The sequence below is a fragment of the Peromyscus maniculatus genome, chromosome 5, assembly GCF_049852395.1.
Source record: "Peromyscus maniculatus bairdii isolate BWxNUB_F1_BW_parent chromosome 5, HU_Pman_BW_mat_3.1, whole genome shotgun sequence".
Lineage (NCBI taxonomy): Eukaryota > Metazoa > Chordata > Mammalia > Rodentia > Cricetidae > Peromyscus > Peromyscus maniculatus.
Genome location: NC_134856.1, coordinates 39,057,960 through 39,344,961, shown reverse-complemented (window position 1 = coordinate 39,344,961; position 287,002 = coordinate 39,057,960). Strand labels below are relative to the sequence as shown.

The window sequence follows — 287,002 nt, the reverse complement described above, 5'->3', positions numbered from 1 at the left end:
GCCTTGTTCACAGCCGGGAAGCCATGGAAACTCATGCTCAAGAATTTACTGCCTCTCCCTCCCAGTTACCTCAGAGGTCCTGCACAAGTTCTGGGGCATGGTATCCAGCTGTAATTCAACCCCGTCAGTGGCTGCTGTTCCAATGAAGGTCCCACACAGGTCCTGCGACCTAAGGTAAGCTTGTGAGCAGGGACTCAAGGTCCCAGGCCCTAAGACACATTCCATGCTCTCTGCTCACTGTCCAGGGATGGGTCGACAGAGCCCAGACCCTAGGATGCGCATAGCCACAGGCTTCTCCCAGGGCAAGTGTGGTTCTGCCCTGGCCCCTGGGGATAGGAATCAAATCAACAGTTATTGTCTGGTGGCAAGCTAAAGAATTAAGGAGTGGATGGAGGAGAGCACGTGTCCTCAGCAAGTTCAGAACTGCACATTCACAGCACTACCAGACTTCTAGCCAATCAAAACCTCTCAGGGCTGTCTCTTTGACAATGGCCTCCGCATCTGCTTCAGATTCCTGAGTTTTGAGGGAGAAAAAAACCCGGACACGGAGGAAGGGCCCCAGGTATCTGAGTATGGCTCCCCCTCACCCCCATGTGGTAGGACAAGAGTCTACCCGCTTCTGCATCATAGGAGGATGCTGGACTCAGTGTGACCTTGTCGCCGCTAGGGGGAGCCAAAGAAAGCGGTTAATAATGCTAGATGCCTTCCTCAGCACCCGCCGTGAGATAACACCCGGGACCATTAGATCCTCAGTTGCACACTGGGTCAGCAGTGGGTTCAGCTCTCTGGTTGAGATCCCCTGTATAACACAAGAGCATCCAAGGAAACTGGTGAGAGGTGGTGATGGGACCTATCGAATGTACCTCGACATGTACTCTGAAGAGGGAATCCCAGTTCCTGCTTGTTTTCCTGCACACAGCAAGACACCAAGTCATGAGAGCCCCGCTGAGGCGCTGCTTGGGGTCTGAATAACGTCAGTTTCCCTCATCTAAGGCCTAATTGAGGACATCTCATTGAGAGTCCACTCTGGGTTGCTCTAGGTGAAGCAAGTTCCCCTCTCCTTCACCCTCTCCCCCGTGGTTTAAACTAGCTTGAACTCAGTATATAACTCGAGGTGTCCTCACACTCTGGCGATATTCCTGCTTTTGCCTTGATAGCGATGGGATTACAGGAGAGAGCCACACCTGACTCCAGTTAGGACCACGCGTTCTTCAGACCGCTGGCCTCGATCGCCATCTGCTGGTCACTATGACACACACTTTACTGTTCTAAAGTTTCATGCAAGCGTACTTTGACAAGTTACATTATCTTAACTTGAATTTAAGAAGCTATGAAAATACATTGGGGTTATAGCTCGGTGATAGAGCCCTTGCCTCACACGCATTATGCCCTAGGTTCAATCCCTGGTGTGTGTGTGTGGGGGGGGTTAAGATAGATATTCTGTCTGCATTGTATGTGTTAAAAAGTAGTTTCAGAGACTATAAGAATATAAGAAGCTTACCAAACTACCAAATGCCACATCTGGAATCCAAATGATTTATCTCCCAGTGCTGGATACTTTCCCATGTGACAAATGAGTCCCTGGCCTGCCTCCCTGCCTAGGTTTAGCACCTTCTCCCCAGGGAAGACTCTCATGTCCCTCTGCACATCACCCACCCATTTTCCGAGAGGAGCTGGGCTGGTGCTGAGATCAGTCTGCCTCCTGACAGTGCAGGGCGCCACGATGATGTAAGCTGTCAACACATTCCTTAGTCTCAATAGATTCAAGGATCAAGCTTTTATTAATTAACATACATTTTTGAGACCCAGTCTCTGAAAAGCAGGAAATTAATGGGGCTATATTCAATAGTTGAATGTTTGCCTACTGAACATCACAGAGGAGAAAAAAACGATTCTTTTTTTCTTTTAAGAAAGATTCTTAAAGAACACGTTATTAAACTAGGTTTTATTCTTCCTGTTTTTGTTTGTTTTTATTCCAAGTTCCTCTACATAGCCTGGCTGTCCTGAATCTATGGAGGCCAGGCTGGCCTTGAACTCATAGAGATCTACCTGCCTCTGCTTTTGCTGGGATTAGAGGTAGGCACCACTATGCCTGGCTGTTTGTTTTTGAGATAGCGTCTCCTGTAGCTCAGGCTGGCCTCCAGCTAGATGTGTAGCGGTGAGTCACTTGGAGCGCCACGTGTTTCTGCCTCCACCTTCTGAGCCCTGGGATGACGGGCGGCAGCCACTCCACTGGCTTGTTTCCCTTCCTTCCTTTCTCTTCAGCTGTGTTTCCAACCCTGCTGCTGTGTGCTCTCCACCAAGAGCTTCTCTCTTTCTGGGTTCCTGTTTCCTCTGCATCATGATGGAGCTGGTCTGACCGACAGAAACATTTCATTTTTCTCTCACACCGGCCATGAGGATGTGGCATTCTGTGAAGTCATGAAGGTAAGTCAGCTGCTTCCTTTGCTTCTGCCTGACTCTTGGCCTGGGCTCACAGACTGCCTGGAAGTGATAGCCATCATCCAAGTGTCCCAGGTGCCCGCCATGCCTCTGGCATTCTCCTTACTTCTGGGCCAATGTCTTCGGGAAAGGCAGCGTGACTATGGTGGCCCAGGGACTGGTGCCCGCTAGTGGACGCCTGGGGACCTTGCAGGGTGTGTTCTTCCTCTGTTCAAAGGGGTGGATCTGGTATCTAGGTCCCCATACCTTTTGTCACTGCCTTGAGCCCTGGCTGCCGGCTCCTCCTATTCCAGCCTTCTAGCTGTTTTATTTCTCCACTGGGGCCAGGCTTCTTTGCTAAGAAGGCAAAAGCTCTAGGCATCTGCTCTTTCCATTCAGAGTTCTGGGAAATTAGGAAGGATTGTCCCTCAGGACGCTTACAGAGTCTCTCTGGAAAGCAGGCTTCTCTCTGCTAGACGTCTCTAGAAAATCTAAACTCAGGCCTTAGACTCAAAAGTACTTGTTCAGAATACTGTATTCATCTCTGAGAGAAGATGACACAGACAGGAGAGGATCCAGGAAGCCACATGTAGGGCTGTGTATGGGGGGGTGGCATCTGTTAAAACCAAGAATCAAGAGGAGAAAAGACCAAATCCATGATTGTCCAATTCAAACAAGCTGTTCTTTGGGGTGCACCCAGGACTGGTCAGCCAACTGTCTCACCCTAAGTCGGGATTTGAGAGAGCGGCCCTGCCAGCCATGGCCCCTTGAGGTCCTTTTTATAGGAGAGATAAGGTGTTCACAGGGGCAAGACAGTTGGCTGTTACACATTGTTAGAAAAATACAATGAGAGATTCTAAGGATCATGTCTGCAAGTCAGGATTCTCGATCCAGAGACAATGGTCCTGACGGGATGGAGCCTGAAGGCGTCATCGAGAGTAACTGGAATGAGATTGTGGATAGCTTTGATGACATGAATCTCTCAGAATCCCTCCTCCGTGGTATTTATGCCTATGGTTTTGAGAAGCCTTCTGCCATCCAGCAGCGAGCCATTCTTCCTTGTATCAAGGTTATGATGTCATCGCCCAAGCCCAGTCTGGGACTGGGAAGACAGCTACGTTTGCCGTATCTATCCTGCAGCAGATTCAGTTAGATCTAAAGGCCACTCAGGCTTTGGTTCTGGCATCCACTCGGGAGTTGGCGCAGCAGATACAAAAAGTGGTCATGGCATTAGGAGACTACCTGGGTGCCTCTTGTCATGCCTGTATTGGGGGCACCAATGTTCATGCTGAGGTGCAGAAGCTGCAAATGGAAGCTCCTCATATCATCGTGGGCACCCCTGGCCAGGTGTTTGATATGCTTAACTGGAGATACCTGTCCCCTAAATACATCAAGATGTTTGTACTGGATGAAGCAGACGAAATGTTAAGCCATGGGTTCAAGGACCAGATCTATGATATATTCCAAAAGCTCAACAGTAACACACAGGTAGTTTTGTTGTCCACTATAATGCCCTCTGATGTCCTTGAAGTGACCAAGAAGTTCATGAGAGACCCTATTCGGGTCCTTGTCAAGAAGGAAGGATTGACCCTGGAGGGTATCCGCCAATTCTACATCAATGTGGAGCGAGAGGAGTGGAATCTTGACACATTGTGTGACTTGTATGAAACCCTGACTCTCATCCCGGCAGTAATCTTTATCAATACCAGAAGGAAGGTGGATTGGCTCACTGAGAAGATGCATGCCTGGGATTTCACTGTTTCTGCCATGCATGGAGATATGGACCAAAAGGAACGAGATGTGATCATGAGGGAGTTCCGGTCTGGTTCTAGCCTAGTATTAATTACCACTGACCTGTTGGCCAGAGGCATTGATGTACAGCAGGTCTCCCTAGTCATCAATTATGACCTTCCCACCAACAGGGAAAACTGCATCCACAGAATTGGTCGTGGTGGTTGCTTTGGCCGTGAAGGTGTGACTATTAACATGGTGACAGAAGAAGACAAAAGGACTCTTCGAGACATTGAGACATTCTACAACACCTCCATTGAAGAGATGCCCCTCAATGTTGCTGACCTCATTTGAGGGGCTGTCCTGCTACCTGGCCCTAGGCAGCAGGGTTCAGTCTTGGGGGGCTGAGGAACAGCTGGAGGCGGGAGGGAAGGGAGCCAAGGGAGGATGGACATCTTTTTTGTTTGTTTGTTTGTTTGTTTCTCTCTCTCTCTCTAAATAAATGTCAATTTTTGAGGCAAAAAGAAGGAACCGTGAACATTTTAGACACCGTTTTCTTTGGAGTGGGCTCTGCCCCAAGTGCCCCCCCAAAAAAAAACACTAATCCATTTCCCTAACCTAGTCACTTGATTCTAAAGGTTTTTCTACCCCAGCCAAGTCTCCAAAAATGTCAAGGGTCTAAAACATGTCTGTCCTTATTTGCTGGACCCAATCTACAGGGAGAGTCCCTGCAGGAAGTTGTCCAGGGAATTGTCCCCAGGTGAGGGGAGCAGGGGAGAGAAAATGGTAGCCATTTTTACATTGTTTTGTATAGTATTTATTGATTCAGGATTCTGAATAAAATGACTTGGAAACTGGAAAAAAAGAAAAATACAATGAAAAACAGGAGGAAAAATACAACGAAAGGGTTATGAATGGGGTCACAAGTTTAGTGGAGGTTGAAAAACATGTTTTTCAGTTTACATCAGACCTAAGAAACGGGAACTTATTCTTAATTACAAATAGAAACCTTAACTTGCAAGGACTTAACACAGGACAAACAGGAACTTATTCTTAACTGTCTTAACTGCAAACAGAACCCATAACCTGCAAGGTATATTGTTCCTGTTTTGGTCTCAGCATCATGAGAGCTGGGTGTTGTGGGCTGGATTAGGAGGAAGGCAGGCATACCACTCAGTCAACTCGGAATGGGACCGGGATGGGGGCGACATGGCTGCCAATGGAGTAGGCAGGGAACGCTACCTCTTCGAGGTAGGAGGAGTGTAATCCACTTGAGCCAGGCAGAGAGACTTCTTGAGGGAAGTGATTATCTGAGTTATATCTTCAAGGATGAGGCTTCAGTTAGACACTGGGCGGATTGAAGGAGGTCTTTAGTCTCCTCCTTCCTGAGACTCTGTCTGCCATTAAGAGTCCACTGATCCTGAATCTCCTCCCCAAACTTTCCCTCATCTCATCCCATCTTCTTTTCCCGGCCAGCCTCTCCAGCCCTGACTGTAACAAGCACCCCAAGGTTGCGTATGGCACTGTCCTTGTCACATGCAGTCCCTTCTACGTGGACTGCTCCTGGCTTACTTGCCTATCTGAAGAACTTATTCATCCTTTAAGGTCCAGCTGGATATTCAAGCCTTTCTGGTACCTTCCCACGAGCCTCCCTTCAATCACATGTCTGTGCCATGAACCAACACATGTTAGGTTTGGTGTAGTTCTACATTGCTACTTTCTGTTTAGGTATCTCTGTCTTTTCAGCTGCTTAGAATCTCTTATAGACTGGCAGAGGATGGGCTGGCTTTTCCCAATCAAATAAATGATTGGTCAGGTGGATGAATGGATAGATGGATGGATGGGTGGGTGGGTGGGTGGATGGGTGGGTGGGTGGATGGATGGGTGGGTAGATGGGTGGGTGGGTGGATTGGTGGGTGGGTGGGTGGATGGATGGGTGGGTGGATGGGTGGGTGGGTGGATGGATGGGTGGGTGGATGGGTGGGTGGGTGGATTGGTGGGTGGGTGGATGGGTGGGTGGGTGGATTGGTGGGTGGGTGGATGGGTGGGTGGGTGGGTGGATGGATGGGTGGGTGGATGGATGGATGGGTGGGTGGATGGGTGGGTGGGTGGATTGGTGGGTGGGTGGATGGGTGGGTGGGTGGGTGGATGGATGGGTGGGTGGATGGATGGATGGGTGGGTGGATGGGTGGGTGGGTGGATTGGTGGGTGGGTGGATGGGTGGGTGGGTGGGTGGATGGATGGGTGGGTGGGTGGGTGGATGGATGGGTGGGTGGATGGGTGGGTGGATGGGTGGATGGGTGGATGGGTGGATGGGTGGATGGATGGGTGGGTGGGTGGATGGTGGGTGGGTGGATGGGTGGGTGGATGGGTGGATGGATGGATGGATGGATGGATGGATGGATGGATGGATGGAAGCACAACTTTAAAAAAACAAACAAGAAACACCCCTGCTAACAAAGATGGCTCTCCCCAACTCGCAGTTCTGTTCCAGGACACAGTCCTTCAGGGATTTAGCCATATGTTATTAAAGTGAATTAAAATTTACTTGAAATAACCGCAGACTCCCCCGCTCCCCTGAGCTTGCAATGACCAGATTACATCTCCTCCAGGCACAGAAGTTTGACATTTTGTTGCAAAGTCATTTTCTTCTCATTTCCTTGTGTTGCTAAAATATTCCGTTTCTCTTCACTTCCCCTCTGTGTCCCCATTACTCACATTTAGTTAAATTTATCCACTGCCATTTAATCATCTGAGATAGGTTTGCTGGTGTGGATGTTCTCTGGGCATTGCCTTCTCCCCGAAGACCATCTGTCTCTCCACACTGAGAACAGAACCCAGACCCCTCCCCGTGGGGGACAGAGATTCCCTGAGTTTCTTCCAAGGCTGACTTTGACTTCAGGGTCCTCCTTTCTCCACCATACCCATAACGCTTCCCTTTCTCCGGACTCCTCCTCTGCTTCCTGGAACATGGTTGCTTTGCTTTAAATTTTATTACGTTTATTTAGTTAGTTTGTGGGTGGGGGAGGGCACGCACATGCCATAGAGGTCAGAGGATAACTTGTGGGAATTGATTCTCTCTTTCTATGGGGTAGGTCCTGGGGATGAAATTGAGGTCATCAGGCTTGGCAGCAAGAACCTTTACCCACTGAGCCATCTGGCCTGCCTAGAACATTGTTTTTATTTTGCCTCCAGATCAAGCAGTTCTGGTATCCTTTAGTCACTCAGACAAAAGGACATCATAATTCCTCTCTGAATAGGTTTAATCAGCCTGTAAAGGAACAAAATTGCCAGCTGGGTGGCAGAAGGGGGCGAGCTTGAGATACTGCCACACCAGCCACGGTCCTTAGCGGGCGGGACACCGGCTTCTTTCTCACCCATCCTCATGTTAGCACAGAGACCTTTGTTCTCCCCAGAGACATTTGGGAAAGACCACGTCTTGGGGAGAAATTCATGTCTTAGGGAGAGCTGAATCCTCATTTGACCTCATCATGTGGCATGTGGGGGCCTTGGGACTAAAGACTCTTCAGAGCAGTGGGGCTCAGGAACAGCATCGACCCTACCTGGGCCCCAGGAGGTAAGAGCAGCCCTTGGGTGCTGCATCTGCAGTGTGCTGGGCTCCGAGTGTATCTGGGAAGTGGGTGCTGTGAATCCCCAACCTTGGCGAAGCGTTCGCCCTTTGTCTCAAACTCAGGGGAAGGGGCCACGTGGAACTATTTGGTAGGGTCCACCCGTATTTTTGGGAGCTTTAAGGATGTAGCGGATCCAGGATGCCAGAGAATCTCAACATCAGAAGACGGGCAGGCCTCCATGGTCCAGCAAGGAAGAGAACCACACTGGGATGTGGCTGCATGCCAAGATCAAGAGTGGCCACTGACCTGAGAGAACCAGCGTGGAGTCAACTTAGAATCTGAGCAAGAAGCTTCCTGGCCTGCTATGGTGATTTACACCTATAAGCCCAAGACCTGGGAGATGGAAATGGGAAGACAGTAAGTTTGAGAGCAGTATGAGCTACAAGACCTCATCTTAACAAACAATTAAGCATAACATCCACCACACACACACACACACACACACACACACACACACACACACACACACTGACACCAAGCACAAACTCTGGCAGGAGAAAAAGACAGCAGCAGGAAAAAGCTGAGGGCATTGCTGTCCTGGGGGCAACGAGGACTCCTAAGGGGACTTGCCTTCCACAGAATCCAGGGGCAAAGAAAAAGCGGCCCTGGGCACATTCGTTTTTATTTTGTTGATGGTGTCTTATGTAGCCCAGGCTGGTCTCAGACTCACTGCATAGCTGAAGGTGGCTTTGAACTTCTAATCTTCCAGTTTCTACCTCCTGAGTGCTGGCAGCAGGCATTCGCCTCCACACCTAGTGCATGTGATGCTGGGAACAGAATCCAGGGCTCTGTGCGTGCCAGACAAGCACTCTATGAGGTACATCTCTAGCCACCACGGAGTAGATTTCTAGGACAAAAAGGGGAGCTGGAAAGTTAGCTCGGTGGTTAAGTGCACTGGCTGTTCTTACGGAAGACCCAGGTTTAATTCCCGTCATCCACATGGAGGATCACAACCATCTGTCCCTTCAGTCCGAGTGGTCTTGTGGAATCTGACGCCTCTCTAATGGCCTTAAAGCATCAGGCACACACCGAGTATATAGACATGCATGCGGGCAAAACCATTATATAAATAAATAAATTTTTAAAAAAGACAAAGAGGACACCCATAAAGTACTTTGTAGTTATATTTTATGAGTCATATTTGTTTAGTTGTTTGAGACAGGGTTTCTCTGTGTAGCCCTGGCTTTCCTGGAACTTGTTCTGTAGACCAGACTGGCCTCAAACTCAGAGAGATCTGCCTGCCTCTGCATCTGAGTGCTGAGATTTTAAAGGCATGGTCCACCACCACCCGGCTATGAGTCATATTTAGAGACCTTCACATATATGATCATACTTAAATTTTTTGTCTTGTTTTTTTTTTTTGTTTTTCTCTCTGTGTACCCCTGGCTGCTTAAAACTCTCTATGTAGACCAGGCTGGTCTCAAACTCACAGAGACCTGCCTACCTCAGCCTCCCAAGTGCTGCGATTAAAGGTATATGCCTCTATACCCACTTTAAATTTTTATTTAATAAAATATACTTTACTCTTGTGTCCATTTCAAGTATATTTATTAATTTATTTGTTTTTAGAACAAGATTGAATCTCCAGCCTGCGTTTGTCCATGTTTTCTTTGATCTCCTGTTGTATCTTGGCTGAAGGAAGCACTGTTGTTTTCCAAAGTAGTTTGTTTGGGTTTTTTGTTTGTTTGTTTGTTTGTTTTTTCGAGACAGGGTTTCTCTGTGTAGCTTTGTGCCTTTCCTGGAACTCACTTGGTAGCCCAGGCTGGCCTCGAACTCACAGAGATCCGCCTGGCTCTGCCTCCCGAGGGCTGGGATTAAAGGCGTGTGCCACCACTGCCCGGCTCCAAGTAGTTTGTAAGATGTACTTTTTTATCTCATTTACTTCTTACAACAACTGTTCCATGTTTGAGGATCAGAAATCAAGGATTGGGTTCAAGGGCACATAAGGACACAAGACCTAACCAAAGTTCATTGGTAAAGTTAGGCCTGGCCTAGGCTGAGGGCTCAGGTAGCCAGAAGGGTGGCCAGTGAGGTGGGGTGCAAAGGCTTCAGCCACCTTCCCTTAAATCATCATTACCACTTCCATCTTTTAAATTTTTATTTCTTATTTATTTATGTGCTGTGTTGTGGTACATGGTACTCTGTACACGCTACGTGAGCTCTCTGCCATGGAGCTACATCCCCATTAAGCATAGCTCCACCCCAGTTACCACCACCACCACCACCACCACCACGACTGCCGCCGCAGCCGCCGCCGCCGCCGCCGCCGCCGCCGCCGCCGCCACCGCTACCACTACCACCACCACCGCCATCATCATCACTGTTGTAGCTTTGATTTTATCGAGACAGCATCTCACCATGAAGCCCAGGCTAGCCCTGAACTTACTGAGTAACCCAAGTTGGCCTTGAACGCCAGATCTCCCCCAGCCTTCCAAGACAGCAGGATCTAATCACCACGCCCGGCTCTACTACCCTGTCGCTTGTAACTACGGCCAAACCTAGGACAAGAAGCAGTTTAAGGGAGAAATGGTTCGTTTTGGTTCACAGTTTGAAGGCTTGACAGTGCAAAGTTGAAGAACCTGGTGAGGTCCATCTTGCTTTGCTGGTGGGGACTGTCTACAGAGTCCTGGAGGAGATCACATGGCAAGGGGCATGCACATAGGGCTCAAAGCCAAGCTTCCTTAGCAGGTAAAGTCTCACAATAATTTATTAACTATTCGATGGCAGCAGAACCCTCATGGCCTGATTGTCTCTTAAGAGCCCCACTTGTTCTTGTCTCTTTTTTTTTTCACCTTTTTAATAGCAATGTGAATTAAATTAAACAAAATGAGGGGAGGTGTGGTAGCAGATAGCTCCATGGCGGCAGCGGTGTGCAGTCGGCACTCACATCTTTGTGGGAGCACTCACACCCTCACATCTTTGTGGGAGCACTCACACCCTCACATCTTTGTGGGAGCAAAAAGTTGTCAGGATCCCAGCACCCAGGAGGCAGGGGTAGATGGATTTCTGTGAGTTCCAGGCCAGCCGGGGCCACCTAGTGAGATCTTGTCTCACCAAAATGTATATGAGAGGGAGAGAGAGAGAAAGAGACAGAGAGACAGATGGGGGTGGGGGCAGAAGTCAGATCTCCTAGGAGATAAAACCCCGAGGCCTGTCCTGAGCAATCCACTTCCGACACAGAGGATCCACCTCCTAAACATTCACTTGTCTCCTGGCTGCAGGTACAAGACTTCTTTCTTGTTCCCCTCAATGGAGCTCTGTCAGGAGGCTCTGGTTCATTGAGTCTGCTCACGATACTTAACCCAATCAAGACCCAATACCAAGGGGACAACCTTCTAAAGCGGTGCCACCAGCTGGAGAGCAGGTGCCCAAATGTCCCCCTCTGAGGGGGCATTTCACATTCAATCCACAACACTTTCCAAGGCGGTTCTGGGTGGAGCCTCCTCACAAGTGTCTATGCGCCTGGCCAGACTTTGACTAGGCTGTATGATCCACCCTGTCCCCCACAAGTCTCTCATGAAGGAGCCAAGAGCAGGGGGTTTCCTTCCTTGATGGTGGCTCATGAACTGATTGGGTTAAACTTCACTCACAGACTCTGAACCAGAGCCTCTTGGCAGGAGCTCCATTTCTAGAGAGGGAATAGAAGCAAGTCTCCATCTGCAGAGCCAGAGAGTGGGAGGCGCCAGGTCCAGTGTGGGGAGACACTGCCTGTGGCTGGACAGTTCCTAGGAGCCCGGTAGGGCTTTCACAGCTACCTTTCTCCTGGAGATTCCCTAGGATGCCTGTTGTGACATCCCACCCTCTGTAAACTCCGGGTTGAGAGTTCTGTTTGTGCAATAACACATCCCTCATCAAGACAGCCTAAAACAATGGCTGTCATGAAAAATTTATAGTTCTGGAACTAGATGTACTAGATTTTTCTTTTTAAAAAATATATTTTATTTATTTATAAGTAACAAATATCATTATTTATATTTTATTTAAAAACATGCATATCTGTGTCTCTGTGAATATGTTAAAAGCTGTGTGGACTACCAAGTGAGTTCCAGGAAAGGCGCAAAGCTACACAGAGAAACCCTGTCTCGAAAAACCAAAAAAAAAAAAACAAAAAAAAAAACAAAAGCTGTGTATGTGTGTGTTACAAGCCACAGTGTGTGTGTGTGTGTGTGTGTGTGTGTGTCTATGGCACAAGCCATGGTGTGTATGTGGAGATCAGAGGAACTTTCGAGAGTTAGTTCTCCCCTCCCTTCATGTGAGTTCCTGAGATCCAACTTAGGTCATGTCATGAGGGATTGTTGCATTAATGGGTGAAAGGTCATTTTGAAAGTGCATCTGCTAAACAAATGTGGCTCTGACCTTTGTGTGCCTCTTTTTGTTATGTAATACCACTTTGGAAAGCTACAAAGAGTCTCCACCAATAAGAGAGAGGTAGCCCTTCCACACTGAGAAGAACTTTCAAACCCAGAAGCTCAGCGCAAAACCTTTCTACAGTATAAGCTGCTCACTCTCAGATAACTTGTTACAGCAACAGAAAACGGACTAAGTGTCTAAATACTTTGCATTGGTGGAGAACAATGGGCGAGTCTGCTTAAAAGAAACCCTCTGGTACAGACTGTCACTTACAGTGGGGGTGGAATGAGGCTGTATGGCTCCCTGCTCATCCACCTCTGCCTGGTAGTTAGGGGAGGTATCTGCTGGGGGCTCATGCCGTATGTTGAACTGGTTCTGAAAGTCAGATCTTGCCTTTTGCCTCTTCTGGCTTCGTGGTAGCAGCCATCGTTGGGGTGTCCAGTGGACACTGTTCTGATTCAGAAGCATCTCTTTTTTATTTCCAGTGGAGGGTTTCCAGAAGGTGCTGAAAAGTCTGGGGCAGCAGTGGGTGAACTGCCAGAGGCCATGCCTGTCTGCATCTAATTTGATGTGACTTGTTTTCCTGGCCACCAGAACTCAGGGCCAGGAATAAAAAGCACCAGGGGCAGAGGCTATGGCTTCCCGAGCTGCCGGCCTTACTGGCTCTCAATACCCGCAGGGTTCACTCTCAGCCACAGGGAGCCGGGAAGGGAGCCTATCCAAGGACTCACGACGGGTTTGTGCACCGTGGGAGTTCAGCTTTGTTTATACTCAAAAAGCCCCAGAAAAACCTTCCCCTGAAACTGCCACCATCAGGCATTTATTAAGCTTGAGCTGACTGGGGCCAGTTCTCCTGGTTGGCTAAAATTGGCCTGAAAAATAGAGTAATTTGTGGTTGTCAGATCCTAAATTAAATGATTCGAATACTACTGTGGCTGATTAAAGGACTTTATTCAATTTCCTCTTGACCACATGTTCTTCGGTGAGGGCAGGAGAGACACTGTTTCTGGAAGAAATACAGTATTCAGAGAGTGCTTATCTGATCTCTGGATGGCATTTATTAAATACGGCTCTCCCCTTTGTTCCTCAATGAAAGATGAGGCTGAAGAAGGAAGAGGAAGTGATTATTGTTTGTTTAACTGTGTATAACTCTCCCGTCAAGCTTTTGGACAGATGCCTCCTCGGGGCACTAGGCTGGGTATCTAAGAGAAGTTCAAGGACCCAAAAAGGTATCCAGGCAACAGTAACAAAGGTCAGCAAATAAAAAGCAGGAATGAGTCAATGAGAAGGAGCAATCTGGAGCTGTGTCGGATGGTCTGAGAGAGATGCCCACCTCACCCACAGCCATTGCAGAGGGATCATGCCAGCCATGTTAGCCCCCTTCTTGGGGACCAGGGCCCGAGGGAACCAATCCAGAGACAGAGGATACGTTCTGGCAAACAAGGGGAGCTGACTCGGAACGGGATGACCTCCAGAGACCAGGCAGCTAAGCGGCTGCTGCAGGAAGGACAGAGGTCACAGCATATTCAGTTTGCAGTGTGCTGAGTGGCAAGAAGCAGAAACTTTGAGACATGAAAGAGGTACTTTGAGTCCAGGAGGACAAAGGGTTGTTGGCTGGGAGAGAATAAGCACGGAGAGAGATGTCTTGGGGCTCTAGGATCACCACATGAGGAATTGTGTTCAGGGTTGCAGCATTAGGAAGGTCGAGAACCACTGCCTTAACTGAGGCCAGGCTGCAGTCCTACTCAGGGCCAACACACTAGGAGCTCTCTTCAAATTCCAGGCTCCTTCAAGAGCTACCAAGATAGTCAGTCCTTGGATGGACCCAGGAAAGGAATAAGTGTAAAAGAATCTTGCCTGGCTCAAGACTTCGTGAAGGATGAATTCATCTTACTGGATTCCCTCAGCTTATTGAATGGATGGTTTTAATTTACACTTTTTTTTTCATATATTGAAAACTGTCTCAAATAAGGCTATAGGTCCTAGTTCTCACTGCTGGGTCACATACTAGCTCTGACGCTGACGCTTTTTGTGTGGCTGTGAACAGGTCTTTTAACCTGTGGGTGTTACCCTTTATTATCTATAGGCTCACAAGGGCCCACCCCTCCCTACGAGTGTTAGGAGATTTAAAGGAGTTGATGCTTGTGAGGGCTTGTGACAGATCCTGCCTATGAAAACATCTGCTTGATGTTTCATTGGGCAATTGTTTTCATGCCAAACGTTTCTTCTCTGTCCTTGCCCATTTTTATGGAGGTCATTTTTCTAGTTGCCCTGCCAGGGCCCTCCCTGGTCAAGGTAGCTCTCCTGCCGTGGCCTTCACAGCCTCCAGGGGGCGCGCAGGGCCCGTGCTGTCTTCGTGGTGGCAGCCTGTAGGCGCTGGGCAGAATTCTGGATCCAGGTTCCAGGATCCAGGATCAACCTGGACTGCCTGGGTCCTACATCCTGTTTCTGCACTCTTACCTACCTAAGCATGATGGGTGAAAAAGGAACCTGGCAGGGGGGCCGGATGCTTGTGTGAAGAGTATAACCTTCTAGATAGATCTCTGCTTTGTCCCACCTTTGTTTGAGACTTTGGGCTTTCCAAGTGATGCTGGATTGTTTGTCAGGGTAAGCTTTCCCCTCTTGCCTTATATAGATGACAAACCTTGACAGCTGGAAGCAAGATTGTGTCCCAAGAGACACTTCCTTCTGGTGGCCCTCTGTGGGGACACTGGGAATGATGTGGTAAATAAAGTTGTTTATTATTATTATAATAATTTTATTATTAACCAATGTCTTTAGTCTCACTGTGGTCCTAGGAACTGGGGTCTGATGTCTGGGGATAGAGGAAGCTGGTGCACGGACTCCCACTGGGCCAGCTAGTTGGGGGCAGTGGCAAGAGGCCTTAGATGGTGGCGCTGTAAGTGAGGAATAGAAGAGGGGCTCACATGCTGAGAGGGAGGCATACGGGTGGCCGCGGAGTCCAGATAAAAATGAGGGAACCAAGCCGGGTGGTGGTGGCGCACGCCTTTAATCCCAGCACACGGGAGGCAGAGGCTGGCGGATCTCTGTGAGTTCAAGGACAGCCAGGGCTACACAGAGAAACTCTGTCTAAAAAAAAAAAAAAAAAAGAGGGACCCACAAAATGCTGAGCTACAGACCAGAGACGTCTGTAGGGTGACAGAGAATGAAGGAGACACGGGGTGCTGTGGTGTAGTAAGGATGTCACTCTAGTGGCCATGACTATACCAGGTCAAGTCTGGGTATGGTGGGGAATGGAGAGGATTGTGACCTGGGTGACTCACAGCAACACTCACTCAAGATGAAGGCAGGTCTTTGATGGGAGAGGAGACAAGCAAAGGCCCAGAATTAAGTAAGGACTACCACAGGAGAACAGTATGGAAGAACCCGAAAAGCTGTTTTCATGATGCCCTAAAGCACAGAACAACGGCCTCCAGAGACAATGTGGGAAGGGCATGGAGAATGCAGAGACACCCCAGGAAACTGTAGAAGCTGGGGTCAAGCATCTTCAGAGCAGGAGATGGCAGAGGACACTGAGGATGTGTCTATGACAGAAGGCTTCTCTGCCTTCCAGGATCAGAAGGAGTGGGGGCGACATGAGGTGTCAGTTGGTAGGAGGACAGTTTGAGATGTGACAAGGACCGTAGGCTGGACAGTCTCTCTGAGCACCACATGGACCAGCAGGCAGAGGTAGGGCAGCGTGGCTCTCCATGACATCCTAGTTACCAGACTCTGTGTGGCAGGACCCATCTCTTACTAGGAATCCCTTGCACCATGACAGGTGCTTGGAGCTAGTCACAACTCTGACTGCATGCCAAGGAGCCCCATGTGAGAACTCTTTCGGAAGCATTGAGTGCTCTAAAGACCTACTGCTTGGCATGTGGATCCCATTAGAGGGAACATTTTATCACAATGGAGGCACAAGTAGGTTGTTTGATGGTAATTGCTTTCCTAACCTTCAAAGAAAAATGCATTGCAAACCCACCACAATTAACTAAAGTGGTCACATTCCTTTTTTTTATTTAAAGCTATTTAGAAATATTAGCAACTGACTTGGTCTCCAGGTTGTTGTGGTGTGGGTTTTTTTTTTTCTTCTTCTTCTTTTGAATCCCATAAAGTATTGTAAGTGCTCCAGGAGGGAGGGATGGGAAGATGTTTGCATTTTCAGCTCAGCAGCCAACCGTTGCTCAAATAATAGCTTCAATGCGTAACCTGGGAGCTTAATATCCTCAAATATTTATAATTATGCGGAAATAGCCCTAAGAACTGTTCAGATTACTCACAGCTGGATAATTATCTGCATCCAATATTCACAACCTCAAAACTGATTTTCAGAATTCGAGTGCCCCTCTGTTGGGCATGGGTATGTGGGATCTGTGGGCAGTTCCTAACGGGAAAAAGAGAGAGGGTGGAGAGCTCTCTCTAGCATATCACAGTTCCTTCCCCTGCTGAATGTAACTTCTCTCCTGTTTTCCCAGGATGTGAAAAGTCTGGACATGAAACATCAGTAGTGACCAGCCCCACTGGTCATGGGGAAGGAAGAGTCAGTATGGGTTATAAACACACATGTGGGGAGCATTCAGACATTCTTAACAAACCCTTTAGTTAGCCCATGGATGAAGTCTCACATTCAGGAGTCCCTCCAGGGCTGGGAAGATGGCTCCATTAATAAAGTTCTGTGCAAGCGTGAGAAACTGAGTCCTGTAGAACCTGCATAAAAACCATGGGGACCTGGAGACTGGAGGACCCCTGGGGCCTGATGGCCGGCTAGTCTAGCTGAATGAGCGAGCTCCAGACTCAGGAAGAGACCTGTCTCCAAAAACAAGGCAAAGCAGTGTAGCGGTGATGCACACCTTTAATCCCAGCACTCAGGAGGAAGAGGCAAGTGGATCTCTGTGAGTTCAAGGCCAGCCTGGTCTACAGAGTTCCAGGACAGCCAGGGCTGTTACACAGAGAAACTCTGTCTGGAAAAGCCTCCCTCAACCCCCACGACAAAAAAGAAGGTGAAAAAAGAAGGTTGAGGGGCCCCTGCTCAGGCAGGTGCTAGTCACCCACATACCAGCCTGGGTCCTCAAGGCCTGGGCTGGTGGGGAGGCACCCACAGCCTGGGCAGACGGCTCCCATCGTGATGAGCAAATGTGTGGTAGAGAAATGGGAGAGAAAGAGAAGTGGATGGTTCATTTGCTGTGGGGAGATGCAGACTGGAAGAAGTGAATTCGGTGAGGAGTAGGCTGATGCGGGAGGCCTGCTGGTCACCTGGGGCCATGGTGACGTCCAGGCCCAGGCTGCTGCCAAGGACCATGCCTGGGTCTGTGGTCCTACCACAGCCAGGGTCTGCATGGACATCCATAGTCCACGTTGCCGCCAAACTCCACAAGGATTCCCAGTGTCTGGGCTGCCACCTGTGGCCATGCCCAAGGGCTGCCACCAAAGCCACTCTGATCTGTGTGGCCTAAATGGCCACCTGGGGCCATGGTGTCATCCAGCCCTGAGCTGCTGCTGAGGGCCATGCCTGGACCCAAGGCCCTACAGCAGCCAGGGTCTGTGTTAGTGTCCGTAGCCTATGTTGCCACTAAAAGCCACACAGAAGCCTGAGGTCTGGGCCGCCACTGGGGCCATATTCATGCCAAGGGCTGTGCTGCCGCTGGGGCCATGCTGATCAAGGTGACCTTTGATGCCACCTGGGGCCATAGTGACATCCAGACCCAGGCTGCTGCCAAGGACCATGTCTGGGTCTGTGGTCCTACCACAACTGGGGTCTGAATTGACAATCGTGGTTCCTGTTGCCAATGAGGGCCGTGTGGATGCCTAAGGACAAGTCAGACACCTGAACCCATGTTGGTATCCAAGGCCATGCTGCAGACCATGCAGATCCGGGTGGTCTGCGCTGCGTGCTACCCAGTGCCATTGTGACATCCGGCCCAGGCTGCAGCTGAGAACCATGTCTAGGTCCATGGCCCTACTGCAACCAGAGTCTGTGCTGATGTCTGAGGCCCCTGCTACCGCTGAAGTCCATGCCGATGTCCGAGGGCCACACTGCAGCTGGGGCTGTGCCAATCTGAGTGGCCTGCACTGCCATTTGGGGCAATGGTGACATCCTGACCCGGCTGCTGCCGAAGACCATGTCTGGGTCCATGGTCCTGCCTCAGCTGGGTTTGGTGTTGAAGTCCGGGGCCAGTGTGGCTACCAAAGGTCACATGGAAGCCCAGGGTTGGGACCACAATTTGTGGCCTTGTTGGTGTCTGGGGGCCTTGCTACCACCGAGCCATCTTGATCTGAGTGGCCAGTGCTTCCACCCAGAGCGGGGATGTCACACAGGCAAGAGCTGCTGCTGAGGGCCATATCTGGGTCTGCAGCCGAGCTGCAGCTGGGGTCTGTGTTGATGTCTGTGGCCTGTGCCACCTCAGGGGGCCATGGGAACCATGAATGATGGAATCAGAGGGCCATGCTGAGCCAGCCCCACCCCTTGCTGGTCCTGGGAAAGCTGGCCCTGTCTCTCACTGGACACTGCAGCATGTAAGCTGGCTCCGACCCTCACAGGAGAGCTGACCCCTGCACTCGGGACAGGTGGCCCCACCCCTTACCATAGGCAGAGGGGAGAACCGACTCTGGATGGCCTGGGCAGAGGGGAACTGGCTCTGCCTCCTCTCCTGAGGCAGGTAGCCCCAGTGGTCCGGACTGACCAGTTCAGCTACCACCCAGGCCCCCAGTCAGGCCTTGGTTTGGCCCACCCTAACATCTACCCCATCTAGGATCTACTGGAGCTCATGAAGAGACTGGTCCTGTGGAACAATACCCGCAGGATCTCCATGACTTGGGGACAGCTGCAGGCTGTCCAAGAGGAGTTTTGGTGAGGATCCAGTGAGGATAGTGTACCAGAAACCAGAGGCCTTGAACCAGACCAATGACTCATTGCAATGAACATTTGCTAGGAAAGCTGATTGGACAAAAGGGTGAGCTGTATGACATACAGAAGCTCCCAGTGCCACCAGGACAAATGAAGAGGTGTTGGGAAGGCAGGAAAGAAGTGAAGATGGTTTGGGGGTGGTTTTTTGTTGTTGTTATTTTGTTTTATTCTTATATTTTGTTATGTTTTGGTTTAGTTTGATTTTTTTTTAATTTCTTTTAGAGGGGGTGCTGCAGGAGTGTGGGGGAAGATATGGGGGACCGGGAGGTGAGCAGAATTGGGGTGCATGATGTGAAATTCCCAAAGAATCAATAAAGAAATTATGTTTTAAAAAGGTGAACAACTGAATGCACACACACACACACACCCACACACACACACAGAGTCCCGCCAGGGGTATCCTATGAAGACTCAGTGGTCAGACAGGCAGGGGAGGTGCTGTGCCCTCCGCCTCTACAAGCCTTTGAGAGACACAATGCACAGCCCCTGTTAATCCTCGCCCCCCCACCTCTCCTGCTGCTCTCTCTGCTGCATGCATATTTCCAGAAGAATATCAAGAAAACGATTTTCCCTGCATAATTACCCGCCTGCTCCCCCACCCACCTACACACATCTTTCAAAGAGTCAGCTTCTCTGATTTATTTAAGTGGACTCTACTATGCACTTAGCAGACAGGTTAATTAATTAAGGGAGCCTCTAGCCACGAGAACTCTGGTCACCCTTCCTCCCTGCAGACCTGCTTCCTCTCTGCTCACTTAGAGGTTATTCACTTGAGGCCACCTTCCAATCGCTGCTGAGCTGGAGGTACGAGGCTATTTCCCTGGATAGGGTGAAGCCATCTGCCTGCTCCTCCTTTCTGGAGACTTAGGTCTCCCCAACCCCAGCACTGAAGCCAAAAGAAAGTTCCTTTTTAGTGAGATCATTCAGCATTTTCTCCACTAGAACTCAGAAAAACAGTCAAAGGATCACAAACAGTAGAATGGGTTGACTCATGTAATCAGAGTCCAGAAGGAAGTGAGGTCCCGACCAGGGTTCAGGCAGAACAATCTTCATTGCTCTGGAATTCTCCCTGGCTGCCTGCCTCTGCCTGTGAACTTCCTGTTCAGCCTGGCCATGTTCAAGAAAGCAAGGGCTTAAAGTGTTCTGAACCCAGCTCCACGCTCTGTATCAGAAAACTCAGCCGGCCTTGCTCTACGTGTTTTTAAGGGATGCTTCAGGGAACTTCTTCCCAAGGGGCCCATTCAAAAGTCCCTTCTGGTCCAATTGGGACTGATCCATCCTTTACTTGGTCGTTGTGATCAGGTGGATGGGACCTGCTGCTGGACATCAGTCAGTCAAGGCCTCTCCCTCAAGCTGGAGAAGAGTGGGAAGTCTTTGTACTGACATGAAGGAAGGGTGAACACTCACCCAGAAGGGCGTAACAAGAGAAGTTGATGCCCAAAGGCCCACAACACGGACTGTTCATTCCCATAGGAACTTCCCTTCTCCTTCGTGTTCCAAGAAGCTAAGCTCCACCTCTTTCTCTGGGCTCACCTGCCTGTGCACTCGCCCTCAGCATCTTGAGGATGGCTGACCGTCTATGTGTCCCCAGTGTAAGTAAAAAGAAAGAATCAGAGGTAGGGATGGATACAGGAGTGCTAAGTTGGCCACAGGTGGCTGTGGGACTCTGGTGAATCAACAGACAGACAGTGCTGGGATCAATGGAGCCAGCTGGACAAAGGGGACTAGGGACTGGAGGGACACACATCCTCTTCCAAAGACCTCTCTTCTGAGGTCATCAGGGAAAGGAAGAGCCTTTATCAACAGAACTATGGATGCTTGTCATGTCGGTGACTTCAAGGACAATGTAGTTGAAGTTCTGTGCGTATTGGTGGGACAGAATGGGTCCCACAGACTAAGCACAGCTAGTCCCCAAGTGGCACCCTCGATAGATGTATGTCACAACAAAGCCAGAATAAAAACAATGGAACTCCATCATCAGAAGAGAGAGCGGCGATGGCTCAGTGGATAAAGAGTCTTGTTGCCAAGCCTGGTGACCTGAGTTCGATCCCCAGGACCCACATGATGAAAGGAGAGAACTGACTCCTGCAAGTTGTCCTCTGACCTCCCCCCGTGTGCCACGGCACATGTGTGTGAACACATACATACACACACAAATAAAAATAAAATTATTAATAATAATATGATAAAGTGAGAGAAGCCTCTGGATGCCCTCCTCAGCATCCCTGCCAACATCTGCAGCCAGCACGAGCCTCTAGGTGCTTTCCAGAGCTGTGAGGCATGCCAGACAGTTTTCTTCTACAAATGATTTGTGACAAATCAATCCAAACTTCCATGTTTCCCCCTTAGAAGTGAAGACTTAGAGGAAAGAGTCCCTCCCACGTTTTTCTGGTGAAGAAGTTGGCAGCTTGGACACAATGTTCCTTTTCCTTGAGGACTCCTTTTAGTAAGATGAATACATTTTTTTCCTCTTTACTAGAAAAAAAAAAGGCTGCTGTTCTAAATTTCTGAAGGCTGAGATACCATCCTGTTTTGAGCAGCAAGCTTAGCTCCAGGGGCAGAGACTCCTGCACATCTGGCTGGGTTTAGTATACTGCTCAAGCTAACTGTCCAGCAATGCCTAAGACCTGTGTGGTGCACACATCTGCCATCTTACTTTGACATTATTTGCCTCTCTCTTGGTAACCCAAGGTGACTACTGACGTGAGCACTCTACCAGTGGGTACTCTGGCTACCCGTGAGGCCCCTCCCAGAGGAATTCCCTCGTTTTAGAAATCAGTCATGAAAAAGTGACAGACAGACGTCAGGGCTTCTGAAAGTTATCACCCTACGCTAGGCATGAAGGTGCATGTCTGTTATTTCAGCACAAAAGAGGCTGAGGCAGGAGGATTACAAGTTAAAGGCCAGTATGGAGCGGGCAGGAGGTGTCGTGCAGGGTGGGAGGGGAGAGGGGAGAAGGGGAGAGAGTCCCTTCCACTCTCCCAGCCAGTAGGAGCCTCCCGGTCCTGTCTCTAAGAAGCTCTCACCTGCTCTTTTTGACTTACATTGAGCACTTCTGTCCCCAGCCAATGGGGTAAGACTGTGCTGGGTCTGACACTGAATGCTAAATCAGGAAGAGGTGATCACTCCTCCTCTATATCTCAGGATCTGGAATCCTCTCGGACTTCCCCAGAGATGAAGGACATCCCTTCCTCACCCAGGCTAGCCTCGTTCTGGCACCTTGGTCAATCACTTCCAAGACACTTGGAACTTAAGGGAACTATTCAGGGGCACCTGGCCTACAGTCCTAAGTATCTGAGAGGGGTCCACATCCACAAGTCTGGGGTGCTCTACCGTGGGCATCCCCTGCCGCGTCCTGTCTGTCAATGAAGCTGGTTGCTGGCAGTTAGATGGAGTGTGGACAAGAGCCTGGGAAGTGCTGGGAGTTACAGGACAGAGCAGTGCCACCTGGAGCATCTCCACATGTCATGCTGACTGCAGCAGGCAAGGGCATGTGGACAATGGGGCCCGTGGACTCAAGGGCTTTTAGACCCCAAACCTTATTCTCTACTGATCCTTGGATACACCGAAAATAGGAATGTTGGGGCTGAGGTTCTGTAAAGAAGGATTAAAACCTCGATATCACCCACAACCCTTCCAGGGAAAGGCCTTTTTTGGGCAATGACTGCCCCTTTCTCCACGACAGGTTCATGACCATGGTTGTTATAACCACATGCAGACAAAAGGATGTCAGCTGTCTTAGCTCCCATTCCACAGTCTGATGTTAAGATTTTCTGAGCCAAATAAGTCCCGACTACAGGTAAAGCATCTCCAGCAAGATGCAGTTTCCAGTTCTCCCTGGGCAGGCTGTATTGCTAGAACACATGTGGGTTTCCTTATGCACTGTGTCTAGCAGAAGAATATACACAGTGTCATCTACCTTCAAGACACTGCAAGGGACCCTGAAAAACCAGGCCACAGTGGAAAGAATTCTCTGTAACCCTTAAGTTTATCCCTTTTGATGAACAAATAAATGGAGGCTTGAAGAGGTCAAAGAGTTGCCCAGAAAGCTATTAAGGCACACGAGACCCGGATATGGTGACACAAGCCTATAATTCCTGTGCTTGGGTTCCTGAGGCAGGAGGATCTCAAACTGAAAATGAGCCTGAGCTGCATAGCAAAACCTCGTCTTTACCACAACCAAGGGCTGGGCTGGCAAGATGGTTCAGTGGGTAGAGGCACTTACCACCAAGCCTGATGATCTAAGCCATACTCCTGGGACCGGCAGGGTGAAGAGATCTGACTGCCACAAGCTGTCCTCTGACATCTACATGTGTACACACACACACACACACACACACACACACACACACACACACACACTGAATAACTAAATAGATAAACAAAAAACCAGAGGAGAATCCCAAAGGCCAAGGCCCCGTGTGGTGATTCACTTCTATAACCTCAGCACTTGGAATTGGAAGGTGGAAACAGGACACACACACACACACACACACACACACACACACACACACACACGGGCATACTCAAAGAAAGAAAGATGGGGAAGTGTGACTATCTGGACATCATTCCGATCAACTGACACTAATGGAAACTTGCACAAGCCTAAGTGCTTCAGGTCCTTATGGTCAGCCATCCTAGTTTGCCCAAGACTGAGACTCTTCCTTGGACATAAGATTTCTGGTGCGAAACTGGAAGAATCTGATAAGCAAGGTCTAGTTGTTTCTCCTACATTGAACCTTCTTGAAACCTTATAAAAGAGACAGTATTTCTACTTCCATTTTAAAGATAGAAAACCTGAGGTTTCAAAATATTCCACGACTTGCTAAAATCTCACAGCCCATAAACAACAGAAGCAGAATTGGGACCCAGAAACTTGACCTCTAGAGCCTGCCAGCTCAACCACCTAGCTATAACGGGGACTATTCTTCAAAGATGAAATCTTGAGAAATTTGACTTGTGAGGGTTCTATGTATTTCAGAAAGTCACTTGCTCGCTGGGAAGAGGGTTGAGAGTATTCACGAGGCTTTTGAAAGGAACCAGGGCCTCATCCAGGCCGACAAGAAGATTTTGAACTGGCACAGTGAAGGCTGTTAGGCTGCATTCACTTCCTTTTTACTCTAAAGATGAGAAGTGCTAAGCTGTGAGATCAGGACTGGACAGGACTGGACACACCCCAGGCAAAGGATGGAGGATGGAGCCAGGGGAGCTGGAGTAGGTCTGAGGGTTGTGAAATCTCCTCCCTGAAGATGCTTGTGAAGGGGAGGATCTCCACTTCACTGCCAAGGCTCGGTTTGACCTGGATGATGGAGTCTGGGATGTGACCCCTTGAGGACCTCCATTTCGGTAGGTAGGAAGCAGCTCTGAGTTTGCCGTCTAAGCAAGGCTACTTCCTCTTCTGTTGGTGTTGGTCAGCAATTATCAGAGGGCTTTGGGAGTCCCACTGAGACAGGCTTCCCTAAAATTCACCATAGAAGCTAAGATTCCCTGAGTGCTGACAATCTGAAGGTCAGGGCTTCGTGTGGAAGAATGAAACAAGTTTCATTTTTACGATTGCCCTAGAAGGTAGACACTGTCAGCATCCCATGGTAAACTGAGGCTTGCTCGCCAACTGGCCAAATTCTCTTAGCTATAGATAAGAACTGGCGTTGGGCCTGGAGCATAGGCTGTCAGGTGATGTGGCTGCTCCTCTCTCAGAGCCTTGGTGGCTTCCCTTTTCAGCCATTTCAAACTCTGTGGCCTGGGTGAGGACTCCTGCTCCCCCTGCTGAGTCCCAAGGGGACCTCTAAGCATCCCTCCTCCCACTTGGTACTTACCCTGTCTGTGACTCTCCTCTGGGGACACTACAGTCATCAGCTTGGTGGCAGAGATCATCATGCCTGCATTAAGAATGGAATGTTATGATGTAATTATATTATAATCTCAAAAATAAAAAGGTTATTTTAAAAAATGGAATGTGAGAAGGGAGACAGAGAATGAGGCCTTCTCAAGCCCCACCTTTGTGGACCACCCCTTGGAGACAAGGTTAGTGGGAACCCATCTACTCAGTCCTTCCCAGAAGCAGGGAATTTCATCTAAGAGAATAATATCTTGGCCTTGGTGTATGGATTCAGTTTGACATGATTGCAGCCATCTTGAGTCATAACCACCATTGAGTCAGCTTGCCCTTGGAACTAGATTTTCTTTTTAGTTCCTTATTCTCCTGGGGCTTGGGGGGGGTGTAACCCTGAAGGGTTAGGGCCTTTCAAACAAAAAGAAAAAAGGTGGGAAATTCAGTTCGCAAACACCCCCACCTTCTTCAGGGGCAGCCCCAGAGCATGGGTGTGGGAGAGCTGGTTCTTCCCCTCACCAGCCCACACCACAGTGGAACAGGCTGTCCAGAGGGGAAGGGAGAGCTGGCGCTGCCCCTTGGTGGCAGCTGCGTAGTGGTGCTGACAGTACTGTAGGTTCCAGAGGGCTGGCCCTGCCTCTATCCGGCCCACATCACTGCGTGTAGATGGTGCGGCGGTGGGCTCATGAGAGCTGGATCCAGCCACCGCAGGGCTCTCCTCAGCTGATTGTTTCAGGCGTCCACTCCAGGGGAGAAAGATTCATCCTCCCTTAGAGGGCTGGCCACTAAGAATTTTTGAAAGGATGATAAATGGTGCTGGTTACCACATGGAAAGGTCACAGTCACGACAGAGCCCAATGTTAGTTTTCAGAGTTTTATTAGGAGGGAAATCGGGGAGGGGAAAGGAGAGAGGAGAGCCAGTCCTGGAGAGAGAGAAAGATGGTGAGTGGGGGAGGGAGGGAGGAGAGCAGAACACAGAGAGAGAGCAGAGGGAGCGAGGGGTCTGCATCCGGCTTTTTAAGGCGCATGCTACGTAGTCGCCAGCTCACACTGATGACCTAAGGTGCAAGAACCCGAACTGCGCATGTGCAGGAGTGAGGGCAGGATCCTAAAAATTTTGACCAAACTCCAGTAAATATATGGACTGCACAAAATGGACTTTTGAGGAGGGGAGAGGGAGACATGGGGAAAGGACGGGACATGGAGGACTGAGAGGTGAGGGCGATTGAGGTGTATGGATGGCCTTCAAGTGGTTTTGGAAATTATCCTATTGAAATTTTTAGGTCAATCGTGTATCTTAACTAAATTTACAAACAAACTTGTTTATTCAGCTAAAACAACAACAAAAACAAAAACAAAATATAAAAACGAGAGTTTTTTCTAACCTCAAGCTTGTGGCCAGTAGTTAATTTCCAGGTTTCACCCATCATTTGATAAAAGTACTCTTCTAGTTTTTTCAATTTCATTTCCTGATGAGGTTTTAAAACATTCTGTATATATCCTCTGGCCTGTTCAAGAAAAAAAAAAAGTGTTATTACTATACATAAGTGTTTCTACACATCCACATTGTCTGTAAAGTTATAAATCAGGAACAAGACCAGAAACTTGTGGTTTGAATAGGAATGGCCCCTATAGGCTCATATATTTGAATTTAGAAACTAGGGTGTGGTACTATTAGGAGGTGTGGCCATGTTGGAGGAAGTGTGTCACTGGGGGTGGACTTTGAACTTTTCAGATGCTTAAACCTGGGATGTGGGTGTAGAACTCCCAGCTACTTCTCCAGCGCCATGTCTGCCTGCAAGCTGCCATGCTTCCTGCCACGATGACAACAGACTAAACCTCTGAACCTGTAAGCAAACCCCAATTAAATGCTTTCCTTTATAAGAAAAAAAACCCTCCTCCCCCACAGACAAATTTCCTTCAAAGAAATCCCTTTTGTTAAGTGGGTCATTGTGACATGTGCATCCAGAGACCTGTGTCTGGTTTCTACTGCACTGATGAGCATTTGTTTTTAAAGCTCAATGTTCACAATCACTGCCTCAAAGGAAGATCACACATTGGACTGTTATGAAATACAAAAATAGAAATAGTTCTTGCTGTTTCCATACCCGAAAAGTTGAATTCACATATTCATACACATAAAAAAAAATTAAAAAACTATGACAAAGTTAAAACTAGAAAAGAAAGTCAGCTTTATATGTCTTTCATGACTCATGTCCTTTCACCCATGTTCCCTCTCACCTAATGTCACCCTCTCCAGGTCTCTTTTCTGGATTTTAGACTATGCCTACATTCACATCTGTTTGCATAAATACACTTATATATCAGGCTGACATGCATCCCACCACTAATTTACTCTGTAATTCTAGATCTGTTTGCCTTTCTTTCTTTGGTCTCATGGCACCTTGGTGCCAGTTGTCATATGTTAGGACTGGAGCATTCTGGGACACTTGGAAAAGAAGGGCTTCCAGCCCATCCTCGGCAAGCCCCTAGGGCTTCCCATTCACTTTGTTGAGTAGAATCAACATGCCACGCAACATCCGAATAAGCATCCTATAAGGTACTGGTTAGTCTCAGTCCTGAGTATTCTGAGCTCCAGCCTAGAACACCCAGGGCTACTCTGCACAGTTGTTTAGTTTGTTCAATGCACAAGAGTGTATGGCCAAGAAAATTAATGGGGCTGTGCACAAAGTCACTGTCTGGGTTGCTGAAAAATGTCAAGTTTATCTCTCTCTTGGCATCTGGTGAGCATCTCAATCTTTGCACGGCCAAGCCTCAATGCTTGCTGTCTGTCCACCTCAACCAGGCCACCCCACAATTCCTTTCTCAGTGACTGGTGCCTGTCACCACCTGGATACTCAAGCTAAAACACAGGTCTTCTTTGTGTTGGCATTCATGTCTAAGCAAGTAGCAGGTCTGTCCATCGGGCCAGTTGCTTTACCCTGCGAAGTTCTCATGCAAGAAAAAACAACCACCCACATGTGCATGGACTGTTACAGATACCACCTGTCACAGTGTCCCCTGCATAACACTTCAAGGGCTTCCCATGTTCCTTGAATGATGTATGTGTCAGTCATTTTTCTGCCACTCTGACAAAATGGCTGAAATAAACAAGATAGAGGGAGGGAAATTTTAGTTTGGCTCATGGCTTCTGAGGTTTCAGTTCGTAGTCACCGGGTTCCATTGCCCTTGGGCCTATGGCAGCACAGTGGAGCATGCAATAGAGGAAACTTCATTACGTGTTGTCAGGGAGCAAAAGAGAGGGTAAGGGAGGGTCAGGATCTCAGTATCTCCTTCAAGGACATTCTCCCTGCAAACCAGTTTCCTTCCATGAAGCCCCATCTCTTAAAGGCTCTACCACCCCCTAATAGCACATGTGCCTTCAGCCCGTGAGCCTTTGGGGGATGATCCAGACCCAGGTGATAGCAGTGCTTGAATTTGTCAGGTTGCAGATGCCTTCAGAATTTGGGCTCCACCCTTGTTCCTCCATCGAAGGAGATGCCTGGAGCCATCATAAAGAGGTCTTGCCCAAGAGCACTTCCTTCTTGGAGAGGTGACAGTGACAGAAAGAGCCCAGGGAGGGCTGCAAGTAGCTGCTCGAGGAGGTGAATCCATGTTGCAGAACCAGTTGGAAGGGTCCCGATGGGAGATGAGGTGAAGGTGTCTCTGAGGAGCCCATGAGACCGCCCTGTTCAGAAAGACCCAGGAGTACACAGCACTGTGGAGAAGGTCAGGACGTCAGCACCCTTGTCCTAGTGTGCTTTGGTAGTCGCTTTGTCCTTGAGGCTGGGTGGCTCAAAAGTGGGAGTAGTGCCACAGTGGCTGCCTCACACTGCAGAGGCGGAGAACCTGGTAGTTGCTCAGTCTATGAGGCTGGATGCCTCAGCCAATCGGACACTCAAAACCTGGAAGTTTCCTGGAGAGCTGCTGGTCCTTAGTCAGCAATAGAAGGCTGGAAATGCTGGTTCTGATATCAGAGAAGGAATCAGAAGCATCAACAGCCACAGGGTAAAATCAGCTCTCCAGCGAGCTACAGATGATTAATCCTCCTTCTGTCCTGTCCCCTTTCATCTGGGATGCTTCCAGAAGATGCCACCACATCTGGGGGAGAGTTTCCCTCCATCAGCTAAGGCAATCGGGACAATGTCTCACTTGAGGCTCCCTGCCAAAGTGATCCTACTTTATAGAAGGTTGACGTTAAAACTGGCCACCATAACCCTGCTTGCTAACTCACTGTCTCTCTCCTCTGCCCTTGCCCATATCTGAGGAGTCCATGAACACTAGCTAGCAAACGGGATGATCTCGAGCAAGCAAGCAAGGGGCCATCACCACTTCCTGTCTCTACTGGAGGCTTCTCCTGGTGGCGAAGTCAAATGGCAAATAAATGGGAGACTCTTTTTAAGAAGATCATGTTGATGATGGCTGGCAAAGCTGTGCAGCCTGCCTGAGGGTTTTCCCAGTGGCTGGAGGTTGCATTCATTACTTTTGTGAAGCTGTGACCAAATTCCTCATATGAGCAACTGAAGGGAGGAATTATTTATTTTGGCTTACAGTTTCAAAGGTGTCAGGTCACTGTGGCTGGGAGGGTATAGCAGGGCACAGCAGTTCACATGCTGGCAAGCAAGAAAACAAAGAAGGGAAGAGAGGAAGGAGCCAAAGGACGAGATGTCCTCAGTGACTGTATTAGTCAGGGTTCTCCAGAGAATCAGAACTTATAGACTGAATCTGTCTGTCTATCTGTCTATCTATCTATCTATCTATCTATCTATCTATCTATCTATCTATCTATCTAGGGGATTTATTAGAATGGCTTATAGGCTGTGGTCCAGCTAATCCAACAATGGCTGCCTATGAACAGAAGGTCCAAGAATCTAGTAGTTGTTCAGTCGACAAGGCTGGATGTCTCAGCTGGTCTTCAGTCTACACCAGAATCCTGAATAAGCAGGCTCCAATGCCAATGAAAGAATGGACTTGCCAGCAAGAGCAAGAGCAAGCAGGCCAAGAGAGCAAGCTTCCTTGTAGTCAGATTTTTCTTTGGGCCATTAGCTCACAAAAATGACCTGGAGACATTATTTATTAGGAAAACTCAGCCAATAGCTTAGGCTTGTTTCTAATGAAACAACCTCATAACTTAGGCCATTTCTATTAATTTACATGCTGCCACATGGCTCATGGTTTGCTACCTCATCTACATGTCATGCTTCTTCTCCATCTGCTGGCGACTCCTGGCATCTATGCCCTTCTTTTTCCCAGTGTCCTCTGTGCCTGGAAATCCTACTTAGCTATTGGCTGCTCAGTCTTTTAAAAATATTTTAAAAATAACAGTGACACATCTTCACAGTGTACAAAAAGATTATTCCACAACACTTCCTTCTTCCATGCCCTTTATATAGGCTTCCAGCAGAAAGTGTGGCCCAGATTAAAGATGAATCTTTCAATATCAAACGTTCTGGATTAGTGAGTCTTCCCACTTCAAATGATTTAACTGGGACAAAACCCTTGGCAGGTATACCCAGATGCTTGGGTATTAGTTAATTCCAGGTGTACTCAAGTTGACAACCAAGAATAGCCATCATGTGACCCACTTCCTCTAAGTTAAGTCCCACTTCTGTAAATTTCCAGAACCTTCCAATATAGCATCCCCCAGCTGGAGATCAAGTATTCAAAATATGAACACATAGGCAATATTTCACATTCAAAGCATAGCCCAGGGCTCAACAGGTAAAGGCACATGTGGCCAAGCCTAGACTCAAGTGGTCACATGGTGGAAGGTGAGCTCCTGCAAGTTGTCCTTTGATTTCCACATGCACACCATGGCACATGTGCACTCACACTTACACATGAACGTCTACACAAAGTAAAACAGATAAAATGTGAACAAAACAACTCAAACCATAGCACACATAGAAATTGGAGAGGGAGGGATCTACCGAAGTCAAGACCAGCTGTTCCATACTCTGGATACAGGGAAGTTTGGTGACAGAGGATGTAAGCCATGTCCAGAGAATAAGTCACTCTGCAGCTCTTGTGTGGAGAAAGCTGGAGCAGCAGTAAGTAGCTGGAAGGGACGGATCAAATTGGCTTTGTGGACAATGAGCAGAATAAGTTGTTGTAGGCAAGAGATTTCATGACTTTAATTTTCACTCTAGTTCTAAAAGTGTGGGAAGTGCCCTGGAGTGGACAGAGATCTGCAGAGGTCCAAACAAGGGCAGAGGGGGTAGAGTTAATAATGAGGGGCTGGGCTGGTATGAAGTTAGAGAAATGAAACCAATGAGTATGCTATATTGGTCCCAAGGCCTCTTACTGTCCCAGTGAGTCATGGGAGGATCTGGGTACCTCCTGCATGCCAAGCCTCAAGCTGGATCTGACCACTTGTTCTCCCACTGACTCACAAATGACCTTTGAGATGGAGATTGTCACCCCACATGGTCGTGAAGAGGTTGGTTCAGAGGATCTCAGTTACTTGTCCAAATCCACTAAGATGTATAGCAATGGCCTGAGGCTCCAGTCTGTCCTGGGTCGGGGCACCGGGTCACACAATCTTCGGTCTGCAGATGGACACATCTGTCCTAGGGAAGGACAATCACAGGGGACCAGGTATAGACTTATCAGGGACAGTGAGAAGAAAAGTCAAAGCCAGAGCATTGCCAAGCATCTTGACAATACGTGAAGGCACCTGATATGGGAATGGTATTGAAACCCTGTTATGGCTTCCATGTAGAATGTCTTCCCTAGTCAGACAATGTTGGCACACACCTTTAGTCCCAGTACTCAGGAGGCAGTGGCAGGTGGATCTCTGTGAGTTCGAGGCCATCCTGGCCTACAAAGCAAGTTCCAGGAGACAAAACAGAGAAACTCTGTCTCTAAAAAACAAAAAACAAAGTCTTCCCTAGGCTCATGTTTGAGCATGTGGTCTCTCTCTGGTAGCACTGTTTTGGGAGGCTGTGGAACCTTTAGGAGCTGGGGCCTAGTAGGTTAGGGGTGGGCTGGGCTTGGGGTTAATAAGCCTAGCTATTTCCTATTTCATTGAGCTGTGAGCCAAGGATTCCAAGCTGCACGTGGGAGCCACCGGCTGCCATGCCTTCTCAGGATAGACTGACAGCCCCTTAAACCTCGAGCCCAGACAAATGCTTCTTCCCCTAAGTTTCTGTGTCAGGTATTTGGCCAGAGATGATGGAGCACTGTAGGTGAGCAGAGCTCCGAGATGGAGCACCATAGATGAGCAGAGCACAGAGATGGAGCATTATACGTGAGCAGAGCACAGAGATGGAGCGCCGTAGGTGAGCAGAGCACAGAGATGGAGCGCCGTAGGTGAGCAGAGCACAGAGATGGAGCGCCGTAGGTGAGCAGAGCACAGAGATGGAGCACTGTATGTGAGCAGAACACAGAGATGGAGCACTGTACGTGAGCAGAGCACAGAGATGGAGCGCCGTAGGTGAGCAAAGTACAGAGATGGAGCACTGTATGGGAACAGAGCACAGAGATGGAGCGCCGTACGTGAGCAGAGCACAGAGATGGAGCACTGTACGTGAGCAGAGCACAGAGATGGAGCGCCGTAGGTGAGCAGAGCACAGAGATGGAGCGCCGTAGGTGAGCAGAGCACTTGGCTGAGGTCTCTTCCCGAGCAGAGGAAGGTGGGAAGAAAAGCCAGGGGAGCTCAGATCCTGCAGGTGCTGCCACCCTTACCCAGTGGGACCGCAGCTCCTTAGCCTGCTCTTGTGACACTGCTAGTCTCCTAGGCTGGTGATCTGCCTTTGTTGCCCTTCAAGAAGGGGTCACATCCTCTACCCTCAGAGGAACAGAGCAGGACCAGGGCAGCACTGGACCACCAGGGCGGAAAGGGGCGAGGCCGATTGTGCTTGTTGAGTCCTCTCAGGGACCATTGCTATAAGTTATTGCTACTGTCCCCACCTTATAGGGTAAACAGGTACAGAGGGGTTTGGTAAATTGTCCAAGGTTCTGTAATACCTGCTGGCTGGCCAGGCTGGGGCTTGAACCCAGGCAGTCTGACCTCAGTGTGACCAGTGTGCACCTCCACCCCTGTTCCTCCCTCCTGTTCTTCTGCAGTCCTCACTCTGTAGCCCTGCCTAGTTTCTGCTCTCTCTGCCTGAGGACCCTGTGCTGACCAGGGCTGAGTGGCCTCGCCCCAGCCGTAGTTTCTGAATAACCTTGGCTACTAGGCCTGGAATTGCTCTGCTTGTGCCCCCCTCTGCTGAGGGGGGTCAGGCCAGATCTTTGGGGTAGAGAACAATACCTTTCAGACCTGCTGTCCTCCAGGAAGATGGCTGAGGAAGGTGAATTTGTCCTGCTAACATCCCACCAGCCACGGCCTTGTCACATACACAGACCACAGAGACACGAATCTCTTTGTTTTGCCCAGTTTAAAAGTTCAGCCATGTTTCACAATGCCAGGCCGCTCTCCCGAGATGGACCTGTGTGTCAGAAGATGTTTGGGTGCAGCGTGGTGACCCACAGGAATCACATTTAGCTCTGCCTGTTCATGGAAGGCATGGGAATTTGCACCACAGACAGTTGATCTCCTGGACATCCAAGGCTCCCCTGAAGCCCATGGCCACCGCTGAACGAAAGGGGGAATGGGGCCCCAAGAGACATGAGGGTAGGGATCTTTGGCAGAACTGGGCTTCAATTTACCTGCTTTTCTGGTCAATTTGTTTTTTATGGTGTTGCCCAGGCAACCTTCCTGTCTCAGCCTCCCAAATGGTGGGATTATAGGTGTGCACTGGCATGCCTGGCTAGCATCTCTGAGGACTCTTGCTGTAAAGCTGTCTTTTGCCCTCTCTGAGGAGATTGCATCTCAGCTCACCAGGATGCTGAGCCAGCCAGTGGTTCCGGTTTTAAACTGGAGGTAGGTGAGGCTGCCCAAGGTACTAGAAATCCAATAGCAAAAACCAGCGTTCCAGGTCCAGTCTCTTCCTAATGAAGTTGGTGCCATGTCTCATGAGGGCCCTGTACCCATGCCCATTTCTTGTTCTGGTGTCCTGGGACACCCTAGACACACCACCAAGGAGGGGAACATGAAGTGTGCCGTCCCCCTGGTAATTTTCCCTAGCCACAACACACACAATTTTCCCTTTCATTTATTTTTCCACTGGTCTACATGAAGAAAACATAATAAAAGACCTCCCAAATTACAGACAAGCCATAACGGCAGAGAAGTTTAACTATAAATAGAAAGCTGGCCTTCTTCAAGCTGCCCCTGGATGGTCCACGTAAGCAGAGTTGGTACCTCTCCTTAGGCTCCTGGTGATCCTGTCCCAGGCCACAGGAGACAGCTGGGTGATGGAGCATTCAGGAGACACTTGGGAAATGTATCACATAGGAGTTTCAGCAACCATCTACTGCAGACAGATCCCATTTGCTGAAGCAGGAGTTGGAGGCAGGCTATGGACCATAGTCACTTGGACATCTGCAAGATGTCTGCCCCCCAACTCTTGGGACACATTCTAAGGCCTGAGTGATGGGTGTCCAGGGAGATTCTGGAACAGCATGTTCAGGACCACTGATGGCCTCCCTTGGGTATCTACTACTGTATGCAAGCCCATGCCGACATATCCCCAGGCCCCTTTCGTCCTCACACACGCCTTGTGTAGCATTATGCTTGTCCTTAGATTACAAATGATACACAGAGAGGTTAAGCAGCTTGCCTAGAGCCACCCAAGTGGAGACGGAGGTTGAGCCCAGGAACCAGTCTTCACTGCTTCTCCAGGAGAGGTAGGGAAAAGACCTGGCTCAGCCGTAAGGGGAATTCTGGTAGGGGGCCACCAGGCTCTGGCCTCAGCCCATACGCTTAGACAGGAACTGGATAAGGAAAGAGAGAAATACTGGTTGACTGTGTCTGAGAAAGACAGGATGAGAGGAGAAGGGAGGGACAGTGACTGGAGGGTGATGGTCATGATTCTCAGCGCTACTCAGAAGGAGTGACAAATTGTATCCATCAGGTTGCAACATACCTAAGGGAAGTGTGGAGAACTGGGAACAGCTGCCAGAGACAGGCACTAGGTGAGGAAGGGCTGCTCTGCCTTAGCAACACGCGCAACTGGTGTTAGAGAAGTAGACAGACCGACCGGAAGCTGGTGGTCGACGATGTTTTCTGTTGGTATAACAAATTGCCTGAGGCTGGGTAATTTAGAAAGGAAGTAGGTTTATTTTGGTTCATAGTTCTGAAGTTCAAGAGTGCGATGCTTGCATCTGCGGGGCATCTGGTAAAGGCCTCGTGGGGGAAGGAAAGCAGGGGTGCAGAGAGGGAAGGGAGGTTCCAGGTTCCCTTCGTTACAGCCTAGTCTCATAAGAACTAACTCACGCCTGTCGCAATTTATCTATTCTCTTGAGAAAGATGTCAATACATCCGCAAGGGTGGTGCCCCGTGACCTAATTACCTCTTAGGTAATTAGTTACACTGAAGATCTCAACCTCAATATGAACCTAGGTTGGGACAAATTCCAACTGTTGTGGTGGCCCAGGGACAGCAGGCATTGGGAGCTGTGGTTGATGTAGTATTCCAGAATAGCATTTCCTAACACGGACCTCTGGAGTAGTCCCTAAATTGAAGGATCTCCAGAGTCATTATGCCAGATCCTAACCCCACCCCAGTGCCTCCATCTCCTGCCTTTCCGGCCACAGAATTACTCCAGGGGTTACAATGGCTTAATGGCCACAGTATAGGGAGCGTTCCTCATGGAATCTAGATGATCCCAAATAAACAGGAACCCCCACCCCCTGCAAAAGGAAGGCCATCAGTGGTGCTGACCCTGCTGCTTCAGAAGCTCCCTGAACGTCCATCACTCATGCCTTAGAATGTGTTCCGATAGAGGATAGCACTGGAGAGGCTGAAGTAGGAGGCCTTCGAGTCTGAGGCCAGCCTGGGCTACAGAGTAAGTTCCAGGACAGTCTGAACTGTGTAGAAGGACTTTGTCTAAAAAACAACAACAAACAAATGAATCCCAATAAATACGTTTTAAAAATTAAAAACAAACAAGAGAGGCACACGAGGGCATTGTATGATGCTCATGGGTTGGTGGCCTGAGGGGTGTTATGATAAGAGGGTCTCTTCCCTGAGAGGACAATCGAGAACAAAGGACAAATGAGGCCATATCACATGTTTTTGGGAGAACCTAGGGTCGTTTGGCTCTTGATTTGAACAGGAAGGAGCCAGTCACTTAGAAAGAGTCCACATGAGGGCAAAATGGGCTGACACCACACAGACCTCAGGCTACCCTCAGCAGGAGCTAGTCCCACAGGACGTGGCTGAATTGGCCCATAGTGGCACATCTAATATAGAAAGAACCAGACACCTTCACTGTCTTTAGATTTGGAGGGACAGTCACCAAGACTGCCGCAGGAGGTTTACCCTGATTGCCCCTTCTACAATCTAAAGTGGAAACCTGACAAAGAGTTTGCCAAAAGCCAAGCTGTGTCTGGTGCTCAGATGGCAATCCCGGTCCAGACCATTCAGACCTTCAGAATGTCCTGGAGAACAAGACGTGGCACCAGAGAGACAGCTTCCCTGGAGGCCTGGACCTGCCCCTGCAGGGAGCTGGGCTGGTAGTAAGGCTGGCTTCATCTCCCATGCCAAGTGCTGAGTGAACAAGGCCAGCACAGGGCACATTCATACAGCCTCGCTTTCACAGGTATCTAGGGCTTTCAGTGATGTTAATTAAGGCTTGAAATCCGAGGAACCTGGAGCCGATTCTCATTAACCTCTTTCTTCAGTCACTCAGACTCCACTTCCCTGACACGGTTCCGTGGATGCACAGGTAGTTCCAGCCAAGGACTGGAATCCAGTTCACAGAGTTCTCTTCCCCATGTCGTGGGGTGGGAAGGCTTTAGGAACTCCTGCTTACTCATGATGGAGCTGATTTGAACTGACAGACCACGGGCTTCCTAGGACAGCAGAAAAAGTTCCTTCTTTTTTCTCTTTTTTTCTGAAACCGATCTGTCATACACCATACACTTCCCCCATTGAAAGTTTATTCACTGGCTTTTAGTGGAGTCACAGTTGTGCATCCGTTTCCACAATCAATTCTGGAGCCTCTTCATTACCCTAGAAACACTATAGCCGTTAGGTGTTGTCCTGGCATCCCTCCCGGCCCTAGGCAGTCACTAATTTGCTCTCTTTCTGTATGTATTTGCCTATCCTGTGTTGTTTTTGTTTACTTTTCTTGAAGCAATGTACAGCTGGGCGTGGTGGTGTATGCCTTTAATCCCAGCACTCGGGAGGATGAGTCAGGTAGATTTTTGGGTTTGATGAGTCAGGTAGATTTTTGGGTTTGAGGCCAGCCTGGTCTGCATTCTAGGAAGCCAGGGCTACACAGAGAAACCCTGGGAGGGGGGGGGCAATGTATAACATAACATAACACTGTACCAAGTACAAGAGGATTATGAGTTTGAGGCCAGCCTGGGCTCCATAGCAAGTTCTAGGCTAAACTAGAATCCCTAGTAAGACATTGCCTCAAACAACAAAGTAATTCACATCCAGGGAGATGGTTCAGTGGCAAAAGCCCTTGCCACACAAGTTTGATGACCTGGGTTCAATCTCTGGAACCCATCGTAGAAGAAGCAACTGACCCCCAAAAGTTGTCCTCTGACTTCCACATGGGTGCTATGGCACAATACAACACATGTGTATGAGTGTGTGTGTGTGTGTGTGTGTGTGTGTGTGTGTGTGTGTGTGTACACAGGCACACATAACAATAGTAATAAATTAAATAAAAAATTTAAAAGTAAGTCACTGTGTATAACCATCACTACCACTGCTCTCTGGAACATTTTTTTTTTTTTTTTTTTTTTGTCACTCTCTACTGAAACTCTGTCCTCATTTGAGCACTAGCTGGTGCTACCACTGGCAGTCCCTGGCAACCACTGGCAGTCCCTGGTAACCACTGGCAGTCCCTGGTAACCACCATTCTTTCTGTCTCTGGGACTGGGCCTGCTCTTTTATCTCGCAGACATAGAATTATACAGCATTGTCCTCGTTGTGTCTGGCTTATTTTGCTTAGCAGATTCTCTGGGTTCTTGTTTTGCTTCTAATTTGTGAAACATCTTAACCCAAAGTACAGAAAACACAAGCCCTTGGTTTAGCACATATGTCTCAGATTTGCCAGGTGTTGATGGTTTGCTGTGCATGAGAGGGAGGGGGAGAGGGAGGGGGAGATGAAGAGGGAGGGGGAGAGGGAGGGTTAGGGGGAGGAGGAGAGAGGGAGAGAGAATCCTCTTAGGTTAGCATGCATTCTTCTTGTTCAGACTTTTAAAAATTCATATCAATAACAATGTATAGCATATATTCTGTACACTTCATATATATTGTTATATATGTATTTTATATGATACCATAATAGATATCTAAATTTTTATCTGCAATAATAATAGCATTTTGTTAGTTGTCATTGTTCTGTTTATTGTTTTGGGGTTTTGTTGTTTTTTGAGACAAGATCTTATGTAGCTCAGGCTGGCTTAAAAATCACTACATAGCTCAGGATGTCCTTGAATTCCTGATCCCCCTGCCTCAATCTATCAAGAGCTGGGAGAACAGACATGCCTCACCACACCCGGCTTTGCCTGGTGCTGAGAATTGAACCCAGGGTTTCATGTGTGAAAGACAATCAATCAGCTAACTGAGCTGTATCTCCAGCCCCTGTTTTGTGTTTTATAGACACTTCTTAAGACTGAGTGTGATGCCCATGCCTGTAATTCTAGTCCTTGGGAGGTAGAGGCAAGAGGACCAGAAGCTTAAGGCCAGCCTTGGCGACATACTGAGTCTGAGGTCAGCCTGAGTTATATAAAAACTTGTTCAATCAAAATAGGGCAGCAAGATGACTCAGTGGGTAAAGGCATTTACCACACATGCTTGGTGACTCAAGTTCAATCCCCAGAACCCTTGTAAAGGTGGAAGAAGAGAACCAACTCCATGAGTTGTCCCCTGACTTCCACCCACATGCAGTGACACCACACACACACACACACACACACACACACACACACACACACACACCACACACACACACACACACACACACACACACACACACACACACTGGAAATAAATTAAAAAGTGCAAACTAATCAGAAACCAAACCCTCATTCTTAAATTGTTTTATTTCTGTGAATTATGTTCATTGTTCTCCAGTCTACCGTGTTATTTTTGAGATGTACCCACATCGACGCATGTAACTCGGGTTTGTTCCGCTGTCCTGTGGTTCTGTGTTCTTTGTGAGTGTTGCCCACTCTGGCTCACTCTGAGATTTTGAACGTTTAAACACGTTGCCCAAGAAGCTATGTCCACTCCAATGTCCAAGTTGGGAAAAAAATAGGAAGAACCACCAAGCAAGGATACAGAACAGATACTCTGCAATTGGAGCTGTGGGTTAACACAGCCTGGTCTCCTGTCTATGTGGCACAGGGAATGATTCCTTACAGAGAAAACAAATGCCTCCTGGGCCATCCCTCTCCACCCTATCAGTTCAGCCACCCTTTCTAGGTTGTAGCATCCCTCCAGAGGCTGTAAAAGCTTGGAATCCCTCACCCTACAGCAATGTACCCACGGAGAATGTTCCAGCTCTTCTGTAGGTTCCAGGGACTGGCCTTTGGGTGCTCGTCCAGCTGGATTCCCACCTGACTCTGGGAGCTGCCCAGCCTGAAGAGGCAGGATGGACTGATAGACATTGTGCCCAGTGTAGGCACTTCAAAAATGTTAGCTGCAGGAGCTGCCAAATGGGTAAATGGATGAGGCGGAAACCCACTGAGCCCTTGGTACAGGACTTAGCACTGTAGTTAATAGGTGTGTTTCTTAAAGCTGGGGGGGGGGTAAGGACCCTTGCTGCCCAAGCATAAGAGCCTTAGTTCAGATCTCAGCACCCACATACAAAGCCAGGCATGCCATGTGTGCCCATAACCCCAGCACTATAGGGACATAGACAAGAGAATCGCTGGGGCTTGCTGGTCAGAAGCTGCCAGCCTAGCTCCAGATTTAGTGAGAGATTTGGTCTCAAGGAAATAAGGCAGAGAGTGATAGCGTGAGATAGCTGATATTCTCCTCTGGCTTCCGTGTATACACACATATAATAGCTACACACGTGCACGCGCACGCGCACACATATACTAACTCATATAGTCACAAATAAATGGTTGTGTGTGTGTGTGTGAATCTCAGTTTTCATCTCTTTTGGGTAAATATCTAGGAATGAGACTATAGGGAGATTGGTAACATTTGAAAAAGATGCTAAAATGTTTGCCAAAGCAGCAGCTATTTGCTTTTCTTTCTTCTTCCTTCCTTTCTTTCTAGCAAAGATTTAAAAAAAAAAAAAAAAAAAAAAACCCAGGCATTGTATTTCACAAGCACACTGTAGGATCATGCTGTGCTACTTGTGGCCGCAATCCTGGGCCACAAGTCTGCACTTGACTGGTGATGGCAGAGCCTTTCATCTCGCTGTTACTATTTACTGTGACCCCTGCCTTGTCTTGAACATAAACAGTGTGTCTTTTCTTCAGCATGGCTTCTGTTGTTGAATTATCCCGCCTGGGTAGACTTTCTTTCTTAGCTCTGGTTTGCCTTCCTTGACTGTGACCGTCTGCATGTCATCCATGTTCGCAGGAAGAGAGGTCTGCACAGCTGTCCCGTCATCCCCTTCAGAGAGATGAGATGCAGAGTTTGGGCTCTGGTGCTGCCAGCACAATTGATCACAGCTCCTACCAGAAACCCAAGGAAACTGGGAACTTGATGCTGGAGAAAGCAGCACGTCCTCACTTGGACATCTTGAGTGCCTAGACTGACCTGTTCCTCCTCTGTGTCTGCATGTGGCAGTGGCAGCTTTATCCTTTTAACCACACTAATAGAAATGTGCTCGTATCTCCGGTGGGTTTAATGTACATTTCTCTAATGATTAATAATGCTAAATCTAAGTGGTTTTGTTTTTTTCTCCTGAGACAGGGTTTCTCTGTGTAACAGCCTTAGTTGTCCTGGAACTCATTTTGTAGACCAGGCTGGCCTCGAACTCACAGAGATCTACTGCCTCTGCCTCCCGAGTGCTGGGATTAAAGGCGTGTGCCACCACACTGGCTCCTAAGTGGTTTTTATCAACAGGCTTCTTGGAGTGCTAGGAGCACCCAGACCACCCAAACAAAGCCTTCCAGGGAGCAGGTGGCAGGCTCTGGTGTATGCCAGGAGCCTCAGTTTCCTTGAAGTAAGTGGTGCTTGCTATTCCTCTACATTCGGCCTCTTGCCGGGGATTTGCTGGCCAATTGGGCAGTGACAAAGTGAGGCTGTGATGTGACTGATGTTGCTGAGACCTTCCTGGGCATGGGTGGGCTATGGGCCGTGGAGCAGCAAGTCACAGGATGCAGCGTCAGAGGTTCCTCAGCCTCCCAAGCTCCAGTTGTGAGAAAAGACACACTGCTCCTTGAATGGATGAGGTTCTCTGTGCCTAGAATGGATTTTTATTTTTATTTTTTTTATTTTCCCCAAAAGACCTCAGTGTCCTGTCTCTGTCTTTCGTGATCACTGAACTGAACTTCGGAATTCATACACCTGTACCAAGTCAGATACAGACACACACACACACACACACACACACACACACACACACACACACACAAAGTAAAATTAGCCAGACTGTGGTGATGTACGATTTAATCCCAGCACCCAGGAGGCAGAGACAGTCTCATCTATGGGAGTTTGAGGCCAGCCTGGTCTACAGAGCTAGTGCTAGGACAGCCAAAGCTGTTACACAGAGAAGCACTATCTCAGAAAACAAACAAACAAGCAAAGTTAAAATTAAATAAATAGACATAAACACAATTACAATTCACTTGGAATCAAACAAACAAGCAATGGACAGCAGTGCTGGGGATCCAATTTTTTTATTTTTATTTTTATTTTTGACAGGGTGGTCTCATTATGTAGCCCTGGCTGGCCAGGAATTTGCTGCGTGAGCCAGGCTGGCCTTAAACTCACAGACATCTTCCTGCCCCGCACAAGTGCTGGGATCAAAGGCATGGGCCACCACGCTGGGCTAAAATGCTTTTTTTTTTTTTTCAGTGACTCCTCAGATTTTGTCACCTGGATCCTGCTGTCAAGAGTCTCAAGGGAGGGCTGGTGAGGTGGCGCAGTCGGTAAAGGTCCTTGCTGCCAAGTCTGACAGCCCGGAGTTCAAACCCTGAGACCCACGTGGTGAAAGGAGAAAACTGAATCCCACAAGCTGTGCTCTGACTTCCACAGGCACCTCCCCACTCCCCGCATACACATCAGTGTTATTTAAAAACCTCCAGGGACGCTACAAATAGTACTTCCTTACCTTCTCACCTCTCCATTAGCCAGAACCTGACCGATACTCCAAAGATGTCTCACTGACCCAAATCCGGGTCTTCAAGTACTTGGAGGCCTTTAAGAAGAAGAATGTCAGCTTATCCAATCTGTTTATTAGTCCTGCCCAGAAATCTGGGAGCCCCAGGACACACTCCTTCCCATGCTGAAGTATGGAGGGCTGAGGGGACATCTGTGTGGCCACTTGTCCCTTCTATTGCTTGGCTGGCTAGCAGCCAGGATATCTCTCCTCTACACAGGGCTCAGGCTGGCCAGAATGGACTCAGAGCGAAGCCCAGGGGAAATCCGTAGGCAAGGCTTGCGTCTTGTGGGCAGGACTATGACAGATGGGTAAGGACTGGAGAAAGCAATGAAGATTAGGAAGCCAGTTTGCAGAGGAAGACCGGAAGCCCTTCTTTACCAGGGCTTCACCCAATGAGAAGAAAATGGTCAGCAGAAAAGCGTCCCCAAACACAAGCAGGAGAGGTGTGGAGTATAAAGAACTACACACCACAGTGGCTGAATGGTGTTTTGTTTTGTTTTGTGTTTTGGCTCCTTCCTCAGTATTCTAGTCCATTTCCAGTTTTGGGAGTGTTTTTCTTGCACTGATAGCTTTTTTCTATCCAATTCTAACTGAAACAGCATGACCTTCTCTCCATCTCCCCTGGTCCTGGCAGTTGCCAAGACTTACAGCTTGCCTGCCCTATTGTTTTTCTCAAAAAGTCTAATAAAACTGTCCTCAGGCTTCCTCGTGAGTCTATTTAAAAATTACTTTATTGGTAAAATTAAAACCCCCCAAAGGGAACCTCAGTTTCCCTAGTAACAGGACTATGCCACCCTGATCCACGCACCCCACATCTGCCACTTCAGGAGGGGTCAAGGCATCAGGCCTGGGAGAATGTTTGCTATGCAAATATACCAAGAACCCAGCCTCCCTCCCAACCCAGAGCTTCTGCATTCCTCCCTTTCCAGAGGAACCTCCCCAACACCCTACCCTGCCCCCCACCGCAGCACCACATGTCAGGGCTACAAGAGATATCACACTATTCCTCTGCCTCCACCTGGGTCATCAGCAGGAATTTGTGCACTGGGTCCAGAGATGTCCAGCCTGGATAGCTGGCCTGAGCTCCAATACCTCCGTGCTAGACTTTCTTTGTGAGGTTTCTCAGGCTAGCACTACCATTCAGTGCCTAGCTCAGGTCCTTGCTATCAAAGCACCAGGGGAATGACCTGGCTGAGATTGACAGCTACAGCCGCGGCCCTGCGCTCTGTGCCTGGCACTGCCCAGCTCCTCACAAGCCTTATCTTCTGCACAGGCTGAGAGTCTAGCTGGACTCTAGCCTTAGACTCCCAACAGCACTTCTAAATGGGAGAGCCCGGCCAACAGGAAGGCCTCGTTCACCCAGCGGGCCTGACCTCAGGCAGTCTCTCTTCTCCTAGATGCTCCATGAACAAGGCCAGGTGGGGCTTTTGGGGGTAGTGTCTTAGGACAGGGAACATGCCAAGGTAGTGACCGAGACTGAGCCATTGATTCCCAGAAGTGCCTCCCAGAAAGCCAAAGCACAGAGGTCCTGGGAGCTTAGGCAAACAAGGTTGGCCATTTCTGGCTAGGGTTTTGGTGGCCTGTCTTCCCCCTCTGGGTCTCTGCTTCATCACATATTCATGATGGGGAAAGTGGATAGGTCTAAGTGCTCTCAAAGTTCTGGACATTGACTCGGAAACCCCAGGTGCTTCCAGATTGACGGACAGGTCCCAGGTAGCAGGCCAATGATCAAATGATCATTTCCTCACAACCAAGCCAAATTCTCCCAATGGCCTGGCTTAGACCTTGGGTGGGGAGCTGCTCAGAGCAGACACTCAGCACCAGCTGGCTGACAAGTGGCCACCTGAGCAAGAGAAGCAGGAAGAACAGCTCCAATCGACCTCAAACTGGTTTGAAAGGCATGGGCCCCTTTCTCCACTCTCCATGACCCAGGTCAGGGGGGACACAAACACAGACAACAGGTCCCTGTGATCAGGGTCACCCAGGGGAAATACTGTCTTTGGTGGCTCAGGCAGCAGGTGATGGATGGGTGGGTGGGTGAGTAGATGAGTACCTCGCTTGCACTGTCACCTCTGAGTGGTCATTTCAGGCTTCTCTGCTGAGACCAGCCGTCCTCCATTTCTCCTACCGGGCCCCATCTGTTTATTGTTCACGCAATCCGTGTTTGGTGGTGACTGATGGCCACAGTTTGACTAGAGCCAGGGAGATGGAGGCAGCCCTGGGCTCATGTCAATCACCCTGCTGGGCTTTCTATTATCCCACCACTGGCTGGCTCAGATTCCCCTCACCTCTTCCTAGGGGTGTCCGCCAGGTGGTCTGTGCCTGACACAAATCCTATGTTGGATGTGAGGGATCTTTCTAACCTTATCTAACCACTCGGCCGTGGGGAAGCTGTTAGCGTTCCCCCGGTTGAGCTTTTGTCTAAATTACTTAGCAGGGCCTGCCTGAGTCATCTCTGGATCTAATGAGGATTATTGGTGTGCAAATGAATGGATGGATGATGAAGAAATGAACAATACACCTCAAAACTCCAGTGGAGCATACATCCTATAGATTATATTATCTCTTAACATCAGGGATTCTGAGTCCCAAACAGGACCAGAGAAAAAGGCCAGGTCCCAGCAGTGGTTATGGAGACAAGGAAATTGGCCCTGGATATTGTCCAATAGGGAGTAGGTCTAAATCAACGTCCTTCTACCTAGGAAAGTCCTCGGGGCTCAGGACCCCTAGGTTCTGTTTCCTTTCTGGGCATTCTAGCTGTGGATCACCTCTCCGGGGTCTGAGATCAGTCCCACTTATTGGGGGCCCTGACACCAGCTCAGATATGTACTCATGAAAAACTAGTTTCTATGCTATTCAGGCTGTAATTTATGAGACTTGTTTTCTTCAAGCCCAGAGGAATTATTTCAAGTACTCTGTCCGTTGTCTCCTGTGGCCTGGTTCAGGTTCTCCACCTTCCAAAGCATCCTCAGTACCAGGCAGCCATCAGAGAAGTGCAGCATCCCTGAAAGATTTTCAGATGCTCCTGGCTCCTTACCCAGGCCCTGGGACTTTGGTGGAAGTCACCAGCTGGACAAATCCAGCGGGGACTCAGTTCTGAAATTCATCCTGCATTTTGTAGCCGCCAATCACGAAAGAGCATGTGGGAGCCACATAGAAGGTGCTGGTAGAATGCACAATGGAGCAAGCACTTTGGAAAAGTTGTTCTGGACTGTCTTTTAAAAACAAAACACAGGGCCACTGAGATGACTCGGCAGGTGGAGGTGCTTGCTGCTGAGCCTGACCACGTGAGCTCAGTCCCCACGTGGTGGGAGGAAATAACTGATTCTATTCATTTGGGCACAGCGACACATGCACATGCTCACACATAGACACATGCACATGCTCACACATAGACACACAGATAGATAAATAAATGTAATAAAAATTTAAAAGGCGGGTTAAATGGATCAGAGGGTAAATACAGGTGCCCTCCACCAAGCCTGAGTTCAATCCCCAGCATGCACATGATGGAAGAGAGGATACTCATAAGTTGTCCTCTGACCTGTGTTCTGTCATGCCTCCCCTCACCCTGTATAAATAAATAAATAAATGTAATATTTTTAAAAGAAGAGCCGGACGTGGTGGCATACACCTTTAGTCTCAGCACTTGGGAGGCAGGTGGTTCTCTGAGAGTTCAAGGCCAGCCTGGTCTAGATACTGAGTTCCAGTATAGCCAGGATTATGTAGAGAGACTCTGTCTCAAAAAAAATGTTTAAAAAGAAAAAAAAAGCATAAATCTATTATCTGGTGGGACACGTCATACCCAGGTATTTATCCAAGAGAACTGCTAGCTTGTTTTTACATCGACGGTTGTACAGAAACATTCACAGCAGCTGTATTTGTAACAGTCCCAAGCTGGGAACTATCCAAATCTCCATCAACAGGTGAAAAGGTCAATAAATTGTGATATAATCCAGAGGCAGACATAATAGTTAGCAAGAGGCAGGGATTACCTGTGAATATGCACAACAAGATGCTGAGTGAAAGAGCAAATAAAAGTAATACATATTAGATGGTCTTATTTATTGAAAAAAATCAGAAAATACAAACTTGGGCTGTCAGGATGGCTTGGCTAATACTGCCTGCTGTGGAGTCTGATGACCAGAGCTCCGTTCCCGAGGCCACAGGGTAGAAGTGAGAGCTGACTTTCTGCGGTTATCCTCTGACTTCTTCAAGCATGCTGTGGTGTGCATCCCTCACCCTCATATGTACACACCACACAGAGTGCTGCAGATGAGTGACAGCCAGGAGACAGAGGCATGGGAGGGAGAGTACCCAAGAGTCAGGAGGAAACTTTTGGGGGTGATGGATGTGGTCATCCCTGTCTTGGTGTTGGTTTCACCGGTGTGTTCATAGGTGAAGCCATCAGAATGTACATCTTCTGTACTATATATACTTGTGTGTGTCATATATAAATTGTACCGAAGAAGGGGAGAAAGAAGAGGCTGTGTTTATTCAAGACACAGGCACTGCTCAGCGTACTCTTCAAGGATGTTGCTCTCCTGATAATCCATACATTAGCTGTGTCTCCATGCATGGATCAAGATGACTGGTCTAGGCTTCTGCTTCATCAACCCAGAGAATTCCTATTCCCTTGTCAAGGTTCCACTCAATTGTATCCTTTCCAGGGCAACCTTCTTGACTTAGGCAGATCAAACTGTGTATGGTTCCTTTCTCTGTGGTCTACAGCCCTGGCACACAATTGGTTGTTAGCTGTCTGCCTGACCCAGTAGACTGTGGGGTCTTTGAGGCTAAGACCCACATGTGTGTCTGACGGTGCTGGGAGACTGTTGTAGAATATTAAAACCTATTGCATTTGTTTGATTAAATAAAATTAACATGGTGTCACGAGGCTGAGTCAGCAACCAGCTGACAGGAAGTGGTAGGGAGGAATCATGTGTAGCTAGGGATCTTAAGTGGGGGCTGAGCCGAAGGACGCCCTGTTTTGGGGGAGATGCGAGCTAGGAGAGAAAGTTAGCTACTTGCTATTCAGCCTCTCTGAATGAGTAGAATTTTACCTAAAAAAATATAGTAGGTTGTTTTTACTCTTTTACTCTTTGGGGGGCCTGGTACCCAGCTCCCAAATAAATCACACATGGAGACTTATTATTACTTATAAATGCTCTGCCTTAGCTTAGCTTACTTCTATCCAGCTTTTCTTAACTTAAATTATCCCATCTACCTTTTGCCTCCGGGCCTTTTCTTTTTCTTACTTCTGTACATCTTACTTCCATTCTTACTCCATGGCTGGCTGGGTGGCTGGCCCCTAGTGTCCTCCTCCTTCTACTCTTTTTCTCCTTCCATTTATTCTCTCTGCCTGGCAGCCCCTACCTCTCTCCTGCCTTGCTATTGGCCATTCAGCTCTTTATTAGACCAATCAGGTGTTTCAGACAGGCAAAGTAACACAGCTTCACAGAGTTAAACAAATGCAACATAAAGAATGCAACACATCTTTGCATCATTAAACCAATATTCCACAGCATAAACAAAGGTAACACATCTTAAAATAATATTCTACAACAGGAGATGGTGTGGGTCCATATGGGGTGGGGTGTGAGGGATTCAAAGGAAGGGCCAGGGAAAGCAGAAATCCCAGGCTCCAGGGAAGAATGGCCACATGGGTCACTGATGTGACTTAGCCAGCACTTTGGAGCATAGGGGTTGCGTAGGGTGTGTCTACTTCCTTATACGGGAAAATACACAAAGAACTCTGTCCTGGGCAGAATGGAAAAGCTGGCTTTACCTCTCCTTTGGAGAGCCAGGAGGCCCAGGCCTCTGCCCCACAGATAATCGGCAGGTTCCAAACCATTGGCCAGTCTGTATTCTCTGGGTCTGCTGGAAACAGCGTGAGGGAGACTGAGGCTTGCAGCTCCACAGGATGAAGGGGAAGCCCAGCTTCCCAGTGATTCCTGTATACACAGAAAGACCACGGACAGTCATGTGAGCTCCCAGTGCCTTTGGTGACCTCCCAGATAGTCCTAATCTTCTGCCTGGGGTCCTAGAGTCCTGAGCAGGTCTGGCCTCATGACTATGCAGGAGCCTCCTTCCTATGCAGCTTACTATGTGGGTTTCCCATTCAGCTCTAGGCTTGGATGAGCTGTTGAAAGTTGGGTCCTGCAGGAACTCCCAATCAGCCTAGCCAAGGGCCAGTGCAGAGGCCAATGTTGAGAAGCCTGGGAAAATCAGTCTTCGGGGATTGAATCTGAGAAGAAAGATGCAATACCAAGAGACTTCGCTCTATAACCTTCTGTGCTGGTAACTACACACACACACACACACACACACACACACACACACACACACACAGAGTAGCTGGGGTCCTAAGTGTCCTCACCATAGCTGCACCTGCAGGAGGGACAACCAGAGCTGAGGGCACTTCCTGGGCAATAAGACAGAACCAGCAACAGTCAGATTACTTCCTGATGCCACCTACTGAAGGTCATTTATGCAACACACTTTTTTTTTTTTCTGAACCAGAATGACACCCATAGAGACTTCTCACCTTGTTCTTCCTTAAGCAGAACCAGCCATTGGTCCCATCCTAGATAGCTTAGTACTTATTTCCCACAAATAGGCTCCTTCAAGTTCAGCTTTTCTAGAAAGTACCCCATTGTACTGGAGATTCCTGGGAGATGGGCTCTCTAATGTCCTGCTGCTTTAACATTTTTAAGCTACAACCCCAAAGTAGAACCCTAGAAACTTACTCCTAAGCCCACGGACATTGGCTTAGGAAAGTCACAAAGTTACACTTGGATATTCTCCTCACAAGGGTCTACACTCCAGATATTGTCTTTCCTTAGTAAGCATATTTAGGGAACTTGTTGCGTGGAGTCCTGTCCTAGCTGCTCTCAAAAAACAGATGAATGTCCTACCAGACATTGGTTATAGAACCAGGCCTCAAAAGGGGCTCCAGGAACACAGAAAGTGAGGTCTCAGACCTGTTCTTATGGACCCCATAACTTAATAGAGGCACATTTCTGAGTGCATGATGAAAAACTGTTCTAGAACAGCTATACTAGTCAAGAATAGCAATAATATTCTTTCCTTTTCGTTCACACCTGACTCCAAGAACAGCTAGCTTATGGCTGGTTCTGCTCACAAGTGAGCAAGGTGTACAGCCCCTGTCAGTGTTGAAAGATGTGTTGCGTGGGGGCTGAGAATGTAACAGAATTGGATGGGCTGGTCTTTCTGTTGAGAGAGTCCAGGGTCAGGGCAGGCTTTGGTTAAGAGGACCCCTGAACCCCCTCTTGGGTGATAAACAGATCTGCTTGGCTGGTAAAGGAAGAAAGAGCAGTCAAGGCCAAGGAGGCAACAGGGTAACTCTCAGAAAACATCCTGTGAAATGAGATCAGAAGTGCCTCCAATAAAGTCCAAGCCTCCGCTACGGAAACTCAAAAAATTCCAGGGAAATTCCAGATTTTTAGACTCTGACACAGGAATGATTGCCTCTTGGTGTCAGAGAGTGTGCTGAAATTGGCACTCACCTAATTCTCCTCCCCTTGTTCCTATGGGGAATCTCTTTGAGACAGCTCATGCTAAAAGCTTTCGGTAATGGTTTCCTGAGAAGACACACCGAGTCCCCACTGGATAATTAGAATGTAGTGGAATCCTCTGAGAATGGTTGATTCTCTAAAGGCTATCACTGCCACAGCCCAGGGATGGGGCTCCTTAATTGGTACGTATGATCCACATCTGAATTTCATTTCCCATTTGGGAAGAAGGGCACTTTCAAAACTATTTTTTCAGCCTGGATGACTTTGTTTAAATAGTTGTCTGTTTTACAGACAGATACAAGTGAGGTGTTGAAAGTGCTGTGTTTGATTAGAAAGTGACTTTGCTTAAGGGTGCATGCTGTAAAGATGTGGCATCATTTTTTTTCTCCCATCCTTTGTGCTGCTTGATGACTAAATTCGATGGTTTGCACCCTGCTCCTTGCCCTACATGGCTCTGGAACCTGGAAAGGCCTCCTTGCCTTGCACACATGGTGTGGACACACCCAGGCTGTCTGGTAGATCTCATCTAGTGTAAGGAACTAAGATAAGGGCCAAGGGTACAGAAATGACTAAGCAAGGTCCAGGGAAAGATAAGACTCTCTAATCTACATCAAATGGGGATGAGGGGATGGGGACAGCTGTGTCATCTGACCCCGAGTTTTGTGAATTGCTACTGGGAAGAACAAATGCCATCCGTAGAAAGCAATGGCTGTGAGCTTGGGAACCCTCTGGTGTCCGGAGGAGCTGCAGTGTCCCTGGGGCTGTAACGGAGGAGAGTGGAGAAGGTATAGCCTGACTCTATACTGTCTCAGGAACTCCCTTCTTATTCCAACTCTCCATGGTTTCGAGGGTCACCCTTGGTTGGGTAGGAAGCCAGTTCCTCTTAGAAGGGCCACTTCCCGATGGCTCTAGATCCAAAGCCCAGAGGTTTCCCCAGAGGCTCAGCTCACTCGCCCAGGCATCTTGAGCCACCTGCAGTCAAACCTGCCCTCATGAGCCCAACAGCAGCCCTTCCTGGAATGTTGTTGCTGAGACCATGTGTCCACACACTCCCAAGACCCTTTCTGTTCCTAGCTCTGGCGCAAGCGGTCACATGCCTCCCCCATCACTGGCACACAGCTCAGTTTGATTGGGGTACTGGACACCCCCCCCACACACACACACCTCTAGGGTCAAACTTTGAGAAGGCGCCTCAATGGTCGGGGAGGATGAAAAATAAGAGCCTCAAAAGAAAAGCCTTGGAGTGGAAGGCTGGAGGATGCTCTGTTCCAAGGATCCAGACCCAGTCTTAAGAGGAAAGAGAACAAGCATGCCAGGAAATGCATTAGGCCCTTCATTTTCTCATCAGTTCTTTCAACTATGAGGAAGGCAAGTCTAGGTCTAAAGGGGAAGAGGCTTATCCAAGTTCACAGCATAAAATCTACCAGCTGCTCTTCAGGGACTGTATATGTTGGGGGGTAGAGGGGAAGGAAAGAAGGGAGGAAGGAAGAGAGGAAGGAAGGAAGGGAGAGGAAGGAAGGAAGGGAAAGGAAAAGAGAAAAGAAAAATATAATTCCAAGGAATTCAAAGTAGGTTTTTTAAAAATTACTTCTGAGTGCCTCTGTGTGTGTGTGTGTTTGTGTGTGTGTATGACACAGAGAGAGAGAGAGAGAGAGAGAGAGAGAGAGAGAGAGAGAGAGAGAGAGAGAGAGCACTGAACCACGCTTCCAGCCCCCTGTGACTTTAGAATGTCACCCCCTTTCCCTGAATCCGCAGCTGCTCCTGATGCGGCCCCCGCACTGCTTCCCACTGGCCTTGCTGAGAACTGCCCGCCCGTCTTCCCATCCCACCACCTCTTCTTCCCCTGAGCCCCCTCAATGGTGGACTTCCCGACACTCAGCTTATCTTTGGGATGAGTCGAGATCCGCATGTGGCCTTCTTGGGTATCTCTCCTGCCACAGTCCCCTTGGCCTGCCAACCCTGTCTTGATACCCACCAGTTCTTTCCTCTTGGCACCATTCTGCCAGTGTCTAGATGAGAGGTGTTAATCTCACACCTGGGCCCTTGGTAACCAGAACCTCCCCAACCCACCTCCAGTTCTTGCAGCCACCTGATTTGACTAATCATCCTTGGAGGCCATGGAGACCTAGCTTCCTCCTACCCATCACTTCTGGAAAGCCTACAGTGAACAGAGAACACCGACAATATGCATTCATTGAATGCTTACTGAATACAGGAACATTCTGCACACATTCCAAATGATACCTTCCTTTCCTCCTCCCAGAGTTATGATGAAGAAAGTGAGGGGCTGAGATATCAACTAACTTGCCCAAGTTTCCCAGCTATGAAAGCAACAAAACCAGGTCTACTTGTCTAACTCAGAGGTCATATCCATAAACCTGGCTTTCAAGGAAGATTATGAATTGGTTCCAAGCGACTGTCACGGGCTCATATTCCTTGCAACCCCCTACTGAGGCTGACTGTTCACTATCCCCTGAATGTGCACCATGCAACCCTAACCCCCATGCCTCTGTCCATACACCCCTTCTCCTAAAATCCCTTTCTCCAGTTCCTGCTCTCATGAAGTTTAATCCAGAATGTCTTCTCACCAGGAATAGTCTCCTTCCCTTAGTAATTATGCCAGACTTGCATTATTCTCGCACACAACTCATGTGTCACCTTTTTAGTTTGTTTGTTTGTTTTTGGAGACAAGATTTCTCTATGTAGCCTTGGCTGTCCTGGAACTCATTCTGTAGACCAGGCTGGCCTTGAACTCACAGAGTTCAAGTTCAATCCCAAGTGCTGAGATTAAAGGTTATGTGTCACCATTTCTAATGTTCACTAAGAGCTGAGACCAAGTCCAGTTTGTATTTAGCCCCTTGGAAGGGCCCTGCACCAAGCATGGCATGCATGCTCACGGAACTGTTTTTGTTTTGTTTTTATTTTCAGTGCTAAGCCTTGCACATGCTTGGCATGCATCTTACTTATCACTGAGCTACTCAGTAGCTACTCGGCTACTGAGTCAATGTTTTTGGAAGTCTTTCTTTTCAAATATTTATTTATTTACTTATTTATTATGTGCATGAGTGTTTTGCCTGCATGTATGTTATGTGTACCATGTGCATGTAGTGCCTGTAGAGACCAGAAGAGGGTATCAGATCCCGCAGAACTTGAGTTACAGATGGTTGTAAGCTGCCATGTGGGTGTTGGGAGCTGAACTTGGGTCCTCAGAAAGAGCAGCAAGTGCTCGTAACTACTGAGCAATCTCTGCAGTCTCGTTTTAGGATTCTTATGTTCAAGAAGATGAGAAGAAGCTCCATAGTGCAGGTTCCTTCCTGAGCAGGACAGTTTGGAGGGCAAGGCACATTCCCCTAGAGACTGGCATGTGGAGTATAGGAGTGTGGGCTATGGAGTCACCCCAGCCTCAGGTCATCCAGTGTATGAGGCAATGGAGCCGTTTCTGTGGGCAACAGTACTTCAGGGTGGGGTAGGGACTGGCTCTGAGCCCTGGGCCTCTCTGGATGCTCGCTTCTCTTATCTTTAACACTGAATGCCAGCTGTTACTCATTCCAGCCTCCAGCCCTGACAGGGGCTTGTCTATCTGCACCACCCTTGCCTCTTTCCTTTCTAGAACTCAAAGGAAAACTACAGACTGCAGTTTGAAAACTTCCCCACTTTCTACCAATACCCAACCTTAGGAAAAATCTGACAGATGAAACCCATGGGGATTTGGCCACATGGATGATGCCCATGATGAAGAGACGTGATGGTACGAGGCAGGGCCAGACACATGGGAAAGCCAGGCAGAGGGAAATTCATGAGGCTCAAAGCACCAGCTCCAGGTCACAGGGAAAGAGGTTCTACAAGACTGAGTTCCAGAGACAGGCTTGCCACAGGTCATGGCCATGCCTGGAGTGCCAGGGCAGGAAACAGGCCTGTCAAGGTGACAGACACTGGGACCCAAGTTGGTTGCTTGCCTCCAGGTAGGAGAGGGCAAAAGATGAGGCAAAGTTGAGGGATGTGTGAACCGGATAGAGGGTGTGACTGCCCTTACGTCACCAGCTCGTCTAGGTGGACAGAGGCCCAGGGAATAAGCTGGTAACCTGGCCAGGCTGAGGAACTTGGGCCTAATGGGGACAATGAAGCACGTTAGAAAGTCTGTAGCATGCAGGGTTGTCCGGAAAGTTGTCAAACATCCCCTCCTTCCCTCTCCCCTCCCCCTCTCCTTCCCTCCTTTGCTCCTTCTCTTCCCTCCATCCTTTCTTCTTTCTCCCGTTCCTTCTTCTCCTCCTTCCCACCACAGCCTCAGCGCTGTGAACTGACCCCTCATCCCTACAGGAGCACTTCCTTTCTGGACCCAACAAAGGCAGAAGAAGAAAACAAGCTCAGATCCTTCCGAACAGGAGAGAGCCACCCTCTGGCAAGCCCAATCCTTTGACTTGCACTCCCAACCTCAAATATACCCTTTGAAGACTTATAGCCAAGACCTTAAACATCGCCTTTGAAGTCCCTTGCCCACTGAAGTTGCCTTTCTTTGAAACCATAAAAGAACACGGGGCTTTTCTTGGCAGCAGGAAAATCCCACATGCTACTTACAGCATTCACGGAGCAAGAACTGCTAGCCAGGGGACAAGAAGACTATGCTCTGTCCTTTCTCGATGGTGACATCTGAGTGGCTGGCAGTGTGGCCCAGAGGTTAAGGCACTCTCCGGAGGGAGGCGCTCTGTGGTGAGCCGGTTGGATGACTTGAACCAGGTCACCAGATCTCTGGAAATCTTCCTTCTTCTCACTCCTGAAGTGGAGAGGCCAACACCCGCCCTCCCTCTGGCACATCGCCTCTCTTCCTTGCTCCTGGGTTTCCTGTGTACCAACAAGGGGACCAGGCTAATGGATGTCCAGTTGGTTTTTCTCCCCCAGTGAGGAGTTCCAGTTCCCCGCTGCAACAGATGGATGTCTAGGAAGGCAATTAGCACTGGAAATCAAACCATGAGTAGGACGATGGGGAGGTGAGGGCGTAACTCAGTCAGTCAGTTGCTTGTCTAACAGGAAGCCCTGGAATCAGGTTCCAGGACACTCAAACCAAGCGTGGCGGCACATCTTAACATAGAGGGGCATGATAGCAAGGCTACTCTCAGCTGCATATTGAGTTTGAAGCCAGCATGGGCTATCTGAGAATCAGCCTAGGGGGGATGGGAGGGAGGAGGTAGAGGAAGGAAGAAAGAGAAAAAGGAAAATGGGACGATCTCAGAGAAATGCTCTTTGGTTTTTGCCCCGTGCTCGATGCCAGATGATGCTCCCTGGGTGTCATGAGTAGGTCGAGGATGAGTCTTTGTCTCCACATATTCTGGAGTGGGTAGAAAGCGGTCAGAGGCTGGTGGGCTTAGGAGTCGTCTGAGATTAGAACAGGTCATAGCTTCACAAAGAAGCGGAGCTGGAGTTTGGTGAGGAGAAGGAAGAATGTTGGCCCACAGCACCAGGACTCTTAGAAGAAAATAACTGAATTGGATTTATATGTATATGGTGGAAAAAAATTCACAAAATTTAACTCAAAATGGATCATTGACCAAAATGAAAGAATTTCAAGTTTTAGTTAGACAAAATCCTTGTGATTGGATTTGGCAAAAATTTCCCAAATTGTACAAAAAAAATATTGAGTATAATACATCAGTACACTGATCTAAACATCACTAAGATTTAAAACTGGAGCCAAGTGTGACAGAACACGCCTTTAATCCCAGCATTCAAGAGAGGCTGAGGCAGGCTGGTCTCTGTGAGTTCAAGACCAGTGTTGCGAGAGACTTTTTTGTTACCGCTCAGAGACTCAGAGACTCAGAGACTGTCTCACTGGAGCCAGACCTTGGTTTGGAGGGCGGAGTCCACACTAAGCTGGCAGGAGTGGACCCCTGGCCAACTCAGAGGAAGGTAGAGCAACACACAGGAGGAATAAGGAGGGGCCTAAGGAGATGCATGGAGAAGAGAGCAGGTGATTGTTTCTCCGTCGCTCCGTTGATTTATCTCTCAGGTGTTTTCCCTAATATTTAACTCCTGAGATTTATTTTTTTAATAAAACAATAAAAGAAGTCACAGTAGACCAGTATAGTCTATCATGCAGTTCCAGGCCATTCAGGGCTACAAAGTGAGAGCCTGCCTAAAATTTAAAATTGGGCTGGCAAGATGGCTTAGTGGTAAGGGCACTTGCTATCTAGCCCGATATCCTGAGTTCAATCCCTGAATCCTACATGGAGAGAGAGTTGGCTCCCAAAGGCTGTTGTTTGGCTTCCACATGCATGATGTGGTGGCACACATGCACCACAGACAACTACTCACTTGCATGAACACACATAAAATTTAACTTTGACATCTATGTATTTATTTATTTATTTATTTATTTATTTATTTATTTATTTATTTATTTATTTTAAAGATTTATTTATTATGTATACAGCGTTCTGCCTCCCTGACAGAAGAGGGCGTCAGAGCTCATTACAGGTGGCTGTGATCCACCATGTGGTTGCTGGGAATTGAACTCAGGACCTCTGCAAGAACAGTCAGTGCTCTTAACCTCTTGAGTCACCTCTCCAGACCCTTATTTATTTATTTTTTAGATAAGTTCTTACTATGTAGTTTAAAACTTACTACGTATACCAGACTCACCTTGAACTCACTGAGATCCACCTACCTCTGCTTCTGGAGTACTAGGATTAAAGGCATGTCTCAAAAACAAACAAACAAACAAACAAACAAACAGGGAAGAAGTAGTAGTCTTGGCCCCTTGGTGAAACCAATCATTCCTCAGAAGTTGGGTCAGATGTGGATGTGGGGTCTGATGACACAGATTCCACCTGCTCTGCTGTCTATGGGTTTATTACTAACTCAGCTCCAAGTGTGTATAGTGTGAGTATACATGTGTACATGTGTACATGGGTGCATGTGTGGTGTGTGTGTGTGCATGGTATGTGTAATGTGTATAGTGTGTGTGCACATGTAGTATGTGTTGTGTGCATAGTGTGTGCATGTGTATGTAGTATGAGTGTGTATGTATGTGTGTGTAGTGAGTGTGTGAGGTATGTATGTAAAAGATAATCATAGAACCTAGCCTAATAGTGGCTGAAGCAGGAGGATTATGAGTTTGAGTCCAACCTGGATTATATAGATCTTTATGACCAATCAGAGCTATATAGTGAGAGCCTATCTCAAAAAATAATTGTAAAACCAAAACAGTTCAATCTTTGAAGACTATTGACTAAATAACTCAATTTAGAAATGCAAATAATCAGAGAGTGTCACCAAAGAAGATACATAGATAGCACATGAAAAGATGTTTACAGTCATTAATCACAGTGGGGGGGGGAGAATGCAAATGAAACCACATACTATGACACACACTTGACTAAAATTAAAACCACTGACCACATCAAATGCTGATAAGGGCGCGGGGCAACTGGGACTCCCCTAAACATCTGTTGGCATCGTAAACTGGTTTAATCACTTTGGGAAACAGTTTGACAACTTCTTTAAAGTTAAAGACAGTCTTGTCACATAAGCTAGCCATTCCACTCCTGGGTACTTACGAATGAAGCAGAAGCATGTGTTCATGTAAACACTTGTCCGAGGGCGGGTGAGGTAGGTTGGCAGTGCCCACCTGCTTAGCATGCTTGAGACCCCGATCTTCAGCACCACCCCAACCAAACAACAAGAAAAAACAACACCCACATGTGTAGATGCATAGTCTGAGCTGTTTTACTCATAACAGTCCCCAAACTAGAAACCACTCAAAGACCCATCAACATGTGAGTAAACACATTCTGGTGTGTACATATAAATGTAATTCTACTTTACTAATAAGAAGGAACAAGTATTCAAACAATGGCATTGGCGGACTTTCGAATAATGATGTGCAGTAGGATGAAAGAAGACTGACAGAAATGCGAGCATATTGTATGATTCCATTCATAAACAATTCTAGAAAATGTAAGGTAATCCAAAATGAGTGACAGCAACATGAGTAGTTGGCTGGGTGAGAGGGAGGAGGGGCAGGAAGGAGAGGATTTCAAATGGACACAAGGGATTAAAGGAGGAGGAAATGAAGTCAAGTGATGGATGTAGTCATTGTCTTGACCATGGTAAATAGTTTTACAGGGCAGACATACATCAAAACTCATCAGATCATAGTCTTGAAATACATGCAATTTATTGAAGCTATTAAAAAGAAGGAGGACGGACCAGGTGTGGTGATCCAAGCCTATAATCCCAGTATTCGGAAAGCTGAGGCAGGAGGATTATTATGAGTCTGAGGCTAAACTGGGGTACTGTATGATCCCAAGCAGTAGTCTTGGTCTCTGGGTATCAGTCCCTTATCAGTCCTCAGCAGTTCCAGTCAGAAGTGGGTGTGGGGTCGGATGACACAGTCTGTAGATTCCATCTGCTCTGCTATCTGTAGGTTCATTACTTACTCAGCTAAACCTTCCCAACTGGTTCCAGGCTCCTGGAGGGCAGGCGCTGGGTTTTCTGTATCAAGTCTATCCTGTAGAGGAAGGGGATAATGACAATGATGAAGCAGCTTCCACAAGTGACAATAGAAGGGATGGCTGTCACCAGGATCCTGAAGAGTCACCTAACCATGAGCCAATAACATCGCTGCCATATTCCTGTCTTGTCTGTGGAATGTGAGTGACTCACTCTTGGAAGACTCCCAGCATAGCTGAGGAACTGGGTAAGACAGTGCAAGATGCTGAATCGTGTCAGCTCCTGGAAGAACTGGACCACTGGGGCTCACTCTTCAGGTCTGGGCTGTCCCATAAGACAGTCCTTACATAATCTACAGTGAACTGTGATGTTTCAGAGCCAGGAAGTCAAGGCTGTGTATGAGGTCCTCCTCTGTGACTGCTGAACCCGGATTCCAACCTTTCCCACACTGACCTGATTAGTGTCTCCATGAGCCTGTGGTCAGACTCGTTCTGCAGGGCGTACATGAAGGGTGACAACAGCATGAAGCCAAAGCTGAAGGTCGCTCCCTTCTAGAAGCCAGGCCAGCAAACCTAGAGCTGATATCTGTTGTGTTCAACACATGAGAGCCTGCCACGGTGATGGTTCTTGAAGGCTTGTGCAAATCCAAGTATAGACGAGACTAAGAGTACAACCTTGCCATCCTTTCAATAACCTACCCTCCTCTGCCTGGCACACTGATCTTGCTAAAGAGAAAGCTTGATTCAAACACTCAGCCTCAGAATGGAAACGAGTGTTAGGTTTGCTGCTTCCATGACAAAGGAATTAGCCAGCTAGCTGAGGTTAAATGTTCTGGGTGGTGGTGGTGGTGGTGGTGGTGGTGGTGGTGGTGGTGGTGGTAGTGGTGTATGTGTATGAGAGAGAGAGAGAGAGACTAAAGGAGAAAGGAGAAAGAAGAGAGACAGAGAGGGGGTGACCTTATAGATCAGACTGACCTCAAACTCACAGAGATCTGCTTGCCTCTGCCTCCTGAGTGTTAAGATTTACGGTGTGTATAGCCGGGCCATGGTGGCGCACGCCTTTAATCCCAGCACTTGGGAGGCAGAGGCAGGCGGATCTCTGTGAGTTCGAGGCCAGCCTGGGCTACCAAGTGAGTTCCAGGAAAGGCGCAAAGCTACATAGAGAAACCCCTGTCTCGAAAAAACAAAAACAAAAAAAAAAAAAAAAAAAAGATTTATGGTGTGTGCCACCAGGCTCAGCTCTGGGTGCTTTCAATAACACACTCCTTTCCCCCACATCCACAGAATAATCTAGTTTCAGAAATCACCTGCAGGTGGACATTCAGGCATACCCAGGAAGAAGCAGGGTGATCCTTCTAGCCAGATTTCCCCTCTCCAGGGCTCTCTTACATTTTTTGTTTTGTTTATTTGTCCTCGTTTTGGTTTTTTAGTTTTTGCCTCCTCATAAAGTTTAGCCTGACTTTGAGAAATGCCAGGTGGCAGAGCATGGTGCAGGTTAGATGTGGCAGACTGAACTCTATGTTGTTATCTCTACCTAGCTGGCTTCCATGAACACCACAGACCTTGCTGTACCCCCATATTCCCAGGAATCCATGTCTGAGTTCAGCCCCACAAGAGTGGCAAAGGCAACCTCTCTAGATGTCTTACCCAGAAGACATCACTGAGCCAGGGATCCTAGGAAGTCCTCCAGGTGAACTGGAATGGAAACTATGTGCCTAGAATGGCTATCACCCTGTGCCCAAGGCAAAACTGAGTTGCTTCTCCCCAGGCCAAGGCCAGGGTTTGTTGTCCCAGGATGGGTTTCCCCACTACGTTGCACTTGTATTTTGTCAGAACACCGTTCTCCCAGGAGATCGTTGGTGGCCACTGGGATGTAAATGAAGGCGTGAACAAGCAAGACAGCTCCTGCAGAGCTGGAGGAGGATGTTGGGGGGTGGTGTCCAAAGAGAATGGACCTACCTTCAGTTCTCTGAGACACACCTGGTGATCAGTGTTCCCCCTTTATCCACAGGTGTTCACCCTAGCAGTGGGGTGAAGGGGAATCTAAGATCAGGGGCTGCCCAGGAGTTACATGCAGAAGAGTCCCAAGACCACCCAGCAGACATGAGGTTGGGGGGACGGACCTTAGGAGCTGATCTGAGAAGCATAGAGCACAGAGAAAGTGGGTTTGAGGACCAGTATCTTGGGACACTGCAGGAAATCAAGAAAGCTGATAGGGCGACTGTCAAGATTGGCATCTCTTTTGCCATTGTTGTTTTCCTCCTCCTCCCTCCTCCTCCTCCCTCCTCCTCCTCTTCTTCCTCCTCCTCCCTCCCCCTCTCCTCCTCCTTCCCCCCTCTCCTCCTCCTCCCTCCCCCTCTCCTCCTCCTTCCCCCCTCCTCCTCCCCCTCCTCCTCTATTTTTTAAATTTATTTATTGTGTGTGTTGGGGGTGGTGCATCCATTCCACAGCATGTGTGAGGTCAGAGAACAATCGGTCAACTAGTAGGAGTTGGTCCTATCCTTCTACCACGAAGGTCCTAGGAATCAAACTGAGGTCATCAGGCGTGGTGGCAAGCATCTTTACTTACTGAGCCACAACTTCAGCCACCCCGCTGATGTCCTGAAGGGTCAGAGCAAAGCACAGATAGATGGGAAAAGCATCCCAGTGACCCAAGAACTGGGCCAGGGGCTGCTAACTGAAGGCTGGAAAGAGAGAGTGCATTTGCTGGCCTCGCAGTTAGAGCCAGGTCTCGCTCAGGGTGAGGCACTCCTTGAGCCTGGCACTTCAGAAAGTTTTTTTTAGATCCCACAGGCCACAAAGATACAGTTAGTAAACCTGCCCAGAGGGACTGCCCCATCACTGTCCCCACCTATTCATCAAGCCGAATCTGGAGCAAAATTGGAGTGAGACACAAGGCGCTTACTCGTAACTAAACTCAAACTTCAAAGACTTCGTTCCATTTTGCAAACATACAATCAGCTCCCAAGGAGCATGTGGCTTCAAGGTCCTAACTAAGTGAAAATGACACTGAGATGCCCACAGCCACCGGTCCCGAAAGAGTCATCCCTGGACAGCTGCAGCCGCGTGGCAGAAGCTGCCTGGCACAAAGACCACAAAAAGCCCATTGCTGGGGCGGGATTCTGCCACAGTTTGCTGTGGGATTCTGGGAGGACGCTTCTCCCCTGGAATCAGGGTCCTGCGTTAGTAAAACCTTTACTGTTTATGTCAGGCTACATTGGGGAGCCTCTCTCCCTCTTGTGCTGTTGGGGGCCATTCATCTCCTGCCAGAGAAGCACTTCCCCTGAAACTCCGTGTGCCTGATGTGCAGGCACAGAACACTAATGGCCTTCCTTTGACATCAGCCAGTTCTCTCCACATGGCTCAGAAAAGAGAACCGAGAAATGAGAGGCAGTGTAAAGCAAGTCATGCTGAAGAACACTCTGCTTCCTCCCTCTCCAAAACGCTGCTTCACTGCTGTTCTTCCAAAGGAAAGAGTGTCCTCTGAGGTTGAAATATTGCATCTGGTTAGGAAGCATAAACAGGAAGGTAAACGACTCAAAACAGCTTCAGGAAGTCCCTGAAACTGACCAGATTCACTAAGATATCCTCTCTACCCCCAGAATGCCATTTAGAGGAAGTAAAGTGAGCTACAAAGAAGACTCTCTGAGGAGAAACACTTCAAAGAAGACTCACACCAGATTAGCTGCCTGGAAGACGTAGAACCCAGCTGAGCTGCCTCGAAGAGGTTAAGATCAACTGAGGCACCTGGAAACGACACTTTCCAATCTGTTAAACTGCCTGCAGGATAGGCAGTGTGCGCCCGGTTCCCAGCTATTGTGAGCTGTCACCCATGCTGGGGTGGGCCTTGGTGACGCAATTGTTTTTGAGTCATTTCCACTCCTGTAAGTAACTCCTCACCCATATTCCTGTAAGTATCCCCAATAAACTCATTGGTTTATAAATTGGACTTTGGTGGTCTCCTTGCTTTGGTCTGTCATGGGTTCCTTTACTGGGGTGAGTATCTGTGTGTGCTACGTCTCCCTCCCCAAGAACAGTTTTGTCATACAACACTTTCTCCCAAGCTAGTAAGGTGAAATGGGGTAATTGTTTTTTTGTTTGTTTTTTTGTTTTTTTTCCGAGACAGGGTTTCTCTGTGTAGTTTTGCGCCTTTCCTGGAGCTCACTTGGTAGCCCAGGCTGGCCTCGAACTCACAGAGATCCGCCTGCCTCTGCCTCCCGAGTGCTGGGATTAAAGGTGTGCGCCACCAACGCCCGGCGAAATGGGGTAATTGTAAAAATGCATAAACACACATGAATGTGAATGTTCACGTGAGTGTGAGTGAGAATGCACGTGTGCCTTGTGTGTTCACGTGTGTGTGTGTGTGTGTGTGTGTGTGTGTGTGTGTGTGTGTCTAGGCTGGAGGTCAACTTCAGGTGCTGTTCCTCAGGATCGGTCCCATTTCTATTCATTTATTTTGTGTGTGCATTCCATGCCATTCATGTTGTGCTCAGAGGACAACCCTACTTTTATGTGGGTTCCAGTGATTGAACTCAGGTCACACTGGCTTTGGAAGCAAGCTCCTTTACCCATTGTCTTAGTCAGTGTTCTATTGCTATGAAGAGACAGACACCATGACAACACAACGCTTAAAAAAGAAAGCATTTAGTTGAGGATTGCCTATAGTTTCAAAGCTTTAGCCCATTATCCTCATAGTGGGGAGCATGGCAACATGCAGGCAGATATGATACCTGAGAGTTCTACATCTGGATTTGAAGGTAGCAGGAAGAGAAAGCCTCTGGGCCTGGCTTGAGCTTCTGAAATCTTAAAGCCCACCCTCCCAGTGACATACTTCCTCCAGCAAGGCCACAAATCCTAATCCTTTCAAATAAGCCACTCCCTATGAACCTGTGGGGGTCATTTTCATTCAAACCGCCATACCCATAAGAGCATCTCACTGGCTCCACCTTATTATTTTTAATATTTAAAATTATATTTATTTATCATTCATTTCCTCTGTGTGTGTGTGTGTGTGTGTGTGTGTGCGCGCGCGCGCGCGCACACATGAGTATAGTTGTCCAAAGAGACAGAGGTGTCTGATATCGTTGGCATTGGAGTTATAAACAGCTGTGAGTTCCTGAGATGGCTGCTGGGAACTGAACTTATGTCCTCTGGGAGAGCAGTAATGCTCTTGACTGCTAAGCCATTTCCTCAGCCCCAATTTTCACATTTCTAGGCTTTTGTTGGGGGTGGAGGGTCTTGGATATACTAAGCTCTATTTTGGAAGTCTTCCATGGATCGAAATAACAATATGTTAGCTTCAACAATTTTAAAAGGAGAAGGAAGAAAAAAACCTAAACCAAATTCATTTTTAGAAATGCCTTTAAACTAAAAAATAAATTTATGTGTATGGATGTTTTGCCTGCATGAATATCTGTGCACCATGTGCATGCCTGGTGCCCAAGGAGCTTGAAGAGGGTGTCAGATCTCCTGGAGCTGGTGTTACAGATAGCTGTGAGCTGTCGTGTGGGTGCTGGGCATGGAATCCAGGTTTTCTAGAAGAGTAGCCCATGCTCTTAACTACTGAGACATCTCTCAGCTACTCAGCTCCTAGAAATGCCTTTTCTTGTCGAATATTTATTTCAAAATGGCTAGAATATTTATTCTACAAAGTCTTTACCCCTTCTCAAGAAACTCCAGAATTTTTTTCCATTCTGACCCATATCCAATTTCAGCTCACTTTATTCATTTCTGTTGAGCTGAAGTTGGCGTTAGTTTTGCTTTTCTCAATAATTTGTGGTGAGAAAATGATCTAACAGTCTTTAAGAGAAATTTGTTCAGAAACATTTGATGCTGTTGTTTTGACACAGGCTCTTACCCCATAGCCCAACACTGGTTTTTAAAATTCTCAAGTGCTGGAATTACAGGTATGCACCACTATGCCTGGCCTTACACTATTTCTTACTTATTATTTAGGCTGGAGCATAGTTTTGTTAGTTACTACTTTTCCTGGCAATTATCCTGTTAATTTCACTAGATCAGACAAGGATTAACTAGAGTTTGCTTTTTTGTCTGTCCTGGGAGTTTTCCCACTGAATGGCATATTGTTATTGTTGCTGTTGTTACTATTACTATTGCTAGGTATTGAACCCAGAGCCATACACGCCAGGCAAGCACTTTGTCACCAGGCCACATTCTCCCCTAATGGTTAGTTTTCAGCAGTTTTTTGCTCCCTGAAGCCTTGGTGGCTTGACTGTGACAGTAATGAACAAAACCCACTCCTCCACTCACCAGAAACGAAGAGGGCCGAGAGAAGGATTAAGTTCCATGGCTGTGGCCATTGAGGGAGCAATGGACTCATAAACACTCCAAATAGACACAGGCTTGATGGCTTGGGGATCTTTTTGTAGAAACCATGATCAGTGTGCCAGTGAAACTCAACACACTCACAGGGTGTCATCCAGAGAGTGCAGGCAGGGCAGCAATAGAGCACTGAGCTGGGGGGCAGATACTCTGTAGTCCTCGTCTTGAAATAATCCTTAGTAATTTTATCTTTGTGTGCGTGTGTTTGTTTTTGCTTTCGTTGTTTTGTTATTTTTCACTTGGATTTTTTTTTTTTTTTGAGACAGAGTCTTATGTAGCCCAAGGTGGACTTTCAACTCCTGACCTTCCTGCCTCTACTTCCTAAGTGCGACGCTTAAAGGCACGTGCCATCATGCCTGGCTTGGCTTTCTGTTTTAGGAGTGATGCCTGATAGGACAACATGAAATGTGGCACAGACTAGAGGTGTCCATTCATTTGAGCCCCTGCCTTTGGTCTCTCCTCTTCCCTTCCTGCCTACAGCTGCCACCCAGTGATGGCACCCAGCTTAGTAGGGGTCTGGACCTAGGCACAGGAAGTATTGGGCCTTTGTGCTAACTATGGGGGCAGGCCTCAGGCTCTCGGTGGGTCTATGCCTAAGCTGTGAGTACTGAGGAAGTGTAATATGGACTAGCAAATGTTAACTACCCATTGCAGGTGAAGGGAGGCTGTGGCAATGTTTTTTCTGCTCTTGTGAACTATGTTACTAGACCTTTTAACTGGTGCTGGGTCTCACAAATTATATTTCTGGCCCTTGCAGCAGGCACTGTGGAGGAGAGAGTCCCAGGACCAGCAAAGCTGGAAAGAGCGTCACTGTGGAGAATGGCCATATCACCCAGTTGGGCTCTAACAGGAAGCCTGAGATGGTGAGGCTGGATTCAAACACCAGAGACCAGGCCAGTTTGGACCCAGCCACAGGAGGCATCTCTCCAGCATACAGCAGCCTGGCAGTAAAGAACTGGATGGCTGGGCATGTCTTTTGCTTATGTTGAAAGCATTGGGGACTATGACACAAGCTTGTAAGCATGTACTTTGAGCCTGGAGAGTGGTGGTGCATGCTTTTAATCCCAGCACTGGGAAGGCAGAAGCAGGCAGATCTCTATGAGTTAAAGGCCAGTCTAGTCTACATAGTGAGTTCCAGGACAGCCAGAGCTACATAGCAAGACCCTGTTTCAAAAAAAAAAAAAAAAAAAAAAGAATGAATGAAAGAAAGAAAAAGAGAGAATGTACGTTGGTACAATCTTTGGAATATACACTTGACTAGCAAATTTCAAGACACACATAGTCCTGAAGAAATTCCTGCACAAGGAGACAAGATCAGAAGCCAACTTTATAGAATGTGGATATGATAGTTTGTCCCTGCAGTGAGCCCACACAGAGCAGCAAAGAGCAATGGATCACAGCTACACATGGAGACAGGTGAGACACTGGAATGAGCCATGGGGCGGCCATGTGGATGCACAGTCTTTATGAACCACAGTTCTATGGCCATCGATTGTCTGAGTTCTGAAACAGGGAAGGGGTGAGTCACTGTTAAGAGTCAGCACCATACAACCCTCTAAGGCCCAATGCCTGAACTTCTACAACTAGAAATAGATTCCTCTGAGTCAAGACCGTGGGATGTTGGAAACCCAAGAGTTCTGACAGTTTCTGGTTCTGTAGTGATGCCTTGGTCATGGCACACATCCCTCCCAGAAAAAAACAAACAAACAAACAAAAAACTCCTGAGAGGAAACTGATGGTCAAGAGGCTGAGAATCAGGGTCAAAGACAAAACCCTGGGCACACTAATATTAGGGACTGACCATGCAGTGAGAAGTCAGAAGAGACCAGAAAAGCCAACAAAACCACAGTTTTAAGAAGTAGTTACCAAAGCTGGCTGAGTACCAGGAGGCTGATCTACTCCAGTGAAGAACAAACATATGTCAATTAATAATTTGACAGTTAAGAAAATCTTTGTTGATTGGAGATGAGGTTCAGTCATAGATTGTTTGTCCAACTTACTCAAGGTTCTGGGTTTGGTCTCCAGCACTGAAAGGATGAAAAAGTTATTGTTTGGGCTATAGGTGTAGCTTAAAGGTAGAATACATGCTTAGCTAGGTTCAGTTCTCCAGGAGGAGGAGAGGGAGGGTGGGGAGGAGGAGGTCATCAGTGGTGACCTTAGGCAGTTTGCATAGACTCATGGGGTGGAATCCAGCCTTAGAGGAAAGTAAAAAGGCTGAAGACTTAGAAGCACACCATGTAGGCTTTTCTCAAGAATTTGGTCAAGGGCAGGATAAAGGCTCCAAAGGGAATAAGATTTTCTAGACTAGGGAAGAATTATGCTTACAGGGTGAAGGACAGAACCAGACACAGGGAAGGAGAAGGGGGTCACAGAACCAGAGATAGATACTGACTCGGATCCTAGAAGAGGCAGGGGAGTGTGGGGAAGGGAGGCCTGGAGGAGAGTGGGTCTTAGAAATGCCATGAGGTGCCAGGTGCCTCTACTCCCAGCACTTGGGAGGCCAAAGCAGGAGGACTGTAGGTGAGGTGCATTGTGGGACGTGCTTCACACGGGGGGGGGGGGGGGCGCAGAAGTTTAGAGCGTTAAAAACAGGAGGGGAGGATGACTGAGATGCACTGGACAAGCAGGAAACAGAAGATGGAGGCAGAGGCCTGGCAGCTGTGGACGAGAGGACTGGTAAAGAGCTGTCCCCACACTGTTGCGACTTTCCCTTGTCCCAGGGGAGCTCGACAGCCCTGCATCGATGGAAGCAGTGCTGTTCCAGGGTGGTGCAGGCTGGGAAGGTTCGGCTAGCCATGGAGTGGTCCAGACACTGCCTAGGCAATGGCCGCTCTGAGAAGAGCCGGGCTTGGCAGACAAAAGGCGGCCACTTCCAGTCTTCTTTCTGAATGCAAACCAGGGCCTGTGAACTACTGTAAATCTCAAAGATCGTAAACAGGAAAGCCATCAGCATGACCGGAGTTGACGTTTTCAGCATCCCAACAGCAGCCTGCTCTCCACCTGACTGAGTCCCAAGCAGGGTCAAGCGTGTTCTGTGAGCACCTTTGGCTCTCCCGCTTGTCTGCCCCATACACACAAAAGGGATAACAGGATGAGCTTCTCATCTTCATCCTCCCACCTGACGCAGGCGCCTGCTGCTGCAGGTGCTCAAGGAGGAAAACTTACATGTTTCTGCGCTCTACAGTTTTGGTCAACCTGATGACCTATTGAAAAGCTGACTGCAGTGAAAACCAGTGCACCTTGCCATTGCACTTCTGAACAAGGACCAAGTTCTAAGCTGTGCAGCAATGCACAGCTACTCCTGAGCATCACAGCTACTCCTGAGCATCACAGCTACTCCTGCCCATCACAGCTACTCCTGCCCATCACAGCTACTCCTGCCCATCGCAGCTACTCCTGCCCATCACAGCTACTCCTGAGCACCTCTGAGCAATTTGTGCATTGTTTAGGGAGGAGGTAGGTAGGTAGGTGTGGTGTGATGTGGTGTGTGTGTGTCTGTGTCTGTGTCTGTGTGAGTGTGATGCGGTGTCTGTGTCTGTGTGTGTGTCTGTATTTAGGTGTTGCTAGAGTTTTCCTGCCTTGCCCACAGTCAGGACAAATTCTTGTCACCCACCAGTCCCACAGCTGCTCAGACCCAACCAAATAAACACAGAGATTTATATTGGTTACAAACTGTATGGCCATGGCAGGCTTCTTGCTAACTGTTCTTATAGCTTAAATTAATCCATTTCCATAAATCTATACCTTGCCACGTGGCTCATGGCTTACCGGCGTCTTCACATGCTGTTTGTCCTGGTGGCGGCTGGCAGTGACTCCTTCCGCCTTCCTGTTCTTTCTTTTCTCCTCTCTGTTAGTCCCGCCTATAATTCCTGCCTAGCCACTGGCCAATCAGTGTTTTATTTATACCAATCAGAGTAATTTGATATACAGACCATCCCACAGCATTTAGGTGTACATGTGAAAGTCCAAGGATAATTTTCAGGAGTCAGTTCTTTTCTTCCACTGTGGCTTCTTGGGATTGAACTCAGGTTGTCAGGCTTATAGGCAGCAAGCACTCTTACCCACTAAGATCACACCAGCCCATAATTTTTAAGTAGTCATTTTCAACTAGTTCACCCTCCCTGCCCTTCTTTCTGACAGTATTTCTAGCCTAGGCTGGCCCTTGAACTCTGTATGTAGCTGAAGATGACCTTGAACACATGATCATCCAGTCTCTATACTGAGATTACAGTATATTCTACCACACTTGGTGAACTCACTGTACGCAAGCCTAAAGGCAATTCATTATTATCACTTCACTTTTCTTTACCACACTGAGGGTTGAACTCTGTGTCCACCACATGTTAAGCAAGTATCCCTGACTAGCTACAGCACAGCTCTACATTACTTCTTTAATGAAGAGAAAACCAGAGAACTATGAAGAAATGCCATCATTAGATATTTAAGTAGTTTTGACATTTTAGAGGCATAAATTGTGAAAAGCAAAGTTAATTAACTGAGGATGTAGCACAATCAGTAGAATGCGTGCTAGAGTTTAATCCCTAGCATCCCCAGGAGTGTATAAACTGGGCATGCTGGATCACATCCATACTCCCAGTAATGAGAGTTCCAGCAGAAAAAAATTTAAATGCAGATAAGTAAAATAATAACTAAAGGACATATGTGCTTCCTTCCAAAGGGGCCACTGTTACTTGTCATCCAGGAACACCACTTTAGAGACGCCATTAAGCCTCTGTCCAGTGAGTTCACACTAGACTTCTTTGGCCACCTCTTGTAATTGCATTACAAACCCCAGCTCTCCAGGGCTCAAGTCTCATGACTCAGTGGAGCCCCCTTCCCACCATACACACCCCTACCTTCCCTGTGCTCTCAGGAAAGAGAGCCAGAAGGAGTTGAGATGTTGTACGGCTCACCTAAGGAGGAAGCAAAGGACATCATAGGCATCCTTGGAAGGTTAAGTGACCCCTTTACTGAATAATCACATCCACAACTGGTCTCAGACATCTGTGAATAATTTCAAGCCTTGTAATCTGTGCTTTTTTAGAGTTCCACAAAATTTCAAAGATTGAACCAGCTAAGAATGATGACATCTCTCTGACTGGTTGTTATCCTAAAATAACATGGTATGGGTATTCTTTCTTCATGGATCATTCTAACGTGCCCAGCAGTAACAATGTGGGTGGCTATCTGCCTCTGGAATGTCTCAGGAAAGAACTAGTCAGAGCTACTCAGACCTGAGGGGCCTGAGGCCAGGAAAGAACAGGTTATGTACAAAAACAGCCAATAACAAAAACAAAACCCAAGGTCACCTTTCTTATACACAATAAGCAGTAGGAGTCTGCTTTGCCTTGGGAAGGACTACAGTACACCTTATACCCCACATGCTTAGCTGCAAGGTCTTCTAGAAAAAAAAGGGGGTTACTGGAAGGTTCTTCTGAGGTTAAGGAAAGTATAGGTCCAACAGGATGGAGGACAGACTGGGTTACATAAACTAGAGACTGCAGAATCACATACTGGGCTTTCTTCAATGTCCTGGGAGACAGGTTAGCATGAAACATTGATGACAGATATTTTAAGAGGTTTCCAGGAGCTATGAGTCCACCAACAGAATAGAATCCACAGATAGGCAAAAAGAGATGAGACTCTGAATGGGCAGAAATGAGGAGAGTGCAACATCCACCTCTATTCACCTTATTCTAGGAGACAAATAAATCCATTGCCTTGAGTTCCATTGGGAACTCGAGGCCCAGTGAGCCCCAGAAAGAGGCATTAAATAGCAGGAGAAGACATATCATTGTTAGGGTCAAAAGCTCTCTTCAATAGGCCAGTTAAACATACAAGTAATAATGAAAAGATCAGAAAGAGATGTATTCAATGTGGCCACATTGAGAAGAGGAATAGCAAGGTGCAGTGATGTCCCAAGTCTGTCTTCCTGGTCCAGACACGAGGTTTGGCTCTGAATAGAGAGCAAGAAGTGTGCATAAGCAGTTCTTGTCAAGGTGCTGTTCCACCCTCCATTCACTCCTGGGTCTTTGTCAGCTTCAAGTCTCTCCTGTAAGGTGGTCTAACAAGTTGTCAGAGATGTGCCAAACCGCCTCTTGGAAGACAAGTTCCACCACTGGCTGATACCAGTTTCAGCTTTGCCTTCTCCCAGCATGAGATTCCAATTTCTCGTTTCACTAGTCTGATAGCCAAAGGAAGAGCATAAGTGTCTCTCAGCATAGCTTCACCCCTGCCGGGATGGTTACAGGGAGAGAGACTCAGCTTTGCCAGGCTATGCTGTGCTATGGGCATTTTCATAACACAGTGAAGAGTAACGATGCCACTTTCCAAAGACCTGGTTCTTGGGATAGGAACTGGGCTCTGTACCCTGGATTGTTCGTCCAACCCAATTGAGATCCGTGAGGACAACGGGAGTGGAGCAGGGTTGACTCCATCATTTAAGGTGCCAGGCTGTTCTCCTCCCTGTCAGGGCTGAAGATAAACATGAAGATCTCAGCCTTTGTCCCGGCTTTACCTGAGGCTCCAGACTCTGCCTAAGATGGTGCCAAGTTCCCTCTAAGGCTGTCCATGTTTTCCGATGATAGTTCAGTCTTTTTCCACTGCTTGACTTGCTCAGAAATGAGAAATGCATTTGGTCTCTTAGACTCCCTGAGAGGTTGCCTTCCTGTGCCCACAGGCAAGGCCTGTGATCTCTGCCTTTTCAGCCTTCAGTAGAGGGAGAAGGAGGTGAGAAGTTTCTTTCATGGCCCCAGGAAGCCACATTGCTTATTTAATTTCTAAGAAAATTAGGTAACCCAGACTCAGGAGAACACATGATGTATGAAATAAGCAAAGCTTCGGGCAGACCCAGGTTCTTTGCTTTTCCAGATCTTGATAAAGTTACTCAGATTCTTTGACTTTACAGTGTACTGATTAGTTACATTTACTTACTTATTGTTTGTGTGTGCATGTGAATGTGAATGTCATTGTGTGTGCATGGAGGTCAATCCTTTTCTTCCATCATGTGGGTTTCAGTTCCTTCACGAGACTGAACTCAAGTGATTAGTGGTGACAAGCACCTTGACACACAGAGCCATCTCACCAGTCCCTTGGATTTTTTATTTATTTTTATTTTATGTGCATTGGTGTTTTGCCTGTATATATGTCTGTGGGAGAGTGTCAGATCTTGGAGTTATAGACAGTTGTGAGCTGCCATGTGGGTGCTTGGAATTGAACCAGGGTCCTCTGGTAGAGCAGTCAATACTCTTAACCACTGAGCCATCTCTCCAACCCTCAGGCGTTCCTTTTCATAAAATAAGTATCACTGCAGAGTTATGAGGACTACATTGATGCCATATAAGTAAAACACCTGGCACCGGATATGGTCTGTAGTTGGAGTCTAGAGAATGTTTGTTTCTTTACCTCCCAACTCAGTTTGCCTAGCACACTAGTGGACCCAGGTCCCTTGCCATGATCTTGGTAAGTACATTCTGGAAATGGGCAAGAATAATATTAATCCAACCAACATTTCCACAAAATGTCTTGTGCTGAGTATCCCGGAACACCAATTTCATGAGAAGATTTTTTTAAATTGCTTTAATATTGGGAAATATTAGGGAGAAGTGCCAAAGGTGGTGGCATATTCCTTTAATCCCAGCACATGAGAGGCAGAGGCAGGAGGATCTCTGTGACTTAGAGGCTGACTAAGTCTGCATAGTGAGTTCCAGGGTAGCCCAGGCCTGCATAGTGAGCAACATTTCAAAGAAAAACAAATAGGGAAGAGGATGTAAATGCTCTATTTGCATTTGAGCTATTGGTCCCATGCCCTGGACTTCTCAGAGATCCCACACAGGGAGGCTTGAAGACATTGATGCTTAAGGCCATGGCCTCAGGTCACTTCCCATGGACCCTCATCTTTTCCTACTGCAAATCACGAACCCTGTGAAATCATTTCATAAACGAAGAGGTGGCCCAGGGGACAATCCAGAAACCACAGTGACCCGTGCTTTCTGTTCCCACTCTTCCCTGAGCCTGGCTCGAAAAGTCTACGCCTTTCTAATTTGTGAGTCATCCTGGCGCAAAATCTTCCAAGACTATCCCTTTGGATTCTCAGGAAAAGGCACTCCCATTTCTAGGAAAACTTCATGAGATTTGCTTTGTGTCAACCTAGGATGCTCAGCCAGGCCCAAGTTATTTTCCTCACACCCATTCCAGTCTTCTGACACTACTGGGGTCACCCTGTAAGGTCAGGTACTGCAATAGGACCTGGAAGTGACCCTATCCCTGACTTAGACTACCTGCGCCCTGCTGGCCTTAGATCTGCAGACTCCTCTTAGCTCAAGTAGACCTGGCCTGGGACTGGATCCCCCTGTTCCTGTTCTCACCAGAAAAATGTACCTCCTTTCTGGAACCATCTTAACTAATTCAATATATAAACAGAAAAATGATATCAGTGGCTAAATGGTGGGAATATAGTGATTTTTATTTTCATTACTTTGCTTTCCTGTATTTTCTCAGTGAAATACCATGACAATGTATTGTTTATATACATATATAATATATTATGATAGAAAAAAGTTAGGCCAACATTCCTCTCCTTTAGCCATTTCCTGGCATTTTTACATTCTGAATTTAACCTTAATATTTATTTAATTTAAGTAACTATTTATTTTGAGATAGCATCTCACTATATAGATCAAACAATGTGCCAAGGCTGGCCCTGAAATTATGATTTTCCTGCCTCAACCTCCCAATCACTGGGAGTATAGGTAGGTACCACCACAGTGGCTTCAGTTCAATTTTTGTTGTTTTGTTTTGTTTTTTCAAGATGAAGCTTTTCTGTGTAGCTCTGGCTGTCCTGAAATTTGCTCTAGACCAGGCTGGCCTCAAACTCACAGAGATCCACTTGCCTCTGTCTCCCAAGTGCTAAGATTAAAGGCGTGTGCCACCAACACCTGGCTTAAGTTCAAACTTTAAAGTAGAAAGACACAGAATGTTTTTCCCATGGATGGAAAGAACTAGAAACCCAATGGCTCCTACATACCACCCTTGACAAAGCCAAACATAAATAGTATTTATTCACTAAGCTCTAGGTATTACTAAAGTTATCTTCTTATGGGTCAAACTCATGTGTACACAAAATAATTGGAAAACTGTTGGGGTAAAAGAAAACAAATTTAAAGCCATGGACTTGGGAAGTCACATTTTCCCCTCAGAAAAACATAGTAACTGTGGCAGTAACACCAGATGTCAAACTGTAGTGCTAATTCACTCAACAAAGACTGTAATTTTCACCGTGCTTTGGGCATAACTGTCAGGATTACAACAGTGAGCAAAAGTCACAAAAGCTCCTGCACTCGGGAAGCCCCATCCCAGCTGGAGGAACAGAGAATTCTCAGACAGCAATAACATCCTCCACTCAGCACTGATGCTGTCCCTGACATTTTGCCTCGGGAAGGAGAACTCTCCACCAGCCCCCTTCTCAAGATGGTGTGTGGATCTACAATTTCCTGCCTGCCTAAGACAGAAGTAACCAGTCCATCTAGAGTCAAAGTAACTAGAGGAGGTATTTCTCCTTAGTGCTTTGTAACGTAGAATGGTTCAGTCATGTCTAACCCTTTGACACTGCAACAAGATGTTGTCTTCTACAAAGTTCATGTTCAAGAAAGGTACGATCAAGTTACAAAGACAAAACGCAACATATTTTCATAATGTTTTCTTTTTTATTTTTGAGATTATAATTACATTTCTTCTTTCATTTCTCTCTCTTTAAACCCTCACATATAATCCTCCTTCCTCTTCTTCAACTCCATGGCCTCTTTTTTTCACTAATTACTATTGAATGCATATACATGTATACATATATATTCTTAAATATAACATGTTCAGTCCATATAATGTTATAATGTTTTAAGCAAGTTTAGAATTTTGTGTTAAGCCTCATTATTAGCTATCCTTGGTCCCACAGGGCCATGGGTTAGACATGCCTGATTCTTTCTAGAAAGAGAAACTAAAATGTCCCTATCATGATGGAGTTCACAACTGAGCCAGAAGACTGGGAGACAAGGAGACCAGCCTCAGGGCTACCAGGAGGAGCAGAAACAGGAACAGCATTATCTTTGGGAAGCAGATTTAGTTGCATGTAAGGGACAACATTTCAATAGCTAGACCTTCCCCACAGCTGAGGGAAGAACATTTCCCCAGTGCTGTGGGAGAAGGACCAGTCACGTGACCTTAGGCTAGTCCCTTACTCTCTATGGACCCCGGTTTCCTTACTTATGAAAATGAAGCTAACAATGATACCTAGAGCCGGGTGTGGGCATGCACACCTCTAACCCAGCACTCAGGAGGCTGAAGCAAGAAGATTCAAGGCCAGCCTGGGCTACATAGTGAGATCATGTTTCAGAAAACAAAACAAGACCAGGAAAAAAAGTTAAAGGAAAAGAAAAGAGCATCACCAAGCTCATAGATTTGTAGTGAAGACTGAAGGAGAGGTATTATGAAAGTCTTAGGGCACTGCTGGCCCAGGCTGTATAGATGAGACAAGATTTCAGAACTTATGCTTTATAGTGGATTTTATTTTAATGGAGATACAGCCATATTTTTGCAAAAGTATTAAAATATACAGGTACAACATGTATATTTTGCATGAACATCATGAAAAATTAGAGGCTATGTTAGGGACTGGAGCTGCAGTTCCCTAGGGGATTTCTCTGGGCAATGTTATCATCAGTGTAACCCTGGCTGATTTGGGTCTCAAGTCTCCCTAAAAAGTACCTGGATCATGCCAGTGCCAATGTTCCAAGTAAATCCAGCTCAGGGAATGCCATGAGGAAGAGTACTCTGACCCTGCCAACTCCACCATGCCCAAAGCAGGGAGACAGGAAGGCCTCTGGGCTGGGGGTGTGATGGTGTGGTTCAATGGTAGAGCACTTGAACTCCACGTTAGCATGTGTGAGGCTCAATCCTCCAGCATTACAAACATAAACAAGCAAACCTAAGAGAGGTCGTACTCACTCCCACGAGGCTCCTAGGGCCCATTTCTCTTGAGACAGAGCAGCAAAGCCAGCCCCAACCAGGACTGATGCACCTGAATGCACCTGTCAGTCAAGACTGGATGTATAATACACATGGCTTGTAGGCTGAAGGGCAACATGGGATGGATTCCTCCCTTTCATGATGCTCCTGAGTTCAAGGGGCAAGAGCCAGTTAGGGTTCGGGTTAGGCAGGTTTCTGTTTCCTCCCCAGTGGGAACACCTAGGGACAGGATGATCTGTTTTACCGCCTAGCCCCTCCTCCTGGCTGCTGCTAATGGTTAAAAGGTAGGAGAAGATAGCCAGCCTGTTTGTGTGTGGTCAGAAGGTCCCCTGCCATACCCACACTAGCAAGTGGAAATCTGCTCACATCTGCCTCGGGATTAGCATCCTGCCTTTAACCGTCAAGCCAGAATCCAGCCCACAAGTTCTTCCTGTCACCCCCTTCCACTCACCAGAGTTTTTTAGTAGAACTAGATCTGTCTAAACTCTATGCAGGTACAGCACTCAGGCCAATTTCTTCCTAATTATTTCACCCCAAACGGTAATATCTTGTATGTGTGGCATTTAGTACCTTGTATGCACATACGAATCTTGGATGCATTGGTTAGGATGCAACTGAAAATAACTCATTTTGGCTACCATTTATAGCCAATGAGTTTATTCAAATGGTAGTGAGTAGTTCACAGAATCTCCATCAAGGCAGGAGAATCAGGTTTGGAAGCCCTCAACTCCCACTCAATACAGAGGTAAGTGACATCACTGTGACTGATGACATTCTGTCTCTGCCACCTACATCACAGACACTCCTTGTTGGATGTTGCCCAAGAAATTGCAGGCATTGGCAACTGAATTGTACCCATTGAGTTCCAAAAAGGGTTGCTCAGGCCAGGTGTGGTGACACACATCTGTCATCCCAGCCACTCTGGAGGCTGAGGACCACCTGAGTCAGGGGTTCCAACTGAGCCACATAGTGAGACCTGGACCCTGAAAAGGAAGAGGGGGAGGAGTCGCTGAACAGGCCGTACTCCTTTGCCATTATTTCCATCTGTAGCTAAAAGAACAGTCTGGATCTGCTGCTTCCTGATGAAGCCCGTGACAGGAGAAGCAGAGACAGAGCGATGGGAGAGAAGAGAGCTTTGTCAGCAAGAAGAAGGGGACTTCCATCTTTTAAAAAAAGTCATCTTGGCCAGGGGGTGGGGGTGCACACCTTTAATCCCAGCACTCGGGAGGCAGAGGCAGAGGCAGGCAGATCTCTGTGAGTTGGAGGCCAGCCCGGTGATCTACAAAGTGAATTCCAGGACAGTCAGAGCTGTTACTATTGGAAACCCTGTCTTGAAAAAACAAAAAAATAACAACAACAACAACAAAAGGATCATCTTGGGCCAGTGAGATGTCTCAGGACACAAAAGTGCTTACCTTACCACACAAGACTAATAACTTGAGTTTGATGGCAGAACCCCCAGTGAAAAGGACCCAACTCTTGGAAAATGTCTTTTGACTTTCATACACATGCACACACATGCACATGAACACATGTGCGCACACACAAGAAGATTAAAATGTTTAAATGGCTATCCTACTTAAGGGTTTTAGATTGCAAATATTATATAGGGATTTGGGGGAGATATATCAGATAGATGAGTGCCCATGTAGTTAAAATGTTCAGTGGTCAGCTTTTCAAATGCATGGGCTACTGTTATCTACAAGTCATCAAATATCCCCAGTTCTGTAAATCTAAGGAAAAGTTACTTCTCAGAAAGCCTTGGGCTGAGGATGTAGCTTAGTGGTACATGCACATAAGCCTTGGGCTAAATTCCCTCCAAAAGTGAGAAAGCTTTATAAATCATGTCTTTTTAGTTCCTTTCCCAGATACAGCTAACTCTGCAGTTAATGTTTAAGACATTAAAGGTATCTTTCCCCCTGGGGAATGAGAGAAGATAGTGAACTCTTGTGTTTCCCTGGAGGACTAGGAGAGCTAGAGAAAGGTAATCCCCCCCCAAGAGGGCATGGGGAGGTAACATTTTCTGGAAAACAATTTTGAAGCTCAATTCAAAACAAAAGCGTGAGTGTGTGTGGAGGGTATATCTGGAGGAACCAGGGCTTCCAGCCTATAGCCACATTCTAGCTGCTAAGAAAGAAGTCTCTGTCTCATGAGACATGAAGTTAATTCCTCAAACATAAAGAGGAGGCTCAGATGCTAAGCAATAAGGGGGAACGACAAAGGCCTATTCTTGCATCTCATTTCATCATTATATCAACACACACTGTCAGAATGACTTCTACCCCATCCCTCTGTTTCAGACACAAGTGTGACAGGAGCTGATCCACCACCAGGGTGAACTACTCAGGAAAACAAAGCCTTGCTTTCAGGGCCACAAAAACCAAGTGCAGAAGTATGGGGTAACAGGGACTAGATTGGGCTGCAGGAAACATACAGAAGATGGTGGGCTCTCAGTTGATCACAAACTTCACATAAACCAGGTGAAGGGACTTGACTCTGCACCTTGTAGAAACCTACGTAAAGGGCGGAAGTCCTCTGGGCCAGCCAGAACTCTCCAGCAGTTGGGTATTCTAGCCTGGTCACATACTTGCAGAGATGGGCAATCAAGGTGGAAGGTGCTAGACTGTCTGGTGTGTAGATCCTGCTACTTCTGAAGGCAGAATTGGGGCTGCATAAAAGCCACAGGGAGCTGATGCCAGCTCAATGCTCGTAGAGCACTGAAGTCCCCATTAGCATGGGCGTGCAAGCAGAGGTTAGAAAACCATCTGTCAAAAATTTTAGTTGATATAAATGATTAATTCAATCTCTCCTAAGTCTAAGATGATTTGTAAAGCTTTTGTGATGTGGTGTCATGATCTTTAAGAGCCCTCCAAGAACCATCTGGGGAAATACTGAGCCAACCATTGACAAGAAAATCTAAGATGTGCATCGTAGGGATTGGGGAGACGGCTCAGCGGGTAAGGTGCTTGCTGTGCAAGCGTGAGGACCTGAGTTCGGATCCCCAGCACCCATGTAAAAGCCATGTACAGGAGTGTGTGTCCAAAACTCCAGTGCATTGGAGTAGAGACAGTTGATGGGAAGGGAAAGACTCCCTGGCCAGCCAGTCTAGCTGAAACAGGCAAGTCCAAGTCCAGTGAGAGCTCCTGTCTCAGAAAAAGATAAGGTGGACAGTGACAGAGGAAAACTCTGACAATTGGTCTCTAGCCACACACTAACACACGTTGACATGTGCATATGAACACTCACACATGCACATACACACACACAAAAGAAAAATGTGCATGTTTATTGGGTATAAATTGCATGCAAAGATAAAAAGGACTGCATTATCCTGTATATTAGCAAAAAGTGTAAGTTATGCCTAATGTGTGCTATGAGAGAACTGGAGTATTCATACTGCTGATTGGTTAAGTTGGGTACTGCCTTTTTAAAAAACAATACAAACAGCACCAAAAAAAAATCCAAACTACCATTAGTTCTTTGACTTAGTAACTCTCTGCTTAGGTACTTTATTTACTGTAAAGAATGACTTGGGGAGGGTGGAGAGATGGCTAAGCAGTTAAGAGCACTGACTGTTCTTTGAGAGGACCCAGGTTCAATTCCCAGCACCCACATGGCAGCTAACTACTGTCTGTAACTCCAAGATCTGACTCCCTCACACAGACATACATACAGGCAAAACACCAATGTAAATAAGAATAAATAAAATTTTTTTAAAGAGTAATTGCAGAAGCAATGGTGGCTCATGCCTTTAATCCTAACACTCAGGAAGCAGAGGCAGGCAAATCTCTGAGTTTGAGGCCAGCCTGAACTAAAAAATGAGTTCCAGGACAGCCAGGGCTGTTACACAGAGAAACCCTGTTTTGAAAACCAAAAAAAAAAAAAAAAAAAAAAAAAGACTTAGGGAAAAGTCATTACTATGAGCTTGTAGGTGTTTATTTATTAATAACAATAATTTATTAATAACATTATTCATTGATAATAGATAAAAGTCTTAAATAAGGGAGAAGCAAGTATAGGAAGATATATAATGGGTCTGTAGGCCACCATTACAAATAATATCTGTAAAGAATTGTTCCTCAAGGCAGTCTTGCACTGTCCAGGGCACAAGGACATCTCTTTGAATGCCTGAGTGAACACATAGCAACTGATGCAGCAAATTCAAGCAATGGAAAAAATGCTTACATAACAAAATACCAGCACTAATAATATATAATAATAATATGATTTCCAGAATATGAAGGCTGTACATGTGTTTTAGATGTGGAAAAATTAAAAACAGATGTTAGTATCATGTATTGTGATAATATATTGTTATTCTTAGTCATTCAGCATGTTTTGCTGAACACCTATTATGCACTTGGTATGGTTCCATATACTATGATTGCAACCGGGGAGAAAGTAGATGAAATGTGCTCATTCTAGTGGGTCCCTAGAAGGTTAAGATTGGAGAGAAGATAGACAATAACAAAATTGTGTGTGTGTGTGTGTGTGTGTGTGTGTGTGTGTGTGCGCGCGCGCGCGCGCGCGCGCGCGCTCTCTCTCTCTCTCTCTCTCTGGAAGCACCTACACACATGTGACATACACAACCCATGCATGCATGCACATAAAAACAATATAAAATAAAACTTTAAGTAACCATTTAAAAATAATGTTTTTAAAAGAGATTCTTCAAAGCGATTAACTGATCTTTCTCTTATTTCTGTAGACATTATAGGAATGTGTTTTTTCAATTCACATTTAGATACATGTTTCATATGCTGCATCAAGTTATATGATTTCAGACCAAGCTGCTGTTTGGGAAATCCTAAAGTTGGCTGCTTGTTAGACTGCTCTTAGAAATCCCACATCTGTAGCACCATCACTCACAGTTCAACATTACTGAAGGAGACCCTCGTGGGAAGTCTGAATGTGCTGGCAAGATTATTTGAAAAACTAATAAAGTCTTTGTAATCCCTTTCAAGGATGTAGAGAAGAAAATGGCTGCATTTCAAATTCACGGCATTTCAAAAGCATGAATTAAGCTCTAAGCTCTACATTTGGAAAAAAAATCAACACGAGTTCTCTAATTTATGTTCTAAACTGAGAAAACAAATCGTTGCTAAGAAATGAAATTTGCAAAAAAAAAAATAAATTTGTTTCTTAAACACATTTTCTAGTTGATATGCACATAACTTAAATCTACAAACTATCCTGAAACAAATTATAGGAATCATGATCACTGAACTTGGTTGATACAGCACCACCATGAAGTCTAGAGCTGCATTTTCAACTGGCTAATTTTATTCCTCGGCGTTCTGCCTTTTAGGTGTGCATAAAACTGCTCATGTGTAGATGATGTTGACACCATAATTCTGTGAAATATCTTCAAAAGCTCACTGCTTCTCTTTTTCCACACTCACAAACGTTAGATAAGAGGACTTCCTCTTACTGCCTCTTGGTTTCTGTGAAGCTCGCATTGGAGGGCTCTGCACTCCATCCACGCTCCTTGTTATCAGTTAACTTCCCACTCATTGTTCGGTTTGGAACAGATATGTCTCCTTCAAAGCAATTATCTTGACACAGACTTGCAGTAATCAAACAAGCTTGGTTTTCAATCCCACCATCACTTCTGCCCATGCTGGCCACCCTGCCCCTCTCCCTGCCCAGAGCTACTCCACCTCTGGCCAGCATAGTGTGCTCTTCCCTGTTATGACCACATCTGTGGCCCTGCTCACCAACAACCCCATTGCCCCATCTGTCCACTCCATCCTGCTCTGCTTCCACTCGGTGAACTGTGTCTTCCACCTCTCTTGTGCCTCTAAATCCCTTGATTCTCTTTCTTGTCTAACAGAGCCGAGTTCTGGACCAGCCTCGTTATACCTTTCCCAGCACTGATGGGAGGCTAGAGAAAGCTCATGTTTCATGAGTCCCACAAGCCCATGGTCCCTGACCTCTGAAGGTGCTCTTACTGCCCTGAAGCCTCTGGAGATCACTATTAGTTTCTCTTCTTTTCCACAGCAGCTACCTTGAGCATTTCTTCACTTCAGATTTCCTGTTCTACTCAGCCCCTACCACTGAGCTCCTGAGCATACACCCTTGATTCCAGTGTTAAAGCAGACATAGTGGCCAAGCTGCATACGACACAGGGCCACCTCCAGTTCCTCTCTCTTTCCAGTTCCTCTCTCTTTCCCTCCCTTGTTATAGGACAGTGTTTTCCTGCCATCTGAGCCTCACTCCAGACTTCACCTGTCACTCTCTTGCTGAATTCATTCCATTCTTCAACCCCCCGCCACTCTTCTTTATTCTGTCCCTCTCTCTACTAAGGTATCTCCACTCACACCTTTCAAAAATTGTATTTTGATTAATGCGTGTGTGCTTTCATGTGTGTATTCTCATGATGTAGTTGGCACATGTCTAGGTCAGAGTACAGCTTGCTGGAGTTCTCTGTGTCCTATCCTGTGGTTCCCAGAGAAGGAACTCATCAAGTCATCAAGCTACTCTGTCCAAGGCCACCAGTGACTCTTCATTGCTGAATTGGGGTGGGGACAGTTCGGAGCCTGGCTTTACTAATGCTGACTGCACTGTGTCATCCCGCTCCCCCTTGGGCTTCTGTGGCACAGCGTGCTTTGGTTTTCCCCAAGTCTCTCTGTTATTTTCACCCCTCATTTGGAATCCTCTTTCTCTGCTTGTTCCTTAATTGTTGATAACTCATGAGGAATTTGGGTCTTCTCTTTGACCCTCTCTAGTGAAGAGTTCAATTCATTTCCTTAGCTTTAATGATGACCTATCTGCTGATAAGTTGATAATTTATCATTCTATCTCCTTATTAGATCTCATAAGCTCCAGACCACCTCCTAGGCATCTCACATGGACATACCACATGTAACTCAAATTTATCTCTTTTTAATTTTATTTATTTTTTTTACAACTTATTTAATGAGATTGATTGGTGTTTTGCCTGCTTGTATGCCTTTGTGAAGGTGTCAGATCCCCAGGAACTGGAGTCACAAACAGTTGTAAACTGTCATATGGGTGCTGGGAATTGAACCCTGGTTCTCTGGAAGGGTAGCCAATATCCTCAACCACTGAGCCGTCTCTCCAGCCTTCATGTATGTATGTTTATTTTTGTTTTTTTTTTTCCAAGGTAGGGTTTCTTTGTGTAGCCTTGGTTGTCCTAAACCAGTTTCTGTAGACCAGAGTGGACTCGAAGTGATCTGCTTGCCTCTGCCTCCTAAGTGCTGGGATCAAAGGTGTACACAATCACTTCCTGCGCTCTCTCTCTCTCTCTCTCTCTCTCTCTCTCTCTCTCTCTCTCTCTCTCTTTTAAGATTTACCCAAAACATTTAAATTTATTTAATTATGTGTATGGGTATTTTGCCTACACGTGTGTGCCTGGTGTCCAAAGAGGCCAGAAAAGAATATTAGATACCCTGGAATTGCAGGTTTTGAGCTACCAGGTGGATACTGCAAATTGAAACTGGGTCCTCTGCGAGAGCAACAAGTACTCGTAACCACTGAGCCATCTCTCCAGCCCCTTTGCCTCCCTTTTTCACTTAAACTTATGGCTCCACCACTCTGGTGAAAAGCACTTCCATTTTTCCACCTACTGGGCAGAAACCTGGGCCTCATCAGTGTCTCTCTCCTCCATGCCCTCAGCTCCTCACTCACAAAGTCCTCTGTACTCAGGGGGTTGAGGCAGGAGGAGTACAAGTATGGGGCCAGCCTGGACTATATAAAATAACCTTGTCTCAAACACACACACACACACACACACACACACACACACACACACACACAAACCAAGGGGCCAGGGGGATGGCTCCGTGGGTAAAAGTGCTAGCCACGCAATCCCAGCGTGGGTTTTGGTCTCAGGGTTCATATAAAATGCCCAACACGGTGATGTGCACTCCTGCAGTGAGGTGGGAAGGGTAAACAGGAGAATCCTCTAGGAGCACACAGGCCAGCTAGCTTGGAGTATGGAGTGCAGCTGCAGAAACAAGAGAGACCCTGCCTCAAAAAAGGTAGAAGGTGAGAATCAACTCCCAAAAGTTGTCCTCTGACCTCCACAGTGCTCCATGGCATAATAATTAATAAATCCAACTGCACAAAACCCCTGAAGTCCTCTGAATTTTTGCTTCTTTACTATAGCTCAGAAATACTATCTACATTTTCCCACATTATGGTAGATCACCGAGGCAGCGTCTCAATTTACATCCTACCCTCATCTTCTTCTAGTTATTGGCCACACAGCCTCTGGACATTTTCAAAATGCGCATCTCCTTAAAAACTTTCATTATCTTTAGAGCAAAATTTAACCCTCAGGCTACTCTGGTAGACATTTTAGGACACAGCCCTGGTCAATTGCTCTAATACCCAGTGTCTAAAATTCAGGATTCTAGTTCATCTCCTTGCTTGATTGAAACACTGTGGCACTCCCCTAAACTCTGTTTTCCTCTTTAAGGAGGAGGAGGCTAGCATGACATTTTTCTGGAATCTTCTACAACTCTAGCTGCTAGGTACCCAGAATTCCATTCTTTTAGGATTCTATATCCTAAAATGAGAAAGTAAATATATTGAACATTTTTTTCATGAGTCAGGCATTTTAATTCATCCAGTTCATCCTCTCAACTCTGAGGTACCATCATCTCCATTTCTCAAATGAGAAAACCGAGATGCAGAGGATTGAAGATTAAATAACCTGAGCAAGTACTAAGAGAGGGTAGGGAGGCAAGCCCTTATTGCCCTGGGCGCCATCTTCCCGTTTCTCCAGTCAAACCAATATTTGACAATACAGGATAGAAAATCTGAAAGTAGACAAACATTCATTGAGGCTCGATGCGGGTGAAATACTTTACATAAGGCAACTTACCTATTCCTTGCAACATTTTCAAGTAAACAAACTACAAGTCCCAGAAGGTGGTTTCTAGGGGCTCGCACAGCTGGTAAATGAGTTTGAATCCCCCACCTATACCCTTATTAGCTTCTACACAACACCAGTAAACAGCCTTTTATAGCTGAAGAAACAGGTCCAGCCTAGGGTCATGGACCTAATCAGGGGCAAATCAGGGCAAATTAGAACCCAGCCTCCTGCCTCCAGCAGATTCTATTTTAGCAGCCATATGGGTGCTGGGTAGAATCCAGGATCTTTAACTTTTCCCTATTTGTAACCATTTCTGAAAATTAGCATACCTTGTTGGAGGGTTGATGCCAGGAGTTAGACACAGGCATTGTACATGCTCTGCCATTAATCTAATTTCCTGCCCTAGCACTACTTCTGAAGGGCTCAACTGATCTCCAAAGGGTTTCATCTCTGGCCATGGATGGGCTTCGAAAGCCTTCTGTTGATGCCTACTATGGCATCATCCTTTTACCTAACTTCCCAACAGTCTTCCCAACAGACGTGGGCACTGAGATTCAACATATCCCGTGTCCCTTCTCATCCTTGGTAGTGAGGCCCCCATCTGTTAAATCAGCTCCAACGGCCCTCCTTCACAATCCAGCCAAGATCAAGGCCCCTCTGCAATGCTTCCTAGAAGTTCTGTTAGGGAAGAACTGACATTCTATTCATTCCTCTGTCCTAGCCTTTGCTCCACAGCTGTCACTGGTGCAAGGATGGCAGGCTTCCTTTCTCTCAGGCTCTATTCAGAGTAGTAGTCTTTCTAGTTGCTTCCTTTCCCACAATGAATTAATTACATTTGTAATATTAAGACATTCTTTCCAGCCGGGCGGTGGTGGCGCACGCCTTTAATCCCAGCACTCGGGAGGCAGAGGCAGGCGGATCTCTGTAAGTTCGAGGCCAGCCTGGGCTACCAAGTGAGTTCCAGGAAAGGCGCAAAGCTACACAGAGAAACCCTGTCTCAAAAAAAAAAAAAAAAAAAGACATTCTTTCCAGAATGGTTTTGTTGTCGTACACTCTAAACTCCTGGGATGGTGACAAAATATGCATGGAATCAATGGGACATCTAGTCAATATCAGAATCTTTAGTGGGGATTCAGGGGGGGAAATGCAAGGTAGGGAGGAAATCACCATGGAGTCCTATGATGCTGAGTAGAGGGTTTAAAGGACAGCCGGCATCTTATTTCATGAGTGACAGGTGAGAGAAGATCTTCCCAGAAAGGGAGTGGGAGGTATGCATTTAGACACAGAAAGTAGGGCCAACAGCTACAAATAGAGGAACATGAAAGACTGATGACATTTAGTGGGGAATTGACAGGAATAGCAGGCATATCACCATGCGTAGAAGGACCCTCAGGACATCCAGGCAAAGTCCCAACCAATTCTAACAGTATAAATGTCATTTAAACATTTTTTTCAAACTGGTGACATCCTTCTTGTGAACATCTCTAGCAATGGGAAACACCTAACCTTAGGAAATAAAGAATTTGGAGGTGTATGCAGAAGTCTGTTAAACTGCTGTTCCTTTTCAGTAAATACAGGTAAATCTCAACATTTGTTGAATGCCTACTATATGTCAGATGTTGTAGACATGGAACTGTGAATATAAATAATACAGGTCTTGCCTCTGCTTTGTGAGTTGGCAATTTCATGAGGAAGATGTGTGTGGACATGCAAACAAAATAGGGGAAGTAGAGGCTGACACTCAAACACAGAAAGAGATGTGCAACGCCGCGCAGAACATCAAGGGACTCTTCACACATTAAGGCAACATCTAAGCTGAGGCTTTAAGGGTGCTGAGGAGTTGGAAGAAGGCGAGATGGAGGGGGCCGCAGGAATAAGAGAAAACGGGTGCTCAAGGCTTGCCAGTTTCCAAAGTTAAGAACAATGCAAAAGAGGGTGGAGTCCAATGCTCAAGGGACTTTCCAGCCTTGCTGCGAATGTGGATTTAATGCCAGGGTCCCCAGGAAGCCCGTGAAGAGTTTTAAGCAGAAGTAGCTCACTCTTAACAGAAAGCACTGAGGATGCTGCAGCATCGGGTTGGCGAGAATGTGGGGACAAGATGGAAAGGTCTTAGTGGCGCAAGGAATGTGACCAAGAAGTAAAACCCTTCGCTGTCAGGATTAAGGCAAAAAATAAAGTTCAGAATGCCGTGTGAAGGTCTCCCTCCTCCTGTATCCTTCTTCATCTCTGGTGGGCAAGAACCAAAAGCGGCTTGCTCTCATTTGGGTCCACGGAGTATGGGAGCGAGGCCGTCTCGTCACCCTTCTTCCTAGACAGGGAAACTGAGGCCTAGGAAAACTGAGGTCCAGGGGTCTCCAGGTAGGAACAGAGAGAAAAAGAGATCCGAACCCCCCATAGAAGCTATCCCAGGTCACGTGTACTCCTGCGAGGGTCCGGGGCCTGCCCCACTTCCCCATCCATCCCGAAGGGGCCGACTTTGCTATGGAAACAGTCCTCCCACCCTTCTCCGCGCCTAGGGCTTCTCAATGCACTCTGGGAAATGCAGTCCATCTTTGCTCACCAGCCCCGCGGCACGAGCCCACTCCAAGGCCCGAAGAGACTACACGTTCCAGTAGGCAAAGCAAACACTCGGGCGGTCTCTAGGGACAAGGTCTCCACGGAGGGGCCGGAACCTCCCAATGGGCAGCCTCCTGGGCGGAGCCTGCACCGCCATTGGCTACGGCGGCGCGGGGGAGGCGGGGTCAGCGGAATGAGGCGCGGAGCTGTTCGCCGCTCCAGGTGCTGAGTCCGAGGGAGGCTCCGGATGCCAAAGCCGCGGCCGCTGCAGCCGCGAGAGCCGCCGCTGGGAAGCCCGGGTCGCGAGGAGCTGGGAGGCGTCGCGCGCGCCCTGCCCCGCGCTGAGCGCCCTCCCGAGCGCCGTCTGAGGTGGGTGCTGCAGGACTCGCTTTTGTCTTATGGAGGAGAGGGGGGTCTGGGGAGTTGACGGGACGTGTCCTCGCCGCACTCAACACCATCTGCCCGTGGAGCTTGAGGACTGACTGCGGGCCTCTTCGTGGCCCAGTGCCTGAGGTCGGAGCAGCCTAGGCTGGGTTTTGTCGTGTAGGGAAAGGGTCTCTTGAATGTAAGGGGATGAGGGCTGGAAGACCCTCTCTCGTCTCTCCTGGGAGAGCATGAAAAAGGCTCGAGTCTCCCTTTCCCTGTGCCTAAAGTCGAAGCTTCTTGGGTTATCGAGGATGGAGAGAGTGTTCTGGGAGGAGAGGTTTGGAGACAGGGGAACCCTTCCCTATAACACCCCAGCGGCTTGAGGTTGCAAAAGGGGATTGGAATGTGATGGATGAGACTCCTCCCCTCCTCTTAGACTCCTAGGTTCCGAGTTGTTAGGGAGACCCTTCCCCTTGCCCTCCTTTGCATCCTAGGAAATGGCAAAACCTGGACTCTTCCCCTTACCTTTTGCACCCAGTTCTTTGTGGGGCATTTGCTTTTGAGGAATGGAGAAAGTGAAGGGCTGGAGGACCCCTCCCCATCCTGCTCCAAGCTCCCATAAAGGAAAGCACTGATGGATGCTCCGGTCCTCTGTGATGGAGCCGCGCCTAAGGTCTAAATAGACTGGATGTGGGAGGTGGGTGGAAGTGAGAGTCTAAGGGTCCCCCCTTACCTAGGTCTTATCTCCCGGGCCCTCTCCACCTAGATCCAGGTCTCAGGCTGTACAGAGTGGAGATCATCCTCCCTGCCCCGCCACACCCCGGGGATTAGAGCTCTTAGCACCTAAGAAAGGAGTCAGATCTAGATGGGCACCTGAGGGGCAGGACCCAGTGGTCTCCCTCTCCAGCAACCTGCAGCTCCAGGCGATGCCCTCCGCGTTCGCGGATCCTGGAGGGATGCTCCGCTGCATCCCGAGCGCGCCCCAGATCTGGCCGCGGGGATCTGGTACCAGGCGTGCAGAGGCTGCTCTCAGGTGCCCGGCTTTCGCGCTCTGCCCAGGCATTCGCCGGAGGACAAAGCGGCGGCGATCGCGGCACTGACAGGCGTGCATGGCTGGGCTGTGCGAGGGGCGCGGCTGAGGAAGGGGGGCTTCGGGCGCGGCACGGGTAGCTTCCACGGAAACGTGCCAGGAGCAGAGAGAGAGAGAGACAAAGCGCGCTCGCTCCTCGCGGGCCCGCGCGAGCCGGGATGGAAAATCCCGAGGGAGGAGGTGGTTGTGCTGTGCTGGGTCCTGTACCATGCACTCTTCTCTAGTTCCCCCGCCCACTCCTGAACCCCACTGTTGGTCCTGCCCCAAGAATGCGGTGTGCGCGATGGATACCAGAGCCAGGACTTGTGACCACGAGGACTGGGATGACCAGGGGCTCTACCTTACGGGAAGGGTAGGGGTTTAGGGGACATGCATGAGCCAGGTCTGAAGAGGCATGCTGACTTGACCCACTCAACCTCATGCCCTATTAGCTATAATAGGTCAAATTTGGTTCTGTGGCTGGGTGTATTTTTATTGGTAATAGTGTGGGTCAGAGCGTGAGTGCAAATGTGTGTGACTGGGTGAATGTGTCGGTCCGTGCTTCAGTGTTCACGTGTGTGCCGTGCTGTGGTGAGCCTATACATATGGCAGGGGGAGGGATGGAGAGAAGGAGAAAGAAGAGGAACCAAGCTTGGAGGTAGAAGGGAGCAAGAGAGTCATCCTTTCAACTCTCAAGCCACACTGCTGACCCAAGGTTCAAATGTGTGCTTTCAGGATGGAGGCAGCTTAAAACTGCTTAGGGTCTAGCCTAAAGGACTGGATCCATTCCAGTCAGTGAAACTTCACAAGGATGTGGCCACCTCTTCATCCCTTTGGGAACCCAAATCTGAGCCTGACTTCATCATCAGTCCTCATCCCCTGGAGCGCCTTATCATGCTGTAGTGGGCTACCCTAATGACCAGAATCTGCCCTACCACTACCATGACTGCCAAGTAAAGTGTGGGAGGCCTATCAGTAGAGTCTGGAAGGATTATAGAGCTAGGATTACTAGTAATCACAAATGAAGTCTCAGAAATACCAGGTACAAACCAGGCATGACAGCCACATGCCTGTAATCCCAATACTCAAAGGCTGAGGCAGGAAGATTGTCATGAGGTAGGGGTCAGCCCGGGCTATATAAACAAGACTCTGTCTTAATACTCCTAATTACACACCCTCTCAGGACGGATCAGTCCTGGGAACTGACCCCAGTTTCACTTCCACCATCACTTTTATGCCAAAGGTTTTTATGTAGCTTCAAGATGATCTCCTTCACATAAATTAAGGGGATATATTATGAACTGTGGAAGAACCAGACAGTGGAGCCACCAGCCAGCCAAGCCTACCTGGTCCTTTTCCTTTAAGTATCCACTGCCAGCATCCACAGTGACCTCTGCTGGAAGGAAGTCAAACCAAGGCACAATTTGACAACCACTACTCCCTGTGGTATAGAGAGGCTAAGAGTTGGTGTGGGCATTATTAGGTAAAACCACACACCTTTCTGTTGGTGCTAATTTCCTGTTTACCTTTGGAGTAGATATTCTTGTTTTGGTTTGGTTGTTTGTTTCATAGTGGTGAGGATACCGATTAGGTAAGCTCCTCCCACTGAGGCACCGTCTTCCCCCAGGATGCTGTTCTTGTCTATGTTCTTTCCAATGGCCCCAAGCAGTAAAACCGCTGCTGTCTTCAGCCCCACGGACAAGTGGGTCTGAAGGCCTTTATGTCTCTGTACAGCTGGGAAATAGAAAACAGTTACCAAGATCAGGGAAGTTTGGGCACCTTTCTGGTCTCTCTCCTATCTTTCTCTACTCTTCCCTTCCTCTCATATCCCATGTTTTAATCTTTTTTCTCTTTCTTCTTATTAAAGCAGTCAGTAACACGTTTTCAAAACCAAACCTTATTTTCCTCAATGACATTGTGGCTTATAAACTTCAGGCATCTGGAGGCTATTACTAAATACAAAAGGCCCTTGAGCACTGGTTTTTCCTAAGAACTGGAGTGGGGGAGATGGATGAGACATACTCAGACCTAAATGCCTGCCTGGTGACATGTGTCTCTTCTGGAGTTGCTCTGAAAGGATTTCACACTGTCACAAAATTGTTGGAGCTCCTCAAAGGAAAGGCATTTAAATACCTGGCATTGTTCTTACTTTGGCATCCATGTGATTTGCATTGAACTACGTGACTCAGTATCATAAAGTAAAAATAGGACTTAATTTCTTCCTTGCCTGTTCAGAAGGTGACTGCATATAGTGTGTGTTGTGTTCTGCATTGGCGAGTGAAAAGCTAAATCACCTCATAAATTGAACCACCTGGTTATCCTGATTAGAGAAAAGGGCTTAACATTACCCACAAGTGATAAAATTATTTTATGTTCCTTTTCATTCATACCTGAATCTTTGTATTGTAAACCATTTCCTCATGCTCATGCATTGTTGCTTTTACTTGAGGTTAGTCGAGAATGTTTAATCCAGCCGGGCAGTGGCGACACAGGCCTTTAATCTCAGCACTGGGGAGGCAGAGGCAGGTGGATCTCTGAGTTAAAGGCCAGCCTGGTCTATGTATTGAGTTTCAGGACAACTAGGGCTACACAGAGAAACCCTGTCTCAAAAAAACCAAAAAACAAAACAAAAGTTTAACCCTTGTACTGAAGCCAACAAATTAAATACCAGCAGATATAGGAAAATGTGGATGGTATTTTTGTTCTTTGGGGGCTCAAAAAATCCTTGAAGCTCTTAGGAAAAAAAGAAAAGAACTCTAAATTAGAAAATTCTTATGGGGTGGAGTTAAGGCTTTCTGAGAAGAGACTCCTTAAAAACACCCAGGAAGGAAGGCTGGCCATGTTGAAGACTGTGAGCAGGCATGACAGTGAGTGTGCATGTAAGAGACAGCATTCATATTGGGAGTACCCCTGCTTAACGCAGCCTTGCTGGAAAATTTTTCCCAGGTTGCTGTAGCTCCTTCTCCGAAGCAGCTCCTTGGTGGAGGAGTGGCTGAGCGAAGGCGTGGATCTATCCAAGGTTCTGGAATACGGGCCTCTGCCTGCCTCCTTCAACGAGTAGGGAATAGAACAGAGCCCAGGGCCTCCGCTTCTGTGAGGATTTCCCCTAAATCACAGGAGAGAATGGAAGAAAACAGAGATGTAGAGGTTTTCACTGCATCGTCTTGAACAGGCCCATCGGCAATCCCTATTTAAAGAATTACAATCTAATAATAAGAGGAAACGTTTTCTAAATCAGGCTGTTTGCATGCAAGAATGCCTTTAATCCTGACAGTCCTGTGAGGTAGTGTTATTCCCACTTTCAAGGTGAACAAACAAAGCTTTCAGAGGAAAGGGGTGCCAGTGTTCACACAGAGGGAGCAGTGTTTAGGTTCCATCGGATCTATTAAAGTCAGAATCCACCCTTGCCACATACTTTTTTCTACTGCTGAAGCAAAAATTGAAGTATTGGACTGTCCTATGTAAAGGTATATCTAATTTTAGAGGAATGCAGTTAGGGGCAAACTAGAACTCAAACACAAGTCACAGAGTCCTTCAAGTTCAGCAATATACTGTCATTCTCGTTCTGTTAAGGTTTGTTGCTTGGACCTAGTTACCAAAGAAGAGAGTGTAATAACAGTGTTTTCTTTCTAGAGTGGAAAATTTTCACAGGAATTTAAGCCTGGTTAGCAATAAAGTGGATTTTTTTAAGAAAGGAAGGAGAAAAAAAAAAGCCTCTGCTTTTTTTTTTTTTTTTTCCAAATACCAAGTGCATTCAGAGCTGACAAAATAGGGATGTTGTTAGGAGAGTCCTTTCATCTATTCCCATTCTCAGATTTTCACATCAAAGTTCTTAACACCTAAATAAAACTTCTCATTGTTGTGGACCTCAGCCAGTCTTAGGGAAACATCGTGTTCCTGCCCTCACACCATCACAGCTAATGCTCTACCTTCAGATGTGGCTCAAGACTCCTGGAGATGGGCAGCTTGGCGCTTGCTGAACTCAATGTCACATGTTCTGGTTTTCCCAGGGTAGCAGTTTCAACTGTCCCCATCTTTCCACACACATAGGGGCTTGTGCCCAGGAACTCTCTGTTTGGTAGCTATAGCCTTAGATGTCTAAAATGGGGAAAGAGGAATAGACTTGTCCTTTTTCTCTTCTCCCTGGGTTTTGGTTTACATATCACTCAGAAATAGCAGGCCTATTCTCTTAATAAGATGCTTTTCATTAAGCTAGGTTTCCATCCCATTGCTGAGTGATTCCTTTTCTCTACATGCTGGGGCTTTACAGAGCTCTGACACGAGATGTGGTTCCTGAGGGCATTTGGAGGCCAAGGATCTGGTTTCCCATCTGTGTCTGCTCTGATTCATAGGACCACGGACAGATTTGATTGTTGTCTTATTTAGAGTCTTAGCTCTCTGCAGCATCAGAACAGCATGTAATGAGAGACCATTTGTGGAGGTCTCTAGACAGCCATGACTATGCCTGAGCACCACCCTCTTTGCTAATAGGATCAGGAAATAGTTTCAAATCCCAGGTATCTCCTCCAGAAAGCATATACTATGAAGATTTAAATCCAATATAAGAAAGGAAACAAAATATATAATTAATTCCTAAGACTGTTATAATTATTCTGGCAATAACTCAAAGCTCCCTCAAAGGAAGACTGGGTTTATAATCATTTAACAAATAGTTCTACTGCCTGCAATGTACCAGGTACATATCTGGGCTCATAGAACTCAACCTCCAGCTTGGCACAAGTCCTGACATTAAGAAATATTGAGTGGATGTGCTGAAGCTCTCAAAAAGAGTGTTTCGATAGCAGGAGTTTTTAAAGATGGAAATAAGTTTAAGTATCATAAACTATCATGTCTTTTTTTATCATGAAGACAGAAGCTAAGGGAGTTTGAAGGATTCTCTGACCACATCCCTGGTTGGTGGCAAAGATGGGTCTTAAAACACACATTTCATGACACCTAATGCTTGTTCTTTCCACAGTCCTAAACTGCTGCTCTGTTTATCAAGTTATCCAAAGGGCATATTTCCATCAGCATAGCTTTAGTTGATCCAATTCTAAACCAAAACCCAATTTTAAAGTTGAAATAGAAAAAAACAAGGATAAAACACATGGCACTTACCTGTGTCATTCAATGGTAGTAGTCACTAGCTGGCTACTAAACACTTGAAGTGCGACTGAGTTGAAATAATGTTTTGGGCCGGGCAGTGGTGGTGCACGCCTTTAAAACCAGCACTCGGAAGGGAAGACAGAGCCAGGAGGATCTCTGTGAGTTTGAGACCAGCCTGGGCTACCGAGTGAATTCCAGGAAAGGTGCAAAGCTACACAGAGAAACCCTGTCTCAAAAAACAAAACAAAACAAAAAAGAAATAATGTTTTTGGTATATTTAATTAAATAAAAGATAATATTAAAATCAATTCTACTCAGTTTCTTTTTATTTCTTCAAATGTAACATTTAGAAAATTTATGCCAGGGCTGGAGAGACAGCTTAGCAGTTAAGAGCACTTGTTGCTCTTGCAGAGGACCCAAGTTTGATTCACATACATGGTGGTTCAATGACCATGTGTAACCCCAGTTTCAGGGGATCCAACAGGTATGCATGTGGTACACATACAAAACATTAATACACATAAACTAAAAATAAGTAAATCTAATTTTTAAAAATTGTAACAATATATGTGAGTGTTGAAGCATATAGCTGAGGCTGGGTTCAGTCCCCAGCTCTGCAAAAATTTATATCTATCTATATATGTATGTGTACATATGAATATAATTATGTATTGCTTACATTTGTAGCTGTGTTATACTTGTACTGGATTAGCACTATGCTATCATGCTCCCTTTTGGGGGAAATTTTCTTTATAAATGGATATTTAGCAAAGTAGTTTTTATAACTTTGGCCTGTGATTGAATCCTGGCTCTATCATTTAGGATTTGTGCCCTTAAACTTCTGTATCCTCATTTATTAAATGAGGGAATAGCAGCCTGCCTCTTTGATTATGAGTTAAAGTACTTAGAACAGTAACTTCTCTACAGTTAACATTTACTGAATATTAACTGTTGTTAATAATGCGGACGTATAGAATATTAAAGGCCAGGAACAACGGGAGTAAAGCAAGCAGGCAGTTTTCAGATAGATCAAAGGTTTATTGGTTGCTAAAACAAGATTGAAAACGTCTGTATAACTCATGAGTTGCTGGGATTTGGCCCCCTGTTTTCTGGTGGCTGATGATGCCGAGGAAAAATTTAGAGCCATTTCTATAAGCATACAATAAATAAACAAATTAACCACACTGTGCACATATCTTCTGTTAATGAGCTGAGGAAGAGGATGGTTAGAGGAGCCTGTACCAGATGACTTAAGAGCTCTAAGTCTCTTGGTTGGTCACTAGGGTTCCTCAAGAGAATAAGATCTTTGTGCTGGGTGGGGGGGGGGCGGAATTCCTGGACAGGAATCAAACATACTCAAGATCAAGGCTGTTCTCCCATGCTCTTGGCCTTGGCAAGAGTCCCAATTCCTCTTCTGTAAAATGGAGGTAGTTGCAACTTTCTTGCGGGTTATGCTGAGGAGGAAATTAGAAAAATAAATAAATATCAGGTACTCACACTATAGACCAGGATGGCCTCAAACTCACAGAGATCTGCCTGCCTCTGCCTCCCGAGTGCTGGGATTAAAGGCGTGCACCACCACTACCCGGCTACTTTGGAAGTTGATTCATGAGTACGGCTATGAGTTCCAGACCAGCCCAGGCTACAGTATGAACTATCTTAAAAAAGAAAGAAAGAAAAATCAGAGAGGGGGTGGGGTGGGAAAGGGAGGGAGGAAAGGAAAGAATATATGTGAAGCTCAGTGAAGAATTATGTTAACAGAGAGTATTGGACTATGAAGAAAGTATTCAGATTGGTCTCATAGGAAGTGTATGAATGTCCGATTTCATAGGTCAATTTGTGATTGGTAGATTGAGGTAGAAGAGCCTGGGGACAAGCTATCCCCTGGTTCTGTTGGAAGACCGTGACTTACAAGAACAAAGTGCTGATGCTAAGTTTGAGGGGTAGCTAGGCCTTAAACTGCATGTTTTTCCCAGTGGGAAGGAAACGGGCCCACACAGAGTAGACTAAGGAACAAACACGGAAGTGCCCACAAAGCTGCACTAGTGCAGGTTGGCTAGCAGTGAGAAAGCTGTGGTTTCCACTAAGAGACTTCATCTTGAATCTAATTTTTGCCACCAAATATGTGACCTTATGCAAATGTATTTTAACTCTGTGTGTGTGTGTGTGTGTGTGTGTGTGTGTGTGTGTGTGTATGTAGATGTCACAGGACAACCTTAGCTATTTTTCTTCAGAGGCTATCCACCTTGGTCTTTCAGATAGCTTCTCTCATTGGTCTGGTACTTGCCTAGTAGGTTAGGCTGACTGGCCTGTGAGTCTTACAGATCCACCTGTCCCTGCCTCCCCAGCCCATGCCCACCTTTTAAAATTTGGGTCCAAGGGGATATAATTCAGGTCCTCAGACTTGCAAGCTAAGCATTTTTACCAACTAAGCTATCACTCCAGCCTGAGTTTTAACCTTTCTGAGCCTCATTTTCCTCATCTAGTACAATAAAACAAAGTTTCTCTTGCTGCCATGGCATACAAAAAACAACAACAACAACAACAACAAAAAACAAAACAAAACAAAAAAAACGCTTTAGGATAATGCTATCCCTCCTTTATCAAATGCTTACAGTGGCTCGGCCATTATGTGTAAATGACAGCATTATGTCTGTATTTTAAGCTCAGGGAAGCAATGTTCAGTGACTTTAAGTAACTTACTCAAGATCATGCAGTCAGTAAGAGGTATAACCAGGATCCCACCCGGACCATCAGGCTGCAGGGCCTGCTCGTAATCATTCTGATCATGGCCTCTCTAAATACACATCAGCAGGAACTCAAGAACTGTTTGGAGAGGGAGCGATGCTTCGTGGTTAGTTTGTAAAGAGGTCTTCTGTTTGGTCATCAAGGATTAGTGCAATAGGGAGCAGGGGGCAGGTGGGGGGCAGAAAGGCTGTGATCAAATGGACAATGGTGGGAATGCCAACCATGTGCTCCAGTGTACTGGACTGGAGTTTCTATAGGAAGTAGATGTTTGAGAAGCTTGGAACATTTGCATAAAATGTTAAAGAACTGTGATGATAGGGACAATATTGGCTGTCAACTTCACAGAAACTAGAAACTCCTAGGACACCTTCGAGGGACTGATTAACTGGATTAGCTTAAAAGAAGGGGAAAGACCCCTCTTGACTACAGGTAGCACCCTTCATGGGCTAGGGTCCTGAACTGAATAGAAAAGAGAAATGAGCTGAACACTAGGCATTATTTCTCTCTGCTTCTTAATTGTGGACAGACACAATGTGACCAACTACTCAAGCTCCTACTGTCATGGCTTCCTACTATAATAGACCATATTTCCAACTGTGAGCCAAAATATACCTACCCTTCCTTAGTTGTTCTAATATACAAAAATATGCTTTTAAGTACATTTAAAATTAATTGTGTGTGTGTGTGTGTGTGTGTGTGTGTGTGTGTGTAGCCCGTGCTGTAGCTGGCAAATGAAAGTCAAGGACAACTTTTGAGAGTTGATCTTCTGCTTTGTGGATCCTGGAAACTGAAGTTATAATGTCAGAATATTCTACCCACTGAAGCATCTTGCAGACTCCTTTCTTTTTTCTTGTTGGGTATTTTGTCAAAGTAACAAGAAAAGTAGCTACAAGAACCAAACACATTCCTAGGCAAAGGAACATCAGATACAAAACCACCAGCTTGGAGCATCCCACTGGATGTGCTCATTTTGTGGCAGCACTGAGTGCATGAATCAAGCATATCCAAGGCCAGAACTTGTGGAAGGTGTAGGCAGATAGCAACCACCATCCAACATGCCTACTAGCGCTCTTCAGTTTCCAAAGAACTCACATGGCTTCTTTCTTTCCTTTTTTTTTCCTCCCCTTTTTCTTCTTTTGAGATAGGGTCTCATGTAGCTTCAGCTGACTCCTTACATAACCAAGTCTGGCCTTGAACTCTTCATCCCACATTTCAAATGTTAGGATTCCAGGCAGAATCCCACCACATCCCGCTTGTACTACTGCTTCTCTCATTTGATCTTCACAAAAGTGCTAGGCAGGATAGGTGGTCTGCTGCAAGCGGCAGGCAGCAGAGGCTGCCAAAAAGCACAGATGCCTCCAACAGCTGTGGAGCCCAACCCCAAACCAAAGCTAAGGAAAGGCCTTCTCTGTGACAGAGGAGGCAGAATGTTTGTGCCCTGGGCGAAGGCCTTTGCCCTCTGCTCTAGAAGACAGGCAGTTTTGTCATTTGGTTCATGATTCCCCAGTGACACTTCCAAATGGTTGCCTCCCAGAGAGGTTGCTGTGAGGATCTAAGTCAAGGTCACTGAAAATCCCATACCCCTTTCTGAATGTAGCCCCCATCATTGGCAACCCCTCCCATGCAGAGAGTTTGTTTCACAAAAGGAGATTTTTCAGGACTTGCCATCTTAAATTCATCCTGCTTATTTTTCTCTAGACAGCAAAGAAACCAAATCCTATCCTCTTTACACTGTAGAAGAAAGATCAGAAATGGCTGCAGTCACAGTCTGCACCAGATTTCTCTCCATAGCTACGCGGCTAATAACAACGGAAAACAAAGGCAAGAAAGGAAAAGGTAGAAATGTGGCACTTCTTCCAAGAGGCACCTGCAGCTCTGTGGAGAATACACGGGGTGGAATGGGGGAGTAGCTTTTACAGCTATGAGAGAATTCTTTGATGAGTAAAAGAGGAGTTTGATGTACAAGATGATAGACAATGAAAGAGATCATGGTGTCTCACTGTATTTTCTTTGAAAAGTTGTGCTAGGCTTCCAGACACCCTCTACAGTACTGGAAGGCTAGATACAGGGTGGGCAAGGCCACAAAGATTTTGCCAAGTTGTCCATTGATAGGCCCCCTAGCATTTACAAATGTTTTACTAATAGAATGTTATGGGCTTATCAGGGCATCAATTCCAGCAACAATGTCTACTAACATATGTTGAATGCCACAGGGTTGAATGATGACTTCTGATGAAGAAAATCAGATTGGGAAATGATCTGAACAGTAAAGGCATGGACATTTGCAATGGCTGGGCCTTGGAAAGTTGGGCTTATGGTTACCTCATGGCTGCAACAGTAGCAGCCTTTTTACCTGTCATTCCGAAACAACAGCTCTGATATGCCAATTCTTAGAGGTTCCTATGATCAGCCTCAAAACATACAGACACAGTAAATGCTCAGCAAGTGTTCGCAGTTTTCTCACATACCTAGCTCCTATTTTGTAGTAAGCCCTATGCCAGACATAGAAGAAATAGAAGTAAATGAGACAGTCTCTGGCTTAAGTGAGTTAGTCAATTCTTTTTTATTTTTTGAGACATGGATCTCACCGTGTAGCCCTGGCTAGAACTTGCTATGCAGAACAAACCAGCATTGAACTCAAAGAGGTCCTCCTGCCTCTGCCTCTGAGTTCTGGGAGAAGCACATATGCTATGAAGAAGCATTCTCAACAAGGGGCAGCACAAAGCAATGGAATCTGAGCAGCTGTAGCTTTATAGTTCTTAACCTTACAAAGAACATAACTTTAGTGGCTGGAAAGATGGTTCAGCAGTTGAGAGCCCTGGCTACTCTTCCAGAGGACCCAGGTTGATTCTCAGAACCTGCATGATAGTTCACTTCCAGAGGACCCAGATTCAATTTCCAGTGACTCAAAGCCATCCATAGCTCTAGTTCCAGAGCATCCAATGCCCTTATCTGGCCTCTATGGGCACCAGGCATGCACAGACAAACATGTAGGCAAAACACCTACACACATAAAAATAAGTAAGTCTTTTTTTAAAAGAACATAATTTTAAAATAATTGATTTTTAAAGTATTATTATTTATTCATTTAGTTTAATTGACACAGTGTTTATACATATTTATGAGGTACAGTATGATAATTTGATACATGCATGTAATTTGTAACAATCAAATCAAAGCAATTAGCATTTCCAGTGTAAAGAGACTACATATTTAATAAGACCAAGCCCTGGTAATCTATGCATGAGTGGAGGGTTGTAAATTCATCAATTTAAAAAATAAAATAAAATCCACTGTGTGCTGACTGTGTATATAGAACATAGCCCAACAGTCCTGCTCTTAGAGACATACAGAGACAGATAATTATAGTGTAGCAAGATGAGGGATGGCCAGAGGCCATAGAGGAGTGGCTAATTCTGCTGGGGGAAACACATATACACACACTCATGTGTTGAGTCTAGGTGTTAAAACCTGAGTTAGAGAATACACACCAGCACATGTAGGAGGAAAGACCAATACACTGAAATACTCTAAGATGAGATCAGACATTTGGGTGAGTTTGTTGAGTGACTTTGGATATATCACCTACATCTCTGGACCTCAATTTCCCAATTGGGTGCTCTGAGGGTCTGGCAATGGTCATCCTAACTATATAGGCTGGAGCATCATGAAGGTTAGAGTTGTGATTTTTATCTCCCAGGACCAAGCCTGGCCTTGTCCCAGCCCCAAGGCTTCCTTGTCTCCTGATTGTCTAGACTCTGGTGATGTTACCTCTTAATCCTGGTACCAGAGAAATTCTGTATGTATGAGACACCAGCCTGTGGAGTCCAGTGAAAGTGCATCCGCCCTCCTGGGGTGCTACTTGCCTTCATCATCCTTATCCAAAAGTTATACTGGCCTACCACAGCACTAACCACTTCACATGCTATCTTCACCCTCTTCTCACCAGCAGATCTCTGGCATATTGCCTGTCTCTGAGGACATTCTTGGAAAAACTTTGGCCCAGTCAAACAGGATCAGTGATGGCAAGTCAGTCGCAAGACCTGCTGCTCAGAGTCCCTAGAAGACAGGACTGCCTCATTTGTGCTTCCTCTAAAGACCTTCTAGGGTGTGAAGCAGGTTATTCCAACTCAGCTAGCCTGCCTGCCTTTCCTTGTATGTGGGTGTAGCAGTGGCCTCCCCACAATCAGCACCTCTGTGATAGGGAATACAGAAGAGCAACTATTAGACTAAATTAAACAATTCTAGTGTTGAAATTTTAAAAACCATTTAAGGCTGCTAATGCACTATAGAGAGTTTTCATGTACTACCTTTCAAAGACAAAAGACAAATGGAGATACCAGAAAAGCCCTCACTGAAATCCCATTTACAAGTCATTTAATGTACCTTTTAAATTAATTTGTGTGCCCAGGAAATGTCACACCTGAGACTGATATGCCCTGCACCACCTATCTAGGCAAGAGCCAGATCAGGTTCCCTACATATCCTTCCTCTGTTCCTCTGCCCTGAGACCCTCTTCCTGACAGAGCTCATCTTTGCCAGCTGAGATCAGATCTACTCAGGTTACTTTTCTCACTCCAGGGCCAGAATAGCCTGAAGGAGGGGTTCTCACACACAACTGATAATGAACACTTTGTGCCTTGCCAGTGCCCACCATTGCCAGATGCATACAACCTCTGGAGAGGCTTTGGTGTCCCTCATCTCTCAAGAAGCAATGAGGGCACCTTCTGGAAGTGGCCTGTTCTCTCCTGCTCCAGACACACAGGACTCCCATCCTGGTCTTGGCACAAACAAAAATCAACATCAAACCTTTAGAACCTTTCTGTCGGGATGAGAAGGGCAGGCTGAGAGAAGCTGAGCTAGTTAGAAACTGAACACAGAGACAAATGAAAACACTCATTGGCGGCGGCGACAGAAGGCAGATCAGTGGGGTGAGAGACAAGATGTCTCCCTTCCACATCACTGCAGCAAAGAAAAGAGAAATCACCAGCTATGGCTCAAAAGTCACAGAAGAAAGCAAATGCAGGAATCACAAAACACACTGGCGGGAAGCCACCCAGAATGGTTACAACAATCAGTATAAGCATTTAACACTCCCCTGGTGGAAGACAAAGGTCCCTAGATTAAATGAATGCGAGAGGCTTACCTGAAATAAAAGGGCTGCGGGGTAGGCACAGCCATAGCAGGTAAATGCAAACAAAAGAAAAGCGTGAGTGGCTGGATCAGACAAAGCACAATTTAAGGCAATAAGCAGCATCAAGCAACATAAAAGGGTAATTTCATATTCATGGAGGCAATTGTGAAGGCATTGCTGTTCTGAACATTTGTACACTCAGTACCTTAACATCAAGATACGTGAGGCAAAAATCTGTCACAAGAAATACAAGAAGCTGGCCAGATGACAGTTGTGGGTATAAATTTACATACTGCTCTGAGAGCCTAACATCAAGTGGCCAAAACATACATGAAAATAGAAAGGAGTGGTATAATTAAAAGTGAATTAAAAGGTGGTACTGAGTCTGATGTGGTTGGAATGATGTTTGCCATGTTTCAGGAGACTGCCATAAATTGATACTTATGATCTGAATGTTAAATTTAGTGCACATTTTACATACGGTGTAATTATAATTGCATTTAAAAACCCTAAACCACCAAAGAGCCACTGAAAGAAACTATACCAAAATTAACATTTGGTGTGTTTGGAAGATTAGAATTGAAATACTTTTTTTTTCTTTCCACTTTTTCTTCTAGTGTTCTTTAATGATCATATAATAATCTATGACCTTAAATTAGAAGAGGCTTACTCTCATAACACAAGGTTATAATTTTCAAGATGTGAGAAAATATATTCATGGAAGATTGGGTAAAAATGTAACAAACAAGGGCATTAGATAGAAGTCTGGGCAGGCTAATATACCTAACCCTCTGGGCAGGCCCTCGGGTCACTCTCTGTTTGGAATGCCCTTTGCTTTGCCCTAAATGCTTCATTCCCCCAACTTTGTCCTCATGCCTCAGTGTATGTTTTCTACCCCTGCATCCTGCACAGTAGTAGCTCACATGATTTTTCTGAGATAAGACATATGTAGGTTCCCTCACTTGACCCCTCTGCCTGTGCTCCAGATGACCTCACTCATTCATATACAGGGATGTAGCTCCTCTCTATATACTAAGGACTCCCGAATTCATCTCTAGCTCCAAACTCATTACAGAGCTTCAAGGGTGTATTATACATTAGCCTGTAGATTAGAAACGCCCATAGTTGGGCAGGGATGGTGGACATGCCTGCAGATAGGTCTCTTTGAGAAACTAATCGTGGAAAAAGGGATTGAACATGAGACAGGGATGCCCCGTGGGTGGGCGATGAGAATATTTAGGCATTCCCAGTCAGGTGGAAAAGAAGGTTCCCACAAATGAATCAGAATAAATCATCGCCCACTCTATGCCATCCCAAAATGAAACCTATGGCTCTATTTAACTTGCATGATTATATGAACTAGGTTATTGAAGTAACCACGAAAAGCAGCAAGGTTGGATTTTAAAAGCTGCCCCAGTACTGGAGAGACTCTGAGTTTCCTTCTGCCGACCATACACATCCAGCTGCCAGTTCAAAAGACAGACTGTGTCTCGCTGTTGAGATTCACTGATCAGTGGTTTCTGGTCTGGCCTCCTGACTTTTCAAGGCAGACACAAAGTCAGTAAATACTCTAAGGTTTTTAATCTACCAATAAAATGAGTGAGGATTATGTGGCATGTTAATTCAAAAGCTTTTATAACTACAAGGTACAGTCTCTTTGGAAAGAGCAAAAATAAACTTTACTAATTCTAAACATATATTCTTATCAATTTCAGCTCAAAGTAAACACTCTCATTGAAATGTAAATTACTTTGAGAGCTTTCTAAAATTATTATATATAATTTCTCTTCCCTAGACTGGATTGTTATCCAGTTAAGCATTTTATTTTGGAAGGCACAATGTTCATGAGACCACTCTTTGGGAAAATGGTTTCATGAAATCCTATACAGCTATCTGGTTTCAGAAAAGAGATGTTGCTAAGAAACCTCTAGCACGTCGCTTGGCTTTTCTAATTCACAGCCTCCTCCTTAAACATGGAGAAAATAGTACCTACCATAAAAGACTCAACACAAAAGTCATATTTCTCAGTAAAGACCCTGCTACAGCGGCTGTCTTGCTGCAGGAGCTCAGTAAACAGTGGGTATTCTTACATCAAACGGTAGTTTCCAGTCTCCCCACTGCAGCCTCTGTATGTGATAATTGAGAATTCATGTAGGGAAAGCCCAGGTTTTCCCCATCAGGACAGCTCCAAGTCCCTTCCACTCTCAGGAAGCATCCAAAGGCACTAATTTTGACTATAATTGATGTAACTGTAGGAAAAATCCCAAGAATCTGCTTATTCATTTTGATTAAATTACTTCCAAACTTTATTGCTTTATCATCAGTAACAAATAAATGTCTAATGTCTAAAAGACAAGTCCCAATTACTCAAGAGTCTATTTTCATTAAAATAGGTCTTGGATAACTTAGATCAGCAGTCCTATCAGCCCCCCTCACTAGGTGACACCTGGGGGCCTGCCTCCTTCCTACAGTCAGACTCTCAGGCAACTGGGTACTACAGACCACATTTTCTTACTTACTCCCTCAGACCCATCTTCTCACTGGTACAATGCTTTGCTTTTGGCTGACAGTTAGTAAATGTTTTATGAATAAATGCTCCCTCCCTGTACCGGGACTGGCAAATGTGCATTATGAGCCAAATCGGGTCAGATGACCTGGCTTCCAGCAATAATGTGCACAGAAGGCAAATGATTAAATAATGCATGTCTATCCACTCGACACGACATTCTGCAGCCACTGGAAATGATGCTCTCGAAGACTCAAAGGCCACATGGAGACACATCTAACATTAATTGAGTAAATAGACCATAAAGAGTGTCCTGGTATAGCCATTACGCACATGGACCCAGATTGAAGGGGAAGGCCAAACAGAGCATGCACCGTGAGAAGGATGAGGATTCTATATGAGATGTTTCCAAATTCTCTTCTGTATTGTTTTTACAGTAACAGTAGAATGGGCTGGGGGGCAAAAATGAGCATTAGCCTAGGGCTTCCTCATAGGCATGTGCCCAAATTCAATGTACAAAACTCAGAATGAAGGCGGAGGTGCCAGACGGAGGAAGGATAGGTGAGCCACCGTCCATTCAGGAATGAAAAGTAGACTTGACCCAAAATAGCTGCCACGCTCAGTTTCGGTGTCTGAGTTAACCCTCCTCTTAGTTTATTGATGCCTATGAAATTGATTCTCACCGCAGAATCACAACTCGTAGCCCCAGCATTCCAGTCAATAAAAAGCATGACTAGGGAGGCAGGGGAAAGCGTCTGCACCAAATACGTACGAAGGGAACCACAGTGGCCTTTTCTCTGTTTACGGTTTATCTCCGAAAAGTGTTCCTATACATTACTAGAGATGAAAAGAAATTACGATTAGCATGGCAGGAAGGGGTAAGAGATGGGGGGATGTCTTCATGCCTCCACTGGTGCTATCACTGAATACCAGAGAGCAAGTAATTTATCAAGAATAAAGGTTTATTTGGCTTACGGTGCTAAAGGTTGGGAAGTTCAGGATCAGTTGGCCACATCTGATGAGGTCCTTGTTTGGAGGCACTTTCTTTTTCTTTTTCTTTTTTTTCTTTCATTTTTCTTTATTAAGAAATTTTCTACTCACTCCACATACTATCCACAGATCCCCCTCCTCCCTCCTCCCTCCTCTCACCCCCCAGCCCTCTTTCCCAAGCCACCCCATATCCCCACATCCCCCAAATCGAGGTCTCCCATGGGGAGTCAGCAGAGCCCAGTACACTGAGCCTAGGCAGGTCCAAGCCCCTTCCCACTGCACCAAGGCTGTTCAAGGTGTCACACCACAGGCACCGGGTTCCAGATACCTGCCCATGCAACAGGGACAGATCCCGATCCCCCTGCCTGGGTGCCCCCCACCAAACAGTTTGAGCCAAACAACCATCTTCCATATCCAGAGGGCCTAGTCCAGTCCCATGGGGGCTCCATAGCCACCAGTCCACAGTTCATGGGCTTCCACTAGGACCCTAGGAGGGACACATGGATGACCCTGTGAAGGAGAAGTGGATGAGATCTACATGAGTGGACTGGGTGGGGGTGTGGCAGAGGGCAAGGAGTGGGGGATGAGAACATAGGGAAATGGAGCAGGGACAGAGTGGGAGGGCAGGGAGGAAGATACCATGATAGATGAGGACATTGGGGGAATAGGAAGAGGCAGGGTACTGGGGAGGGTCTCAGGAATCCACAAAGTTGACCCCACCTTGGTCTGCTGGCAGTGGTCCAGAGGGTGCCTGGACCGGTCTACTCTGGTGACCAGCCTAGCAAATAAACCTAGCTGTCATCATAGAGCCTTTGTCCAGTGACTGATGGAGGCAGATACAGAGATCCACGGCCAGGCACCAGGCTGAGCTCCGGGAATCCAGTTGATGAGAGAGAGGAGAGATACTGCAGGCGAGGGACATTGAGATCATGATGGGAGGACGTGCAGAGATGGAGGCACTTTCTGAAGAGTCCCGGGGCAGCATAAGGCAGCATGGCAAGACAGACAATTCTAGTTTAGGCCTTTTCTCTTCTTTTTTTTTTAAATTATTATTATTTTTTAAATTGTTTTACATACCAACCACAGTTTCCCCTTCCTCCTCTCCACCTGTTCCCTTTTCCTACATTCCTTCTACACTCCACCCCTCAACCCACCTCAGCCGGCATCCAAGGGAGTCAACAATGCATGGCATATCAAGTTGAGGCAGAACTAAGCTCCTCCCTACATCAAGACTGAGCGAGGTATCACACCATGGGGAATAGGTTCCAAAAAGCCAGCTCATGCATCAGGACAGATCTGGTCCCACTGCTAGGGGCTCCACACAGAGACCAAGGTACACAACTGTCACCCACATACAGAGAGCCTGGGTCAGTCCAATGCAGGCTCCCTAGCTGCTGGTTTAGAGTCCATGAGCTCCCATGAGCTCAGGTCAACTGTCTCTGTGGGTTTCTTTGTCATGATCTCGACCCCCCTGGCTCCTACAATCCTTCCTCCCTCTTTTCAACAGGACTCCTGGAGCTCAGCCCAAAGCTTGGCTGTGGATTTCTGCATCTGCTTCCATCACTTACTCTTCTTTTTTTTTTTTTTTTTTGTTTTTTTTTTTGTTTTTTTTTTTTTGTTTTTTTTGTTTTTTTCGAGACAGGGTTTCTCTTTGTAGCTTTGCGCCTTTCCTGGAGCTCACTTGGTAGCCCAGGCTGGCCTCGAACTCACAGAGATCCGCCTGGCTCTGCCTCCCGAGTGCTGGGATTAAAGGCGTGCGCCACCACCGCCCGGCTCACTTACTCTTCTTATAAAAGCCACAGTCCCATTGGATTAGGGCCCCACCCTTATGGCCTCATTTAATCTTAATTACCTCCCAAAGGCCCATCTCATTTAAATCAAGTTTCCACCTTTCACAATGGAGGCTACATTTCAAATGTGTGTTAGTGGAAATGTTCAGACCACAGGGGAGACTAGATATTGGTAGTGGGGAGTAGGAAAGGGGACAGCTTCTGCTGTGTCAGATCAAAGCTGACCTTGGGTATGTTGCCTCCTCTACACTTGTTGCTAGATTTCCAGCTTCATGTTAAGTTCTTTTCCTCACTAGAGATCTAAATTTACTCCTCTCTCCTAAGACACACCCACTTGTTGGTTCCAAGAGCAATTTGCTCCCTTGGAAAAGAACAGAGGTCTTATACAGACACTCATTGCTAGCAAGGATTACTATGACAGACCAGCATCAACCCTGTACCATTTCTTCCTAGCTAGGCTACATCTGATCGTGCTATTCCCCCAGGCCCAGATGACAGGGCCATGGTGCCAATTGTTGATCCCCAAACTCTTACTGAAACAGAAACTACTGTGTTCCTGGATGTGCAGGAGTCTTGAGGCCTAGTGCCTTCGGGCCTCCCCAGACCTTCTCTGGAAATGCAGCCCAGCACATTGCTAAAGGAAAGAGTGCTAAGCAGATCTGAAGGCCTGTCTAGTTACTTGTTGGGAAGTACTGATTATTCAGAGCTTCAAAGTATCTAACACGATAGGACTGGATCCCACTGAGCCCAGCAAGAAAGCTGACAGGTTTTGGCTTTCATATCTTGGAGCCCAATCATCAGCAATCAAGCTCCAGGGTTTCTACATCCACCTCTGCATATCTGGTAGGCCAGAACCAACTCTAGATCCATAGTTGCAGTTATTTAAACCCTCACAAGTCTACCCTACCTTTTACACACAGAGCATAGCCATAAGATCATTATCCCCACATGATTGCCAAGTTGGGTTATATCACTGAGACTCCCCCTACCTAGTCAGACTGGCCTGCTTTGCCCATTTCAACATTGTCCACTCATATATTTTTTTTCCAATGGTAAAGATTGAACCCAGGGTCTTGTATGCTAAGTAAGTACTCCACCACGAAGCCACAAGGACCCTCTGCCCTCTGCTGGGAACCTTTGATGTTACTGTAGTGTTCAGACTCTAGAAACTGACGGACCGTAGCCTTTTCTGGACTCTTATGTGGCATAGTTATCTGTGTCCAGGTTGTCTCTCTCTCCTAGTCCAGACCCTGGCACAGGTGGAAGGTTCTACAACATGGAGACCTCAGGCTTGCCTTTTATAGAAACAATCAAGCTCTTGCTTTTCCTCCCATAGTCAGGCAAGAAAAAGCAGGGGTTGAGATGTCACTTCCCAGCATGACTTCCTGGAAAGTCCTTTGCTCTCTGTGACCATGTTTGCTGTTTTCCTCCTGACCTTTAAAGCTCAGACTCAGGATCATCTGGGGACAAAGGATAATCCCTGCTCCCCTTTGAAAGTCCAAGCAACAAGTCCTTTCTGGAGCCAGCCAGCCAGCCCCTTCTGTTACTGCACCTGCTCCCTGCAGATGTTCAGGGAAGGGAGAGGGAAATGTGTTCAGTTTGCAAACCCGAGGGCCAGTGGCTGCTTGAAGTGGCCTGCATTGCTGTTCTACTACTGGAAGTGTTGCTTCTAACATACCCATCAAGCACTAGTCCAAGTCTTTCCGATCAGACACAGTTTATTGCCTGCTGCCTCCTAATGCTTTTTTTCCATGGCCAAATCTTCCCGGGCAATGCTCACAGAAGCAAAAGGGCCTTCAAGCTGGAAAATCTTGGGCCATTAGCTGATGTAAGTGGAGTCTAGTGAGTTTGTCTCCACGGTGATGTTTATTTTCTTGCTCTTGGGATGAGACTTAGGCTACTCAGATGCACCAAGCCAAACAAGGAAATGGGATGTGGTGAAAGTGGACACCAGTACAGGAAGCCCAGGGAACCTGGCAGGAGGACTGGAAGTGAGTCCCTCTGGGGCCTTGTGTCCCCTCTTTGAAGGCCTATCTTTCCATTGTATTTCTGAGCCTTGAGTCTCAGGAGCACAGGGATCCTCAAGTGAACCCATCTTATACCTGCCCCCACTTTCTAAGCCCTTCTTCCCCCTTCTGTCCTGCCCACACCTCTCTCTTTCCTTTCTCTGATTTAATGTCTCAGCTCCCACATTTGAAGGTGACTGCTCACAGTGCATCAACACCCCCCACCCCAATCATTTTCAATTCCCCATCCAATCTTGGTTTTGAAATTTGGTTGCTGAGTGAACCCAGGATACCTCAGCCTCCCCACCTGTAAAGTGGGAGTAATTGTATCAACATGTGGATTGATGAGAGGACATATTAAAAACACTTAAAGTATTTGACAGAGATAAGCAACCTATAAACATAGTTATTATTGTTGTTTCTGTTGTTAATAAACACTAGCAGCCTGAGGTTGACAGTGAGCCTATATGAAACATTTAAATGAGTGCACATTGTCAGGGCGGAAATTTAGTACACTGATGGGAACAGCAGTGAGGAAAGTAGCTGTGTCCCTTGGCCTCTTGGGGATGTTTCTATTCTGAGCAGTTCTTTCTCTCGCCATATTGATTTTAAATCAATTGTTACGAGCTTTTCATTGTTTCACAGCTTTTTAAAGCATGTCTCTCTCAAATATTCAGTAGTTACTACTGGCAGCTTTCATCAATGAGTTACTTGTATAGAAGCCAAGTTGCAGGGGTGAGCTACTAGACCAAGCAGGGATCAACTTCAAGCTGCCCTAGGGACACCCGTAGAAGCTTCTAGGCATAGTCAGGAACTGGTTGTCAGCATGACCTGGGTCAGCCAGTACACCACTTTTCCTTTGTGTCCAGTCTTTATAATGACATAGCACATGGGGTTGTCAAAGATCAAACGGGGTTATCAAATTAATATTCACTTTCCTGGTGATGTACTCATGTCAGACATTCATGCAGCCTGGTTAGATGCTGGGCAAATGTCCTGATACATGTAAAGGTTCTATTTTGAAATGAGATTTGTCTTTGCAAACATGAAACAGGATTAACATTGCAATAGTTAAGATGATCTATTGAGACTTTATTGTATTTTTACTTTTCTTCTGTCTTAAATCTGAAGTTTATCTTTCTTGAGGAAAATATGGCCCACAATCAACACCAGAGATCCCTGATCCTTCTAGTTAAACCCACTCACTCAGCACCCCCTGAGCACCTTTACATTGACAAGCTCTGTGGTAGAAGCTGGAAGTCTGTGTGTTTGGCTGACTTCCCTACAGCAGAGCACAAAGGTGAGAGTTCAGAAACCCAGGTCCTATCTCTTCAGAATAGTGTTCCTCCACTTCCCTTACAGTGGAAATACTTGTTCTCCAGGTTTCCACAACCCAGTTCCAACCTGCTCTGGCTTGGCCATTTATCTACTCGCCCCTTACCCTGCAGATTCACTCATCCATCTCCTTGCAATACTAACAACTTTATTAGTTGAAATCTGAAAAACTTAAGGTTAACTTTGAGACTTGCCATGGCCTGACATTGTCCCATGAGTTCCTTCAGCCACTTCAGTCAATTTCAGGCTCCAGAGCTGCCAGATTCCCCCGTGAATAGCTTCATTTGTGCTGCTCTTCTTTCATGCTCAGTGTACCTGGGCCATACAAAAGTGTCAAGCTTAGAAAACACCTGCAGTGGATAAACAGAGCTGGCCCAAGATCCCTCGACTAAACCAGAAACAGAGGTCTAAGGTATAAGACTAAGACCCCAAGGGAGAAAAGCCAAACCCTGTCTGTTTGTAGAAGTCTTGGGAAAGTCTTCAGCCTTGTGGGTCAGGTCACAGGATAGGGGTGAATAGATGAACTCTGAGATCTCTTTTGTGCCAAAGATTGGGCCTTGAGAGAAGGAGAAAAAACCTGAGTCAAAATCTTGGCCCTCATACTAACTTGAATCAATCACTTCACTTCAATAAGCCTGTTTCCTCAACTATAAGTTGGGGAGATCTCAGTATCTGCTTGTGGGTTGTTGTGAAAAATCAATGAGATAATAACTTTGAATACCAGGGCAAAGCCCCGTTAATGAAGCTAACTAAAATCCTACAAAGCTAACTAAAATCCTACTAAAATCCCATGACAAGGGACAATGGTGAAGAAGTTTGTCCTCTTCAAGGAGACTTTTTAAGCTCAAAGAGATCACTAAGGACCTTCACTTTAAATTTCTCTTCAATGGGAGAACCATTGCTAAACAGCCAGACTCTGGTAACCACTGGGAAGTCAGAAACTTGCCCAGAGCTCCCTGGAGGTCAAAATAAATAGGAAGCATATATATGTATAGGAGGCAGATTTCAGCCCTCTCAGATCTGTAGCCAAGGAGGAAAATTTCCCTACATTTCTTCTCAAACCCTCAGCAGCAGCAGCAGACTGCAAAGAACTCCTGAGTAGGAGGTGAGCTTCCTCTCTGCCAGTTCTTCCCCTGGGCAGGGCCCTCAAACAGCTGGACCATGTTTTTCTTTCAACAACAAATGCATTTTCCTTCTCTGAGTCCTGTCTTCTTTTCCTCCTGAACACTTTTCCAGCTCCTGACTTTCAGGAGGTCTATCCCTCAACCTGGCTCTTAGCACCTGGCCCAACATATGTGGCTTCCATGGTTCTGGGGAAAGGGAGGGATCAATTCTGGTTCTGTAGAAATCAAAATAAACCTCCTCTCTAGCACTAAATAAATTCCTCCTTCTGCTGAGAATTTCTGCTGGGGTTTAATGATGCTGAGAAATTTTTTTTTTTTTCGAGACAGGGTTTCTCTGCGTAGCTTTGCACCTTTCCTGGAGCTCACTTGGTAGCCCAGGCTGGCCTCGAACTCACAGAGATCCACCTGGCTCTGCCTCCCGAGTGCTGGGATTAAAGGTGTGCACCACCACCGCCCGGCTTCTGAGAAAATTTTTTATCTTACCGTTTCAGAGGCTAGAAACCTGGTCTTTATTCATTTAATTTTTTTTCACATGTTCTCATGTATTGAGACCCAAGCTGGTCTCAAACTGGATTCTCAACAAGAATGGCCTTGAATTTCTAATCCTCCTGCCTCCATCTGATGAGTGGTGGGATTATAATTGTGAATCACTACCCAGGTTTTTTGGTTTGGTTTTGATGTCTGTTTTAAGACAAGGTCTCATTGTGTAATATAACTCTAGCTGTCCTGGAACTTGCTATGTGGACCAGGATGGTCTTGAACTCACAGAAATCACCTGGCTCTGCCTTCCAAAGCAGATTGGATCTACCTCATGGTCGGGAAGTAAAAATCTCTGTTGGATTACCTCCAGATAGTCACCCAGTCCTATAGCTCTCCTTTCTAAATTAGAATCCTTTCTCTCTGCTTCATTGCCATGGCTCTGTTGGAAGCCTATCTCTACTTCCTAGTCTCATTGTCAGGCCTCACTGCCTCTGTCTTCCCATTATTCATCCTACATACCTATTTGCTTGTATCATGCTGAAGCACATCTGTGACCATATCCTCTTTCCCTTTTCGGACTCCCTACATCCTCAGGTAGAGGCTTAAGTTCTTTATCCTGAGTTAAGAATTCTCTGCTCACCTTCCAATTAAACCTCAGGCAGTCAGAGCCACATTAAGTAAGTAGAAGATGACAGAGGGCAGATCTGAGGATGAGGGAAGAATGGTGTGGGGGGTGGAGGGGAGATGGATAGGATGTAGATGGTGTTTCAGGGATGGGTTGACACCAGTAACTCATGTATACAAATGCATTTGGCCTTCACATTTGGTGGGCACAGGCCTAGAGCTATATCAGCCCCCAAAGTGCAATTGGGCCAGCATGTGGGCAACAGATAGGACCATTGGTATGATTGTAACTCAGATAGAAAATGGCTTCTGAGAACTGGTTGCTATACAAGTGAAAGGACAAGAAGGAAGTCCACTCTGCAAATGATCATGAGCAGGAATGGGGAATGCCCCCTGGATCTGACTGGGCAGAAGGCCATGGTTTGCTGAGGGAGTGATTTGTTCTCTTTTTGCACCAGCTGAAGACATATAGAGTGAGCCTAGGGCTACCACCTAGCTGAGTCACCACCACAAGGCTTAATTAATGCTTGCAAAGCACTCTGGGGCCTTGACTGAGAGGCTTCACGTGAACACAAAAGATCCTTATTAATCACTGTGGCAGCACCAAGTGGGGTGGCCTAGGGGGCAGCTGCCTCATGCACAGAACAATGGATGGTTAAATTGTGATTTTGAAGAGCAGTTCTGATCAGCTGGCTGGAAAGCAGCTTAGCTCAGAGGAGGCAGGCCCTTCTGGGAGGCACTTAACTCACCTGGTCCTTATCAGCCATGCATTAAGTAGAGGGATAAAACCTCTGTCCCTGCTGTGCATGGCTAATGGAAGGACCGTCAGGCAGTGGTGAAGCATCTCTTCCAAGCCTTTCCAGGTGGGCCAAGTGGAGAAACTTACAGGCTCAGCATCAGGCCAGGTATCTTTAGGCACATCCCTCAATCTCTTTGAACTCCAGTTCTTCATCTGGAAAGAAAAATAACAATAAGCATACCTGTTTCTGTACAGGATTATGAGATTAAAATGATCTTCAGATGAAATGGCCTTGGTCCCTGTGTTAGTTATCCTTGCATTGCTGAGACCAAAATATCCAGCATAACTGAAGGGAAGAATTATTTATTTAGGCTCATGGCTATAGGGGGCTCCCTAAATTGTATGGCTCCACATACTTAGGCAGAACTTCTCAGTGGCAGGAATAAGGCAGAGGGGGTTCTTCACTTCATGGTCCAAGGGAACACAGAACTGTGAGAACCAGGTAGACAAGCCTCCTAGGACCTATATCCTCCAACTAAAACCCACCTCCCAAAGACAGAGCCTCCCAAGACAGTGGCACCAGTTGAGGACCAGGTATTCAACACATAAGCCCATGGAGGATAGTTCATATTCAAATAATAACTGTGCATACAGTAATGGTAAGAGTAAGACAAATAATAAAGTGGTAATGATATCAATAATAAGAATAATTACAGTAATAATAACATCAGTAACCAGAATAACAATAATAATAGCAATAGCAGGTATACATATTGACCTGTGTCAGTCACTCTTCTAAATATATTCAAGTAGTTAGCTACTTTGAGATTTATTTTGCTTTTAATTATGTGTATGCTTGTGTGATTGTATTATGTACCTGTGAGTGAAATTACCTGCAGAAGCCAGAAGAGGGAGTCAGAGCCCCTGGAATTGGAGTTACAGGTGATTGTAAGCCACCAGACATGGGTGCTGGGAAACAAACTTAAATCCTCTGCAAGAGCTATAGGTGCTTTATGGACTCCAGTCTCCTCTTTCCCACACTTTTTGCTGCCTTTATTAGTATTGTCACCCATTTTAGCAATCAAACTTCATTACAATTATCATGGCCCTCATTACATTACATGGCTCTAGGGCCTCTGTGCTTGGGTCAGGAACAGGGAATAGCCTCTGGACATCTTTGATAGGAAGAAGAGGAAGTTATTGCTATAAAAATCATCAAAATTCTGGAGGTGCGAGGAAATTGCAGGTAGCTGGCTTTCTAGAGAAAAGCTGTCAATAGATGCTGAAAGATATTGAAATACGGCCCCATTCTATCCCTTCCCTCTACATATGCTTAAGGGACAGTATCCCCACATCTGGGAGACAAGAAGTTACCTGTTACCCTGGTTACTCAGGCATTTCCCAATTTCCTGCACTGATTGACTTCTCCCAAAGGAAGAACTGAGGCCCAACCCCAAATCCTCAGTCTGATTATTGTGCTCTATCTGTATCTTAGAACTTCAACCAGTATCTGGATCAGGACCCTAACTCAAGAGCTATCAACCTTTTGAATCACTTCTTATCTCATTGGTAGCCATAAAATATCTTATTAGCTCCTCCAATACTCATCTGCCCCATCCTAAACCAGCCCCAGAGGAGTTAAGGAGGCTAGACATAACTAAATGGCCCAGCCAGATAATTGCTGTATCCCCTAGCCACATCCCCGTTCTTTGCTCCTCTCACCTATATTGAGGCCCCAGACCAGACTGAGCTCAGATTTGTCCACATGCTACCCACTCCCCATCCTGTCCTGATACCTCTCCTTCATCCTGTCCTTGACCTCATCCTCAGCATTTTGCACCCCCACCATCCATCTCTCTACACAAGAAAGGTGCAACAGCAAACCCATTCTAGACCCAACATAGGGCTTGTTCCCTGGTCTGGACCCACCCCTCAAAAGACAAGAAAGAATCTGGATATGGTGGTACACATCTGCAATCCCAGCACTCAGGAGGCTGACAGAAAAGGATGGAAAGTTCAGGGCCAGCTTACACTATATAGTGAATCCCCGTCTCAAACAAACAAAAGGGAATCCAGTTCTAAACCCATCCTTGTATAAATAAAAGACTATATAGTTCAGGTTTATCTGGGACACAAGGGGACAGAGCCACAGATAGATTGACTTTCAAAATAAACAAAAGAAAACCCTTCGTGAACCACCTGCCATTTGAAATGGCCTTCTCAAATCACTACTATGATTCTGAACTGGCTCATAAGGTAATATGTAGTAGGCACATGGGCTGCTATTGTAGACTATAAAATGCATAAAATTCTCTGTTGCCTATAGGGTAATGTGATATCATGTTGTTCTGTGCCTTCTCTGCTTGCCTTATGGGGATCGTATCTCTATCAAGAGAGTCTTTCACCCTAGGAAAGATCTCAGCTTTAAAAAATTTAGTGCAATGCTTTTTATATCAGTGGGTTATATTTAAAGCATCCAAAGGCCTAGATTTGCATCAACTGTATTTGACTTAGTCAAATTATTCATCATCCATCTCTTATGTACAACCCTCTTCTCATTCTATGAAGTCTCTGTTTACATAGAGTTTAAGTTTCCCTCCAACCAAGCTGATAATCAGTTTCTTAGACCTCACCCTACCAAGTATTTGGGACAAGTGCTATCATGCCTGCCTCTCCTGTTGGTATTTTGAATGTGTCCAAGCTCAGATCTTGTCCAAGCATCGCCACTGGCCTTTCTGCTGCAGTGCCTGGACATCTTTCCCTTAAGAGAAAGTGAAACCAAACAGGCCAGAATGCATCTTAGCAGTCAGCAAGCACAGGACAGGACAGGAAAGAAGGAGGGAGATCCTCCTACATAGTAGGGCAGTTTCTTGAGAACATGATTTATAAACAATTATGAATACCAACCATTTATTAATTACTTGATAGGTTTAAAGCAGTACATGTTATATTTCTCTTCAAAACAACCCCATTGTAGCATGCACACACACACACACACACACACACACACACACACACGGCTGAGTCAACAGATTTAGAGTAGCTGTGTCTTGGCAAATGTCCCTAACTCATACCAAGCAAACATGTCTGTCTGACACTACACCCCCACAGCTATATGTGTTTATTCATCTATACCCTACCTTATACCAAATAGCATTTGGGGTAAAGAGGGAGCTGTGTGACATCAAGATGCAAAAAGACACAATGAGGAAGACAGGCTAAGGAAACTCAGAAGATGTTAAGATCATTGTTCTACAAGCTCCAGGCCTCTGACTGGGCTCCAAGCTTTTTATAGCCATGTGGGGAGGAGGAGGACTCATGGATTTCTTCCCATTGTTGGTGTTTGTCACATAAACATAAATCAAAATAGACCAAAGACCTTTAAAAGTGTAAATTTTTCCTAATTTCAGGTCCCCCAAACAAATGCCCCCCAAATAGCATATTAGAGAAGCTTGAATGTAAAGAAAGATTGTAGCAGAATAATTAAAGGGGCTTTGTTCTACTATCTCCCCATTCAGCAGCCCCAACACAGCTTGGCCAAGCAGCTCTGGAGGATGTGGAGGACTGCAGTCAGTCTAGCCTTTCAGCCGAGCCACGCAACTGTCCTAGCCTGGATTTCTTGAGCCTGTGTAGATTTGTAGTGAATTTGAGGAAATGAAGGTAGAATTGGGCAGAGGCAATAGTTCTTTAGGGAACCTAGTAGCTGAAGTGGCTCTTCAGAATTGTCCTAAGGAGAATCCAAGAACACAAGCCTTGTGTTCCCTCCCCATCTGCCTGTCATAGGCCACCAGCCAACCTTGAGGAGGAGCTAAGACCTGAGTTAAGCCATGGAGGCACACAGCTGTGAGATATTACCAGTGGGCCTTTGGGTTCAGCATTCATGACCACTGCCCAGTAATCAGTAGACAACCTTCTAACACAGAACTCAATGAGACCTAGGTATCCTCCAGGACCAGGCATTACACCCGGACTGGCCAAGGAGGCAGGCCCTTGGACCAGCCAAAGTACCTTGGAATATAGAGCATAATGCTTCTGCTCTGAAGCCCTAAAGCTGTTCCTTTTGTCACAAATAACAGTAACCTCAGCCTGTTAAATTGTGTTAAACACTTAACTACACACACACACACACACACACACACACACACACACACACACACACACACACACTCCTGAAATAAAAGCTCCAGAAAGCATCTAGCTTTAGCAGTATAACTACTTCCTGGTGAACATGCCAAAGTAAACTGTTTGCTGAGCATACAAGGACAAGGCAGAATCGGGACAGTTGGGTGGTGCTGTTAACAGGAAATCTGCAGAGGTTAGAAGATGATAACAGCCTTAAACTTGGACTTTGTAAAGTTTGCAAGCAACAGGGTTAGATGAGAGGGTCGGGGGGGATTTAGGGTGGATCCCTAAATGACTTGTGGAGGGGAGAGGTGGCCAAGTGGGGGCCTGGTGTGTCTGAGGCCTGGAGGCCCCAGGGAAGGAGATGGGAAGGGCTGCTGTGTGAACCTGCAGGAAACTGAAAGTGCTCCTGCTCCACAGCCGTGCAAGGCTCCAGCTGTGGCTTGAACCAGCTCTGCAACTTTGCAGGTGCTATGTTTTCCTGGACTGGGGTTCAGAGTGGGCTGCCTGGGGGTTCTAGGTGATCTGCCTGTGGACACTCTCCTGAGGCTTAAATTTTTCCCTGCTGGGTCTATTTAAAGTTAACCTGAAAAGTGTAACTGTGACTGTTGTATTTATATTATTCTAATTTTGGCCTAAAGAAACATAGCAGAAGTTTATTTTAAATGTTAACATGAGATTCTACTTTACTGTCCTTTATGTTCTCTGAATGAAGAGGCTAACTTTGAAAAGATTTACAAATTACTTGTAATTTGTATCGTCTTGGATAGTCTCTGTCTTCAGCTTTTCTTTTTAGGGCATGAGAGACCTGTCTTAGATGGTTAGGTATTTAATGTGACATGCTCTGCTTTGCAAAGTAAAAGAGAAAGGGAGTTTTCTGGACCAGATACAAACAGCTTTGCCCCCAAATGTGTCCAGCAGGCTGATTCAGTATTAAAGCTGGGAAATGATTGATTATCCACTAGGGAAGCTATTTAAAGAGTTCATTGCCGCAGATTCAAACTGACAATATCTGTACTGCAAGGGCAGCAAGGCGGAACCAGGCAGACCGGCAAGGCTTCGGGTCAGAGCTGTTGGCTCTGCCTTCTGTGGGACACGGACACCAAAGTTTCAGGAAGGAAAGTTACAGGTTGCTGTGGCCACTGTGCTTGGTGACCAGGCATGCACAAGCTGCCTCCTGTTGGGCAGGACACGGCAGGGAGAACTCTTGGTATCTGTGAATGAAAGTGCTCTGGCAACATGGCTCAGGCCCAGCCGCTCTCCTCTGCTCTATGCTTTGGGTCTCTTCATTCAGAGAACATAAAGGACAGTAAAGCAGAATCTCATGTTAACATTTAAAATAAACATCTGCTATGTTTCTTTAGGCCAAAATTAGAATAATATAAATACAACAGTCACAGTTACACTTTTCAGGTTAACTTTAAATAGACCCGGCAGGGAAAAATTTAAGCCTCAGGAGAGTGTCCACAGGCAGATCACCTAGAACCCCCAGGCAGCCCACTCTGAACCCCAGTCCAGGAAAACATAGCACCTGCAAAGTTGCAGAGCTGGTTCAAGCCGCAGCTGGAGCCTTGCACGGCTGTGGAGCAGGAGCACTTTCAGTTTCCTGCAGGTTCACACAGCAGCCACCCAACCTCAAAGGCCTCTGCCCCACTCACAACACACACACCAGCTGCCCAAACCCTGCTGACTACACCTCAGTGTCCTCACTCAACACTCCCAGTCACGCCTCTGCCCACTCCATAGCCTTGTTCTGCTTCAAACTCTAATGTCAGTGATTCCTGGAGCCTCTTCTTGGCCCTCTTTGGTCTTACTCTAAATGATCCCTGCTGAGTACATCTACATGCTTCTGTTAGCTGTTATTGGCCACTCTTCAATCTCTGGCTTCCCCCAAACATGCCATTCCTTCTGTTCCTACATAGGTGTCAGGGAATGAAGGGCAGCTCCCACCTGTCATTCCTCCTAGGAAACGAAGCTGCCAGACCCAGCCTTAGACCTGACTCCATCACTCAGCTGTCTATCAGTGAATTGGCCAATGTGGTGAAGCTGGCCAGTCACCATGGGGTGAGGCTGACACAGGGTATGGATAAAACTTTAATTTGATAAGGTGGAGGAGATATGGCCATTTCTTATCTTCCCAAAGACACTCATAAAGATTTTCTCCAAGTTCTTAAGTGTTTTCAAAATACTCTATCATCAACCCACCACTTGCTCAGCTTCATAAAAGCTGTTAAATTGCCAAGTGCCCTTTTAAAATGGCTTGGTGATGTGGATCTCACAGTTACTTGTTTATCTTCCAATGGCAGGGACTTCACAGGTCACCCAAGTCCATGCACTGGCAGAGCTCTTATCTGAGTCTGGGAACATAGTCTGGTGGCCAGGTGGGGAAGGAGGCCAGAACAGGAGTTCTGTCTTCATGTGCCTCTGCCAGTGCCCTTCTTAGTTTGAATTCATCTGTCTGCAGGTGAGTTCCAGGTGGAAAGTCCCAGGTAAGATGGTAGAGAATGCTAAGGTCCTTCTGAAGAACACCTGGGGGAATGTGCCCATTTGATCATACAAAGGAACTGAGGCTCGCAGGTGAGGAACTTGCTTAGGCTTTATACTTGGTGTGTAGCAAGCTGGTAAGGATTCTGATCCAAGACTATCAGTACAGCCCACTCATTCCACTTATTGAGAAGTACTTACTTTCTGTCCTTGTACCTGAATTTAACACACATAGGGAGAGAGTACAGAGCAGATCATCACCAGCTGCTTCCAAAGGGGATTAAGTCCTTATTTGGATTCCTCCTAATGTGCACCCGTGTTCTATGACTAGCCTAGAATTCTCTGAGTCCACTTAGCTTTTTATAGTTTGACCTTTGCACAGGAAAAATCTCAATGATTTCCCACTATTTTGAATAAATGGAAATGGATATGTTTTTCTGGATGATTAAAGAGTGAAAATCCAAGTCTACCATCACCCAACTCCTCTGGAAGTAATTTCTCTTGAAAGATGAAGTTCACAAAACTACCTTCCAGGTGAGCCAAACCCTTCCTCCTGGCAGATATTTGGTAAAACATTTGTTTATTTTCCATTCTTGCCATAGAGAAGAGGGTAGATATATCCTGGATACAGAGGTAGAAGTCCTCTGGAAGAGCAGCTAATGGGCCTAACCACTGAGCCATCTCTCCAGCCCCAACAGGAGGATTTCTTAAGTCCAGAAGTTTAGGGCCAACCTAGACAACTATAGTAAGGCTCTGCTTCAAAGTACACAAATGAATACATAATAAAGCAATTTTCTATGCTTTTCTTTGCTCATATCCATTCACCAAGGACAAGAGGCAAGCCAAGGTGAAAAAAAATCAGCTTAGCAGCATAAAGTGAAGTGCTCTCTGTCAGCTCTCTAAGTCTACTTCCTTTTCTGAGATCAGTAAAGAGAATGGTTCCTTAAAAGACTGTAAGGAAATCAGTGAGTTAAGATAATGGTTGTGTAGTTGGTACTTAACAAAGGTATTCTCATCTCCTCTTGAAATTCGTAATTTTTCAAAGCATATATCATGCACCACCCTGCTTCTTGGAATGTTATTTTATTTTATTTTTGGTTTTTTGAGACAGGGTTTCTCTGTGAAGCAGTCCTGGCTGTCATGGAACTCACTCTGTAGACCAGGCTGGCCTCAAACTCACAGAAATCCAACTGTCTCTGCCTCCCGAGTGCTGGGATTAAAGGTATGCACCACCACTGCCCTATGGAACGTTTTTGTTTGTTTGTTTGTTTGTTTTATTTATTTTATTTTCTTTCATTTTTGGTTTTTCAAGACAAGGTTTCTCTGTGTAGCTTTGTGCCTTTCCCGGAACTCACTCTGTAGACCAGGCTGGCCTCAAACTCACAGAGATCCGCCTGTCTCTGCCTCTCAAGTGCTGGAATTAAAGGCGTGCGCCACCACCGCCCGGCTGGAACGTTATTTTATAATGCCTATTGACACCAGAATCCTTATTACAAAAACATGAGAATCATGGACTATGGTCTAAGTGAGAATTAGGAGCCTATCCAGGCCAATTTCTCACTGTGACCTTGCCCATTTGAAATTTGCAGGGCCATTTGCCTTATGGCTTTTCTTTTGGATTTGTGTGTTGTTTTTTGTGTTTTGTTTCTTAATGAAAACCAGGAAAAAATGCTCATCAGAGCCACGTGTTAATGCATGCCGTCAGAGAGTGAACAAGGGCTCTCCTTACAAAGCCAGCCTGCTAGAACTGGAGCTGCCGCGGCAGCTTAAAGCTGCAGAGACGCTTTCCACTTGCTTCTAGACTCAGTCTGTTTGGGGAGGTCGATGGCTGGATATCCGGAATTTCCTCATCTTGACTTTTGCTGCATTTGATAGGTGGTTGGGTCACCTGTGGGACTCGAGGACTGCCAGCTGACTTTGGTTCCCTCCCTGGCGCTCTCAAGGATCATAGCTGGCAGTCAGGAATGACACTGTAGGCTGGTGCTGGTTATTGGCCAGTGGGCACTCTTAGCTAGCAAGCTGATGTTTAAGAACCTTGACTGTCCTCACCACCCACTCGTTTCTCCTTCATGCCCTTCCCTCTTTATTCCTTTCCCAGGGAGGAGCCAGGCCCACCCTAGCCTCATCTGCTGAACACAATCGGTCTGCCTCCCGGGCACTCTCTACTGCATTTTCCCTTCATGCCTCCTTCCTGTCATACCCTGTTTCTAAATTCAGACCCTCCTCACAGCTCCATCTCTGACTAGTGCCTCTCTCAGCAACCCCCTCACCAGGCCACTCATCTCCTAGTGTATTGACCCTCTCTGGCATCCTGCCTCAGCTCTCCAGACCCGGGCCCACATCTCCAGCTGATTATTGCCTTCTCAAACTCAGTGTGTCACAAGTGTATTTGCTTCTCCCATACCCATCTTTCTGCTGTCCTCCCAGCCATCCCAGCTCAGCCTCTTTTCTCCAGCCCAGGGGAGTAGGTGAGTCCAAAGACCTGATACAAGGCTTGCTTTAGGGACCTGGCTCAACAAGGATGCTCAACACACTGCCTGGTGGTTCTTCACTCACTGCTTGTGAGCCTCGTGTTTGAGCATTGTCGCCATTATTTCCACCTGCTCAGGTTCGAGTCCTCAGGCAATCTGCCGTCATCAGCACTAGATTGGTCCTTCTGTTTGCCTGCACCTCTCCAATCTTTCCCTTTCCCTCCATCACGTGTGTGGGGAATCCCACTCTTCAAGTGTACAGGGAGGCAGCTAGGAACAGGTCAGCACTGTCACTGAGGCTCCTTCCCTGCTGCCTTTTCAAGACCTTAGTAAGCCCAGACTTAGCTACCTGAGCAGAGGCCCTCGGTGAGCATAGCATCATAAGAGCCACGACAGATCCTTTGTAGTCAAAGTCCAACATCACGTCCCACTTATTGGGCACTTCATAACTGCCTGGGTCCTACTGAGAAGGTCCATTGAAGTATTTGTTTTGGTAAAAATGCTGGCAGATTTGATTGCCATCATCAAACAATCCAAAAATGGCCCCTACTAAGGTATAACTGCTGTTTATTGTGTTGTGGATACTATTCCTGCCTTTAGTTTGTGAGATGTCGTGATTCAACACTAATTGAGTCCTGACTAGTCCCAGGCCAGTACCCCAGGCATGCTGGGAATGGTGTTCTTCATCCCTAGAGCTCCCAACCTATGGAGACAGCCATGGCTGAGTTCTTTAGGTGCCAAATGTACCAGGCACTGTCTGGACAGACCAGTGACACTGAGCACGTTAGGGTAGACCAGATGCTTTGAATGCTGAGATCCAGGTCAGCGGCTTTGATGCAGTCCATCTGAAGCGGGTCATTCATTCAGGGATGAACTGACCAATCTGGAGCTGCCCTGTGTTCATTCAAACAGTGAGTGTGTCTACCCTCATTGTAGCTTTGCCTCCCACTCCAAAAGTCAAAATCAGTCTTTTCTAAAAGTTTTAGACCTTACCTCCATTTCCCATGAACTTACCACTGCTTCATTTTTTATAAATTGACAAATAATCCAGTTGCCCCGAATTAGCACACTTTGTCCCTGTTAGTTGCTGGAATGCTGTAATTGGTTATTTTTTCCTTTTTGTTTTGGATTCCACGCCTTTAATCCCAGCACTCAGAAGGCAGAGGTCTCTGTGAGTTTGGTGCCAGCCTGGTCTAGATATCAAGTTCCAGGACAACCAGGGTTTTGTAGACTGTGTCTCCAAAACAAAACAAAAAATGGCCATTATGTTTAGAAACTTACATTCTCCTTTCTCTTCAGAATCAGGTTCTAATTTTCCACTTCTATCTTGATAATCTCACTGTCACATCTTTTGTTACAAGCTTCTACTAATCCAGTTTTGATAAGAGGATGAGAATAAATGAATCTTTGAAAAAAAAAGACTCCAAGTAGTCTTTCAAAAGAGGCTATTAGTCACTTAAATTATCCCTTTTCCAAAAAGATTACTTTAACTTATGGCCACGAGCAGGCTAGCTGCCCTTCTATGATGTTGTCTCAGACATGAATTTTGTAAATTGATGAGGATAGCTCTGGTTGCTTATGTTGGATTTTCCCTAAATGCCCTTAGGCAATCTATAGATAAATCAATGTGCCTCACCAAGCTACATTTATGGTTAAGCCATAATTATAATGTGCTCAGATGGAGGCCTCAAACGTTTGCCTCAAGCAAGATGTGAGTCCCCTTTAATATTCTCCTGGTCAAGCTCTTGCTCTATTTCTGATCTCCACTACGGGGTAGTAATCTAAAGACATTAATGTAGAAACAGCCTGGAACACCCATCCAATTTTAGAAGACTCCCCTGGCAAGCATTATATCCTCAGCCTCCACACCCTACCCCCAGTGCCTTAGTGATTTGCTGAGAGCAACTTTCATTCCTGCCAGCTGATTGTGTTCAGCAAATGTTTGTAAATGACGATGGCCGTGTCTCCTCCACACTACAGTGAGCTTCCGCCCCCTGAAACTGTGTTTTTGGAGTCTTTTGTGTCTCCTAATGGTGCCTGGAACATTTTGCACATGATAAGGAACGCAAATAAAATGAACAATAAGCATCCCGACCAGCTCGAGCTTTTTACAAGGCTCTCAATGAAAACCCTGAACCACATCGATGTCTGATAAAGGCAAACATCTGGAGATGCCAGTGGCAGATGCCCAATTATGCTGAGCTTGGCACATGGCCGGGCATTATTTGGAACTCCATAGCATTGCTCAGCTTTGCCTGCTGCCGCTGCTGTTATGGTTATTGTTGTTGTTGTTGCTGCTGCTGCTGCTACAGGCAACCGGTTTCCCCTTCCCAAGGCACAATCCTGGCCTAGAGTACTGGGAACAACTGTTTATCTACCCACCTGCCTCCCAAATGACCACTGCATAAGCCTCCCACCTGAGGATGAGGAAGGCTAGCTAAGCTTATTTTCTCCTTCACTTTTTCATTTCAAACAAATATACTTTCTATAAGAAAGCATTAATTATACCACAGACACCATTAAATGCATCAAGTGATAACTAAATGTTCAGGAGGTTGACATGGATATTGTTTCAAGTAGCTCCATGATTTATTATCTAATTTAGATAAATGGCAAATAGTGATATCATAATAGCATCTTTTTATTCTGGTTTATGCCTCATTGTCTCTGGGTATAGAATAAGAAATGAATCATCAAACAGGTCCCGTGGGAAGACTGTGAAGAGCATAGGCTCTTAGTGTCCTACCCCTGAGGGTTCAAGGCCATGACAAAAGCTGCCAACACTAAGAGATCGGGGAGTAAGAAAGGGTGAAAGGGGCGAGTTTGATAGAAGTACATTGTCTACGTGTGTGAAATGTCATGACAAACCCCTTTATTTTGTACCAACAATATAAAATAATCTTTTTTAAGGAAGTAGGGCTGGAGAGATGCCAGCAGTTAAGAGCACTGGGCTGCAGGCCGGGCAGTGGTGGCACACGCCTTTAATCCCAGCACCTGGGAGGCAGAGACAGGCAGATCTCTGTGAGTTCGAGGCCAGCCTGATCCACTGAGTGAGATCCAGGACAGGCACCAAAACTACTCGGAGAAACCCTGTCTTTAAAAAAAAAAGAACACTGGCTGCTTATCTAGAGGATCCAGGTTCAATTTCCAACACCCACATGGCAGCTCATGATTGTCCTAGGGGATCTAATGTCCTCTTCTAGCTTCTGCAGGCAGTGCACATATTGGTACACAGACATACATGCAGGCAAAACACCCATATACATACAAAATAAAAATAAAAATGAAAAAGGGAAGACAATTTTTTCTTTGGTTGGTTGGGGTTGTTTTTGTTTGTTTGTTTGTTTGTTTGTTTTTGAGACAGGGTTTCTCTGTGTAGCCCTGGCTATCCTGGAACTCGCTCTGTAGACCAGGACAGAACAGGCCTCAAACTCACAGAGATCTGCCTGCCTCCTCTGCCTCTGCCTCTGCCTCTGCCTCTGCCTCTGCCTCTGCCTCTGCCTCTGCCTCTGCCTCTGCCTCTGCCTCTGCCTCTGCCTCTGCCTCTGCCAGGATTAAAGGTGAGTGCCACCACCACCCAGCTTAGGAAAACAATATTAAAGGGTTTCCCAGACAGTGACAAAGCTGAGGATTAGTGAGCTAACTACTTGACACTGTCTAGCATGAAAAATTTTCTCCACCTGCGTTAAGTTGTCACTCCAGGGGCCAGGCCCTGCCGAGTGAGGAACATGTGTCCCCTTCACCCTCCAAACAGCACCCAGTGGTGAGGATGGCAATGGAGCCAGGGTTTTACTGGCACCGAACCCTTTCTTCGGTGTTTTCATGCGTGACTAAAGAGGGGCAGAGATGAGGCGGGCGGGCGGGGAACTGCTATTCCTCAGGTCACATCTGACCTGCAACCTGCAGCCAAAAATTGGTGCTGTGTCTGCTCCAAGCTAGGCTGTTCTAGGTGTTTCACATCCAGCAGTGAAAGGGCAGCACCTGTGGCATGCCATCCTGTAGCTCAACTGGCATCTCTCCAAGGCCCATGACATGACAACTTTCATTTCTGACAGAGAAGGAACTTTGGGGCCACAAATTTCATCCAGAGAAGCTACCATTTTCATCTGTGATTGGTGAGTTCATGGTCGCCTCCCAGCCAGATTTTCTGTGCATCTCTCTTAAGGAGGCCAGCAGAGCCAGGCAGACTGAGTGATCCAGGTAGATGAGGAGATTTGAGATACCCACGAGTCCCAAGGCTGTGGTCTCAAGTGTTCCTCAAAATGACTGCTTGGAAAAGAAACTGTCTGTACTTAAGTAGAGGTCTCTATTAGCAGATATTAGCAGATCCCAGAAAACAACTTCTACAAGCCATACAGTCTCAGAGTTAATCCAGTCGGCAGCAGAAGAAATTCCCATTAGGGAGTTAGCAAATGGGTAAGACCCAGATTCTGTCCCAGCATCCCATGGGGCCTGGCAAGTCTGAACACCCTATAACTGAGCTTTCAGAGCGCAAACTCAGGTCAGTTTCTGGGGTTTCCAAGATTGGGGTCCTTTACAGTGTTTTAAGTCAATGTGGCAGGTCAGTTAGTCCCCAATACCTTTCCCTTTCTGGTTTGAGTGGAAGCCTTTACAACAACATACTCCCAGAAATGGCATTGCTGGCCATCACCTTGCCCCCATGTTTTGTATTAAGCTGGGCTGCCAACAGTAGCCTGGAAAGAGTGGGTGTTAGTACCTCAGTGGCAGGTAGATATAAGCACAGAAGGACCTCGAACACATCCTTTCAGCCCTGCTTCTAAAGTTTGCATGCCTGAAACTCCTTGTGCCCCCCAACTCCTGAACACCCACTTTTGCAATTGCTAAGATGCAGCCCACAGGGATTCCAGGAGAAAAGAACAAAGCCAAAGGTAATTCTGCCCAGACTCCATCCACAGTGCAGCCTTGCCAGAGCCTGGTGCCCTGTAAAACACAGTGTCATGGGCTTTGTGACAGCTCCTCTCAATAGCCTTGGTCCCTGTGACTCTAGTGTATGTGGTCATCCTCTAGTCCGAGGCACTGAGTAAGTGCTGTCGCAGGATAATGGAGATCTGCTCCCCTCTGTCACAAGAAGTCCATCAGAGTGATCTTCAGGGACCTGGTCTGGAAATGATTCATAGTTAAATCATTGTGCAAACAATCAAACCTCCGCAAATCCATCCTAATTCACTTCATTTAAAACTTTTGTTTTCCATAAAGGATTAGACTAAGAAAGAATTTAATCAGAGCAAATCCACTTCCAAAATAGTTACAGATCCAGGATCAAGAAGAGTGATTAGAAGAAAAGACTGAACACTCCCAGATGCTGAGACTCTTGTTAGGTACATAGTTATCAAACTGCTCTTCCAGACACTGGGAGTCGTCCACTTCTGGAGCTGGGACATGTTCATCAGCATTGTCATACACAAATGAAGATGGAGATAGAGGTCGAGACCAGGGCAAGCCACTGCTTTTCATCAGGGATCAGTTCTGACCTGCAACTAATTTGTATTGTGTGCTCTGAGGCAGGCAAAGTTCTGGGAGTCATGTATCTATCGACAAAACAGACATGGCCTTGCTTCACATTCTGGTAAAAGAAAAAAAGACAATCTGAAGATGCAGAATGTGTTCAGTGGTGACGCCGGGAAAGACAAATAAAGCAGGGAAGGGGTCAGAGAGTGACCTGAGGGTCGTTGGGTGTAGAGGGTGATCCAGGGAAGGCTATCTCAAGGAAGTAACAGGAAAAGTGACTTACATAACCTAAGGGAATGAGTTGGGCCGAGGGAAGACTGTCAGTGGGGCCACAGGAAGGATACTTGTCACTCAGAGGCCTCTGGGAAGGTCTGAGACTGGGGCCCTCCCCAGTGGTGAAGTGAGTTCCCAGACAGCAGGGCTTCTGGCAGTGGGGTGGGGTAGGAATGGGCCCGGCCAGGAAGGGGTGAGTTACGTGGATATCCAAGGATAGAATATTACAACAAAAGCAAGGCGCTGGGGCCAAAGAGGCTCTGTGTACTGCACCCTGACACAGCATCTGCAGATTCACTGCATAAGTTCAGGAGACAGACTAGCTCATCATCATTACAGGAACACTGCCTCTCCAGCAAGTCACTGACTCCCCTGCTCCTTCCATCACCAGAGTAAATGGATCCTCTGGCCCTAATGGATCTGTTTAGTAGGACTCCTTCAGCTGGTTCCAAGGTAAAAATCCCAGCTGTGTCATGATTCTGGCCTGGAGCTTGTCCCTTGATTATGCCTAATAAACATTCCACAGAACCAATCCCGGACTGGTAGACCTTAGCACTTAAAGGGAGCCCCAGGATATCATGTACTGTCCCCATTTTACAGGAGAAAGAATGTAAAACCAGAAAAGGTGGGATGCTTGGCACTCAGGGTTCAACAGTGGAACAAGAGCCACTAAAGCATGATGGAACTGGGAACTTGTTGTAGAAATTAGACCTCATCAATAATGTGAGTCACTAAGGAATCAAATCTGAAAGGGAGACATGGCACATTAGAAGAGATCCATATCCAACCCTGTGGGGTGAAGGAGTCACCACCTGCAGGGAGGTCTAGAAGATTGTGTGTCCCAATACGGGATGCTGGGAGAGGAGTCCATTAAACCTTGCTACCTATCTGTTGCTCCCACCTCTAAGTTAGTAGGGTCGTGTCTGGTGTAGGCCTGGGCTTGCTGTGGGTCAGCTGGGACAGTAATCAGGAAGGACAGCAGAGTTAAACTGAAACCTGCTGGAATGCTAAAGGTCTTTGGGGAGCAATTATATGGTTCTAGATAATCTAAAAAACTATCTGGCTCAGCAACTTTGCCTCTGAAATCTTCCCTGAAACTCCCAGGCAGTACCAAGACTACACCTTCTGGCATTATCCTCCTGGTATCTCCATGTGTCTGCCTCTCTATTGGACATTGCCACTGATGTTCAGTACAAACCAAAGGCATTGACATGAAACCACCACTGATGACTGGCTGCTGAGAACACCCTATCATTTACTCCAAGAGTAAGTGAGTCCACTACAAGCTGAAGAGACCCCCACCCCTCAGCAGTAGATATCTCTACCAGCCACTTCCATATCACAAGTAAAACAGATGATACACAGAGAATCTGAAAGTACCCAGAATCTGAAGCATGACAGTTTAGAATTCCAGTCTCAGTTCTGACACCCACTGAGCTGGGTGCTCCAGCCGAGAATGAGCTTCTGTGTCACTGTCCATGTGATATAGGAAGATTGCAGGGACCCTAGCTCCTGTCTCTTCAGTGCCCAGCACTATCCATTGAGCACAGAGTGGGCCCAGTGAGAATAACCAATGGGACACAGCTAAGATGAGCAGCACTGGACAAGGCCCTAAGACAGGCCTCTCCAAACCACCTCTCTGTTCTGCCTGTCACGTCTATCCTAGAATCCTCTTCCCTATCCCCTTCCACACTCATCTCAGTGCTTCCTTAGACCCAGAGATGAAACACTTCTCTAGCTTTCCATCCTTGTACAGCTGCCACCTGTGATGGCAGCCAGGGCTGGACTGGGGCTCAGCTATGGGCCCCATTTCTTCATATTCTTGGCATTACTATGAAGGCAGGAGACAGGGAAACAGGCACAAAAGTTCAGTCCAGTGCAAAAGCAAGAGATTCACAGGGCTGGAGATACAGTTCAGGCAATAAAGTGTTTGCTTTGCAAGCATGCGGACCTGAATTCAGAACCCACCTAAAAGTGTGACAGCACACACCTGTAATCTCAGTGCTGAGGAAGAAATAATTGCATCCCAGATGCCAGCTGCCCTAGCCAAATCAGTGAACTTTAGGCTCAGTGAGAGACCCTGTCTCCGAAATTAAAGTAAAGGCAATAGAGAGAGACACCCAATATCAACCTATAGCCTCCAATTGCACCCAAATATGCACATACACATATACCCTCCCGCACTTTTTTAAAAGTAACAGATCCAGTCACAACCATCAAATAATCTGATTATCATTTGACTTCTGTGACACCCCATCCCATGACAAGTTAGAAGACTCTCCCATTCAGGGCTGGCCAATAGTTTTCTATGTACATGTGCTCAGTTATAGTCCTGACATACACACAGGAGGCCCCAAACATTGGCTGATCTTTTAGGTTCAGGTTTTGGGGAGTTGGTTTGTTTCAGTTATGTGAGGGTTGTTTGTGCTTTAGTGTTTTGAGGCAAGATCTCACTCTGAAGCCCAGGCTGCTGAAACTCACTGTGTGGCCCAGGGTGGCCTTGAACTCAACTGTGATTCTCCTGCCTCAGACTCCTGAGTACTGGGATTATAGATATGAGCCACCATGCCCATCTGGGTTCAGTTTTAAGCAGAGCATCAAATCCAGACATCTAAATACTTTTGTCATGGTTTGTGGAAGATAACCATGGCAGAATGAGGCTACCAGATATACACATGGCTATCTAAAAGATGCTCCCACCTGGGACTAGAACCTATGAATTCATGTACCTGTAGGATATGGTACTAAAAAAGATCATTTCCACTCAGGTTTTAGAAAGCTGTCAGGAAATTCAGGCTTAGTCTTCTTGTCTGCGTCCAATCCTACATCCACAGCTGTCTAGCCACAGAACAGCTTCTGTACCTTGATAAATGTTGCTTAGAGCCACCATATCGAATTAGAAACCCATTATATCTGATTTACCCTGTAACAAGGTTAGGTCCATTTCCTGGGATGTAACAGAAAGGTCTAATGGTCACCAAGCTCATCCATAATCATCTTTTAAAATTACAGTCCAAATCGGTCATGCTGACAAGGGCCTTCACCCAAAAGGGACAACCCAACAGGGATAGGCACCATAGTTGCTGGCACCTCATCAGAGCTTTTGATCCTTAGGCTCCTTCTAGAGACTATCTGTCAGAAGCAGGAAGTAGAACCAGAAGAGTCTGTGGCAGAGTAGGTTAAAAACAGCACTGGTTTAGGAGTCAGATGGATTCAGGTTCAAATCCCAGATCCTACACTGTGATCTTGAACATCATATTTGATCACTCTGGCCTTTCAGGTTCTTCATCTACAAAATGATAGATAGTAGCTACCCTGCTATGGTGTTGATGAGATGTTGGTGATGCCCAAAGGGCAGGGAACTAGGGTAGGAGAAGCTAGGCGCCGGCTGATTTGTCATTATCCCTGAGATGATATAGGGCTCAGGATCATCATGACATCACTGGTATGCTATATTTGTAACAAGGAGCTCCTCCCTGGGTGTGGCTACAACAGAAGTAATGTTAATACCTAACCACTGGTCATATCTTCTGATCAGTGAGGACAGGAACCCCTGGCAGTCTTGATAATAAGTGGCTAATTGGTTCTGAACCATCCAGGGATAAAGACCACTATGCACCCACCCTACATTATATGTACTGCCTCTGAAGGAGAGGTACTGAAAGGTCTTTCTATGTATGTATCCATGTGAGGAGATAGATACATTCTTTTCTTGGTTCCAAGGGCCAAGAAGAAATGCCTCCAATTCCTGCTCACTTCCATCCCAGGCAGCGGCTGTGATGCAGGGCATGCACAGCAAACAGTGTTACTCGTTCACATCTATTGCTTGTGGATCCTGTGCCTTCATTTACAAGCAGGCAAGTGGTGACCACTGCAAAGATGTGCAGTGGGCCATTAGGAAGAAGGCAGTGGAAGTCAGAGGGTGATTCTTTCTGCCCCTAATACCCTGACCTCCACTTTGAAGCTAGATGAAGGGCCAGGCAATAGGAGAGACTAGACATCCTCATCTGGGGAGGCAGGGCCTCATGCTTTAGCTTGTCAGGCCTGATTTTGAATCCTAAAATGACCCTCCCATGCTTTGACCTGAGGGATACTTCTCTGGCTTCAGCATTTGAAATCAAATCTAAAAACCCAGAGGAGCAGGCAAAGGTTTGGCCAGAAGAGGCCTAGGATCTGCTCTTTGTCCAGAGCCAACAACTACAGACTCGGTATTTTCAAATGTTTGAAACAACAACAGAGAGACTGTTTACCAATATTTAAAAAAAGAACTGTAATTAGAGTTTGGTGAAGCCCCAGTGTTCCTGGACACAGATGTCAAAGGCTTCCTTAACTTGAAGGGACAAAATAAAAAGCAGCCACAGACACCATCACCATGGTGTGCTCTGCCACAAATCTCACTTGACAGGCGCTGCCCACCGAGGCTCATAAAAGATTCTGTGGCTAATGGAATGGCATTTCACATATGGCTATGTCTTTTTATTCCTAGGTAGTTTTCTTTCCCAACTTGGGAATATGGGGATTCTATTTTAAGAATGATAATTGCTGTTCAATTTTAATGTAGTTAGCATGAAAAAAAACCCCACAACTTTGAACTGAGGAAAAGAAACAAAAGCAATTTTGTGTTCACTTCCCTCGGAATGGCCTGAGACCCAGGTCTGGTGCATTTATTTCTGGTCAAGAGAAGTAAAGAGCCAGTGTTCGGGTGGTTTCTGGAGAAGGAGACAAGGGCTAGCCACAACTGCCTTGGAGATGCCAGCGCAAGCCACCTCAGGTCAGGCTCCCTCCCTCCTCCAGGCTCAAAGAGGTAGTGTGGGGAGGCAAAAATAGAGTAAGGGATTCAGCTACAGCTTTGACACATGGTTCTCTCATCCCAAGGATTGCCACCCAGGGCCCTCCTTTTCAGCTATTCTAAGGAGAAAGAAAAAATTTGAGAACTAAATAAGAACAGTGCTACCTCTTAGCCACCTTCCCTGAGATCTTCCCCCTTCCTCGGTGCTCTTTTTGGCTCTTCTTTCCACACTAAACCAAAATGGATGATCGCTAGTGCTCTGTCCTTGACCACCACCCCCATTTTTTTCTACCTGCTGGACTTGAGAATAAGTATCATCAACAGCTTTAGCAGACATCTAAGTGATCACAACCCTGACACTGTCCAGCACAGCACCTTGTATGATCTCTTTCTCCGACAAGGCCCTCACATCCCAGAACCTGTGGAGAGGCATGCTTGCGGCACAAGCGTTACTCTCTGTAGTCATTATCCCTACAGCCTTACCTGTCTGCAGGTCGGTGGGATTATTTGACCTCGGAATCTGGGACTAACCCTACCACAGCTTACCCCTTCATAGGGCCTCTCCTCAAGAGAGTGGTGGGCTGAAATTCAAGTGAGTATACACTAGCTAGACAAGGTGTCGATTTCAAGCTGAAGAAGGGACCTTAGAAAGACACAGATGACTCTGGGAACAAGCAGATGATAATAAGATTGCCAGGGAACAGCCAGGAGAGGCAAGTGGGCCCAGGGCATGGACCTTGCTTGAGGCCATGAGTGTGGTTCAATTGGAAGTGTGCTCAGCAGTGTATGGAAAGGTCACACTGGCTTGTGCACACAGAGGTGGGGCTCAGGAGGCAAGGTCGACAGACTTGGTAAGTGATGTGGGGCTTGGCCAGGTGTCCCTTCCTATCCCACAGCCTACAGCAATAGCTCTACCTGATTTACACCTCCTGGGGTGTCCCCTCCAGCTCTCTGGTCAGACACCTGGGACAGCAGATGACAGACCTGTTCACATTCATTTCTAACAAGGAAGCATGGCAGTGTCTACCTCATGTCCCTTTTAGACAGACCAGAGTGGCAAGAAAGGAAGGAAGGCAGTTGCCAGCCAGCTTTCCCGCCGCTCCGGGTGTCTCTCCCTTTCCTGTGACCAGTGTACACGTGTTAACCATTCAGAGCCATCCGAATAGGACCTCAGAGAAGAAGTTATCCCATTGAATCTAGACTGTGCCACTCATAGCCATATGACTTCGGACAAGCCACTTAAGTTTCTACACCACTCTATCAAGTTTCTCCTCTGAGTAGAGGGACAAAACTCCCAAACCATTTCAGGTTCTAAAGCAAGAAAATACACATGCAATGTTCTTAGCACAATGCCTGGCACATGGCAAGTACTCCCAAAATATTCTTGATGATGAGGATGAGGATGGCAGTGATCCCAGCAGGCTGCCAGTGCCAATACCACCTACATGAGTTCACACAAGACCTCTAGTCTTCAAGGCTCCACTTTGACAAGTCTTTCTTGATGACAAGCAGCCTAATTGATGCATTAGTTCAAGCAGTCAGGAGCAGTCACTCATGGTTCCCATTGTGCTCCTGGTGTGTACAGAGAGAATTTAACATTTTGGTGACTGACATGCTAGCCTGGCTAGAAATCATTTTATTTTTTCCATTAAAGTTCCCCAAGCGTTTCTCAGGGACTGAGCCCTGCTGGGTTTGGTACTCACACTCTTGGCTCTTATAAAAAGCTTAAACATAGAGCTAGAGAGATGGCTCAGAGATTAAGAGTGCTTGCTGCTCTTGCAGAGGACCCAGAGGTCCAGCTCCACGGGATCCAATGCACTCTTCTGGCCTTTGTGAGCAGCAGGCACACACATGGTGCATAGACACACTTCAGGCAAACATTCATACTCATAAAATAAAAATAAAACTTAAAAAAAAACAAAGCTTAGAGATGCCAGTCTAAGGAGAGATTGGCAGCCTCCGATTTAAGCTTTGGGGGATGGGTGCTGTAGAGAGGACAGTGAAGCATTCAATAATTAAGAAGTCTGCATGATGCTTGTCTTTCCAGTGTGCTCGGTTTATTCACACAAATATTCCTTACAATACCATGCCATTATAAAGGTTTCGGTAATCTCATGTAAACAGGCATTTCACTGATTGGGGACTGTTGGTGGAACGGAAACTGCTGGAGGAATCCTCTGCAGTGAGAATCCTTCAGGAGCTTGCATGCTCTACCTGCATCTGCCATGAACTCCTTCAGCTATGGCAGGCTGGGAGGATGGCACCGCTGCTGTGGAGAATGTCAGCCCACAGCTAGCGCTCACATGTGTGAACTCAGCATCAGTGCTGGAAACCAGAGCCACACAAAGGCCAGTCTCAGTGTCCCCTTGCTGATGATGTGTATCAGCGCAGAGTCTTGAGATGTGTCTGGGAGCACAGTGGTACGATCCTAGGGGCCGTCTCCAAAGTTTCAGTTTTTGTATTATTCCAATGTGTGCTAGTTTTACACTATTGGGATTCACGGCTTAGGGCTAGTTCACTAACAGAGCAATGCCACGTCCAGGTTGGTTCATTACCATATCAAAGCCTGCCTTAGTTTTGGCTCATATCTGAGCTACCTTGTGTCTGGCTCCTATCTTGCAGTCATTAAATTATTCCATGTCACACAAAATGGTTTTCAAGTTACACAAAATGGTTTCACTTATTTTCCTAACAGATGCCAAGTGGACCACCCAAGAAGGGTGTTCTAGACACAGGGACAGCATAGATACAGAAGACCATGATCATGAAGAACATGATGTCTCTAGGAAAGAGATCATGAAGAACATGATGTCTCTAGAACAGAGATCATGAAGACATGATGTTTCTAGGAAAGAGGAGGGCTAGGGGGTGTGTTCACACAATGAGTCAGTGGGAGGAAAAAAGGGTAGAAATGATGCTGGAGAGGACATGGCCTGATCACCAGGAGGCCAGGCAGAGAAGTTATCCTGTGGGTGGTGGGAGATCTGAAGAGGCTGAGCAAGGACAGAAGGACAATCCCTCACCCCCTTCCTGGTCATGTGGGGATTCTCTGTGTAACCCTGGCTGTCCTGGAATTCACTTTGTCGACCAGGCTGGCCTTGAACTCAGAGATCCACCTGCCTCTGCCTCCTGTGTGGAGTGCTGGGATTAAAGGCGTGCGTCACCACCACCACTACCACCTAGCACGAAATACTTTTTAATTTCTTCATATAGTTTCTAATTTTAAATCTGAAAAAAATCAGTAAGTGAGATGTTTTATTTTTCTTCCTTAAACAGAAAAGACAAAGTTACCTATACATGGTCTCTCCTGTATATAAGTCTCTAGACTTTTGTTTCCCTTGTGTTGAAAAAAAAAAAAAAAAGACAACAATTAAAAAGCATCAGCATGACAGCCATTGGTTCAGGAAGCCAGGCCTAAGCTCACCTGTCCTAACTAGCTTGTCACTCAGGGGCTTGAGCTAGACCATGACATGACAGCTCCTTACCTGCAGGACTGAATTCTTCCCTCAGAGCTGGAGGACAATGTTCTAATCCCTGGGATGATGACATTTTGATAAGGTTTTAAAAAACGATTTCACTTTGCAAGACAAACAGCTAATAAAATAGATTCTTTTTTGGTAACCACCCATACAGCAATCAATCTGTCACTCCAAAACCTGGCTCCCAAGAAGTGTGAAATGAGGCCACTCTGGAGTTCTTTGGGAACAGAGGGCCAGAGAAACCTTCCTCTCTACCAGACTCCATTTGCCCTCCAAACAGGGAGATCTCAGATTCAGAAACCAGGAGACACTTGTAAGGAGTCGCTCACTCAGTCCTGACTTTGGGAGGATAAGGAGTGTGTGCGGAGGCCGGGGAAGCAGAGCTGTCTACATTCAGCCTGCCGACACTATCACCTGTGTCTCTCAACCTTTTCAGTTCCATCCCCAGTGAGCACCAAAAACACAAGCTTTCCCTCAGGGCTGATGGAGTGAGTCACACCCCAGTGGCCTCTTCTGTGCTCCAGCCATTCAAGCAGGAACTTAAAACAAAGGGTCATTTCAAAAGCACCAGCAAAAGATCAATAGGACAGGCCTCAGTCATAAGACAAATCACCTGTGTGTCCACCTGAGGCCCCTAGCTCCCTGATTCTGTTTCTAACTCTGCCTGGAGGCCTCTAGGGGGTTCTGTCTTTATTGAGGGGAGGGGAAAGCAGAGGAAATAAAAGAGGGGGGAGGGAAGGAGGGAAAAAGAAAACATGACATTTGCACCCAGAGCATAGCTGAAATCCTTTCCATTCTTTTTAGGAACAAGATCGAACCAATGAATGATTTAGTCAGAAATGGCCCCCAAAGCAGCCCTAACCAAAGACTCTAATGTTACTGCCCTAAACTTGTAAGAGAAACAGATGACTACAAACGCTAACTAGTGAGCAGCGGCAGCAGTACTATATATATACTACTATATATAGTAGGCCCTCACTAAATATCCATTAATTTACCTTTTAAATGATGGAGTCTGAGCGAGGCGTGGCGGTTTACACCTGTAATCTCAGCACTTGGGAGGCCTAGGCAGGAAGATTGCCTTGAATTCAAGGCTAACCTGAGCCAAAGAGTGAGACTGTCTCAAAAAACATACCCCCAAATAACCAAAAAGGTGGTTCTTAAAGGTCTAAGGAACAAGTAGAAAAACTCGGTAATAACTTAAAAAGTCTCAAATGAACCCCTCCTCAAAAAGAGTCCGAAGAGGAATAGATCAGAACAGATAATGGCTGTAATTCCAACTTGAAAACACAAAAGAACCAGAAGCACCTGGAAGGAGTAATTGACAGAAAATGAAACAATAGAACAAAGGCGCCTGTGGTGCTGGGAGTGAAATCAGACATCAAACCAGGAGTGCAGGAAAGAAAACAGGAGCAAATAACCGATTTGGAAAGGGGTAAGGGGCACCACAGGGCTAAAATGAGCATGGAGGGAGGCGAAGGGATGCAGCCTTCCCCGAGGGGAGGAGGGGCAGAGTAAGGAACCAGCACACCTCCACCAGAGCTAAAGAACTTACATGGTGCCTTTCAAGTTTAACTCGGAGGAGAAGAAGTGAGCATTTGCTAGCTAAAATCTTGAATTGTAAATTCTCCACTAAGTTGAAATGAAAAGAAGGTACGCTTTTCTGAAACTGGATAACAATGACAAAAGAGTTGACATCACAGACATTGAATAAACAGTGAGCTCCAGGGAAAGGGTGAGTCTAATCAAACGTGGGTTTTAACTCAGTTACGATCCTAAACAAGATCAGAGCTGTAAAGTAGGAAGAACATAGTCATGTATTGGGACCAGGGTGAATTAGTGCACAGTTAAGCTTTTTAAAAGCCAAGGTGGATGTCTGCTTTTTTTATAAAGGTGTAAAAGACAAAAGCTGTCTTATGTAACAAGAATTAGAATTAGAATGAACCAGCTGAAGAAGAAAGAATAAATGATCTGACAAAATGTTGTCACTCCAAAGACTCCGTCTACACTCTAAGAATTCCCTATTTCTGCTCCAGCCCAGACCTCAGCTATGAGGTTTTTTTTTGTTGTTGTTGTTCTTTTTGTTTGTTTGTTCGTTTTGTTTTTTCAAGATAGAGTTTCTCTGTGTTATGGCTCTGGCTGTCCTGGAACTCACTCTGTAGACCAGGCTGGTCTCGAACTCATAGAGATCGGCCTGCCTCTGCCTCCCGAGAGCTGGGATTAAAGGTGCGCCACCACCACTGAGCTTCAGCTCTGAGTCTTATTGCCACCTGGCAGACACATGAATGCTACACAGTGTTCACCCACTCCCTGAGTGGGGAGTGACTGCACCATCAGTAGTTGCCTGAACTACCTCAGAATGTCCTCCTAGCTACCCAGCTAGCTACCCCTTAGTCCCACCCACTGGTATCAGTCTGCTTCTCCTGACATGAAGGTGCCACAGATTGGGTGGCTTAAACAAATGGCATTTGTTTTCTCATAGTCCTGAGATCAAAGTCTGCCTGATTCCAGTGAGGACTCCCTTCGTGGCTTATAGACAGCACTTTCTCTGAGTCTCCACAAGCTTTCACTGGGTGTGAATATTCTGCAGTATCTCTCTTCCTAAAGAAACACTAATCTTATCTGATCCGGGCCCTACCCTTATGATCTCATTTAACTGTAATTACTTCCTTACAAGCCCTGTCTTCAATCACAGTCACACTGAAGGCCTAGGACTTCAACCGATGAGCTAGGGGAGAGGGACACATTCGGTCTATGACATCATTCTACTCTCTTAGATGTCCCACATATACCTACATATATATACATATACATATACATATACATATACATATACATATACATATAAAACACATAACAGACCACTCTTTGTTCTCTTGTCTCCCTACTTCAGCTCCTGCATTGGCCTTCTTCCTCATTGCCCTTCCCACCCCTCCCCCTGTAGAATTATCTTTCCAAGTAAACAACAGATCACTGGCTATCTATTAAGCATTTCTCCTAATATCATATCATCTCTACATTCTCCCCAACAACCCAGCAAAGTGATAGTAAGCCAAGGATGGCTCAGAGAGGCTCAGTGAAGGCCTAGTGTTACTCGGGGTCAGATCTGAACCCAAACTGAGCTCTGAAATGCATGTTCTTTCCGTCAGTGCAGTCCAAGCACCTGAAAGGGTTCAAGACCCAGATACCCAGGACAATTAGTGATGGGCAGATGAATTTGTATATAATGTAACCTCAGCTTCTCCTTCAATAGTATTTATGGCAAAGCTGATTTATTTTCTGATTCCATCAAGAAACCCAGGACCTCTGAGTTGCTACCTCAGATAAGTAAATACTTTTAAAACTCAAACTGAAAATCTGTATTTTTCTGTTAAGGAAGAGTCCTTATATGTGACTTCAATTATGCATTAACAAATTTACTTGTACTTTTAAGGGAAGAAATTTTACCAGCATGAAATAACAAATGAACTACTACTTCATCTTAATTTCCTGCTAGCTGATGATCTAGCTTCCATTCGCCGAAGCAGTGGTACTGACTCAATTCACCAGAAGGTCAAATTGAACCAACCAGGTGAACCACTCAGTTCCCCACAGAGTCCTTTAGACACTGCTGAGATCTGAAGGGGTATTCCTCCAGCATCATGCTAGCAGTTGCTCTGGGCACTTCTGCACACTCAGCACTCACAGTCTCAAACAAATACACACACAGGCAGCCTGAGTGTGCTCGCCTTTCCCCTTGCCTGGGTGTTGAAGGCATTATTTCTGCAGACATGAAATCAGAGTTATCTTGGTTTCAAAAAAGTACAGACAGGGTTGGAGAGGTACTCTGCCTGAGCTGCTGGTGGTTCAGGGGAACAGTCCATTCTACTCCAGTTGGTTCTGTTATCCAGGAGAGGCAGAGGCATCCTGACTACACTTGGAGCATTCAGGGACTGTAGTGTCACTTGGAGCTACACCTCCATCACGGGTCACCCCAGGTGCTGGTCTGTGGTCTAAGGGCTTGTGGGCTCCTGGCCACCTGGTGGACAGGCAGACAGGCGTGTGTCTAGACCACTGCTGGCTGCTCAGACACTGCTTTGCTGTGCTGGGTAAATGGCCCACTTTCCATGCCCGCCCCACCAGCCTGCCCTGCCCCACTCCCGCTGCCTATTTAAGCTAGAGGCCCTGACTCCAGCCAGACACAGCCAGTTTCCAGAACCAGGAGAGTAATGCAGCTGCTCCGTTCACCCAGGGATGAAAGGTCCTTCTGTTTCACCATTTCCAACTGATGCCATTTCCAACCGGTGTGTACCAAATGATGTCAGTGAGGGGGGTTGTGGCAAGAACTGATTCCGCCGCCGCTACCTGGGGTTATATGGAGATGTGTAGTTGGCAGAGGGAGGCTCGGATTGGATTTTCCCCATTTCTGTTACCTGACTTGATATGACCCTATGTTCAAAGAGGAAGCAAGACTGTAGTTTGTGAAGGGATAAAAGAGAACATATTTCAAAACAAGGTCTGGCTCGGAATATCAATTATCATATTTTTTTTTCTTTGAAAAGGGGGCCTAGAATGTCAAGGTTACCAAGATTCCATTTCCTTTCAGGAACTCTCCCTAGAGCCAGTTCCTGTCCTTTAGTTCTACTTGGAAAATACACGCTGGGAATTTGGGGAGCTGGGGAGCTATGCAGTTGGTGGGGGCAGTTTGGTAAACTGTAGGAGGTCAGAGACTGCTTGGCTGACATCTTACTGAGGACTGGAGTGAGCGCCTCCCACTCTGGCTGTCTTGAGTTCCAGAGACCATTGTTGTGGTCACCACTGTGATTTGCTCATCTCCTTTCAGGTCCTGACTGCCTTGATGTCCCCTCTCCAGCAGGAAGGACTGCACAAAGGGCAGTGGAGAGCAAGAGTCACACAGGCTCAAGAGGGTGGGGTGGGGTGGGGCCTGCCTCCTTAAAGTTCACTTCCAGGGGCTAGTCTGTATTCTTGAATCTCCCACCTATCGAGAGTAAGGAGGTGGGATTCCAAGGATAAGAATTAGGATTCCCCCCACCCCATCTCCAGGAGGCCAGGTCAGCAAGATAACCACTCAACTTCCACTGGACTGGAATCCCAAGGTTTGGGGGTGGGGCAGGATCTTCTCTCTGAGAGAAAAGGCCAAGGTACCACATGGAACTAGGGCCTCTGGGTAATCCAGAGTCACCTTGAATAGAACCTAGACCTATGGGCCGCCTTCTACCCACCCTGATCTGAGAGCACCAAGTACTGATGCTCCTTTGGTGCTAGCCATGGTGAGCCAAGATCCTGCACTATCCCCCAGTGTTCCAGGGGAGGGATGGGGGAGGACCGCTAGACTAGAACCAGGCTTTCCCTGGAGTCGATGTCTCAACCTGAGGGAGCCAAGCTATGAGAAATGACACTCGCACCAGTGCTTCCAAGAGATGTACTTGGTTATGGGATAAAGATGAATTCAGCCTCAGATTTCAGATTCATTCACTGACAGAGTATGGTCTTGGGGACAGGGGGTGTCTCTAAGGAGTGTGGTAGGTAGCCTTACTCAGGATGCGCGGATGATACAAGGGCTTAAGACAATGCAGGACAGTGGAGTTGGAGAAGGTGGAGGGCAAGAGGAGAGTCTCAGGCTGTGTTGGGTTGGGGCTGAGCTTGATAGACCAGGGTCAAGAGGCAAGTGGCGACAGCCAAGGATTGGCCGGTGATTGGGGGCGTGGCCCTCACACGAGGCTAGAGGCGGAGCTAGAGGGCAGGGGCGGGACCTGCCAATTTCAACTTCTCTAGGGCGTCAGGCCAGGATCCCTGGGCTGTGGAAGCTGGAGGGATACAGGGAGTCTGTCGCATCATGTCTAAAGGCCTCCACTCACACGAGTACCCTCCCAACTCTCCCCTCCGACGAGACCGTGGGGTTCATGAAATGTCCCCGCTCAGCCTTCCTTCCGCTGTTCTGCCCATCTTTCCTTCTTAACTGCTACCAATATCTCTCAGGTTCTTCCTCGCAACTGCTTCCTTCCTGAACTCCAGCCAAAGTGGCCACCAACTGTCTCTCCCGATCGGATTCGGCCTCCGCGGACCTTCCCTCCACCCCACCCCACCCCCCAATCTGTAAGAGGCAGAGATTACACAAAGCTACCAGAGAGCACTCTGATTGTTCTGGCATCACCTACAAGATCAGATCCGGGTCCACAACAGGGCTTGGAATTTGCCTGTTTGCTGCGCCCCTTTCAACCTGCACACGGAGGGCCTGCCTGGGTGCAGCAGTCCACGTGGAATGGTCATCCATCTCCCGCGGAGCCCTTCCCACCTGTCAATCTTCACTTTCTGTTGCATAAACCCCGCCCTCATCCCCTCTGGCTTCACTTCTGCTAGGATAGCCAGACCTCAAACTCCGGTCCTGGAGACAGGGAGGGTGTGGCAGCGCCTCCAAGGGTGGCGGCGGCGCACCGAGGTCTTTGTACCCAGCTCACCTGTGTGGCTGTCTTGTTCCAGTCACTACTGTGAATGGCTCATCTCCGTTCAGGTCCTGATTGCCCCTCTCTTCTCCAGAGGCAAGGCCGCAAGGCCCAAAAGGCCCCTCCTTAGGTAAGACAGACTTCGGGAACTACAGGAAGTGGACTTCAGGCTTTGCCTCATGGGCTACTTGTTCTGCTTTGTATTGTTGCTTGCTTTCTTTAGTTTTGGGTTTTTAGATGCAGTCTCGGTATGTAGCCCAGGCTGACCTGGGATTTACAGGCATCATGCTTAGCAATGGGTTGTGTGTTAGTATTTTTATATAAAGAGGTGCTAAATGAAATCATTTAAGAAAGATTCTCTAAAGAAGTTTGAAATTGGTGGCTCTGGGGTAAGAAATCTCTGTGGGCTTGCCCTCCTGTGGAAGGGAGAGGGAGCACCAGGCGGGAGTGGCTGACTCCCCAGCTGTGGAGAAGTGTGAAGAAGAAGAGTATTTCAGGGCAGAGTAACAAGTATCCCGAGCAGCGGATTAATGGACCAGATTCACACTGCTCACTAAACTATAAAAAACGAATGTTTTTCACTCTAAAACCCAGAAATGGTAAGAGTATTGCGACATGATCATTCTCAAATAAGTGGTGAACTGATACAGCACTGGTAGAAAGCTGTTTGGCAATATTTATCAGAAGCTTTAAAGTTCACCCATGCTCTTGATCGCACCAGGGAAAGGATTCAAACTCCGGAACGTTCAGAATCCAGGGGTAAAAGCAGACATAGGAACACAAAGTGACCCGCTATGGTCACTAACCCCAAGGCCACTGTAAGAACCCTTCCAATCCTGGCAGAACAAATGTTTTCTGGGCTGCCAGGGAGGTCACCAGGCCATGAGCAAGGAGACTTAGAGTCCAAGGTAGGGGTGACTGTATGAGAAAATGAAAGTGGGAATGGTGAGGCCAGGCCCCCCGAAAGGAGAAGATCATTGCAGGCTACACCAGGGCAGCAGGTGATGGATATAACCTTTAAGAGACTAAAAAAAAGCAGTGAGGACAAGACAGACAGGGCAGGAATGTGTTCCTCTTCCCCAGGACAGGGCCTGGTGCTGGGTGGTTTTGAATATGTTTGCTTATCATTTATACTTAGTCTTTGGAAGAAAAGTAGAGAGAAAAGCGAAACTGGAGTCACATGAGCCAACTGCCACTTCTCAGGATCTGCCATTTATCTCTCTGAATCACGGTCTCCTCGTTGTTCACGGGGGTCAACTGTACCCATTTGGGGTGCCTGTGAAGTATTAAGTGCACCCTTAGCAATAAGTACATATTTCCTGAAGGAGCTTGACAACTGTTCACATGGCCCCAAAGGCAGATCCATATTTCTGCTTTTCTGTGCTCATTTCAGTCTTCCCATGTCTTTGCCATGCCCTGGTACTTGGCTGTGTCCTGTCTCAACACACAGAGAGAAAGAAAGCAAAGGGGAAGAAGTCTGAGGCCCTGGGTGGCTGCAGGTGGACTCGGGGAGCCGGCTTCCTGAAGCCGTCCTGGCTGCGGTTCAAGGTCCTTAGTGCACAAGGCTGCCACCTGCCAGTCGGGTAGCAGGCTTCCTGTTACCTTTCTAAGCTGGGGACAGACGGTAGAATTAAACAGCGAGGGTCTGTGGGCAGTGAGGTGACATCGACCTCCTTCCTCGGAGCCGGGAAACAGTGCCCTCCTTCTCTGGGAGGAATGGGAGAATGCTCCTGAGAGACAACCCACCAGGCCCCACTGAAAGTATGGGATGTGCTGACATAGTTGAGCCTCCTCCAGTCAGGGAAATAAAAGAGAAGAAGCAGGAAGAAAGGAGTCAGGGGAGCGAAGGAGAGACTCACCAAGAGCTTTGGTTTGTTTCATTCCTGTCTCCCTGCTCGTGGCCCCTAGTCCTGTGTCGTCATCCTTCTTGTCCTCTTGCTCTCAAGTCTGCTCCTTTCCAGAGCCATTTGGGCAAATCTATGTGACAGGAGCTGGTCACCTTTCTGGTGTCTGGTGTACAGACTGCAAGGTTGCCAAGACATATGTGTTTATTTTAGGCAGGCCGAAGGGCTGCAGTGGTCTTGGGAGCCATGGGTGGGACTGGCTGAAACTTGACAAAAGAATCGTCACTGCGCTCTGGAAGCTGGGCTCCTCCGCTGAAGCCGAATCCTTCTGCACAGTTAGGGCCAAGGCAACCGCTCCTGCAAGGTTCCATGGGAAACTGCTCAGGTCAGAGCTCTTGGGGCTCCAGAAGTAAGAAACATAGAAGCCAGGCTGCTGGGCTCAGGGGATGGAGCATCAGCAAGAGCCACCAAAGGACTCAAGAAGAAGCAGTGTGGTCTTTTGTGTAGGTTAGGAAGATCCCACCAGTGACCAGGTGAACCAGAGGAAGGGGCTGGCTGCAGGGAAGTCGAGTGAGGCTGCTGCAGTTTGTGGTGGGTGGAGAGGATCGGCCTGAGCTGGGGCATGGCTGTGGGAATCCAGCCCAAGGGCTCCAGAGGCAGAACTTCAGGCTGCTGAGAGCAGGTGGATATGGAAGAGGCCATTGCTCTGGTGAGACAGAGCTGGTGCTGGAATAAAATAGAAGAGGAATAACGAACCTGAAGGGGAACTTGTCAGTCAAACACATGGGGTCAAAAGTCATGAGGCATCTGGGCTGGCTGTTACTTAGGAACAGATATCCTATGAGGAATCACCTGAGGAGGGTTGAGGGAAGACGGGCAAAGTTTGGCTTTAAGAGGGGACAGGGGAACAGCAGCAAAGAGCTTTGAGAAGGAACAGTCGTGAGAGCAGGCCAAGGGAGGGTGAGAAGGAGGGTGACAGAGGACCAGGGCAGAGAGTCGGGAACTAGAAATCAGCTGAAAGTCCTGCAGTCTATCCCTTTCTTCCTCTCTCCCTTCTTTTCTCTTCCTGCCTTCCTGTGCAGGGTACTGAATCCAGGGTCTTGAGCATGCTAAGCACTCAACCACTGGACCACATCCCCAGCTCCTGGAGTTAATTGTTATTGCTGTTTGTGTGAGACAAGGTCTCACCACTGTGTAGCTGAGGTTAGCCTGAAACTGTCCTGCCTCAGCCTTCCCAGTGTTGAGATTGTGTGCATCACTACACCCAGCTTCCTGGGGTTATTTCTTAAAGCAATTCTCATCAAAATTGCATGAACTGTGTTTTCACTAGTGCTGACATCTTTATGGAGATTTTCTTTTCAAAACTTACCAGCAAGTCCACCAAGATACATTGCCCACTTTTTCTCTATGAATGGGAGTGCAGCCTCAAGCTGAGCTGTCACTCAGCCAGCCAGAGGGCAGGTTCCGATACCACCAGCATGCTGTGAATGGTTATGTTGGCTGGCCTGAGATGCAGGGTGAGTGCACTATCTGGATACTGTCTTTAAACTAAATAAAACAGTCTTGGAGAGATGGCTCAGCAGTTCAGAGCATTGGTTACTCTTCCAAAGGACCTGGGTTTAGTTCCCAGCACCCACATGGCAGCTCAGAACCATCTGTAACTTCAGCTCTAGGGGATCCATTGCCTCTTCTGGCCTCCAAGGGCACTAGGTATGTATATTGTACATAGACATATATGTAGGCAAAACACCTATACATATAAAATAAATTTAAAAAAAAAGCCAGGTGTGGTGATTCACGCCTTAATACCATTACTCGGGAAGCAGAGACAGGCAGATCTCTGTGAGTTCGAAACTAGCATGGTCTACAAAATGAATTGTAGGACAGCCAGGGATACACAGAGAAATCATGTCTAGATAGATAGATAGATAGATAGATAGATAGATAGATAGATAGCAAATAAAATTAAGCTAAACAAACCATCTAGAGGAAACTGAGTACAGAAGCCCCCTCTGATGCCCACAATATGGAGATGTTCCTCTGTGCCTGTCTCCTTCTTGCCTGTAAGCAGTCACTGTGGTCACTAAGGGATGGCCCTGGCAGGCAGGACTTCCTGAGTGGCTCCATCCCTCTAGTGTCTACTCTCAGTTCCCTGACTATCTCTCTGCTCTACCTGCCCTACCCAATACCCAACTCCCTGCTGTCCCCACACCCTATAGAGGACACTGGTACCCTCAGTACATACATGGTCACCAGTATTTCTCATGCCCTTACAGAGAAATGCGCCCCAAGAAATCGTATCTGACTTTCTGACATCCAGGTTCCCTGTTTAAGTTCTCTGCCTCAGCCCTGTCTGCTGTCCAACAGTACTGACCCCATAGTATCTGACCACACCCAACATCTTGGCTCTGATTCCAAGCCTGAAGCATAGGCTCTTGGCTCTGTCTCCACATGTGTCCACCTGGGAGAACCTGATCCTGTCTCCTGCCTGTCTTCTGCAGGCCCTGGTGGTCCCTAGTCCAGCCTCTCACACTGACCTCTCTCAGAGGCTAGAGGTTTCCACCATTCAGATGGGTTTTCTTCTCCGTGTCTATAGATTGACTGTCTACTGGTGTCAAACTGTTTCTCTGAGCAAAAGTTTCCACTAAAAATGAAAAGATTCATGCTCAGAAGTCTGAGTGCCTCGTGATCCCAGAAGGTCTGGGTACAAACAGCAGGCATGGACTTTGTGAAGAGGTGAGGAGTGAGCTTCCTACCTAGCCTGGAGTCTGGGCAGAGCAACATTACCATCAGTACTGAAATGGAGACTAAGAAAGTGGCTGCCAGAGGTAGATCTGGCTGTTGTCCTGGAAACCAAAGACTGTCACTCATTAAGGCTGCATTCTGCAATCAAGCAAGGAGACTGATTCTACAGCAAACCTTACCTTCCTCTGTTGGCCAAGACTGGATGGCCAATGCTGTGGCTATAACTAGAAGCTGTCTGGGGTTATGGATGTAGGTCGGTTGGTAGAGTGCTAGTCTAACAGGCATGAAGGCCTGGGTTCAATCCCTACAATTATATAAACCACCTGTGATGGCTCATGCCTGTAAACCATATCTGAGATGTGAGAGCAGGAAGTTCAAGGTCATCCTCCCATACACAGTCAGTTCAAAGCCAGACTGGGATATATGAAACTCTATCTAAAAATTAAAGATGTCTTGTTAGTTCTATTGCAGGGGAGTAATTTGGGGCCCTGGATGATGGAATAGCTATAATCTCAAACTGTGGGTCCTGTGGCAGAAAGAGAGAACTCTATGGACGTTCTCACGCCTGCTGCTGAGTGTTTTGTCTCCCAGAGGGACTAGGAAACGCAACCTTACTTTGCTTGCTTTCTCCAGGTGATCTAGAGATTAAAAAGTCCCAGCCTAGCTTTGGAGACAAAAGGGAAAAGTCTGCCCAGACTTTCACCCAAGTAAAGCATGCTCATCCCTTTAAGAAGTCACTGTTGTGTAGAAATGTATCTCTGTTCACACTAGCAATCTGGGTACATGTAACTGGTGCAACCAGAGCCAAGAGTCCCTGCATCCTTTTAGGAGTACAAGATTTGGAGCCCAGTACTCAGCAGGGAGGCAAGAGGATTGTGAGTTGGAGGCCAGCCTAGGCTACACAATAAACTCCAGAACATCAAAACCTAGTCTCAAAAAACAAGCAAGCAGGGCTGAGGTGGGAGGTCAGTATGTAAAGTGACTGGTGTGCTAGCATGCGGACCTGAATTTGGACCCCAGAACCCATGTGCCTTATGGTTACTGTTGCTGTGATGAAACACATGACCAAAAGCAAGTTGGGGAGAAAAGGGTTTAATTGGCTTAAATATCCTGAGTCACAGTCCACTGTGGGAGGCCAAGGCAGGAGCTCAAACCAGGGATGGGGGTTGGGGGTGTATGACATGGGACACCTGGAGGCATGAGCTAATGCACAAGCAATGGAGGAGTGTTGTTTACTGGCTTGCTCCTCATGGCTTGTTCAGCCTGCTTTCTTTCTTTTTTTTTTTTTTTTTTTTTTTTTTTTTTTTTTTCGAGACAGGGTTTCTCTGTGTAGCTTTGCGCCTTTTCTGGAACTCACTTGGTAGCCCAGGCTGGCCTCGAACTCACAGAGATCCGCCTGGCTCTGCCTCCCGAGTGCTGGGATTAAAGGTGTGCGCCACCACCGCCCGGCCTCAGCCTGCTTTCTTACAGAATCCGGGACCACCAGTCCAGAGGTGTCACTACCCATGATGTTCTGGGCTCTCCACAATCAACTACTAATTAAGAAACGGCCCTACAGGCCTGCCAATGGCTGGATCTTATGGAGGCATTTTCTCATTCGGGTTCCCTTCTCTCAGATGACTCTAGTTTGTGTCAAATTGACATCAAACTAGCCAGCACACCATGTAAAAGCCAGGTGTGGCAACACACATCTGTAACTCCAGTGCTGGGAGACAGAGACAGGTGGATCCTAGGGGCTCACTGGTTAGCATTCATGGCCAAAACTGTGAACTCTAGGTTCAGTAGGAAACTTTATCTCAAAAAGTAAGACTAGAGGAAGAAATCTTGATATCAGCCTCTGGCCTCCATACTCACCTATCCTCATGGGCAAGCTCCCTGCCCCACATACACCACAGTACACACATACATGCACACATACAAACATGTATACGTAAAGTAACAAACAAAAAATGAAGTACAGAATTCAACAGCCAAAAGCAGGTATAGATAGGGTCACTGCCAGCGGTTGACCAGCTGACATAGTTGAAAACCAGAGCCCCTAAAGACCTTAGCGTTGAGAACAGCAAAGGTGGCAGTACTTAAAAGAACAGGAAGAACCACGAACCCCAAAAGCTCCTCTCCGTTTTGATGTGGACAAAAGATTGGTTTGCAGTCTTAAGACAACAGACTCCAGCAGCCCTCGACTCCCTCCCAAGTGGATAGACTAGTGCCTGGGCAGGCTCACACATGGGTCGGAGGACTTCCTATGCAGAGGCCCTTGCCTGTTCTGTGCATCCCTTTCTTAAGGGGAGGGAATTATGGCTGGTTCTCTTGGAGCCGAGGGCTTCTATAGTGGTGTATGCAGGAGTACCTGAGTATAGCGGTGGCCAGGGGTCGGAGGTCTTTGAAAGAGCCCAGGATAAAAGGCCTTGACCCTTAGCAGGGAGTGACACCTGACCTCAGTCCAGAAAACCCAGATTCGGCTGCCTAGGCCTGTAGCAAGGTTGGTCATATGCTGTATAACTGATTTAATTCACTCACTGGTTAATCTCTGCATACATTCTCTGGGACACAGTTTATTAAATGTTCTTTGCATAGAAAATTTCAGGCTGGATAGGTAGTGATCCTTCAGAAGACTGTCAGCAAGTCTGTTCTGCTTCAGGAAGGGTTGTGGTCTTCATCTGTGCTCTATGGTGCCTGACATGCCTGTAGGCTGCTCAGTCAGCTCACCCATTCCAGGAATAAATTCTGTTCTTGAACTTGAGCTGAACACAGGGTCTGCATAATTCTAGCATTTGTATGGACTTGTTTTTAAAATTCTCCTCCTCCAGAAAGTATGCTGCTGTCTCTTCTTAAGCAAAGCATGTTCTTTGGCTCTTACACCACTGACATCAACCTCTGTGTCAGGGATCAGCAGCTTTGCTGAGAGAGAGGCCTCAACCCCAGGGTCTGAGAGACTCGAGGCTCCTCTTGTCCCCAAGAAGAGATTCCTGGTAGTGGTGTGGCGTCCTAGGGCCAGTGCTGCTTCCTTGGCACCTGACCAGCTAGGCAGCCCCTCTCACACACTGGGTTCCCCAGAACTCACCAGAGGCCATAACATGATCCCCTGGGAGTTCCAAGAGCACCTGCTGTGGCTGTTCTTAGGCTTGGACTCAGACCCAGACTCCAGTGTCCAGCAGGCTCAGAACTCTAGAAGGCACAGGCTCAGGCTTGGCTCTGTGCTCAGGTGTTTACCCCTGGGCATGTCCACTCCAGTTCTACCCGCTGATGCCCATGTGGTGAAAGGCCTGAGATCAGGTGGTCTCAGAGCCCATCCTCATCACAGAGAAAGCCTTCACTCTAAGTCTCCTCTGCTGGTCTCAGCCTCCACAAGGTCATAGGACTGGTAGAAGAAGCCCTGTGGCTTCTGCTTCAGCCAACTTTATCAGATGGATCTGGTACAGGCAGGTTCTTTTTTTTTTTTTTTGGGTTTTTGAGACAAGATTTCCCTGTTATTTTGGCACCTGTCTCTGCCTCCCGAGTGCTGGGATTAAAGGTGTGTGCCACCACCACCCGGCTATCAGGTAGGTTCTTGAGCATAATATCAGGAACCGTGGGAAAGAGGAGGCTCAGGCAACGCTTTAGGACCCAGCTACACCTCAGCTTCCCTAACAGTGTTCTTTGTCATTAACTGCAAAATCTGGAAGGACAAGCAGCAGGGACTGGAGTGGCCAGACTGGCTGAGCACCCCTGTACCCCTCCTCTGACCTAGCTTGAGATGTGCCTTCCAAGCACACACTAGTTGGCTTCATTTGGGCTTTCTGAATTCTGCCATGGAAATGCCCGGCTGGCTGGTGGAAAGAACACCTCAGAGCTGCTCTCAGCCCATTCCTATTCTCAGAAACCACACCATGAATTAATAGCTCCCACGGAAAGTTTCTTTTTGAAAATTTTATGGACCCTTGGCCTGCACCTGGCTTCTACAGAAGCCTATGACTCTGGCTTATATGAGCAGCCCATGACAGACAGCTCTGGTGCAGCCATGCCAGGAGGGAAGCCTGCAATCTACCTCCCAGTGTCCTCACCCCATCACCCAGGAGAGCAGGTGCCTTTTTGTAGGGCCAACCAGCCTCATGAGAAAACTTCAAAGGCTTTTGAGTCTCTCCTCCCCTCCCCCTCCCTCCCCCTCCCTCCCCCTCTTCTTCCCTTCCTTCCCTTTCCTTTCTTTTTGGTTCTTAGAACTAAACTCAAAGATGCTAAGGAGGCCCTGCAGGCCAGCTCTTGCAGGGTCTTTGAGGCCCGGGGTCACAGCAGTGGTAGTGCTCGTGATAACACAGACAAGGCAGGCTCTGAACTAAGTGCTGAAATCTTGCCATCTCCAACTAGCCCAGAAGTTCTCAACCTATGGGTAGCAAACCCTTTGGGGGTCGAATGACCCTTCCACAGGAGTCGTCTAACACCATCTGAAAACAGATATTTACATTACAATTCATAACAGTAGCAAAATTACAGTTATGAAGTAGCAACAAAAATAATTTTATGGTCGGGGGTCACCACAGCATGAGGAACTGTATTAAAGGGTCACAACATTAGGAAGGTTGAGAACCACTGAACTAACCCAAGGAATTTTCATCCACATCTAATACAAAAGGAAACCAAGGCTTAGAGCATCCCTCAGTCAACTTGTCTAATATTCATCAGGACCTGACTCCACATACCTGCACTCAGAGCTTGTGATTGCAGCTTCTGTCTGCTCAGATTGCTGTCTCCAAGGGATGCCTTGAGGCACACAGACCTCTAGGGCCTTGACTCAGGAGGATGGCTCTACTCTCTGCCAGGGCACAGCTGGGGGCAGCACAGGAGTTAATGCACATCTGAGAAAAACGTAGCTTTAGAAACGTCATGTACCTGGCGGACACAGATAAAACAAAGCCTCTTTAGTGCTAAGTGACAGAAAGACTCAAAGGCGACTGGAGCAAAGAAAAGAGATTTTCTGGCTCACAAACTAGGAAGTCTACAGGCTGTGTGGCTTCAGACAGATCAGAGCTCAAATATATTATGAAGACTTGGCTATTCTCCAGTCTAGCCCTAAGGTCTGTTTCTCCCTGAGCTGGGTTCCTTCTCAAGGAAGGCTCTAGAAGCTGCAGGCTCTCGTTGTGGTCTTCTAGCTCAGAGAAAATGTAGACTTCTTTCCTAAGTGGTCTGATAGGAGTTCCAGGGAACACTTAGAATGGTCCCAGTGGTGTCGGGGGACCATGGTGCTGCTCACTGTGGCTGGCTGTTATATCACCTTGAAGCGGAGCAGGGCAGTGTGTCTGCCACTGCCAGAGAACTGAAGCCAAGCAGGAGGATGTAGGTGGAGCTGGGGTGCTTTGGATTGAGAAATATGAATAGGCATTTGCCTGTGTCTGTGTGTGTATGGGGGGGGTGCGCATCACTGCTACAGACTATGTATCTATGGTAGACCCTAAACCCCAATTCTGTCAGGCATATGGCTCTTTCAACCCCTCCCCCAACTCAGAAAAGCATCTGTCTCTCGTCAGTCTTTCTGTCCTCCTAGCGATGAGCTGACTCCAAGTTTCAGCAGCTCAGAGCACACGTTGCCATGCCAACTCCTCCGCAGCAGCATCTAGGCAGAATGGGCTGGCCTGATCTCACAGCCGCTGGTGAATGCAGACACATTCAGGTAATTGGATTGGAGCAGTCCACAGGCCTTTCCTGTGGAAACCTGGAGCTTGGTCCAACTCCTGTTTAGAATCAAAGACTTGGAGGACATTTTGCTCCAAGACTCCAAGCTTACAGAGGGAAAGAGAGAGCTCAGCAGGCCTGACGATCAGAAAACAGGGCAGTAAAGGAGGGATGAGCCCCAGACAATGCCAAATGGAGCAATCACCAGCCCTCTAAGTTCAGAGAGCTGTCAGAGATGCATGGGCTTCAACATGGGGGTCAGGACTTGCTTTGCTTGGCAAAACTGACAGCTGTCTTACCTTCCCACTGCAGGAGAAATTCAGATTCCAAGTCAACATCCACACAGGTCCCTGGGGCTACTGTGAAGGTGTCTTCTCTGAATCAGCATACCAACCAGGTCATCTCTCAGGTCTGGCAATCCTAGTCATTGGATGCTCAATGGAAACAGTCCTATTTCCCATAGTCTGCCCTGACAGGATCATTCCTAAAGAGTCCCCTCACTTCCCTCACTGGTGAGGGAAGATTGGCCACCCTGGGCCCACATGCACATATCTAGGGTGAAACCTTGGTTTAACTCAGACTTCTGAGCAGCCATGGTCCCCTTCCCATGCTGTGGTCACACAGGTCACTGGTTAGGAGTCAGGCCCTTCAGGTTAGCTTGTATGAATGGCCACATGGAAGCTGCTTGCTATTGATGCCCTGGCTGCCCATGAATGCCTGGGACGATATTCTTAAGGTCCTGCAGAGGAGTTGTCCGCCTTTCCCTCTTCCATGTGGATAAGGGTTTTCTGGGCTCCCAAACATCCCTAGGGCAAGTTCCTCTTCCACCTGCATCAGTCTGTGACCCACAGCGCTCTCTGTCCCCTCTGTTCATGCATAGCCCAGCCCAGTCCTCACTGCAGAGGAGAGGGGCAAGTTAGTGAAGGCTTTGGCTTTGGCCCAAACAGTGTGAGTGGCATCTGTAAGGATCCAGAAGGCCCTCTGGTTCAGCCAGGGTCCTGGAAGTCCCGTGGGTGAGCTCAGGTCAGCCCCTTAACAATCAGAAACCAAAGCTGGGGAGAGACGATGACACATGGAGTGGCTTCCGGAAATGGAGAGGAGGAAGCAAAGGTGACCAGGCCACCAGCCTGGCTCCTCTAGTCCTCATAGAAACACTAGAGGTAGGCACTGCTACCCCATGCCATGATCAGTGCTAGGATGTCACTCGGGCTAGCCTGCCTCCCAGGCTGAGTGCCAGACTGCAAAGCTCAGGTTAGAAGAGAAAGCCTGGTCTCAGTATCTGGGACTGAGAGGTTGGCTCCCAGGAGTCCCGCCTTGGGGCACCTTCTAGCTCCCAGTGACAACTCCACAGCTCACAGTGCTGGAATCCCTGACGACTGAGGACCTGAGAGTATCCAGGACTCCAGATCAGCTATATAGACCATGGTATGGCTGTGGTATGATGTGGCTTCTAGTAATCCTGGAAACTGTACATTAGGATTTGCAAAGGGGACCAACCCAAGGGCGATTGTTGGTCTTAACAAAAGAAACCTTGAATGATCCACTTAATCTAAGAGGTGAGGTAGCCAGGCGGTGATGGGGCACGCCTTTAATCCCAGCACTCAGGAGGCAGAGCCAGGCAGATCTCTGTGAGTTCCAGACCAGCCTGGGCTACAGAGTGAGATCCAGGAAAGGCGCAAAGCTACACAGAGAAATCCTGTCTCGAAAAACAGAGAGAGAGAGAGAGAGAGAGAGAGAGAGAGAGAGAGAGAGAGAGAGAGAGAGAGAGAGAGAGGAGGTACAGAAGCTCAGCATGCACGGCCTTAGAGGGACCTGCCAACCCTTTAAGGGTGTCCATGACAGGCCCTGCTTGCAAAGCTATCAGATCAAGGACATGGAAAAGAGAAGAAGGAATGATCGGGAGAATGGGGTCCCATGTCCAAAGCCAGACACATGCCTGACCCCATCGAACAGTGCAGACAAGAGAAAGGGAGATAAGCAGGGTGCAGCTGAGCACCTGCCTGCGGTGAGCAAACCCGAGGAAGCCACACCCTTCCATGGCCTCTCCTCGGAGCACTGGAAAACTCTGGGAAGTTACCAGCCCCTCGTGTTTAACTGCAGCGCTCCTCTTTCATGAGGAAAGTGTAGATCAGACTAATTAATGTGTGCTGTTTGTTTACCCTCCTTTCATTTCCCTGAGACAAAATAATTACCCAGAGCTTTAGAAGCAGCCTCGTCCGTGGCAGTCCCTCCTGCGTCTTCCTGCAGCAGCAGCTTCCGCGTGTAGACGAGGGAGCCAGCGCAGGGCAGAGCGCTGGAGAGGAGGCCTGGGGTAGCTGGGAAGGATTTGGAGTGGCACCATGGAGGGCCAAGGGACTCAAAGCTGCCTCATCTTAGAGGGTCGCTGTGGTAGCACAGCTCCCCCTAGCCCCTGGGGCTGCCACCCCAGATCTTCTCCTCCATCAGCCCTACAGTGGAGACCAAAAACATGCCCATGTCTGCCCAGGGCAGGCAGAAAGAAAGGTCACTGCACACTAGAGACTTTGCCAGAAGGGTTTGCCACAAGCGTGGAGGCATCTGAAGATGGATTCTCTCTCCTCGTCCCCTAAAGCCCCGTCCCAGCCAATAGCTGATTCCAATCTGATTAGCCAATGTCCGGGGTTGAGCCACATGGGATGACAGAATGGGTCATTTTTCTCAGGAAGCCTTTGATGAAGGAAAGCCTGACTCACAGGGGTGCTGTAGACACCGCAGTGGCTTTTGGAGGTACAAACCAACCTCCTCCCTGATACTTTCTCCAATGTCATCCATGTAGCCCACATTACTGCCCACAGATCAAACCTGACCCTTCCCACAGAAAGACTGACTTCCTAAGAGCTTCCCCACCTGAGTGGGCACTCAACCCAGCAGTCTGTTTATCCTTACATCTGTTACTTACCTCCCCAAGCAGGGTGGCCAAGAGCCAGGGCTTGGCCTCGGACAGACTCTTCATGGAGCTTATGCTGGAGGGAATCCTAGGAACAGCCCCAGCTCCAGGCCTAGTGATAGCCTGGTGTAGGGAGGGGCTGTGGTCACAGAATGCCTTGACAGGGTTAAGGAAGACTCCCCTGAAGGAGAGAAGTCTCAATTGAGCCCTGAAAGGTACAGAAGGGAGAGGGAATGGCCGGAGTCAAGAAGGGAGAGGTTGCGGGAAACAGCCACAGGCAGGTGCAGAGGGGTCGGGCAGAAGCTGCGGCTGGGAAGGAGGCTGTGGCTGGAGCCAGGATGAGAGGGGAAGGGAGCACAGAGACAAGAACACAGAGGGCCCAGACAGAGATTGTGAGCCTGGACTTTGTCCCCCAAAACAGTAGGGTCAGTAGAGGGAGAGAGGAAGGGAGAGAAGGAATAAAGAAGAGAGAGATGTTAAGTGGATCCTTCGGAGTCCTGCACAATTGTGAGAGAGGCACTCGTGACCTTAGACCACGGCGATAAGAAGGAAAAGAGGAAGGGAGACTTGGAAGTGGGTCTGCCTAAGACTCTCGGTTGACATTCAAGTGGCCCAAGGAATATGGCTGGGGCATCCCCTAGGGTCTTGGTGCTGAATTCAGGGAGCACTGGTGTCTGGGATGCCTCAGAAGACCTCATCGCACTGCCCGTTGCTCCTGCAGGGTCTGCCCTGGCCCCAGTAGATCTGGCAGGGATGGGTTGGTGTGGGCAGCTCCGTATCCTGTATTTCTCCCTCTAGCCAGGAGGGGTTCTGCCGGCTCCTCATTGAGAGCCGTAAATTGGCTGAGCACATCCAGCCAAGGGTGATAAGGAGTGAGCCATGGCTCTGGCTCCAGGCTGGAGTCCTCCCTCTGCTGAGTGGATGGGGTAGTAAACAACACGCACGGTGCTCTGGCATCGCCCAGGCCAGACGGCAGGTGTGGGAGGTTGCCGGACGTCCTCAGACCCGGCTGTGGCATTCGTTGAGAAGTCCTCACTTGGCTGTGCTTGTGTAGACACACTTGAGGCTCCAAACTGTGACCTTCCAGTGTTAGCTTCAAAGTGACTTCCCTTGAGGAAAGTAAAAATCTTCGTGCTTCTTGTTCATCAGAACTAGACACAGCCACCAGCCTAAGCTCCTCTTTGGACATGAATCCCTGGTCCTCCTTCATCAGCCTTGGGGATGGTGTCTGCAGGGCTCTTGAGCCTCTGACAGCTGTGTGGAAAACCCCACCTCCCCGAGGGCTGGAGGAGATGGCTGTCTCCTTTCTGGCACTAGCATCGTAATCCGCCTCTGCTGATTTATCCTATCTCTGAGGCACCCACCTGCCTTTCGCCTTGAGATGCCCTGGGACTCTTGTGCAGACCCTTCTCTCATGAAGCCCCTCATTTTCTGGGGTGGTAGACATATCACCAAGTGTAAGTAACACAAACTGCGAAGGCCAGGCCACCATTCTGGGGGACAAGCACCCCAACAGAAGTTCCTAAGCTACCCAGGCAAGGAGGTAAAGAGTCCTCCCTAGAAGGCCGCCGTCTAAGCTGAGCTGCGGAGAGGGTGAGGGAGCAGGAAGTAGCGCTATGGGAGCTCCTCAGGGTGAGGTCCTGGCACCACTGTCAGAGCGAGCAGGGGGCGAGCACAGTGGGTGGACAGGCTGCAGAGCCTGTGGACTGGTGAGGAAATGTCCCTCCAGCCAAAGCTGATCAACTGTGACTCTGTTCTCCGTCCATACTGAGCTGTTTCATCGGGGGCAGGGAACAGATGGGACAGGAGGACCGAGGGAGGGTAGTATGAATGGTATCTAGGTCTCGGTTTGGGTGACTGTCGTCTCAGGAGGGAGGAGGGAATGTGGGGCCGGGATCAATGATGGCAGCCTGGGTCCAGACCAATGAGGTGTCCCGGACAGAAGGGGTGTAGATCGGTGAGAAAAACAAACATTAAACTTAGCTGCCTGGCCTAGTAATCAAAATACAGATGCTACATCCAGGATTTTCCCCTCAGGACGAGAGCAGTGTGGGTCCCTGGAGGCTGGGTAAACACGAGACTCTTGTCTTTATTGACTGGGTAATCAGGACAGCCAATGCACCTGCCTGGGTGTGGTCACGCCTGCTCTGAAAACTGTGACTCAGTACATTGTGGGGCAGGGACCCAGGATGGAAGGATATAGGTAGCTGTTGGCTTTGCCTGAAGCTGCACCTTGGAGGACAAGCTGGAGAACTAATAAAGCTTTGGCCCGGACCCACACAGCCCCAGGAAGCTTCTCTAAGTGTCCAGGGGACTGTCAGGGCAACTGGGTAAACTATTCATTCTAGAAGCTGGTGAAACGATCTATGTCTGGGTCCCACCTACACACACACACTGGCTAGAGTTCTGCCAGGGCACCGTGGGGTAGAACATAGAGCTTAGTCTGTCGCTCGGGAAGCTGGGCCATGGTTAGAGCAGGGCTGCATGTGAACGAGGCTTCCCTGCTCCTCTGCCCAGCTAGCCACACTGCCCTCTGCCCTGTAACCCTTGGCCCCCTTCTGTCTTTCCTGGCCTGGTTGGCACCAGATAAAAGGTGAGCGTGTTTACAGCTCCTCTAACCTAGGCCTCTGCCTAACCAAACGGTTTCACCTGATTCCAACCACCGTCAGTCCAGGCACACTCTCGAACCCTAACCCACCTCTTTGTACCAACGAAGCTATGCCCTTCTGTAAACATGAGCCAGTTTTTAAGCAATTAAGTTACAGAATCAAGTCAGTCAGTTAGGGACAACCATATACAAAGCTGTTTATTCCAAACAAACAAAACTACATAGGCAAATGGAATGGGCTGGAGCATTCTTCTGGCCCCCAAGCACTCCATGTAAAACTGATTCCCTGGTTTTCACAACAGTCCAATTTAGTAACGACCTCTCTCACTGTTTCTACAGGTTCTCAACGAGCTTTGGTGTCCCAGCATGGCCCCTTGAGGTGAACCATGAATGTCTGCAGAACATTTAGCACTAACTATCCAGAGTCGCAGCTTTCCAGGAGGTGACCCATCCTCCGCCTGTCCCCAGCTTGCCCACCCCTGCCTGGAAAGTGCTGCAGCTGCCACGGACACCATGTAGTAGGGCGGCTGCGGCGCCCAGTGAGCTGCGATGGTTTTGTACACGACCCCCTTTCCTAACAGCTGTCTGTCCGCCCTCCACGCTGTGTCCTGGGCCCTCATCTTCCCATGTTACTGGCTGGTGGACCGGCTGGTGGCCTCTTTCATACCCACCACCTATGAGAAGCGTCAGAGGGCAGATGACCCTTGCTGCCTGCAGCTCTTCTGCACTGTACTCTTCACGCCAGTCTACCTGGCTCTGCTTGTGGCTGCATTGCCTTTTGCCTTTCTTGGGTTCATCTTCTGGTCTCCACTGCAGTCTGCCCGCCGGCCCTACTCCTACTCCCGGTTAGAGGACAAGAGCCCAGCTGGAGGGGCAGCCCTGCTCAGTGAATGGAAGGGCACGGGGGCTGGCAAAAGCTTTTGTTTTGCCACAGCCAACGTCTGCCTCCTTCCTGACTCACTCGCGAGGCTCAACAATGTTTTCAACACCCAAGCGCGGGCCAAAGAGATTGGGCAGAGAATCCGCAATGGGGCCGCCAGGCCTCAGATCAAAATCTACATTGATTCTCCCACCAACACCTCCATCAGTGCAGCCAGCTTCAGCAGCCTGGTGTCTCCGCAGGGCAGTGATGGAGCCAGAGCTGTCCCTGGTAGCATTAAGAGGACGGCCTCTGTGGAATACAAGGGGGATGGTGGGCGTCACCCCAGTGATGAGGCTGCCAATGGCCCGGCCTCTGGGGACCCGGCTGATGGCAGCCTCGAGGACAGCTGCATTGTGCGCATTGGAGGTGACGAAGGAGGGCGTCCACCGGAAGCTGATGACCCTGCTACTGGGAGCCAAATTGGGAATGGGGCTGGTGGGACCCCAAAGGGCCAGACGCCCAACCACAATCAGCGAGATGGGGATTCTGGGAGCCTGGGCAGCCCCTCGGCGTCCAGGGAGTCCCTGGTGAAGGCGCGGGCTGGGCAAGATGGCGGTGGCAGCGGAGAGCCGGGAGTCAACAGCAAGCTCTTGTATAAGACATCAGTGGTGAAGAAGGCAGCAGCCCGCAGGCGGCGACACCCTGATGAAGCCTTTGACCACGAGGTCTCGGCCTTCTTCCCGGCCAACCTGGACTTCCTGTGCCTGCAGGAGGTGTTTGACAAGCGTGCGGCTGCTAAGTTGAAAGAGCAGCTACACGGCTACTTTGAGTACATCCTGTATGACGTCGGGGTCTATGGCTGCCATGGTTGCTGCAATTTCAAGTGTCTCAACAGTGGTCTCTTCTTTGCCAGCCGTTACCCTGTCATGGACGTGGCCTACCACTGTTACCCTAACGGGTGCAGCTTCGACGCCCTGGCCTCTAAGGGAGCTCTGTTTCTCAAGGTAGGCATCCTCAGCCGAGGGCTACAAACCAAGTGTCCCCAAACCACATGACAAAATGGGCCATAACCCCTACCAACCCATATTCCCTGGGAATCCTCACTCCCTTGATGGGGTGAATTGGGAGCCAAAGCTTTCCATGGAACTGAACTCAGGACCCCCAGCTCAAGCACAGGAAACCCATGGACTCATGCTGAGTGATGAGGCCAGTTTCTCAGATCCGAGTCACATTTACTCATCTGTAAAGTGGGGTGAGGGTGACCCAGTATGTTGCGATCCAGATGGGATTCAGAGCCTCTTGCATGCAGTAGCATGCGGTGACCATGGTGGTACTGATCGCTGTGATTAGGGACGGAAGGAGACAAGCCCCATCTCCATTCACACGTGGCAGAGACCAGAGTAGAACCCGAGTGCAGGCCAGAATATGGGCTCTCAGGTCCCCAGGCCAAAGACCACACTTAGCCACTGAGGCCTCTAGCTTCGCTGGCCAGGACAGGCCCCCTTCCTGTTGCCAGCAGCTGCCATGCCGGGCTCTCTGCCCACCAGCCCTTGGCTTCATTTCCATAGTCACTAATTAAAGTGGATCATGATTATTTCTGCTAATTTGGATGCAGTGGAGGAGGTTTTAGACCATGGTAATTTGGCCATTACACATGATCTTCGATGGAGCCTGAGATACTGTGTCAACTTTTTGTTCTCTATCTAAAAGCCACTGCTAGTGAATCCAGTTTTCTGAAGCATCGTTTGGCCATCTGACGCTGACGGGGCTTTCTGTCCCCAGGGGCAGCAGCTGTTTTGCCTGTGGTTCTCCCCTTACAAGTGAGATTTGACTCAAGGGCTGCTTTAGTGGAGGACCCTGACTATGGCTCAGGGCAGGTTTCTCTCATTTCTCCGTTCCAGTCTTAACTGAGCCCGACCTGTGCAGGAAAATACTGAGCCGGTGCCTACTGGAGGTAAGGGCACAACGACTCCATCTGAGCTGGTTAAGGACAAGGAAGGCACTCATAGGCCCCACCCTGGGGTGCTCAAGGCCCCTTGCATGGCTCTGCCAGAGTTAGGGTCCCCAGCTTTCCAGTCTTCTGAAACACAGTTCCAGCCTTCCCATTCTGACATGTTGCTCATTTGTGTTGCATTCGTGGGTATATTTCTGTCTTGGTAGCCAGAGTGGCCTTCTGGGAAGGAAGGAGATATGTCATCAGTGGAAAGGTGTATCCTCTCACCCTTGGCCTGATACAGACGGCTGTAAGCCTAGAGATGTCTACCCCCCGGACCACTGCTGTGCAAAGAACCCACATGACCCCTCCTGACCTTTCTCCTTCATCTGATCCCCTGAAACAGTTTTAAGGGCGGCAACTGCCTCTCCTCTGTGGCTCTATCATTAATGTTCTCTTTGTCTCCCTTTATATCGAGGCAAATATGTTGATTCATGCCATTCCAAAACTTTTCTTGAGCTGGCCAGTATTTTTCATATCAAACTTCATTTGCAACATCTCTTAAACATCTTGATAGGTCTGACAGTACCAGCTTGTCTCCGTTTTTTGTTTTGTTTTGTTTTGTTTTTCCAGTTTCTCTTCATAGCCCTAGCTATTCTGGAACTCATGATATAGACCAGGCTGACCTCAAACTCAGAGATCTGCCTGCCTCTGCCTCCCGAGTACTGGGATTAAAGGTGTGTGTCACCTGGCAATCTCATTTTCTTATACCTGAAGGTTGAGATAAGCCATGTGGCCAGCTCTCTCTGCTTCTCAGGGTCCCCTACTGTCAACTCTGTCCCCCAGGGCCTAGTACCCTACAGCCTCCATTTCTGCCCTTGTTGGTAACCCTCATCCTTGTTCCAGCCCAGATCTCTCCCCAGAGCTTATCCCTGAATCTGGCTGACTCCTACCTGGGTACATCTGATTTACTTCTGAGCAAGCTCAGCATCTGCCCTGCCAGCCTCACTCAGGTTCTCCCATCCTGAAGCCAGAAGAAATCAGCCACCTTGGTTGTGCCTGCTCAGTTTATCCCAGGTTTTTCACTTCCAAAAATGCCCTTGGTTCCAACTTCACCAACTTGGTGAACCTCCTCTCTATTTGCCCACGGTAGATGCGGCTGTCTGACCTCTTCCAGCGAGGCCACCGCCTCCTTACTAGGTCTGATTCCCCTTACTGCCCTTACTAGACCGCCCTGAGGGTCCTCCTTATCCCAGGCTCTGCCAGTCTCAGGTTTGCTAAGCACCAGCCAGTTCTCCCTTTGTGGGCTCCGTGACTCTGTGCTCAGGTATTTTTTGGACTGCTTGTCCGGTCAGATGCTGCCTTTGAGAGCAGAGCTGTGCCCTGCTGGATTAGGGTATGACGGTCCTCCTGCCACAGAGGAGGGCCAGGTCCATCTGGAGAGCAGCTGTGGACATTGGGAATATGAGGCCAGCAGTCCCACTCTTTGCCACCTCCCTCACTGGGTCCTGCTCTTCTAGTTTATTCCATGGATTCCTGAAGAAATGGGCCTCTCCATGAAGGAAGGGGCTAGATTCCCTTTGGCCTCAGCACAGTAGAGCTAAAAAAACCTTTTTTACTGATACTCTGTGCCAGCAGGACTAAAGGACTCAGCCTCTCAGTATGATTGTTTGTTTTTATAAGAGAAACACACACACGACTCTGCAGGTCCTGAGGACACACGGTAGGAATCACTAAGTCCCAGCAAGTAATAAAGTGGATACTGTCAAGATCACACACGTGTTGAGAGGGAGGCAACTGTGGACTTGCTACTGTGGTGTCCTCCTCTTCTTGGCAGCAGGGCCAGCAGGGATGCCTTTGTCTTTGTCTAGAACTCAGCACAGGGCAAGTGATAGTAAGGAGAGTCTGACAAATGAGTGGCTTGTTAACATCTTGACAAAGACACCAACAGCCTAGAAAGGGACAAAAAACACCATGGGGAGGCCAACAGGACTGACAGGTACCCATCTATAAAATGGTACACACTGAGCATGTAAGGACATACTAAGCTGAAGTATCTGTGGCTGAAGATGACAGTGGGAGAAACCTGCTGCCTGAGGAACACAGGGTCAGCCATGTCATGTGCCCCTCTGAGCACTGCATTCTTTGAAAATGTGCTTTTATAACAAGATGCATTAGTGGTCCATGGTTTTGCAGGGCTAATTCCCAGAACAGGAGTGCTAGATGGCTGCACCTTGGGTCTGAACTTAATGTGTGAGTCTAGAAACAGCCCAGTCCGGGCCATGGAGCCTATTATCAAATAGCAGACATTCACCCATAGGCACTGAGGAGGACAGGAGGCATGCTGAGGGGAGGAGGATGGAGTTGCAAACATCCAGGGGACAGGACTGACAAGACCCCTCCATTTCAGCAGCCAAGAGAAAGAACACTGACTGAGAGGTAACTGTTGTGTCCTTTGCCACAAGATGGAACAAGAAGCTTGGCTTCTGTGGCCCACCTCTCTGGGAAGTGCCTGGTCTGGGGTTCAGCTGGATTGGACTAATGATTATCTGGGGAGGGCAGTTGGTGCTCACATAGGAAGATGTGCTATTGACAGAGACCTCTGAGGACAGGGGCCCATAATCATCCCTGAAGACTTTTCCGAGTGGCCTCCAGCAGTTGGATAGTGATAAGGGGGCCTGGAAGAGGTCTTGGGTGGGGGAGGGGAGGGGATGTGTGGTCTGCCTCACCTCCAGAGAGCCACAGCACAAACAAGGGCTCATTCTTGTGCTGAGTTACTTCCTTGATAAGTTAAGATAAATTAAGGTGCCCATTTTTATAAAGCCAGCATTAGAGGTGACCTGCCTGAGTCAACTGCCTGTTGAGCCAGGCCCACCCAGGGTAACTCTGCCCTAGTAAAGAAGGGTCAGGTCTGGGGAAAGTGGAGGCATGAAGGTGTGGCCAGGGGCCCAGAACCAGGGACACAGGCCAGAACTCTGGTCTAAGACTGAGGGACTGCAGGAGACCTTGTCCTATAAAAACTCATGAAGCACTGGGCGGTAGGGGCACACATCTTTAATCCCTGCACTTGGGAGGCAAGGCAGGTGAATCTCTGAGTTCAAGGCCAGCCTGGTCTACAGAGAAGTTCCAGGACAGCCAAGGGCTACACAGAGAAAACCTATCTTGAAAAACAAACCAACAAAAACTCATGAAGCAATGGGCCATGCAGCCAGATGGGGCAAAGACAGACTAGCAGAAGGCTGGCAGTGTCCAAGGTCCCTCCAGTGAGTTCTAGTTGTGATTTCAAATTGGGTCAATAGGAGGTCAGGTGGAGAGCATGGCCAAAGGAGAAAGGAAGAGTCACTAAATGAGAATGGACAAGACTAAAAGGGGGATAAAGAATATGGCTCCATGGTTAAGAGCATCTACTGCTTTATCATGAGGACCAGAGTCAGGGATCCCAGCATCCTCATTAAACAGCTCCAATTCTGGCTTCTGTGGATATTCTCTCTCTCTCTCTCTCTCTCTCTCTCTCTCTCTCTCTCTCTCTCTCTCTCACACACACACACACACACACACACACTCTCTCTCTCTCTCTCTCTCTCTCTCTCTCTCTCTCTCTCACAGATTATGATGATTATGATGATGATGATAAACAAATATTTAAAAGACTGAATGTTAGGCTGGGCATGGTGGTACATAACTGTGATCCCAGCACTTGAGAACCAGAGGCAGGAGGATTGCTGTAAGTTTGAGGTCATCCTGATTTATGTAACAATTTCCAGGCCGGTCAGGGCTACATACCAAGATTGTCTCAAAACAACCTGAAAGTCATGTAGGTGACTAGGAGATGCCAGGGACTGGGGAGGAACTTGCCTGTGACTTGTTTCTGCTCCATAAAGCCTTGCATAGACTATGGCCAACAATGTAACATTGTAGGCTGATGTTTTCTTTACATATCTGCTTCTAGAACCAGCCAGATACTTCTAGACAGGGAATGCCCTATCTCTACCTGGGCCTGAGTCTAGTCAGGAGCCTGGCACAGAGCAGGATGGAGAGAGCTTGAGCAGAGGGCTCTAGATGTTGCCAGGGTCCCTTTGCACCTGGAGCAGCCATGCTTGGCTGGCAGCAACACTGACACCCTGCTGCTTTCCCCCAGGTGCAGGTGGGAAGCACACCTCAGGACCAAAGAATTGTTGGGTACATCGCCTGCACACACCTGCATGCCCCACCAGGTAGGCCACAGCCTGGGGTTTTCTGGGGATGGGTTCAACACCTGGGCCTTGGCTGGGGTCCAGGTCAAGCTTCATAGTCTGGTCTCTTGTCCTGTCTGCAGAGGACAGTGCCATCCGGTGTGAGCAGCTGGACCTGCTTCAGGACTGGCTGGCTGACTTCCGAAAATCTACCTCCTCGTCCAGCACAGCCAACCCAGAGGAGCTGGTGGTGTTTGACGTCATCTGTGGAGATCTGAACTTTGATAACTGTTCTTCTGGTGAGGCCACACTCCTCCCCTGTCAGGTGTGAAGCTCCAGGCAGTCACAGAGTATAGCTGGGTAGTTTGAAGAACTACCAGTTCCTCATGAGTGTGTAGGAAATTTAGCAAGACTGATGCGTCTGCCCCACACTCAAGTCCTAGCATGGACCAACCCGTACACTGCCAAAACAAGCACAGAGGCCTCTAGCTGGAGAAAGAGAGACCCTAAAAATGAACCCAGGACAAGGGAGAAACTTCTAATAACACTGGCTTAAACTGGGCCAGGAAGATGGCTCCATGGTGGCTCAGGGGTTAAGAGCACTGGCTGCTCTTGCAGAGGATCCATATTCCATGCCTGCCACCCACATGGTAGTTCACAACTGTCTGTAATTCCAGTTTCAGGGATCCAATGACCTCTTTTGGCCTCTGAAGGCACAGTGGTACACAAATGTACATGCAGACAAAACAATCATACACATGAAATAAAACTAAATGGTGGCCCATGTCTGCAGTCTCAGCACTCGGGAGGCAGACAGGCCTGCTGCAAGTATGAGACCAGCTTGGTTTATACAGTGACTTCTAGGCCAGCCAGGGATACATGAGTCTTTGTCTCAGACACAGGCAAACAAACCTTTTTAGGTAGAAGACTAAAAGCCAATCATCTGTGAAGTTTTAAACAGATCTGAATCTGCACTTATGAAGACCTCCTTTGGGGTAGGAGTAGTTCTGAGCCTTCCTTGGCCTGGGAGCTTCAAGGTTCTAACACTCCTCCAGGAGCCACAGCTCCTGCAAGAGACTATGGGTAGGGTGGAACCTGGAGCCTTGAGTCCAGGCCTCACCCTCAGAACAGGAAATCTCAAGGTCTTACCTAGAGTCCACAATGGTACCCTCACCTGATGGCAGACAGTAAAAGCTGTTTTAACCTTTCATGGCCAGAGAGGCATTTCTGACAAGAATGGCAGTTCCAGCACGGGCAAGGAGAATGCAGTGCCAGCACGGGCAAGGAGAATGCAGTGCCCAGCGTGGAACACACAGTCACCAACACAGATGATTTTCCTCTCCAGCTGTGTGGGATAGCAAGGCTGTCAAATTCAACACACCAGCTTCTGCCCAGCACAGTCTTTCTGTTCTGGCCATGACACTCTTGGCACAACACACACAGGAAGAGGCTTTTGGAGAAGATCCCACCAGGAAGCCCTAACCCAGTCCTCTTCCTCCAGCTCAGGGGTCAAACTGTCCTGGTGCAGTGAGCAGGCAGGAGCCATGTGGTGGCCCCTCCTCCGAAGGGCCAAGCAGCCAGATCTGTGAGGAGAGCGGGTCTAAGCTGCAGCAGCATCCGTCCTTACCCAGTTTGCCATGGAATCTGGGAAGGCTTAGAGGACAGAGATCAGTGTTGGGGCACATCCCGAGGGCACAGAGAACCAGAGACATTTGACCACAGGACCATCAAAAGAACCATAAACCCAGAGTGCTTACCAAAGAGACAGGAACATAGTGGCACATGGTAGGCGTACCTGGCACGGACCAGGCCAGGTGGCTGCCACCCAGCACCCCTCTCTTCATTCCCCCACAGATGACAAACTGGAGCAGCAGCACTCCTTGTTTACTCGCTACAAGGACCCCTGCCGCCTGGGGCCTGGGGAGGAGAAGCCGTGGGCCATTGGTAAGCAGGGCCTGAGCTCACCAGGGACTTCCCAAGAGGCCATCAGAACCTGATTCCTGATGAAGGGGACATGCCCTAGGCAGCTGTCTGGAGGCCCCCCAAGCCCTGGTGTCTCCCTAATCTTTCCGTGGGGGCCACCCTTCAGGCTGGCTGGACCCTGCCTCAGTCAGCACTCTCCTCTTTTGCCCCCAGGAACCCTGCTGGACACAAGCGGTCTCTATGATGAGGATGTGTGTACCCCTGACAATCTTCAAAAGTGAGTGCCCGGCCCACACTACTGCAGGCTGACAGGGACCCCTGGTCCGAACAAGCTCCCAGGCCTTCAGGAGGCACCGAGCCCTTATGAGGTTGTAGAGATGGGGACTGGGCAGGTTCCAGCAGGGCCGACTCACTCGAGCCACTGAGGACTTCTGTGTTGTCAGGAAGCTCTTACACAGGAGAGGACAGCTGGATGGAGGCTGTCATCATCTTCATATTCTAGACATTTCAGAGGCTCATGGAGTCTGGAAGGGACAAATCCTAAACCAGCAGTCAGGATCTAGACTCACTTTGAAAAAGGCTCTTGTTGAGTACAGTTTACACAGGAAAAGAAGCCAGAATTTCCAGGCTCAGGTCAAGGGTCAAGGCCTAGCGAGCTGCTGGGTAGGGGGTCTGTGGAAGAGGAGCCCATGGCCTCTATCCAGCAATTAGAAGGTGAGGGGACACAGGCTGACTGTCTTCAAAGGCAGCTCTACCCCAGGCCAGCTTCATCCTTGAACCCAGCGAGGCTTCCATAAAGGACCAGTGGAAAGGCCAATAGCAGAATGGATTTATAATTCACAGCCCGAGACTGCAGAGCCACTGCCATGGCTCCTTGCAGCTAATTTGAGCCAATTAATTAGATTATAGACTAAATTTGAAACATCATCCTATGCAGAGAAAATTATCTTTTCATGAGATGATGATTAAAAAATGACTACCAGTAACTCTCAGATCATTGATGCTGGAATTAATTATCAAAGCAACAGACAGTAATGGATTATATCTCTGAGCCATTAACAACGCTCTGAATGTCATTAGTGTATTTATCTTAAGGCTGATAAAAACCTGTAGAAAACCATGTTTGCCATCCTGGTCTCTCCAGACACTAAATCTCTCCGGCGCTAACCACCTGGGGGCCTGGGCAGTGTCTCTCATGGCAGCTCCTGGCCTGAGCCTGCTCTCAGTAACTGGGGAAAGGTGGCCTACAGGGTTCCTCGGCTCTCCCAGGGTTACTTGGGCTCTCCGGGAAGGCTAACAAGAATTATGTTGGGTATTTAGGGCCCCCTGTGAGTCTCTTGGGATGACTCTGAGAAATGGGACAATAACCCATTTCCCCCAAGTCAGGGGCCACATCGACCACTCATTTTACGAAGGAAACAGCACTCAGATGATAGCACAAGCTGGATCACATCGCTGCTTAAGGACAGACCCATAAATAACAGACCTCCAATGTAGTACTCTCTTGGTTCTCTTAGCCCTGCCAATCTTCAATAGTGATGGAGCTTCCAGGGAAGAAGGTCTCTAAGGCTCAAACATGGAAGAAGAGAGCAGAAGAGGTGCATTCCCAACATGGCCACAGCCAGGAATGCCATGACCAGTATCCGAGTACAGAAAGGGAAATATGGGAACTGGTTAGCTAGCCCAAGGTGGAGTCGCCTCTGACTGATCATGGAAGTGCTCTGCTCACTAGGAACTCCTCCTTCTAGCTAGGCCCTCTGTGGAGCCACACAGGCAGATCTTAAACCCAGGTTTGGTCTCCCTTTCCCTCTTATGTTGTGGAGAAGATGGCTCCACAGGCCAGGGCTGGCCGAAGACTTTGCCTTGTTTCCTTTCTGCCTAACAGGGTTTTGGAGAGTGAGGAAGGCCGCAGGGAGTATCTGGCCTTCCCTACCAGCAAGAGCCCAGGGGCTGGGCAGAAGGGGCGGAAGGATCTGCTGAAGGGCAATGGCCGGCGCATCGACTACATGCTGCACGCTGAGGAGGGGCTGTGCCCTGACTGGAAGGCTGTGAGTCTGAGGCTGGGCCTTGTAGCCCCGAGTAGACTTTGAACCCAGACCCTAGTCCCTGCTCCCTTAAAATGAGAGCCATCACTTTTACAACCTGAAACCCTCCACATACCCTCTGTACCCTAGCCCAGTCGGCCCCCCCATCTGGAACCTCCCACCCCAGATTGTCATTTCCTGCCCCCCAAACCCCCCTTTACAGAGCACCCTCTCTCTGGATCTAATCAGAATATTCTGTTTCCCATTCCTTTCCCACAACCTAGGAGGTGGAAGAATTCAGTTTTATCACCCAGCTCTCTGGCCTGACCGACCACCTCCCCGTGGCCATGCGGCTGATGGTATCTGCAGGGGAAGAGGAGGCATAGACCAGCCATGCCACTGGCATCTCAAGAAGTGGGCCTCTGCCAGCCCTGCAAGCCACAGCCCATGCCTGGGCTGTGTCCCCTCCATTGAGCACCCAGTGCTGGGGGTAGGAGGGCAGGGGACAGGGAAGAGCCTGTCAGTCCCCTGGGAGCCTGGAAGCCAGGCTGCTCTGTGCCTCTGGGCCATCTCTAAGAACAGAGGACTCAGGCCAGTCTGGGAGCCCCTGGCTGCCTAACCAGTGCCATTCTTTCCAATCACGATTTTCTACAGATCTACACAGCACAACATAGTTTGTAACCCGAGGGTCAGTATGAGGACCGGGTTTATGTACTCTTTGTATTTCTTCTCAAGCTTTGTCCAGGGTTCATTACTTTCGTCTGCTGCCAATGTTGTCTCGCATGCTTGCACCCTCGCATGCACGCTGCCCGCATGCCATGTGCCACATTGTAGCACCCAGACCCCTTGCTCGGGCCTCACCCAAGGCCAAACTCCAAACACAATCAGAAACAGCCAAAGAAGCACTTCCTGGGCACAGCTGCCAGCTCTCCACCTCCAGCTTGATGGGGATGTGAAGGCTGTCATTACCTGCCAGCCCAGGGCTCTTCCCAGGGTCTTGCATTCAAGGGCGATTACATTTTAAAAAGAAAACAGAAAATGTTAAACACAAACTCACCCTTCACTTAGGGTCTGTAAGTCACTGGGTAGAACTGTGCTCTTCCCCAGCCCACACAGCAGGGTCCAGCTGGCTCTGGCCACCCCAGCAGCTCCTGTAGGAGACTGATGCCAGCTGTGGGGCCGTAACAGAAATCCAAGAAGAGGGCATCACTTTTTTTACACAAAGGGGACTCAGAACATAAAGGGGGGAGGGTCGATTTTGAAAATGACAGGTTTGTAGCTTCTTTTATCCAAGCCAGTATGTCCTCTTCTTCTACCGGCCCCTTGGGTTCAACCTTTTCTGAGGACTCCCTCATCCATGTGTGGCTGAGCTCAGGAACCACTCGCCGGCCCCAAGCTGGGCTGCGGCTCTGGACTCCCAGGCCCCTCTCCCTCAATAGCTACTTCAGCCAATGCCATGTCTAGGAGGGCACCCTGGGTAAAGTGCCAGGAAACCAAGGTGTAGAGAATGGCTTCTTCACCAGTCAGGCTCAGGCGGCCAGCCACCAGCTACTGCTTGTCTAGGGCAGGGGTGACTCCAGACTGCATCCAGAAGCCATTCTTGCCACTGTGTGACCAGAGCCAGCCCCAAGCTCAGCACAGTAAGGCTGCTGGAAGCCCACTGTTCTCCACCTGCTGCTCAGGGGCCCAAGACAGCACTGACTGCCCACCTACCTTCAGGGAGCAGAGGCTGCCCTGACTGCAAAGGGAAGATGTCCGTATCAGGGTGCTGAGCTCCAATTTGAGGGACTGTTTCTGACAACCCCACTGGTCTCTTCAAAGTGCCCTATCTTGCATCCAGCCCAGCTCAAGGCCAATTCTGCCTGGTAAGGATGGAGGAAGCATCAGGCCCCTGCTGTTGGGACCTCCAACTGCTGGTGCTCTGAAGCTGTGCCTTGTCACCCATTAAGTAGCAAAAGGGATCAAGAAGAAGGGCACATGTCCAAGAAGATGACAGGCCCTGCACTGGGGGTGATCCTTCAGAGCACAGGCAGCTTGGCATTAGGGCATGTATAGCTGGTGACACTGGTCTGTCTGAACTTTTGGCCTGGAGAGCCCTGGCCCCATGCTCCAGTGTCCAGAGCTAGGGCAGCCTTGCTGGCTTCTCTGCTGTGCCCTCTCCTGCCAGGGCCTGGCCTCCTGGTAATCTGGGAAGGCCTCATGGAATGAAAGGTCCCACTCCTGGGAACAACCAGGACTCTGTTCATGCAGGGTACCACTGGGCAGGCCCAATCCTTATACCAATGGCACTGTGTACATGAAGAGTAGATGATGTCAAGGCCAGGTCCCTAAACCTGGGTTAGGGTAACATGTTTGGAGTCAGAGCCACATGCTTCTCTCCTTCCCAACTCCAGGGCGGCCTTAGGCAAGTTGTACCGCCCTGTGCCTCTGTCATCTTCTGTTACTACAAGGTCACCTCTACATAGACAGGGTCTGGAGTCCAGAAGAGAGATAGCCTGCCTTCCAGCCCCCCTACACATCCCTCAGCACTGAGGCCATGACTGTCTGCCCAAATTTCATTGTGGTTTGCTTATGGACTCAAGACATGTGTACTGCCAGGCCTTTCTATTTAAAAAAGAAGAGACAATGCCAGGATTCCAGAGTCTAGGACAACTAAGGCCTAGATGGGGGCAATCACAGGGACCACTGGAATCCCAACCGCAGCTCTGCCTGCCCGGGACCCCTCAAGGGAAGCGCTAGGTAAGTGCATTAGCTTAGGAAGGACCATTTATTCATCTTTATTTGTCAAAACCACCTGGAGTTTTAAGTATGAATATTAACCTTGATGCTTTTTAACTATTGTATTAACTTGCTCAGATTTAGAAATACTGTTTTAAAAGAAAAAGAAGAAACTTTTTTAATTTCTGTATTGTATCCTCATGGGACATTAGGGGTTTTATATGGTAAGATACCTAAGGTTTTGGTAAAACATTATCAAATATATATCCAGACGATTCTTCCCTAGAAGAAAAACAATCTTTACGGCTGATTTAAAAAAAAAAATGTTAAAAAAGAGGTGGATTTTTCCTTTATGGTGCTGAAAGGAAGGATGGAGAATGAAGAGAAAATAAAACTGTGAGGCTCCAGGCTGGCGTTCTGGTTCTGTACTTATTTGCATGACAAACTGGGAGGGCCCACGATTTCCATGATTTCTAGATCCCGACTATGGGGAATGACTATGGGACACAGCCCATGTCTGCCTCAAAACGCTAGGGTTTGGCCACCTAGGTTCTACTACTGGGCCCCTCCCAGATCCTTTCAGAACCGAGAGGTCACCAGCAAGAGTGTGGGTGAGAAGTGAGAGGTGGCACAAGGCTGTGGCACTGGGGAATCTCTGCACTTTCTGTTTCAACAAGGATAGGCCACCAGAGCAAGGGCCTTCAGACAGACACAGGAAAAGGCTATTCCTAGTTTTCTTTGTAGTGGCTTTCCACAGGGAACTGCTTGAAGATGGCCTCTTCCCTGGCTTGTGAGCAGCACCCTGATGTCCAGGTCTCAGGGCTTACCAGGCCACCTGCTGGTGTGCACTGAGGCCAGATACCCAAATGTTTATGAATGTGGCGTAGTAAAGCTACTCAGCAGGGGAGCCTGGTCCTCTCAACCCAGGTCTTACCAGGATTACGAAGCCCCAAGGAACTCCCTAGAAGGCCATTCTCTAAGCAGAGACCTGGAAACTCCTAGAAAGCAGACAGGCTGGGTAGGTCCCAGCTGAGTGGGTAGTCCTACCTTAGTCCCAGTGAAGGTTGTTCCTCAGTGCTCCTCCAGGTAGGACAGAAAGCATTACTATACCAGAGCTTCCTGAACTCTGAACCACGGACCATTCTCCCTGGTTGATTCAGAACTCTTCGACCAGTCACCAGCCTCTGCTGCCTACCACCCCTGATGCTGGGAGCCAGCAGCACTAAGATACAAAAATAAAAGAGGTCTCCTGTGCAGACGCCGAGCAGGTGCATGCAAGGAAGTAAGTCCTTTGGCCTTCTTTCCCCATTGAGCCCCAAGCCATTCAGAGTCTGCAGCCTGTTGGCCATTTAATTTCTCAACAAGAGAAGATTAGTTCAAGGTGTCTGCAAGCCTAAACTCCATGGTGATGTCTCCAGTGAGGGGATGAAACTCCACGGCATAGCTGACTGACTGGGGGCCATCCAGAGGCACTCTGGGATCCAGGGTGGTACTGAGGAAGTACACAGCTTGCTTGCAGTGGGGGTTCCAGCAGCAGTCCCCCTGCAGGATGAAGAGCAGAAGGATGGGAGGGGCCCCGGGCACGCAAGCTACCTTTCCAGCCCATGCAACTAACAGTGGGAAGTAACCTGGACCACCTGGGAGTTCTGTGACCTGAAGGGCACAGAACAGGGGTATTCAGAGCACAAGGGGGTGCACGTGGCTACAGGGCAGGCACATACTCTGGGCCTGGTGCCCACAGTACTACCTTGTCTTCCAAAGGGTTCATGAGGCCGGTGCTGACTGTGCTGTCTGCAGTCAGGTGATATTCCATCCACAGGACGGCCCCATGGCTCTTGCCAGGTCTGGGGAGTATAGAGTCAAACAGTCACACAGATACGGAGGAGTTCAACCAACACATCTTTCTGCTTTCCTGAAACCTCTACCACTCCCATCCCTCCCAGTCAGGAGTTTCTGTACTCCTCACCCATGTAGGTAAAGCCTAGACAGAAAAGGTTGAGCCAGAGCAGCCAGAGCTCCTAACTCCACACTCCTCACAGCCTGGGCCCAGAAACCTCTGAGCACAGCTGCTCCCAGGGACTGACAAGGACGATTCCCTAGGGCAGTGGCATCTGCCCTGCCCTTGCAGCTTGTCCCTGGTGTAAAAAGCTCTCAGAGCTCTGACCTATGGCTCCCTTACGTAGGAGGCAACATGCTACTGTGAAGGGAGCTAGAGCTGGGTGGGGTCTCACACACCTTGCAGCAAGTGGCCCTCGCCAATCCTGACCTGCTGTAACTTCCAAGAGAATTCAGGAAAATGGGCCAGTGGGTAACCATAGCAACCAAACTCATGTTTGTGTGCAGACTGATACAAGGAGCCACAGGTAGGGAGGTAAGCAAGGTCCACTCCAGTTGTCCTTCACCAGCACATGTCTGGAGGCTGTGGGACCCTCCATAATGCAAAAGACGGGTGGGATGAAAGGACATATCCGGAGCCAAGAGTGAGAGTCTCCAGGCTGTTTGTCCCTCCCAACTGCGTGGTCAGCAAGCCCCTCGACTGTCTTCACTCATTCCAGTCTCCACTCACCTTCTCAGTTCCATGGAGCCCGCAGCATGCACAGGCTGCTGGGGGACAGGCTGCTGGAAATCGAAGGTCAGAATCTGCTGAGGCTCAGAGAGGCTCCGGCAGGGGTACTCCCACAATGGGTGGGGCTCTGCCTCCCTGCTCTCTCGAAAATCCAGGGAATGCTAGAGAAGAAGAGAACAGCTCTGTAGAGATGACCTGCAGCCAGCCAGGGTCACCCTCATTTCTGTGGCCCAGTCCTGCTGTGAAACTGCAGTCATAGGGAGCAGCGTGGTGTCTCTAACACTGGGCACCAGCTTCTCCCTTCCCTGTCCATCCATTAGAAGGCCACTTCACTTCCCCAAGCCCCAGCATCCTTTAACAGGGATGACAAAGTCTACTCTTGACCTATTCTGAGGACCAAATATCTTTGCTGGGGAAGAAAAAAAAAAAAAGGTAGGCATTCACTCACCTCTCACTGATCCTGCTCACTGAAGGGCTCCAGCAGGCCCAAGCCTGGCAAACAGGGCTCTGGGAGGCCTTGCCCTTCCCCTATTCCCTCTGCCTTGTTAAACCGTTAGAGTACATTCCTAAAGCGAGCCACCAAGACCACGGCCTCCTCCTGGGGCTGACCACCAAGGTTCAGCTATGAAAGCATTTTCGTCCAATAATCAAAAGTCCCCCCTTAGGCTGTCCCAATTAACACAATCAAAATTAACCAACTCATCCGAACATGGGGGTTTCCCTTTTTCTCTTTATAAACTGCCTTTGCCTATGGGTCACATTTGTCTCCTCTCAATCCAGAGGCAGCTCTGTCCCTCCAGGGCAAATATCTCTTCCTCCTCTCCCTTGTCCCTTCCCGATCTTCCTCCTCTATCTCCTGTCCTACATTGTCTCATATTCCCTGCCCTTTGTCCCTCTAGGACAAATAAATCTCCTTTGTGCTGAGAACTTGGTCTGGTGATTCCGGTCTTCGCCGGCTACCATGATACCACTCTGACAGGGGGCTGAGAAGCAAGGGAAATGGACACTAAATAATCAAGTCCAGTGCCCGGGAAAAGCACCAGTACCTATGTGAGAAGAGGCTGTGTGGGCAGAGGCAGGACAGGGAAGCTGCCTGGAGGTGACTCTAGGCAGAAAACTGGAGCCCAAAAGGCTGGAAGTGGGACACAGACAGGAGTCAGGCAGGAAGGAGAAGCAGCGGCCACAGGGGACGTCAAGAGGTTGCGTGCAGGAGGATGGAGCCCTATAAGATGTGCATTTCCTTGGACACCACGTAGAGGAAGGCTGAGGTGAAGAGGTAGGAAGCCATAGAGCAGAGTGTTTCTGACGAGGTTGGCAGCAGAAACCTGAACTGGAGACTCCCTGGGAAGCTGACCAGAGGCACTACAAAGAAAAGCACAATTGGCAGGGAGGGGGTCGGGTCTGGGGGAGAGAAGGGCTGAGTGCTGGGGAAGCAGGAAACTCACAAGGCCTGATGACATCCAGAGACAAGGTCTCTTTATACAGCTCTGCCTGTCCTAGATCTCACTATGTAGACCAGGCTAGCCTTGAACTCACAGAGATCCTCCTGCCTCTGCCTCCAGTGTGCTAGGATTAAAGGCAGGGGCCACCATGCCCTGCAGCTATCTTCCTCAAGATTTATTTTGAATAGTTCATATTGTATGGTGTTGGGGGTAGGTGCCCACAGAGGCCAGAGGTGTCAGATTCCTCTGGAGCAAGAGTTACAGGTAATTGTGAACCACCCTATGTGGGTGCTAGAAACTGAATTAGGGTCCTCTGAAAGAGGAGAAATGGGCCCGTTAGCCAGGCAGTAGACTGGAAATACAGGGTCAGGAATAAGGGCTGAAGGAGACCAGACATGACACCTCAGAGGATGGCAGAGTGAGAGAGGCCAACACTGCACCTGATGAGTGGCCAGATGTGGCAGGAGGACCCAGGAGTGTCTCAACACAAAAATGTCTAGGAGCATCAACAGTGGTCTACTGTGGGGAAGGCATGATACAAAAGGAAAACACCCATGGGGCTAACTTTAAAAATGTAAAAAAGCAACCTACATTGACACAGAAAAATGTAATCTAGAAGATAAGCAAAAAGGAGCAAGGTCTCCATCTAATACAAGCTATGAGTTCCACTCTCTTTTCTGTGTGCATATGAATTTTCAAGCATAAAAATGGGCCCATGTTTCTGCCCTCATCCTATGAACTCATCCTGTGACTTTCAACGCAATCCCTTTTTAACCATAGCTGCTGTCATGACGTTTCCAGGGGACATAGGCCCTGTAGGTCACCTACTCTGGTTGAACATTCAGGGAACTGGTGGCATCTGTTACATAAAATAACCTTGCAGAAACCTCCTTGTAGCTCCCTCTAGCACTCTTCTCGGGAGCACGGTGCCCCAGATGGAAGCGGCTCAGTCAGTCACTTGTGGAAAGGCTGTCCCAACAGAAAACAAGCTTCTGGGCACTAACAGGGTGGATCTAGTCCACAGTCCAGTGACATTCAAGTCCAAAGTGACCCTTCCAATCCAGACATTAGAGCATGGAGCTATGAATGGGGCTGGTACCATGCAATGCTATCCAAGTTAATGCTCACAGTGAGCCAAAAATGGCAGCACTGGCCTCACTATCCAAAACAGAAGCTCTCTCTATATATACTGTACATCAGGTCCCTGCCAGAGGTTTATGGCTTTCAGGAACTGTTGGTTGGAACAGGACTCAGAGCTGTATTCCTGCCTACCTATGTTTTTGGTGACACTGGAGATTGGGCGCCTAAGACTACACAGATGCTAGGCATGTATTCTATCAATAAGCTATATTCCTAGTCCCCTGGATCCCCTATCACATGGATTTTGGTTTTGAGATTTCTTTAATATTTATTTTATGTGTATGGGTGTTTTGTCTACATGTATGTCTGTTTATCATTTGCATGCCTGGTGCTCAGGGAGGCTGGAAGAGAACATCACACCCCCTGGAGCTGGAGTTACAGATGACTGTGAGCCTCCATGTGGCAGCTGTGAATTGAACATCATCAGTCCTCTGGAAGAGCAGCCAGTGCTCCTAACCTGTGAGCCATCTCTCCAGCCCTTTGAGGGTTGTTTTGTTTTGCTTTTTAATTTTTTTAAAAATTTGAGGCAGTCTTGCTAAGTATCCTGGGCTGTTGAACTTTTAATCCTCTCATCTCAGCTCCAAGTAGTATTACAAGCAGCAGGTCTAGCCATTCCTGCTTACCTTAATCATATCATCCATGATATGAACATCAAAGCCTTCGCAGTCACCACAAGGGCTTCGGATCCGCCACAGATCCTATGAAGGAAGAACAGTCCCATGTCACAACTAGGCCACAAAAAATGGCTACATGAATACAGATCAGGAGGGATGCTGGTCGAGGTGACACAAAACCTTAATCCCAGTGCTTGGGAGGCAAAGGCAGGTGGATCTCTGTGAACTGAAGCTACATGGTGAGTTCCAGGCCAGCACTGACTCAAAACAAGCACACAGATCACAAGTATCGCTTGCTGTTCCTGTACACCATGGACACACACACACAGACACACACACACCCGGCCCCAGGAAAAAGTGACAAAGACACTGAGGAGCCAGAATGGTTTGCGTAACAGACTGGTGTAAGCCTGTGTAAAGTGACATGACACCAAGTTCCCAACGATGAGGCTGAGGTTTCTGAAAGTAGCCTTCTGGGCCTGTGAATACGGACGGCATCAAAGGACAGGAGAAGGCCCCAAAGCACTGTCTGGCCAGTCCATCTTCTACCCCTGGCCCCTGGGCCTGGGAATAAGCATCCTTTCCTATAGCCTCTCTCTAGTCATGAGAGCCACAATCCATACGGCAATTCTATCAGGTAAATAACACAGAAAAAAATGCCCAGAAATTAAGTGATGAAGCCATGAGGCTACCAACAAACAGAGAGCCATTCTCGTAAAAGGAATATCAAATGTGATTCACTCTTCAAGTTCAAAGCACTTCAAAATCCTTTCAATAAAAAACGCTTTTTCCAAAATGACTTGGTGATTGTGGTTCTGCTTCGATGAGAGAATTAAAATGAAGCTTTTCTATTTCTTCGTGCATAGAAAAGAGCAGTCCACATCTCAGAACGCTCTGACAAACGCAGCCTCCATCCTCTACAAGAGCACAGCTAGCCGCACAGCACGCCTCCTGGAACGCTTCACTTATGTTTTTAATTATTCTGATAAGCCACAGCTGTAAAACGACAACACAGTCATTTCCATTTCACATGTCAAATTACTGCTTTTTAAACAACGCAGCCTTCCTCTAGTCCGTCCTGCAGCCACTGATGCAGAAAAGAAAGGCCCATCACCAGGACCCAACAAGCTGAAGAACACAGCTTCCCCACCCTCCCGTTGATCTGGTGTCTTGCAAAGTCCTGGATGGCCTACCCTGAACTCCACGATCATGGCATGCAGTGAGGCGGCCTGGGGCATCACCACAGCTCCAGGTTCCAGGTGCTGGTCCACGGAGGTACGGACGTACCAGAAGTATAGGTTGTGCCATGGCAGTAGGCTGGTGGTGAAGAAGGGTTCACCCAGGAGGAGGGAGACCTGGCAACCAGAACAGGAAGAAGCCAGGTATCAGGAGTGAAGCTAACAAGTGAAGGGCAGTTCAGCAATTTCACAGGAACATGTAACAGGCCATTCACTCACTCACTCACTCACTCACTCACTCACTCACTCACTCATTCATTCATCTATCACTCATTCATTCATCACTCAGTCAACAGATGAGCATGCCCCTGAAGACACAAAGGATGAAGAACACCACAAACAAGGGAGAGGATGGTCTTCGTGTGAAAGCAGCAGGGAATAGGTGCATGCAGGGGCTTCAGAAAGGTCTTCCAGAATGGATTTTCCAACCCCAAAATCAAGTTGTTTCACCCCAGCGTATCAGGACCAGATGACCATGTCACCTTCACTGCACTAAACCAATGTGGACACTGGCAGCCTACATTTCAGTCCACATTTGTGGAATGAGCAAAGGGCTGTGTGACTACAAGTCAGAAGTCAGACAGATGGACAGAGGCTAAGTGAGGGTGTAAGGAGAGCAAGGCCTTCTAGACATTTGTCAGGAGAGGATGAGGAGGCCAGACCAGCCAGAATCCAAATGACCAAATAGCTAAGCAGGTCCACTTGCCCTGAAGGCAAGAGGGGCGCCTAAAAGCTTTAAATCAGGGACTCAAAAGACAGAAGACGTGTATTTGAAAAGGTCCTTCTGAGGACCACAAAGCATGCAGGCACTCTGCAAGTGGAGGTGGTGACTGGAGGTATTCTAAAGGGACGGCCACAGCATTCAGGTTGATATGCAGGTTGGGGACACTGGGGCACAGTCTGAGACACTCTCTGGGGCCTCAGTAGATGGGAACCAGAGGACATGCAATACGTACAATGGAAGCAGACCACGGTTGGCCCTGAAATTGCCCTGCCCTTCACTCCTACCCCAGCATCAGGAACATCATACAGATGCCTTCTCTTACCGTTTCATCATTTCTACCAAAGGAACCTGGACTCTGGCCAGAACACTACAGAAATGACTTATAAGTTTTTAACTATGTTAAAACTTAACCTGCATTAAGAATGAGAGAGGAGGGGCTGGAGAGATGGCTCAGCGGTTAGAAATACTTGACTGTTCTTCCAGAAGTCCTGTGTTCAATTCCCAGCAACCACCGGATGGCTCACAACCATATGTAATGGGATTAGTTTCCTTCTTCTGGTGTGCAGGAAGACAGAGGACCCATATATATAAAATACATGAGTAAATAAATTTAAAAAATAAGAGAATGAGAGAGGAAGAAGAGGAGGAAGAGGAAGAAAACATAGCTGGTACCTGAACGTTCAAAGTAGCACTATTCAAAATAGCCAAGAAATACTGATTGCACAAATGTCCATCAACTGGTAAATGAAAACATAAAATGTGGTATATCCATAGAATGGAGTATTGTTCAACAATAAAAAGAGATGAAGCACTGACTTAGGTTACAAAATGGATGATCCTTGAAAATATTATGGTAAATGAAGGAAGTCAGTTACAAAGGACCATATAGTGTATAATTTCATTGATATGATTTGCCCAGAATAGGCAACCCACACAGACAGAAAGTAAACTAGCGGTGGTCTAGGGCTTGGGAGCACATGAGTGTGACCACCAACAAAAAGAGTGTCTTTTAGGGTAATAAAAATGCCCTGAAGTTGACCTGGTGATGGTTGCCTACTTTACACTCAACCACATACTTTAAACGAGTGCTTTGTACAATGTATGAATTACATCTCAAGCTGTCATTTTATAAAAGGCATGAGGGTAAATAGCAAGAGATTTGAACAGATATTCAGATAAGACTTCTAACTAGCTTATGAGTACATGAAAAGATGTTCAATATCTTAGCAGTCACGAAAACACAAATGAAAACTACATGATACGCCAGTGCGTTCCCACTAAAACGGCTACACTGAAAAGGAGAGAAAAGCACAAAATGAACTCACACACCGGAAAGGAACAATCCAGCACCTACGGACACCAGTTCAGTGCTTTCTGAAGAAGCTAAAGACAGCTAGTCAAGGTAGCACACGCTTTGAATTCCAGCGCTCAGGAGGCAGAGGTAGCCAGCTCTCTGTGAGATCAAGGTCAATCTAGTCTACATAACAACCCTTTCTCAAAACAAACAAAAGCCTGCAGGGAGCTGGTGCTTAGTAACCCCAGGGTTCCTGGTGAGCAGCTCTGAGGGGGTGAAAAGATCTGAAGGGGAAGAGGAAAGGCAGTCCACCAAGTTCCTTAACCTCAACAAATTGTTCTGCTCTCATCTGAGAGGCACAGGAGCCCAGTACTATGCTCACGGGGCCATTATTCAAACCCTCACCCACCCTCAGAGTAGTGAGGTCTCTCCTGGCCAAGTTGCATGAGTGATATCACACAGCATTTAGCCAAGGTGACAAGGCAGAGCTTAGGTTACCTTAGTGCTACTCTGTCCACACTCACACAGCCCCAGTGCACCACAAAGTTCCATTCCTTACCTTCTTACCCTCCAGGTCTGCAGATGTCAGCAACTCAGGCCGTTTCTTGATGATACTAATTTTATCTTCCAAGTGGTTAGCCTTGAAGATCTTCAAAAGAAAGAATATAACTGTGTTTATACTCACATATTGTTTCAGACCAGGGAAAAACAACTACTGAGCAGAAGGTGTAGCTCCATGGCAGAGTGCTTGCCTGGTGTGCTTGAGGCCTGGGTTCAATCCGTGGCATCATAAAAAGTTAAAAACTAACACCTCTCAAAGTTACCTCCTCTGCTGAGTTTTCTGGCCAAATGGCTCTAGGACACCACTTTCTCTGCTTGTGGGAACATCTCTTTGAGCACTCCTATAGACCACGAAAGAGGTCATGAAGAAATGATCTCTATCAGGCAGGACCTATTACATAGGTCTTGCAGTTTGGGTGGAGCAAGCTACTCCCAGGAACAAATCACTCAGATGCTAGTTTCTTAGTCTTGCATGAAAAGAGAAAAAGCTAAACTTCTTCAACTACAAAAACTAAAACCAGAGTGCTAACACTTGCTTCTGATTGGATGTCAGAAGCCCGGCAAGGTGGTGCACAACATTAATCCCAGCATTTGGGAGGTAGAGGCAGGTAGATCTCTATGAGCTTGAGGCCAGCCAAGTGAGTTACAGGCCAGTTAAGGCTACATAGTGAGTCTCTGTCTCAAAAACAAACAAACAAACAAACATTCTACTAATTGACGTCTGCCCCAAAGCCAAAAGGTCTGCTTTCCAGGTAGGAGCTACAGTCATGACGCAGGCCATTTCTACTAGCTCCTGGTTGTGACGCTGCTGTAAAGTCACCTCCCAACCTCAAGAAGGCAGGCCCAACAGTCCCTCACGAATTCAGTAGCAACTGTCACTTACCTTTTTCATCAGTCTAGAGGAAGCTACCGAACTCTCAACTGTAAACACCTGAAGAGAACACAGGAGATGGACTTAAAAAGGTAGATACTCCAAATGGAAACCTGTCAAGAGGACTGAACAACGCCTGGCCTTACTACCTCCCTGGGGCAGCCACTGCACTGGTGTTCACCCGAGAAGGGGCAACTCAGAAGCTATGCTGCAGCTACCTAGCAGTGGGAGCCATGACTGGGTTCCTGACCACGAATGGAAAGAGTAAAGTTCCTCTGCCCCCAAACCAAGACCATTCCACCAACAAAAGCTACATCAGCAAATGTTCTGATCACAGAAACTCATGCCTGGACCACACCATGCCAACTTAAAAACAACGAAATAGAAAAGAAAAATAAATTTACAAATGAAAGGAGGAGAAGAACGACCCTTACAGAGACAGCAGAGAAGCGTGAGCCAGTACCTGCTCTGCCCCCAGGTGATGGGCCAGCGCAGAGAGCAGACTGCCGTCACTGACACACAGACAGATGGTGCCCGGCATCAGCACCTGTGGGAAAAGAGCAGGATCAGCACAGGTTACCTCAGTCCAGGAGCTTCCTCCTGACGAGCTCACAGACATGCTGCCTTTCCCCCAGTTTTACTCACAACTTCATTCTCCTTTTTTTAAAAAAATTTGGGCTGGAGAGATGGCTCAGCGGTTAAGAGCACTGACTTCTCTTCCAGAGGTCCTGAGTTCAATTCCTAGCAACCACATGGTGGCTCACATCCACCCATAATGACATCTGGTGCCCTCTTCTAGCCTGCAAGGACACATGCTGGCAGAATACTGTATACATAATAAATAAATAAATCTTTTTTTTTTTTTTTTTAAATGTATGTGTATAGGTGTTTTGTATCCTGTGGGGTTTGTAACCCACTGAGACCAGAAGGGGGCATCAGATATTTTAGAACTGGAGTCACAGACTGTGAGTACTAGGAATCAAACCCAGGTCCTAGGGAAGAGCAACAAGTGCCCTTAACCACTGAGCCATATCTCTCTAGACCCGACAAACCTCTGGATACACCAGTTCTCATCCTATCTTCCTTCCTGCCCCACACTGCCACATAAGACTTCTCAGCACACACACTAAGCAGCTATGGCCCTCACCCACCCTTCCCACCAGGACCCACTGCTACAAAAGACCCCCCACACCCATCCAGAAGGCCCAGCTAAAGACATACATGCTCCACTGGCAGGAAGGTACCTTCTAATCTATGGTGGCAAATGTCATCCCCATCTGGCCCATGTGCCCTTCAAGTGGCTCCCCAAAGGTAGGATGCCTTTATGGGTCACAGATCCATTGGAGAGGAACTTATGGCAGCTTGGGGTCTTCTTCCCCCACAAAATGCATGCATGTGCAGATATATTTCTATACACAACTCCAATGGGTCCAGAAGACTCCTTCTAAACCCCATCTGGGGATTTCAGGCTGAACCCCAGGTCAGAGAGTTCCAGTCAGATTTACAACAGATGAAAATAGGAGAGGTGTAGGTTAAGGTGTGATCACCCACACCAATTGCTGGTGATTACAGAGGTAAAGGTAGCCAGCAGAACAAGTATGGGTTGGGAAAAGGCTCCCAGGGGAGCTCTTATGGGAACAGTGAACACCCAGGGAACCTCTCACAGAGCAGAGAACAAGAAGAGTCCAAGACAAGTTCTCAGGCTCTCCAGTGTCTGCTCCAGGTGGAGCCAGTTGGCGCTATTGACAAGGAAAGACAAACCAGTAAGAGCAAACCACAAGCAGAGCAGTGAGACCTAAACACAAAGACAGGGCACTTACAGTCCGCAGGGCTTGGACATACTGCTCAGTTCTGTCCTGATCATTGATCTCTCCAAACCGAGGCCGGTTCCAGAGCAAGTGAGCCTGACAATCACACACAGGGCGCACTTGGTAGACTTTCTCATTCTCATCAGTGCTGATCAAGGAGGTGAAAAGCCAAACATAAGTGATAAACATCCCACACTGGAAACTAGAGAGCATGAGGGCATGGCACAGGGGACGAGAATACCAGAACTGAGCCTGGGCGCTGAGAGATACATTCACAGGTTTAGATGACTCTGGACACGAGCACATTACAGAGCTCTGTGATTCCACACTTTTCATATATTTGTTTTGAACAGAACTTACCAATCCATAACAGTTTCTACATATACACACACACATTGGTATATGCTGCTACAAACTTCCACTTTTTAAATTATTAGTATTACTTTTTTTTTTTTTTATGTGTGTGGAAAAAATGTAGACAGCATCCTTCCACGATGTGGATTCTGGGACTGAACACAGGTCATCAGGCTTGACTAAAAGCACCTTTACCCACAGAGCCATCTTCCTGGCCCTTGCTCTTACTCTATTCTGTTCTGACATAAATCTACCCATTCAAATCTCTACAAGGGCTGTCCAATGGACAATGTACATCCGTGCGGTCTCGGAAGGCTGGTCCTCCACCTCAACAACAAAAAGGCATACCTGGTCCTCTGAAGGCTGTACCACACACAGTAGTCATCATGGTGGGCTACCAGGCTTCGGGGTGAGCCCTGAACAATGGGCTCCTCCTGCGGCAAGAAGTATACACACTGCATCCAGTGGTCCCGCCACTGAAACGAGGAGCAGAGAATCAGTTTTCACTAAGCTATGACAACAACACTTCCCACGGAAAGGCCCAAAACCAAGTATCAGTTGCACGGACACACGGCATAGCAAGGGCCTATAATGGCCCAAAGATAAAGAAATTCTAATCAGAGAAGCCATGTCCCAAAAGGCTTTCTGGAACCCTGCTGACTTTAGAAGACATCATCGGGGCAACGGTCTCCTGAGGTAGCTTTAGAAGAAGGGACAAGTGCAAACTCTGCTCTCTCCTCACAGAGAAGCGCCATCATAGTTAGAGTTACTACGGCTGAGATTGAAACAACTGGGTGCCGGGTGTGGTGGCTCATGCATTTAACCCCAGCACTCAGGAGGCAAAGGCAGGTGTAGCTCTGAGTTTGAGGCCAGCCTGGTCTACAAGGAGAGTTCTAGGAGAGTCAGGGCTACACAGAGAAACCCTGTCTTGAAAAACAAAACAAAATAAAAAACAACAACAACAACAACAACTTGGGGAGGAAAGGGCTTATTTGTCTTACACTTCCACATTGCTGTTCACCACTGAAGGAAGTCAGGACAGGAACCTGGAGGCAGGAGCTGATGCAGAGGCCGTGAAAGAGTGCTGCTTACTGGCTTGCTCATCATGACTTGCTCAGCCTGCTTTTTTATAGAACCCAGGACCACCAGCCCAGGGATGGAACCATGAACAATGGCTGAGCCCTCCCCCATCAGTCACTAGTTAAGAAAATGCCCTATAGCTGGGTCTTATGGGGGGGGGGGTGGCATTTTCTCAATTGAGGCTCCCTCTTTTCAGACAACTCTAGCCTGTGTCAAGTTGACACAAAACTAGTCAGCACAAGTGCCAATGCTCTTTCCTTCATCGGTTGGACGATAAACCATCTTTCATTTGAAAGAAAAATTCTCTGGCTCACGACCAAGGCTGACCTAGTAGTCTGGGGGAAATTCTCCTCTAAGAGCCTCTTGGGACATATTCCAAGGCTTTACTATATATACGGAATTTCCTTTTGTCTTTAAGTGGCTTCAAAACACAGAAAGGCCAAATAGAATACATAATATCTAACCGGATCCTAGACTAGGAAAACAAAAGTTATCAAAGACATTTGCAGACAATTAAGGAAATTTTATTTTGAACACTGTTAGATGCTATGAAACAGTATACTGTTAATTTTCTTAGTTGTGATGATGATATTTTGCTTATGAAGAAACTTTTATTCTTAGAAATATTTAAGAGTCAAGAGTCAGGTGTTTGTAACTTATTATCAAATGATTAAGCAGAAACTGTGTGTACAGTGAGAGAGGAAAGAAAGATACATACTGCAAGTGTGGAAAATATTAACAATTAGTAAATTGAAGTAAAAGTGTCCAATTTCACCTTGTGATTCTACAATTGTTCAAAACAAAAGTTGGGAAAAATGGAGCCAGGGAAGATGACTTAATCAGTCAAGTGACTGCTGGACGGCATGAGGTCCTGAGTATGAAAGGCCAGCACCCATGTAAAAAGCTGAAAAGCTGAGTGTCTATAATACAACTTGGGGGAGAGGGCAGAGACAGATGCATCCTGAGTGGCCTAGCCAAATCAATGTTTCAGGCTCAGGGAGAGACCTTGCCTAAAACATAAAGATGGATGGTGACCTCTGGCCTCCATATATACATGCACAGGCCCACCTACAGGCACATATGCATTTATCAACACTAACAAATACATACACTACATACACCAAACTCATACACACACCACATTATATCACACACACCCAAAAGTTCAGCAGAGAAAAGTTGTTTGGCTTACTCTTTTGAATTAAATGGAGTTTTCTGTTGTTGTTGTTTTTGTTTTTAAGAACTAGAATATTCTAAAGTGTGAAACATGATTTACAGTGATTCTGACTGGGGATTAAAAACCCAGAGGTAGACTGAGGAGCTCACAGGTCTGGCTAGTAACAGCAGCCCCACAGCAGCAAGAGCCATTGGCCTAGGCAGTAAATCAGGACCCAGAGCATGGGAGCTACTACATATATATTTCTCCTTGAGTCAACATCATATTCAAGAAGAAAACATACCAGGTAGCTAAGTCAAATGGTGCAGGTCTGTATTCCCAGCTACTAAGGAGGCTGAGGCAGTAAGATCTAATGTTCAAGGCCAACCTGGTCAATTTAGTATGATCCTGTCTCAAAAAGTAAAATGAAGAAGCCGGCCACAATGATATATAATCTGTAATCCCAGAACCAGAAGGTGGAAGCAGGAGGATTAGAGTTCAAGGTTGGCTACACAGGTATGTCTGAGGCCAGCATGGACTATATGAGACTGTCTCAAGCAAACAAACAAAAGCAAAAGGAGGCCTGGCAACTGCAGGTGGTGACACATGCTTCTAACAGCAGGAATGAGAGACTGAGACAGGAGGATTGCCTTGAGTTCACAGTAGGACCCTGACTAAAATGAAGGAGTACTTAAGGCACTTAGGAACATCTGTAATGCAGTGGTGGTGTGCCTGCCTGGCACATGTGAGGCCAAATGTCTAATCCAGGTTCTCAACCTGGAGGTTGAACAACCCTTTCACGGGGGCTGCCGAAGACCGGCTGCATAGCAGATATTTACATTATAATTCGTAACAGCAGCAAAATTAGTTATGAAATAGCAATGAAAATAATTTTATGGTTGATGTCACCAGAACTGTATTAAGGGGTCACAGTATAAGAAAGTTTGAGAACCACTGGTCTAATCCTCATAATCCAAGAAAAATTAATACAATACATAAACATTGACTACTCTGCGTGGAGTGACCTTGTTCACTAAAAGACACAGGATGACTTGAGTCCTTACAGGTGGTCTTTCTGTTGTTCTTTCTTTATTAAATTAAAGATATGATTATCCAACATGTGAGTCACTTTGCATGTGTGACTTAAGCCAGGGCTCCAACATCTATCACTTTCTACCAGGTTGGACTGAGCTATGCAGTGTTCCATGAATGTTCTGACAGTTTATACTGAAACTTGACCAATAGTGGGTCACCAAACTTTCTGAATTTTATTTACTTACAGGTAAAGACAGTATTTCACTGCAGTTCATTTATGTTGTTTTCTTTTATTTCATAGCAGTTTAAAGGTAAAAACTTATATGCTGAATAATAATCTGTACTTCCTCTGCTCCTTTTCCCTGAGCTGGAGAAGGTGGATTTTGAACCAAAGGAAGTGAGGTTATAGTAGTTCTCCATTCCAAGTTGACCTGAGCACCCTAGATCAATTATGGCAGAAGGTGGTGAGGTGAGGGACTATGCCAGGAAAAGGAGAATAGGAGAACTAATTCACTAAGACTTCTGTTGTTCACTATGGCCACTGGTGTCAACCATGAACTCATCTGCAGAGGAGAAGTCTACTACTCACTGGCAGGCTGTTATTTTTGCTTTTTGAGACAGGGTTTCTCAATATAACAGCCCTAACTGTCCTGGGATTTATTTTGTGGACCAGGTTGGCCTTGAATTCACAGAGATGCTCCTGCCTCAGCCTCTGAGTGCTGGGATTAAAGACGTGCACCACCACCGCCTGGAGTGCTTTCTAATTTTTATTTTTTATTATTATTTTTCTGTGTGGTGTTAGGGATGTAGTATAGGGATTCGTACATGCTAGGAAAGTGCTCTATCACTGAGTTATATCCCTAGTCCCTTGTGCTTGTGTGTGTATGCATGTGTGTTTTCCCAAAAGAAAACTGCTTCTTTGCCCTTGACTGATGAAGTGATCTGGGGTAAACAGAAACAAAAATAGAAGTTTCCTGACTTACATGAAATGTGCTCAGCTCCTGACTCTTACCTGAAGTTCCTGTGGGTCTGTCTGTGCCCAAAAGGGTGCCATGGTACATCTGATCTTCCCCTCAGGGTCCATTTCAATGTCCCACCAGGACAGAACCACCTGTGCTTGGCCAGACGCCAGGGGTACAAACCGCCTGCTATGGCAGGCTGGCGAGCTACTGACTTGCTTGCTGAAGTCCACGCTGTGGAAGAATATTCAGGAACTGAGGCATAATTTAACTCACACACTCCACTATTAAACTTCTACAGAGACCTGACCAACACTGGTACTGATGTGGAGAGGATTCAGGTAGGTTTCCATTCCATAAAAGAAGAAATCTGATCAAATGTCTCAAAACACTGCCACCCAGGGAGGTTCCACAGTACCTGAACATTGGCAGCACATCACTGAGGGCGGTGAAGTCAGCCAATGACACCTGGTTCAGCTGAATGTCATAGACTGAAGGTGCACCAGGACACTTCTCCAATTCTGAGGGAGGGACAATGACCTGCTCTCCGAGACTAGTCTGAACATGGACAGGAAAAAGCTTGTTCCATGACCACATCCTTCTGGACTCCACCAGCTGGGCATAGACAGTTGCTTTGTGAGGTACTGCTTCACAATTTTCCTAAGTTTATATCAAAACAAACAACAACAATAACAGTAAGTCAGGTACCTCATCTACAGTGACTCACACTCACCAAAGGCTTTAATATTTGTTGCAGAATATTTGTTTATACTGTAAAGCTGTGTCTTTGCCAAGGTGCCTTCTGATTGGTTTAGTAAAGAGGTGAATGGCCAATAGCTAAGTACAAAGAGGTTGGGGACTTCCAGGGACAGACAGGACTCTGGGAAGAAGAAAGGCAGAGTTGCCAGCCAGCTGGGAGGAAGGAGAGTGGGCAGTACAGAGAACTGAGATATCAAGCCATGCTACTGAATGTAGATTAAAAATTATGGGTTAATTTAAGTTATAAGAGCTAGTTAGGAACAAGCCTAAGCTATAGGCCGAGCTTTCATAATTAATAAGTCTCCATGTCATTATTTGGGAGCTGGCCAGCAGTATAGAAAATGACTTGCTACAAATATTTGGTTGATTTAGTAACTTTAGACACCTTCCTCATGTCAGAAGAGTGAACTGTTTCCTGCCCTATGTCTTAAGAAAGTACATCATGGCTAAAATGATCATTATTTTTAATGACAATGTCTTGTTATATAGTCTAGGTTAACCTTACAGTCTTCTTGCCTCGGCCTTGAGTGCTAAGATGTTTTAAGCTGAGTTCCTAGTTACCTAGAATTATTAAATATTTCAAAAAAAAAAAAAAAAAAAAAAAAAACCTTATTGACATGAACTACCACATAGACCTACAAGAGTCTTCCTGACAAGTAGCCATTTTAGCCTCAGAATGACCTTCAGTAAAACCCCTGCCTAGCACACCAGGACAAAATCCCAATGTACAGCTGCCCATCCTCATCTGACTGGCCTGCTGGGTTTATCCAGCACTGCTCATCATTCTCCCTACCTGTCGGGGGTACAAAAGTCTTTTTACCCACAGATTACTAGGGAACCAGGAATGTTAAATACACAGGGGCCTCTCCTTAATGGAGGAGATAAAATACCTGTTTTCTTGCTCAGAAGGCTGAGAGTGGCTATTGTTAATGACCTGGTGATCTTTCTGTTATTTGAGGAGGCAGATTGCATCCCCCTTTTGCTCTAGAGGCAGACCTTACCTAAATTCTCCAGAATGTTTATCCCAGACTCTCCCTCCCTCCTTTATCTTTAACAGAACCCATCCTTAGGGGAGATGTCACATGTATTTTATAGCCTGCTGACCTTTATGCTATCATTAGAGACCACATTAGATTTTAGCTATAGAACCTATCCTCATGGTCACATGTACTTTGCAAAGGAGTTTCTTAAGTTTTATTGTGCACCTGGAATTGGAATAATTTGTTACCTGGAAACTTGGAATGGGAATGATTACTGGGGAAAAAAAAAAAACTTTTCCCCAAACTGTCATGTTTTAAATAATGCTGACAATGAACCGCCTGGCATTAGACTCTGAATAATGGGAAGTCATCATGATTAAAAGGATATGACATCATAAATGGAAGGATATAGCATCATCAATGTAAATATATGACATCATAATTGAAAGACTATATCATTTTAGATAGGATATGATATCAATGTAAATATATGACATCATTATTTGAAAATTATATTAAATTGTCATATGATATCATCAATGTAAATATATATCATAATTGGAAAGTTATTACACTATAAGTAGGAAATGCATATTATAATGTGAAAAATGGGGGCTGGAGAGATGGCTCAGAGGTTAAGAGCACTGGCTGTTCTTCCAAAGGTTCTGAGTTCAATTCCTAGCAACCACATGGTGGCTCACAACCATCTATCTGTAATGAGATCTGGTTCCCTCTTCTGGCCTGCAGGGATACATGCAGGCAGAACACTGTATACATAATAAATAAGTCTTTAAAAAATAAATAAATAATGTGAAGAATGTCACATCATGCTTGGAAGGATATGACATCATCAATGTGAACATATGACACCATAGTCAGAAGGGTATGGGACCATGAGTAGAAGGTATGACATCATAATTAAAAGAATATGACATTTGATGTAAATATGACATCATAATTAGGAGGGTATGATATGATATCATAATGGCATGATATCATAATGATTATAATATCATCATTATAAATATATGAGCATAATTGGAAGGCTATGATACCATTATTGTCAGGATATGACATCATCAATGTAAATATATAATTGGAAAGGTATGACACCACAAATATGACATGACACCATAATTGGATGACTATGACATCATAACAGAAAGATATGACAGCATAAGCATAAATTTATGACATCACAATTCATAGTATGATGTAATCAATGCAATGGCATGACATCATGGTTGGAATTATGACATAATTGGGAGGGTATACTTCATCAGTGTCAATATATGGCATCACAATTGGAAAGTTATGACACCATAAATGGACTGGCATGACATTACAATTGGAAGACTATGACATCATGAATGTTGGAACATGACATCATCGACGTAAATAGATATCGAAATTAGAAGGGTATGACATCAATGTAAATATGACATCATAATTAGAGGTATAATGCAAAAAATGTTATATATACATACATATATGTGTGTGTGTATATATATGTATATATATATATATATATATATATATATATATATATATATATATATATATATATAAAGAATATACACCCTTAAGAAATACAACCTTCTTGGTTAGCTGTCCTTCCTTCATTTCATCCTTTCTCCATTGCTTCTTCTTCCCAACCTACCTGCCTCCCTACACACGTCCCATCCTTTATCTTTTATTATTCCTTCTGCCTCTTTTGTTTCATCTTTCTCTTTCTCCCTCCCTTCCTTCTTTCTTTCCTTCCTGTCTTCTTTGTACTTGTCAGACAATGTTTCTGCAAAAGAACCTCATCCCTATCACTAATACAAAGTGTTGTGAGCACTGCAGTGTAGTATACAGACTGGGCATCACATATAGCTAGTGGATGTGTAGCATCAAGTGGCAGAATCTGAGTCTTTCCTCATGGTGAAAATGACCAGAAGCAGAGACCACCATGCAGGGACAGAATGCTGCTTAAACCCAGTCAAACAGGAAGATTTTCATGTGTCCAGGTTTTACTCCCTTTGTGCCTTATGTTACAAACCCACATCCTGTAACAGCTTTTTTTTAATATGGTGGCACTTCATTCCACCTTGGTCATGATCCCCTGGAGAACTGTCAGGATCAAGGTTGAGAAAGCCTTCTAGCCACCCTGTTCCGAGTCTAGGCAGTCCTCCTTGTCGAGATACTCCCTGATCACAGATGGAAGAATGGGTTGCACAGGGTCTAACTGTAATCTAGATGGGGGTAGGGTTCAGAAAGCCCATGAAATGGTGAACGAGCATGCACTCTGTGTTTGCTGCCTGGAGACGAAGCCAATCTTCAAAAGGTGTAGAATTACTGGCTGTGTTATATATGTAATAGATGTAGGACACCTACTACCTGCCCTCTCAAAGTTTAAACAAAGAACGAAGAACGAAGATTGTTCTATGGTGGAATCCCCATACAGACACAGCCCTCAAAAAAAATCCCAAGTTGACCCAGGTGTGCAGGGATCACAGAGGAGAGGCATCTACTTTTGTCAGGGTAGTTGTCTATTGTGTGAGGGCAGATAAGACCAAAAGCTGGCAAACTTGTGGATAGCAGCTGTTCAGTTCACTGAAATACATGATTTGCTCTTGGAGAGAACTCACAAGATGTCAATATGCAGTAAGCTCAGTTGTCAGTAACAAATTAGCTCTACAGATTCTGTTTAGTACAGAGGGAGAATAGGATGTCTTCAAGTCCCAGAGTGAGAGGTCTTTTTCTCTGGATATCACCAAAGACCTCAATAGTGAGGAGGTAGCCTCTGCAGTCTCAGTCCTAAGGGAGGGGAAGTTTCCCTGTTGGGATACAAAAAGCATTTCGAAACTGAAAAGGGCAATTTCCCTGAAATACAGATATAACTATCTGTCCTGCTTATGAATGTCAGGGAATCTATGGGAGCATGGATGTTCACAAGCATGGGTGTAACTTTATATGCAGTGTCTGTGTTGTGTATGTTTGTCTGTATATGTGTACTGGAAGAAATATTCATGTACCTACATCCTCCACTGATTTGTACCATGCCCATGGGGTCCAGTTTCCCTAAAGAAAACAGAATGAAGGGAAGTGGTTTTCATTTGAGTGGGAAGCTGCTGAGTAAGGCAGAAGCACTCCCATCCCTTCACAGATCACTACCTGCATGGACACCTGCAGGGTCCCCCTCACCTAGCTGGCTGTGGTTCTACCTCCTTGTCTAATGATCCTCCTACCTCATTCATCCTTTCATTCTGTGTCCATCACCAGGCCCTGGAAACCCAGCAGTGAAGAGAATTTTCACAGCTCAGAATTTAAACAAAAGTTTCTCTACCTCCTCACTACTGCCACCTGAGCTAGATGCCGGCCAGGAACTGAAGGGAAGCCCAGGGTATATGGAGAGATTCTGAAGGGCTGTACGGAGCATGGTGTAGCAGTGACTGTGTACAATGGCTTCAATCATAGCTCCTGAAGGCTCTGAGCCTCTTACCTGCACAAGATGCCTATGTGCATGCTCATAAGAGGGCAGTGCTCCCTCCCCAATCAGTTCCGTGTCAAACAGCTCTGTGACCAGGATGTTAGCACGACATGGCAAGTCACCATCTGAAAACAAGTGAATAGAGTCAGAAACGTGCCCAGACTAGAAAATATATTTATGACAAATACGTTAAAGACACCACATCAAAAAGAAGGGGCTAGAGAAATGACTCAATGGTAATAGCATGTGCTGCTCTTGCAGAAGACCCAAGCTCCGTTCCCAGCACCCTTATCAGGCAGCTCAGAACCCCTGTTAACTCCAGCTCCAAGATATCTGACACCCTCTTCTGGGTTTTGAGGAGTTCTTTGGTCAACTGTTTTCTAAACCTCTAAAACATAATATACTGCTACAATTATTATTTTTAATGAGCCAATAGACCTTGGAAAGAGCTATTTATCATGGAGAATTAACTGTAAACATTTCTAACAGCTGATGAATTACATTAGACAAAGCCCACTCATCTTCCCTACACAGAGGACAAATTTCACAGCTGACACTGAAAAGGAGATGTGTTAAAGTGGGTTAGAGTTAAGTGCAGTGCAAGGAGTCCTGGAATCTTGTAGACCTTGTCAGGACACCACTTTCTAGCCTGGAGCCTGGGTTCTTACCATCAAATCAGGTACTTAACTGTAAAACGGGGAGGGTTAGCAAAGTACCTCTCCTATGACACACACATGGGCTCCATGTACCCATTTTACTTAAACATCAGTAAAGTGGAAGTTAAGTGTAAGTAAATGGAAGTTAAGAGCAAACTCCATCTCTTGGCTTAGAAAGTGTCCATTGTCTTTAATACGTTAAATTCAAGCTGCAACACACTGTCCCCACCTTGATCCATCCCACTGCACTACCACCCACCCACTAGCCTCTGCCTTAGTGAACAGCACCTGTCACACAGCACACAAAGTGGCATCATTTGTCAAGTCTAGGACTGTCCTATTCACCATATCTCAATGACTACAACAACGCCTTACAACCAGTAAGAGGAGTCAGCAAACACCAGCTGAATTCTTGATTCTCCCCTGTCAATCACCAAAAAACCTTGCCAATTCTACCTCCTAAAATAAATTTTAAGGTGATGAGACTTGAAATGATTTACCATCCAAGTTTGCTTCGTTAAAAAAAAAAAAAAAAAACAAAAAAAACGAAGCTTTATGATCCAGTGAATTTTAATAAATACTTCTTAGAGCCTAGTATTATCAAGTTAGTGTGAATTTATGAGAGGGTGGTGTACAGGAGCCTGAAGAAAGGCAGTTATATTAGGTGTGTCCTAATTTATCACATGAATGCAATGGACAGCTGAACAACTGTTGCCACACATACTCAGGGTAATCCATCTAAGGAACAGGCTCCAAACTGAGATACTAATTTTAAGACCTCCGAACAGACCCTTGGGGAACTCACATTTGGAATAAGAAGGAAAGTAATAAATTAACAAAGGTATATGCCTAATCCTAACATTCAATAGGCCATTCCTAGTAAGTACCAGGCTAGCCAGGCCTACAGAACAGATCCTTTCTCAAAAAACAAAAACAAAAGAAGTGAAAAAGGAGAACTAATATTAGGAAACATGACCAGGAACTGGAAAGTTTCAGGAAGGATGGAATGCAGAAGCACCAACACTGTGGCATCTAGAGCAGGGAAACAGAAGACTTCTAATGTAGTAATGAGGAGATCACTTGTGGCAGGATATGGCAGTGCACACCTGTAGTCCCACCACCTGGGAGGCAGAAGCAGGAGGCCAATGTATTTGAGGCTAGCCTGGGTTACATAAAGAGACTCTGTCCCAATAAAATAAAAACCTTGCCAAGCCAACCTTTAAGATGGGGAACTAGTATAGGGCAGTTTAATCAAGAGGGAGAGGCAGGTAGATCTCTGTGAGTTCAAAGCCAGCCTGGTCTACAGAGTGAGTTCCAGGACAGCTAGAGCTACACAGAGAAACCCTATCTTTTAAAACAAAACAAACAAGTGTTGAAAGAGAGAGAATGGTGTGTAAGAAAAGAAAAGAGGCCGGGTGGTGGTGGCGCACATCCTTAATCCCAGCACTCAGGAGGCAGAGGCAGGTGGATCTCTGTGAGTTCGAGGCCAGCCTGGGCTACAGAGTGAGTTCCAGGAAACCCTGTCTCAAAAAATGAAGAGAAAAGAGGGTGCGGGTTCCTCAAGTGAGCTTTTATTTCTTTGTTGGGCCTGGTGTGGTGGTGCAAACCTTTAACCCCAGCACTGAAGAATTCAGAGATTCACCTGCCTCTGCCTTCTGAGTGCTGGGATTACCATTTCCCTGGCTAAAAGAATCTTTATAGTTAGGAGTTTGTTTGAGGCCAGCCTAAACTGTGTGTTGTGTTTATACATACACATGTAAACACATACATATGTACACAACACATACAACACCACAATACACACAAATACACACACACACACACACACACACACACACACACACACACAGATTTTTTTTTTTTTAAATTAGATTAAGGGGCTGGAGAGATAGCTAAGTGGTTAAGAACACTGACTGCTCTTCCAGAGGATCTGGTTCAATTCCCAGCACCCACATGGCAGCTAACAACTGTAACTCCAAGATCTGACACCTTCACATAGACATACATAGAATAATGCACATAAAAAAAATAAATTATTTTTAAAAGTTAGAATTAAATATAATCACTTTACGTTTGAATGCTTTGCCTGCATATATGCCTGTGCATGGTATACGTGCTTTGTGCCCACTGAGGTCAGGAGAGGGCACGGAATGCCCTGGAACCAGAGTTATGGGTCATTGTGAACCACCACATGGGTGCTGGGAACTGAACAGTGCTCTTAACCTTTGAGCCATCTCTTCAGCCCTATATTTGGGTTGTTTTTAGAAACAGCCTTGCTATGTAGTTCAGGCTGACTTGAAACCTACGATCTTCTTTCTGCCTCAGCTTTCCAAATGTTTGGGATTGTCCACACCTCCTAGCTTTAGGGTCTTAGGGATCAAACCCAGGGCCTTACATACCCAAGACAGGTACTCTACCAATGGCTACATCCCTATCCTCAAAGTAATTTTTTTTAATGTGAGAAAAAAAAATCCAGGTATGGTGATCTGTTGATCTGCCTGTTATTCCAGTACCCAGGAGGACCAAGGCCAACCTCATCTACAAAGTGAATTCAATACCAGCCTGGACTATATTAGATCCTGATGATGATAATGGCAAAATTAAACTTAAAATAAGTAGATCCTTCAATCCTAAAATACTGCATCTTAAAAAGTGGTAATGGCCGGGCAGTGGTGGCACACGCCTTTAATCCCAGCACTCGGGAGGCAGAGCCAGGCGGATCTCTGTGAGTTCGAGGCCAGCCTGGGCTACCAAGTGAGCTCCAGAAAAGGCACAAAGCTACACAGAGAAACCCTGTCTCGAAAAAACAAAAAAAAAAACAAAAAAAAAAAAAAGTGGTAATGGCCATAAAGAAAAGCTTGTCTTTCCCCTTCCCCAAATGTTTTAGCTGTGTTCTCCAAGTTTCAAAGAGCATGTAGAATTTTCTAAGTTCAAACTCCTGACTATAAAGACTTTTCTTACTACTGTTAAGTTTGCTTAAAGCAAAAAGTTTCTTTGCTGTGTGTGACTGCTGTGACATTTCATTAGCTCTACTTTTCACACAAAGGTCCTCACACAGGAGGAACACCCCTCACCTGGTCCAACTGTCACCTCAGTGGAATGCTTGTTAATAACTTTAATCTTATCACTGAAGCCATTTTTCTCCACAATCTTCACAGCAGCATCAGCCATAGGCTTAAAAACCTGTAAGCCAGAGAAGGGGTGAGAGGAGAGATAACAGGGAGGGGAAATGAGCAACGTACTAAAATGAAACAAAAAACCCACTTATCGCTCAGGGACTCATAGCTAGCAAGACAGTACCTGACTCTGGTCCCATAATTTGATGCTAAAAATGTTTTAGTCTCCAAATATGTGATAATGAACATCAAAGGATGAAATTCAGCCAGGTGTGGTTAGCTTGTGTCTAATCCCAGAATACAAGATGGTAAGGCAGGAGAATCATCATGAGTTAGAGGAAAGCCTGAGCTATAGTGAAACCCTGTCTCAATTGCCCCCACCTGCACAAAAATAAGTTTAAATTCAAGGTACTGTTTACAACGTCCCACTTAATAGGGTCATTAGGTGTCACTGCCCTTACTAAATATGTTGCCCTTACTAAATATGCTAAGAGCAGAGAGAGCTGTTCCACAGACCTGGAAAAATGTGCTTTAGTCTCCAGAGATAAGAAAGACAGCTAAAGTATGGCGAGACCACCTTCATTTTCAGAACTGACCCAGACTAAAAGCACAGTCTGTATTTCCTTATGAAACAAAGTAGAGCACTTTACTCTCCCAGTCATACCCCCTTTCTTTTTTCTTTTTGGTTTTTTCGAGACAGGGTTTCTCAGTGTAGTTTTGGAGCCTGTACTGGATCTCGCTCTGTAGACCAGGCTGGCCTTGAACTCACAGAGATCCGCCTGCCTCCCAAGTGCTGGGATTAAAGGCGTGCACCACCACCACCACCACCACCACCACCACCACCACCACCACCACCACCACCACCACCACCACCACCACCACCACCACCACCACCCAGCCATACCCCCTTTCTTAACCCACATGATCCTCCCCAACATTCATAGGCAAGCCTGAACCTTTCCTATCCCATCTACCAAATCAAATCCAACTGGAGGCTGAGTATGGTGATAATCCCAGCACTTGGGAAGTGTAGGTAGGATTGGGAGTTCAAGGCCTGCCTAGCTACACAGTAAGTTAGTTTGAGGCCAGCCTGGCCACACAAGACCCTAGTGTCTAACACAAACACAACCCACAGGGAAGCACAAAGTCTTCCCTTCAGAAGTCATCCCTGAGCCCTTCACTAGCCCCTCTAGGGGCTTTTCAACCTGCCTAGTCTGGATGTCACAGCTCTAACCCATAAAACACAGAAACGCTCATAAATAAAAAGGGAAAACAAAATAAATGATGGAAGATTTTCATTTTTTCCTAAATCTTTTTCTGTATTTCCTACCATGAACATGATTTGGGTTTTTACATGACAAAGAAAAGCATATCTTTTGTTTGTTTGTTTTTCAAAACACGATTTCTCTGCGTAACAGCCCTAGCTGTCCTAGAACTCAATTTGTAGACCAGGCTGTCCTCAAACTCACAGAGATTCTCCTGTCTCTGCCTCCCAACTGCTGGGATTAAAGGTGTGCGCTACCACGGCCCAGCCTCATTTTGATTTTTTTTTGAGACAGGGTCTCTACATAATCATAGCTGTCCTGGAACTTGCTATGTAGACCAGTATGGCCTGGAACTCAAAGAGCTCTGCCTGCTTCTGTTCCACCTCCCAGTGCTGGGACTAAAGGTATGCAACACCACGCCCAGCTCATATCAGTTTCTGTAAAAGATGAGCCTATGCCGGCACTCAGGAAGCAGAGGCAGGAGGATCTCTGTGAGTTTGAAGCCAGTGTGGTCTACATACAGACTTTTAGGACAGCCAAGACTACATAGACACTGTCCCAACAAAGGAACAAACAATAAAGTGAGTGAAGTTATTTACAAAAAAAAAAAAAGTTTTTGGGGTCTGGAGAAATACCTTAGCAATTAAAAGCTGTGTGGGGTATCTACCAGAGAAGACTGTTCAGACGTGGATTTAAGCCAAGAGAAAGTCTTTATTAGCTAGCCAGTGACTACAATGGGTGTTTGGGGTCCCAGTATAGCCCCAAGTCTTTCTCAGGACAGGCTCCAAAGCTACACAGAGAAACCCTGCCTTGAAAAAAACAAAACAACAACAAAAATCTAAATAAATAAATATTATTATTGTTGTGTGTGTGTGTGTAATGATGTGCATGCATAAGTGTGAGCATGCATGTGCCACAGAGTGCGTGTGTAGGTCAGAGGACAACCCTTGGGAATCTATTCTCTCTTTCCACTGGGAGATCCAGGGGTCAAACTTGGGTTATCAGGTTTTCAGGACAAGTCATACCTCTATACCTCTGCCCACTGATCCATCTATCACACTATCCCAAATGCTCATCCTTCTAGACTTTGAGATTAGGGCCACACTGTAGAGATGACAGGGTGGGCAGCTATCAGGAGCCTAAGTGGAATACATTCTACTGTTGACCTCAGGATTTTATGTGATTAAAATTTTTTATCTTATTTAAGATATTGTTATTATTCATTTATCACATTTCTTGTTATAGTGTATACTATTTACACTATAATAAAAATAACATGCTTGGGGCTGGAGAGATGACTCAGTGGTTAAGAACACTGATCTCCAGAGGTCCTGAGTTCAATTCTCAGCAACCACATGGTGGCTCACAACCATCTATAATGAGATCTGGTGCCCTCTTATGGCCTTCCCGGACACATGCAGGCAGAACACATGGTATACATAATAAATAAATCTTCGAAAAAAATAGTAACATGCCTAATGTTTCATTAAAGAAATAAATGGTAAGGATGACAAGATGGCTGAGTGGGTAAGGGAGCCTGCTGCAGAGGCTGATGAAATGACCTGAATTCAGTCCCTGAGGTCTGCATAGTGGAAAAAGAAAACAAACTCCTAAAGGTCAACAGTAGAATGTATTCCTTCTACTTAGGCTCCTGATAGCTGTCCACTCTGTCATCTCTACAGTGTGGCCCTAATCTCAAAGTCTAGAAGGATGAGCATTTGGGATAGTGTGATAGATGGATCAGTGGGCAGAGGTGTAAAGGTGTGACTTGTCCTGAAAACCACCACACAAATGCCCCCCCACACACACACATACACAAAACAAATAAATAAAAATGTGATTAAAAAAATTTAAGGGGGCTGGAGTGATGGCTCAGTGGTTAAGAGCACCAACTGCTCTACCAGAGAATCTGGGTTCAATTCCTAGCACCCACACGGCAGCTAACAACTGTCTGTAACTCTAAGATCTGATACCCTTACACAGACATATATGCATACACCAATGCACATAAAATAAAGATAAATAAATTGTAAAAAAAAAAAAAAAATTTAAGGGTATGGTAGTGGACACCTTTAGTCCTTGCACTTGGGAGACAGAAACAATGGATGTCTATGAATTAGAGGCCAACCTGGTCTACATAGTGAGTTCTAAGCCAGCTAAGGACATGTAGGTAGACCTGTGTCAAAAAAAAAAAAAAAAAAAAACAAAAACACCAGGCCTGGTGGCACACCTTTTAATCTCAGCACTTGGGATATGGAGCACCAAGACTACATAGAGCAACCATGTCTCAAAAAACCAAAAGAAGAAAGAAAAAGCCAGAATGTAAAAAGCAGCTAGTTCTATAGGGACATTTAACCTCGTTATACATTAAATATTGCAGTGTCAGGTCACACTCCAGGAAAATTCAATAAAATAGCATTAATTTTAAAAATTGTTGTTTTAAGACTGTCTGTGGTAACTCAGATTAGACAGGACCTGTTGGAGATCCAGGATGACCCTGAACCCTGATTTCCCTAAGTCTACCTCTGGAGTATCAACAGCCAGTTTATGGAGTGCTGGGGATTGAATCCAGGTCTACATGGCAGGTTGATACTCTAGAGACTAAACTATATCCCCGACAAACACTTTAATGTAAATCTCAGCACAAAGCAGAAGCATCTCTTAAAAGTTTTTTTCTTTTAAATTTATTTTTATGTGAATGATTGTTTTGCCTGTATATAAGTCTGTGTATCATAGGTGTACCTGGTGCCTGAGGAAGTCTGAAGAGGATGGAACTGGAGTTATAAGCCAACATGTGGGTGCTGGGAATCAAACCTGGGTTCTCTGCAAGAGCAGCCAGTGCTCTTAACCACTGTCCAACCTTTCCAGCCCACATAACAATTTTTGAAAGCTCCTCAGGGAATCTGACACAGCCAAGTCTGAGAATCACTGTTTCAGAGCAGAAAAAAGCTCCTGGAGAAAGAACCCTGTCTGACTCATCTCTATGTATGAAGAAGTTGGTCACGTGCTTGGCATGTGATTGTCAACAGATGGGGAAAACCAAAGGACCTAAAGGCCTTCCCATTTAAGATATAGGGTACATACCTGAACAGTATGGCTTACCTCAACAGCATAGCAGAAGTCAGCACCTGCAGTAACTGCCATCATTGACAAGAGACCTGTGCCAGTGCCAATGTCAAGGACCAAAGCCTTCTCTCCTCTGTCTTTCACCCTACTCACAGCTGCCCGGATACCCTGGTAGTATTTTATATTCTAAGAAAAAGGGAAAATAACCGTCATGTCACATGTTGTTATAATTAAGTGAAAAGGTCTCTACAGAATTGGAGTCATGGTTGGCAGCACCAGTTTAAGTCAGGACCCTATATCCTTTCTAGCCCCCAGATCAGCAGCACTTCCCAGCTGAGCTAGAGAGGTACTGCAAGACTCCGAGATCACTGACTGAGCTTCCTGCCCTGTATTAAGTGATTCCCTGTCTGCCATAATCTTCTATTCCCTATTGAATAATGCTGGAGAGACTGCACACCACTGTCCTCCTTAGCTGAGAGGTACGGCCAATACAGAAATTAAGAGGGTGAATGGCAGGTAGGAGCAGGGAGAGAGTATGTCCTTCCTAAGGAACACTGTTCTAATCTGTGTCCTCTCAGAAATGGCAGCTGGTTCCAGGCCCCCTCTTCTCCCAGTACCCCACAACCAACCTCCGCTGGTGCCTCAGAGCAGCACCCAAACCCAAGTTCATTGATCTCAGAAAGCACCTGCCCACAAGGGCCTTCTTGCCAACTTCTGGAAATTTCTGTCAGTCCTAGATCAGGGCTTCCTACTTAGTTGGGTATGTTCTCATTAAATACTCCAGCAAACCTGGGTCCTTGGAGTGCTCTTAACTGCTGCAGGCCGCAGGAAAATGTAATGGAATCCAGCTACTATCACAAAAGCTACTACTTGGAAAAGTCAAGGACTTTGACTTTTCCGAATGTCAAGCCATGGCTTAAGAAGTCTTGGTGATATTTTAGCTTTTGTATATATATTAACCAATTCCTGAATTAATTTTCTTGTATGCTATGTATGCTTCCAAGAACTCATAACAGTGTATTTTATCTGAAATACCTATCAAGTATCCAAGGCCAAACGATCTGCTGTTAAGCTCAGACCCTCCTTTCTTATACAGCCTTAGTGGTATTTATACTAATATTATAGACTCCTAAAATTTACCTAACCACCTCTAGGAATGTAGTTTGAACACATAAATTCCCTTCTTCTGAGATACATATAAATGTATCTCAGAAGATGAGATGAGAGAATATATGTTTGTTTGTTTTGGTTTTTGTTTTCCGAGACAAGGTTTCTCTGTGTAGCTTTGTACCTTTCCTGTAACTCACTCTGTATCCCAGGCTGGCCTCGAACTCACAGAGTTCCGCCTGCCTCTGCCTGAGTGCTGGGATTAAAAGCGTGCGCCACCACTGCCCGCCTTCTTCTGATATATTAACCAATTTTAGCTCTTAGTTGACCTCCTCCTTTACCACTCCCCTTTTGGGTTATAAAAGAAAGCCTGACAGTCGCTGCCTGAGGAAAACTCTTGTCTGCCTTTCAAGCCTGGTGACCTTGCTTTAGTTAGAGCACTGCTATTGCATGGGTATAGAACTGTAAACCTCAGAAACTTAAGAGAGGGTTTTTGAGGATTTTGACTGGAGAACTGGATGGAGAACTAGAAGAATGAGATGGAAGATGGGGAAGAGCCAGATGGGGAAGAACAAGATGAGAAAGACCAAAATGGGGCAGAACTGAGATGAGAGAATTAAGATAGAACTTTGAGGGGACAAGTAGATACAGCTAAAGAAAAATCAGGCAAGAAAGGAGCTAGGCATGAGAACAGAACTGAAGCTGTGTAGATAGGATTACACACACACACACACACACACACACACACACACGAGACAGGATTTCTCTGTGTAGTTTTGGTGCTTATCCTGGATCTTGCTCTGTAGACCAGGCTGGCCTCGAACTCACAGAGATCCACCTGGCTCTGCCTCCCGAGTGCTGGGATTAAAGGCATGCGTCACCACCGTCCAGGGTAGATAGGATTTTATCCCAGAGGAATAAAGTAGACGGACAAAAGAGCTTGGTGTACTTAGATTCTTTTCCCGAAAATAATTCTCACTGTTCATAGCTTCTCTTCTGGGCCTCTGGGAAGAATATTATTAAGGCGAATCCTTAATAATATTCGAGACTTAACCACTGAGCCATCTCTACAGCCCCAATAAATATTTTTTAAAATTGTTTTCTCGTTTATTTACTTATTTGTGTGGCTTGGGGAATGTATGTGCATGCACATGTGCACACAATAGAGCATATGTGTACCTCAAAATAGGATCTGCAGGAGCCAGTTCTCTCCTTGTACCATGTAAGTTTTACGGACTAAACTGAGGTCCTCGGGTTTAGAGATAAGTACCCTTTACCTGATGAGCCATCCTGCCAACCCAATGATTAAAAAGGGTTTTTTTTGGTTTGGTGGTTGGTTTTTGTTTGTTTGTTCGTCTGTTTTTAAGTTTAAAATACCACGTGCTGATTTCTTTTCTTTTTCCAATGCTGGGTATCACTCATGACCTCACATATACTAGTCAAACGTACTACTGAGCTATATACCAGTCTTTAAAATAATAAACGTTGACAAAACTTTGAAAAAATTATTCCATACATCAGTAATGGGAACATAAGATTACACAGCCATCCTAAAAAAAGTTCCAACAATTTCTTAAAATGACAAACACATACTTACTAGGGCTAGAACCATGGCTCATCAGTTAAGAGCACTTACTTTTATGACCTGATTCAATTGCTAGTATCCACATGGCAGCTCACACAGTCAGACTGACCCTTGGGTTATCATGCAGAGGAATGAGGAGAGGAGCCCAATGCAAGCAAATGAGGGCTGAGCAAGGATTTGCAGTTGGAAGATCGGCAGAATTTGATGATAGATTACAGGCTCACAAAAAGAGGAGAGAGCCATCTTTCTGGCTTGGATGGAATGTCATCTGGCCAACTGTCCTCTGAAGTAAGAGACCCTTTCTATATGGGTCATGCTAAAATCAGAAAAATCTCATAAGCACAAGACTCAATAATAAGATGTTCTTAGTCTAGTAAAAAAAAAAACCAGGACTGCAATCAGGTGTGGTGGCGCACACCTTTAATCCCAGCACTTGGGAGGCAGAGACAGGTGAATCTCTGTGAGTTCGAGGCCAGCCTGGTCTACAAAGTGAGTTCCAGGACAGGCTCCAAAGCTACACAGAAAAAACCTGTCTAGAAAACACAAAAAACAAAAACAAAACAAACAGGAAAAAAAAAAAAAAAACAAAAACAGGACTTCTTTTTCCCAAACAGCTTAGCAAACACACTCAGATATTTGATTAAAAATTAGAAGACCTTTAGTATAGTCTGTACATTGAAGGTGCTCAAGAATGTCCTTTTAAGACTAGAGAGATGGCTCAGCAGTTAAGGATGCTTGCTGATCCCACACTGGGCAGTTACAACACAACTTCAGCTCCAGTGGTATGACACCCTCTTCCAGCCTCTAAAATCACCTGCACACAGTATGTATCTGCACACACAACGTGTTTATGCAGGCGCACAGGTGCGCGCGTGCGCGCGCACACACACACAGTTAAAACGTTACATTGTACCAATAAATATACAAGATATTCAATTAATTGTACTGTATATGTGTATAGGTATGCATGTGCCTGCTTGCATGTGTATCCATCCATGTGGAAGCCAGAAGCTGGGTGTCTTCTTCTATCAAATTCCAAGGTATCTGAGACCAAGTCTCAAGCAAGCCCCCACAGTCTACCTGTCTCTGCCACTCCTACTGAGGTTAGAGACACACTGTCCTGCCCAGCTTTTACACGGTGCTGGCTGATTCAAATTCAGGTCCTCACGCTTATGAACCAAGTGTTTTTATCCACTGAACCATCCACCCAGCCCTTGTCTACTGCACCTTAATAAAGCTGAGGGGGAGAAAAACAGCCAGAGGTAGAACCCAGCATCCTGAAAGATTTTCTAACTATTTACCATACATCTCTCAGTATCACTGAACATCCTGATTCCTGGGAGAGTCTGACCTATAATCTAAGATTCCAAAGTCCACATCCAGATTATGGTTTCTACCAGTCATGCTGGTACACCACCTTTCAACCCCGGTACTAAGAAGGCAGAGAAAGGTGGCATCTCCAAGTTGGAGGTCAGTATGGTCTACATAGCAAGTTGGTTCCCATCCAACCATGGCCATACAGTGCAACCCTGTGTTAAATATGGTTTATTTTACACTCACTCTGTCTTTGTCATGTAGCATATCTGCGTAGGATGACCTTCAAAGATAAAAAGAAAGAAAAGGTAAGTCAGAAACCTTTGCTCATACAGACATGCGTGAATACATCAAAGAGTTCCCACATATAAATGCAGTCTTAATTGGATGGAACAAGTGTGTCATCCTTTAAAATATTCTAATAGCCTGGTGTGGTAGCTCAAACCTATAATCTCAAGCATTTCAAGGCTGAGGAAAGAGAATGAGTTTAAGAACAGCAAAACACAGTCTCAAGAAAATTTTTTTTTTTAAACTGGGCATAGTATCGCTTACCTTTACTCCCAGGACTTGGGAGGCAGAAGCAAGTGGATCTCTGTACGTGAGGCCAACGTGGTCTGTATAGTAAGGCTTTGTCTCAAATAAATAAATAAATAAATAAATGAAAATTTGAGTTATTTGGGGCAAGAAATACATGCACCATGGCCTAAGTGTGGATGTCAGAGAACAATTTTGTGGAAGGTAGTGCTCTCCTTAAACCATGTGAGTTGCAAGGACTGAGCTCAAGTCTGTAGGCTTGGCAGCAAGCCCCTGTACCCCCGAGCCATCTTGTCAGCCCCCAAGTTTATTTTAATATGTCAGTTACTGCCATTCTCTGCTACTGCAAAAAATCATCTCAGAGCAGATGCTCTTCTCACACCTGAAAATGCTCTAGTAGTTAACCTAGAGAAGTACTTTCCAAGTGTTTATTTATGTGTGCATCTGGAGAGCAAAGGTCAATTTGCAGGAATCAATTCTTGCCTTTCACCTTTACATGGGCCCTGGGGATGGAACTCACGTTGTTAGTGTTGGTAATGAACACCTTTAACCTGCCGACCCATTTCACTGGCCTACCAGTTAGCCTGTAATAGAAACTCGTAACTTTGAACATCCTGATCATTAGAACTCAATAATCCTAACCCTTGACCTACCCTCGAATAATCCTTGTGCACCTTAGAACAACCCCATACAGTTACACTGGGAAGAGGAATAGGAAAGGGAGAGCCCAGGCTGCTGTCTATGTGAGGGTCATCAGGCTCAGAAGTTCACATCCAACCGGGGGAAATGACTGCCTAAATGCGCTGTGTAACGAGTTTCAGAAAGTAACATCCATACTTCAGTTCACAGCACATCATCGGGAGAAACAAGAAGCTAAATATGGTGTGCAAAAGGAAGAGAATCAAATACAAGAGATTTCTGGAGCAGACTAAGGGCAAATGGGAATGGGAACATGAGCAATCATGTAGGGGGCATGGAAGGGGATAGTCCTGAGGAGGGCTGACTTGGGGGGGCGCGCATTTCAGGGTGAGGTAGAGGCTGAAGCAGGGGACTCTACCAGAGTCTATGAGAAGGACCCCAAGTTAGACTCCTAGCAATAGTGGATAAGTAGCCTGAACTGGCCATCTCCTGTGACCAGACTGGTGCCTGGCCCAATTGTCATCAGAGAGGCTTCATCTAGCAACTGATGGAGGCAGATGCACAGACCCACAGCCAAACATTATGCAGAGTTCGGGAGGAGAGCAGGAACAAGAGGGGTCAAGGACACCACAGGAAGGCCCACACAATCAACTAACCTGGGTTCATAGGGGCTTGCAGAGACTGAACTGACAACCAGCGAACCTGCATGAGACCGACCTAGGCACTCTGCATATACGTTACAGTTGTGCAGCTTGTTCACCTTATGAGACTCCTCACAGTGAGAACAGGGACTCTTCCCAACTCTTACTGGCTTTCAGGACCCTACTCCTCATACTGGGTCACCTTACCCAGCCTTAACACATGGGGTGGTGCTTAGTTTTACTGCAACTTAATATGCCATGTTTTACTGATACTCCTAGGAGACCTGCCCTTTCCTGGATGGAGACAGAAAAGGAGGGGATGGGGGGGGGGGGCGGTGGAAGTCAGCGACTGGGAGGGGAAGATGGGGGGACTGTAGCAGGGATGTAAAATAATAGATGAATTTTGGGAGTTTTTTTTGTTTGTTTGTTTGGTTTTGTTTTTTTGGTTTTTCCGAGACAGGGTTTCTCTGTGTAGCTTTGGAGCCTGTCCTGGAACTCACTCTGTAGACCAGGCTGGTCTCGAACTTACAGAGATCCACCGACCTCTGCCTCCCAAGTGCTGGAATTAAAAGCACGCACCACTACTACCCAGCTTAAATGAATTTAAAAAAGGGGGGGGGGAGAAAAATCACATCCATATTTTACAGCAACTAAAAATTCTTGAAACTTGAGGGCTGGAGAGATGGCTCAGAGATTAAGATCATTGGCTGCTCTTCCAGAGGTCCTGAGTTCAATTCCTAGCAACCATATGGTGGCTCACAGCCATCTATAATGAGATCTGGTGCCCTCTTCTGGCCTGCAGGCATACATTCAGACAGACCACTGCATACATAAATTTTAAAAAAATTCTGGAGACTGGGGCCAGGGGTGGAACTCAGTGGCATAACACACGCCCAGCATCTAGTATGTGTAAAGCCCTTAATTAGATCCCCAACACAATATACACAGGTAAATACATAAAGAAAAGTAAAAAGCTGGAAACCCTGTGCAAGGTCAAGATGAATACCCAGGACTCAGGCCAGAGCCCGAAGATGCTCTCTGGGACTCTAGGGGAAGCTGAGGCACTAAAGAGGCCTCCAGCTTTCTGCCAGCTGGCTGGGAAAGTTATCTGAAATGCAGATTCTCTACATACACCAGTCAGGTCAAAATGGAGTCGGAGAGCTGCACCTGAACCAACTCCACCGCAGGGTTTCAACACTGCTGTATATACTCTACACTGCAGAACACCACAGGAAAGAACACTTCTCCTCGGAACCACCTACAGTCCTTCCTGTGCTTACTTTATTCTCCCCAAGCTTAGGAGGGAGCTACAGGTGCCACTCAGTGATAGAATACTTACTTGCCTAGCATGCTTTAAATGAAGATGAGGGTATAATCCTAAGAATCCTCACTTCATTCCCCATCTACCCCATTGTGTTGGTTAGTTTTTTTTCAAAGTCTGTTTTAGTTTTGAGACAGGTCCCCAACTATGTATCCCTGGCTAGCCTGGAACTTGATATACAGACCAAGCTGTTCTTGAACACAAGGAGATCCACCTGCCTCTACCTCCCAAATGCTCAGCTTCAAAGTATGTGCCACCACCAGCTTGGACTAATTTTAACTGTCAACATGATATAAGCTAGAAGCACTTGAAAAGGAATCTAAGTGTGGAATCATCCAGATCAGTGGCCTACAGGTACCCTGCGGGGCCACAGTTAGTATCACCTGAGTAGCTGCACCTGGAGAATTTCCATAATAAATTCTGAGATAGAAGCTGGAGAGATGGCTCATAGGTTAAGAGCACTGGCTGCTCTTCCAGAGGTCCCGAGTTCAATTCCCAGCAACCACATGGTGGCTCACAGCCATCTATAATGAGATCTGATGCCCTCTTCTGGCCTGCAGGTGTATATGCAGATAGAGCACCATATACGTAAAATAAATTTAAATTTTTTTTAATTCTGAGATATACAGATATTCTGATATATATAATTAATTTTTTCATTCCTTTGAGTCTGTTGATCTAGAGAACCCTGACTAAAACTAATTGTGGTTCTGGAGAAACAGAATTGTAAGGATGAGTTTCTCTAATAGGCTTCGTGGTGTCTGGAACAAGTTCTTCAGCTGAATAGAATCTATAGTCACTAAAAACTCCTCAGATAGCTGGGCATGGTGGTCCACATCTTTAATCCCAGCACTTAGGTGGCAGAGGTGGGCAGATCTCTGAGCTGGAGGCCAGTCTGACCTATAGAGGCAAGTTCCAGGACAGCCAGGGCTACAAAGAGAAATCTTGTCTTGAAAAACAAACCAAAAATTCCTTAGATAGTATTAAGAATACTGAAAATCCATGGTGTGCACTATTTAAAGAACTTGTCGAGATAAATGCATTTGATTCCCAATTCTCCTCTTGTGATGTATAAGAAATTTAGTGATTCTGTGTATGAAACTTTTGAACATTTCTGAAAAAATAATAGTGATGCTAGTTCATTCCTTTAAGTACTTTTGGACAAAGTTACAAAAGACAAAAATGAGTTGGGTAATAAAATTGACTGGCTCCAGATGCACATAAACAATCTAAAGGTTTGTAAGTGTGCACTTGGAAGAAAATCCTCTGCACACACTACCCCCGCCCAAAAAAATTCATTAAATGAGTGAGCTACAAAATAGTAACAACAGTCTGGTCGGTGGTGGTGAACGCCTTTAATCCCAGCACTCGAGAGGCAGAGGCAGACAGATCTCTGTGAGTTCGAGGCCAGCCTGGTCTACAGAGTGAGTTCCAGGAAAGGCACCAAAGCTACACAGAGAAACCCTGTTTTGAAAAAGGAAAAAATGAAAGAAAAAAACCAAACAAACAAAATAAAACAAAAATAGTAACAACAGCTAAGTCACACCTGAGATGTTGAGAACCGGAAGTTACCTGGTCCTTAAAGTTGGGTGTCTCAAAAGTTAGAGTAGTCCTAGAATAGCTGTCACTCATTGGGGGGCTATGACCAGTAATCACTTAGTCCACAAGGTGGGGTGCCCCTGTAGTCCCAGTCTGGCGCCTGGAGCCCAGAAAGTTCCTATTCCACCCTGAAAGCTTGGAAACTGGTTTGCTGCAGAAGGAAGCAGCGGCAACAGAGCAAACTGACTCACGGGCAAGAGGAAGGCCAAGCCAGTAAACGGGGAAAGCTTCCTTCTGAAAACCCCTTTTCATCTGGGTGCTGCCAGAAGGTGCCACGGCAACCAGGGTGCTTCTTCCCACCCACCTCACCCAAGACAACATGGAAAATTCTTCAGGTGCAGCTCCCTACTCAGGTGAGGTAGGTCTAATTGTGGCAAGGTAACACTAAAACCAACCATAACAAACAGCCACCCAGTCCCATCTGCATTGTCTACAGGCAGCTTTCATCCATTTCCATTTCCTCTTCCAGTGCTTCTTTGTACAAAAAATAAGCAGCACCGTATTTCTGACCCAAACGCAGTATAACTCTACACTTGCTCTTTTCATGTAATATACTCTGAAGATCACTCTACCAGTGGAGGATGAAATAAAGAACTTCGTTTCTGTTTTCCCAGTGGATTGCATTTTGCAACACAGATACACCACAGGTTTGCCTAACAATGTTGATTGACGTGTTATTTTCAATATTTATTCTGACTCAGAATAAAACCAACCAAGCCAAGAATAAGGAAAACTTCATCTATTTGTTGCTAATTAGGATTTCAGCCTAAGGTAAATTCATGCACTATTGAAAATGTGCTCCCTGCCCACTTTATATGTTGTGTGCACATTCATATGTATATGTGTGCACAAGCACAAGTTTGTATAAGCATGTGGAAACCTAGGAAAATCTCCAGTCATCTTCATTTATACTGTGCATCTCCTTTGAGTCCGGGTCTCTCACTGGCCAAGTTCACCAATTAGAAGAGACTAGCTGATCAGCAAGCCCCACGGATCCTTCTGTCTCCACTTCTGCAGTGCTGACATTACCAGTAGGAGTCACCACACCCATTTTTTGTTTGTTTGTTTTTATGTAGATTCTGGGGGCTAAAGAAATGATTCAGCAGTTAAGAGCACTGGCTGTTCTTACAAAGGACCTGGGTTTGATTCCCAGCAACCACATAGTGGTTCAGTCATCCTGTGGCTCTGGTTCCAGGAAATATGAATACCTATTCTGGCCTTTGTGGGTACCAGGCACATATCTACATGCAGGTAAAACATTCACACATTTTAAAAAAAAGGCAAGACATGGTGTCACAAGCCTTTAATCCTGGTACTTGGAAGGCAGAAACAAGTGGATCATTGAGTTCAAGGCCAACCTGGTCTACATAGTGAATTCTCGAACAGCCAGGGCTATATAGTGAGATTCCATCTAAAAAAAAAAAAAAAAAGTCCTAGAAACTAAACTAAGGTCCTACAACCACTTTACCAACTGAACTATGACTGCAGCCTCCCTACCCACTTTTTTTTTTTTTTTTAATTTATTTTAGGAGCTGGAGAAATAGCTCAATGGTTAAGAGAACTGGCTGCTCTTCCAGAGGACCAAGGTTTGATTCCCAGCAACCACATTTGGCTCACAACTGTCTAACTCTAGTACCGGGGGATCTGACACCTTCTTCTGACTTCTGTGGTCACTGCACACATGTGGTGCACAGACACACATTCAGGCATACACATAAAGAGCCAGATGGTGTGGCACTTGGGAAGCAGAGACTGGCAGAACTGTGAGTTCTAGGCCAGCCTGGTCTACATGCCAATGGTCCATAGTAAGATCCAGTCTTCAAAATAAATAACATCTTGGGGCTGGAGACATGGCTCAGTGGTTAAGAGGACTCAATTCAATTTCCAGCAACCACATACATGGTGGCTCACAACCACCTATAATGGGATCCGCTATCCTCTTCTGTCTGATGCTCTCCTCTGTCACGTAGGAACACATGCAAATAGAGCACTAATATACATAAAATACTTAAGTAAATCTTTAAAAAAAAAGTAAATAAAAATTTAAAGCTAGTTATTTTAATTATATATGTATGAGTCCATCTGTGTGTGAGGATACATGCACCTGTGAGTGCAAGTATCCACAGAGTCCAGGAGGGGGCATCAGATCTTTCAGAGCTAGTTACAAGAGGTTGAACTGTCTGCCCTCTTAACTGCTGAGCCATCTCTCAGGCTCCCTACCTAATTTTTAAAGACATGTCCACTCACTAGATCCCTGGCTTTATCAGCCACTCACTTCTCACCACTGCACTGAGATAACTCGCCCTCAGCACCACCTGCTCACTGCTGTTGCTAATGGTCATCAGCACTCAGGACTTTTAGCAGCCTGACCCTAACAGTTACTGCCTCTTTCCTAAACTTCCCTTTTCTTTCCATCCTAACTTTCCTTCTGCTTTTGCTTCTGCCTCCTCAGCTAATCCTGACTTGACATTCCATACCCTTTGTTGAGATCCTGCAACATCTCTCAATTTCAACTTTCCCAAGTTCTACAAATTCTGTCTCAAGACCCATGCTTCTACCTACTGGCATCATCATCTGACTGTCCAAACCTTAACACCTCATGTCCAATACCTTTCCCTCTAGAACACTGCCAATCTTCCAATGACCCCTCCTCTCAGGGAATAAGGTCTCCATCCACCTAGCCAGAAGACATCTTGGTCCTTCTTGAACTTTTTCGCCCTTACTGCATACAGTGAGTTACTAAACTCGAGCTCCTTCGAGCTCTTTTTTCCTCCCCTTCACTGCTTCTCCTTTAGGATTACAGTAACCACCCACCCCCTTTCTCTCCAGCCCACTTCCCACACTGCTTCCAGCAAATGTTTTCTTCTCCTATTTAACATCTCAACAGCTCAGAAAACAATGTTAAATCTTCCACAAAACGAAACTAACATCACTGAGCCCTATCTACCTGCAGCCAACTGAGAAGTATCCCTTGTTACCTGGCAATTTCCTGGTGGTAATCATAGTGTTCATCCTCCTCCAGCCATTCCAGGGATCCCGTGGTTGGATTGGCACGACCACAGAAGACCTTCATGGTGCCAACTGGCTCCTCAAGGCTTACACAGAAATGTGGCCTTGTCAATTTACTTCTTAGGAACAGATCCGGATATCAGAAACCTAATCAATTATAATGCCTATGGTGAAGGCAAGGGACAAGAAAACAAAAAGGGGGCAAAAATCAAGAAACAGACAAAAATGTCAAAGTCACTTAAAAATTTTTATTAATGATGACACAGGTATTCTCAGCTCTGGGGAGGAGAGGCAGGAGGATTTCTGTTAAGTTCAAGGCCAGCAGCAGGGTCTACATAGGAAGTTCTAGGCCAGCAAGAACTACAGTGATAGCCCATCTCAAAAAATATATTAATCAGTATTTTAATATTTCCAGCAAGGGTGATCTCACTTTATATACAGCATATACTATCAAGAACTATAATAAAAGTCAGGTGTGGTAGCACACGTCTACAATCTCAGCAAGTAGATAGAAGGATCTGAAGTTTGATGCCAGCTTGGGCAACGCTGTGAGACCTTGTCGCAAAAACCAGAACAAAATACGCGACGGTGCATGTCTTTAATTCCAGCATTAGAAAAGTAGAAGCAAAGCCGGGCGGTGGTGGCGCACGCCTTTAATCCCAGCACTCGGGAGGCAGAGGCAGGCGGATCTCTGAGGCTAGCCTGATCTACAGAGCAAGTTCCAGGACAGGCTCCAAACTACACAGAGAAACACTGTCTCAAAAAAACAAAAGAAAAAAGAAAGGTAGAGGCAGGAGGATCTCTGAGTTCCATGCATGTCAGAACTGTACAGTGAGACCTTGTCTTATTTTAAAAAAAAGGGGGCGGGGGATCCCATAGTAAATATATAATACTGTCTGGAAATTTTGGCACTCTTCAGAAATTTCAACAGGATCAGAAGTGCCTCACAAGTTCATCCAGGTCCAGCCCTCAGGTGAGGCAAGTGCGAAGGCAAAGTGAGCCAAGCAATGAGCTAACAGAAGACAGCAAGAGCGCCGAAGTGAAGTGGACCTTCCTCAGCATATTAAACACACGTATCTGTGGTGTCACTAGGGTTTAACTGAGAATACTTAGAAACGCACTGAGGTCCACTCCAGAGTTTTAACTAAAAGCATGTCTACGTAGGGTACACACACTTTACTACACTACTGCGGGCAAGTGTTGTCAACTATTGGTTTCCAACTACTAAGAACATGGACTAAAAAAGCCATCCCGGGCCGAGCGGGGGTGGCGTGCTCCCTTAATCCCAGCACTCGGGAGGCAGAGGCAGGAGGATGTCTGCGTGAGTTCGAGGCCAGCCTGGTCTACAGAGCGAGTTCCAGGACAGGCTCCAAAGCTACAGCGAAACCCCGTCTCAGCCCTCCGGAGTAAGAGGAACGGCTGAGCGGTTCGGGGACCGAAGGCTGGGTCCGGGTTTGCGTGGCTGAAGCGAGGCTCCCTTGTGCCCCACACCCTTCTCTGTGCTCGGCCACATTTTGAGAAAGGACCATCACCCAAGCGGACTGCTGTGTCTGGGCAGACCTGTCCGCCGGGGTGTCTGAGCAACTCCACGTGGACTCTGGGGAAGTCCAGAAGTATTCCGGAAACCCGAATATACCCACGCCAGGGCCCTCCGCCAGAGCCCTAGAGACGAGGTCCGAAAGCTGGCTGCACCCAGGACCAGCCACGGCCCTACCTCCTCGGCACCGCCAACAGCTCACCCGCTGCGGGAAGCGCTCCGCTCGCCGCCAACGCTGCGGCCATTGTGCCGCGCCCTCCGCCCGGGGGCGGGGCCTCCGTGCGTACGTAGGCGTGACGTCACGCGGCGCGGCCCTCTGCGGGGCCGAAGAGATCTCCCGTCGCACCCCGCGCCTTCCCACAGTGCTCCACGAGAGTCGCTATGGAGGCCGGCAGGACCGCGGTGCTGCGCGTGAAGCGGAAGCGTAGCGCGGAGCCTGCGGAGGCTCTCGTGCTGGCCTGTAAACGCCTCCGGAGCGGCGAGGTCGCGTCGTCTGCTCCGGAGACGCCAGAGGGTCCGGAGACAGCGGCCGAGAGTAATGTTTTCCAATTGGTTGCGACCGTGCGCTCCCAGGTATGAGGTGGGGGTGGACTAGGGGCGGAAAGGATCTTTGAACGCTGCCCGTATACAAACAGTTCTCCTGTCTCCCCTCAGGAAGAGCCGATCCAGCAGCTTGTGCGGGCTGCCCTGCGCCCGTCCCGGAGCAGCCAGCTGCGTATTCGCCGCGATCTTCGTGCCTCAGTTCGCGAGGTCCGTAAAGAGGGCCGCTACAAGGTAGTCTCCAGCCACCGATCTTCGGGGATCTCTAGTAGTTTGGAGCCCCAGTGTGTGTCAGAAGCTGTCGGGGATGCCGGCTTCCAGCTGTTGGACCTGATCCACGAGGAGGGAGACCCAGAGGCGGCTGCCACAGACTGCTGCCAAGTGAGTGCTGAACGTCTCTGCTCTGCTCCCAAAGGCAGAGAGAGACAGCATACACGATAAGCTTAAGGATGGATAGTCCACTCTAAAAGAGAGCTTTTTATTACCTGTTTGGTTTTTCGTTTTGTTGAGTTAGAGTTTTGCTGTGTAGTCCTGGTTGACCGAGTACTGGCTATGTGGCCCAAGCAGGCCTCTGACACATCACAGTCCTGCTTCAGCTGCTCCAGCACTGGGACTACAGGTGTGTACCATCACACCTCTCACGATTGGTTCGTTCTTTCTCTCTCCTTTCCCCCCACCCTCCTTTGTCTCTTAGTCAGTGGGGGGGGGGGGGGGTTTCCAGGCCAGCCAAGACTACACAGTGAGACCTTGTCAAAAAAAAAAAAAAAAAAAAAAAAAAAACAAAGTTGGGTGTGGTTGTCCAGGCCTTTAATACCAACACACTCAGGAGGCAGAGGCATTAATATCTCTTTGTGTTGAAGGCCAGCCAGGGCTACACAGTGAGACCTTGTCTCCAAATAAAATTGTTGTAAGGCCTTTTGAAAAGTAGATTTGCGCCTATTTAAAATATATGCATTGTTATTTAGAGATTGTTAGACTTTTGTTGCTCTGACAAATGAAGTAAAGGAAGGAATGTTTTGGTCTTCTTGTTTTTGTTTTGTTTTGTTTTTTAGCTCAGAACTTCAGCGGTTTTGGTTCATGGTCAGCCTCAATTGCTGTGGCTCTGTATTGTAGCAGAATACTATGGCAACAGAAGTATGTAGCAGAGCAATCACCCTACAGTGGCCAGCAAGCAGATTAAAAAAAAATTAAAGTTTGTTTATATTTTCCTAATGATCATACTTCCAGGATTCAACCTAGATAAATAATTCAACAAAAGTGCACAGCTTTGGCATTTACAAAAGACACTGCTGATTTCCTGTTATTGTGCTGTCTGCTTTGCCAGGTTTTTGTTTGGGCTTTGTTTTGCATTGCTTAAGGAGCAACCCTGGGGCAAGTGTTCTTCCACCAAACTGTACCCTAATTCTGCATTTTCCTTTAATTTGTTTTATCTTCACAAATACTATGAGGGAGATACTTTTATCACCATTTTGTTTTTACTCTTTCAAAATAGCAGGTTTCATTAGGACATTTTTGTACATCTATACTGTCTTTTTTGATCACATTTGATCACTACCCTTTGTTGTTCCACTCACTCCTTCTGAACCCCTCTTCTCAATGAACCCTGATTATTCTACTGTTGTTACTATGGTCTTAGTTTGTATTTGTCTGTGTTCCCATGATTTTATTTGGGATTGCTTACAGAAGCATGGGTGAGAGGTTTCCAGCTGTGTTACCTGGACTTTTGTGTCTATGTTTCTTTCTTTCTGAGATAGGGTCTCACTATGAAAACCAAGCTCTCACAGAGAGCTGCCTGCCTCTGCCTCCCAAGTACTGGGATTAAAGGCATACACTGCTACACCTGGCTTTGTATATTTTATTAATGTCTGACCACATGCCTCCTTTCTGGAGAGGTGAATAATTTAATATACAGGAAGACTTAGAACAGTGCCTCCTGGTGAATATATGATAAATACTTGTTAAATGTTAACTATTGGTACTGGTGTGCCTGGAAGGCTAGTAGCCACTAGCTGCTTTGTGTGCTTGATAAAAATTAGGTTGATCGCATAAACTTAAAAAACTGGAGTTTCTTAGGGTGACCCATGAAAAGCAAGCATAGTACTTAGAAAAGTAGATAACCTTAATTTGTGAAGATGTTACCACATTAGAGCAGTGGTTCTCAACCTTCCTAATGCTGTGACCCTTTAATATAGCTCTTCACATTGTGGTGACCTCAAACCATAAAGTTATTTTGTTGCACCAGGTAGTGGTGGCACATGCCTTTAATCCCAGCACTCAGGTGATAAAGGCAGGCCTGGTCTACAGAGCTAGTTCCAGGATAGCCAAGGCTACACAATGAAACCTGTCTCTGGAAAAATGGGGGAAAAAATTGTTGCTACTTCATAAGTATAATTTTGTTACTGTTATGAATCATAATGTAAATATCTGATATGTAGGATATCTGATATGCCATCCCCAAGAAGATCAAAACGCACAAGTTGAGAACCACTGATTAGAAGTAAAACAGCGCCGGGCGGTGGTGGTGCACGCCTTTAATCCCAGCACTCGGGAGGCAGAGCCAGGCAGATCTCTGTGAGTTTGAGGCCAGCCTGGTCTACAGAGCGAGATCCAGGAAAGGTACAAAGCTACACAGAGAAACCCTGTCTGGAAAAACCAAAAAAAAAGAAAAAGAAAAACAGCTGGGAAAGAGGGAAGGCATGGTAAAGCTGTAGGTCTTCTGCATTCCATAGGTTATAGGTGACTAAGCTTTGTGTTACGCTAAGGAAACAGAATCTAGTACTGCAAGTAGCCAAGTGTGTTTGTTTTTCCTAGGAAAGATAATTTGCACCTATAGTCAGTGGGCCAGAGCAAGTTCCTTTCCTTCCATTGGCTGATTGATACGCAGCCCTCAGATAGTGTTAAGTGTTGGTGCTTCTTGGGGTCATCTCTACTTTTTAAATGGATCGGCAGTGAAACTAGGTAAGGGCTTGTTTTCTCCAAGATTATCACCATTTTTCAAATGCAGGACACATTCATTGTGATACTGCTTATAGAGGCTAATAATTAATTCAATAAATAGATATACATGGGGCTATAGAGATGGATCAGCAGTTTTTGCTGTTTCATCACGAGGACCTGGGTTTGGTTCCCAACCCACATAAGGCCCCTTAAAACTGCCTGTTGCTCTGGTTTAAGTGGATCCAGTACCTTTTGGAATCTGGGTACAAGTGGTATACATATAGACAAACAGGCATATGTGCATAACACATATGCAAAAATTTTAAAGGAATAGACATACACAATGGTTTGGAGTTTTAAGAACAACATGGGAAATAAGTGTTTAGCAGTAGAACGTGCTCTGTGTAATATAACTGAAAATATGAGGGCATATATGCAGACATTAAAAATAATTTTCCCAAAGAATGGTGAGGTTGCTCAGCAGGTAAAGGTACAACCTGAGTTCAATCCCTAGGATTGTGCACATGGCAGTACTGTCCTGGTTTCCTTTCTGTTGCTGTGAGGCATTTTGAACAAAAGTAACAGGATAGTAAAGGTTTTAGGAAAGGCAGGAGCTTGTAGCAGAAACCATGTAAAATGCTTCTTTCCTTCTAGTTTTGGGTTTTTTGGAGGCCAGGTCTTGTGGGGGGCCATCCCACCCCCACTTTTCCCCAGGGTACTCTTGAGCAGGAGCAGCGGGAAATATTAGATAGAAATATAGCTAGAGAGACAGACAGAAACAGAATAGCCTCGGAAGGACCTAAATCCTTGTCCATTGGATCCAGAGCTTTATTCCAAAGGGCTTTTTATAACACTGCCAAGGGGCGGGGCAAAGGACCTCCCCTTGCTAGGTACAGCCAAGTGTAGACCCTTCCAAACACCTGGTACTCAGGCCCGTGGTCCAATCATCCTCTTATGCAGTCCTGCTGGGTAAAGCCACTAGGAAACCTAGGTAAGCTCCAACAGGGTCTCACTATGTAGCTCTGGCTATCCTAAAACTCAGTATATAGACCAGGCTGGCCTTGAACTCAGATGTCTGCCTCTGTCATTTGAGTGCTGGGATTAAAGGTTGTGCACCACTATGTCATGCTGGAAAGTGCTTCTGAGTGTCTTGCTCTCTCAGGCTTATGTTTAGCTTTCTTTTGTAGCCCAAACCCCCTGTTCAGGAAATGGTGCAGCATAGTCTGTGCCCTTTTATAATTAACAAGGTAATCACTCACAGACAGGGCCACTGGCCAGTCTGCACAATCCCTCAATTGAGATTCTCTTCTCTGGTGACTCTAAGCTATGTGAAGTTTACAGTTTAAGCTAACTAGGACACATACAATTGTAATAAAAAAATTTAATTTTTCTACAAAGTATAGTAGCTCAATGCCTATAATCCCAGCGTTTAGGAAGGTGAACCAAGATTTCCAAGAGTTTGAGGCCAGTCTGGGCTGACATAGTTCAGACCAGTAACAAAAGTTATGAGTTCATGAAAAACAACACAGCAACCTAAAAGTAAGCTAGAAATTTAGGGGTAAAGATCAGTGATAAAGCACTTTTATCTAGCTTGTATAAGGCCCTCAATTCAAATTTCAGCACTAAAAAAAAAAAAATCACTTAGTTTACCCACAACCCGAAAGTAACTAGAAGGAAGCTGGTTAATTTACTCTGAATATAAAATTGTTTGGCATTTTTGTTAGTCTTAGAAACTTAATGACTACATAATTTAGTGGATCAGGTGGGGATCTATTAGTTGGAGCCAGAACTCTCCTCATAAAGAGCTTTGGGCTGGAGGTTAAGAGCACTTGTTGCTCTTGCAGAGGACCTAGGTTCAATTCCCAACACCCACATAGCAGCTCACAACCATTTGTAACTCGGGTATCAGGGAATCCAGTGTTCTCTTCTGACCTCTGAAGGCACCACATATACATGTGGTACATATACATGCATATAGGCAAAACACTCATACACCTAAAAAATCTTTGAGGAGCAAAAGCCTACACAAAAGCTTGTACCACTAATTCCTTTGTGACTTTAGAGCAAGGAAAATTTCCCCTTGGTTTGTATGTGATATGATCAGTCTCCCTCTGTGTGCTTTGGTCATGGAACATTCCTACTTTTGTATGGTAGCTGGTTTGAGCTATGTCGCTTCCTGTAATGAACTTGTTCAGAGGGGCCATCTGCAGCATTTCCCTGCAGCTTCCAGATGACCCAGGCCCTGTAGTCAGCTAGAGAACATCTTAACCTGGGCTAGTTCTTTTCTGGGACTTTTGTGTTTTCAAGCTCTTTCTTCTGGCAGAGAGATTATAGGTGAGTCTAGTTTTTATTAAATTTATGATATTGGTCAATTAGGATGAGCCAGAGGACGGATTTTAGTAGGCCCTATGTGGGCCTATGGATCCCCAAGGAAGAACATAACAGCAAAGAGTATTCAAAAAGACCTATAGAAGCAGGTAGAAAGAGACCTGCGGTCCCAGTACTTGGAAGGCAGAGGCCTGTCTAGTCTGTATAGCAAGTTCCCTGCCAGTCAGGGCTACACAGCAAAATCCTGTCTCAAAACAACAAAATGTATCTTGTACACAGCATGAAAAACAATAACAGGCCTTCATTTACCCAATCCTTAGAACATTAAGGGTTTTTTGTTTTTTGTTTTTTTTGTTGTTTGTTTTTCCAGACAGGGTTTCTCTGTAGCTTTGGAGCCTGTCCTGGAACTCTCTCTGTAGCCCAGGCTGGCCTTGAACTCACAGAGATTTGCCTGCCTCTGCCTCTTGAGTGCTGAAATTAAAGGCGTGCGTTACCACCATTGAGCAGAACGAACGTTAAGTCTTACTGCTATCATCTGTCTTTGTAGACATCTGATCCAGATGTGATCCTCTGCAATTCGGTAGAGTTGATCCGTGAGAGGCTGACTGTATCTGAAGATGGACCACGAGTGGAACACCAAAATGAACCAAAGCATAATGATGACTATGTATATGACATTTACTATATGGAGATGGCCCCTCCAGGATGGATTGAAAACATCTTGTCTGTGCAGCCCTACAGCCAGGAGTGGGAGCTGGTAAGGGGTCTAGGAGGAGAAGGACGTGGTGTATCAGGGTATTTGGACTTCCTATACCCTGCTCTTTTTTGGTTTTGTTCTTAAATTTTACAATTAATTTTATTTAGTGTGTATGCCATGGTCCATGGGTGAAGTCAGGGGACTTGTTCTTTCTACCATGTTGGCTCATGGGATCAAACTTAGGTCATCAGGCTTGGTGGCAAGCACCTTTAACCACTAAGTCATCTTGCTATCCTTTTTTGTTGAGACAGGTCTGGTATAGGTCAGGCTATAACTCACTGTGTACCTAAGAATAAATTTCTGATTCTTCTATCTCCAAAACACAAATGCTGGGATTTATGCCACCATTTCTTGCTTCCTTCATCCCCCCTCCTTTAACAAGTTTGTGGGGCATGTGTGTGTAAATGCATGTTCCTGTTTATTGGAGCACACAGAAGCCCAAAGTTAACATTGTCTTCCTTGAAGCAGGGTATCTCACTGAAGCCAGAGCTCTCCAATTTCAACTAAACTAACAAGACAGCTTGTCCCAGAGATTCCTATTTCTGCCTCCCATGGGGTGAGGGGGGGGGGGTGTCTCAGGCAAGCTACCTAGCCCACTCAGCTTTACATGGGTTCTGGATATCCAAACTCTGGTGCCTAAGCTTGTACAGCAAGTATTTTATCCACTAAGCCATCTTCTAGTCCCCTATTTTTCTGAAACAGTATCACTATGTAGTCCAGGCAGGCCTTGAATTTTGGCAGTCTAAACTGCCTCAGCTTCCCCAATATTGGGATTACAAGCGTATAACACCACACATGGCTGTGAACTCCACTCTTGATGTTTGAGGGTTTTTTGCTTTGTTTTTGGCTTTCAAGATAGGGTTTCTTTGTGTAATAGCTCTGTTTGTTCCTGGAACTTGCTTTGTAGAGCAGGCTGGGCTCAAACTCAGAGATCCCTCTATCTCTGCCTCCCAAGTGCTGGGATAAAAGGTGTGTGCCACCATTGTCTGGCTGGATTCCACTCTTAATAAACATTGTTCTAGTTCTTATTTTTGCTTAGAAGGAAAATTCTAAATCCTTTGTTTAAAAAAAAATCCTTGTTTAATAGCAAATGTGTTTGTTGGGATACCTACATTGAAAGTTTTGTTCTTAATGAATTTTCAGGTGTTTTTGAATCTTCATGGTTTTTTAAAAGGACCTAGGTCCAATTTCCCAGAATTGTCAAAACCAGACATTGACATGAATAAGAACAAAAATACTTGCTGGGCAATGGTGTCAAGAATCCCAGCACTTGAGAGGCAGAGGAAGGCTGATGTCTGTGAGTTCCAGGCCAGTCTGGTCTACAGAGCGAGTTCTAGGACAGCTATGGCTTCACAGAGAAACCTGTCTTGAAAAATGAAAAGAAAAAAAACAAAAAACTTTTATTACCTCTACAGGCCAGAAGAGGGCACCAGATCTCATTACAGATGGTTGTGAGCCACCATATGGTTGCTGGGAATTGAACTCAGAACCTCTGGAAAAGCAGCCAGTGCTCTTAACCGCTGAGCCATCTCTCCAGCCTACCACTTTTCAAAACATTTGCATGCTGATGCACAAAGTAGACAGAAGAGGATATTAGTGAAATTACAGAAAATTGTAAGCCATAATGTAGGTGCTGGGAATTGAAGTCCTCCTCAAAAACATCAAGTGCTTACTGGGAGGTGCTGGTGTTTCCTGGGAGGTAGTGGCAGCACTCAGGAGGCAGAAGCAGGTAGATCTCTGAGTTTGAGGCCAGCCTGGTCTACAGTTCTAGGATAGCCAAGACTGTTACGGAGAGAAACCCTGTTTCAAAAAACAAATGTTGAGGTTTTGTTTGTTTTTTTTAATTTTTGTGTATAAAGAAGTCTATGTGTATGTCTGAGTGGACGTGCATGTATCTCTGGGTGCCCTTGGGGGCCTCTGTTAACCAGTTTTGCAGATGGCACCCACCTTAGACCACTATGTGGTCTCTAATCCTGTTTTCCTGTACCATTTACTGTTTTTGATCCTGACCTTTGGCATTACCCAGTCATAAAATCCTTTTCCCACCTGATAGTCCTTCAGGAATTTGTAGATGGATGCCATTACCTCCTTTTACTCATTCCCCTCTAATGACATTGGAATGTGATATCTCTTGAGTGAAGTTAGGTTCTTATAACCCCTTCATAGCCTAAGATTACATAGTCTCTTATAAAGCAGAGTCAGATGAAGTGCCATTTTTACATTGTACCTTTACTTGAATCTCCCCAAGATGGTATGCCAGTAGCTTCCCCTAAGGAGCATAACTTAGAGGTTTTGGACTTAAACTTGTGTTTATGTTGAGATGTTCAGGTGAATGATGATCAGCAACCAGAAGACACATATGATGATGAAGATGATGAAAACAGTGAAAATAATTGGCGAAATGAGTACCCAGATGAAAAAAGCAGTGATGGAGATGAAGATTCTAGAGGTAGGTAGCAACCCAGGTGGGGAGGGGCTGATAGGAGTCAAGATTGAGATGAATGAAGATGTAATTAATTGATGGGTATGCTGCAAATGGCTGGCTCCCCCCTCTTTCCAGGGGAACTGCGAGGGTATAGTATCTTTTCAGTCCTAGGTTCTAATCCGTAGTTGTTACTGCCTATGTATGGGAAGTTATTTCACTTCTTTGAACATCAGTTTCTCTCTAAAAATGAGACAATATTGGATCAACTTTAGCATTTAGTAAAAGGTATAGCCCATTCTTTTCCCTACTCCCATCAAGCAAGAAAGTATTAACAGGGTTGGAGAGATGCTCAGTGGCTAAGAACACTGGCTGCTTTTAGAAAGATCTGAGTTCTGTTCCCAGTACTGACATGGCAGCTTATAACCATCCTTAATTCCATTTAATTCCAGGGAACCCTCTCTTCTGACCTTTGTGGGCACCAGGCCTACATGGGATGCACATACATACATTCAGGAAAAACACTCAAATACATTTAAAAAAAGCCTTTAATTCCAGCACTTGGGAGTCAGACAGGTGAGTCTCAGTTCAAGGCCAGTCTGGTCTACAAAGTGAGTTCCAGGTCAACCAGGGCTACACAGAGAAACCCTTTCTCAAAAAAGAGTATTAACATACCAGCCAGCAAGTCTGACAATCCAAGTTGGATCTCCAGAACCCTTGCTGTGGAAGGAGAACCAACTTCCATATATATATATATATATGTAGGCTATATATATATATATATAGGCTCGAGCGTGTATTTTATTTATAATGGATAATAAAATCCTTATCTCCTTATAGGCTCTAATGAATACAACAGCTTCAGTGAGGAGGAAAGAGACAGCAGGCACTTGGTATGGAGCAAGTACCCTTTGGATGTGCAGAAGGAGTTTGGCTATGATAACCCCCATGATCTGGATTCAGACTGATGGTCTCATGAGATTCTTCCACAAGCCCTTGAGGGCTCAGTGACTACACTACCATCATCTTAGGATGCCTAACTGAACATGTAGAAAGAAAAACTACCCCATCACAGTAAAGACTTAACTAAGGGCTCTTCTACTTGTAAGTGCTAAGTGAAGCCAAGAATGCTGGCTCATGCCTGTAATTTCCAGCATTCAAGAATCTGGGAGCAAAAGGAGCACTGAAAATGCAAGGCTAGCCTAGGCTACATAGAAAGTTCTAGGCTAACCTGGGCAAAATAAGATTCTATTAAAAGAACAAAAATAGTAAGTGATCCTACCGTCTGGAAAATAAAATGATGTAAAACCTCCAGCTCAGGTGGTTTTTCTGTCATTCTACTTCTGTGCTCAAGCCTAAAAGGAGCTTGTGAGAAGACGCTCTTTATTTCATCAGCAGTATAATTTACCTTCCCTACTGGAGTGCCTGCCTCCAGTGAAGCCTGTTTTCTTTGATGGAAGTCATCTCTACAAGGGCAACAGTGGCTCCCCTGCCTGAGCTATGGGAGACCCCACCCCACCCCACCCCTGGACTCTGATAATGGTTGTAATGACTGCTGTCATCTTTTGGCAGTGGTGCCAAGGAACAGTATTATGTGATATTCTTTAATAAAAAATAACTTTATACACAGAAGCGAGCAATTCTTTTAAACCCTTTTCAATCTAATTATCTTAGGTGTTTTCCCCACAGAACAGGGAGAGGTTAGTGAGGCAGACATTTCATTGATACACTATAGACTAAGTTAACTGTTCATAGCACTCATAAAAAACAAGTTATAGTTCAGTATACTGTGGCCAATTAGTTTCAGCACTGCCAAAATCCACCATCTATTCAAATCCCTTACATAAAATGATACAATATTTGCACGTACTCTGTCTTAAGATTATAAAAATCTAATGTAAATGCTATCTATAAATTATACCACTGGTGGGGAAGGACAAGAATATGTACATGTTTAGAATAGTCATATTTTCCCCAAAATATTTTTTAAAATCTACAATGAATTGAATTCATAGATGACAGGGCTCACACACATGAAAGACCCACCATCAATAGGACCACTTTTGTTGCCAGACTCCTAGAAGCATTCATCCTACCCATTTTCTAAATCTCAGCTTCCTTAGCCCTAGATGTTGTAGTGTTGTCCAACAGAACTTTCCACAGCATGTTCTATATATGTACTGTGCAATTGTATGGCTGCTGAGCACTTGGAAATAGTAGTGCAACTGAGAAACCTTGGGGATTTTTGTTTTGAGGGACGGTGAGACAGTCTTTTAGCCCTGGCTATCCTGGAACTCAATGTATAGACCAGACTGGCCTTGAACCAGAAGAGATCCACCTGCCTCTACCTCCCAAGAACTGGAATTAAAAGTCTGAGCCACCAACATTAAGAGGTTTTTGTTTGTTTTTCTTTTGGTTGGGGAGATTCAAGACAGGGTTTCCCAGTATAGCCCTTGCTGTCCTGGAACTCACTCTGTAGACCAGGCTAGCCTCAAAGTCAGATCTCTTTGCCTCTGCCTCCCCAGAGCTGGGATTAAAGGTGTGGGCCACCACCCCCCTGACTATTTTGATTTTTTTTTTTTAAACTAACAATCTTGCCTTTGTCTTCCAAGCGCTAATATTACAGGTGCAAGCTATCAAATAGCTACATGTGGCTAGTAGTTACTGTAGTAGATACTATAGGTTTAGGGAAATAACACTCAGAACATTCAATTCAGCAAATGCCCTCTCGTCCTGTGATAGCTGATCCATGGGAAAGTAAATTACACAGATGCCTTCTTACCACTACTTACAAGTTCATAAGTCTCCATTCTTTTTCTTTTCTTTTTTTTTTCTTTTTTTTTTTTTTTTTTTTTTTTTGGTTTTTTGAGACAGGGTTTCTCTGTGTAGTTTTGGTGCCTGTCCTGGATCTCTCTGTGTAGACCAGGCTGGCCTCAAACTCAGAGATCTGCCTGGCTCTGCCTCCCGAGTGCTGGGATTAAAGGCGTGCGCCACCACCACCCGACTCTCTCTACTCATTCTTTCACTGTCTATAAGCCTTTACCTAAATGGTAGTTCCTACCTACAAGGAGTTATTAAACTTGTCAAAATGATCTAATTTGTATACTCAAAACTATCCCCGTTACTTAATCTGAAAGAAACAATTCAGTGTGGCAAGTAATTAGCAGCAATATTCTAACACCAGTCATCTTGATCTGTAGGCATACAAACAGGACTAAAATCCTATTCGTCACTATAGTGTGCTCACCGCTGTGTATGTGTTCATTAAGCTTTGGTAACATTAAGGGATCAACAACTTCACAGACTGTACCTAATGCAGAAGGGGAACAAACTGTACCACTCACTGTAAATGGGATTAGCACACCAGGAGGTGGATTCAAAGAAACAAAGGCCTGGTGGGAAGAATTACACCATGAAGCTTGAGTGCTGTAGGAAGTCTGGCTTCTTTCCCACAAAAAAAGGGTTCCTGGGAGAAGCTGTGTTCAGCTCCAAAGGAAAATATGCTGTCACAGTCAAGTGACAACATGGCTCACTAAGCAAGTATTTGAGCATCTTGAGTGTGAGGTCCCTCCTCCCAGAAACCACTGGAGGGCAGCAAATTCCTGGGATTAGCTGGGTAAAGGCCAAAGACCCCTGCTTGAAAACTTAGCTCTAGAAGAGCCTAGGTAGGAATGGGTGCCAGGTTGGCTCAGACATGAATCATGTTTGTATGGTTTAGGCAAGTCCATCTTTGCATAAAATACCTTATCACCAGGCAGGAATTTACAAATCCCCAACCAATGGCAGTAAGAATGTCACCCACAAGCTCTCACAGACACATTTCCAGAACCAAAGGCAACTGTGATCACACTCCCCTAAGTCTTTATTGAGCAAACATATATCCAAGGTTACTTCTTTGCAACTAGGGCCAGTTTGGTAAATAAAAAGGATCAGAAGGCGAGAATGCCTCATAGTAGTTATCTGTATGATTCACGAATTCCAAAACTTATAGATGAAATGTCCGTGGGCAATGCCAAGACAGCAGGTTCTTCTGTGTCCAAGATGACGGTGTCTAAGGGCATCCCAAGACAGTTGTGCAATCCACTGTAGACATACTGCCCACAAAGATCCAAGCCTGTTATTTTGGCCTCAACTGGCAGCCTAGTCTGATCACCAAAATTAGCTGTTTTGACCCTTTCCCAGGAGCCAGACTGAGGCTGAAGCTGTTTTCTCCCAGTCTTCACTGATCTTCACAAGGAGAAAATAACAGATGTACAAGTACCAAGTACTTCCTGAGATTTCAATCTCACCAGCTCTTGGACACGAGAAGGCAAACAGGTGTACTATCCTACAACCCAAACTGGTTCAGAGTGTGAACAAAGCTTGAAGTCGACGTGGTTTTCAGAAAGTTAACAACCACTTCCAGCACCAGAGTGGGCTTGCATGAGTCTACACAGCAAACCTCACACAGGCCCTTAACAGAACAAGCTATGTGATGACTTGAATCCATGAGATGTTCTCCAAGCCCACTAACAACTGATGGATCAGGTAATCTACCTGAATTCCAAAAACATTCCAGGTCTCTTACACTTCATAACAGAAATCCAGAGATTTACTTTCTATCAACTAGAACAAAGGCCAAAGGTCTTAATAAAACGAAGGATTATCCTTCAAAATAACATTACCAGACTTCTGGCTCATGAAGTTGCTCATCTGTCCTTGCTGGAGCTGAGCCAGATGACAGTAACATGTGACTTATCTATATATTAAAGTATAACAGGTACATGTTTTAAAATGCCCTTTGTTTTTGTTCTTGAAACAGGGTCTTACTATGTAAGCTCAGATAATATGGTACTCACTTGTAACGCCGGGCTAGCTTTGAACTTTCAGCAACTGGCCTGTCTCAGCTTATTGAGTACTAGGATCATAGATGTTCACCATCATGTCCGGCTTTAAAAACCCTTTAACTTCAGCTTCATAGATAATGCTCGACACATTATGAGAAACAGTGTCAGAATGTGACCTGCTATCACACTGAGACATCGCTGAGGGCCGGGAGATAATGTTTTGAGTACTTGGACTTTTTTTTTTTTTTTTAAAGACAAGATTCTGTGAGCCCAGAGTGGCTGCCTGGAACTTACTATGTAGCCTAAAGCTAGCCTCAAATTCAAACTCCCCCTGCATCACCATGCCAAGTGCTCAGATTACAGGTGTCTACCACCACACCAGCTAAGGTAGTTTTTTTAAACAATTCATTTATTGCATCCTGTAGACAAATAATCACTAATGGTTTGCTACAATTGGTGTCCTGGATTAAATATCAATAAATAATGAAATACAGGAGTTTGAATTTGGTAACAAGAGTGACTTGTCCAGGTAGTAGCAGAAATACTCCCACTCAGCTAAAGTAATGAGGTTTTCTTTCAGCCCTTGTTTCAAAGGCTCCACAGCACCATGGCTTCAGGTAGGAAGGAGGCTATCAAGCGGCCAAGACAATTTCTTTATGAGCCAGAAGCTCACCTCCTTGCTTAAAGATTTTGACCATAGTGCTAATATAATCTGAGCAAAGTCAATCAGACAGGCAGTACCTACCTCCTCTAGGAGATGGGTACTCGTACACAATAAGATCCCAAGGGTATCCCAACATTCGGACCCACAAATGAGAAGTCCTCAGTAGGAGGACTTTCATACCAAGACCCTGAAGACTCTTCTTCCCATCAAGCTTATTATTTACTTGAACATTAAGTTCCAGGGCAGGGAGTGATGTTCCTCTTGTGGAATTCAAGAAAGGGGGCACACATTGATCCCATGTCAGTTAAATAAAGGCCTTGCTGTTCATGCTACTCAACAAACAAACAAGGGAACACAATGTTTTCCCTAAGGAAGAATTTTGAGCCACAAGAAGAAATGGCAGCATTTCAGGCCTCTAAAATCAAGTAGCTGGACTTGGTCAGAGGAAAACTTCCCATGAAGGAGCTCCACTGTAAAGACTCCTGGTTTAAACTGCAAATAGCTGTGAACTGTCGTGAGCCATAGCTGTCAACCTAACATTTGCTCATACAATGTACCATACCAACAGGGCTACACCTATCTGCCAGAAGAAGCAAGACTAAATCAATCCCCTACCCCAACCTCCCCTCCCACTGAAGTCCCCATCTTCAGGCTGGCCTGATTGGTATCTTCCCATAGCTTACCAATGAGAGCATTGGCCCTGAGCACCCTTACAGAATGTGGGCCAAGAGGCTCCTAATTCAGAAGGGTTAGGTAACTGGTCTTTGGTGGCTGTGGTCACAGCCTCTGGGCTTCAGGCAATGTCATCTCTGGCTTCTAATCAGTTTTCCTCTCAACATTTTTCTCTTCAGCTACATCTAGCTCAGTCAAGACGCAAAAGCAAAGCTTCTGGGTTACTCTGGTGACAGTAGCTAAATGAAAATAAGAAGCACAGGATTTAGCAAACATACTTTGGTACAGTTCCAATCTAATACCAGAAGGCTGAAAGCTTATCTGTGACTCCTTCCCACCCATCCCTTTGGCACACCAAGCCTAGCTTTGTCCTTTACAACCAACAAGCCTCTCTACTCCACACCCAGACTTTTCTCCCCAGGTGTGGTGGTTCACACCTATAATCCTAGCACTTGAGAGGGCAGGAAGATGAGGAGTTCAGGTTCATCCTCAGCTATATAGTGAGTTCAAGACTAGCCTGGGTCACATAAAATCCTATCTCAAAAAAACAAGCCGGGCAGTGGTCCCACGTCTTTAATCCCAGCACTCGGGAGGCAAAGCCAGGCGGATCTCTGTGAGTTTGAGGCCAGCCTGGGCTGCAGAGTGAGTTCCAGGACAGGCATCAAAAAAAAAAAAAAAACACACACACACAGAGAAACCCTGTCTCAAAAAAACAAAAACAACAACTATAAACCCAACACCAAAAAACAGATAGTGCTTTAAACACTAAAACAGAACACAAAAAAAGTATGATGGGCAGTCAGGTTTTACCCCCTTGCCATTAAGTTAGGAGGAAGCATTGGTAGCCTCTGCATGTACCTGAGCATAAGCATACAGCCAGTGAACAACGGAGTCAAAGCAACACTCACCCAGCACATTCCTAATAAAGAGTGGCCTCCGGGACTCTGGCAGGTAAACACCCATGAAGTAGACAGGGACCCCAGAGAGGGCAATCCCAATGCCAATGAAGGAATTGATGGTGTCACTGAAGAGGGGTATGGCCACCAAAAACAAGGAGCATATGCAGAACACAATGGGGAAAAAGAGGCTCAGCTGAAAGAGAGGTAAATGAGATTTAGTAGGGTGGGATGGAAGATCACAGCCTGATCAAAAGACGCTTTAAGATGAGGACCCTAGGGGCTGGAGAGATGGCTCAGCAGTTAAGAGCACTGACTGCTCTTCCTAAAGACACAGGTTCAATCCCCAGCACCCACAGCAGCTCACAACTGTCTGTAACTCCAAGATCTGACACCTTCACATAGACATACATGCAGGCAAAAAGCATCAATTCAAATAAAATTAAAAATAAATTATTTTTTTTAAAAAGATGAAGACCCTAAATAAATAAATCTTAAAAAGAAAAAAATCAGTCTAAAAAGGGGGCTGGAGAGATGGCTCAGCAGTTAAAAGCACTGGCTGTTCTTCCAGAGGACCTGGGTTCATTTCTCAGCACCCACATTGTAGTTCACAGCTCTGTAACTCCAGTTCGTTCCAAGGGATCTGACACCCTCACACAGACACACATGCAGGCAAAACCCCAATGTACATTAACTAGATAGATAAATCTTTAAAAAAATAATAAATTCCGTTAAAGAAGAGAGCCGGCCCTGCTAGCATGCATGAGCTGTGCATGCTGAGCCCTTCTCGGATACATAGTTCCAAGCTAATCTGGACGACATGAGGCTCTATCTTTTTTCCTTTTTAAAAAGGGAAGTGCTGACCTTGAGAGGTCGAGGCCAGTCAGGCTCTTTCCAGCGAAGGTAGAGCTGTCCAACCACAGACAAGCCCACAAAAAACCAGTAGCTGAAGCTGAAGTAGTTGATGAGCAGGAAGACATCTTTCACGATGAGGTAGATAAGCGTCATGGTGCACTGTGGGGTCGGTGGTGGAGAAGAGCAGTGAGTATCATTACTTCCAGCCCCACCAGGGGATTCCACTATATCAGATCTGAAATGTCTTTACCATTATTAGCTCTGGTTTTCAGTTACTCTTACTTGGCCTCAGATAAATTCATTATTCACATTAACTTTCAAGGCAACATCTCCACCTCTACCTATACTCAGCAACCCCCTTGTTGCAAGCACTTTGGTTAACAAGGTAGATTCTTCTTCCTTTCTGATGGCAGACAGGGAGGTCTTCAACACACCAACCATAGTGGGAATTACCTTGTTAACCTAGAGCTCTTTAGGCCTGGGTCCCAACTACCTACAAGCAAATGGAAAAAATAATAAAACCACCATAGTGATCTGGAGCTTTTGAAAGGAAGATCAGCAAAATGGATCTATATCCACTCAGAGAGGGACAACTACTGGTTTCCTTGTATGAAAATAACCTAGTGGATAGGGCTGCAAGGACTAGCTTTCTTTTTTGTTTGTTTTTTCAAGACAGGGCTTCTCTGTGTAACAATCCTGGCTGTCCTGGAACTCAAAGAGACCGACCTGCCTTTGCCTCCCAGGTGCCACCACTACCTGGCTGGGACTAGCTTTCTAAGACAAAGTCAGACTTACTTAAACTTAAAAAATAGACAATTTCCCCACCTGTCTTTTCAGCCCAATGCATCAATACAGGATTAAAAAAAAGAAAAGCCCCTTCTGAAGCAATATAAGGGAGGCTGAGGGCAAGAAGTCTAAAGCAGTGGTTCTCAACCTCACTAATGCTGTGTGGCCCTTTAATACAGTTCCTCGTGTTGTGGTGACCCTCAACCATAATATTATTTTCGTTGCTACTTCATAATTGTAATTTTGCACTGTTATGAGTCTAATATACAGATAGTCTTAGGTGACTTCTGTGAAAGGGTTGTTCAATCCCCCTTCCCCAAAGGGGTCTCGACCCACAAGTTGAGAACCACTGATCTAAAGCTCAAGAACAGATTAGGCTATGTAAGAAGGCCTTGTCTGGGGCAGGGGAAAATTAATAAATAGTGAACTAGAAGTATAGGACAGTGGCAGAATGCCTGTCTCATATATGGGGCCCTGGGTTTCATCCCAAACACTACTGCAAAGAATGAATTGTACTTCAAATCTTAGAACAAAGCCTAAAGTATAATGTGAATTAGGAATCCTGCATAAACCTGCCCAAGCCCACATTCTCCCAGCAAAGCTTACATTGAACAATAAAGCAGGCACAGGTGTAAAGCGCTCAATATGTATCATGGACAGGAGGTTCGGGAGGTGGCCCTCACGAGAGCCGACGAAAAACAACCTGCAAGAGTATGAAATGTGTCAGCAGCAGCAGCCTTTGACTCAGCCACACTCCTCAGACAAACTAAGCTCAGAGCCCCAGAAAAAAAGCCAGGGGACAGCCTCTCATGCTTCATACACACCTAGCCCATTACTCATACTACCCACAAATGTCTTCAACAATTAGCACCTCACCACTATCCAGGAATGCTCATCCACCATTATCCATTAACCACTCCAGGCCCTCAGCAACAAAACTCATTACCACCTACCAACACTCCCACTTCTGAATCAGATAATGCACCAACATCCCACAGACACTGTGTGTTTCCACCACCAAATGACATTCCAATCCATCCCACTAGGAGTACACCTATTCTGCCATAGTACAAATTTACAGCTTCCACGATGGCCTTTTTTAAAAGATAAGGTCTCCTATGTAGGTATGGTTGGATTCAAACTTGAGATCCTCCTGTTTCAACTGGTATTTGCACAGTCTTTGTTTTAAAAGCCAATCATGGGGGTTGGAGAGATAGTACCCAGTTAATAGTATGTACTACTCTTGCACAGGTGCCCCGGTAACTAGAGTTATAAATGGTTATGAATGCCACACAGGTGCTGGGAACAGTCTATCATCAGAAAGGCCAAAGTACCTTGATGAAGCGAAGATGGATGCATTTAGGCCCCCAAAGCAGGACAGGGCAACGGCAATGGGGATGATCCAGCTGAACATGCCAAATGTCTGGTCAGCAAATGTCTGGAGGCAGAGCAAAGAAGGGACACTCAATACAGAACAGAGTTTTGTAATCTTCCTCCTATATCTATGATCTCTGGACAAAGGCAGTCACTGTTTAACTGCTCACCCTCTGACCCATCCAGACCAATCCCTCACACTGTAGAACTGGACCATTCAGGAGCTAAGCACCATGTGATCCTCATGAGATGAACAGGAGCAAATGAGGACCCCCAAGAGACTCACCACAGCCACGGCATCACTCTTATGGACATCCTGAATGCTCAGCACTGTGTAATACGCCACGTTTGTCAGAATGTAGATGAGTGTCACAATTGGCATAGAAATCCCAATGGCCAAGGGCAAATTTCTGTCAGGACAAGTGAAATAAAACTACCTAGAACCAGCCTCCCCAGAGAATGAAAGCTCATTCAGCACCCACTGGAATTTTCTAACGTTTAAATAGTTCATTGTTGCCAGGTCTTGGAGATGGGCTCCTCTTCCCCACACATCCTAGGGTAGGTATGCTCCTGTGCTCCTGGGCACTTTCCACTGAGGAAGGGAGAGCATTTTCTCTGAAAGGGGGCACATGATTAGTTTATCCTACCAGATTAGGTTCAATGAGTCTCATGTGGCTTTATAACATTCTTGCATCTATGATCTCAGGATAAATGCAAGAGCACTATCCTCTGGGAACTAGAAGATAGGCTGGGGACTCGGTAAGCTAGGAACAACGTAGGCAGCTGAGGCCACAGTCTCACTACCACAGGGCTAAGTCCTGCCGCCTCAGTCCTAGCTGGGTTTGCTGCTGCCCACTAAAGACCTCTCCTCTAGGGAGGACCCTGGGTTCTTTTCCAATGGAACATGAGGATGAAAGCCAAGGGCTTTCCCACATTCATTCACTCCCATCCTAGCCCCTAATGCCTCTTAACTGGAGAAGGAGAGCAGGAAGAGGGGATGAGAGGCAGAGGGAGGAGGTATGAGAAAAGGGCAATTGTGCCCACCATCAGCAGGAGTTCCAGCCAAGATGGAGAATGTGATCTCGCCTTTACCTTTCTGGATTTTCGATTTCTTCTGTTACAAAATTAAGGGTGTCCCAACCTGAGTAAGAGAAGAGGGCAGAGTAGAGGGCAAGAGAGAGGTTTCCCACATCCCACAAGGAACCCTCAAAGGCATCCTGAAAGTGCTCAGTGTGTCCTGTGGGGCAAAAGTGGGTGGGAGACCAGGTAAAAGGAAGAGGGGGGAGGAATATGGAGAAGATAAAGGATTTAGAGGGAGAATTAAAACAATGAAATGAAAGAGAGAGAGGTGGGGGAAACAGGGCAGGGGAAGAAAAAACAAAAAACATCATTTAATACCAAAAGAACAACAATCAGAAACTCCTTGCACTTCACCACCCCACCTACTCTCTCAGGTTGAGTTTTCTTCAGTAAAACAAAAGCATTACTGACTGCACTTCGATTATCACTTCTTCCAAGGCCCTGAGGAATTTCCATTTCTGGAGAGGGACCTCAGTTCTTGCTATTTTGATCTCACTAGTCATTTGACACAAAGAAGTCATTTCTACTGACAACCAGACCTTCTGGAGATTGGCCTTAGCTCAGTTCACTGTACAGTTTGGACTTGTGGGTTTACCAGCCTCTTGGGGAAGATCCCATCACTCTATTGCAGTGGTTGTGGTGTGGTTGTATAGGGCAGGAAATCTGGGGCTATAGAGTAACTGATGTCTTCTTATCTCTTATTGGGCCTTCGGAGCTCCAACCCAAGCCAAAGCAACTGCCATCTTCTCTAGAGGCCTCTGAAGACTGCAGACCTGAAAGCCTACCTAGCTGCTCAGGACAGACACCCAGAGAGCATGGAGTTTTAGCAAGAGTAAGCCTTTTAAGAAGCTTGTCATCACCTGCTGCAAAAAGCCTAGACTTAGGGGTAGAAAGAAGGCTCAATGGCCAATCACTTATACCTCCAGCTCCAGGGAAATCTGACACCTCTTCTAGCCTCCACAGGACCCACTGGCATACACACAAATAAAAAGTTATTAAAAAGGCCAGGCAGTGGTGATGCACGGTTTTAATCCCAGCACTTGGGAGGCAGAAATCAGTCGATCTCTGTAAGTTCAAGGCCAGCCTGGTCTACAAAGCTAGTTTTAGGACAGCCAAGGGCTGTTATATAGAAACCCTGTCTTGGGGGAGGGGGGGCGGATATTAAAAAGAGAGCCTACACCCAGATCTCAACGTAGTAAAAAGATGTAAATGTGCAGCAAGAACTTGCAGGGTATCACCCACTGCACACAGCAGTGGTTCTCTAAGGCACACATTTTGGAAGAAAAATTACTCAATAGCCCAATTTTACTCTAAGATACTCCTAAGATTTCAAAGACATCTAGATGCCTGACTGTAGTTACTTAGTAGTAGTGCACACAAATTTCCTGGGCTAGCTGCTTGAGAATTACCTAGGGCACTTCATAAAAGCATAGCTTTGGGCTGGAAGAAGCACTTGTCTAGCATGCATGTAGACTTGGGTCTCTGGTTCTCAGGACTATGCACACACAAGAACTTTTATACTTTTCAATTTCAAATCAATAGGTCTGAGATGAAGGACTAAGCTCCCCAGGTTTGGGAATGATAAAATAGGGAATTAGCTGTTAAATACAGAAGATATTCTTCGATAAAGACCTTTCAGGACATCTAGGGAAGCCCATTAGCCTCAGTCTACTCTAACCCCAGAATGGAAAAAAGCTTTCAAGAGCTAGTATGTAGCTGGACATGGTAGTATATACCTGTAATCCCAGCACTTGGAAAGCTGCAGCAAGAGAATCAAATATTCAAGGCCACTGGGCTATGTGGTAAATTACAGGCCAACCCAAAATATACTGACATCTTGACTAGCTGAGTTAACATAGTATGTAACTGAGTTAAGGTAGTATGCACACACAAGGCAAGGGGTAGTGGTGCACGCCTTCAATCCCAGCCTTCAGGAGGCAGAGGCAGGAGGGTATCTGAGTTCCAGGCTGGCCTGGTCTACAGAGTGAGTTCCAGGACAGCCAGGGCTACACAGAAAAACCCTGTCTTGGAAAAAAAAAAAAAAAAACATAGTATGCACATGGTCATGCAAAATACTACATTCATAGAAAAAAAATAAGAAAAAAAAAAGAAAGAGGGCTGGAGAGATGGCTCAGAGGTTAAGAGCACCAACTGCTCTTCCAGAGGTCCTGAGTTCAATTCCCAGCAACCACATGGTGGCTCACAACCATCTGTAATGAGATCTGGCACACTCCTCTGTATACATAATAAATAAATAAACCTTAAAAAAAAGAGAGAGAGAGAAAGGAAGGAAGGAAGGAAGGAAGGAAGGAAGGAAGGGAGGGAGGGAGCCAGGCATGGCAGTGCATGCCTTTAATCCCAGCACTTGGGAGGCAGAGGCAAGTGGATCTCTGAGTTCGAAGACAGCCTGGTCTACAGAGCAAGTTCCAGAACAGCCAAAGCTGTTACACAGAGAAACCCTGTCTCAAAAAAAAAAAAAAAAAAAAAAAAGAAAGAAAGAAAAAGAAAAGAAAAGAACAAAAGAAAAAAGAGAAAAGAAAAGCCAACATAGGAAAGACAATGCTCATTTCACAACATTCTGACATTTTGTCAAGAGCTGGCTTTGAAAGATTCCTCAACACAATGTTTAATCCAAGTCCAGATAAACAATAAAATACTGCAAAATGACCATGTGCCCCTTCCCTACTGCCCCTCCTCTAGGAAAGTCAAGTTTTCCCACTCACTACTTACAGACTACAACCAGGAACCAGTAATCTATCCCCCTAAATGACTTCTATGAGTAACCCAATTATACTCCAAGTTTCAAGAACTCCTAGGCCCTTTGCTAGCTCCTGAAATGCTGTTTCCAAAGAAGTCCTGAGCAGAACCTGACATGTGACATGTCCAAATGGCCAAGCCAGCCTGGCTGACCAAGCCCAGGAAGAGATTCAGAACCATGTCTCATGTTCACTGACAACACTCTAGAATATACTCAAAATATGCTGAGAGATGAAGCTAGCTAAGTCCCCATATCCTCCTCAGGGAGCCAAAGAGGTTCCAGGAGACATTGACCCTTCTTCCCACCTCAGCCCCTCTTACCCTGGCACAGTTTAACAAGGCCCATGACAATGATGGCAATGAGTGCCAGGACCTTGGCATACGTGAATGTGTCTTGTACTCGTGTGCCCCACTTGACATAGGCACAGTTCACAAATGTCAGCAGACCTAGAAGGAAAACCATAGTATCACTGGCAGGCTTGAGCTGAGCACACAGACCCAACCTCTCTATAGAAAGCATTTTTCTACCCTCCCTGCCTAAGTTAGAGGAACAATGGGTCAGTGAGAACTAGAACAGGTAAACAGGAGGAGCAGTACACAGGCCAGCTCAGCACCTATAAATGCCCTACGCTGTATCCAAAGACACCAGGGCATGCATGAACACATATATGCTCTAACCTGCCAGAACCATTTTTGGAAATGTTCCCCAGCACCAAGAATGGTTGGCTTCACTTCACCGACTCTTTCCCATCCAGATTCCACAAAAACCCATTAACAAATAAGGTAAATTTGAATATTGATGATCAATATCCATGCTCTGTATGTGTGTGTGTCTGCTATATACTTGACAATTTCAGAGGCATCCTCACTATCAATTCTAACAATTCCCCAAATACAGATGTTTGTTCCCCATCTTACATGGTGTGGACTGCATGGTGACCATTGCTGCTTGACAAAGTCCCAGCATTTTGACATTGCAGACCATACTTCTCCAGCACCTTTTTACTTTCATTTTTAATGAATCTCAATACTAATGCCTTTCCCTTTGGGAAATTTTGTGTGGGCTTCGGTAAAGGATAAAAATGTGTACAATGGAAGCCTCTCTAAATAAAAGAATCCTTTGGAGGCGGGAGGTGGTGGTGCACTCGAGAGGCAGAGGCAGGTGGAGCTCTGTGACTTCAAGCCCAGCCTGGTCTACAGATCGAATTCCAGGACACACTCCAAAGCTACAGAGAAACCCTGTCTAAAAAAAACAAAACAAAACAAAAAAACAAACAAAAACAAAAATCCCCTCACCTTGGAACCCAGAATTCCAATGTACCCTTCTAATTACACCAAACAGGAAAGTTAAGAGATTTACTAAACACACCTGATCCCAAGGAAGAAATGCCTACAATTCAGAGCCAGAGCCTGAGGCCATTAAGGGTAAGAGTTCAGCTAATAACTATAGAGAAATGAGAATGGTAACGTATAAGGGGAAGAGATCTTCAGGACATTCCCTTTAAAGGAGCATTCTGAGAGAACAGGCCCATACAGTAAGACTAAGAAACTACAGTACAGTGTCTGCTCCCCAGCGGCACTTACACACGAGGAAACCAAGGCTGAAAGGGGCTATCACTTCTAATCTTGCATTCCCAAGTCTTCCTACACCCATCTCAATAACACCTAAACCCTGCAGATTACTGATGGCTGTGAACTGCTAGCTGACTGAGGATTAACTCAGAGAGAGAACTCTGTTCCTGAAAAATAAGGACAGCTTTGATCTAGGGGAGAACATGAGATCATCCAAGGGCTTCTACAGCAAGAAGGAACACAGTGACACTTCTAAGTACTGTCCCAAGCTTACAAAAACAAAAAACTTAAAATATATACCTTGTGGAGCTCAGCAGTGGTGGCGCACGCCTTTAATTCCAACACTCAGGAGGCAGAGCCAGGCAGATCTCTGCGAGTTCGAGGCCAGACTGATCTACAGAGTGAGTTCCAGGACAGGCTCCAAAGCTACACGGAGAAACTCTGTCTCAAAAATACAACAACAAAATTATATACCTTGTGGTACTTTGAATGCAAACAGCACCCATAGGCTCATATATTTGAATGCTTAGTCATCAGGGAGTAGAACTCTTTGAAGAGTAGGAGAAGGATTAAGAAGTGTGGCCTTGTTGGAGGAAGTATGTCACTAGGGGTGGGTTTTGAGGTTTTAAAAGCTTATGCTAGGCCCAGCCAGGGTCTTTCTCTCTCTGCCTGTGGATTAGGATGCAGCTCTCAGCAACATCCAACACCCTGAGTGCCACGATGGCCCTGCCATGATGATAATGTGCTATTCCTCTGAAACTGTAAGCAAGCTCCCAATTAAATGCTTTCTTTTATAAACTCTTACAGTCCATTCTCTCAACCACTTGCACGTGCTCACCTACTTATTCCTTTAGGTGTACTCTCCCTTACTTATGCCAGACACACACACACCAAAGGTTTTCTCCTCTTGCCACAGCCATCACCAACATCTACTTCCAAGGTCTAGCTCAGCCCTTACTCCCTCTGAAAATCTTCCCCAATTACACTGGGCAGTTCAGTCCAAATTCCCTCTCATCTTCACATTCCCACTTCATAATACTTTAGTATCCAGTCCTGGGAACATCTGATTCCAGGTCTCTCCCTAAGGTATCTCAGTCTTGTTTCTGAAAGACCACCAACTCAAAGGGCAACAGCTTATATATAGTCCATCTAAAGCTCACAGTCCAGCAAAGAAGGGAATTGATGAACCTTAGTTGGAGGCAAGGTAACAGCTTTCAGTTAACAGCCAGTTCCTGGGGCAAGTCTCCACTCAAAAGAACAGTGCCCAGGGCCAGCTGTGAAAATGACCAAATGTGACAGAATAGCCTCCATCATGTTTTAAGAGCTTCTCTTAATATGCTGTCAAATAGGGCTGAAGAGTTGGCTCAGTGGTTAAGAGCACTTAGCTGCTCTTCCGGAGGACCTGGGTTCAATTTTCTGCATCCACATGGTGACTCACAACCACCTGTAACTCCTAGTTCTAGGAAAACTGATGCCCTCTGACCTTGATGAGAACCAGACACATATATGCCAGCATATACTCATACACATAAAATAAAAATAAATATTTAAAAAAATAGCTGGGTATGGTGGCACATGCCTTTAATTCCCCAGTACTTAGGAGACAGAGGCAGGGCAATCTCCGAGTTCGAGCTTAGCCTGGTCTACAGAGTGAGTTCCAGGGACAGCCAGGGCTACCCAGAGAAACCCTGTCTCAAGGTGGGGGACAAGTGCTGCCAAATAGTACAGGTGCTCACGAGCAGTCATTTAAGGTGGACACATAATGAAGCAATTATATGGAGTTGGGGACACAGTGGTTAAATGGGTTGATAGGAGAGGGGTACCCCAAAGGAATGTGTGCTGTCGAAAAATCTTCATGGAGATCAACTGCTGATCAAAGTTCTCTCTTTGGCTAAGCCTGGATCAGCTAACATACGTAGTTAACAGCCACCAGTAAACCACAGGCACCAATACAATAAGCACATTTTGAGGTACTTGTGCATCTGCTTCTTAGGACTTGCTCTTTTTCCCCTATCAAAGGTGGATTCAAGCTAGGCCTCTAGCTATCCCTCCCAGAATGCCAAGAAAGTCAGTCTATCTAGTGGCAACAAGGTACTCTGAGAGTCTAGAAATACACCAAGTCAAAGTCCATAGAAGCCCTAACTAATAGCAGAACAGAGACCACACGCAGAGGAGGGAAGCAGGACTACAAAATCAGAAAAAGGCATGAACTTGTGAGAAAAAGACCGAAATACAAGGAAATGCACAGAAATGAAAAGACAGAGACTAGGATGAGGTAGAAACAAAGAAAGGGGAACAAGGGAGAGAGACCAAAACTGGACACCACAGGAGAGAGACCCAGAAGCCTAGCGGGACTCCCTAAATAGGCTTCACCCCCTCAGCCCAGGTGCTCCTCCTACCTCCCTCTCCTCTTCTGCAGTCCTCCTACAGTGCGGTCCTTCCTATACACAAGGAACTACACCCATCCTGCGGTGAAGAGTGGCTGACTGTATTCACAGAATGAGTGAAGGCATGCCTCAGGAAGTCCCTGCAGGCCCAAAGCCATCTGGCCAGTAAAGCTGACTGTGAGAAAAAGAATAAAGAGCTGGAGAGGAAAGAGCCTTTTTTCTATGGTAGTCTTTTACATTTATTCACCAAGCACATATGCTTCTTTCTCAATGAAAGTAGTTAACGAGCCATAAGACACTTGCCAGAGGGAGCAGGCCAGTAGGATGAAGTAAGTCAAGTGCCTTGGACACAAACTTTAATAAACACTCCTCCTTTCTCTCTCTCTTTCTCTCTTTCTCTCTCTCTCTCTCTCCCTCCCTCCCTCCCTCTCTCCCTCTCTCCCTCTCTCCCTCTCTCCCTCTCTCCCTCTCTCTCAGGGAATCCAGCACAGGAATCCCAGCGTAAGTATATCCTCAGAGCAGGCCCCAGGCACCTAGCTTGCCTAATGCCCTCAGTCCTGCCAAAGAACACAGTCTACCAAACAGAAGCCAAGTCCCTTGACTACTTGCCTGCTTCTAATTAGTAAACAAAATTTCACCACAGACCCACACCCCTTATGCTTCCAAGATTGCCCAGCCCCATCCAGCTTACCAGACAGTCTGGAGACCAGGTGCTCAGACTCCAGTGATACAACTCAAACCCTCCAGCTTTCCCTCTTTTGATCATATTTCCATGATTAGACCTTTAGGATAATCACCTATCTGCAGCACTATTGACATTTTGGGCCAGTAAGACTATATATCCTGTTTGGCCTTCAACATCACTCCTAGCTTCTACTAGTAGATAACAGAAGCACTGCTTCCCAAAATTGTTATCCCAAAAATGTCTCCAGATACCGCCAAATGACACCTTTGAGCCAAACTAACCTCCCACTGAGAACCACTACTTTAGGACAAGTAAGACAACCTGAAATCCCACCACCACCACCAATTGCTTAGATTTCCCTAACTGTAACATGAGAATGCAGTGGGATGCAGATGGAAGGCAGTGGCTGAAGCAGCAACATATTCAAGGTCATACCTTCAGAGGTCAACAAAGCAATACAAATGCAAGGGCTAGAGAGAGCACAGCAGGGCTTGCTGCCCTTGCAGAGAACCTGAGTTTGGTGCTCAGCAGCTTACAATCGCCCTTACCACTGGCTCCAGGGACTCCAACACCCTCTCTGGCCTCTGTGGGCACTGGCATACATGTGGCACACATTTACACTTCACACACACACACACACACACACACACACACACACAGGCAAACAAATCTTAAAAAAAATAATAATAATAAAAGTAGTACATAGCCAAGAATACAAGTGCACGCCTTTAATCCCAGCACTAAGAAGGCAGAGGCTGGCAGATCTCTGTGAAGTTCAGGCCAGCCTGGTCTATATAGAGAATTCTAGGCCAACCAGGGCTACCAAGTGAGACCCTATCTTAAGAAAGAAAGAAAGAAAGAAAGAAAGAAAGAAAGAAAGAAAGAAAGGAAGGAAGGAAGGAAGGAAGGAAGGAAGGAAGGAAGGAAGGAAGGAAGGAAGGAAGGAAGGAAGGAAGGAAGGAAGGAAGGAAGGAAGGAAGGAAGGAAGGAAGAAAGAGAAAGACAGAAAGAAAGAAAGAAAGAAAGAAAGAAAGAAAGAAAGAAAGAAAGAAAGAAAGAAAGAAAGAAAGAAAGAAAGAAAGAAAGAAAAGCAATACAAATGGGAAAGGCAACATGTCTGGATATGAAATGAAAAACCAGAAAACTGCAGAAGTGGACTGGGGAGCACATACTACATTTAAAAGTAGCAACAGCTGTTTAAACAGGTTACTACCCAAGAGGCAGGAATTTGGATTCAAATTGTCAGAACTCTTGATTTTTCAAGAGAAAGTGCATGCTCTAATTCTCTGTATTGTGTTTTCTGTTTGTCATGTTAGAGACATGATCTTGCTACGTAGCTCAGGCTGGCCCAGTCCTCACTATATAACCCAGACTGGCCTTGAACTCAAAGCAATCCTTCTGCCTCACCCTCTCAAGGGCTGAGATTATAGAAATGTGTTACTACACCAGTCTAAATTCCAATTTTTCAAATGCTGACATTAAAATTATTTAAAACACAGTGAATGGTAAGGAGGATAGAAAGAGAAATATAATATTGAATACAATTGAAGTGCATTACATACATGTATGAAAACACAATGAAACCCATTATTTTGTACCAAAAAAAGTATGTACTTTACATACTTTAAAAAATGGGGAAAGTCAGAGATTTATAATAAAACCCTGTCTCAAGAAAACAAAATAAGTAAGTAAAAATAGGAAAAGATCAGAGTCAATGTGCTCCCTGTCTCTTGCCATGTGAAATCCTGTGCTGTCTTGGGACTGAACTGGCAAGAAGGCCATCATATTTGTAATCTGTTGACCTTCAACTGGAATTGTGAGCCTATTATTATATTTTAATGATTTTTGTTTGTTTGTTTGTTTGTTTGTTTTTGGAGACAGGATTTCTGTGTAGTCCTGGAACTCACTCTATAGAGGAGTCTAGCCTCCAACTCAGAGATCCACCTGCCTCTGCCCTCCCTACCCCAGTCCTGGGATTAAGGGGTACGCCACCTCCTACCCCTACCCAGCTGAGCCTTTTAATTTAAAAATAAAAACTTAAGACAGGCATGGTGGCCCATGCCTGCAATCTCAGCACTCAGTAGACTGAGTGAGGTAGAGATGGATTATTTACCAAGTTCCAGTCCACCCTGATCTACAGAGTAAGGAATAAATAAATGAATGAACAAACAACTAAATAAACAAATAAAAACTGTGCAGGCCTAACAAATCTATCTGTGGGCCAAGCCTGGCCCTTGAGCAACTATCTTACAGACTCTGCCCCACAAACGAAGATATGAAGTCTTCCTGAATCCTATAGTCTAAAATGAAACTTTGTCTAGCCTGGCATAGATATAACTTCTTTTAAAGAAAAAAGACCTAAAGCTAGGTATAGTGGCACATGCTTTTAATCCCTACACCTGGGAGACAGAAACAGTTTAAGGTCCACCTGGTCTACATAGTTGAGTGCTAGAACTGTCAGAGTTACACAATGAGACCTTGTCTGAAAAACTTAAAATTTAAAAGTACTTATTTTTTATTATTTCTAATTATGTGTGTGTCCCTACATATGGGTTATGTGTATTTGAGTGTAGATAACCATGGAGGAGAGGCAGTGGTTACTCCTGGAGCTAGAGTTATTGAGATGTGAGCCACCTGATGTAGGGACTTGGAACTGAAGTCAAGTCCTCTTAGGACAAACAGTAAGCACTAAGTGTTTTGTTTTTGTTTTTGTTTTTTAAGGATTTTTTTTAAGATTTATTTATTTATTATGTATATAGCATGTATGACTTCAGGCCAGAAGAGGGCATCAGATCTCATTACAGATGGTTGTGAGCCACATGTTGTTGCTGGGAATTGAACTCAGGACCTCTGGAAGAGCAGTCAGTGCTCTTAACCTCTGAGCCATCTCTCTCCAACCCACACTCAGTGTTCTTTATGGCTGAGCCATCTCTCTAGCCTCTGGCTAGAAATTCTTTGTGCAATCTCCCAACCAACAAGGTGGACTCTAATGTCTCAATTTCCAAACTTCATTCTCCAACCTATCTAAGGCCTCATGCAGGATCCAGTGCAGATCTTTCATTTTTCACCTCCTAACGTTTGTCTCCTGAGATCATGCTGTTCTCAGTGTCATTCCAAACAGTCTCTCTTCACCACATCCAAGCTCTGTTTAAAGTTGAGTCTATGACCCAAGTTCCAAGGAAGGAAATAAGCAGAATCCCAACACCTCATTGGTTCGAGTGCAACATGGTTTTATGATTTGTCCTTACTTCTAACAAGTTCATGTCCTCAGATCTGAATTCTGGAAATAGCTGAGTTTCTGTGATAGGGAACTCATAATACTGGTCCTAAGAAATCTGGGTAAAAATACACCGTGAGGGAAAGAGGACCAGAAACCCCATGGCTATATTTCAAAGAGGTGATGTCACTCCTTCAAACAAAATATAAAATCTTGGAAAATATAAAATCAAGAAAACAGAGGAAGAATCAAAACGGGGTGGGGAGGCGAGCAAATGAAAATAATCTTCTATGTGTCAAAAGTTATAGGGGCTGGAGAAACGGCTGGGCATTCAACAGCACTTGTTATGCTTGCAGGAGTCAGGTTCAGTTCCCGGCACAAACATGGTGGCTCACAACCATCTTTAAGTACAGTTCTGGGGGATCTGGCCTCCTAGGCTGGCCTCTGAGGGTACCAGGTACACATGCATGTGGTGTGGTGCACGGATATATATTCTGGCAAAACACTTATATACATGTATAAGATAAAAAAAATAAATACATCTTAAAACAAACAAAAAAAACCTCATGGAGCTGGAGAGATGGTTCAGTGGTTAAGAGCAGTGGCTGCTCTTCCAGAGGACCCAAGCTCAATTCCCAGGACCCACATGGTGGCTCACAACCATCAGTAACTGCAGTTCCAGGGGATCTGCATTACACACATGTGGTACATAGACATAGATGCAGGCAAAACACCCATACACACAAAAAAATTTTTTTAAATCCAAATCATATATATATATACCAGTCCCTTAGACGTGGCTGCTCTCTGAATTCACACTGAGGCTGTCAAACCAATGCAGTCACTATCTGATGCTCAGGAGCACACATGTATAAAACCTTCTAAAAAGCATGAACAATTCTACAGTCCTAGAATTTGTATAACTCAATGCCAAAAATATGCAGATGCTCTAAAATGATCTTTAAATTTTATTACATTTTAGTGTGTGTGTGTGTGTGTGTGTGTGTGTGTGTGTGAGAGAGAGAGAGAGAGAGAGAGAGAGAGAGAGAGAGAGAACGAACTCTCACTTATGGAGGTCAGAGCACAACTGTGGGAGTAGGTTTTCTCTTTCCACCACGCGGGTCCCAGGGATTGAATTCAGGTTGTCAGCCTTAGCAGTTGAGTGCCTTTACCTGCTGAGATATCTCACCAGTCCTGATTTTTGTTGTTATTTGCTTGTTTGAGACAGAGTTTCACTAGGTAACCCTGGCTGGTCTGGTACTTGATATGAAACCCAAGTTGGCCTTGGCAATCCTTTTGCCTATGCTTCCCAAGTAATGGGATAATGGGTGTGAGCTACCAAGCCTGGTTCATAAAATTACTGACTGGCTTTTTGTTTTGTTTGTCTGATTGCTTTGAGACAGGGTCTTACTATGTAGCCCTGGCTAGTCTGGAACTCACTATGTAGAGACCAGGCTAGCCTCAGCTCACAGAAATGACTGTCTCTGCCTTCAAAGTACTGGGATTAAAAGTGTGCACCACTACACCTGCCTAAAACTTTGGTCTTTAAAGATCTCAGCAAGTCCAGAAACTGGTGAAAGCCTATTAGGCAGAGAGCTGAAAAAAGAAAAAGAAGGACACATAGCTGAACTCCACCTTTCTTCCTCCTCCCAGGGGTATCTATTTCCCCTGTCTCAAGGGATATGGAGAGATCACCTTTATTGTTTGCCCTTAACAAACCTCTTAAAATCAGGAGGCATAGTACACTTTTTTGCTAACTCAAAGGTATTACTGATCTATTTTTAAAGTTGTCAATAAACTATATATATATCCAAAGTTTTTGCGTGCAGAGATAAAGAACAGAATATGATTAAGTACTTCTGGCAACACAGTACTAAGAAACACAAGATTCTGTGCTAGCTGACTAGCTCTGCAAGGCTGGCTAAGTTCAGAGCAATCTTCTCTCATTTCCATGATTTCACACTGAATATCCTTTTCTCCACCCCTAAAAGAAAATAAATAAATAAACAGGGCTCCCCCGGAATCTCTCACACAGGATGGAAGCCATCCTCCTTTTAGTGGCAGCAGGCAGAGCTTGTTTACAAAGTCAGTGTAAAGAAATCGGAAACACCAGCAGGAAAGGCCATCTGGATGGTGCCTGCTGCTTACAACAGGCCACAAAGAGCAGCGGTGACAAGGAAGAGGGTGTCCTGTGGGATTTGGGACCCCATTATCTAGGGAAGCCCATTTCCTCATTGATGCTTTTAAACTAGTTTCTAAGGAAAAACTGAGAGCACAAGGCCTTATTTCTGACCTGTTCCCTGAGGTAAGTTACAGACAGTAATACTGACACCATTAAAAAAAAAAAAACCTGACCCTCTCCATCCCCCCCAAAAGAAACCTTGGTAAGGCATGTACACCAAGCTGTCACACAGAGCAAGAAAGAGAAAAAACATGGGACAGCTAGCCAGGTAGTGGTGGCGGAGGCACTCACCTTTAATCCCAGCACTTAGGAAGCAGAGGTAGGTGGATCTGGATCTCTGTGAGTTCAAGGCCAGCCTGGTCTAGAGAGAGAGAGTTCCAGGACAGGCAGGAATACACACGGAGAAACCGTGTCTCAAAAATCCAAAAAAAAGGGAAAAGAAAAGAAATAAGGGACAGCTAAGAATAGGAAAAGCCATGAACAGATTCAAACTCCTCCTATCCCCATCCTTTATGTTTACTTATCTCTCAGAACCAAATAAGTGATGAAATTATTTTTTCAAAAGGTGTGATGCCTCACACCTTCCCTACTCCCAAAAGAGCAAAACATAGCACTCAGGTATTAGTAACCATACAGGTAATGCAGCGCCCACACCTCCCTCCACTCAGGCCCGGCCCTCCCCGTACTTACATACGCAGGCGGCAGCAAGGAGACGGCAGGCAGCATATGGAGGGTCACAGGTGGGGAAGGAGGGCTTGATGATATAGTTGGCGAAGGTGATGGCGATGATGGCCTGACTGGTGGGCTCCACAATTAAAAGTGAGACCCACAGGCGGATAAAGGCAATGAAGCCCCCAAAGGCCTCTAGGATATAAGCATAGCTGGCCCCTGACTTGGTGATGGTGGTTCCCAGTTCCGCATAACAAAGGGCGCCCACAACAGAGAAGAGCCCACCAATGACCCACACAATTAGTGACAGCCCATAGGAAGCAGTATATTTGAGAACACCCTTGGGGGAGACAAAGATCCCTGAGCCGATCATGTTGCCCACCACCAAGCTGACCCCGTTCAGCAAGGAGATCTCCTTCTTCAGCTGCATAGTCTCTGGAGACCCTTGAGATGGTGAGCTAGCATCTTCTTTTGCTGTGTGCTGGTTGGCCTTGGGGAGAAGATGATAGGTGGGTGTGGGAATCCCAATCTCCCTGGCTTCCATGGTAAATGGTTCCTGTACACCTGTGTTTTTTGTGGCCTGGCAAAGAAAACAAGTGAGTCAAGTCTAGGGCAGGAGCTAGTGTGACTCTGGCTTAGTTAACACCTGCCTGTCAGACAGATTTCCCTGCCCACCATCTGCTTAGGCAGAGCATGCAACACACAACACAACAGGCCTGTTTCAGTTTCAATCTCAGACACAGGGAATTGGAGGTAGGCAGTATCAAATGCTTCTAAGAAAGACATCGTGTGTGCTCAGCCCCAATCTAATGACAGCTTCCAACAAGAGATCTGACTTACTAAGCAAAGAGGCCAGCAAAACTGTATTTATCCACAGTAGATTCTCCCTAGTTTTGCTCACTTCCATTTGTTCGTTTGTTTGAGACAAGGTCTGCCTATGTAGCCCTGGCTGTCCTGTAACTCACTATGTAGATCAAGCTGACCTTGAACTCAAGTGCTAGAATTAAAGGCATGTGCTACCACATCCAGCTTCTTCCTCCATTTACAGCCTAAAACTCAAACCTGTCATTCATAAAAAACCAGAGTCCCTGTAACAGATACATGGCACTTCCTAGCCTGAAAGACTAGTGAGACCCTAGTGAGAGACTAGAAAGACCATACCAGATAATCCTGCCACTTAGCTCTATATAGACAGGAATTTCTTTTTCTATCTTTTTTTTTTTTTTTAAATGTACACTGGGGTTTTGCCTGCATGTATGTCTGTGTGAGGATGCCAGGTCCTCTGGAACTGGAGTTACAGATAGTTATAAATTGCCATGTAGGTGTTGGGAATTGAACCAGGGTCCTTTGGAAGAAATGGTGCTCTTAACCACTGAGCCATCTCTCCAGCCCTGTAAATAGAGATTTCTACAGGCATTCAACTACATGTGAAAAATCTGCAGTTACATGGAAAGAAGGTTAAGAAGATGCTAAGAGAAGAGTTATAGCATCACTAATACAGAGCTTTGTGCAGTGGCACACAAATGTAACCCAAGCACTCAGAAGATTGAGGCAAGATCAGGAAAATCCTGAGTCCCACATGGTGGCGCACGCCTTTAATCCCTGCACTTGAGAGGCAGGGGCAGGCCGATCTCTGAGTTCGAGGCCAGCCTGATCTATATAGAGTAAGTTCCATGACAGCAAGGACTACACAGTGAAATCTTGTCTCAAAAAATGAAAATAAAATAAACCACATATCCAAATACCACGTGTATACAGCCTCACTCCTCATATTACTGCTGGCTGATCCAATGGTCGTCTTTTCTCAATAATCCAAGAGATTACAAGATGATATGAGAGAAGGAAAAAGGGACATCCAGGGGCACCCTAACTTGTTATGATTGTGTAGCTTGGTGTTCTTTGTGAACTCCCAACAAGGGAAGTGGGGGTGCCTCTTGACTCTTTTGCCTGCACTTGGGACCGGTTTCCTCCTACTGGGTTGCCACCTTTAGCTATGATGATAAGGGTTAGTGACCAGTCTTATTGTATCTTGTTAAGCCATGTTCAGTGGATAGCCCCGGGAGGCCTGTTTTTTTGTCTTTTTGTTTTGTTTTGTTTTGTTTTGTTTTGTTTTGTTTTTAAGGGAAACAGGAGTTGGTCTGGGGATGAGGGACTAGGCAGAGTGGAGGAGAGGGGAAACTGCAGTCAGGATGCAATGTATGAGAGAAGAATAAAAGTTAAAAAAAAAAAAAAGAATGGAATCAGTACTTCAGCTTTCTAAAATCCTCTCCTAATACAGCTAGGCAGAGTGGCACAGACATGTACTTCCAGTACTTGGGAGGTTGAGGCAGTGGGGATCACAGGTTCAGAGTCAGCACTGACAACATAATGAGACCCTGTCCTAAAAAAAAAGTTGGGGAGGCGCTGAAGGAAAAAAGAACAAAAATAAAACAAAATGTCTATACCAGAGCCTGCTTCACAGGGCTAAAAGCAAAGGAACCCAAGATTATTTGAGTGTGCAAACTTCTCAGGGAAAACTCATACCTCCACAGACTCCACCCAAAACTCTTGTTTGACTTGTCCCAGTGTGTTCCAAGAGTCTGGACCTAGGCTTGTCCGGGACATGAGAAGAGTAGAGTCAGCCTACCTCTACTTTAATAAGACTAGACTTTCAGAACACTTCTCATTCTTGGCACTAAGCTCTATGCAGGTTTTCCTATGCAAGCATGTGGAAGCATATTTGTTTCACATGTCTGTCAAGTGAGTCCAGGTTTCCATGGGAACAAATCCAGTAAATAGCTAAGAGTCTACACTCATGTAAGAGTGAGGTACAAAGAGACTTTCAGGGTCTAGATATTCAACATACAGATAGGCAGAAAAGCCTGGCCCTAGAGACTACTCCAGCTTCTATTCCATCATAATTTAGATGAGAGTGAAGGTTACCGGGTACCCTTTTTGTACTTGTACAACTTGGCACTAATGTGTCTGATGTGGCTTTATTCAGTGTGTCTGGATACACTAGACAAACTCCCCAGTGGCTTGTTCTGGGAAAATGTGCTACAATCAGTCACAGTCCCAGAACACCTCTTGCCTAGAACAGCTGTCCCAGCACCTAGCAGTTTAGGAAGAAGAAAGCTCTTTTCTTCATTCAGTAGCCAGCTCCAATTATCACTATGAGCCTGTTTTTGCTAAGTTAATTAAAACCCCTATCTCTTTTAACGCAAAAGCAAAATTGTGAAATAACTGCAGCAAACTCCCTGAGGACAGATGGCTAAATTCCTGGCTTGCTTGGCCACAAAACCCAAGACCATTCCTTACCTTTCCTCTAAATCTAATTCCCATCTCACATTCCTCTAGAAAACCTGCCAAGCACCTCATCCGCTAGAATTGTATGTAAAGGCAGCAATGAACAAAATCAATAAGGGTATGGATCATTTCCTCAGAACAGAACAGTGTGATGTGGCAGAATGGAAATAAGACAGACGTGAGATCAGAAATCTCATAGTCAGAGGCCTGAATTCACCAGCTAGCTGTACCTCAGCATTCTCTGAACTTCAGCTGTTCTTTCCAAAAGCCTCACTGACCTTCTGTTAAGTATTACACTAAACAATATAAAACTCTTCAATAAAATATAAAGGCTTCAGCCAGACAGATGGCTCAGTGGTTAAAGACACGTGTCACCAAGCCTGATGACCTAATTTTGACCCCCACAACCCACATGGTAGAGAGAACAAACTACGACAAGTTGTCTCTGACCTTTACACACATGCATTCATGTGCACACACAAATAATAAAAGGATGGGCCAGAGTATGATAAAATTGGGCCAGATTCTTGAGAAAGATTAGGAGATAATTTATACACAATCTCAAAAACCAAAAGAGAAAAGTAACAGCAAAAAATCCTTTGTGTCTCTGATTCCACACCTTTGACCCCAGCACTCAGGAGACAGGGGCAGATGGATCTCAGTGAATTTGAGGCCAGCCTGGTCTACAAAGCGAGTTCCAGGACAGCCAGGACTATTACACAGAGAAACCCTATCTTGGAAAAAAAAAAAAAATCCTTTGTGTCTGAGAAAGGGACAGGAAATTCTGGTCAAAACCACTATGAAGTACAACATCTGTGCCGGGCAAAATAACCCGGAAAGATCAATCCCACCCAGACACAAGGAAACTGAGGCTGAACCAGAACAAAAAGAGCGCCTCTCTGCACCCCGACTAGGAGTCTGCACCCAGAAAAAGCAACAGCAGTATGACAACCAGAGTGTAGCAAACTATACACCGAGAAGGGCAGAAGCTGAGAGTAGAACAGAAACTGAGAAAAAGTCTTCCCTATAGCAAAGCAAACCAACCCTAGGCACAAAGAAACACCAGAGGAATTTGAAGGCAAGGTTACCTAAAGCACCATAGCAACAACAAAACCCCTATGCAATTCTTCTGTATAATTGGCTCAAACTCTTCTACCAACAACCTTGCAAAAGTCATGCCTATTTTTCAGAATAAAAATTATACACCCCAAACTTCTCCTGTTCTACAAACTATGGCAATCACTAACAAATTATAAATTAAAAAAAAAAAAACTACTATCAAGAGGCAAGGTATTCAACATGACCAGACTTAGAAAGGAACCATATATTAGAAACATCAAATAGACTGTTTAAAATAACTATGATGGGAGGGCGGGGGTCAGATGCAACCAGTTGCTTGTGGTCCTGGCTGCTTAGGGCCCTGAGACAAGGAGGATCACTTAAGCCCAGAAGTTCAAGACTAGTCTGTACAACACTGCAATACTTCATCTCAAAAAAAAAAAAAAAAAAAAAAAAAGAGCAAGAGCAAAAAGTAAAGGGTTAGTGGGGGCTGAGGAGACAGCTCTATGCTTCCTGTATAATCATGAGAGACACTTTCTCAAAAACATAAGGTGGCTAGACATAGTGGCTAGTAGCCTTTAGTCCTGGCACTCAGGTGGCAGATTAAGTACCAGGCCAGCCAATACTTAGAGTCTCTTTCTCAAAAAACAAAACAAAACCCACAAAATGACTACTGACTTCTACACAAACACACATATGTATACGCACAAAAAGCAAAACATATAACTACAATGAGTCTAGGACTATAGCTCAGTATTTGGGAGCTTGCAGAGTCTGCATGAGACCCTGGGTTCAATCCTAGACCTGCCAAAAAGTAACAATAAAATAACTGTGATTAAGATATTAAAGGCTCTAATGAAAAAGCTCAACAGTAAGAGGAACAAAGGTAGAAAACTATGAGAAATATATAAAAGCTATAGGACATCAGTATCAAATGATCTGAAGTAAGCAGAGGGAAGGAGACTATTTTAAATTTATTTAGACTGTAAATGAAGCCTGAAGCAAAAATTGCAGAAATGTTGTGTGGGTTTATAGCACAAAGGAAAAAAATGCCTGACAATACTATCATAAAGAACAGGAGACAAGCCGGGCAGTAGTGGCGCACGCCTTTAATCCCAACAGAGCCAGGCAGATCTTTGTCGATTTGAGGCCAACCTGGTCTAGAGAGAGTTCCAGGACAGGCACCAAAACTACACAGAGAAACCCTGTCTTGGAAAAAAAAAAAGGGTGACAAAAATTGGGAGAATATTGTTATAAAGTTCTTACACTATAGTGAAGGAATATATTATTTAAGGGTAGACTGTAATTAAAGACTCATAAGGCTAAAGTATAGCTCAGTGGTAGAGAACTTGCCAAACGTATAATTATGGCCCTATATCCTGGAGGCCAGTAAAAGTATTTACACTGTAAAATTAGAGCAACAATAAAAAATATTAAAGAGGTATAAGTAATAAGCCAACAGTAGAGAGCTGGGTGTGATTACACATGTCTATATACCAGGCTGGCCCCAAACTTGCAGCAATCTTCCTGCCTCTGCAGGAGTCCTGAGACTGGGACTACAGGTATTCATCAAGTCTATCTAAAACAGCAGATTTTAATCAAGTTATATAACTATTTAATATAAAAGATCTAAATACACTAAGCAAAAGATACCGTTAATAGTGTTAGATTGACTACAAAGCAAATCCCAATATGCAAACTATAGGAAATCACTTTCTTTCTTTCTTTCTTTCTTTCTTTCTTTCTTTCTTTCTTTCTTTCTTTCTTTCTATCTATCTATCTATTTATCTATTTTTATTTATTTATTTATTTATTTATTTATTTATTTATTTAAGCTGAGGACGGAACCCAGGATAACTGTAACTCCAGTTCCAGGGGAACTAACACCTTCACACCAAAGAACATAAAATAAAGTTAAATAAATTATTTTTTAAAAGTCTTCCTTTTAAAAAATAACAAACATAAGCATAAATCGAAAGAAAGCTGAGAGCCCAGCACAGCTGTACATCCCTATAATCCTAAAAGCTAGAGAGACTAAGGTAGGAAGATAACAAACTAAAGGATTCCCTTAACCACATAGAGAGACTTGCACAAGTCTGATGACCAAGTTCAATCCCCAGAATCCATGAAAAGGCCAGATGCTCGTCTGTAACCCCAGCACTGGATGGCCAGATGGGAGGCTGAGATAGGTGAACCAGCAGGAAGGTTGTGGGCTAGATAGCCTTGGAGTATGCTAACAGTAACAATCAGCAAGAGAGATTTTACCTCAACAAGGTGGAAGGTGAGAACCAACTCCCTAAAGTTGTCCTCTGACCTCCATATGCATCCATGGCTCTAATATGCCCACACTCACATACACATAAAAAAAATAAATAAATAAATGGAGGGCCTGGAGAGATGGCTCAGCAGTTAAGAGCACTGGCTGCTAAGACCCAGGTTCAATTCCCAGCACCCACATGGCAGCTCACAACTGTAATTCCAGTTCCAGGGGATCTGGCACTCTCACAGAGACATACATGCAAGCAAAACACCAATGCACATAAAAATAAATCTTTAAAAAATGGAATTTTAAAAGTATATATAAATAAAACAATGCAAAAAGATGCTTTTGTTAATAGCCGTTCAAAAAAAAATACACACACATAAACATACATATATGGGTTTTTTTTTTCCTTTTGAGAAAATGTCTCACTCTGAATCAGAAGCCAAGCTGTCCTAGAACACATTATTTAGACCAGACATTCTCTGTCATTGTGCTTGTTTTTCAGGTAAAAGCTGATGAAAGAAGATAATGACAAAAAAGTTACCGTGACTACAGTAATAGTTTTTAATTCATTTGCATTATCTGTCCCACCCCCAGAGACCTGCAGGCCTTCTGAAACAGTGAGAGGAAAACTGCTGGTTTAAGGGGCCCATCTTAAGCCAATATTAAGCCTGGTATTAGAAGTAGGTTATCAAAATTCTACCAGATCACCTACTGAGTTGACTGCCTTCAATTTTTGTACAATCGTTAAAAATACATAGCGACTAGTCTCAGCCTCTAACATGCTGACACCTCTAAAATCACTGTTTTCAACAATTTCTATAAATCATTCAGTGTATCCCCAAAAGATCTACCATGAAAAGAAAGAATGTTACACCCTACATGGGAAGACACACCCCTGGGGCTGAGAGTGTGACTGAATAGGTAGAGTGCATATTTAGCAGAGCTGAGGCTTGAGACCCTGGGCTGAAACCCCAGCACTAATAAAAAAAGAAAAAACACAGCAGTTTTTGTTTTTGTTTTCTTTTTTTGGCTTTTCAAGACAAGGTTTCTCTGTGTATCCTTAGCTGGCCTGGAACTCACAGAGAGTGGCCTGCTTCTGCCTCCAAAGTGTTGGGATTAAAGGCGTGAACTACCGCCCTGCAGCTAAACACAGCAGTTTCTAACAGGATTTCATCCTATTTTCCAGAATCCTGCAGCAGGTAGTAAAGTTTACCAGATCCCTAAAATTTCTTCAAGAAAATTTAACAAGGAAACTATCATATGCAATTTTTAAGAAAAAAGTAAATTAATGTACAAAAATCACAGTTATAAATACATTTATTGTAACTTCTTTTTTTCAATTAACAAAAATTATGTTTATCTTATGGAGAATATCAAGTAACTGAGATACAATTTACCTCTCGATCACAATGGATAAGATACTCTGACTCCTACCAGGCATGGTGGTCCATTGCCTTTAATCCCAGCACTAGAAGCAGGTGTGTGAGTTTGGGGCCAGCCTGATCTACAGAGTGAGTTCCAGGACAGCCAGGGCTACACAAAGAAATCTTGTCTTGAAAAACAAAAACAAAACAAAACAAAAACAAACAAAAAAACACACATAAAATAGAGCTAGGCATCATAGCTCAGGCTTATAATCCCAGCACTTGAGAAGTTAAAAGTCATCCTCATCTACAAAGAGTTTGAGGCCAGCCTGAGCTACATTGAAATCCAGTCTTGAAAAAAAATTAAAGACATAAATACATAATTTATTTACAAAACAAACTATATGTGTTGTGATATTTCATAACACTATCATTTTGTTTGTTTGTTCTCTTTTCTTTTATTGAGACAGGGTTTGTCTGTGTAATCCTGGCTGTCCAGGAACACTCTCTGGAGACCAAGCTGGCCTTTGAAGCCTTTTTATTAGCATCATATTCACAAAGTATGCAAATAACAGATTCCTTTTTTATAAGTCACCAAAAACAATAAATAAATAAATAAATAAATAAATAAATGGGAAAAAAATGAACAGAGTGATAACACCTGTCATGAAATAAGTGAAAATTCACAAGTTTTTTAAGTTGTTTCATCACAAATGAGTCAGGTACCAAGAAGAAAATAAATGCTTACAGTAAGGGTTAATTCCACTTCTCTGTTTTGGCCATTCAATCTCTGTAACAAAGAATAAGTTCTTAGTTACTAATCAAAAAAAAATTAACTTATAGAAAGCATCAGGATGATATTTCCTCCTGCAAAATCTAAATTTTACAAACCCATTAAAGGCAGCCTTCAATTGAACTCTACCACATAGAGGGTATGACAGACAAGATGAGCCCAAATTTAGTGTCCGAAAACTACCCTCAAGTCACTAGGGAGCTACCGCTCCAGCGTCCCAGGTTCTAAGAGCATCATTTACATCTCCACATTCTAGACATTACAGCAAGAATGCATAAAAATCAGGAAATTTCCTCTATCGAGATACTCCAAGATCAGTCACATAACTGGTACATACATTTGGTCAAAAAAAAAAAAAATAGTCCACAGCCAAATAAAGGAAGGGGGTGAAGGGGGCGGGGGGAATCCAGCTTAAGGTTTTCTTTTTGTCTTTGTCTGCCTTCCTGCCTTTTCCTCTCTTGTTTGAGGAACTAGAGATGAGACTCAGAGCTTTCCCCCAAAGTAAGGAGGAAAGTACTGTCCGAGGCACTACGTCCCCATCACGATTGTGATTTTTCTTTACATTTGCCAAGAAAGGAAAGCCAAATATAACTCAATATAAACAGCCTAAGACCAAAGTCGGGGAGCAAAAGCCATCTGTATGAAACCACAACGGAACCTTAACCCAGCAGGTAGCCTGGGCAGCTTCCTGACTGGCCTCACCAGGTAAAGAAGTAAAAATGACCCCAGGAAGCGACTGCAGGCTTCAGATCGGCTCCCGCTAAGTCTTCAAATCCCACAGCAGCTCTCAAAAACAAGGTGCCAACCAGCTGAGCATCCCACTACACAGCCTGTTAAGATTAGCTGCCCAAAACTGAGCGGTCCCCCACCACCACCAACAGCAGAGACTGAATTCTTTCCCACCCACAGCCCCCTGTTCACGATTGGTCCCCCATGACTTGTTAAATTAGATGTTGATTTCTATTTATACTGACCCATTACACAACACGGTGAGCAGCCTTTGGGCTTTAGCGCTCGGTGCAGAATTTTCAGAATGCTTCACAAACATGTCTTGACATTTGTGACACGAGATGGTCAAACGAGATGAGAAAATATGGAGACACTCCAAAGCGCCACACCAAGAGCACCGTGTTCCCTCCCATACGCCAATTCCTCGGCCCTCTAGGTCCCAACACGAGCCAGAGGTTTCAACAGCCCCGAGAAACTGCATTCCTGCGTTCACACACCCGCCCGGCAATCTCGGCCCTCCGCGCTGGCGGTCTCTCTCCCACCAGCTTCCAGCTCGCGGTCTCTCGGCTCCCGGGGATCACTCGGGCTCAGGCGGTCACGGGCTGCGCAGGACCCCGTCTTTCCGTCTCTCCACCCTCCGTCTCCCTCACACGCAACCCTCCTTCACCGTCTCCGTCTCTCTCAGGGTCGCACACACTCTCGAGTTACCCTCCCACCCACAGTTCTTCTCCTCACACTCTGGGTTTTTTCCGTCACACACACACACACACACACACACACACACACACACACACACACACACACACACGCAGGGTCTCCCTCACACTCGCTGTCTCGCAGTTTTCTCTTTCACACACACACACTTAGGGTCTTGCACACTCACAAAACCACCCAGGCTCTTTCACACACGAGCGAGCGAGCGAGCGCGCGCGCGCACGCCCCCCTCACACCGCGGTCGGCTCCCGGCTCCACGCTCCCGGCGTCCTCCTCTCGGCCGCCGCGTCCCTCCCGCGCCCTCCGCCCCACGCGGTTTCCGGCCCGCATCCAGCCCGCGGCGACGGCGGCCGAGCAGAGCGTTCGGTGGCGGCCCGGACGGCCCGGACCGAACCGGAACCGGCCCCGGACGGAACCAGAGGCAGCCTCTCACCTCCTGGCTCCCACCAGTGAGCTCCCCGGGTCGCCGCGCCGCCAGGATGCTCGGTCGCGCTGCCGCCCCGGCAGCCGCTCAAGCCCCGCCCACGCCACGTCACTCGCACCGGATCGCGACAGCGCGCGCCGCCTGGGGACCCGGCTCGGAGCGGGGGCCTCCGGCGGCGTGGCTTCCGGGCACCAGAGCACGCCGGGGCCCGAGGCGATCTGCGTGCCGTTAGGAGCAGCCTCCAGGCGCGGACTGGGACTGGGGTCCGGTGACCCACCCCCTGGGATGGCCACTCCCGGACTCTGCACGCAGTCACTTTTGAAGCCCGTGGGGATGCCGCCGCGTGGAGCTCTAGAGGGTCCCCACGCTCCGTTTCCTTCTTGGCTGTAGGTGGGGGCTCCACATCCAATGGGACCTCCGCCAGTTCACACAAAGACCGCTGGACCGCCTCCCCGTGGGGCTGCCAGCCTTCAGCCTATGGAATCGAGGGAGAAATGCACACCCAGGACCTGTGCTCTGCCATGCAGTTGACTCACTTCGACCCTGGGAGGCACAGCCACTTCTAGCTCCCTTAGCCACCCAGGGCTTTGTCCTGATCTCGCCCAACCCTGCTGACACCCTTCTCGGGGAAGCGGCAGCCTCCTGCCCTCTTCTCTCGCTCTGGTTGCTCCTCCTCTGTCTCCCTTTGGGTTATCTTCTTCTTTGCTAGCGCGGGCGCTCAGGCTTAGACCTCCTGCTTTTATATTCCACTGGACCCTCTAACCGACCTGTCTGGTAGGAATAAATATATTCCAAAGAGACAGTTGTGCTCTCCTCCTAGGCTATCGGACTTTTTTAAAAAATGGACCCCAAGAAACCACTATTTCCTCCAGGAATTTCCTGCTAGGAGAGGAAGTGCCTGAAGCATCCAAAGGAGGGACTTACCTCTGGCAGAAAGATTTACAACTGATCCGATGGACCTTCAAAGAGAGACTTGGAATTCACAAGCGACTACATCTGGTTTCCGAACTTCTTGTTTAAGATTTAAACCCTATCCTGGGAGCAGAAGAGATGACTCAGTAGTTAAGATCACTGGCAGAGGGAAGGAGTTTTAATTCCCAGCACCCACGTGATGTAAAACCACCCGTAACCCTAATTCTTGGGGATCCAAGCACGCCTGTGTTACATATGCACGCAGGAAAGCAAAAACATACATAAAGTAAAATAAATCTTAAAAAAAAATTAGCAGGGCTTAGTGACACCTGGCTTTAATCTGAGCCCCCCCAGGCAGAGGCAGGTGGATCTCTAAATTCAAGGTCAGCCAAGGTTACACAGACATCCCCACCCACCCACATCTCAAAACAAAAGCAAAGAATAAAAAAATTTAACACCACCCCCACCCCACCCCCACCCCCACCCCCGGGAAATGGAGCAAGTCTTTAATCTCAGCGTTTGGGGGGTAGAGACCTCTGTGTATTCCAGGCCAGCCTGATCTACTGAGTTCCAATTACACAGAGAAAACCTATCCTGAAAAATGTAAATAAATAAATCCTATCTTCATATCAGGATCCCCAAAAACCAGGCTTGGGGGAGTCACTGAATCTCTTTGTCCCTCTTCCCAAAGTGAATTTATTCACATTGAATAAATCTTCTTCTGCTTTTCACTATTAATTTGGCTCCATTTATCAGTTTATTGAGTATGTGTGGCTAAACTAGTTGGTTGGGGAACATGCTGTACCCCAAAATGTGGTACCATGATCTCGTCCAAGATTCACCACACTCTGCTTCCCAGGCATTTTTAGCCAGGTGTCCTGGTTCAGGCACTCAAACCCTTACTCCCATTCACTCCATGGGGAATCTAGAAATGAACAGCATCTGAACATCTCTCTTCCCAATCCACATGCCAATCCCCAGCCAGCTGTCCAACACGCAGCACCTGCCACACACACTCCATGCCCCACCCAAAATTACTTAAAATATTATGATCTTGGTGGGGGGGGGGGGTTACATGTTTGTTTTGTAAACTGATTTTGAAATTCTACAAAGTGTGCACTTTTGTAACGTGATTGGGCTGTTCTAAGTGCAAAATTTGCAATGACTGGGCTGGAGAGATGGCTGAAGGGTTAAAAGCGCTGGCTGCTCTTCTGGAGGTCCTGAGTTCAATTCCCAGCAACCACATGGCGGCTCACAACCATCTGTAATGAGATCGGATGCCTTCCCTCTTCTGGTGTGCAGGGATACATGCAGATAGAGCACTCATATATATAAAATACATAAATAAATCTTAAAAAAAAAAACTCTCCTAAAACCTTCCTTTCTGCTCCCTGATAAATGAAAATGAAGACATGACCACTCCTAGGTATGGCTGAAGAGGTTTTTATTGTAGATACAAGGGAGGGCACAGCCAGAGGGATCTGGAAGACTCTGGACTGAACATGGCCAGCAAAATAGACCCGGCCATGAAAGGAGAGGGAGTGGGGGGGGGGAGCAAGAGAGAGAGGGAAACAGAGCAAGACAGATGGGCAAAGAGACGAGCTGAGGACTAAGAGGCCAAGAGAGCACATAGCCAAAATGGCTGAGTTTATACATAAAGAGAAGCTGAGGGGAGGACAGCAGCTCAGGGGCTGGAGGGGTTCAGGGCAGGGGACAAGGAGGGTGGTGAGAAGTGCTGAGGTGCCAGGACTCCTGATTGGGAGGAACAGGTTCTGGGAGAGCCTGGCAGTCAGTGTCTGATTGGATATGTCAAAAGGCATCTCAGTTAGCCATTTGTCCCGAGCTGAGACTTAACACCTATAGGATGACAGTCCTTGAGGGACCCTTGTTGGTGCCATCCCTTTTTGTATCCTCTGCTTAGAACCCTAGAAAGGCCTCTGATGCAGGCTCAAGAGGGCCCTGAGATGGATTGTTGGGTGTATGGAGTTTATTAAAAGTCATTGGGTTGGGGTTTAGCTCAGTGGTAGAGCGCTTGCCTAGCAAGTGCAAGGCCCTGGATTTGGTCCTCAGCTCCCACAAAAAAAAAAAAAAAAAAAAAAAAGAGTCATTAACACATGGACAACACAGACAGACAGACAGACAACAGCATGGCAGGGACTCTGAGGAGAGTTCAGGCTCCAGCATCAAGAAAGAGCATGGTAGAATGTCTAAAGAAATCAACAGGTGATCTCTTGCACCACTCTGAGGATGAGGGAGGTTTCCCAGCACGAGCCTGCAGCCAGACCCTCGGATACCCAGGCAAGAGGCAGGGTAGAGGGTGGGGAGCAGGATATGAGGGCACCATTACTCCTTGATGTAAACTCCCCGCCCCATGTTACCTAGAGCTCCACAGACAAGGTGTCAGGACAACACCTGTTGGCGTTGGGGTATGTGTACTATAGGTATTGAAGCCTGGGCAGCAGCTGGATCCCCTTACATCCTTACACACCTCTGGAAGTGTTTAAGTGAATCTGCATATATTTAGGTCAGTTGAGCTTGATCCAACACTCCCTCCATTCAGGGACAGCCACCCATTTGTCCTTGCAGTAGCTGCACAGAGAAACCTTCTGACTTTCATCCAGATCTCTGGCTTTGCTGTCTCACATTCACATATAAAGCTCATCAGCTGAGAGCTCACAATGTATAAGACACAGGATCAGATGTTTTCCAACATCAGCATGCATTCTTGTCCTACAGGAGTATCCCTGCAGGATATATTTATTTATCCTCATTAATCAGATAAGGAAGCTGAGGCTCTGGGGCTGGAGAGATGGTTCCGAGGTTAAGAGCCCTAGCTGCTCTTCCAGAGGTCCTGAGTTCAATTCCCAGCAACCACATGGTGGCTCTCAACCATCTGTAATGAGATCTGGTGCCCTCTTCTGGCCTGCAGTCATACATGCAGACAGAACACTGTATACATAATGAAGGAAGGAAAGGAAAGAAGGGAGGGAGGGAAGGGAGGGAAGGGAGGGAGGGAGGGAGGGAGGGAGGGAGGAAGGAAGGAAGGAAGGAAGGAAGGAAGGAAGGAAGGAAGGAAGGAAGGAAGGAAGGAAGGAAGGAAGGAAGCTGAGGCTCGGGAAAATTGGCTGATGCTGGTGGAGGGCCTTCTCTGCATCTCTGAAAATGAGGTCCCAGTAGAGCTAAAAAGAGGTGGGATGACACTTGGGCTGGTGCCACAGCTGGGCCTGTATGTCCTCAGCTCATTCCCCCTTCTTGATCATCCCTTCCTTCCAGATCTGGCTAACTCTGCCTTCTGTACCTGGTACAGCGAGGCTTAGATCGCCCTCTAGTGGCCCCAGAGTATGTCAACACCTGGAGTCTAGTCTGACCAACTCAACTGGGAACCTGGTATTGGAACTAACCATCTTCAGGGGCCCCAGGTTCCACACCACCAAGTTCAGGCTGGGGCCCAATCCCTCTGCATGCTTCCCCATCTCAGACACTCCCTTCATCCATCCATCTCCACGTGCTCCCATTTCTTAGTCATCATCCCTACTCATCCCTCTTTGCCTTAGTCTTAACCTAGTCTCTCTCCCCTACTAGGATCCTTGAGAACAGGAAAGCTCACAGGGGTCCACGGACTTCCCTGTCTTTCTCCTGGGTTTTCAGGGCTAGCAATTGTTTCCTACCATCTGAAGCCAAGTTCTAAGCCGTCTTGTGGTGACACTGAGCTGGCCGGTGCCTGATCCCTTACTGTGACCTCCTGTCTAGACTCAGGAGGCAGGGAGACAAGATGCTGAATCTAAGGAAGGCCACTTCCTGAAATGATCTTTAAGTTCAAAGGACGCTGAGACCAGAAGCTGAGTGAAGACAGAGGCTAGAGTCCAACCAGGCTCATCTGCAGGACCTCCCTTTATCCCCACCATCAGCTCTAGGACATCATTTGGGGACCACTGATCGGGCAGAAGCAGGGTGAGGACAAGAGCCCAACTCCGAGAGATACAGCTCTGGGTCTGTTTCTTGGTCCCAGTGGAGAAATGGATTCCAGAGAAGCCAGGAGGGCAAAGCAAAGTCAGAGCATAAGGCTGAGACCCCGGCAAGTCCCCAGCAAAGCTGCAGCCCAACTGCCCACCTCTATAGCACCCTCATACTTCACACCTCCCTCCTCTCACGCACAGCGCAGAACAGGGCACCTTACAGCATCCAGAATACTTTTATTGCCAAAATCGAGGTACAGCTGGGTCAGCGCCCCAGGCGAGGGGCACACCACCCAGGTGAGGGATAGATGATGGGAATGTGCTTAACAAGGGAAGTCCAGTGCCAGAATCATCATGGGAAGGCAGTGTATGTAGTCCAGCCTGAAAGTGGTTTGGGGACCCCAACCTAAAAGCTGACCCAAGTCTCAGCCTATAGTCAGGCTCACTGTCCCTAAGACAGGCCCAGATTCACCATCCCTGCTGTCACAGAGATCGTGCAGCATCCATGGGGCAAACATAAAAACCCCTCGCTGGGACCCTCTGCTCCTAGCTCTCTCGGGGACCCTTTCAAGTCTCTGGACAAAATTCCTGCAAACTAAAACCCATTCAGCTGCCCGGTGGGAGCACGTGTTGGGCAGGAACTCTACCACCTCTCAACCCTTGTGCCAGCCCAAGTGGGTGGCAGAAAGACCCTACAGCAGGGTGCAATATGGTGGTGGAGTTCTCAGGAAGGGGGCTCAAGGAAGCTGGAAGTAACCACGGTTGCTCCCTTGAGCTCCCTTCTTCCTAGGTACCCAGCTAGAAGGTCATGACTTGAGGCCCTGCTCTCCTGAAACTACAGTTCCCAGAACCGAGAGAGCCCAGCTGCAGCGCTGGGCTCCACATCACAACCAAGGAGATCAGGAATCCCAGGACATGGCCGCCGGAATTGAGGGGTCCTCTGCTGCCCAATCCAGTACTAGGACTAGGATGCCGCCAGAGGTGAGAGGTAGGAGCGGAGTCTGAATATCCCAGGAGGAATTATGGAGGACACAACAAACCGCCCTGCCCGCAGGGGTGCTGGACTGCCTCCAGGAGGCCACACTCAGGACATCCACCAGCGAGGTCACAGGGAAGCTAGCAACCCCAGCCAGTAGGCCACCTGAAGCCAGTGTGTGGGAAGGTCACCTGAGGGTCACTGTGGAACCTTCCAGGGCAGGACCTCAGCTCAGTAACATCCCTCACAGTAAGGTTAGGGCCCAGTGGGCTAGAAGAGAAAGGCCAGAGAACGAGGAGGGCTGCATGGCCTGAGCTGAGGACTGGGGTGAGGACCCACTCAAGCCAGCCCACAGAGCCAGTCCGAGGTCTCGAGTCCATCAGTAGCAGCAATCTTTCCATCAAACGTCCTTTGAGTCCACACTTCTCTTCCTTCTTCACTGCCAGGCTACACAGGAAGGCTGAGAAACAGTATCCCCCGAGGCAGACACCTCACAGCCTAGGACCTAGGACCTTAAATATTGGTCACAAACTTCACCAAGCTTCTAGGCCATGAAACAGTCTGAGCCCAAGAGCAGCCTCATGGTCCAGCCACCCAGCAGCCCTGCTTGGCACAGGACTCAAGGCTCAAAAAGCACGCGTTTCAGATAAGCCAAGGTGGAGGCATTGGCTAACATCTCAATGTGTTCACTTCCTGGCAGCTCCTGCAGTGATACCCGGTGCTCCTGGTGGCTCTGCCAGGCCCGGCACTGCAGGACATTCTCCACGTTCACGGTGCCGTCACCATCACCGAAGCAGATCTTGGGGTCGCGATCGGGAAAGCTCTCGTAGTAGAAAGAGTCCGGCGTGGGGACGCCCGTCCCATAGAGGCAGTGCAGCTCCACACCGGGTGGCGTCGTGGCTTCCACCAGCCCTTCTGTGTCCTGCCGCATGAACCAGCCATCCTCAAATCCGATGTCCCGGAAGAACCGGTGATAGTCACGGAGTGTGTAGTTAGCTGTGGGGGTGTGCACGAATACCTTCTCATGTGACCAGGTGTGGTTGTATGGCAGTAGCCAGCTGGTGGAGACAGCGGACCGCTGCTGCTCCCGGATCTTCAGTGGCCCAATAACAGGGATTCGATTGTTGTCTCCTGAAAGGGAAGGGCTCAGATCAACCTGCGCCAAGGGAAGCAAACTATATGGACAGCAGGTTCACCAACCCACCAGTGGTCAATACTCCAGAATCTTGGACTGTGAGCCGCCATCATGATCCCCATCTCTGCACTACTGGCTTTAGTTCTTTTTCTTTCTTTCTTTTTTTTTCTTTCCTACATTTTTTTTATGTATGTGGAAAGCATACAATCATATCTTCATGTTCCTTATGTATTTCCACACCAGAGATTCAGCCAGCACTTGCCTCCCCCGCCCCTTAAACTATTTATTATGTTTGCTTATCTATAAAGGGCACCCTGCTAGGTGTTTATCACCTGTAGGCACTAGTCTTATCTAAGGTGAAGCAGCAGGTCAACAGGCCTGGTGGGGGTTGGTTGGTTGGTTTGTTTGTTTGTTTGTTTGTTTGCTTTGTTTGATCACACTGAACTGCATACTTGCCTTTCTTTTCCTAGGTCCAGACCAGCATTCAGCCAGTCTGGTTTTATCCCTCCCATCTAAAAGCCTGGGCACTGGCCCAGGAGGCCAGACTTGCTCGAAGCAAGGCAATGGGGTAGAAATCTGCAGCTGGAGTCAGCTCTTCCCATTAGCCAATGAGACTTGCAGGGCCTGAGGCAACTTAGGAAGGAGTTACTACTTGTTCAAGTACTATCATCGCCCATTATCCAATACTCTGAAAGCGACAGCCCTCTTCTGCTGACCCCAGGGTCTCAGCTTTGCCTGCTACCTCTAGAATCCTCGGGGGAAGGGGAACCCTCAGGAGTCTACGGACTTCTCTCTCTCCCACTCCTGGTTTTCTAGGGTTGACAGCAGTTTCCTAACATCTGCGGTAAAGATTTAAGGGGTTTTACAGGAAAACTTTGAGATGGTCAATGCCTGAAATCTTACCATGACTCCCCATCAAATTCTGAAGGCACCCACCCACATGGCTCCTGTAGGCCCAGGAATGGCAGAGCATAGGACTGTGATGAATCCTTACTGTATCTAAAGGTCTGAGCCATGAGCTCATTGTCCACTCAATTCAGGGTCACTCCTGGGAGAAATGTTGAACCTGACCTGATTGTAACGTTCATATGAGCAAGCAGGTCAGGCAGTATCAGTGATGGCAGAAAGGGAAAAGTTAGGAACCCTGAGATGGTCCTGGCTCACAGTCCCCAAGTGAGGGGGCCCCCCGGGCTACCACTCAGTCATGGTGGAAGGAGGTAGCCTCTTCCTGCACCAGGAGGCCCTGCCCCATGGCTGCAGATGGTGGGTCCTACAGTCATAAAAACAACTGGAGAAGGACCAAGGGAGGGTTGACTTTCCCAACTGCCAGGCAAGCAGACCCAGCCAGACCCACACCTGCCTCCTCCCTGTACTGCAGGCCCACAGAGGTAGATGAAACTCATAAACAGGAAATGGTAAGTCAGCCTGCCTCCTGTGTGGAAAGTGGGGATGGGGTAAGAAAGACTTGAGGGGCTGGAGAGATGGCTCAGAGGTTAAGAGCACTGGCTGCTCTTCTAAAGGTTATGAGTTCAATTCCTAGCAACCACATTGTGTTTCACAACCATCTGTAATGAGATCTGGTGCCCTCTTCTGGCCTGCAGGCATTCATGCAAGCAGAATACTGTATACATAAAAACAAAAATCTTTTTTTTTTTTTTTTTTTTGGTTTTTTGAGACAGGGTTTCTCTGTGTAGCTTTGCGCCTTTCCTGGAGCTCACTTGGTAGCCCGGGCTGGCCTCACAGAACTCACAGAGATCCGCCTGGCTCTGCCTCCCGAGTGCTGGGATTAAAGGCGTGCACCACCACCGCCCGGCAATAAACAAAAATCTTAAAAAAAAGACTTGAAAAGGGACCTCAAAGAACTGTGAGTCAAACCCTTCTGCCAGGCACTCAGCACTGTGTGTATGTGCACATAAGCAAATACTGTGTGACCAATTGTTACACCGCTCTACATACAGTATTACAACAGATTACAGAGATTACAAGGACTATCAACTGGAGAGGAGAGACTATTAGATTTTCTTCCATTGCTTTCTTTGGGAGAGGGGTGTTTCAAGACAGGGTTTTTCTGTGTGTGTGGCCCTGGCTGTCCTGGATCTTGCTCTATAGACCAAGCTGGCCTAGAACTCACGGGGATATGCCTGCCTCTGCCTCCCAAGTGCTGGGAACAGAGGCGTGCGCCACCACTGCCCCACAATTGCTTTTTTTTTTTTCTTAAGTGTGTGTGTGTGTGTGTGTGTGTGTGTGTGTGTGTGTGTGTGTGTGTGCTACAGCGTGCATGTGGAGGTCAGAAGACAACTCGTGGGGGCTGGTTTTCTCCTTCTATCATGTGGGTTCTGGGGACTGGATTCAGGCCCTCAGACTTGGCAACAAGAGCCTTAGCCGGCTGAGGCTCCTCACCAGCCACAGCATTAGATTTTCTTTTGGAGGAAAAATACTTGTTTTAATTGATTACTGTGTGCACACGGTATGTGTGAGCACACATGTCATGCCTGTATGTTGAGGTCAGATGACAAATTTGTGGAACTGTCCCGTCCTTAGACCTTTATACTGGTTCTGGGGATTGAACGCAGATCGCTGGGCTTACACAGTGAGTTCCTTTAACCACTGAGCCATCCCACTGGGCCCCCCAAAATGAAATAGAAAGAAAGGCACTCTGGGGAAAGAAGGATGTTAGTCCAGGGAGGAGACATGAAGGATGTTGGCATAGCATAGACCACGTTAAAAAAAAAAAAAAGGAGGAGGCATTCCTGGCAACAGCAGCCATCCATGAGGGACCAGGAAGGTCTTACCTGAGGCCAGGACACGCAGGGTCTTGGCCACGCCCCCCCAGGGCGCACCCAGTGAAACGAAGGCATGGATATACTTGTCCTTCCAGGCCTGTGGTTGCCGCTGCAGAAAGTAGAGCGTGTACATGTTGCCCATGCTGTGGGCGACCAGCACCACGGGGCCCCCATACATCTGGTACATCTCCTCGATCATCTCTCGGAGGGCCAAGAAGTAGGGCACGTTTTCATCTGCAGGCCAGAGCCAAGCAGGGGGTCAGGCTAGAAGTGTCCTGGGACCTGGACCACTGGCCAATCCACAGGCCAGACCCAGGACTAGGGGTGCAGAGAATGTCGGAACCTAAGTAGGAGCAGACTAGTTCCCCCAAAGGTTCATGAAGAGAGGACCAAGAGACTCATTTTGCTCCTCGATCTTATCCTCTACTCCTACCAAGCCTCAGAGGGTCCTGAGATGAATGATAGGAAAGGATAAGGCAGGACCAGGCAGAGCTGGTGGCCGTGGCCGCTGCACTGGATGCCAGAGGCCCAGATGGAGGGAGAGCCCAAGGCCTATTAGTGGCTGAGACTACCTTATTCCTGCCTCCTAAGCCCCTCAGGGACAGAACAGGGGTGGGGGTGGAGGGGGGTTCTTACTTGGAGCTCGGCGCCAGTCATAGGGAGCCCCTCGGAGATCTTCGCCTCGTGTATAGCCCCAGCCCACAAGGCTCTCTACCATAGTGTAGAAATAGGAACCTACAGACAGACATGCATAGAATTACATAAAATATAGCCAGTGTTAGCCACCCACAGCACACCCACAGAGACAGTAACTTCTGTCTCCCTAAGAAGTGGTAAAGGGATTGGTGTCCACTAATCAAAGACAGCTCACAGGCTAACCCTTGAAAGCAAGGTAGTACTTCCCACATTCTAGAAACCCAGCAGAGCCCAGATCCCCCAGCTAACATGCCCTGGAGACCCTGAGCAAGAGCTACATACCCACATTCCTTTTGCTGGGGTCTAGGAACTCCAAAGAGAATGTTTCCCCAAAGCCAGGGACACGCACATCCACACCATCAGGAAACTGGGTGGCCCGAGTTGTTCTGTTGTAAACCAGCCTGCCAGGAGAAGATAACCAGGTAGTAACTCAAAGGCACCACCAGGCTCACTATGTCTCAATACCACCCGTGACCTTAGCCACACTGCAGTCTCACTCCCTGGTTTGGTCAGAGGTTTAAAAGGGATGAAAAAGTAACAAAGCAGGCTTAGAAAACAGATCTAGCAGGACTGCGGCAGTGGCGCACGCCTTTAATCCCGGCACTCAGGAAGCAGAGGCAGGCGGATCTCTGCAGTTCGAGGCCAGCCTGGTCTACAGAGCCAGTTCCAGGACAGCCAAGACTGTTACACAAAGAAACCCTGTCTCAAAAAAAAAAAAAAAAAACCGAAACAAATAGACTTGGGAGGTAGAGTTAGGAAGATGAGACAGTCAAGGTTATCCTCATTTACGTCTAAGTTTGAGGCCAGCCTGGGCTTAGACAATCAAGCGAACAAAAACCCCAACAGAATAACAAATCTAAATGAGAACTGCACCGAGCCTTACTCCAGAGACTAATCACAGGGGCCCTGCCAGAGCAATCCCTTCTCCCAGGTCCCCTCACCTAGAACGGGGGTCTTGGACTAGGCAGAAGCAGTACCAGTCCTAGCTATGCCAACACCATACTTGATCTCAGGGGGCATCCTGCTCTTGTTGGGGCCATCCCTATGGGTTCAGTGCCTGCCACCCCTCCTACCACATCGGCGCAAAGCCGGTGGCGAGTAGCGCACACAGCAGACAGACACAGCCACCTCAGGGCCTGGGCACTGTGGCTGCTGTATAAACAGGGTGGGAACCAGGGTGGACAAAGCCCAGAGGAATGATGGGGGCAGGTAAGAAGAAGCAGGAGAAAAGCTGTGCTGCAGATCCAGATGGGTCCAGGTGGATCCCGGGTGCCTCCCCCAAGCCATGCCATCCGAAGAGGAAGGGAATGAACCATACCACATGACCTGCTCAGGACTCCAGGAGCAGATGACCTGCCAGCAGCCACAACATCCAGGGTGTGCCCACCAATTCCTAAATGCAGTGGTGAGGATTGCCAGCTTAGGCAGCCCTTCGTTAATGTTCTATTGCTGTGTTACAAACGACCACAGATTCAGCAGCTTCTAACTCAAGACATTATCATCTCATTGCTTCTATGGCTCCAATGAAAAACAGAACTAAACTCAGGACTGCTCTGCTTGCCTTGCTCAAGTCAGGGGCCTGAAGAAGTAATAGGAAACCCCAGAGGCACATATGCCCTAGAAAAGCAGAATTTGCTGGTGGTCCCAAGTCCTACTCTCATCAAAGGTACTGCATACACCGGGTACACAGATACTCAGGCAGACAGAAAATCCATGCACATAAAAAAAATTTTAGACCAGGCAGTGGTGATGCACACCTTTTATCCCAGCACTCAGGAGGCAGAGGCAGGTGGATCTCTGTGAGTTCGAGGCTAGCCTGGTCTACAAAAGTGAATTCCAGGACAGCCAGGACTATTACACAGAGAAACCAAAAAAGTTGAAAAAAAAATTTAAATAGTTAAAAAAAAAAAAAAAAAAAACACAGCAGTCACAGAAAGCTGACAGGATCCCAACATTGATCTAAATGACAGGGCCCGGGACCCGCCCTCACCAGTGGATAATCTGCAAAGTACAGAAAATGGTTGTGGAAAGTCAAGGCAGCTTTGTGCAAGATGAAAATCTAAACAGGTCAGAGGAGTAACCAAGACAAAAAAGCTCCTTTCAACATCAACCTGTGCCTCCTTGGCAGCACCTGAGGCCATGTGTCTCCAGGACAAAAATAGAAATGCAGATCAACAGCCCAGGAATAGCTGCAGTCACACACACACACACACACACACACACACACACACACACACACACACACAGAAAAGAAAGTCAAGGAAGAGGCAGCATGAACATGCAGGGCAGGGCTGTCGCCGGGCGTCAGCTAGCGGGTCTCTGGGAAAAGCTGTTAATTGATGGAGTTCTAATCAGCACCAACATTTACTGGGCCCAGCTATGTTCTTTCATTGAGCTGAGCTTTTCTTTTTTTTTAAATACGTTTTTTAAAATTTTATTTTTGGTTTTTTTGAGACAGGGTTTCTCTGTGTAGCTTTGGAGACTTTCCTGGAACTCAACTCTGTAGACCAGGGGCCTGTCTCTGCCTCCCGAGTGCTGGGATTAAAGGCGTGTGCCACCAATGCCCAGCACTCCACTTGTTGTGGAGCAGGCAGTGGGGGTGGGTGGGTGGCACATGCCCTTGATCCCAGCACTCGGGAGGCAGAGACAATTGGATCTGAGTTCGAGGCCAGCCTGGTCTACAGAGTGAGTTCCAGGACAGCCAGGAATATCAAGAGACCCTGGGGGTGGGGTGGTACTTGGTGGCACTCAGTGCTCTTGCAGAGGACCTAGGTTCAATTCCCAGCACCCACATAACCATCTGTAACTCCCAGTCCTAGGGGATCTGATGTCCTCTTCTGACTTTCACAGCACCCAGCATACACTACACTTACATATATGCAAGCAAAATACTCATACACATAATATAATTAAATAAATCTAGGGGAAAAAAAAACAGAAATAGTCTCTGCCTTTAGAGATTTCTGTCTGGGAGGGGACCTTAGAATAATACAATTCTGAGTTTGAATCATCTCTGTGATTTATCAGCTGAATGAAATAGCTGTAGTCAATTTTATATATAAATTCTTTGAGCTTTCAGATTTCCTTATCTATAAAGTACATTTGTGGGGCTAGAGAGATGGCTCAGAGGTTAAGAGCACTGACTGCTCTTCCAGAGGTCCTGAGTTCAATTCCTAGCAACCACATGGTGGCTCACAACCATCTGTAATGAGATCTGGTGCCCTCTTCTGGCATGCAGGCATGCATGCAGATAGAACACTGTACACATAAATAAAGAAATCTTAAAAATAAAGTAATTTGTTTATTTGTGGTTCTGGGGATCAAATTCTAAGCCTTGTTATGATAGACTGAGTGACACCCTCATCTCCTGTGAAACAGGTTTAAAGATAATACCGGTTCCAAGGACTGCCTCAAGACTAAATTAAATTCACCATTCGGCAATTTTCTTACGGTACAGCCCTCAAGAGTGCTCTAGCAGAAATCTAGATAGTGTAAGACACTCATTCAAGTGTGCTCTTGACGCAATATGCAATCAAGAGACATACACACATGAGAAGACAGGACTGATAAAACACACCTCTGTGATCCCAGCATTCGGGAGGCAGAGCCAGGACTGTCGGTTCCAGCCTGGGCTACACAGTGGACCCTGTCTCACAACCCTTTTTTTATTTAATTGTCTGAGTGTAACTTTTTTGCCTACATGAACATCTGTGCACCACATGCATGCCTGGTGCCTGCAGAGGTCAAAGATGGCATCAGATTTCCTTGGAACTGAAGTTATGATGGTTGTGAACCACTATGTGAATTCTGGGACTCGAACTTGGGTTCTCTGCAAGAACAGGGAGTGATTTCATCTACTGGGCCATCTTACCACCCCCTTTTGTGTTGCTGTGTTGTTGGTCTTTGTTGTTGTTACAACAGGACCTTACCTGGAACTCCCTATGGACACCAGGCTGGCCTTGAACTCGGAGCTCCACCTGCTTTTACCTCCTGAGTATTGGGATTAAAGGCGTGCACCACTCCCACAGGCTCAAAAACTTTTTATTTTTTTCCTTCAAATTGAAAGAAGGATAGAGACTTCCGGTATAATACATAGTAAATGGAGTAAACTTTGTATTTTGCTTTAGTTTTGAGACAGGTTCTTGCTAGTCCAGGCTAGCCTCTAACTCAAAACCTACCTTTCTCAGCCCCAATCTACCGTCCTTACCGACAGGGTTATAAGCAACCTCGGGTAATGGAGGTGTTGGGGTTTTTGTTGTCATTGTTGTTTTTGTAAGTAGAACATTCCAAAATAATAACAATATGGAGCCAGGAGGTGGTGGCGCATGCCTTTAATCCCAGTACTCAGGAGGCTGAGGCAGGTGGATCTCTGTGAGTTCAAGGCCAGCCTGGTCTACAGAACAAGTTCCAGGACAGGCTCCAAGGCTACAAAGAGAAACCCTGTCTTTGAAAAAAAAAAATTCACTTAGGGCTGGAGAGATGGCTCAGCAGTTAAGAGCACTGGCTGCTCTTCCAGAGGACCTGAGTTCAATTCCCAGCAACTACATGGTAGCTCACAACCATCTGTAATGAGTGAGATCTATTGCCCTCTTCTGGCATGTAGGCAGAACACTGTATACATAATAAATAAATAAATCTTAAAAAAATTAAAATTAAAATTAAAAAAATATGGTATATAAAATTTGGCCTGGTGGTGGTGGTGGTGGTGGTGGTGGTGGTGGTGGTGGTGGTGCACACCTTTAATCCCAGCACTCAGGAGGCAGAGGTAGGTGGATCTCTGTGAGTTCAAGACGGCTTGGTCTACAAAGGCAATTCCAGGACAGCCAGGGCTACACAGTGCGACCCTGTCTCAACAGCCACCCCCTCCAAATAAAAAATAAATAAATAAAATAAAAATAAGAATTGTAAAGTCTGCCGGGCGGTGGTGGCGCACGCCTTTAATCCCAGCACTTGGGAGGCAGAGCCAGGAGGATCTCTGAGTTCGAGGCCAGCCTGGGCTACCAAGTGAGTTCCAGGAAAGGCACAAAGCTACACAGAGAAACTCTGTCTCGAAAAAAACAAAACAACAACAAGAATTGTAAAGTCAGGTATTGTAGCACATGCCTTTAGTTCCAGGCCAGCCAGGTCTACACAGTAAAATCCTATCTTAAAATAAAGAATGTATAATTTAGTAAATACATAAACCAGCAACTTGGTCACTTATTATTAGCATCAAGTATCATAATATACCCAGCATGGAGGTGCACACATTTAATCCAGCACTCCATGGCAGGTCCATGGATCTCCATGAGTTTGAGGCCAGCCTGATCTACATTGTAAGTTCCAGCACAGACAGGGCTGCCTAGTAAGACCCTAAATGCATCATAATTCACTGGGCTGACAGCATCTGAGTAACACTTGCTACAAAGGTTAGAAGGCTACAACAATACAAGGCCATAGGAAATGTTCGGCTGCATTACCTTTTGAGGGGGCTAAGGATCAAAACTCCCTGTCCTTTTTAAAATCTACGTGCAATGTCTGTATGTTTATATAAGTATACATTCTATGACATGTGTTCAGGTGCCCATGGAATCCAGCAAACATCAGATCTCCTGGAGCTGAGGTTATAGGCAGTTGTGAGACATTCAACATTGGTGCTTTGTAGACCGGTAGCAACCTGGGCCCTCTGAAAGAGCCATCACTTCAGCCCCCCACTCTATACATGCTCAGCAAGAGCTACATGCCTAGCCCTTCCCCTATACTGAAGGGAGTACCTCCACCTTCACGTAAACTGTTCCTTTTTTTCTTTTTGTTATTTGTTTGTTTGTTTTTAGATAGGTTCTCACAATGCAGCCCTAGGAATTTGCTCTGTATACCAGGCTAGCCTTGAACTCTCAGTGATCTCCTTCTGCCTCCAAAACACTGGAATCCCAGGTATGTGCCACAAAGTCTGACTAATCTGCCCTTGAAATCCTAGCTGTTCCAGAGGCTGATAAATAATTGAAAGTTCAAGGCTAGCCTGGTAATTTATAGAGATCCATCTCAAAAAAAAATTTATTTTTCTTTTTTTGCTTTTTGAGACGGGGTCTTTTTATGTAGTCCTGGCCACCTTGGAACTCACTCTGTAGACCAGGCTGGCCTCGAACTCACAGAGATCCAGCCATCTACCCTCTGACTCTTAAAAGTGTGCACCACCACAACTCTAACTGGCTCTCTCTCAAAACACAAGAAAAGTTTTGTTTTTGTTTATAATTTGTGTGCATTGGGGTTTTGCCTGCATGTATATTTATGTGAGTGTGCCAGATCCCCTGAAACTGGAGTTACAGACAGTTGTGAGCTGCCATGTAGGTGCTGAGAACTGAACCCAGGTCCTATGAAGAGCAGTCAGTGCTCTTAATCTCTGAGGCATCTCTCCAGCTCCACAAAAAAATGTTTTAAGTTTAATTTTTTTTAATCAAATGTATGTATTTGTTCAATTGTGTGTGGATGTGTATCACAACATACATGTGGAATTTGTTTGTTAAGGATATGGGTCTGACTTAACGGCAGCCTAAATTTGGGGCTGGAGAGCAAGTTCCAGGACAGCCAAGCCTACACAGAGAAACCCTGTCTCAAAAAAAAAAAAAAAAGAAAAGAAAAGAAAAGAAAAATACTTTGTATAGGCCAGATGCAGTGGTCCAAGCCTTTAGTCCTAGCACTTCGGAGGCAGAGGCAGGTAGATTTCTGAGAGTTCCAGACCACCCGTTCTACATAGTGAGTTCCAGGACAGCCAGAGATACAGTGAAACCCTGTTTTGAAAAAAAGAAACAAACAAGATACATTATATAGTAATTCCAGTCCTAGGGGATCTGACACTGTCTTCTGGCTTCTGTGGGCATTACACACTGTCATACCTGCAGGCAAAACACCCATAGACATAAAATAAAGAGAAAAAGCTAACTTCAGTTCCGGTAGATTAATGCCTTCCTCTGACTTCTGCAGGCATGAATGCAGTGCATTTATACACATGCAGGCAAAACAATCATACACAAAAAGTAAATAAAAGATACATTGTAGCTGGGCAGTGGTAGCACACCCTTTAATCCCAGCACTCAGGAGGCAGAGCCAGGCGGATCTCTATGAGTTCAAAGCCAGCCTGGTCTACAGAGTGAGTTACAGAACAGCCAAAGTTACACCGGGAAACCTTGTTTCAAGAAAGAAAAAAAGATACATTGTATGTGTATATATAGATATATCAATATGAAACTGTCAAAAATAAAAGATTAAAAAAAATCATCAGGACCACCAGTCCATCCAGCTAAAATGTTTACTTTGTAGCCCCCTTAACTTTATCCTGGGAACGCCACTGATGTGTTCGCACATGTAGGAAGTCAGTCTCTTCTATGTTTGTTTGGGGTCTTGAGACAGTGTTTTGCACTTAACCCTGGCTGGTCCCCATTCTGTAGCCCAAGCTGGCAACTGTGACAATTCTCCTGCCTCAGCCCCCTCCCAAATGCTGGGATTATAGATACACCACCATACCCACCTTCTTCTAACATGTCTGTGGTTAGTAACTGAAGAGGTTTGGGTTGGTTATATCATAATATGAATAGTGAGATGGGCTCAGCAGGTAGAGACACCTGCCACCAAGTCTGTCGGAAAGCCTGAGTTAAGTCTCTGGGACCCACATGGTAAGAAGAGAACCAACTTGTACAAGTTGTCCTCTGAGCTCTATACCCACACCCCTGTATACACAGTCAATCAACCAATCAATCAAGTTTTTAAAAAGTGAGATGATAGGACACAAAACAGCTTATAACTGTTTAACCAAAGTAAAAATGGTTAGTTTTTGATCCACCACACTAGTAATGAAATTCATTTTATATCAGGAAAAAAAATGCCGGGCACTCAGGAGGCAGAGGCAGGTAAATCTCTGTGAGTTCAAGGCCAGCCTGGTTTACAGACAGAGTTCCATGACAGGCTCCAAAATTACACAGGGAAACCCTGTCTCAAAATAACAAACAAACAGAAAAAACAGAATCCCTTATATTGAATTCGGTAAACACAGTTCAGCATAATTTGGTACTTGGTGAGAGGTAAAGGAAGCATGCATGGGGCCTGGAGGGAGGGGTGGTGGGGAGGTTTTGCATGGGAATAAAGTCATTTGTTCGGGGAAGGGTGATTTTGAGACAGAGTATAATTCTCCTTCCTTGGCCTCCCAAAGTAATACGATAACAGGTCCACACCACACCCAGCAAATACCAGGGTCACTGAGCCAGCTCAAAAGCCAAGTTTTAAAGGGTGAATGGGAGGGGATTTACCAATGAAGGCTATAAAAATCAGAAGATTACAATGTGAAAAGATGCAGATTCACAGCAGGAAGAACAAGCAGCTAGAGAGGCAGGTGTGGCCAAGCCTCAGGCAAAGGGAGGGAGGGAGCCACAGTGAGTCTGTGGATAGGGGCTAGCCAAAACAACCTGAGTCTAGGATGACCTGGAGAAGGGAGGACAGGAGCAGCAGCAGCAGGAGAAAATCATGCCTCTGAGAGTGTACAGCTAGTGCAGACCAGATCAGATCAAGGGCTACAAAGCCTAGAAGAGACGGGTACTTCTCCATCTACTGAGGCATGAGAAGGCCTCTGTAGGCACCCCCAGTAGCCCCCCACCTGTGTGCGCCAGCCCCCACCTGATATTGTCAATCCAGCAGTCAATGATAACGGGCAGAAGCAGCTCAAGGTTCAGCCAGAGTGTGAAGTAGCTGTCCGTCCTCTTGGAGCAAAGGTAGTGTACGACCTTTGGCTTGTCCAGCTTTGCTTCCAGCTGGTTACCCAAATCACCAGGCACTGCAGGAAAAAAAAAAAAAAAAAAAAAGACAGGCATAGGTCCGAGCCCTGGCAGGCTGGAGACCCCCAAGAACCTTGGGGTCTGCAAAAGAGCCACCCAGAGTAATGGACGCCACGGCACATCTTTGTAATTCACTCCCAAAGTTGAGACACAATTCCAGGGCTGGAAAAAATCAAAAATAGGGAAATGTGACGGAGAAGCCAGGACACCACCTTCATATAGAAAAAGCTGCTACTAGCCAGGCATGGCAGGTGAATAACTGTCATTCCAGGACTTAGGAGCCTGAGGCCAGAGGATCAAGTGAGTGCTAGTACAATCTGGGCTGTACACTGAGATCCTGTTTCCAAACAAACAAAAACAAGAGCCACATTAACTGGAAAGAAGCCTGCCAGCAGATACCCTGTGAGGCTTAAAGAGAGGCCTGATATGCTTGTGGGGAGGCCTGTAGCACTCTCTGCGGTGATGTGTAATTAATAACCTCCCTAGATCTTCATTGGAACTTCCGCGCAGGCCATTCAGAAAGGGGTTCAAGCCAGTCACTTCCTTGAGAAGCCGTGGTTCCCTTCCCCTGGGTGATGTAAGACGTTAGACCTAAGCTGCGCATGTACAGAATCCTAACACTGAGACCTCAGCCTGGATTGCCTTTACATATACAGAAGGTTAATGGACCCAGATCATACTCTACCTAGAAGGGATTTTGAGACTTATGGAAATTTTCCAGAACCTCCAAAATTTGGCCAATGCTACAGCCCTGATTAGATATGTACCCTCCAGGCTTAAACCAAGCTAAAAAGAAAATCAAGCAGGGTCTTTTCTACCCCCAAGCAGTGGGACACAAGACAGAGTGCTGGGCCAAAAGTTAAATCTAGCGGCAGTATTCTTCTGTTTTTGTTTGTTTTTCAACAAGGTCTTGCTGGCATCAAAAGCATGCTTCCCCTGCCTCCAACCTCCCAGATGCTGGGATTACAGCCTTGTGGGAGGGAGGCCGTGATAACACAGATGGGAGAAGCTTACAACGGTACCAGCAGGACCCACCAAAGCCCCTAGGCTTTGCTAAAGGCAGGAATGTTCCAGAGGGTGGATTTTGTGGAAGGCCTTAGCATGCTGGAGAGGTGTGTTACAGATGGCTAAAGTGCAACAACATGCCATAGCAGCCACAGGCCGGGGTGTGACCAAGTTCCAAGCATGGCTGGATACCACCCTTGTCAATCTCATTGGTCCACACAGACCCTCGGGCTCTGGTAACACGAAACCCACACTCATTCCTTTAATTCCCAGTATTTAAAGCCCCACAATCTATTTACTCCCATGAACGTTACAAGCTGCATGTACCTCCTATAGGCTACACTCTGGACACTTCAGAGAAACAACTCCTTTTAAAGACTCATAGTCAGCTGGGCAGTAGTGGCACAAGCCTTTAATCCCAGAACTCAGGAGGCAGAGGCAGGCAGATCTCTGTGAGTTCGATCGAGGCCAGCCTGGCTTACAGAGCAAGTTCCAGGAGAGCCAAGAACAGTTAAGGCTACATACACAGAGAAACCCTGTCTCAAAAAACAAAAACAAAAGAAAAAGCCGGTTAGTGGTGGCACACCCCTTTGATCCCAGCACTTGGGAGGCAGAGGCAGGTGAATCTCTGTGAATTTGAGGCTACCCTAGTCTACAAACAGCCAGGACTGTTTGCTGTGGATGACTGATTCATAGATTGGCCAGTGGCCAGGCAGGAAGTATAGGCGGGACAAGGAGAAAGGAGAATTCTGGGAAGTGGAAGGCTGAGGCAGAGAGACACTGCCAGCCGCTGCCATGAAAAGTGAGATGAGATGTAAAGTACTGGTAAGCCACGAGTCCCATGGCAACTTATTTACACAGAGAAACCCTGTTTCAAAAAAATAAATGAAAATAAATATAAATAAATAAACCAAAAAAAAAACAAAACAAAAACCCAAGCCCACAGTCACTATGAGGGCCACTTGGCCTTCCTCCCCAGTGACTTTGAACTCAGCACAGCACACATCCTTGCCTGAGTGTCACCCCAATGTCTTCACAGGATCGTGGGGAGCAGGCGAGACACCTGCTTCATGATGTGGGTGCAAAAACAGGGCATTCCTGATATGGGGACCTCTGCATGACATACCCGTGAGCTGGACATGTGGACTGGTCACTGTCTCCATCCACCAAAGGGGAAATGAGTGAAAGAGGAAGCCACCAGATACCCCTTGCCCTGGTCAGGCTGTGGCTTCTAAAAATAGCCAATGGCCCCTTCCTGAGAGACTTGGTGCCTGAAACCAAGACAAGAGCTGCACATGGAACTTTTACTTCAAGTAACACTGGGAAGGGTCATCTTCATATAAATTTTAAAATCACGTGTACTTGGTGTGTATGTATGTGTGTGTATGTATAAACAGAAGTAAGATGAGCGCACACCACAGCATGTGTGGAGGCTGAGGACAACTTGCCAGAACTGGTTTCATCTGGGGATGGAACTCGGTCTTCAGGCTTGGTGGCAATCCCCTTCGCCCACTGAGCCCTCTTGCACGCCCTCTTTACTCATTTAACAGATGAGAAGACTGAGGCTGAGAAGAACACAATTGTTTGCCTAAGGTCCCATCTCCCTGCCCTGGGGTCAATTTTCTGACTTCTGATGCTTCTGCCACTAACTCAGGACCCACACTTTGTGCCTAGGAACAGGAATGGCTCTCTGCAGTCTCTGGGTTACCAGCAGCAGCCCCAATCCTTGAAAAGATGAGCAGGTTGAGGGTGCAGATGTTCAGATCCCTGTGGAGTCTGAGGCTTCTCTGCTCTGATGGATTAATGAGTACAGTTAGTACCAATCCATCCAGGCAAAAATACATGGCAAAGAAGCCAGGCATGCTAGCGTATGCTTTTAACCCCAGTGCTAGGGAGGCAGAGGCAGGTGGATCTCTGTGAGTTCAAAGCCAGCCTATGATCTAAAAAGAGAGAACAGAGCTACAGAGTGAGACTCTGCCTCAAAAAAAAGTGGCCGGGCGGTGGTGGTGCTGGTGCTGGTGGTGGTGCTGGTGCTGGTGGTTCACGCATTCAATTCCAACACTTGGAGGCAGAGGCAGGCGGATCTCTGTGAGTTCAAGGCGAGCCTGGGCTACAGAGTGAGTTCCACCCAGGACAGGCTCCAAAACTACACAGAGAAACCCTGTCTCGGGGGGGGGGGGGGGGGGGGGGGGGGGGGGCAAACATGTATGTGGTCAGATAATGCATACATCCCAATGCCAAGGCCCTCATTCTTAGAATTCCTTAGGCTCACTCGTGACTTCTTCACACTGGTCCCCAGGGTAAAGTCAGGTGACCCAATAAGTCACAAGTTCTACATCATACATACATGCCTCCCCCCCAATTCCACTCCAACCTGCCTGGAACCATCTTTCAACCAACCTTAGTTCCAGCATGCTCCCAGAGGGCTTCCCAGGCACCCATTCACCCAGGCTGACTCTGTGATTCTCTGTGCTGTTCACCCAACACAGACCTCCCTGAGAGGCATCCTGGAAGCTTGGGAAAAGCAGGGCCAAGTACGTACAAATCTCAAAGTGAACCTAGAATTCCCCAGACCATTTCCTGACCGAGGATGCCTATTTTGTGTTGTTGTTTTGGTTTTTGAGACAGAATTTCTCTGTGTAGCCCTAGCTGTCCTGGAACTTGTGTTGTAGACCAGGCTGGCCTTGACTCTGAGGCAGGCCTACCACTGCCTCCTGGGATTAAAGTCATGTGCTGCCATGCATAATTTACAATACCTATTGAGGTTTCCCTGCTACAATCAACACTATCCTTCTATGATCTGTAGTATCCCTATTAAAATATTCCCAACAGGCAGACATGGTGACACACGCCTTTAATCTCAATACTTGGGAGGGAGAGGTGGATCTCTGTGAGTTTGAGGACAGCCTGGTCTACAAAGTAAATTCCAGAACTGCCAGAGCTGTTGTTACACAGAGAAACCCTGTCTTGAAAAGTCAAAAAAAAAAAAAAATCACAGCAGAAAGAGCACGAGAATGCATGTTCCAGCAGAATAAGTATGTAACATATGCATGTCTCTGTTCTCAGGAGTCCTGGCTGGCCACTGAAACACTAGCTCTAGATGAGCGGCAAGTCAAGTCCAAGACTTTTCCCAAAGATTTTATTCTGGCCTATTAGCATAAGGAAACACTGTTGATTCCTGTTCAGCTGCCAGGTCTAAGACCAAAGAGTGAATAGGCAGGGAATTATACCCGGCATCAGCACCACCTGGAGTAACAAGGTCTTGTAGGGGAGTGCGTAGAGCATGCTCTCTGACTCCCTAACACCTGTTCATGGCTGTTGTCCCAACCCTTTCCTCTGTCTTCCCTTCCCTTAGCCATCCTTCTCCCTTCCACCTTCTCCCCCAAAGTCAATGCCATGCATTCCATAAGCTGAGAGCAAAGGGAAATTATCTCGGTGGCCAGCAAAGACAGAACTTGCTACCAGCCATGCCCTGAGAAATACAGAAGGGTGAGAGCCTTCTAGGCAGACTCAGACCAATTTTGAGACTATCTAGAAGCCCTCTGGAGTAGGGTGGAACTGCCTCAGTCTTTCCAGATAAGAAATGGGGGCATGTTGAGGCAAGGTTTGGAGCTGATGCAGATAGGTGGAGTGGGAAATCCAACAGTATCTTTTTTCCCTTGCTCTCATATTTTAGAGGGTGGCTGACCACACCCATGCCCAGTATGAAGGGAGGTGGGTTAACCGACCCGACCCAGGTTAAGAGACCCAAACGCTTTGGGCATCGTACTTAAAGCAGATGCACAACAGGGAAGTCGGCCCATCCGACCCTGACTGCACTGGATCCTGCAGTACCCACCCACCGTCCCGCCGCACGCAAGTCTCACCCAGCACCACCGGGGGGTGACGTTGGGCCGGGAACGCCAGGTCTGCTAGCATCATTAACAGAAGCAGGGGGACCAGGAGGCCACTCCGGAGCTGGGTCGCGCGACAAGTGAGGAGATGGCGATCCATGGCGTGAGACTGGCAGCAGGTCAGACGGACTGCCTTAGTGCTAGGGGATCGTGCCTAGGCCGGGGCCGAAGCGTAGCTCTTAACCCCACCGCTCCCAGCCACTAGCCAATTAGGACCCGCCTCTTGCTAAGGCTCTGCCAATTGGAACTCTCCGCCATGAGCGTCCCTCCCACTCAAGCTCACCACCCGTCCTTGCCCACCCCTGGGCTCGCTGCTAGACTGTGCTGAGCGCCGAACGCATCGATCGACGGATGGGCACCGCCTGGCTCCAAGCTACCCTTCTGCCACTAGACAACCCCACCTCACTGTGTAGCCAACACAGTCCTTGATACTCGAAGTCCGCTCATTCCGAACTCCTAGCCCTCCCACACTCGAGGGACCGAAAACAGGTCGAGTCCAAAGAGGTCCATCACTCGCTGTGACTGAGCAACCTCTGTCAAAGCAAGGAAAGAGGAAGTGAGTCCTTGAGAGTTCGTTCGTTTTTTGGAACTCAGGTGACCAGCAGCTGACCAGGACCTTGGTACAGCCTTCACCCCGGCATCCCCAGGGGCATCCAGTTTTGGCCGCCCGTGCCCAGAGAACTTCTACTGTCTGCCTTCTGGGTAGAAATGCAGGTGGGACCCAAGAACTAGGTCCGGGGGAAGCTAGCTCAGCCTGTTCCAAATGAAGGGTCGATTTGTAAGTGCGGCACGTGGGTTAGAATTGGAAGTGGTTTTAATCCGAAACTCTGAGCCATCTAACATTGTTTGCCCTGCTAAGAACAGGGCTCGGGAGCTTGCCTTGGCACTTTACCCCCTATCCATGCAAACCTGGGGACTCAAGAAGGGCACAAGCCTTGAGCCAGGAGCTGGGGCCAAGGCAGCCTGGGCACAGGCTCAACACTGGTAATAAGCCAACTCTGTGGGGAAGAGTTAACCCGAGCATTTGAGAAACGAACCTCCACACACTTCCTTCTGGAGGCTAGTTGCACCCTTGGGACACTGCTTAGTCCCAAGATTTCTGTTCCACCCTTCACCTCTTCCTTCCCTCTTCTTGGCAAACAACTGACCTGTGTTAAAGTCGGTCATTCTCAGTTTTTATAGCAATATGGGAAGTCTTTAAAAAGACCTGTTTTATTTTATGCGTATGAGTATTTTTTGTTGTTTTGTTTTTCGAGACAGGGTTTCTCTGTGTAGCTTTGCACCTTTCCTGGAACTCACTCTGTAGCCCAGGCTGGCCTTGAACTCACAGAGATCCGCCTGGCTCTGCCTCCCGAGTGCTGGGATTAAAGACGTGTGCCACCACCGCCTGGCGCGTATGAGTATTTTTGCCCACATGTGTGTATGTTCATCACACGCATGCCTGGTGCCTGAAGAAGAGGATATCCAAAAGAGTTGGCCTGGATTAGAGTTACAGGCGATTGTGAGGCACCACATGGGCGCTGGGAACCAAACTACAGTCCTCTGCAAGAGCAGCAGGGCTCAAAACTACTGAGCCGTTGCTCCGGCCCCAGAGAACAGGGCATTTTAAGGCCCACTAACCACAACCTTAGGCCCCACCTCCCTCACCTTAACCTCTGGCACCGGCAGAGGGTTGCTACAGACTAACCCGGTGAAGGCCCAGTAGAGGATTATGGACACACTCAGCCAAGGCTAGGGACAGTGCAAAGTCCGGAGCCAAGAGGGGGAGGGGACCCGAAAAGGCCTTGGATATTGGCTAGTACAAATATCTTGCCAAACTCGCAGTCTCAGGTGACCACAGGCCCCTGGGAGGGTGTCACTGTTGTCAACTGGGGTTGACTGGTGTCTCACCTCCACAAGCCCTGAAAGGGTTAAGAGTCGGGTTTACTGGGGAAAGGATGGCCCAAGCTTGTTAGCAACGACCCTTACTCATACAAGCATCGGAAGATGAACCCCTCCCCCTTTTTAAGGCAAAGGCTCACTACATAGCCCAGTGTCTTAGCTAGTTTTATGTCAGCTTGGCACAATCAAAAGTCATCTGAGAAGAGGGAACCTCAACTGAAAAAATGTGCCTCCTTAAGATCTGGCTGTAACCAGCGGTGGTGGTGCACACCTTTAATCCCAGCACTCAGAAGGCAGAGGCAGGTGGATTTCTGTGTGTTTGAGGCCAACCTGGTCTATGAGTGAGATTCAGGACAGGCATGGCTGTTACGCAGAGAAACCCTGCCTCAAAAAATAATAAAGACGGGAGGCAGAGGCAGGCGGATCTCTGTGAGTTCAAGGCCAGCCTGAGCTACCAAGTGAGTTCCAGGAAAGGTGCAAAGCTACACAGAGAAACCCTGTCTCGAAAAAAAAATAAATAAATAAATAAATAAAAAATAAAAAATAATAAAGAGCTGAATGGACAATAGCTAGGCAGGAGAGGACAGACAGGATTTCTGGGCAGAGAGAGAGGAGAAGAGATGAATCTAGGCATGGGAGAGACACCAGAGCACACGGAGAGGAAAGAGGAGGTGCAAGATCAAAGAGAAGTAAAAAGCCACGAGGCAAAATATAGATTAATGTAAATGGGTTCAGTTATAAGAGCTAGTGGGACAAGCCTAAGTTACAGGCTAAGCGTTCATAATTAATAATAAGTCTGTGTCATTTTTTGTGAGCTGGTGGCCCAAAGAAAAATCCATCTACATATGGTGCCCAATGTGGGGCTCAAATATCCAAACATGGGGCCTGAGAACGCTGTCAGGACAAGGAGCCAGATGTGGCTTTCTAGTCCTGTGGTCTGTCATGCGGGCCAGTGCTCTGCATACAGAGGTGCTACTTCCTGTTGCTGCCTGTGGGCTGCAGCTTGCAGGCTGGTTGCTAGGACCATGGGCCAGCACCCTGTGCTAAGCTGAGCCTCAGGGCAGATGACGTGACAGTTTAAGATTTGTCTCACATGGTCAGAGAACACTGCAGGTACTCAGTGAAGACAGATCCAGATGGGGGAAAAACTCTGAACAGGTTACAGTGTGTTTAAAAAATGTGTATAGGCTTAAAAAAGAAAAGAAAATGGGTAGACAGTCATAGAAAAAATAGTTTAGAACTAATAGGATAAAGTCTTTAAAGAGAGAATATAAATAATATAAAGGATAAGCCAAGTAAAGATAGAAAATACATAGAGACTCTGGATCCTATATGGTGTTTTGTTGACTTTGAATTTTTTGATTGCTGATGAGTGAATGACAGCTGCTA

The 287,002-nt window shown here is 46.6% G+C and overlaps 5 protein-coding genes, 1 long non-coding RNA gene and 1 pseudogene across 16 annotated transcripts; 3 read left to right on the top strand and 4 right to left on the bottom strand.

The window, feature by feature from the left end:
- The first annotated feature begins 3,262 nt into the window (after positions 1-3,262).
- On the top strand, positions 3,263-4,526 carry LOC102929154 (eukaryotic initiation factor 4A-I pseudogene; annotated as a pseudogene).
- An 82,637-nt stretch (positions 4,527-87,163) lies between these two features.
- Smpd3 (sphingomyelin phosphodiesterase 3) lies at positions 87,164-172,300 on the top strand. 3 transcript variants are annotated; one of them, XM_076572092.1, is made up of 9 exons: positions 142,440-142,643; positions 153,061-153,157; positions 158,601-160,127; positions 165,195-165,270; positions 165,372-165,527; positions 167,083-167,172; positions 167,365-167,428; positions 169,037-169,199; positions 169,460-172,300. In XM_076572092.1, exons 3-9 carry the CDS (start codon positions 158,811-158,813, stop codon positions 169,559-169,561), a joined length of 1,968 nt encoding a protein of 655 aa, XP_076428207.1. In that variant the 5' UTR covers positions 142,440-142,643; positions 153,061-153,157; positions 158,601-158,810; the 3' UTR covers positions 169,562-172,300. The 3 variants fall into 3 exon arrangements, with proteins under 3 accessions (XP_076428206.1, XP_015860871.1, XP_076428207.1); XM_076572091.1 differs by lacking the exons at positions 142,440-142,643; positions 153,061-153,157 and adding an exon at positions 87,164-87,335; XM_016005385.3 differs by lacking the exon at positions 153,061-153,157 and having other exon boundaries at positions 142,420-142,643.
- LOC143273307 (uncharacterized) lies at positions 91,367-101,521 on the bottom strand. Its single transcript, XR_013051284.1, has 3 exons — positions 101,402-101,521; positions 94,864-94,961; positions 91,367-91,507 (listed from the first exon to the last, which is right to left on the bottom strand). It is a non-coding gene; the product is annotated as an uncharacterized LOC143273307 (long non-coding RNA).
- A 916-nt stretch (positions 172,301-173,216) lies between the features above and the next one.
- Prmt7 (protein arginine methyltransferase 7) lies at positions 173,217-215,656 on the bottom strand. 3 transcript variants are annotated; one of them, XM_016005383.3, is made up of 18 exons: positions 215,538-215,656; positions 213,768-213,962; positions 206,302-206,338; positions 202,086-202,235; positions 197,677-197,785; positions 193,959-194,071; positions 189,154-189,395; positions 188,789-188,969; positions 184,854-184,981; positions 184,164-184,299; positions 182,807-182,890; positions 182,356-182,403; positions 181,471-181,560; positions 178,849-179,010; positions 177,665-177,739; positions 174,460-174,620; positions 173,641-173,737; positions 173,217-173,435 (listed from the first exon to the last, which is right to left on the bottom strand). In XM_016005383.3, the coding sequence occupies exons 2-18, from the start codon at positions 213,860-213,862 to the stop codon at positions 173,265-173,267; spliced, it is 2,079 nt and encodes a 692-aa protein (XP_015860869.1). In that variant the 5' UTR covers positions 213,863-213,962; positions 215,538-215,656; the 3' UTR covers positions 173,217-173,264. The 3 variants fall into 3 exon arrangements, with proteins under 3 accessions (XP_015860869.1, XP_006986907.1, XP_076428205.1); XM_006986845.4 differs by having other exon boundaries at positions 215,513-215,633; XM_076572090.1 differs by having other exon boundaries at positions 215,435-215,595.
- A 60-nt stretch (positions 215,657-215,716) lies between these two features.
- Positions 215,717-225,951, top strand: Slc7a6os (solute carrier family 7 member 6 opposite strand). Its single transcript, XM_006986844.4, has 5 exons — positions 215,717-215,908; positions 215,990-216,256; positions 221,688-221,897; positions 224,226-224,346; positions 225,160-225,951. The coding sequence occupies exons 1-5, from the start codon at positions 215,717-215,719 to the stop codon at positions 225,285-225,287; spliced, it is 918 nt and encodes a 305-aa protein (XP_006986906.1). The 3' UTR covers positions 225,288-225,951.
- A 2,212-nt stretch (positions 225,952-228,163) lies between these two features.
- Positions 228,164-260,576, bottom strand: Slc7a6 (solute carrier family 7 member 6). 6 transcript variants are annotated; one of them, XM_042277618.2, is made up of 11 exons: positions 260,500-260,576; positions 257,664-257,705; positions 248,963-249,521; positions 238,551-238,676; positions 235,485-235,629; positions 234,679-234,802; positions 234,353-234,456; positions 233,625-233,721; positions 232,242-232,391; positions 231,390-231,573; positions 228,164-230,720 (listed from the first exon to the last, which is right to left on the bottom strand). In XM_042277618.2, exons 3-11 carry the CDS (start codon positions 249,483-249,485, stop codon positions 230,626-230,628), a joined length of 1,548 nt encoding a protein of 515 aa, XP_042133552.1. In that variant the 5' UTR covers positions 249,486-249,521; positions 257,664-257,705; positions 260,500-260,576; the 3' UTR covers positions 228,164-230,625. The 6 variants fall into 6 exon arrangements, with proteins under 6 accessions (XP_042133552.1, XP_006986904.1, XP_042133551.1 ...); XM_006986842.4 differs by lacking the exon at positions 260,500-260,576 and adding an exon at positions 259,585-260,006; XM_042277617.2 differs by lacking the exon at positions 260,500-260,576 and adding an exon at positions 258,935-259,405.
- A 4,084-nt stretch (positions 260,577-264,660) lies between these two features.
- Pla2g15 (phospholipase A2 group XV) lies at positions 264,661-283,939 on the bottom strand. 2 transcript variants are annotated; one of them, XM_006986841.4, is made up of 6 exons: positions 283,706-283,939; positions 278,677-278,833; positions 270,316-270,434; positions 269,974-270,072; positions 269,347-269,571; positions 264,661-266,550 (listed from the first exon to the last, which is right to left on the bottom strand). In XM_006986841.4, exons 1-6 carry the CDS (start codon positions 283,830-283,832, stop codon positions 266,039-266,041), a joined length of 1,239 nt encoding a protein of 412 aa, XP_006986903.1. In that variant the 5' UTR covers positions 283,833-283,939; the 3' UTR covers positions 264,661-266,038. The 2 variants fall into 2 exon arrangements, with proteins under 2 accessions (XP_006986903.1, XP_042133550.1); XM_042277616.2 differs by having other exon boundaries at positions 269,347-269,446.
- Positions 283,940-287,002: the final 3,063 nt, after the last annotated feature.

What these genes read in the sequence shown, in the direction of transcription:
- Smpd3 (XM_076572091.1), top strand. Translation starts at nt 158,811, where the DNA reads ATGGTTTTGTACACGACCCCCTTTCCTAACAGCTGTCTGTCCGCCCTC. An exon ending in AGGGAGCTCTGTTTCTCAAG is followed by an intron (nt 160,128 to 165,194) that starts GTAGGCATCCTC and finishes GCTTTCCCCCAG; the next exon opens with GTGCAGGTGGGAAGCACACC. An exon ending in CTTTGATAACTGTTCTTCTG is followed by an intron (nt 165,528 to 167,082) that starts GTGAGGCCACAC and finishes ATTCCCCCACAG; the next exon opens with ATGACAAACTGGAGCAGCAG.
- Prmt7 (XM_016005383.3), bottom strand. Translation starts at nt 213,862, where the DNA reads ATGAAGGTCTTCTGTGGTCGTGCCAATCCAACCACGGGATCCCTGGAA. An exon ending in TGCTACATGACAAAGACAGA is followed by an intron (nt 202,236 to 206,301) that starts GTGAGTGTAAAA and finishes CCTTTTTCTTAG; the next exon opens with AATATAAAATACTACCAGGG. An exon ending in CCATGATCGTGGAGTTCAGG is followed by an intron (nt 177,740 to 178,848) that starts GTAGGCCATCCA and finishes CTTCCTTCATAG; the next exon opens with GATCTGTGGCGGATCCGAAG.
- Slc7a6os (XM_006986844.4), top strand. Translation starts at nt 215,717, where the DNA reads ATGGAGGCCGGCAGGACCGCGGTGCTGCGCGTGAAGCGGAAGCGTAGC. An exon ending in ACAGCCAGGAGTGGGAGCTG is followed by an intron (nt 221,898 to 224,225) that starts GTAAGGGGTCTA and finishes TGAGATGTTCAG; the next exon opens with GTGAATGATGATCAGCAACC. An exon ending in TGGAGATGAAGATTCTAGAG is followed by an intron (nt 224,347 to 225,159) that starts GTAGGTAGCAAC and finishes ATCTCCTTATAG; the next exon opens with GCTCTAATGAATACAACAGC.
- Slc7a6 (XM_042277618.2), bottom strand. Translation starts at nt 249,485, where the DNA reads ATGGAAGCCAGGGAGATTGGGATTCCCACACCCACCTATCATCTTCTC. An exon ending in TCCATCTTCGCTTCATCAAG is followed by an intron (nt 233,722 to 234,352) that starts GTACTTTGGCCT and finishes ATACTCTTGCAG; the next exon opens with GTTGTTTTTCGTCGGCTCTC. An exon ending in CTTTATTAGGAATGTGCTGG is followed by an intron (nt 230,721 to 231,389) that starts GTGAGTGTTGCT and finishes ATTTTCATTTAG; the next exon opens with CTACTGTCACCAGAGTAACC.
- Pla2g15 (XM_006986841.4), bottom strand. Translation starts at nt 283,832, where the DNA reads ATGGATCGCCATCTCCTCACTTGTCGCGCGACCCAGCTCCGGAGTGGC. An exon ending in TCACCCCCCGGTGGTGCTGG is followed by an intron (nt 278,834 to 283,705) that starts GTGAGACTTGCG and finishes TTTTTCCTGCAG; the next exon opens with TGCCTGGTGATTTGGGTAAC. An exon ending in CCCCAGCAAAAGGAATGTGG is followed by an intron (nt 270,073 to 270,315) that starts GTATGTAGCTCT and finishes GTCTGTCTGTAG; the next exon opens with GTTCCTATTTCTACACTATG.